General features: G+C 41.4%; 13 protein-coding genes and 1 long non-coding RNA gene across 22 annotated transcripts in view; 2 read left to right on the forward strand and 12 right to left on the reverse strand.

Moving 5' to 3' along the window:
- Positions 1-5,406: 5,406 nt before the first annotated feature.
- Positions 5,407-21,099, reverse strand: clk2b (CDC-like kinase 2b). Its single transcript, XM_079562298.1, has 12 exons — positions 21,035-21,099; positions 20,782-20,924; positions 15,587-15,677; positions 13,334-13,400; positions 13,135-13,251; positions 12,661-12,827; positions 7,881-7,975; positions 7,419-7,548; positions 7,257-7,339; positions 7,087-7,166; positions 5,832-5,922; positions 5,407-5,730 (listed from the first exon to the last, which is right to left on the reverse strand). Exons 2-12 carry the CDS (start codon positions 20,845-20,847, stop codon positions 5,548-5,550), a joined length of 1,170 nt encoding a protein of 389 aa, XP_079418424.1. The 5' UTR covers positions 20,848-20,924; positions 21,035-21,099; the 3' UTR covers positions 5,407-5,547.
- Positions 21,100-22,446: 1,347 nt separating this feature from the next.
- LOC306966835 (meiotic recombination protein REC8 homolog) lies at positions 22,447-42,563 on the reverse strand. The gene is made up of 17 exons (XM_079561651.1): positions 42,436-42,563; positions 40,731-40,799; positions 40,391-40,533; positions 40,182-40,257; positions 39,976-40,102; positions 39,093-39,150; positions 38,853-38,920; positions 30,287-30,365; positions 30,072-30,189; positions 29,005-29,195; positions 27,955-28,149; positions 27,615-27,787; positions 27,503-27,545; positions 25,782-25,866; positions 25,608-25,697; positions 24,050-24,159; positions 22,447-22,562 (listed from the first exon to the last, which is right to left on the reverse strand). Exons 1-17 carry the CDS (start codon positions 42,489-42,491, stop codon positions 22,477-22,479), a joined length of 1,767 nt encoding a protein of 588 aa, XP_079417777.1. The 5' UTR covers positions 42,492-42,563; the 3' UTR covers positions 22,447-22,476.
- Positions 42,564-42,851: 288 nt separating this feature from the next.
- On the reverse strand, positions 42,852-57,520 carry setdb1b (SET domain bifurcated histone lysine methyltransferase 1b; the record flags this gene model as incomplete). The annotated part of the gene is made up of 24 exons (XM_079562286.1): positions 42,852-43,006; positions 43,117-43,205; positions 44,020-44,264; positions 44,349-44,458; positions 44,545-44,564; positions 44,691-44,896; positions 46,009-46,167; positions 46,351-46,575; positions 46,660-46,829; positions 48,608-48,724; positions 48,807-48,897; positions 49,664-49,925; positions 51,101-51,386; positions 51,491-51,610; positions 52,502-52,703; positions 52,965-53,085; positions 53,288-53,478; positions 53,553-53,626; positions 54,116-54,314; positions 55,180-55,344; positions 55,461-55,566; positions 56,317-56,348; positions 56,433-56,596; positions 57,318-57,520. 24 exons carry the CDS (start codon positions 57,518-57,520, stop codon positions 42,889-42,891), a joined length of 3,675 nt encoding a protein of 1,224 aa, XP_079418412.1. The 3' UTR covers positions 42,852-42,888.
- Positions 57,521-63,884: 6,364 nt separating this feature from the next.
- Positions 63,885-64,681, forward strand: LOC306966654. Its single transcript, XR_013793124.1, has 2 exons — positions 63,885-64,207; positions 64,544-64,681. It is a non-coding gene; the product is annotated as an uncharacterized lncRNA (long non-coding RNA).
- Positions 64,682-65,542: 861 nt separating this feature from the next.
- Positions 65,543-68,804, reverse strand: LOC306966836 (uncharacterized protein; the record flags this gene model as incomplete). Its single annotated transcript, XM_079561652.1, has 3 exons — positions 67,024-68,804; positions 66,822-66,941; positions 65,543-65,818 (listed from the first exon to the last, which is right to left on the reverse strand). The coding sequence occupies exons 1-3, from the start codon at positions 68,743-68,745 to the stop codon at positions 65,543-65,545; spliced, it is 2,118 nt and encodes a 705-aa protein (XP_079417778.1). The 5' UTR covers positions 68,746-68,804.
- An 891-nt stretch (positions 68,805-69,695) lies between these two features.
- arnt (aryl hydrocarbon receptor nuclear translocator) lies at positions 69,696-78,969 on the reverse strand. Of its 3 annotated transcripts, none has more exons than XM_079562069.1 (20): positions 78,645-78,969; positions 78,031-78,124; positions 77,823-77,861; positions 77,211-77,261; positions 76,987-77,034; positions 76,255-76,468; positions 75,751-75,964; positions 74,823-74,925; positions 74,684-74,749; positions 74,385-74,470; positions 74,218-74,294; positions 73,961-74,095; positions 73,810-73,884; positions 73,399-73,550; positions 72,199-72,286; positions 71,933-72,117; positions 71,583-71,772; positions 71,336-71,504; positions 71,124-71,260; positions 69,696-71,050 (listed from the first exon to the last, which is right to left on the reverse strand). In XM_079562069.1, the coding sequence occupies exons 1-20, from the start codon at positions 78,679-78,681 to the stop codon at positions 70,967-70,969; spliced, it is 2,244 nt and encodes a 747-aa protein (XP_079418195.1). In that variant the 5' UTR covers positions 78,682-78,969; the 3' UTR covers positions 69,696-70,966. The 3 variants fall into 3 exon arrangements, with proteins under 3 accessions (XP_079418195.1, XP_079418194.1, XP_079418196.1); XM_079562068.1 differs by having other exon boundaries at positions 69,697-71,050; positions 71,336-71,507; XM_079562070.1 differs by lacking the exon at positions 76,987-77,034 and having other exon boundaries at positions 69,702-71,050; positions 71,336-71,507.
- A 1,741-nt stretch (positions 78,970-80,710) lies between these two features.
- Positions 80,711-101,722, reverse strand: cers2b (ceramide synthase 2b). The gene is made up of 11 exons (XM_079561087.1): positions 101,186-101,722; positions 92,407-92,580; positions 91,509-91,626; positions 90,167-90,285; positions 85,439-85,496; positions 85,084-85,134; positions 84,906-84,998; positions 84,330-84,458; positions 82,527-82,633; positions 82,303-82,456; positions 80,711-82,210 (listed from the first exon to the last, which is right to left on the reverse strand). Exons 2-11 carry the CDS (start codon positions 92,577-92,579, stop codon positions 82,049-82,051), a joined length of 1,164 nt encoding a protein of 387 aa, XP_079417213.1. The 5' UTR covers position 92,580; positions 101,186-101,722; the 3' UTR covers positions 80,711-82,048.
- A 2,212-nt stretch (positions 101,723-103,934) lies between these two features.
- LOC306967316 (CUGBP Elav-like family member 3) lies at positions 103,935-151,989 on the reverse strand. Of its 2 annotated transcripts, XR_013793177.1 has the most exons (15): positions 151,377-151,989; positions 150,406-150,627; positions 144,351-144,433; positions 117,893-117,941; positions 117,052-117,180; positions 115,882-115,961; positions 115,292-115,447; positions 113,943-114,087; positions 113,718-113,864; positions 113,567-113,626; positions 112,286-112,390; positions 111,413-111,556; positions 109,131-109,292; positions 108,546-108,623; positions 103,935-104,903 (listed from the first exon to the last, which is right to left on the reverse strand). XR_013793177.1 is itself a non-coding variant. In XM_079562295.1 (14 exons), the coding sequence occupies exons 2-13, from the start codon at positions 150,548-150,550 to the stop codon at positions 109,165-109,167; spliced, it is 1,371 nt and encodes a 456-aa protein (XP_079418421.1). In that variant the 5' UTR covers positions 150,551-150,627; positions 151,377-151,989; the 3' UTR covers positions 103,937-104,903; positions 109,131-109,164. The 2 variants fall into 2 exon arrangements, 1 of the variants encoding a protein (XP_079418421.1); XM_079562295.1 differs by lacking the exon at positions 108,546-108,623 and having other exon boundaries at positions 103,937-104,903.
- Positions 151,990-159,944: 7,955 nt separating this feature from the next.
- adamtsl4 (ADAMTS-like 4) lies at positions 159,945-212,781 on the reverse strand. Of its 2 annotated transcripts, XM_079562288.1 has the most exons (18): positions 212,475-212,781; positions 211,124-211,187; positions 209,182-209,768; positions 208,213-208,843; positions 187,576-187,687; positions 174,682-174,821; positions 172,646-172,850; positions 170,719-170,903; positions 168,917-169,073; positions 166,164-166,427; positions 165,612-165,741; positions 165,113-165,317; positions 164,691-164,864; positions 163,456-163,638; positions 162,330-162,509; positions 162,098-162,245; positions 161,976-162,012; positions 161,723-161,870 (listed from the first exon to the last, which is right to left on the reverse strand). In XM_079562288.1, the coding sequence occupies exons 1-17, from the start codon at positions 212,495-212,497 to the stop codon at positions 161,999-162,001; spliced, it is 3,402 nt and encodes a 1,133-aa protein (XP_079418414.1). In that variant the 5' UTR covers positions 212,498-212,781; the 3' UTR covers positions 161,723-161,870; positions 161,976-161,998. The 2 variants fall into 2 exon arrangements, with proteins under 2 accessions (XP_079418413.1, XP_079418414.1); XM_079562287.1 differs by lacking the exons at positions 161,723-161,870; positions 161,976-162,012 and adding an exon at positions 159,945-160,419.
- Positions 212,782-233,216: 20,435 nt separating this feature from the next.
- tars2 (threonyl-tRNA synthetase 2, mitochondrial) lies at positions 233,217-242,833 on the reverse strand. The gene is made up of 18 exons (XM_079562291.1): positions 242,249-242,833; positions 241,659-241,834; positions 241,460-241,574; positions 240,318-240,439; positions 240,139-240,247; positions 239,857-239,921; positions 239,705-239,783; positions 239,468-239,614; positions 239,291-239,389; positions 239,015-239,184; positions 238,782-238,944; positions 237,539-237,676; positions 237,028-237,105; positions 235,226-235,326; positions 233,922-234,023; positions 233,761-233,833; positions 233,550-233,664; positions 233,217-233,443 (listed from the first exon to the last, which is right to left on the reverse strand). Exons 1-18 carry the CDS (start codon positions 242,327-242,329, stop codon positions 233,301-233,303), a joined length of 2,076 nt encoding a protein of 691 aa, XP_079418417.1. The 5' UTR covers positions 242,330-242,833; the 3' UTR covers positions 233,217-233,300.
- Positions 242,834-244,798: 1,965 nt separating this feature from the next.
- On the reverse strand, positions 244,799-253,143 carry rprd2b (regulation of nuclear pre-mRNA domain containing 2b). The gene is made up of 10 exons (XM_079562285.1): positions 252,907-253,143; positions 250,426-250,555; positions 250,114-250,349; positions 249,977-250,032; positions 249,777-249,903; positions 249,521-249,696; positions 249,177-249,447; positions 248,881-249,105; positions 247,577-247,741; positions 244,799-247,492 (listed from the first exon to the last, which is right to left on the reverse strand). Exons 1-10 carry the CDS (start codon positions 253,100-253,102, stop codon positions 245,226-245,228), a joined length of 3,849 nt encoding a protein of 1,282 aa, XP_079418411.1. The 5' UTR covers positions 253,103-253,143; the 3' UTR covers positions 244,799-245,225.
- A 135-nt stretch (positions 253,144-253,278) lies between these two features.
- Positions 253,279-261,478, reverse strand: prpf3 (PRP3 pre-mRNA processing factor 3 homolog (yeast)). Its single transcript, XM_079561258.1, has 17 exons — positions 261,329-261,478; positions 260,882-261,034; positions 259,130-259,260; positions 258,866-259,033; positions 258,674-258,754; positions 258,361-258,599; positions 258,158-258,276; positions 257,893-258,077; positions 256,858-257,024; positions 256,695-256,777; positions 256,460-256,603; positions 256,284-256,383; positions 255,422-255,535; positions 255,162-255,280; positions 255,007-255,084; positions 253,951-254,003; positions 253,279-253,866 (listed from the first exon to the last, which is right to left on the reverse strand). The coding sequence occupies exons 2-17, from the start codon at positions 261,024-261,026 to the stop codon at positions 253,717-253,719; spliced, it is 2,076 nt and encodes a 691-aa protein (XP_079417384.1). The 5' UTR covers positions 261,027-261,034; positions 261,329-261,478; the 3' UTR covers positions 253,279-253,716.
- Positions 261,479-267,431: 5,953 nt separating this feature from the next.
- On the reverse strand, positions 267,432-273,064 carry LOC306966898 (uncharacterized protein). The gene is made up of 6 exons (XM_079561728.1): positions 272,919-273,064; positions 270,824-271,161; positions 270,663-270,738; positions 270,286-270,364; positions 269,984-270,167; positions 267,432-269,895 (listed from the first exon to the last, which is right to left on the reverse strand). The coding sequence occupies exons 2-6, from the start codon at positions 271,157-271,159 to the stop codon at positions 269,377-269,379; spliced, it is 1,194 nt and encodes a 397-aa protein (XP_079417854.1). The 5' UTR covers positions 271,160-271,161; positions 272,919-273,064; the 3' UTR covers positions 267,432-269,376.
- A 7,769-nt stretch (positions 273,065-280,833) lies between these two features.
- The window catches only part of ca14 (carbonic anhydrase XIV), a 10,376-nt gene continuing 3,961 nt past the window's right edge, over positions 280,834-287,248 (forward strand). For all 5 annotated transcript variants that reach the window (XR_013793178.1, XM_079562299.1, XM_079562300.1 and 2 more), the window contains exons 1-7: positions 280,834-280,964; positions 281,102-281,125; positions 284,041-284,220; positions 284,937-285,082; positions 285,404-285,499; positions 285,575-285,641; positions 286,580-286,737. Coding sequence is in view for 4 of the 5 variants with exons in the window: in XM_079562299.1 (XP_079418425.1) it covers positions 280,871-280,964; positions 281,102-281,125; positions 284,041-284,220; positions 284,937-285,082; positions 285,404-285,499; positions 285,575-285,641; positions 286,580-286,737 (765 nt within the window). In the remaining variant the exon portion in view is untranslated. The remainder of the gene's footprint in view (positions 280,965-281,101; positions 281,126-284,040; positions 284,221-284,936; positions 285,083-285,403; positions 285,500-285,574; positions 285,642-286,579; positions 286,738-287,248) is intronic.

Here is a 287,248-nt window from a genome sequence, read left to right on the forward strand (position 1 = left end):
TCCAAGAATCAACTTGACCACCCCGAGAACCAGATTGGCCACCCCAAGAATCAGCTTGACCACCCCAAGAATCAGATCGGCCACCCCGAGAACCACATCGTCCAGCCCAAGAATTAGATTGACCACCCCAAGAACCAGACTGACCACCCCAGGAACCAGATCGGCCACCCCAAGTACCAGATCGGCCACCCCAAGAATCAGATTGGCCACCCCAAGAATCAGCTTGACCACCCCAAGGACCAGATCGGCCACCCCAAGAATCAGATTGGCCACCCCAAGAACCAGATAGGCCATCCTAAGAACCAGATCAGCCACCCCAGGAACCAGATTGGCCACCCCAAGAACCAGATTGACCACCCCAAGAACCAGATTGACCACCCCAGGAACCAGATTGGCCACCCCAGGAACCAGATTCACCACCCCAAGAACCAGATTGACCACCCCAAGAATCAGATTGACCACCCCAAGAACCAGATTGACCACCCCAAGAACCAGATTGACCACCCCAAGAATCAGATTGACCACCCCAAGAACCAGATTGACCACCCCAAGAATCAGATTGACCACCCCAAGAACCAGATTGACCACCCCAGGAACCAGATTGGCCACCCCAGGAACCAGACTGGCCACCCCAAGAACCAGATTGACCACCCCAAGAATCAGATTGACCACCCCAGGAACCAGATTGGCCACCCCAAGAACCAGATTGACCACCCCAAGAACCAGATTGGCCACCCCAAGAACCAGATTGACCACCCCAAGAACCAGATTGACCACCCCAAGAATCAGATTGACCACCCCAAGAATCAGATTGACCAGCCTAAGTGCCACCCCACTAAGACGGGCAATTAATTGGGGGTCAGTAAATGAAATTCATCAAACTTCAATTGACACTTCAACTTCTGGACACAATCAGCGTTCAATAATCTGTCTAGAAAGTAATCTTACCCATACAAGTGTCCACAGTTGGCCCCGGGCTCAGTGTGTAAAACCCTTCAAAGCAGTAGCAGCAGATGGCCCACACAGTTTATCCCACAGCACTGGCTCTACTCACGCCACAGGAGGAGCGGGCAGCAGCAGAGATGTTTGCCCTGTGTCTGTGGCCTCATAGGAGAAAATGACTAGTTTGTTCACTCGGGTTTGTTAAGTGCACCTCGCCTCTTCCTCCTCCTCGCCCCTGTACACTCACCCCGACTGTGCGGTGGGGATAAGCGCCTAAAGGACTTAATGAGGGGAATCTCGTTAGCCGCGGCAGGGGACGCACCGGTGACTCACGTGCCGGTGATCACAGGATGTAGCCATGGCGACGGTACATGCGTCCAGGTGCGTGATGTCATTGTTGTTATTGTTGTCATTTATACACAGGGTTCAGGACGTATTAGTAGGCTTTTCATTCCATTTATGTTGATGGCTCTTCAGAAAATGATTGTTTTCTGATCCACAAAGGCAAGATAGAGGCTTTTCTTTCTATATCAGTATCACAGACCAAACCTTTAATGAAAGTTCAAAAACAGCACAACTTTAATCAAGAGCAAAAGAGTGGGTGTGCAGCTGTTGTATGGAGTCTCAATACTTGTATGATGATACATTTTGTTGTTTTTCATTTCATATTTTTTTAAACTTTTCTACTTTGCATAAATTGTTACAGGAGAACCAATATAGAAAGTTCCTTGATAGAAAAGTAATATCTACATGACTATAGCATCAGCGATATAATAAAATAGAAATTGCTTTTAAGTGGTCTGAAAAGTTCACTCTGAGGAAAAGGTCGAGAGGTTGAACCAGTGTTCTACAGCAGGGGTAGGCAACGTCAGGCCAAATCCAGCTCTTAAGCATTCATTCTCTGGACCCCGGATTATTTAGAGGAATATAATTACACACAATATTTGAACAGAACTCGAAATTCACTGAAATATTGTCAATTCTTTTAAAGAGTGCTGGAGAAGGTCTCTTTTAGGTCTATACGACGTACAAAACTAATATCCATAGAAAATAGTACTTTTGGCCTGTTCTCCGAATCCATCACATCAGACCAAATATGTTCCTGAAACTACTCATTTACAAATTAAGCACTGGTTTTCATGCAAGTTTACTCTTAAGTGCCAAATAAATGAGCACATTTCTCCACAGGGCCGATGAAAGTGCACCTTAGCCTTACCTCACTGAAACACTGACAGGAAATGAAATAGTTATGAAGGTGACACAAGGGCAGTCTGGGAGAGATCTGCATCGAAAACAAAAGCTGACAAGAGAAGATTCAACAGTGGAGTGGATGAAAATAAACAATGTGTCCTAACTCTTTGTTTATATTATAGTAAACGTGCAAAATTACATTAAATAAGTTGGTTTGAACAGTCCATTATGATCTCATACAGCACTTTTCTATTATGGAGCCACTCACTCATTGTATTGTAGACTTCATTCACACACACATTTACATCAGTGATTGAAGACACCGAATGCAAGGCTGTTAGTGGTAATAGCAATGTTTTCTATAAGTCAAAATTACTACATTAAAAATTTAAATTCAACACGTGACAGCTGCAAAACCAGTCCATTGCTCTCGATCGTAGTTGTGCAGTTTTTGTGCATTTATAAAGGTTTCTGTCTGTGGTTCAATTCCCACGGTACAGCATTTGTTTGAGTCTGGGAATAAAATAATAAGAATTTGCACATTTTTAGTAACAGACGAAGTAACATTGGGATAAAACGAGGGCTCTGAATCACAACCCACTGTAGTATGTTCCCGTTTATTAATCTGGTATTCTGACATCTTGTTTGTCAATGACCTGCAGTGCCTTTCAGCGGCCTACAACAGTGGAGCTGCATTTGAGTCCGCTTTAAGGAGCTCTGTGGTCTCAACAGGATAAGCTCAAGAGGCCACACCCCTTCCTCAATCTGACTCATCTCTATTATCAAAACAGGATGATAATGTGAAATCAAGTCTTCTGTTACATGAATTTATCCCCTGTTTGTATGCGTGCACCTGCAGGATCTGTGGTCATGCAAACCCCTCCAGCAAGCCACTTAAAAGATTCTCTGTTGATGGCTGTGGCACGTGACTAAAGGTCTTGTCGCCCCCTCATTAACTCACAAACACTGGACACACTTTCTGCCAAGTCAATATGCGCAATTACTAGAGTGCCACACCATTGATTCTGATCGAGAACGTGCAACTAATGACCAGCAACATGAGCCAATTAGCCAATGATGATGGATTTCTACAGTTTTGTGATGCTTAACTAACAATGATAATAATAATGGTTTCCTTTGCACTTTTCCGGATACTCAAAGATGCTTGCATTACTCAGCAATTCCACACTTTGTCAAGGTAAGCTTAAATGTGCATTATGCAACTTTGTATGCGATAAATAAAAAGTTGATATCGGCATATTTGACCTTGTAGTGACTGCATGAGTGGTGGCGCCTTTACTTTAGATCACGGTGGCCTCTACAACGCTCCAGGATAAATTGTTTTGTAGGTTTTCTGGTGAGAGGCTCCGTCAGCAGTGAAAGCCTTTCCAAACAATTGGTCCTGGAGCGTCATAGAGACCACTGTGATGGAAAGTAAAGGCGCCATGATCACTCATACAGCCACTGGGTCAATACAAGGTCACATCTACACAAATATCAACCCCCTTTTGCATAATGCACCTTAGGTAGTTGTATGTACTATCGTGAGTGAAATAACATTGTAATCACTCTTGAAAACATTTAAAATCATTGTCAGCCAAAAACAAATGGTTTATATAACTGCAGAAAACCAGTATTTATTCATACTCATAAAAAGTAATTAAAGGCTAGAATGGGAGTCTTTCTATTCACTTTGTTTAGCAGTGTGAAGGTGACGGCCACAAAATAATTTACGATAATGCATTATTCCTTGTTTAGTCAAGTTTTCATTCCATTTCCATTCTCCTTGTTATCACCGTGCTGTAAACAATAAAGTAAAGTCTGGATTTTTCACAGTGAATTCATCTTAATCAACATTTCAGTAAAAATGCCAGAGGTTGCCAGATGGACGGATGTTTTTTGTCTCCAGTCGGATTTCCAGTGGCATTTATGATGACTCATGTACGTTACCACTCTGTTATCTCCTGCAGTGTGGCGTCAGAGGAGTGCAGAGGTCATGGCCTACTGAGGCTTTCACTCAAAACGCTCCTCTGCGGCTTTGGACTGAACTGCCTCAACTCAAACATGTGATCCATGTGAGAGCGCACATGCCCAGGGAGTGACCGCGGACACAGAGTGGCTTCAAGTGTTTACTTGTTATTTACGGTGCTGTGGTGCTTTGAATGAGGCTGATTTGATATTTTGCAGACATGGAATCTTGAAAAATGTTTATTTTTATTTATTGTGGAGACTTAGTAGTATTTTTGGGTTTAGTTGCGGTGTGTGTAGGGCTGCAGGAAAGATACAAAAACAACATTTAACAGCTATATCTATGCAATATTATATTTATTATTTGATATTGATGTCTAAAAAAGTTAAGAAAACATTTTGCCGTGTTACCTCTGTCATTCAGGAGTTTCCTATTGTTGCCAAGATTGTTAATAGGTAATCATCAGAAGACTACTTTTGGAAAACCGTGATACGTTTAGATAGACATACTGTAAATTACTGTGCTGACTTATATTGCAGTAACAATAGTTATTGCAATATAACCCTAGTTGTTAATCATAATGAGCAGACTGACAGAGCAGTGCCAAGGCTGAGGGGAGCAGACCATGTCCTTGTGTGGTGCTGTTTTTTAATGAGGGCATGTTCTCATGAGAATCATTCACCAGAGACTGTAGGAAATGTGAAGGTCATCGAATGTAGCAGGGTCCTGCCCAACATTAAGGAGTCATGTTTCAACAAGCTCAATTATTAAAAAGGTTTATTTATTAAAAAAGAAAAAACATATTTGTTTTATCTACAAAATCTATACAGCAGTAAACTAAGGAGATTTTACAGTACTCAGATATGTATCAGCAAAGGCTATAGTTAAAAGTTTACTCATCTGCGCATCTACAGTGTCCTAACTTAAAACTCTCTTGGCTCCACTTCCACAGTTATTGTCCAGGGCTCTCAAGTCTCACGTGTTGGCCTTTCACACTTCACACTTCGTCTTTCTCACGCTGAGTGATAAAAGAATGTATTCATGTTTGGCAACTTATTTCAGTCATTTTAATCTGCCAGGTGTTTCTCCTCAGTCACTGAGCACTCACTGAGCACTCACTGAGCACGCCCTTTCTCCCTTGCCCCTTTCAGTCTGGGATCATCCCTGTGCAGCACTGTCGGCTAGGGCTCTGCCGCCAGGGCAGGCTCTGTGTTTGCCAGCAACTCAGCCACAAAAAAACAACATTGAACATACAACCTTTGTTTCAAAAGAAAAACTAGTGAACTATACTTACTAATGCCACTTCAAGGCATTTCCCTCACAGTGTCACGATTGTCTCATCCCAGGCATAATTGATTAAAACTTGAGAGCCATGACTGTACAGATTGGCGTGAATGCTAATGTATGAAACGGACATTACTAGAGCAGAGTAAAGTGACCCAGGGTCATCTGCTCAGGTCACAGCTGTCCCTCCACCCTCGGCTCCTCTGCGGCTGAGAGACGGCACTAAAGAACGGGTGGCTCAGGGCGGACGAGAGGGAGATGCGCTTCCAAGGCTCGTACTGCAACATCTCCTCCAGAAGATTAAAAAACTGATGGTGCTCACTGCTCTGTGCCGACAGGTAATTCTGCAAAAGTGAAAGACAAAACCTGTTCATATATATTTTTATTTCTTCTTCCACAAACGATGACCTCAGCGTCACCCGCTCTGCCCTGCCGCGCCTCTTACCTGTAACGGTTTACACTTCTTCTTCACGTAACGTCCGGCCACCGAGCACTCGTTCCACTCCAGTTGACCACGATGGAAAAACTTCTGCTTTCTGAAAAATGCAAATAAAGGCTTGAGACAGGAATAGTCAGACTAATAAATAATAACACAGTATGAGCACCATCAAAATGTGAAATGTATTCCACGCCACTGTTGCCAGGCTGTTGCTATGCAGCGACAACACTCAGATACTCTAAGGTAATTAGAAGCTGAAGTTCTAGTTTTGACACTGTAGAGCAGGGGTAGGCAACGTCAGGCCCGGGGGGCAAATCCGGCCGTCCAGCACACAACCTCTGGCCCCCAAGATGATTTTGAGAAATATTATTGTGCAAATAAGAGATCAAATACTTGTTAAAGTAGTCTAAAAATGTGAGAAATAGTGTCAGTATTTTAATGTCCTGTGAGAACATCCCGCTTGGTCATGTATAATGTTCAACAGTGATTCTCTGATGGTGGGTCGGGACCCAAAAGTGGGTCATGGAACCATTTTCAGTGGGTCACGAGTCTAAAGGGAACTTTTATTCAATATTTTTCATCTGAAACTGCATGGACGTACTAACTGTGTCTGTTAAAATGAATGTTATTGGGTTGTTTTTATCATAATTTCAGTCTTAATGGGAAATCTACTACTTGTTCAACAAAAACTTGTGTGGAAAATATAATATTTTATACAATATATGACAAATTACAGTTTTATTTGGGTCCTCGGCTTGTCATCCGAGGGTAATGGTGGGTCCCAAAGCCCTGCCACTTGGGAACCACTGATCTAAAACATTGGCATTTGCAGAAAATAGTTCTTTACTTTAGGCTACAATGTTGAGGTTTCGGCCCTTGGGTGTTTTGGCAATGAGGAAAATCGGCCTCCATGACGCAAACTTGCCTCCCCCTCCTGTAAAGGATGTTATCAACATCGTCTTTCAACAGAAAAGCTATTTTGCACTTGATTAAAAAGGGTTTCAAAGAGTTTTAATTCATTGCTCAATGCTCATGCTCTCTCTATGGTATGGTATACTTTTTCTGCCCTGGGGTCAACTGACAAAGACGTGGCGGCTAATCTGAGGCAACAGCATCTCTGAACATCAAACACTTGACAATCTCATCTCATCACACCAGGCAACAACAGAATGATCTTGTTCTTGTTCCAAGCCGCCCTCATCCCCTCCTCTTCAGACCCTCTCTAGCTTTGTAAAGCAGAATAAATGAATAATGAAAGAACCTGCACTTCCGGATCATCCTTTGAGGCAGTGGACCGTGGACCCTCTCCATCATGGCGAGATGCTCCTTATTATCATGAGTCTGAATGTCGACGTGAACACATCAGTATTTATAATCCCACGTTACTCTTTTCTCGTGAAGTAGTTGCTACAATGTGATAAAAAATATAACCTGGAACAACGTGAAGCCAGCGTAGTACTCGAACAGGATGCACCCGATACTCCACACGTCGCACGGGTGGCTCCAACCCAGCTCTACAGGATAAACAGAAACATGAGGCAAGAAAGAATAATGCATCTCCAAATGTGTCTTCGAAAAACGAGCCCGCCTGACCCAGAATGACCTCCGGAGCGCGGTAGTGACGCGTGGAGATGACGACGGAGTGGTGCTCGTGGTCAAAGGTGGCGCTCCCAAAGTCAACGAGGCGCACCGTGGTGTTGTTTACTCTCTTCTCATTGCATTTCTGAGGGAAGAGAGACAAAGTTCGAGAAAGTGTGGAGAGGGAGAGCACGTTTCAGCATGTTTCGGTCTAGAGTGGGCATTATTTTAATTAGTGAAGCATCTAATGAGCTTGTCTCTGTGAATGATGCTCTACAAACACACTTTACTACATCACATCTACAGCGTTTAATGAGAGGGAGCAGTTAAAATGGCTCTTGACAATCTGCAAATTTGTACTGTAGTTGGATAAATATACCAGGGACAATGGACTATATATGAATTGACAATGTTTTTGGACTTTCCTATCAGTTTTTGTGAGGCAAAATAAATATGTGCTGTCTCCGGTCCTCGTACCTTCTCAGGATTGTAGACAACGGAGTATTCAGAGTTCACAAACAGGATGTTCTCGGGCTTCAGGTCTGTGTGGGTCAGCTGGTTGTCATGGAGAACTGCGGCACAGACAGAGGAGTGCAGTGCTGAGTGAAGTAAAATCCCCATCTTTATTATACTATCACAGCAGCAATTTTCCACATCGACACCACTCATAAAACACAGTATATTTGCTCTCAAAGTGTCACGAGGAATAGACAAGAACAAACCTGGACTTCATCTGGTCTAAAAGGGGCTAGAAGAGACTCTGAATCTTCTGTGGTGACTGAGAAGTAGTTATTCAGAATCTACCGGAAAGCTTCTCAATCTTCAAATTTGGACCTCTCACTCAATGTGAAAAAGACAAAGATTATATGGTTTGACTGTAATAGATCAGCTCCTTTCCCTAATGTAATCTTTCCACCTATGTATCCATCCTTGAACACTTGGGAATTTGGCCAGAATTATCCATCTCATTACATGTTATGTGTCTTTAATCAGTTTTTTGCAACATTCCTCCTTCACATTCTCAGCTAAACATGTCCATCCTTCCTCTGTTTGACTATGGAGACATCATTTATCGGCTTGTAATGGTCACCTTTAAAAACAAACGCCCCCTACTGGATACATCCCTGTTCACTTTACTCTCGGGGAACTGTGATGGGTCCTGTAGGGACTGTAGTCTCATCGTAACGTACACTGGCCCCCAAAAGAGCTGGAGAGTCTGAGCATCTCTGCCTCCACAACCCGGCCCCAGATAAAGCCGAGGAATATGGACGTATTCATTCTCCGGTTTTAAACAGAAGCTAAAGAACATTTTTAACAATTCATGTTAACGTTTTACTAATGAAGGATTTTAATTCCCTGCATGTACTACTATTTCTACTGAAGCTATTTGTTTTGTATATGAAGGTCGAAAGCAATAAAAGGCCCCTTAACCTTAAAATGAAAGAATAAATAAATAACACATTACTGAAACTATAAGTCAATCTAAATAAAACTAAATGAAGTCGTATTTGTCCCTTAAAGTGACAGTCTGTAAGTTTTCAAAGTGAGGGGAGACAGAGGAGAGAGTCAAATTTAAAAGTAAACAATCAAATTCCTCCCCTCTTTAACCAGAAAGCCCTTCTTATTTTGCAAAATGAGGAGAACAGGAACAGAATTTTCAAAAGTTAACGATCAAGCTCCTCCCCCTCCCTCCTCATTGGACCTGACAGGCTGGTTCACAGGAAAAGCTCGTCTCATTGGTCAATGTGGGAGGATACTAGACTCTGATTAGTTGCTGAGATCTGGGGGGACTTAACAAAAAATAATAAATATATATTATTACATACTTTACATCAAAATGCAAGACCAGGTGGTTGATTTTGCACATTTTATAACATTCGTAAAACATGTCGACTTCCAGACTATCACTTTAACAACTGGTTTGAATCCGAGTCTCGGCAATAAACAGTGCATGAGTATACAGACGGATAATTTAAGTCTTTACTGAGTCATCTGCTCTCATATCCTCTTTCTCAAATGATTGCCCTATATTTCCTTTTGAGCAGTCAACACACACACACACACACACACACACACACACATACACACACACACAGCTCACTGAGTGTTTTGACAGCAGGTGTCACGTTAGTATTTTCCCCTCAACGTAGCAGTCTTAAATCTGTATCATCTTCAGGTTACCGTCACCCTCAAAATAAATCAGTTAAACGGGAGAGTTAGAAATAAAAGTGAACGCTACAACAAATTCACACGCAAGCAAAAGAACTTAAGGCCTTGATATTAACCCTGGGTTTTGGCAGTAACTCGCTCAAATAGCCACGTCGTCCGGTTGGGTTTTTACCACATGTTTGACTATTTGCTGCCTTTTCTAAAAATAGCTCCATAATAAATTACCAGTGGAGGAAAAGTGACTGCACAAAGAGGACAGATTAACCTCGATTAATAGGATAATTCTCCTCCAAAGGCATTTACACTTCTTTGTAATATGAAATTGATTGGATTTTAGTTGCAAATGGACCTAAAAGAGTAGAATCACGTTATGTGGTCTAGGTGTGTCGACATGGACTTTTATCAATTTAAAAATGATCATCAGATTATCATATAGGTTATCTGGTTAGGACAGTGCACATTAGTGAACACACAGGTCTCATGCATGTAAATACACCACTGTGGATTTGGCCATTGACTTGTTTCCATCTGCTGCACCTCATCCCCACTCACAGCTACACTCTGATTGGTTTATACTAGAGCACACAGAATCAATGGTGCTCTGATGAGCCACAAACCATTTCAGACCAAGAACTTGAACAGATCCATCACAAAGTTCAATCGGGTCAAGTCCAGGTCTAGAAGCTGAAAAAGGTCCTTTTAAGTCTTCCTTAAAATTGCCTTCTTTTACATATCATAGTTTTAGGTGCACCTTATGGTTATTATTTGGTATGTTTTGGGTGGGGTCTCTTTATAAACAGTTATGGGAACCTGTTTGTAGAAGTTGGTCTGGGTTTAGGCCAAACAGTTTTTTGACACCAGTTAGTCTGAAAACATAAATAACCCTGACCATGACCCTGTTCCTAATTAGTGTGGATTAAAACTTTGGATTGTGGAACTAATAGGTGGAAGCTGGACCATATCAAACACATCTTTAACTAGGGCTGGGCGCAATGCCGTATATCCATATTTTCAATTCAATATTATTTTTTCACAATAGAAGCAAATACATGTAGTTGTTTCATGAACCTAGACATATATTTCATATCGGGGTCCTGATATGAAATTTCAATAAGGTCCAAATTGAAAAAAAAAGTGATCGGAACACACAAGGTTAATTCAGGGTTATATGGGCATTTTTAAGAATGTATAAATCCAATAATAATTGATGTATATGAAATAGCAGAATGCATATAACCGATATATTATGTGTACACAATGTGCCAATGCAGCAGTTTGTTTTCTCCTCCGCTCAACACACTGAGCCCTGTTTAGTCCTGGTTTAGTCCACGTTTAGTCCAGGGTTAGTTTAGGTTCAGCCCTAGTTTATTCCTGGTTTAGTCCAGGTTTAGTCCTGGTTTCGTCTAGGCCTAGCCCTAGTTTATTCCTGGTTTAGTCCAGGTTTAGTCCTGGTTTAGTCCAGGTTTAGTCCTAGTTTAGTCTAGGTCTAGCCCTAGTTTATTCCTGGTTTAGTCCAGGTTTAGTCCTAGTTTAGTCTAGGTCTAGCCCTAGTTTATTCCTGGTTTAGTCCAGGTTTAGTCCTGGTTTAGTCCAGGTTTAGTCCTAGTTTAGTCTAGGTCTAGCCCTAGTTTATTCCTGGTTTAGTCCAGGTTTAGTCCTAGTTTAGTCTAGGTCTAGCCCTAGTTTATTCCTGGTTTAGTCCAGGTTTAGTCCTGGTTTAGTCTAGGCCTAGCCCTAGTTTATTCCTGGTTTAGTCCAGGTTTAGTCCTGGTTTAGTCTAGGTTTAGTCCTGGTTTAGTCCTGGTTTAGTCTAGGCCTAGCCCTAGTTTATTCCTGGTTTAGTCCAGGTTTAGTCCTGGTTTAGTCCAGGTTTAGTCCTGGTTTAGTCCAGGTTTAGTCCTGGTTTAGTCCAGGTTTAGTCCAGGTTTAGTCCTGGTTTAGTCTAGGTTTAGTCCTGGTTTAGTCCTGGTTTAGTCTAGGCCTAGCCCTAGTTTATTCCTGGTTTAGTCCAGGTTTAGTCCTGGTTTAGTCCTGGTTTAGTCCAGGTTTATTCCTGGTTTAGTCCAGGTTTATTCCTGGTTTAGTCCAGGTTTAGTCCTGGTTTAGTCTAGGTTTAGTCCTGGTTTAGTCCTGGTTTAGTCTAGGCCTAGCCCTAGTTTATTCCTGGTTTAGTCCAGGTTTAGTCCTGGTTTAGTCTAGGTTTAGTCCTGGTTTAGTCCTGGTTTAGTCTAGGCCTAGCCCTAGTTTATTCCTGGTTTAGTCCAGGTTTAGTCCTGGTTTAGTCCAGGTTTATTCCTGGTTTAGTCCAGGTTTAGTCCTGGTTTAGTCCAGGTTTAGTCCAGGTTTAGTCCTGGTTTAGTCCAGGTTTAGTCCTGGTTTAGTCTAGGTTTAGTCCTGGTTTAGTCCTGGTTTAGTCTAGGCCTAGCCCTAGTTTATTCCAGGTTTAGTCCAGGTTTAGTCCTGGTTTAGTCCAGGTTTAGTCCTGGTTTAGTCCAGGTTTAGTCCAGGTTTAGTCCTGCTTCAGACCCGCTTGCTGCTTTTTAAAAAAACAATATTTGTATTTTTATTTGTGTGTTACGATCACACGTGCATTACTGTATTTAATTAATCAACGTGTCCTCGGCTTCTAAACTTTACTGAGTCATATTTCTGTCATTCTGTGGCCGTTTCTAAAAATATATTTCTACAAGTGTCAAGAAGCTCAGGGTCAGCACTTTCTCTTTCTGTTCATCTGGGCTGTCGTTGCCGCTTTGCTATAGAGAGAGAGACCGAGAGAGAGACCGCGCAGCCGCTCAAGGTCCAAGGTCCGGGTATGGACGGGTCCTGATCCGGACGTCTGTTTTATATCAACCTCAGCTCAACAAACTTTCCTCCTGTTGTAAACTGTAAACCTGTTGATTCTTTAGTCCCACGACGATTATTGAGATTGACCAAAGTAGGTATTGCGACATCGATTACATTTCGATTACTTGTCCAGCCCTAACCCTAAAACCAGATACGAGACTCCTGGGCACCACCAAAAGAAGATCACATAACATCAGTGCTCCTTATGTTTGAGAATTATCTGTAGATGTTGCCGTGCACTTACAGCTGACAGCGTGGCAGATCTGGTGGGCCATGTGGCGGATCTGGTTGAGGGGATAAGGAATGAAGCTGTTGTTTTTCAGGAAGTCGAAGGTGCTCAGAGACAGGAGCTCGAAGGAAATGCACATGTGTCCGAAATAATCGAACCAGCCCAGCATCTGAACACAGTGACTACACAAAGGAAACAGATGTGAGCTGTGAATACACTGCCTGACCAAAAGTAAAATGCAATACAGAAGCTTATTGAATCAATGCCACAGCGAACGTGTGCTGCAATCAAAGATAAAAGCCGTTCAAATGAAATATTTGAGTATTTACTGATATCATGCAGTTTCCCAATAATTACAAAGATATAAGCTATTAACCATGAACCTTTGCAGCAGATTCTACATAAATACTCTCCATCTCATTGTTTTATTGTCCTTGTTAGAATATGCACGGGGATATACGGCACGCTGGAGTGAACACAAAGACTCACTGTTCTTTGTGTGGGTCTTTTTCAATGATTTTTTCCAGCACATTGATTTCGAGCTTGGCTGCTTCTCGGTATTTGTCCAGGTTCTTAATAATCTTCAGAGCCACGTGGTGCCCACCTCTGCGCATTGAGAGACAGCGTCGTTAAAAATAGAAACTGCTCTGAAGACTATAGATTAAGCTTCCAGGGAGAGCCAATTTACCTGTCATGATCTGAACAACGGACAACCTTCCCAAATGTGCCCTCGCCGAGAGTGCTCAATATTTCATCTGGAAAACAAAATGAAGGAAAATACAAGGTTATGCAAAAACAATTGATCTGAAGATTTGGACAATGACACTCTTTTTCACTTAAGTCGCGACAGTGATTGAGTGCAGTAATTTGGTAGATATTTCTACAACCTGCAATGGGGGCAATGGGGGCAATGGGGGCGATTTGTCTTGTCGTTGGCCTGTTAACCAACAACAAGTGGGCCAGATTTTCACATCTAAAAAGTGGGACACAATTCGGAAATTCATCACAGGGAGGCCAAATCATCACTCTCTTTTCCCCATGCAGAATGGTAAAACGCTAAGTTAAGACATCTACAAATCAGCATTGAGCTTGAGATTTTCTAACTTTGTGATTGTGAGGCTCCAGACTAACAGTTTTGCTTGGTTGCACCGGTACGCCTAGTATTTTCATGTAGGCGCACCAGAACATAATTTAAGCATACGACTGTGAAAGTTTCGTTCAAGCACGATTTATTACCAAAAGTTAATAAGAATAACTAACTAGCAATCTGCTTTATCAATTCCTCCTCTACAGTCAAACATGTTGAAAACTCCTCAAAAATCCTAAACTGTGGGAGTATTTAAAGTGTGGACAGTCTTGTTCTGAGACTGATGATGGAGTAGGTGAGAGGAGCAAGTTTTTCTTGATCTTAAACGGACTATACAAGGTTTAAAAATGTTAAAATTGAGTATTTACTTTATTGCTCTGAATTTGGGGGTCGGCGCTCAAAAGCTTCTTGCTTCAGCCCACTCCTTTTGAGCAGAATGTTTACTGCTCAAATAAACAAATAAACACAAGTATTTTCCTCTCCCTACATGTTTCAGCAAAGTCCTAATGTGTAGAATGAGCCCAGACCTGTTCAACACACCTGCCTCTAAAATCCTGCTCTGTCACTCAAAAAGGTGTTAATTCGGTCCGTATCAATGGCCACTGGCTTCTCTGCTTTATGCCCACGACACTGGAGGCCGCCATTGCTGTAGTACCTCCATATCGCCGCTATTGCCCCATTGAAAAGCATTAGAGTTTAGACACCTTAAAAACAACTTTAACGCCTGGTTTCAATTTTTTCAACACTAGACTAGGCTAGATATTCCTCCTGAGAAAACACTGGGTTAGTCACAATTTAAGAAACCAGGCTGGTTTTCGTAAGAAGAATTTCGGACTGTTAGCATTGGAGCAGCGCGAGCTACATGTCACGCAAGGGTGGAGTCTACAGTGAAGATCCCGCCCGTATGCCCTTTTTAGGAACATGCTTCGTCAGAGCTGGGGAGGAGCTTAATATGCTTAATATAGAACCTGCAGGTGGCAGTAGTGAGTATAAAAATGACCAACTTGCATCTAGTCCCTTTAAAACGATCATCAGAATAAATTCTCCTTCGAGTTAGAGCTGTGTACATTCTGATCAGTGTTTACAGCGAGTTATTTAAATCATGGCCCGGTAAAGCGCAGGTGCACCAGTGCAACCACGGAAAAATATTTATTGCACCCTGGACAATTTTGATTGCAACTATGACCAAATTGGATGCACTTTTGAGCCCTGGATTCACATGGTCCAAAGACAAGCAAAGGAACCAAACCAGGAAACCATGACTGGACAAAACTGAGACTGCCACGCGCAATCTGGGACATCTGGTCACCCTAACAACCCTAACAACCCTAACAACCCTAACAACCCCAACAACCCCAACAACAACATTATTCTGCAACCTCCTGGTCACATCGTTTACCGACTACACCCCTGTTGCACCTAATTTGGACAGTGACACTATTTCTGTTATTTAGTACAGTTTATGCTACAACAGCTAAAAGGTTAGTATGCTACTCGATGGTCTGCTCAGGAGGGACGGTTTTGGATAGATCTATGAGTCGGTTTGTCTGAAAATATAAATAACCCAAACCTTAACCGTATCCTACAGACAGACCCTCCTGAGCCGACAAACTCGCATTAGCCCAACTAAAACTGAAGGGTAAGTTTTTTTTAAGTTAAAGCCACACTTATATCACAAGAGCAACTAGACAGACAAGCTAAAGGCACCTGCAATGTTATTTTTGCAACAGATTTAATCACAAAGCATTTGGATGAGGACGTAATGTTTCCATGGCTTCCAGAAATCCGGGGGTTAAACCTCTTAACGTTCTCAGCCCGACGCCCCTGAAAAGCGTTTTGGAGCGCGGTACCCACATCTTTCTTGAAGGACGTCGCCTCTGCTGTAAACCAGGTGGCCATTTTCTGCATTTCTTTCATCGTCACCTCCGGCTTTGCTGCTGTCCTTCTGCAAGTTCAACAACAACAGGGGTCAAAGGTGACAGAGAAAGAGACAGGAGGTCAGAGGTCAGCATGCCTCATTTCCCAGAACCTGACATGAACCTGTGTACATTTACAGGAAGGGAAACTGGTTGCCATGGCTGATGTTGTATAAACATTTAGGACAGGGGTAGGCGAGTTTGCTTGGTGGAGGGCCGTTTTTCTTCATTGTAAAAAGACCAAGGGCCAAACATGACAATTTTAGCCAAAAGTAAAGCACCACCCCCTACAAATGCCAGTGCTGTGCATAATATATGACCTAATTTGGAGTTCTGATTGGACATTTTTAAGTAACAGTATTTCTCAATTTTTTTTACAGTACTCAACCCCCTGCCTTAACAGCACACATTTTCTCCCGTTTGACCATCCCAAAATCTACAAAGCTTCTTTAAAAAAAAGAATGTAAGAGTGACAAAAAAACATGAACAAAAAACAAAACAAAGATGCAACAAGAAAAGCAACAAACAAAATAAATAAAATAAAATTGTACATTAGTTTTAGGCTGTAGCTCCAGTCGAGACGCTTTTACATTTGGGTAAAGCTGAACTGGAGAAAATGCACTTGGTTAAGGTTAAACTCCAAAACGATTAAAGTAAATAATAATATGTCTCAAAATCATCTTGAGGGCCAAAGGTTCTGTGCTGGAGGGCCGGATCTGGCCCCCGGGCCTGACGTTGCCTACCCCTGATTTAGGATTTTCTGAATGTTTATTGATGTTTGACCTATTATACAATTTTGTAGAAAATAGTACTAAATATTACAATTTAAATATGCCTTGAGGTAGCTTTATATGTTGTTTTGTGTTAGTCGACTCAAAACAACTCTACATGTCAAGTTTATACAAGGCTAAAAACAATAGCTATAATATACAAGACATGATATAAGGCAATTTGAGCAATGAAATTATTAGTATGGCTCCAGTGAATAATTTTTATCTCAAGATATTTTACAGTAGATCAAAATACCAAATTTACAGATGTTCTGTAAAATATCTGTAGATAAAAATAAAGTCACTGGAGCTATATTGATCATTTCATTGCTCACTTTGCCTCATGCCATCTCTTGTCTATCCTCTTAGCCCCCACCTGACCGAGCACATTTTTTCCTCATTTGATTTTACCCAAATCTAAAAGCTTCTTGGAAAAAAGCAACAAACAAAGGGTACAAAAACGGAACAAAACAGGTGATAAAAAGTCGCAAAACAGAAAAAAAAACGTGACCAAAATTAAAGTAAATACGCCGCAAAAATGCATTAAAAGAGTAACAAAAAAGTGATGAAAAAGCAACAACAATACAACAAAAACGCAACTAAACAGGCGATGAAAAAGTGATGAAAAAGCCCAAAAAATTGGACATAGAAGTTCTGACAATCCAAGGAAACACATTGAAGTTAGTTGTAGCTCCAGTTGTGTAGATTTTTGATTTGGGTAAAGCAGGAGTGCTCGGTTAAGGCGGGGTTTTAGAGATTAAAGCTGTTGTTTTTAACTTTATATAAACTGTAATCATTGTAATAAATTTATTGTACATAAATTAACTGAACGGAAAAAGATTACAGACATGCAAAGCGGTGAGATAAATCAAATTAAACTCTGATTCGACTGAGGTAAGTGGACAGCTAAAAGGATTATCTTCTCTTGGCAGGTGGACAGAGGGGACGACCTGGAAGCTTAGGGTCAAGGGTCAATGGCTGCACTAAAACAAAACTACTTTGAATTTACACTCACATAAAGGAGGAGGAGAGGTATTTTGGAAACAAACATCAATCCTTCAATTTCAAGACCTCTTGTTAGTCTTGTGGTTCAGCGAAAGTTTAAACTGAACCATGAAGAATGCATTTCTGTACACTGCTGATGAAGGCGTTTTCAAACTGTATAATATATTCTGTATCTACTTTCTAAACCTGTCATACAATATTTTCTTTAATTTAAAATCGATCTGCAAGTTTACTCGCGATTGTATGGAAATGACTCAACCGGAAATGGCAAAAGCTGCAGTTATTTTAGATCAGTGTTTCCCAACCAGGGGTAGGGGGAGCCCTGGGGGTACTTAAGGTCTTAGCGGGGGCCCTTGGAACTGGGTCAGATTGTGAAAGAAGACAGTGAGTACTATCAGAGCAAAAAGGAAAAGCTACTGAAATATTCTGCAGTAAAATGTGTGGTTTTGAGAGTACTTAAGCTTGACTTTGAACACACAACAGTGACGATGATGATCTAAATCAGTGTTTTTCAACCACTAGTGTGCCGTGAGATGTTGTCTGGTGTGCCTTGGGAAATTATCCAATCTCACCCATTTTTTTTTTTTTTAAACAAATGCATTATTATCCACAAACAGTGTACTGTTTTTGCGTGTCTATGCTGTCTAGTGATCGGCAGAGTAACCATATTATACTCTTCCATATCAGGTAGTTAGTGAGACTATGCAGTGTTTCAGACACTTTGATGAGAAAATGTTCTGCTGGTGGTGTGCCTCGTGATTTTCTCAATGAAAAAAATGTGCCTTGGCTCAACAAAGATTGAAAAACACTGTACTATACAGAGTTTAAAAACGTTAAAATTAAGTATTTTCCTCCCCCTACATGTTCCAGCCATGTCCTAATATGTAGAATGAGCTCAGACCTGTTCACCACAACTGCCTCTAAAATCCTGTCACTCAAAAAGGTGTTAATTCGGTCCGAAGTGCTGTCATGCACGAGCTTACTATAGAAGGTGCAGTTACACAAAAGACCTGAGGTGGCAGTAGTGAGTATAAAATGAACAACTTGCATCTAGCCCCTTTAAGCAACCCCCCCTGCTAAATGGGGGAGGGTTCAAGGGGTCAGCAAGACAAAAGAGTTGGGAACCACAAACAACAAACATCCAAACCTTGTGAGATCCTTTAATACCTTATATTTAGCAGGTTCAAAGCTCTACAAACATTTAGATGCATGTGATTCTTGTACTGTCTTGCAGCTCATATATCAGTGTTTGAAATATTAGGCTTCTTCTTGTTACTTCAATGCAACAAGAAACAACAAGATGTTTTCCTGACTTTGAATGTTTTTAAGCTGTTGTTTTCTGAGGGGGTTAATGAGAAAAGTCAAGTGACCAGGAGCTCGTGTGGAGGTGCAGGGGCTCTATTTCTGAGCTTGTAATTAATATCAGAAGCACAGCATGTGCCGAGCCGACACTCACTGCAAAGTAGACACAAAATACTCGCTCGAATGCAGCACGTGAAGCATGCACTGATGACAAATGCACACTCGAATTGATTTGTCACTTTTATGCAACACCTAAGAGACTGTTAACACATGCGTCAAGAGGTTTCAATCAGCAGTTAAGCGTGAAGGAGGGGAAAAAAGATGTTCGGAGCATAGACTAGGGCAGGGATGGGAAAATATCTAGTTCTGTTTCTGAAATGTATTGTATTCCGACTAGATTTGCGAGAGAGAAAGTTGAAATAAGAACAGTATTAAACTAACAAGCGTTTGCATTTCTCAACATGTTTGTAGAGGTCTAAACTAGAGGTCGACCGATAGAGTTCGGGAATGTCATACCGCTAAGCATCATGGGACTAGCACCAATAATAAACTAATGGAGATTTTAAAAGGTAAAATACTGGAGTTATTGTTCCCATTAAAACACTTGGACACCACAGTGTATTCAATGTATTTACCAGTAGCTCAACAGCTAACGGAGATGTTGCTGCAAAGATGGCGGATCTCCATGGTAACTGGATATTTATTGGCTGATGCAGATATGCCCGACCGATATTTGTTTTTGCAGATTTCTCCATTTGTGTGCTCTATAATCCTGTAAAAAACATAAATACTTGGCCGCTTCACCCATGGCCGATTTTATTTGATCACTTTAGGTGATTCAGTCATAGTTTCTCTCCCAGTCTTGATTAGTTGCCTTTAGCATTAGCATTAGCAATACGCGCTGCTGGCTAATGGAGGGCGACGTCCGCACACGGCGGCCATCTTGCCACATTGAGCATGCTCACTCAAAACATTGTGTTTTATGGTGCATGTACTTTTAAACAACCATAACTTGCTAAATTTTCTACCGATTTTCAAATGGTTTGGTTTGTTATAAATCTTTATTGCAACATGTTCCAGCATTCAGTGCCAATTATAGTCACGTTAATAACCTTTGTAAGAAACCAAACCGTTTGTAAATCCGTGAAGATTTCAGCAAGATAAGAGGATTTGTGTTCGTGCTGATCACTCACTTACTTGAGCTCGCCAGAAAGCTTCCCTGTGGCAAGATGGCCGCCAGTTTATGCCGGAAGTGACTCTGCCTTAAGACATCTATCCTTTATACTGTATATATATCTATGGTTAAAACTACCTACGTGATTTAATTCTCAATCGCTTAATTCTTAGTTTCGAAATGACATGCAGCATGTCCATATACACTGATATTTAACTTGTATTTTCTCCAGTTATTATCTACGTTTCCAGGCTTTACCCAAATCAAAAATGAAAGCAATAAAATAGCGACAAAAATGAGGCAAAAATGTAAAAATGCAACAATAAAGACCACAAAAAAGTGATGAAAAAGAACAAAAATGCAACGACAACGCAGCAACAACACATGGAAACACAAGGAAATATCTAGATTGGTTTTGTCGGTCTTAGCTTTCAAATGAGATGTTACACTGGCCTGTAAGAAGTCTTTAGATTTGGGTCAAGCCAAATTGGAGAAAACACGCTCCGTTAAAGCGGGGGTAAAGAGGTTAAAAACTTGCCAATTTTCATCTGGATGTTTCTCAGTTCCTCTGAGGCCTAGGACGTTGTGAGAGGACTCATTCTAAAGCCCTGACTTCGCTCTTTACAGTGTATATGGGAAGGGTCTATCATGTTTGGTCCCGGAGATATCGGCTTTTATCGGTGTGATATATCGGCCGGCGATATATCAGCTGGTGATATATCAGTCGACCTCTACTCTAAACTCTAGGATTGGAGGACAAAACCAGATAAAGGATATTTTGCTGCTTGCAGAAGACACTCTGTTAACCACAGCCTTGTTGATCACACTTTTTACGCAACTGCGACTACATTTTGCAGGTCCACACATGGAGGAATGACTTACAGAAATACAGACGCAAAGGCAATCCACAAAGGCTTTATAAAGAGAGATCAGCTCCGTCTTCCCCATTGTGTCGGGCCACTCAGAGGAGACGGAGGGGAGCAGAGAAGGGGAGGATGCAGGATACAGCAATCGACAGCTCACGTCTAGAGAGAAGAACAGGACAAGACGATGTGATATTAAAGAACAGGAGAAAAACAATGTGGGGTGAAATAAAGGATCCTCTAGTTCAGTTCGAAATGGGAAGAAAAAATACCCGATTTGTGATTTCTTTCTTCAAAGCAGGCTTAGGTTCATGGTGTTCATTTCTATCCAGGAGCATCAACGAGTCCCATGCATTTCAATTGTAGAAGATGAAAACTACAGCTTCATTGTTGATATGGGTAAAAAATGAAAAGAAAAAAGATGAGGGAATTCAAGAAAGCCAGCAAGCAAGGCAGGCATGGCGAGAAACTGCTGCAAGTGAAAGCCAGACAGACTGTACACAACAAGACAGGGGGGAAAAGGATAAGGCCTAAGAAACATAGACCCATGCTAATTTTAAACTGTGTGACCCCCCCCCTCCCCGCAGCCCGCTGAGAAAGTCGCCCGATGAGAATCAAGATGTGGTCAGACCAAAAGGAGGCGACGGCGGCGGCGGCGGAGGAGAGCAGGGGTAGTATCCGGTTTCAGTCCACTCACTTACCTCCTTAACCCCTCCCCGGTATGTTTTGCCACACCTGTCCCGCTCGGCATTCTGCGCATAGCTCCCAATGAACGCGCGCTTTGATACCACACAGGAATAACCTTCAGGCAGCAACGCTTGTAAAAGGTTTTATTTGGAAGTTCATTTGGTTGTCTGCGCTTCGTAAACATGAGGTGACACGACATTCAAACAGTAAAATGATGGGAGCAAAAGTTGACCTCCGAACCCTCACCTTTAGCGAGCACTTTTTCTCGAGTTTGACTTTACCGTAAAAGCTTCTTGAAAAAAGCGTTAAAAATGAGATGTAGATGAGGATGAAATCGCACCCCAAAAAAGCATTAAAAAGCGACAATAATAGAACAAAACAGGCGGCGAAAAAGGATGAAAAAGCAACAAAACAGGAAACAAAAAAGTGATGAAAAAAGCAACAAAAAGGTGATGGAAAAGCAACATAACAGGCGACAAAAAAGCATCAAAAACACAACAGAAAAGTGACGACAGTGCGCCGACAATGCACAGAAAACTCTTCGATCCATTTTGTAGGTCTTAGCTTTCAAATGAGGCGTTACACTATAGCCTGTAAGCTCCAATCAAGAAGCATTAAGGTTTGGGTAGAGCTGAACTGGAGAAAATGTTCTTGGTTAAGGTGAGGGTTAATAACATGACAATTTTTAAAAAAGTAGTAAAACATGTTCAGAACAGGGTAACTAAAGAAAACATGAATTCATAAAAGTCTTAGGTCATGTTGATCCTCTAACTGTTCATTATGAAGTTTGTAAAAATGCATTAAAATATTGTGGATAAACAGCAAGATCAAAACAGAGATGCAGGCAGCAGGTTACGAAACATTTCCATTTGTAAAAACTGTAAAATGCTATAAATGCAAATATATTCAGAACAGTGCAGGCAAAAAGAACTCTAAACAGGTGATGTTTCAATTATTCATCATAGGGTGCAGATGACTGTGATGATTTTTGGGGGCAACACAGCTTCAATGCAATGGAGATGCATGACTAGAGAGACCCTGAGCGGATGGATATTAAGATGTCACTGTAAGGCTCACTCTGCTCGGCTTGCAGTTTCCTGGAAGATAAATCCTCTGCAAAACAAACAAATCACAAAGGAGGCTTCCGGTGAGGTTTGGATGGGGGGAAAACAGGAGATTACTCAGATGTTTTTACGGTAGAGATTCACAAATCATGAGAAGGCGCCACGTTATACTTAGGATTTTGGGTCAAATACGGTATCTATTCTAGCAGCATTTATTTTATCCTCTTATCCCCCACCCCGGCTCGACCCAAATCTAAAAGCTTTGACTGGAGAGCAACAGTGTAATAGCTCATTTGAAAGCTAAGACCGACAAAACTGATCCTAATTTTTTTGTTGCATTATCGGTGCATTTCTATCTCATTTTGGAAGTGCTTTTTAATGTATTATTTTTGCTTTTCTGGCACGTTTTGTCGCTGTTTTATTGCATCTTTGTTGCTTTTTTGTCACTTACTTGTTCAGTTTTTGTCACTTAATTGTGTTTTTTTCCACGCTTTTTGTCGCATTTTCATAGTTTTTTTGTTGTGTTTTTGCTGCTTTTCATCTTTTTCATGTTGTGTTTTTGTCGCGTTGTTGCCGTGTTTTTGTTACTTTTTTGTCGCCCGTTTATTGCTTTTTTGTCACTTATTTCTTTTGTTTATGTCACTTTTTTGTGCTGCCTTTTTGTTGCCTTTTCATCTTTTTTTCTCTTTGCTGTTTTGTCATGTTCCGCCAATTTTTTTTCACTTTTTTGTTGTTTTATTGTTGCTTTTCTGGCATGTTTTGTCGCACTTTTATTGCTTCATTGTTGCTTTTTTTCCCCCATTTTCATAATTTTTTTGTTGTGTTTTTGCTGCTTTTCATCTTTCCTTTTCCTTGCTTTTTTGTCGCATTGTCGCCGTGTTTTTTGTCGCTTTCTTGTCGCCCTTTTATTGCTTCTTTTTGTCACTTATTTATTTCATTTTTGTCGCTTTTTTGTGTTTTTTTCATGCTTTTTGTTGTGTTTTCGTAGTTTTGTTGCTGCTTTTTTGTTGCCTTTTCATCTTTTTTTTACGTTGCTTAATTTGTCTTGTTTTGCCACATATTTGTCACTTTTTTGTTGCCACTTTTTTGTGTGTTTTTTTGTCATGTTTTTATGGGTTTTTTTGTGTGTTTTTGTTGCTTTTTCATCGTTTTTTCTTTGCTTTTTTGTTGATTTCCACCAAAAAAAAGTTCTATTGTTGCTTTTCTGGCACGTTTTTGTCGCTCTTGTATTGCTTCTTTGTCGCTTTTTTGTATCACTTTTGTATCATATCATTTTGTATCAGTTTTCATCCTCGTTTTCCTCGTTATATTGACGCTTTTTTCTCAAGAAGCTTTAAGATTTGGGTAAAACTGGAGAAAAATGTGCTCAGTTCAGGTTGGGATTAACTATCGAGAAAAGACTGTATGATGTGAGGAGCTAAACTAATCCAAGAATCCTGTGCGCTTGTGAACATGTTTGTAGACGCGTAACTGCTGGGTTATAGGACAATATTACACGACCTAAATAGGAAACGTGAAAAGCCTGACCATCCTTACCCAAAAGCCTCACGAAATGGTGGCTGACAGTTCTGCGGCTGGCCCCCTGTGGCAGGAGGGACTGGAAGGACACAGGACCCTCTTCACACTCCACTAACTCCGGTAACAGCCTGCACAGAGAGCTGCCTCTGAGACCGGCCCAAGGCTTTATGACTGTAGGGCTGTGACATGGTTAAAGACGGTGACCTTTTCCACCGACTGTCTATTGTGGTTTGTGTTCCCGGCCATTTTACGGTTTGAGTCTGTTTATATGCATTAGAACAGTGTTTCTCAACTGGTTTGTCAGGACTCGGGACCCAGGAGGTTGCGTAACCATTTTCAGTCAGTCACAAGCCTTTGCCTTACAATATTTTCCTCTGTCAATGGTAGAAAAACACTTCCTCAGCCTGTTTATATTACTGTTATCGAGTTGTTTTGATTACACGATTTTGCATTATTGCAGCCTGTCATCCTAAAGTGATGGTCCTGAAGCCAAACCATTTGAGAACCACTTCATTAGAGTATTCCGGTTATGATAGTATTCTGGATATGATGTTTACATGCACTCAGAGAAACCCAATAATAAGAGAAAGCCGCAGGCCGGAGGTGAAGCAGATCCACGACAGTGAAGTGGATTTTCTGTGATAGTGCGTCCTCTGGTACGAGCGGATCTGCAATGGTGTTATTTGTTCACCTATTTTTTATGCTTTACCATTATAATTATAGGGTTAGGATAGGGTCGTTTGGGAACAAAAACAAGAAGCAAAACAGAAAAAAGTGAGTGCATTAGTCGGTCCAAAAAAGTGGGCGCCCTTGCTCTTCAAAGATCAGGTATCAAACTTGATAAACAGAGGAAAAAGAGGATCTGAGGCACTTACAATTTAAAAGTCCTTTATTAAATGGACATGCCAACGCGCTTCGACCTAGAGATGGTCGTCCTCAGGGCAAATCGGGGCCCTGAGGAAGACGGGCGAAACGCGTCGGCAAGTCCATTTAATAAAGGACTTTAAATTGTAAGTCAGAATGCCTCAGATCCTCTTTTTCCTGTGTTTAAAAAGAACAAGCAATTCGTATGCTGTTCGAGCTTATGTTGTTTTTATCAATCAACAGAAACATCTAGTTACACTAAATCTGTTCATAAGAAATGAAGAAAAAAAAAATAACTCAGTCACTGACTCCTCACATGCGTTAAGTAGATCAACATCAACCTTTCCTAAAAGCTAATCGGCCTAGATCCGCTTTTCCAGCAGAGGGTGCACAATCACGGTGGATTTGCAGCTTTTTCCCGACTCGAGAAACCTGCATACTTAAACCCTTATATGCATAGACAGTATCCAGAATATTTATCCTGCAGTATCCAGCAGAAAGTGTCGGCTCCTGGATCCAGTGAGAATATCCCAGTTTCTCGCTAATCCAGGATATTGAAATGAGGATACTCTCACTGGGAAACAAACACAATCAGGATGCTTCAAAATCCGACAAGTGCGTGACACTCTAGTGCACATTTTAGCAGTGGCTTGACTATGTGACAGGCCTTAGCGTGATTCTAACATAGTCTAAGGTCGGTTTAAAGCCTTACCCAGGAGAACGCTGCATTGGTTCACCCACTACCTCATCTGCCTCCTCTGGGATGTGCTGCAGGATCGACACTGATCTGGACACTACAGACCTACCAGCAAACATAAGGGCCGAATAAACCAAGATAAAACAACAAAGACGATCCAAAGACAGCGATAATCGAGAAAACACTTACCCTTCTTTGTCTGGGGTGAACATGGGGGAGATTTCCCGGGAGAACTCCATTTGGTCCGAGCCCTCCAGGTGCAGCGAGGCCACGGCTGGAATAAATCAGTTCAGAGTGGACAATTTCATTTAAAATTTGAGAAAAGACTGAAATATGAACTACTTAATTTACAGTATGTCTGAAACACCTATAGTTCTGAACATGTTATCGAAGCCTGAATTACTAGCTCAGCTGGAGACATGGAGACAAAAGGCTTTGTTGTTTGCAGATAAAATTGTACAACATAAACAACTGCAGCTGAGGCTCTTTGCTAATTGAGATTGTCCAAATTACAATATTGATTGGAGAGCAATGAACTGTGCAGCCCCTCAGAAAACAGAGGCACCGATTTATGTTGTTCCCAGTGGAATAAAGTGAAAGGTTCAGGCAGTTTATGTGCAAATTATGATGTCAAAGAAATCGATACACAGACTAAAAGTGCCTGCAAACAAGTACGGCTTTGCAAATGTATTGATACTTGCTGTCATTCTTACTTTGGTCTTTTTAAATCCAGGCTCAAAACTTGCTTTTTCAGACGAGCGTTTAACACAGAGTAATGCAGTGACACAGTTTTGCACATTGTCATTGTAATGAATAGTTTTTTCTTCTCTGATGTTGCTGATTTTAATGGAAAGTACTGTGTCTCACTCAAGCCCGGATCTACGGGGGTGCAAGAGGGTGCAACCTCATTTTGAAATGTTTGCACCCTCAGTATTAATGGCAGCACAATGTATTTTAATGATGAGAAACTATTTGCACCCTTTTGGAACTCGATTGCACCCTCAGTCACTGTGCTCTGGAGCCGGCGCTGGTCTCACTTTGTGTGTTTTTAAAGGCTCTATAAATAAAGTAAGTGCTTCATTTGTCATTGTACAATTGTAGAGCGAAATTGCGTTCAGGTGTTGGGTTTGTCCTGAGCCGCTACGACTGTGGGTGAACCTGAACAGCATGTTTTTGGAAGTTAGAGGAAGCAGAGCACCCAGAGGAAACCCGGCTGACTGTCTTGGACTCCTCTGAAAAGGTGCAGTGCCTCCTGGGTTTGTCCCTCTTTCAGAGCGTGGTGTCCTGCACTGCTCAGCTCCTCCTCTTCCTCCTTCGCAGCTCCCTCCGCTCCCCAACAGTCTTTCACCATCTTCTCCTGGTTTGTCCCTATTTTGTTTCCTGTAGCGCCTCTTGTGACGCCTCCACTGTGCTGCAGGTGTGAGGAGCCCTTGGTGCCTCTTCAGTGTTTCAGAAAAAGAAACGTGTCGGTCTCAAATGTCTTAGCTCATGAGCTAGATGTTTGTTTACTTTTAAAAAGCTGTTTTCTTCAAGGCCTTTATGGACTCTGCAGTAAAAAATGTCCACCGAACACCACAAAAACACAGCAAAGATGTAGTTCGCAGAAAAAGGCAACGAATGCCGCTGTAGCAAAGCAGAGGGAAGTTGATTGACCTTTTATGAATGGTTATGGCCATGATCTTTAGCTGAAGTTATCGAGTACTGAGGTTTTTTAATCTCTTAAGTAGTAAATTGAGTTTAAACATTTAGTATTGGGTTGGTAAATGCAACAACACACATGAAAACCAAGCTATTTCCAGGTTCAAACTGCACAAAGCTCCATGACAAAAACGGCAACTTTATCTTAGTATCGTTGTGAATTAACCAAGTTAATATTATTACTGTATGTACTGTATGTGTGTGAGCTTTACCTGAGACGTCCAGCTCCTCCGCCTCGGCCACATCTCTCGGGATCTGCACAAAGCCATTAGAACCGTGACATTTGCAGCTTCATAAACACAGTGTAAAACGTGGCGCACACACCTCAGTAGAGCTCTCCTCACGCCTCTTCTCCTGCTCTGCCCTCTCGGCCTCCCGCTCTTTCTCCGAGTCGGTGGACTCCGAACCCCTCTCATTGGTCTGGAGGTCCGGGCCGGAGAGGGGCGTGATGACTGCGGCCCGTTTCCATAGAAACCACAGATCCTCAGACAAGAGCGCTGCGGAGGAAATGGCATTTGGTTTAATTTTTTGTGTGAAAAGGTTACGGGAGTGGCCTTTACGCTGCTAAATAAGACGGGAGAAGGAAATGTGCAACAGGATATTCTTTTAATACAGGACAAACATAACCCGAACAAAACCAGAAAAAGGCTGTGTTGGTACTGACAGGCGATGGGTGTGTTGAGCAGGTCCGCGGCTGAGGGAGCGAGGGCAGAGGGGCGGGGCAAGATGTCGGGCGGCGCGGTCTGCGTGCCAGGGTCGCTGATCTGCCGCTGCTGCTCCTCCTGAGAGAGCTGCGTTTCCAGGTCAATGAAGATCAGCTGCCTCCTCCTCCTCTTCCACCGCGGCCGCTGGAGCTCATCTGGACTGGACTTTTGTAAAAACAGTAAGTGCACATCATGACATAATCTCTTTATTTAAAGGAACAGGCCACCGTTTTTCCATACTGAGATATGTTCTTACCTGAGCTTAGACGAGTTGATGCGCACCTGTCTGGTCTTTTTGTGTGTCCTTATTTACGCAAAGAGACCTCTCCCAGTATATTCCCATAGCTCCAAACGGGGTGAAGTTAGAAGCAACCACGCTCTTCAACCGGCACGCACAAAGACCAGACAGGTATGTATGAACTCGTCTAAGCTCAGCAAAAACAGTGGCCGGTTCCCTTAAGCATGAAGTCAGAGCAAAAGTACATGAACAAACGTCTACATAAGTGGGCTCCCACCAGAGGTCGACCGATATGGGTTTTTTGAAGGCAAATGCCAATTTATAGGGATTCTTATTGGACGATGCCGATATGCCCCGCCGATATCTTTAGTATGTTTTTAAGAATATCTTCTCTCTTGTGTATGATGCTCCTAAACTGTAAAATGTGTCAGTGTTGAACTGTGGGGGCGCTTTATTAGTGGCGTGGGGCTGATGAATTCAGGACATTCATAGGTTCTTCAGAGGGAGCTTGTTTAAAAGACAAAAATCAGCAGATTCCAAAACAAAAAAACGTCTCTGCCTCTTATGGTTCTGAAATTATAAACGAGTCTGCAATATGAAAATATATAAAATATGATCCGAGGTGTGCAAACTTGTGGCCGCAATGTTTCTGATCTCCCCAAAGGCTGAGGAAGTTGAGGAAGAGACGGCTCATTTTAAGGCTGTGACTGAGTGCAAAAAACAGGCAGTCGTCTTTAGTCAGTGTGATATTGGCAGATATTTAGTAAAAAACCTGTAGCTCCCACCTCTGGCACCTTCCTCCTCTTTTCCCCCCGGTCCTCGGCAGACAGAGGGGAGGGCAGGACCGGAGCAGACACCGGTGTGAGCTGGCCCACAGGGGGCGCTGCAGGAAGCAGGGGCAGGTGTGACTCGTCCTGGGGCAACAGCATCGGGTCCTCGCTCGGCAGCGTGGTCTGCGGCAACCTGAAGAGGGCAGGACACACATGGGACTTTCTCATTGTTGGAAAAGAATAAGTTAACTTAAAGGAGCTATACCTGACAAAAGTATGTTGTAATGACTATTGGTGAAAAAATCAGCCTGATGCGTGAAGTTTGCGCTGTATTATGATTTGTTGATGTTGTGAATGGTCAACTCAAATTGTCAATATGTGACTGAAAGGGTTCAAAATCAGGTATAGTCACTTAAAGGAAAGATAAATACGTTGATGATGATGAATTATGTACGATTTTCTGGTGAGTCCTGGTTGTGGCTTTTGACGGAGAGAAGCGAATGGTCTCTCTGACTCACACACACATCGGCAGGGTGAGTAAATTATTGCATAGCAGTTAGAGCTAGTATCCGATGGCCGTAATTTGTATGTGTAGATGATTGCCACTAAGCCACCGCCGCTCTCAGCTAAAGCTTTCCTCACACGTCACTGCAACTCTTTAAATCCACCTGTCACTCACTCAGAGGCTGACTCAAGCTGGAGAGAGGGTAAACATTAATGCACTGCCTGACCCCAAAAAGTCACTACCTGGATTAAACTAACAGTTCTGATCTGGGGCTGCTGCAGTTGGTCAGGTCTAGGTTCAGCAACACTATGTGCCTGAAGAACGAGACAATGCCAGGATTCATCGGGCTCACATTGTGAAAGGAGCGTGAGACATCATTTTCACACATGGATTGGCCACTACAGAGTCCAATCTTAGGGATGTGCTTGGATAAGGTTTTGCACAGTGGTCAAAAAATGAATGAACACTGGAACACTTTTGATTTTGCAGAAGCTTATTAAAGGAAACACGTGCTGTAATAAACGCTAAAGAAACAGGCAGAGTTGATCATGTGTGATCATTTACTCAGCAGTGGATTCTGTCTGCTCTCTGGTCGGCTCTCTCTCCGCCTCTCCCCCTCTCTCCTCTTCTCTCTCCATGTCGACCCCTGACTCTGCTTCTGGTACGTCTCTCAAAACCTCCCCTGTTAGTGAAGGTCAAAACAGAGGAAACACAGTCAATAAGAAAATCTAATGCTTTTGAAAATTATATAGTGTTTGAACAGAATTTGACAAACTCACCTTCGGGGAATTGATCGGTTTCAGCCAGCAGTAAGTCAATCGTTTCAGGATGATGATCCGCTAACTCCATTCCTTCATACTAAGAAACAGAAGGGCAAGGCAAGTTAAGAAAAGCAATCAATAACGCAATCGCAATGGCTGCGCCATTGCGATTGACTGTGGAAATACGGGAACGAATGCAGAAATTGCATAAACAAATTTGCATAAACTGGTAAAATGCATAAAATGTCATGTTGCATAAACTGTATAAACTGCAGTGGTAAAATGCATGAATGGGATAATTCGCATAAATTATGTAAATTGCATAATCGCTTTAAAATGCATAAACTGGTTAAATTCAATAAACTGGTTGAAACTGTTGAAATGGCCTCAGTGCTTGATTGGCAGAAGCTGCACAAATGGCTGAAAGGCCTGGAGTCTCCCGATTGGCTGGATTCCCCCATACACACCAATGCAAAAATTCAAACTCCTGTATAAAAAAACTGGAAAACTGCAGAAGGACCATTTTTTCTCAAAACCCACAAGTTGCAGAAGCTGAACATGCAAAAAGTGCAGAAATTGCAGAAAATGCAGAAAAAAGTGCAGAAAAGCATGGATTTGCGGCAGCCCCATTATAAGTCAATGGGAAAAATCTCCGACATTTCGGCCGATTGCGGAAAAAACGTAAGTTGCAGAAGTCCCAAAAGTAATAGCACCCTTCTCCTCAACATGCGGAACGTTTTGATGCATAACTTGCAAAATTGCACAAAGCATGAAAGTGCTGAAAGCTGGAGAAAATTGGGAAAAAGATGGAAGAGGAATAATAATAAAGAACATGAAAACCAATAATTGTCTGCGGAAGAATTCCGCAGACAGACTTCCAAGGGCTGAGAATTTGATTTCCATTTATCATTCTTATGTTATTTTGTTCTCAACACATTGCCCTACACTATGAATAAAGAATTTCATCCGAAAAATCAAATTGATTGACATCTAGGATGTGTTTTTTGAGTCTGCCCTAAGTTTTTGTGAGCAGTGTATATATATATATATATATATATAGGTCAAGTCGACCTCAAATATTTTGTAGTTTGTGCCCCTTTTTCTTCAGAAATCGGTATTTCTTATACATATTTGGGGTATTTTCTTTATTATCAATGACAAGTTTTGTTATTTCACAACTGAAACACAAATCTGACTTTTACGCTCAGTTACTCATATATACGCAGCAAGTTTGGATCAAAATCACTGTTTTTTTCTAGATTCGGAGATGATTAGTGTTTTATGCAACACTCTCCTTTCTGATTAACTCCTCTCTCCTCCTCTATCCTCTCTGGACGGACAGTAATGTTTTGTGAAGAGGCAAATGCCTAAATATCTCAGTTTCAAGTCAATTTTCAAGACATTGTTGACACGCTTTGCAACACCACGTGTTGCCACAGATCGATCGCTTTTATCGTGTGTGTATTTAAACAGCCTGGTTCTCGGATTGAAGACTTTATCAGGATGTTTCTCAGCCGTCCTTGGACCGATTTTGACCATTTAAAAACTCAGAGAAATGTTGAAATCACAGTAATTTCTTTTATAGATACATTTTATTTTTTAGTAAATATATTTGAAAAAAGAAGAAGAAAAAACAGTTTTGATCTGGGTTTGCTGCAGTTGGTCAGAACTAGATTCAGCAACACTATTCTGGTGCATTCAAGGCTTTCTACTTTGTTTAAACTGTTTTTAATGTTTTTAAAGCTATTGATATTCTGTACAAGATACACCCGTTTACAAACTATTTTCCTGTTTTTTGTTGCACATTTTCAGAGGAGCACTGAAGGCAGTACTCCAGTCTCCTCTTCCTCTAAAACGGTCAGGTTGGGCCTGATCAAAATAAATAATTACTTTCAGTTTTAGCCTAGTTTTCTGTCGACTGTAATCCCATGTAAATTTGGTGTAATACATAATGTACCATGACCTTTGACCTGGGAAAGTGGAATCTACCTTGTAACCTAGCAACAGTACTATGGGCATATAATTCCAAAATGTGCCCATATATGGCCTTTCCAAAATCACATGACACGATTCCATACTGGAATGTTGGTATATTGCTATAGTTACCTGGTCACATCTGCTGTCCCAAAAGTTCAGTTCACATCGCGAGCCATTCAGTGCAGTTGTGTGCAGTATATCTCGAACAGTTTTGAAGTAGTTTTGTTTCGTTTGTACGAACGTTTGTGACATTAGTGAAATGGAAAACGCCCAAAACATGTCCTACAGCGCTACAGAAGGTGCTGAAGCCTTTTCAGCAAAACACAGGCTGATCCAGGAGATGCAGGGGCTTCGAGCCAGGGAAAGAGAGTGGACAGAGGAGAGAGACGTTCTCCTTCAGAGGGAAAGATGGAGACAGGACAGTGACAGGCTTTGGCTGTCCGCCTTTCATGCCAGAGACAGACAGTGGTCTGAGGCCCAGCTGGAGAATCAAAGACGCTGGTCTCACTTCAAAACCGTACATGCCCAACAGATTCAAGACTTTGAAAACTGCGCACAAGAGTTCAAAGCACGGGAGGAGCTACTGTTAAAAGTGTTGCATGAAGAGGAAAGGCATTTAATAATCGAAATTGACTCTGAAATTGTGATCCCTCAGACGACAAACACGCAGGGGTTCGAAGAAGTCAAGGTTAAGCAAATGTATTTTGGCCCAGCGAACACTGACAACATTAGCTACAGCCACAAGTCTTACAGCGCTACAGAAAGCACGGACGCCTTTTGGGGAAACGAGAGGCTAATACAGGAGATACAGGCGCTGCGTTTCAGAGAACGACAGTGGAGAGACGAGAGAGAAATTCTCCTCCAGAGAGAAAAATGGCGACAGGAGCGGGACAGGCTCTGGCTGTCTGCGTTTGATGCCAGAGAGAAACAGTGGTCAGAGGCCCAGTTAGAGAATCAAAGACGCTTTTGTGAATGGAAAGTCCTACATGACCAGCAAATACGACACTTGGAAAGCGTCGCACAAGAGTCCAAAGCGCGGGAGGAGGTTCTGTTAAAAGTGTTGAAAGAGGAGAAGCAGCATCAAATAATCAAAATTCAGAGAACGTCTGACATTTTGATCCCCCAGACTTCAGACACGCAGAGGTTAGGAGATGTCAAAGTTCAACAAACAGTTTCTGAGCCAATGAGCAGTGCCAACATTAGCTCTGGCCTCACTAACCACAAGTTGGTCACATTTGGGGATTTCCCCCCAGAGCTCGAACGCTTTCTGAATGATCCGTCAGTGACGGTGGTCCAAATGGAGCCACTAAGATCTTCTGAGGAACATCCCAAGACAGTTATGAAGTCTGAAACGTTCTCCACCCAAAGAAGAAAGAAAAATCTCAGAAAAATGCAAGGAAATAAGCAAACTGCTGAAGTAAAAGACGTTTGTGAGACAGAAAGTGCCAACATCAGCTCTGGCCTCACTAACCACAAGTTGGTCACATTTGGGGAATTTCCCCCAGAGCTCGAACGCTTTCTGAACGATCCGTCAGTGACGGTGGTTGCTCCACTAAAACATAAGGAAAAGGGAAGAAGGGCCAGAATAAGCGTAGAGATGTGAAGACAGTGAGAGTTCCCCTCCTATAAGGCCATACTGCTGTTTTATTTTAACTTTCAACAAATTAATATGTAAAAAGGTCTAAATTACTTAAATTCAGAAATTAAAAAGGACTTTAAAATACAAATTAGATAAAAATTTCTTCAGTTAAATGATAACAGTGGCTTCTAAAATATGAAGATATACTTCGCAGGACAACACATATTTCACCTCCCATTCGTTTCCTCTGCAGGCCGGAGCACTGAGGCAACAGGCGGGCGTCCCAGGAGGAGAGCGTCCCGTACAGGAGACCAGAGCCCAGACAACGTTGAGCTGAGGAAACAACTTAATGCAGGTGCAAGGACGATGCTGCTCGAACGACAGCGGGCCACAGATGGAGGACCTGCAGCTGCGTCTGGAAGCCGCTGACCCCGGAGTCCTGCACGACGGGGGGTAGTGGAACATCTGAGGGGAGCTGAACCAACGAAAAGCTGATCTGTCATCAGAGGGGTAAATCTGCTGCCATTGGTGTGACAGGACCGGTGTTAGGAGGGGGGGAGGGGGGGTTTAGGACAGGGCGGTGGTTAGAGGATGGGGGGAGTGGGGCTGGGGTGGTGGGTTTAGGACCGGGCGGGGAAGGTTCACTCACACCAATTGCATCAAATTAGCTTTTTCTCAGCTCAGTTCGCTAGAGATTTTATAGGCAAATTAGCGAGGGGTAGGACATCGCGGGGTAAAATCGCAAGGGGTAGGACATTGCGCGGGGGAAATTAGCGAGGGGTAGGACATTGCGGGGTAAAATCGTCAGGGGTAGGACATCGCGCGGGGCAACTTAGCGAGGGGTAGGACATCGCGGGGTAAAATCGTCAGGGGTAGGACATTGCGCGGGGGAAATTAGCGAGGGGTAGGACATCGCGGGGTAAAATCGTCAGGGGTAGGATATCGCGCGGGGCAACTTAGCGAGAGGTACTGCGCTCAACGGACTGGGCAGCGACAGATTAGCTTTTCTGAGTTCAGCTCCGGTACAGATGTGTCTCCAAACCACCCCATGTGCAGGGTCCGGGGCAGGGCTCCAGGCAGCTGTAGTGGACCTCGCTCTGTGGCTGCTGTCGCGGGCAGCACCGCCGTGCACCTGCATTTAGGTTGTTTCTTCAGCTCAACGGTCTGGGCTCAAGTCTCCTGTGTCGGGACACTCTCCTTAAGGACGGCCGCTTGTGGCCTCAGAGCTCAGGCCTGCAGAGGAAATTAATGGCAGCTGCTGGTTTTGGAAACTGGTCAGGAACTGTGTTGTCTTTAGAAGTATATCTTCATATTTTTTAAGCTACAAAAATGCTTTAACTGAAGAAATGAGAAGAAGTACTTTGACTGCAAAATGTAATCTATGATGGACAAGTGACAGTGGTTTCTAAAATATGAAGATACACTTCTCAGGGCTAAACACATATTTCAGCTCCCATTCGTTTCCTCTGCAGGCCGGAGCACTGAGGCACCAGGCGGCCGTCCCAGGAGGAGAGCGTCCCGTACAGGAGACCAGAGCCCAGACAACGTTGAGCTGAGGAAACAACTTAATGCAAGCGCACGATGCTGCTCGAACGACAGCGGGTCACAGATCGAGGACCTGCAGCTGCGTCTGGAAGCCGCTGACCCCGGAGTCCTGCACGACGGGGGGTAGTGGAACATCTGAGGGGAGCTGAACCAACGAAGGGAGTGTCATCAGAGGGGTAAATCTGCTGCCATTGGTGTGACAGGACCGGTGCTAGGAGGGGGGGAGGGGGGGTTTAGGACAGGGCAGTGGTTAGAGGATGGGGGGAGTGGGGCTGGGGTGGTGGGTTTAGGACCGGGCGGGGGGAGGGAAGGTTCACTCACACCAATGGCATCAAATTAGCTTTCTCTCAGCTCAGTTCGCTAGAGATTTTATTGGCAAATTAGTGATAGGTTGGACATCGCGGGGTAAAATCGTCAGGGGTAGGACATCGCACGGGGCAACTTAGCGAGGGGTAGGCCATCGCGAGGTAAAATCGTCAGGGGTAGGACATTGCGCGGGGGAAATTAGCGAGGGGTAGGACATCGCGGGGCAAAATCGTCAGGGGTAGGATATCGCGCGGGGCAACTTAGCGAGAGGTACTGCGCTTAACGGACTGGGCAGCGACAGATTAGCTTTTCTGAGTTCAGCTCCGGTACAGATGTGTCTCCAAACCACCCCGTGTGCAGGGCCCGGGGCAGGGCTCCAGGCAGCTGTAGTGGACCTCGCTCTGTGGCTGCTGTCGCGGGCAGCACCGCCGTGCACCTGCATTTAGGTTGTTTCTTCAGCTCAGCGGTCTGGGCTCAAGTCTCCTGTGTCAGGACACTCTCCTTAAGGACGGCCGCTTGTGGCCTCAGAGCTCAGGCCTGCAGAGGAAATTAATGAGAGCAGCTGGTTTTGGAAACTGGTCAGGAACTGTGTTGTCTTCAGGAGTATATCTTCATATTTTTTAAGCTACAAAAATGCTTTAACTGAAGAAATGAAAAGAAGTACTTTGACCACCTCTACTTGGCCATCATAGATTACATTTTGCAATCTATCAAATTTAGTCTATAGTAGTTGTACTGGACTTGATAATAATTTAATTATTTTGAAGTACTTCCTGTTTGATGATGTAATATCCTGTGTGCTGAATAAGGAAGTGTTTAAATCTGATTGTCATTGCGGGAAGGGAACATGGCACCTTATGGTTATGGTTTTTAGCTCCCAGTTGGAATGGGGAAAAAAGGTAATATTTGGATTCATTTCACTATTTGTGTATGGATGTTTATATTGTAAATTGTTTTGCTTTTAGCTCTTACGGTGGTCACTTTGTACTAAATGGAAATAAAGTAGGAAAAAGACACGAGATCCACTTGAATGCTTCATCATTACGACTGGGATGCTACAGTAAGAGCTTTTCCTGGAGGTGGCTACAGCGAAATAAACCTCTTCAAGTGCTTGTCAGTGGAAGGAGCCACGCCTTTTTGGGAAACAAATGATTATCTGGAAAACAAATGCCGCAAAGATAAACATAAGGGCTGAAAATTAGCCACGGACATTGTGTGTAAACTGTTTTGGTGCTTATATGAGCCACTATTATGAACTAAACAAAGAGCTCTGCCACTGTCAAAAGTAAAGGACAAATAAGACACGGTGGACATTATATGTTCTGTACCAAGACATTTGCAAATATTTTATAAAAACGAAGACGGCAAAATATATCTTTTAAAATGGAGGAGCATGGAACACAAGTAGGTGAGCAGTCACCTGTGGCTAATAATATTTCAGAAACCGTGGAAATAATCCAACAGACAGAAAAGCGTCTGCTTGCTTCATATGAAAATTGGAAATCAGACATTAGAAAAGCAAGGAAAAGACTAATGTCATACGTGTCCGAAGAGGAAATTTGGTCATTGATTGACAGTTTAAAAGGGAGCAGTAAGGAGGTGATGAAAGTGTTTACTGAAATCAAATGTATAACTCCACCTGCTGTTAACATAAAGAGACGAGTAGACACTTGTCACGCAGTAACATCAGAAATGTTGTGTGTGTAATGTGTGGTCAGCACACATTACACGACTTTTATGCCCAATTTCGGACGCACAGGAGAAACGTGAGTGAATATAGCGTCTCCAAAGCGAACACACAGAAGCAGCGGCCAATGACAGAGTGAAAAGAAGACAGAAAAACACCGCAGCGCCTCCCTCTTTCAAAACAGCGACATAAACAACTCATTTCATGGCCACTGCCCCACACGAAACAGCGTCACTTTATCACCAAAAGTTCACGAGAGCCACCTTTTCCAGGTAAATTTCGACCGCGAGCAGAGTTTAACCTCAGCAATTCATACAAAGCCAATCTATTTTCTTCATGGGAACACAATGCAATACCTTTGCGACAGGACGGACTAAGCCATTACTGTAACATAAATTCTGTCACAGGAAAATTGACAATTGTTTATAGATTTCACTGAAAAGGTTGATGTCTGATGAGATTTGGGTGAGATTAATTAATTTCACCTATCATCCGAGTACACTACCATTTGATCATCCCATCACTTAGCTGTTCTGTGACTGTGCATAGCGTTAGCACTAGCATCGAGGTTGCTAGGTGACGGGAGGACTCCGTGGGCGATTTTGCGGTATACGCAGGCCACACTAAGGAGCAACCTCCCTCCCAATTGCAAAAGGTCAAATGTGCCTGTGTAAAATTTGCATGAGTAAAGTACGAAAACATTTGGTCTGTTCAAAAGCGAGATCAATTCGAACCACTGAAAGCTGAAAACTGACTTGATGACATTTCCGCAATTGACTGCGGAAATGCGGGAAGCGAATGCAGAAATTGCATAAACTCTTCAAATTGCATAATCAAATTTGCATAAACTGGTAAAATGCATAAAATGTCATGCTGCATAAACTGTATAAACTGCAAAAAGTGGTAAAATGCATGACTGGGATAATTCGCATAAATTATGTAAATTGCATAAGCTCTTTAAAATGCATGAACTGGTTAAATTCCATAAAGTGGTTACTTTGCATAAATTATTAATGTTGCATAAACTTTTTAAATTCCATAAACTGGTCAAACTGTTGAAATGGCCTCAGTGCTTGATTGGCAGAAGCTGCACAAACGGCTGAAAGGCCTGGAGTCTCCCCCATTGGCTGGATTCGCACATACACACTAATGCAAAAATTTCAAACTCTCGTATAAAAAAACTGGAAAACTGCAGAAGGACGATTTTTTCTCAAAACCCACAAGTTGCAGAAGCTGAACATGCACAAAGTGCAGAAATTGCAGAAAATGCAGAAAAAAGTGCAGAAAAGCATGGATTTGCGGCAGCCCCATTATAAGTCAATGGGAAAAATCTCTGACATTTTGGCCGATTGCGGAAAAAACGTAAATTGCAGAAGTTTATTTACTGAAAATAGTATCGAATCTAATCAATTCTCCCACACTTCAGATCGTATTCCTGTATCCGCTCTACAACAAAAGCATGAGTTGTGTTGTTTACTCAACAGTCGCACCTCAGCAAAGGGGATAGAGACGGGCTCCTGCTCCCTGAGTGTGATGTCCTCCGGAGACGCAGTGATGTCTGAGGAAAGAAATGAAAAAAGGTCAATTTCTGTTTCCACCATCTGGACAAAACTCTAGGAAATCAGGAAATTGAGCAGCAATTTCAGCAGAGATGGCGATTGTCTCCATCTGCTGTGAATATTTACAACAAACGTGTGGGAAAAGTGGTAAATGTGTGTTAGAAATCAGACCTCTTTGTTCATCTTGTTCTTCTGACAAATCAGGTGGTGATTTGCCCTTGAGATGACCCTGTACAATGAGAAATAGAGGACAAATATATCACTACGTCCGTATTCCTCATGAAGACATTACTTTTTCATGGCGTATTTTACGTCATAGTGTCAAACAGGAAGACCACGACGTCTGTAATGTAGTGCCCTACGGCCTGACAGTTTTTTTTCCATTATTTCTGTTGTAAGAAAGAAATAAAGAAAAAAAAGGAAAACAAACGCACCCCCTGAGTGTCTGAACAGATGTCATGTTTGCACTGAAAGTTGTGTAGAAGGAGCTCTTTCTAACCTACTCTGGACACCTGTTCTTTTTTCTTGCCTAACGATAATATCACGGAGAAATGTGCGTTTGGCTGCGAGAGGACTTTATTCAACCTTTCTAAAGACGAGGCCACTCGCCAGAAATTGGAATTTCTTTCCGGGATTCGGCGACTATAAGCCAAAACAGTGTTTGTCTGTAATAATGTAAATCCCCGATGAAGCAGCCAGGACAGAGCGGTGAGTCAATCAAAACGTGTGTTAGCCATTTATGAAGCTGTGTTGCAAATGTCAACTCCTTATAACTGTATTGTGAAGTAACTTCACTTATTGCTGTGATATTTATATTTCTTTTACTGCAAATGTTGCATGAGCGGAGAGAGGGGGCGGAGTCAACTGAATCGAAGCGTTGTGTCTTCTGGGTTTGCAAAATACTCCCAGAAAATACTTATATTTCTCACAAAAAAATAGTACTCCATAGTGGTAGATATGATATACTCCATATATCATATTATTGCATATACTTTGGGATGGCTAAAATAGTATGATGCATCCTTTAAATTTGTTACACAGCTATGATCAGCACCTGTAGAAGGGCTCTGGGGCTGGGCAGGTCATCTTGCATGTACATCTGCCCGAACAGCGGGTCTGGAGCGCCCTCTGTCTGCTCCATCAGGGACAGCACATCCCTCAGGAGGGAAGTGCTGTCCCTTCTAAACACAAACATAGAGTTTTAGTTTGTTACATTTGCTTTTTTGCTGAAGGATTTCTCCAATTGATTAACTTCTGAACCTGCTCTGGTCATCCATGTCGTTGGTCTGAGAGGTTTTCTGCTTCAGTAGCCAGTCCACCACACTCTGGGTCTCCTCTGGAACACCACAGGGTTGTGATTGTGATGAGGATTTGATGAGACAATAAATGTTATAATAAAAGCAATCAATCTTGTTTTTTCATGACTTTCTTAACATGACATTAATACAATGGTGTGAGTGAGCCCGTACGCAGCAGGATGGCGCACTGGCGGTGATAGACGAGGATGACCCCGTACTGCAGCTGGGAGGACAGGTACAGGGAGAAGCGAGGCTGGGGTAGATCCGCACGAGGGGCCTCCACGCGCTCCAAGAGGTAGTCCATTATGTCATCACTGCACAGAATGTAGGTTACCATTACTCAGAAACAGAATCAATACGTGCAAGTGAACATAGTGTTTTGTCAATACACAGATCCATGTTATTCATGTTAGTGTCAGTCCATGCAGTTCACTTTATCCCTTCTGTCGTCGGCTTAGCGAGTGAGTATACGGTGGTCCTCGTCACATGTGAATTAAAGGCTACTACTCACCATGTTTTAGTGACATTGACTTTGAGAAAATCCCGGCGGGTGACTCGGATGCCCTTTGTAGCCACCAGCCTGAAAATAAACATAGAGCCCCGAGATAAGCAACAAAATGGCATCTTGTTTTCCACCCTGCACGGATCAGCAGGTCAGCTTTTAAATTACCTCTTTTGTCAGACTACAATTATAACCATGGTTTAAACATGGCCGGCTGGAACCAGACAGTGCACTTGATAGACGCGGGTTCGAGTCCTGTTCGGGGCAATGACTGGGATTCACGCCGTTGCACTTGGAAAGAAGCCCCAGTTGCACACTTTTTTAAATGTAATATATTTGAGTAGATATGGACAGTGTTGGGAAGTAACTAAATAGACTGGCATGTATTTAGAATACGTATTTAAGACTCATTTTGAGCAACTGTATTCATGTACAGTTACTTTTTCATTTGAGGGTATTTATAATAATAATAATAATAATAATTTATACTGCATTAATCTCTGTAGGGAAATCTCTGTAGAGAAATTAGTTCTCTGCATTTGACCCATCCTCAGTGTCGCCCTGTAGGAGCAGTTACTCTCCGAAAATCAAAGGAATACTTCACAGTACTCAATCATTGAATTTCAGTTTCATATTCAAAATATTAATAAGAAAGAAATAATCAAAACAGCCAGGGAAAAGCAAAGTTCTGTCCTTCTGCGCTGTGGGAATTTACAAAGTGCTTTTTTTGCATTCCAAATTAGTGGTAAATAGATCTGTAAATAAATCTGTAAGAGGCGTGTAACAAGTGTAGCCTAAACATCTTAATCACTTAGTGTTTTTAAAATACAGTACTATGACGTTACCAAATCCATTTTACGGCGAGTATTCAGTATTCTGTAACTAAACACAATTTCAAAGTATTCTCCCCAACACTGGACATGGACGCTAAGATCAGTTTTGATGGACTTATTGATGTAGTTGTATCAATAAATCAAAGTTTCTATATATAGCCCTTTACAGCAACACCAGGAAGACCAAAGTGCTTCACAGAAACATAGAACAAGGCAGTAGGCCAATTTTTCCTGCAGTTTGAGCTGTAAATCGTTTATAAACCAGCAAGGATGCTCACTAGTACTACGCTTACTGTAGTACAGGTGGTAAAGTATATCACAGTACTCATCCATGAGCTTTGAGGCCCCCTAGTGGCATTTGGAGCCCTGAGCCTGATGTGAGGGCGGGATACAAACATGACCTTTTAGGAAAGTTGAAAATACCCTCGTGCTGCAGAGGGGCCTGTATTTCACAAAGCACAACGAGTTTTACCCATATCGCTATTTAAGGGGCTCTACAAAAAATAAAGTTGACAACATAATTTGAAGTTCGTTAAAGTAAGAACTGGGCTATACTTTTGGAAAATGTGATCGACACCAATTTCGCTACAATGTTTCCTCAGATCGTCTCCCCAAGGCGCGGGACAAATGACGCAAATTAATGAGAGCGTTCCCAACTTTCAGGGAGTTGGAGAACAGAAGAAGCCTGGACAGCTAACCAGTTTTACGATCAGGCTTTTGATTAATTTAGCCAGAGGGCTCCTAAAGAACATTTTATAATAGGCCCATTTCAAAGCAATTTTACTATTACGCATAGGGAAGTGATTTACCGAAACAAAAGCTTTTCTAACTTGAATTTGAATTTCCCTCCATAAAACTATAGAAAGACATATTTAACTTACCAAATAGTAGAAAAGCATCCTGTGTTACGCCTCAGTACGGCTGGATAATAAAACATTTTGAAAACTTCTCCAAATCAAAGCTTTTAGGGTTTGCTGTGGTAAAAAGTTTTAAAAGATGCAAGAGAAAATGGCTGAACTCTGAAGTGTGGCATTAATATCAATGTGTTGTTTATGTTTTATCAAACACTGATTAGTTGATCACAGATGAGACTGACCAATCACAGTCAGGCAGCAGTTTGGTTGCCTGGTCTAAATATAAACATAGATACAGTAAAGTGTCACAAAGGTTCTTTTTTTCTTTACTTTACCAATACAATGTGATTATTTTCTTTAGGAAATACAAGTTTATTTCTTAAACAGAACTTTTACTTCAGAAACATTTAATGTAAAAACATTTTATTCAAGTGGACAATAAAAAACAATAAAACATAAAGAGCTTCTTCCTGTGGTTGATCACAGGAGTCTCCCTCTGCACTCGGTGGAGCCACAGCAGCAGAGCAGCACCTTGCCCTCCACACTGCCCACCTCGTAGTTATAATCCCAGGTCAGCTCAGAGCCCGCCCGGATACGCCTGGAAACAAGTCATGAACATAATGTGACCAAGGTTTGACATTTAAACTAACAAACCGGCTTTACCGTCTACTGCATTACTGACAACTCAACTACACAAACGTTACTTACTTGCTGGCGAAGAATGCCACCCAGGGAAAGCGCAGATCGTGCGTGTCCACAAACACATTTTGGACAAACAGGTTGGGACTGCAGCTGTGCTGTAAGATACAACGTGAAGAGCGAAATGAGAGGCGGCAACATCACATGATGCATGTGCAGGATGCACATTTTGTTCACATTCTTTAATCAATGAATGTGTCGCCTCTGCAGCATAAGTATGAACAATGCAACAAAAATGATGGACTTGAACATGAGCCGGGGATTCACTTTTCATTGTAAAATTAGCTTTACATTTGTGTGTAAAGTACCAAAAAAATAATTGATCACAAAAAAAACTTTTGTATTTTAGGAAACATTTACTTAATTTTGTGTTTATTCCGATAGATCAGGAGTGTCCAAAGTGCGGCCTGGGGGCCAAATGCAGCCCTCAGATGAATTTTTGGTCTTCTTCTTCTGCTGAATCGGTGCACATCATCAGAGAAGGTCCTTTTTATTGAAATGTAGTAATTCTACACAATTCTAACCGAACAACTAACATTTTATTGTGAGACAGAGCTGGCATGAAGGTTTTAAGCATAAATAAAGATAAGGGGCACAATATAAACCTCTGCTAGTCAAAGGTTTTGCGGCACTAACCACTGATCTATGGCCCTAAACCCGCTTCAGCATGTGGCCCCCCCGTGAAAAAAGTTTGGACACCCCTGCGATAGATCATGAATGGTACTTTATCTTCTTTCTCCTAAACAGCTGAACTATTAATTGTTAGAATTTCTTTTAATCAACTAAGTTGATGATGATTAATCGATTAATCATGAACTCACCGATAGTATCAATCAGTGAAACATTATGCCCGGATTGTGTATTATTGAGAGTTCCTCAACTCTCTTTAAATCCAGTGTTTGCTACACTTACGTTGAGGTACCGTCCCAGATTGCCTTCAAGCTTTGCATCAATGATATAACACGACTCTTCTCCGTCAAAGAACGACCGCGTGTTCCTGGGGCCGCTGTCTTTGCCTCCTCCACTCTGGCCCTGCTGCTTCCCTCCCTGTCCGCCCGCTCCTCCTGCTCCAGCTCCTCCGCTCTTCACCATCATCCCGTGGCTTTTCAGGGCGAGTCCTCTGGTCGATTTTACCGCCACCTGCTTTTTGACCACCGCTAAATCACAGGACAGTAACAAAGTTTAGGTAATTCCAGGCAATGCATTTACCATTTCCTTTTTGTGTCATAATGAATTCCTACTTGGGGCTTTGTCTTTCTCTTTCTCTTCGGATCCGGAGCTGATGGTCTGAACATCATCGCTGTCCGACAGTGTCATCACGTCCTGCTTTTTAGGATCGGACTTCACTTCACTGCAACAGATCAAATAACACATAAGCGACTGTTGCAGGGTTTCAAAGGCATTTGGTCAAAAATATCAACAGTAAATCACACACACCTTTTTCCGTCTCCAGAATCCTGCAGGAAGAAGGAAAGAGGATTAAAATACAGATATTAACCCACAGACATTAGTAAGTTACGGTAGGTTTATTTGGAAAGCACGAGTCAGACACCAAGCAAATTACAGTAAAAGAGCAATTGTACCTTTTTCAGTCCTTGGTTGGTGAGCCATGACGCCACTTTGCTTTTCCCAGACTCCTCAGGCATCGACGGAGGCTTACTGTGCTTACTATCCCCCTTGGAGCTCATTCCGTCCTTACTGGCCACCCCGTCCTTACTGGTGATGCCGTCCTTACTGGCCATCCCGTCCTTACTGGCCATCCCGTCCTTACTGGTCCCGTCCTGACTCCCTGAAATATAGAATGGAGAAGAACAGTCAGAGTCAGGGCTCGGCAATGGGTCCTCAATGGCAATCTCAGCTTTGAATGTTCCTCTCATCTTCATGGGGCTTTTTAAACGTCAGTAGCAGCGGTTAATTAAGTGGCAGTTACAGTGCCTGGTGTGGAGTTTGGAGGAGCGCAGTAGAGAATACTTGTTTTCCACTCCAGTGTAATCAATTACACATTATTTTTTTCTTTTGCTTGATCTTGATATATTCATGAATCATGGCCGTAAAAGCTACACTTGTTATTTTGAATTAATTGGAAATTAATGAATCCAAATTTGATTGAGCACAAAGAGAAAAGAGTCCAGTAATTCCAGCACCATCAGCGCTGGAAATACTGGACTCAGACAATTTGTGGTTTTGTAATAAGCTCATGTTAATTCATGTGTTACTAATTAATGACACAGTGACCTGCATTGGACTTTTCATCTGTCCCACTTAAGGTTTCTGTAACAGTGACTCACTGCAGCTGAAAAGTGCCCTGTTCGTAACATTGTGCTCAATGTTGTGAGCAAATGAGCGCTATATGACGCTCTGGGAGAGAGATGGAGAGAAAGAGGCGTGTGTCAGATACAGCACACGAGACACACAGTTACGACCTGACCTACGCTCTTTTAAGACAGTGTTTGAACTTGCCATTTGCAATGTTTGCTTTGTAATTTCATGCAGCTTTAAAGTTTACCTACACATGATTAGCTGAACAAAGAAAGTTTCACTCCTTGCCTTCAGTCAGTCTCTCCCACCTGTTTCAGAAGCGTCCGTGCTCTCCGTCCTCTTTCCCTCTGTCCATTTCTTTGTTAAAAAAAAGCTTTAAGAGCGGGAAACCCCCGTAAAAAGCCAAATCTTCTCCTCCCTGTCACCATTAACATTGCTACAGCGCTGGGAAGAGTGACCTGCCCCGGGGCTTATGGGAAATGTAGTTCTAAAAGTCTTTAGTTTATCTGCAGTTAAAGTCATCTCGGGACCAACAAAAAAACATCCCCCTTGAGTCTGACATGTCTGCTTTAGTCCATATCACTTACGCCTCTCCATAAAAAGATGAGATGAGTAAATGAGTCATAAAGTGACCGTCCTTACCTTTTGCCTGACCGCGAGTGGTGTAGCTCCTCCACACAGAGCTGGAGCTGAAGTACTTCTCTCTCACAAAGGTGTCGTCTGAGCTGTCGCTCTCATCTTCACTTTTTGAGTCCTTACCGTTGTCCCCGCTGCTGTCCCCCGATGAGCTTGAACCCCGGGCTGAGAGAAGGCCAACAAGTTTACACCAAGCAAGATGGAGGCCAATATTATGTATTATCACTATTTTATCAGAACATGAAAGCCACATGTTCACTGTTTGTTATAGTAAGAACTTGAAACTTTATGTAGATACTAGGGCCATTTTAACAAAGGTATGACAAAGCATGTAATTCAGTTCAGTACTTTTTTTCGAGGGGCGTCCTACAGGGTTTCCCGATGCCAATGCAGAGGGCTGGACTTTCATCCTGGACACGTCCACGCTGCTCCCTTCACTGTCGGAGCAATGGGCCTCGCTTTCATAGCCCTCTTTGAAGTTTTCCACACTCTCGATATGGTCCAGATTAGCGAAGTACTCGTCGCCCATCTCCAGTCCTTCTTTGTCCGCAAAATCATCCGTCAATATTTTACCTTTGAATAGAAAGGGAGACAATAGACAGTCAGGTATACTCAGGTTAGTCCATAAGGGACGCTGTTGTGGAAATAGTTTCTTACCAGCGTAAATACAAACGAACGAGCCCTTTGCCACGTCGTCCAGACAGCGGATGCCCCAGCCTTTGTTCTGCGTTTTGAAGAGCTGTAGACGCACTTGCAAACCGTGCTGCACCAATCGGTTTGTGCACTTTTGCGGACAACATCTGCACATCTTATTACACTCATAAATCCTGGGTAGAAAATAAAAGGACACAATAAATAATGAACAATGTTTGGAAAAGGTTCATAATTGCTAAGTGCTACTGATGTGACATTCATGAACGGCTCTTTAAGGTGAACGGTTCGAACCAGATCTCAATTGTGAAAAGAGAAAATTGTTTTTTTTTCAATTTTACCCAGAACTCCCTCGAACAAAGACCCAGCCCAACAATGGAGCAGGCAACAAGTGAAAACTTTTTACACTAAAGTCAGGGCCAAATCCACTGAAAATAATTGGTCAGACAGTTGCATCCTCTTTTTATTAGTTGTGGCTCAAGATTTTATTAAGTGTAAATATCAGTCTGCCTTTAAAGAGCCTTTAATCAATCACGTATGAGATATTTTTGCGTTGTGTGGCTGGTGTAATGAAAACTTTATATTAAAGCAGTACTAATAACCTTTTCGTAGTCCCTCTGGGGGTAATACAAGTGTAAATGGGATGATTGGAGAGTATTTCATCTCCCCCTGGTGTCTCTGGCCAGAAAACCACAATTGCAACTTCGCTGCCAACGGGTCGGAGTCACCAATACACACTAATGGAATCATGAAGAAGAAGCTAACAGGCTAACGGGCAAAGCTAACTGCGGGCTGGCACCACTCACAGTATCTACAGCCAGGTTTGAGTGAAAAATATATGTGCAATATCCCTCTCTCCCTTTGTCTTTTCTGTCAGCGTAGTATTTACTCTTGCGGACAATTAATGAGTAAAAAGAAAAAATCGCAACATGCTACGAGACCCGCAGTGGCGCTTATGGCCTCTAGGGGCATGAGTTACTTAGTACTGCTTTAAAAGAGCCAGTATTTTTGAATGACTACTAAGTGCTAAGTGCTAATGTTTAAAGGGGGGGTATTATGCAAAATCGACTTTTTCAAGCTTTACATCATATTATTATGTCATTCCCTCATTAAAAACATGCCTGAAGTGTTGCCTTGGCACATTCACGTATTTTTGAGTGTCTGTAAAAACTCTGATGGCAGCCATTTTAGGGATAGGTTTGCCTGAGTCCTCCTAGGAACGCCTCCACCTCCCGGAGACGCCTCCGAGCTTCCGTCACCAGCCGAGTAACCAACCACTGCTCCTCAGCAGAACCCCCTCCTCACTGATGCCACAGACAGCGTGTGGAGGGGGCGTGTCGGAAAGGCTCAGAGGTTCTTAAAGAGACAGAGGCCTATTTCAAGACATTCACTACAGCCATTTTGAGAGAGCAATTTTATACAAGGCAGTTTTAATTTACTGCATTTACAGACCAACAGAAGGTTTCGTCATCATTGTAGTGTGCTCTAGACTGGTGCTATGTGATTGAAAAAAGCATAATACCCTCTCTTTAAGAATGAATCAATAGCTGAAATCAGAACACTTTGTGGTTTCTTTAGATGAGAAGAGGTTACACAATGAATACATTTGTTATAAAAGCTTGATTTTTAGGAACAATAACTTACATACATAACTTAAATACATAATAAAACATACATTTTGTGACATCTGTGACATCAATTAAGTATCTATCTTTATATCGTCATAGTCAGGGATATGAACATGTATAATTTTAGCAGTGAAGAATTCTACATTAAGAGATTTATTTATTTGTTTTCACCAATAACACTTAAATTATAAATATATGGAGGTGTAAATATATTGTTATATGGAATTTAGCCTAAACTACATACTGCATGCAAACAAAATAAATAAACCATGCCCCAAACATCACCAAAGTCCAATTGACTCTTGGCCTTGAATGTAATATCTCACCCAGTGGGCAGACACTCCTCAAGTCGTTTGTGTAAAAATCCAGCGTTCTGATTGATCTGTGCTCCCGGGGTGCACCCGGTCGCCTGCAGGGTCAGCTGGTGGCAAGAGCATTTGGATCTGCAATAAAACATGACGGCAAAAGTCAAACCGCAAACAGGAGAAGAGAGATTATCGTGAGCCGTTACAGCGAGGAACTAACTTGTCCTGACAGCCATCGGTACAGTTACACCCAACCAGGAAATCTGAGCTGGTGTTGATGTAGACGCCGTCCTCAGGAATTCTCTCTTTACCTGGAAAAGAAAACGCATATTTTTAACTTGTTTAAATAGTTTTTGACCAAAAGTGTTGGTTAAAGGGACTAGATGGAGTTTATGTATTTTCCTCCCCCTACATGTTCCAGCAATGTGCTAATGTGTAGAATGAGCCCAGACCTGTTCACCACAACTGGCTCTAAAATCCTGCACTGTCGCTCAAAAAGGTGTTAATTCGGGTCCTAAGTGCTGTCATGCACGAGCTTAATATAGAAACTGCAATTACACATAAGACCTGAGGTGGCAGTAGTGAGTATAAAAACATCAACTTCCATCTAGTCCAGGGGTGTCCAAACTTTTTTTCACTGAGGGCCACATACAGAAAAATATACACACAACTGGGCTGCAATCAGTAGAGGTCAGATATATAATTTCCCCTCTATTGTATTAAAGTTAGCAAGTTCAATAAAATGTTAACTATGCTTTTTAATTGAATATGCGTATATATATATATATATATATATATAAGTAAAAAAAAAACAGCCTTCATCACAGCTTTCTTTTAATGGATTTTCATTTATTTCATATGTATTCAATTAAAGCAAAAATATATATATATTATATTATATTTTTAGAAACGGCAGTGGGCCAATTAAAAGTGGGCCGCGGGCCGCAGTTGGCCCATGGGCCGTAGTTTGGACACTCCTGATCTAGTCCCTTTAATGACATGAAGACGACCTAACCAAATTTGAGGAGGAGAGGATTATTTACCGTTTAACATTACTTACACGGCAGCTGTACTTACTGTAGGCAACTTTCGGTGGCGGAGTGCCGTCGATCTCATTCACACACGACAGCGGGACGTCCTCTCTCCCTCTGGTGATGTCTGCGATGTAATAATACGGCCTCTGTGGATGGAAAGGCCGGTCCACCAGAACATAGGGGTCCAGGCAGAACATTTCCAAAAATATGAAGTCACAATCCGTCATGAACAGGTACTTCTGGATCTCAGCCATGGTGCGGAGACACAGCCCACACGGAGTTTTATAAATCACATGGAAGGACATCTGTGCAGAGAAGAGGCTGGTGGTTAGTTCATACCTGACTTTAGTCTCCTTCTTCTGTACCCTGCTTTGTTAAAGGCTATTATACTTTCTGCAGGCATTTATCGCTAAATCTTCCTTACACTTTGTTGGTTAGAAAATGCAATATTGATCTAAAACAGCTGGAACAAAATAACCAGTAGTTTCACTAAGCCTCTCCCTACTTCCCCTCCTCTTGCTCGCCTTTTCCGCGCAGCTGTTTCTAGGAGCTGTTGAAGCTTTGGCACGTGATTTTACTCTGTGATGAAAGGACTAAGCTTAGCAAGACGATATCAGCATTAACGATATGAAGCCACACAGAAAACAGATGATAAAAAGCTGTTTCAGATTTACCTTCCACACATACAGCCTCATCACAGAAATAAAAAATGGGGGGATTGGAGGCGCAGTGGCTTGTGGGATGGCACATAGCTCCTAATCGCCTATGCTAAAAGAGTTATGATAGTTAGCATTGAGGATCCTTTCCAAACCTCCTTCCTAACTGACAGCCCTATTCAGACGCTTCTTGTCATGGCGGATGCTGACACACACAGAATAGCCACTGGAGAACAGGGTTTATACAGGCAGAAGAAAGTCCAATTTAATGATTTTTGATGCCATTTAATGCCCACATACTATATTTTAATGCTACAGAGACAAAGAGGAAAAAAGCTGCACATATTTAATTTCTTAAGAGAGGAAAGAGCCAACTTTATGTTGATGTTTTATTGATTTTATCTGCTCAATGTTCAATTGTGAAGCACTTTGAATTGCCCTGTGTATGAATTGTGCTCTACAAATAAACTTGCCCTCTTGCCTTTTTAGCAAAAAACATTTGGTAAATTTCAGCCAAAACGGCAAATGAACATGTTTTAGAAGATAATTTTGGTATTTTCAATTAACTGGGTAAAAAGAAATTCATAATTTTCCAAAAAATGCAGCTTTAGTGCCAGTTTGAATCAATGACATTTAAGGCTTTGATTTTGGCACATTCATTCAATTGTTTTGAATGCCCCTATGTGAAGATCTAAAGATTACCCAAGGATTGTAAAGCGACTACAAACACAACTCCAGGTATGTTTTTGGATGACAGAACAACATTTTAACACGGCCAAAAGCATAATATGGCAAAACAATATGCACAGTTTGCTCAAACGCACCTTCCGATTGACTTTACGCCGTCCCGTCATGCGTCTGAAATCGTACAGCAGAGGCACGAGGAGGGGGTTCTTCCCTCTGTGCTGGTCCAGTTTCGTTGGCCGGATTCGATTGAGGCAGGACGCCTGACAGGTGTGCACAAAGTAGAAGACGCGATCGGAGGGGGCGCGGTACGAAGGCTGGTGCGGGATGGTGGCGACGGCGTGGCTCATGATGGGAGAGTTGGGCAGGATGGGCATGATGGGCTGGGGACGCTGGTAGGTACTTGGAGGGCTTAGCAACTTCGGCCTGTAGATAAAGGCCAGATGTTCAACTCCCATTTTATGCTTTATTCAGACTTAAATTAACATAACAGTTTTAGATACTGAACAAAAGCACTGAGGCAGACTCACGGTGACAAGATGCTGCTGCTGGGACTGCTAGCGAGAGACTGCATAACTTTGGAGGCGTGTGTGCCACCGACCCCAGGGACAAATGGAGAGGTGCTTTTCTTTGCCATCTGATGCTTGGAACTTTACAAACGACAAGTTGCACAGACATTTGGTTAGTTTTACATCGTCACCTTCATTGTCAATTCGCTTTCGTACACTTCCTGGTCAAGATCCTCTATAACATGTTTAGAAACGTTATTGGTCCAAAGAAAGAGGTGAGCTGAATAAACAGAATCCTTATCTAGGTCATCAATGGACTAATGGCATATTTGTTACCAGCTATCATATTTATTTGGACAGTGGTTTTGCATTAGGGCACGACCGATATATTGGCGGATATTTGGGCATTTTCGATATTAGACGACAAAAAGGCCGATATTATCAGAACGAAAAGTGATAGAGGTCTATCACCTATTTTATATATCTTATGTTGCTTACAATTTAGGAACCTTAAGAGACAAACTTACTGTTTCAGTCTTTCAAACAAGCTCCCTCTGAAGTAGAGACTAAGAACTAATATACAGCGCCCCCTACTGTCACAGTTCAACACTGACACATTTACAAGCATAATACACAGGATTATAGACCAGATATTTTTAAACATTCGGACAAAAATGTCAGTGTTGCATATCTGTCGCCTCTATTGGAGACCTATTCACCACAACTGCCTCTAAAATCCTGCACTGTCACCTTGTTACTTTGGTCCAAATTGTCGTCATGCACGAGCTTAATATAGAAGGTGCAGTTACACGTATGACCTGAGGTGGCAGTAGTGAGTATTCAATGGCCAACTTGCATCTAGCCTCTTTAACTATAAGCTATTTGAGAGATTGAAAAATAAATGTGTTAATGAAATTACTTATGATATCGCCCTATACATTGGCTATCGACCATGCCAACCCCCTTCATATCGGTATTGGAATCGGACCCCGAAGATCCATATCGGTCAGGCCCAGTTTTGCATAGACTTACTCGACACGTGGAGGTTGTACCGGCTGGGGTGTGAGCAGTGTGGTGGTTGGCTGTAGCTGTGGAGGCTGCAGGATTTGCGGAGGCGAGTGCATTTGTGTTGGTGCGGGCTGGATGAAGGAGGGCTGCGGCGTCTTGACAGGAGACGCCCCCAGTGCGCCCTCACTGGTGTACTGAACCACGGGGCCCTTGGTCCTCAGTGCACCTGCAGATTACAAATACATTATATTTGTGTACGAAAATAGGAATAGATGTAGTATTGCACATGGGCTTTTCCTGTATACATAAAAGAAATATCAAATGTTGAGTGCTCACTTCCAGCCTTCACACTATCAATTTAAAGCACTTTTTGAACATGGAAAACAATCCATTTAAATTCTTTATACATACTGTAGAACACAAACCCAGAAAAGTGACCATTATACAATTATACAATATAAGAATAAAAGGATGAGTGCTTCATTACCCATGTTGGGCCGTGTCCTCTGGTGGCCAGCGAGCTTCTTCTCCTGTGCGGTCATTCGGAGGTTGAACATAGGCTCTAACCGCGTTGAACCTCTGTAGATCCACTCACTTCTCTTATCATCCTGTCAACCATCATCAACATAAGTATATTAGAATATGTTCACCCAAAATTAATAGTTTGTATAGCATTTCATGGGCCCCTCTGTGCGCCGTATGTCGGAGCGTGGGCTGGCGTTTTGAGTGGTGAAAACAAAATGAAGCATGATGCCACTCCAGGTCTGTTTTTGATGAGGCTATAACATTAAAACAAGGTTAAAAGCTCACCAAAAACAAGATTTTAACCAAGCTTCCTTCCACTTCCTCGACCCTGCTTTTCCACCAAGTTCCCTCCCATTCAGTTTTGATAATCTGCCCGACTTTCAGAAGCACCATTGGCCTGCTTGGATAGGCGGTAATGTACTCCTCAATAAAGTCTCGGCATGATGCATCTTCAATGTCTTCCCATGTGCGGTTCACTGTGAAACCAGGTAAAAAAAAAAAGGTATAAGGTTTTTACTACTGACCAGAAAAATATTTAGTGTTCACTTACATGGTCGGCATATTGGATAGAGATCCCGTATTCCCACATATGATGCATAACCATCATCAAAGAAAACCAGGAACCTGTTTAAAGTGAATAAAATCCATCCATCACATGCTGTATGTCCGATTAAAACGACAGACCTAATAAAAAACATTACTAGCCGTCTTCCACACAAGTCGTTTGATGATCTCAAGAATTTGTTGACAAGAAAAACAATCCAATCAAGCTCTCCTTACCAAATGCACTCAGAATGAAATGGTTACTGTGATAATGAAGAGATGATGAACTTGGTTGGGACATACTCTAAGGAAGGAACCTGACCCTATCACCAAAACAGCTTTCTTCTGGACTCCTGAAGGCAAACGGAAGAGACAACACCCCAAGACCACCTGTAGGCGGACAGTGGAGGCTGAGATCAAGGATAATAATAACCTCACCTGTCGCTTTCTGCAGAAAAAGGCAAAGGACTGGAGGAGGTGGAGGGGCTTTGCTGCTGCTCTACATGCCTACGGTGCACCGGGCAGTTAAGTAACAGTCTATCAAATGCAGAGAACATTACGTCTACTGACCTCATACGATTCTTATTGCTCGGCATTTCAGCGACTATGCCAGCATAAAGCCACTCGGAGCTCCCATCCTTGTACTTGGCGACGACACGGGCGCCGACGTACAGGTTTTCCAGTATTGGGTTGAAGGTGAAAGCAATATGATTTCCGGAGAGGAGACTCTTGCCTTTGTCGAACTTCACTTTATACTTTTCCAGGCCATCTTAACATTAAACAAATAAAAAATGAACACATTACAGTCATACTTATTAATATTGTAAAATCAATTAGAATGTAGGTTCGGAAAGTTTTATTTTCATTATTTATTTTGCAGTAGTTGGATACACAAATCATTAGCATTTTTTTCCATCAGTAAAATTTCTAAACCAATTGTCCCGCAAAAATGCATAAAAATACAAAGGTTTCAGTTGCTCCCGACAATAGCTGTGCTGTTTTTGGTCATTCCTTAATGTTAAGGTCAGTGGTGAATTTCATTCATGACATAGACAGATACTGCCTATATGTAACTGTAAGTGAAGTTTTTTTTTTTTTTTAAAGCAGTACTAAGTAACTTATGCCCCTAGTGTCCATAAGCGCCACTGCAGGTGTCGTAGCATGTTGCGTTTTTTTACTCATTAATTGTCCGTGAGAGTAAATACTACGCTGACAGAAAAAGGGAGAGAGGGATATTGTACATCCAATTACACAATGGAGATCATATATTTCACAGGCTGTAAATACTGCTTAAGTGGCGTTAGCCCGCAGTTAGCTTTGCCTGTTAACCTGTGATTCCATTAGTGTGTATTGGTGACTCCGGGTCAGAGCAGGGAAAGTTGCAAGTGTGTTTTTCTAGCCAGAGACACTGGGAGAAATGAAAGACCCCCCCATTCATCCCCTTAACACTTGTATTACCCCCAAAACGACTACGGAAAGGATTTATTAAGGTAAACAAGTTACTTAGTACTTAGTAAGATTTAAAAAAAAAAAAACATTTTCAGTTTCAGACTTCAACATAGCAAATAAATAAATAAATTAATCTATTTCTATATCCAAACAAATGTTGTTGCAAACTAGTAGAACAATCTCACCGCCAGACGAAGGCACGGCAGTGAGCAGTGTGCCCGTGTGCCAGATCTTGGTGCGCTTCTTTCCCAGGACGACCATCCCGACTTTGAGCTCGTACTCTTTGATGTTTGTGTGGCTCGACTGCTGCACTGACTGAGAGGGGATCTGAGATACAATCACGGCCGGTGCTTCAGGGTGAACACAGAAGAACAGGATTTGAATAAGCGCTCACATAACAAACACAAAAAATTCCATTGTTCTTGTTATAGTTAATCTGTAGTAGTTATATGCCAGGTGTCCTTACCTAACGGTCTGCCAAGTGAAGGTCCTGGTGTTGTCTTGTTGACAAACTGGACTAACTGCTGGACGTGTTGAGTGCTTTTCTGCAGAGCTGCTGAGGCATCTTTCATCTGTCATGTGAAGAAACACCATATTTAGTGATACTGTACATTAGGGCTGTGCAATTAATCAAAATTCGATTACGATATCGATTTTTACACTAAATTACAAATTAGTATAATCTTTTTTTTAAATAAAATATTATTATTATTTTTTTTTTTGCAAAGCAGACTTGCATTATTTCAGGCTGCTGGGATTATTTTCCCTTCACATTTCACGTGCTATGGCTCATGCTTTTGCCTGACAGAAAAACAAACAGCGCTGTGTGATGATGTCATCAGGCCGCGCTGCTCAGTTTACTTGCGCAGGTGTGCAGGCTGGCCAGCAGGGGGCAGGTGTGAAACACCATACCACATTTTAACACTTTTTTGTGAGTAGTCTTGAATTGCCAAAGATAAAGCAACAGGAAACCTAAGTAATTAAGGATTACGCCTTACAATATAGTTCCCTCTTTTATCCGCTTAGAAAATCCACCTTGTTTAATTTTGTGTAATTATACTTTGTAGTGTAACACTTCACGTAACCATTTTTAAATAGAGGAGAGGGGGAGAGCACTGTGCGCTGTGTTTACGTGATTGAAGGCACGGGTGAAGATCAGACAGGTCCTAAAGAACTCGTAAAAGCTAAGGTAAGAACATATCTCAGTATGTAAAAACGGTGGCCTATTCCTTTAAATTGTCTGGCTGGAATAGGGGGTGGGATTATCATCAAACGTGTTTATGGAGCAGTTAAATATTCAGTTTTAATACACATTTTCTTACCGGTGAAGCAATAGGTGTCTTGGGAGGAACCACTAAAACACAATTGTCCAGAAAAACATACATGAAAAAACAAAACAAAACAACATTAAATGCCTAACTGCAGCTTTCGGACTTACAGCAGCCCACAGCGATCACGTCGTCATCATCATCATCGTCGATCTCGATGACCTCAGACGACAGTGGCCCTTCACCGCCGCCTTCCTCCTCCGAGCTGCTCACGTACACCAGGCCATTCTGTTGGTAGGTCGCTCGCACCAACATTTCACATTCATGCACTGATCTGAAGACAAAGCCAGACATCATTAATAAATTAACATCTCCGAGTTGATGACCTTCAGTTAAAACGCTTGTCCAAAAAAACGATGCTGTGACAGAAAGACCTTGTGCTTTCATTTTTTCATTCTGTAAAGGTGGGCGATACTGACAAAAAAAACAACACCTTAATATGTTATGGGATTCTTGACATTTTTGCAAAACATATCAAATGTTCATTAGCGCTGATCTAGCTGGGATCACAGTGGCAAGGTTAGGCTTTTCAATAAAACCAGATTATACTGCAAATATTTCTTCTTATGTTGCTGTTGTGTAAAACATCAAACTCGATATTATATTTATTGCATGTTAGTAACAGATATAAACCATTATTACACTTATAGACCCGTCATGCTCTCCAACTTTTCATACCACCTCATAAAATATTTGACCTTGCCACAGAAATTAGGGGAAATTTCGTTATTCAAAAGCAAATTGGACATTTTTTTGAGCAAAAAGAATGTAATGTAATACCACCAGGCCTGGATCAAGATTAAATCAGGGCTAGGTTGGGGGAAAAACGATCTAGAATGAACCTAATTTGGATAAAATTATGTTTTTTTTTAATTAAAGTGAACCAAATCTATACAAAAAACACAACTAGCAGCACAAAACTTGCCAGCAAAATGACAAATTGAGCAGTACAGAGATGAAACTTTGTCAGGGTCCTAAAAAATAAATGTACTCACTGGTTGGCATCTTTCAGCAGAGATTCAGTTATTGCGTTTTCTTCCTCCTTCTTCTCAATAGATTCTTCAAGTTCTTTGAGTTCGGCTTTCTTCTTTTGCACAATCTCACTCTTCTCCACAGCCTCTTCTATCCACTGTTTCAACTCAGCCAGAGAAATCCCCAGCTCTTCCTCCACACTGGAGTTCCAGTCATCCACTTCCATACTAAAACAGGCAGGAGAAAAGCATTGAGAAATAAATGGTTTGCTCCAGATATAATGTAAAAGTCAGTGTTATACTGATCAAAACATGTGGTAATACTTAAACGTTAAGTGACGATCAACGGTGGTTATTATAACTTTATGGCAACCTTAAACTGTATTTTTATGAGTAAACTTGACAAATAAAGATGCCTTTAAACGGCATTTGCAGCTAGAGTGCTGAAGGCAGAGAGATAATCATTTTAATCTACACCAGTATGGCCACTGAAAAGAAAATCTAAATGATTTGGGACGAGGGCTAACATGTTAGCGTTGCTTTAGCCCGGACAATGTTTATTGTGATTAACCTGCTCACAAACATGCGAAACAAAAAACATCAACGATCGAGATTATACTTTCGGATCGACAATGCAGGCTGCACATCCGACTGAACAATTAAAGCCACAAGCAGCATTTCACTCTTACCTCTCACTGCCCTCCATCCTTTCGGCATCTATGACAACAGCGCTAGCCGGCTAATGCTAACAACAGCACACGGGGGCGCTGGGTTTGCTGCACGGGGCGTCTGTAGTGAGTGGAGCCGTAACGTCATAATGTCCCGTTACCTATCGCCCATTCGGGACATCAATAACTTCTAACTAAGCTCACTACCAACCTTGCGCTCTGATTGGACGCCTATTTCCCTCGTTATAAGAACATGTTCATGTAATATAATAATTATTTTATTGTTATGAAGTTATGGCAAATTGATTTTCTGTAGACCAGGGGTAGGCAAGTTTGCTTGATGGAGGGACGATTTTCTGCATGGTAAAAAGACCAAGGGCCAAACCTGACAATTTTAGCCAAAAGTCAAGCACCACTTTCTACAAATGACAGTGCTGTGCATGATATATGACCTATTTTGGGGTTCTGATTGGACATTTTTAAAAAGGGGGTATTATGCTTTTTTCAATCACATAGCACTGATGATGACCAAACCTTCTGTAGGTCTGTAAATGCAGTAAATTAGAATAACTGCCTTGTATAAAATTGCTCTCTCAAAATGGCTGTAGTGAATGTCTTGAAATAGGCCTCTGTCTCTTTAAGAACCTCTGACCCTCTCTGACACGCCCCGTCCACACGCTGTCTGTGGCATCAGTGGGGAGGGGGTTCTGCTGAGGAGCAGTGGTTGGTTACTCGGCTGGTGACGAAAGCTCGGAGGCGTCTCCAGGAGGTGGGGGCGTTCCTAGGAGGACTCAGGCAAACCTATCCCTAAAATGGCTGCCATCAGAGTTTTTACAGATTACTCAAAAATACGTGAATGTGCCAAGGCAACACTTCAGGCATGTTTTTAATGAGGGAATGACATAATAACATGATGTAAAGCTTGAAAAAGTCGATTTTGCATAATACCCCCCTTTAAGTAATTGAAGGTATTTCTCACATTTTTACAGTACTTAACCGAAGACATTTTCTCCAGTTCGACCTTCCCAAAATCTAAAAAGCTTCTTTAAAAAAAAAGAATCAAAAGAGTGACAAAAAATGCAACAAGAAAAGCAACAAATATACAACAAACATGGAGCAAAAAAAATGTCAAAAAAGTGAATCAAAAATCGCACATCAGTTTTAGGCTGTTAGCTCCGGTCGAGAAGCTTTTACATTTGGGGAAAGCTGAACTGGAGAAAATGTACTTGGTTAAGGTTAAACTCCATAACGTTAAAGCAAGTAATAATATTTCTCAAAATCATCTTGATGGCCAAAGGTTCTATGCTGGAGGGTCAGATTTGGCCCCCGGGCCTGACGTTGCCTTCCCCTGCTGTGGACAATAGACATGATAGATTGGAGTGTAAAGACTGGTGATATTAAGGGCATAAATGACCAAAGCTTGCTGTCTGCATATTCATTAATATGATTTTATACTCATGCAGTTTAAAGGGGCGAGTTGCAAGTTGGCCATTTTATACTCACTACTGCCACCTCAGGCCATACGTGTAACTGCACCTTATATATTAAGCGGCAATTCGGAGTAACAACTTTTTGAGTGACAGTGCAGGATTTTAGAGGCAGTTGTGGTGAATAGGTCTGGGCTCATTCTACACATTAGGACAGCGCTGGAACATGTAGGGGGAAGAAACTACAAAAAAAAAAAAAAAAACATTTTTAAACGCTGTATAGTCCCTTTAAAGGAATAGGCCACCGTTTTTACATACTGAGATATGTTCTTCCCTTAGCTTTGACGAGTTCTTTAGGACCTGTCTGGTCTTCACCCGTGCCTTCAATCACATAAACACAGTGCAGACGGCGTTAGCATTTAGCCTCTCCTTCTCTCCACTATAGCTCCAAAACAGGTCAAGAGAGAAGCTACCAAGCTCTTCCACGTTTTCCCTATTTAAATATGGTTACGTGAAGTGTTCCACTACAAAGTATAATTACACAAAATTAAACAATGTGGATTTTCTAAGCGGATAAAAGGGGGGACTATATTGTAAGGCGTAATAATACCAGGAGTAATTTGGCATCCGCATAGTAAAGTGAAGATTACTGCGCAGTAAAGTGAAGATTACTGCGCAGTAAAGTGAAGATTACTGCGCGGATTTCGAACTACTCCTGGTATTATTACGAAGAGCTTGGTAGCTTCTATCTTGACCAGTTTTGCAGTTTAAAAACGGTGGCCTATTCCTTTAAGGCTGCTGCAGTTGGGGCAGTGTACTGTTCTGATCTCTGCATTGTGGGTTCGAGTCTTGGCTCTTGACCTCTTGGACATTGATAATTGGGGGATAAGCTCAAAAAGAAAATGGAGCAAGTCTTGCAGTTTGGTGGGTCAAAGCAAGACACATTTGCTTAAAAACTATATAAGATATTATGAATTTGTTTAATTTGCTTTCATGAGAGACAGACTTCTCCTATTTAAGATTTATAAAACTATGGATTTGTTGTTTATCTCTGAAAAGAAACTGAACATTTTTTGCTGATCTTACCTTATTGTTAATGTTGGTTTAATTTGACTCTTTATAAAGTATGATCCATTGAGGGAACGCTAGAAATGGTCTAAATTGATAAGAAGGATGGAGAATCAAAAGCCTAAATGGCTAAATGATCAAACATGGGACAAAAATGATCCACATCATCCCTCTTGCTCAGATTGCTCCTCTTGGTATACAGTCGTAGACACTGCGCTGTAAGGATCCAGGACCATTTGGGCACAGCGCACTATAGTCACCAGCAAGAAGAAACACAGGAGGGAGAAAAAGAAAAGCACAAAACCGAGATCCACGTCTATTTCCAAACGCCGAGTGGGAACGGTCGGTGTTTCCATGTCCAAAAAGTTGCAAAAAAATCTTATCCTGAAGTGTACCTTGGATACAATCAACAGCTCAATATCCAGGAGTGATTTAGCTACATCTTTTACGCTTGAAGTTTTATCTCGGGATTCCTTTAGGTACTTTGCTGTTGACACCTGTAGCGCCCTGTAGTCATCTTCCCGAAGAGCATAAGAACATAAGATGGGTGGGAGGACACAGCGAGCCTCATTTGGCACCTGTGTCCCGCATACAACTTTAATGAGGAATTTGGTGACGGCCCTGAAGGCACCTCCTGAGATTAGAACACCCCGGAATCTCTAAGGCAGTAATCCGCAACATTTACTCAATTACATACTTGAGTAACCTTTGTGTTCCTGTAGGTTTTTTCCCGCAGTACTTTATCCATGGTTATATTTTTTGAAGTATCAATACACTGACAAGAGAAATATTGATGATTTTGGCTCCTCTTCCCCCATTTGAGACGACATTGTGGTGTTTCTTGTATACTACTTCAGGAATTAGGCTTTTTCTTGCCATCTATTGTTAGAACTTATTTGAATTTTCATTTATTTTGAGAGAGATTTCCACCGTTATACTTTTACTTTATTGAGTAAATGTTTATTCCATATTGACTGTATAGGCTCAACCCATCTCTGCCCAGTACCATGAATATCTTATCTGTGGTTGAGTAAGTCACAAGATGCCGATACAGGTGCAACTGTTGCCTTTATACAACTTCCTGGGCACCAATGAAGTGAAATAGCGGGACTGGAGTCAAATGCCTGACCAGTGTAGAACAACCACAAGTGGGACAGGTCAGTATCCTCCTGCACACGCACAGAGTGACCCTTGTGTAGGTCAAGGCATGGACAACGAAAGAAGTTCTAAAAAAAAATGCGGAAAAAATGCAACCTTATATGGAGAGACAAACAGTGAAAAGAATGAGTTTAGTTATAAGGAACAGAAATGGTAAACAGGGTGATAAGAAGACAGGAAAGCTTGGGGAGAAGAAAGAGGATATGACGCCTTTGTGGCAATCCACTTGAGAGGGGAAACTGATCCTGGCCCAAAAATGCAGATTGCTTGTATTCTGATGCCACCAGAGAGACACTTACAAGTTAAAAGTAAAGTGACTCCAGGCAATTAGCAACAAAACTTCATAAATATAGACCAGCGTGGGAAGGGTTCTTAGATGAATGGCGTTTCTGGTGGGCTTTGCGAATGTTGTGCATTATCTGAAGGGCAAGTAATCTGATTGCTATCTGATCCTTCATTCATTTGCATGTGTCACTGAGGAAGATACAGCAAAAATAACCAGGAAAAACATCAACACAAAATTAAGCATTCATTTAAGACACTTCACAGAAGTTTGCAACCATTTCATCAATCTGATTAATTCATTGAGATTTGAATAGTTTGAATGTCCATATTTCAGTGAGTATTGTGATTAGAAACACAGCGGAGGGTCAAAGATCCCAATTTAATGATATACTAAGTTTGAACAATAGACCTTTGTGCATAAAGCGCTGTGTTGTATCTCCTACACTGTGTGCGCACTGGAGCTTTGGGGAAACCAAGCTCTGTGCTACAGGCTTCTCTGATTTAAAAGCGCAAGAATTTGGACAAAACAGATGCTTTTAAATCCACAAATGAACAGACACAAAACTGAAGAACATGTAAACACATCACAGGCAGAGAATCATACATGGAGAGGACACCTTGATGTCTAGATCTTCAGTTAAGTGAGTGTGCCCACCTCTACTTTTTACATCAAGGGACTGCTTGAACTAGAGGGCCACAGATCAGACAATCATTCAACTGGGTACATTTTAGACGTTTAACGGGTGCCAAGCACCTTTTTTTAGATTTGGAACCTTATTTCCAGCTCTGTCTCACAATAAAAAGCTATTTTTTCATCCTTTAATGTCAATTCAAAAAGAAGCCTGAGGGCCACCAAAAAACTGGGGGCCACACTTGGCCCCAAGGCCATACTTTGGGCATCCCTAGCCTAAATGAACCATCCCAACCAGTATGTTCCACAACTGGTCTTCTCCAGGAGGCTGTGACTCAGAGAAGCCAAGGCCAGAAACTGATCCCGATGCACTCCATAAAGTCCGAATGAAGGAAACGGATACAGGCCAATCAAAGTTGCACAAGTGTGTTGTTACATCACCTGACCCTACGAAACAAACTCCTGGGCAGTGAGTACAGAGCAGGAACCAGCACTGGGCATTAAGCAACCAGCCAAATGTGGGGAGATTTCACACTTAGTATCAAAAAAATGTAGGTCGAGTACTTTGGCCAACCGGATTAACTATGGGATAATTCTTTTTGGAAATGTGCAGGTTTTTATTTGTATTTTATAAAACACATTTTGAAACACGAAATGAACATAAATGCAACATAATTGATAACATAATACAATAAAGTAACTGACAGTTGAAGTTCTGTTAAAGTGACAGTGTACTGGATACAGCATAAACTGTTACATCCCTCCCTGTTGAAAAGTCATTGTCGCGATGACAGTTCTGATGATGGAGTTCTTGTAAGGCATTTTGTTGGCCCAGTTGTATCTCTACTCCGGATTACAGCCGGTGACCGTGGCAGCAGAATATTAGGGAGTCCAGCAGCACAAGTTGGAATATGATAACCAGGGGCAACAGAACCAAGAAGTCTGGCCAGAACCCCACCAACCGTTCTGCACATAAGGTGGTCCAATATTTAAAGAGGGGGTATTATGCTTTTTTCATTCACATAGCACACTACAATGATGACGCAACCTTCTGTTGGTCTGTAAATGCAGTAAATTAGAATAACTGCCTTGTATAAAATTGCTCTTTCAAAATGGCTGTAGCGAATGGCTTGAAATAGGCCTCTGTCTCTTTAAGACGCTCCCTGACCCTTTCCGACACGCCCCCTCCACAGGCTGTCTGTGGCATCACAACACTCCGCTCGTTGTCTCCACAGTATTGAAACTACGATCGGTGCATTTTAATTTTTATTGTTGGAAAGGACCTACTGTTTATCACTTTGTGAACAATGGCCACACAGGATATGATTTGGAGACGAACCTTCCACACCGGACGCCTGGAAGGAGCTCTTGCCTGAAAAATAACAGCTGTTTGGAGGCTATCTAGTCGCTCTTTGCTACTGCCATGCCCTATGGATCTTTAACTATACCCCCATGGACGACACCAGGATCTGCAGGAGCCCATACGATTCAAAGACGGACATTATCTGTGCAGGTGGACAATGGTTTTTCAAGGTTAACCCGTTAGCTTGTTATAATCGACTACAGCTCATTGTTGATGAAAAGTCTGCAATAAACCACAAATGTGTAAAGCCAGGCTCATTGTGTGATCATTGTAAAGGCTGCTTCAAGTAGTTGCCTGCTTTATTGACTTTATTTGTGCATAATATGCTGCCTGTTCATTGAATGTTGTGAAGGTGAAGGTTGTTAGCTTGTCGCGGCTAATAGTGCCTTAGCTCCGGGAGAAAAACACTCGGCTACGACTCACTGTAGATGAAATGTGAGCAATAAACTACGAAATCAACAAGCCTGGCTCCGTGTGTGATCATCATAAAGGCTGCTTCAAGCAGTTGCATGTTTTACTGACGTGATAAGTGCACAATAGGCTGCTTGTTTTCAATGAAACGTAGCGGCTAACAGCTAATACTTGTTATCTTCGACCCATTGTAGATGAAATGTGAGCAATAAACTTCCAAATCAACAAGCCCGGCTCAGTGTGTGATCATTGTTAAACGGTTCTTTATGTATGTGGTGGTTTTATTGACTTTATTCGTGCATATCTCTCGTTTTCACGTGATGACTCGAAGTTTAGCTTAGCATTAGCTTTCTCCGGAGGCTCTGTGCATCACCAAGGCCCTAAGACATTCCCAGCGCAGAACCAGTCACTGAAGTGTTCTTGTCACCGGTTTTAATGCTGGGTGTTTAGGTAAAAGAAACACTGATGTGTGTCTTTGTAAAAGTCTCAGAGCTGCTGTAGCTCCGGTTCACAACACATGAAGCTAATCCTCCATGATGACTCTGTTCACATCTTAGGGCTGGACACAGTGGGGAGGGGTTCTGCTGAGGAGCAGTGGTTGGTTACTGGGCTGGTGACAAAAGGTCGGAGGCGTCTCCAGGAGGTGGAGGCGTTCCAAGGAGGACTGAGGCAAACTTATCCCTAAAATGGCTGCCATCAAAGTTTTTACAGATTTCTCAAAAATACGTGAATGTGCCAAGGCAACACTTCAGGCATGTTTTTAATGAGGGAATGACATAATAACATGATGTAAAGCTTGAAAAAGTCGATTTTGGATAATACCCCCCCTTTAAACTAAGAATTTGTCCATGTCCATAACATCCTTAGCTCCACATTTGATCAGTTGTCCGTCATATTGATCAATTCCTCCACCAGATGGCACCACAGCAATGATTTCTATTGCCACTTGAACTTTCCTTTTGAGCCTTGAAAACATTCTTGTGGGCTGCCTATATTCTTCAGCAATTCCAGCAGAAGAACAAATACTTTTGCTGAAGGCTATTGAGATCAGGAAGCGAGACAAAAGTAAAATCTTCCTAGACTTTCACCTGGTGTGATTGACTTCTCTAAAAACCACTATGCTGCAGCAGATACAGATGCAGTAAAGTGGTCATGCATGGGATCCACTGCTGATAAGAGGCATGTCCCACATGTCAAGTGACACCTCTGACGAAGGCAGTGGTACCACTGTCAAAGCTTTACATGCATGAACTGGTCTTCTTGAATCGTGAAAACTGACTTTTTTTCTGCTCTGGTGATGGTCTTTTCTTTGGAGCCATAACATGTGCAGACTTCTGTGTGTGGCTCAAGTCCCTTGTATTGTTGACAGAGGAGAGAACGTCAGCCATCATCATTCTCATGTAGCTCTGGTCCTTCCCAACGGCCGCTGGTCTTGCTCTGAACTTCTTGGGAACTTTACTCCACGATATTTTATATTTGGGTTCACCAACTCTCTCCCCATCCTGGATCACAGCCTGTTCAAGCACATACAGAAGGTTTGTGTTACACTGTGCTTACAATTAAACCTTTAAGTTTGAAGATAGTACAGTATGAATGAAAATAAATAATTTATTATTTATTATATAAAATTATTTATTTATAAAATTATTATGATAAAAGTGGATTTTAATATCTGAGTTCAGACTAAAATGAACCACAAAACTAAAACAGATGAATTTCAGAACATGCTTGCAGAGGTTAAAATTACATATTGACAGGTTAGTGTACAACAGACAAAATAGCAGCCTTTTGCAATTTTCCAATTACTGCCATTAAAATTGTGATTTTGAATCAATTGTGATCAATAATAACAGCTTATTATTTAACCTCTTAACCCCCACCCGAACTGAGATCATTTTCTCCAGTTCAGTTTTACCCTAATCCATAAACTCACAGACTATAGGCCAGTGTAAAGCCTCATTTGAAATAAAACTAATCTAAACAAATCGTTTTCCTTGCCACCTTTTTGACATTTGACCATTGGTTTTTGTCACTTTTTTGTGGCTTTTCTGTCAAATTTTTAATCGCGTTTTTGTCACTTTTGTGTTGCATTTTTGTCATACATTTTTATCACTTTTTCTTGCATTTTTGCCACGTATTTGTTGCTCTTTGTGTCTTTTTCATTGCTTTATTTGCTACGTTTTTGACGCTCTTTTGTTGTATTATCGTCCTTGTTTTTGTCTCAGTTTTGTTACTAGTTTTACACTTTAGATTTGGGCAAAGACAAACTGAAGAAAATGTGCTTAGTTCAGGTGGGGGTGAAGAGGTTAAATCTTCTCGTCACTATATCATCTTACATTTTTTTTAAATAGACAGGACAAAATTAGACGGTAGATTATTTTATCACATAGTTCACCATACAATTTTGTCTCCAAATCTCAGTATTGTCACTAAAATCTCAATTATACGTCTCACATGTCACTGATGGTTCTCCCTAAAATGTGCCCAAATTACAACAGAGGAGAAGAGTTTACGTACCTGCTCCCTGTTCACCTTGTCATTATACTCCAGCGCAGCGAGCATGGAGGCGTGGACCATCCCATCATAACCAAAGTGAGTGTTCTTCGGGAGGTACTTGAGGTACATGGAGTGGTACGCCTACATTTGAAATAGAAAATTGAGAATGCAAGTTATTTACCAGTGTTTACCAGTACATTGATACAAAAGAAGAATTTTATACCTCTAATGTTGTTGTGTGGATGCCTTTGGTGAGATGGTCCAGGTCTTTCAGGAGCTGCTTGTCTGTCACAATCTTCACCAGTACGCTGTGGGCTTCACTCCCAGGATTCAACCACAGCTTGTTCCTCTGGCTCTCCTCGTCAAGGGGCTCATGGGCACAGCAGTGGTAGTGCCTGTTCCCTGGCCAGTGGTGTCTGTTGGTCACATGATGTATCACTGACACCCACTTCTCCTTCAGAAGCACAGCGTCCTCCGCACAGGTCTGGGCACACCACCACAGATGGTTAATGATGGATGGAATCCACACACCAATACCCTCACACCCCCTTCTCTTTGCCTCTGCTGTCAGTTTTTCAGACAAGCCGTTTGCCACATGCCACGGGTCAAATTTGTGGACCTTTTCAGGATTATTCATCCTCATCTCTTTAATAATTTGAGGATGTCGGTCAGTGGAGATGGTAGAAACTTGCACTCCGTTATCTTCGATTGTTTTGAGAGCCTCTTTAAATCCAAGCAGTTCCATGGCATTAGAGTTTGACACTTGGGTGGCGCTCACAACTTTGAAGTCCACGACCTTACTGCTCTGTGCGTCTAAAAACGTGTAGGTGCAGTATTTGGCTGAGTGCCCTGGTGAATCACACCTGCCGCCTCCACAGAGCACCACCTCTTGAGATTTCAGATCAGTCAGCACTGCCTTCCGCTGGTCGATCCAGGTTTTCTTGATAGTAGGAAACACAAACGATTTTCTCAGTGCTGTGTATGTGTCTTCACTTATCGTTTTGAGGTTCATATGACAGCAAAACCTCTCAAACTTTGCAAAATGGATGCCACTGAAAAACAAGGATGCTGTTAGAAGCAGGTTTCCGGCCCCTTTGGTCCCACGCAGAGTTGGCTGAGCCTGCCAGCGGTACCTGCAGCTGTTAGCACAGGTGAACTCGAGGGTCAACTGGGATCCTTCATTCTGTACTTCTACTATGTCTTCTTGAGCAATGAGAGAACCGCACTTTACACAACGCCCCAATAGTTGTTTTAGCTGATCTTCAAAAACCATAAACACTCTGGGGGGTGACTGGGGCTGGCTGAACACACTGGACTCATCGGGTGTAGGGCTTGACAGATCTTCTGAGTTACCGTCAATATCTCCATCCATGTCGATGTCACCTTTACAGCTGTAGTTGTGGTCCGTCAGAAACGAATGGACATTAGATTTCTCCTGTACAGCCACTTGGGACATGGACATCTCCGTTTGAGTGGACGCATCACACATCATAGGTGAACACTGCGCACTTATGGATGTCAGGCAGTTTGAAGGCGGTTTAGCGGTGTTTACTACCTCCAATGCAGCGGACCCTCCATTTTTCAGGTACACGCCCAACACCCCCCATCTTCCGAGTCTTTTTATCCGGCTATCGTTCGAGACTCGCGAGCGTTTTGGCTCCTTGTGAGGAAAGACGGTTGGCACTGCTTCCCGTTTTAGCCGTCGCTTGTACCCAGCTTGACCTGCGAGCTCTTTCATGAGCTGCGGGCGGTGAAAGGCCTCGAAGGCATCGGCGCTGAAATGACTCGAGCACAGACGCGGGTCTTTGGGCAGCTCAACTCTCCCAACCGCATCCTCCCACACTTCTCTCAACTTTTGTTCCTTGGGGAAGATATGGAGACTTATCTCGCTTCCTTTGTTCCCTTTGGACTGGAAATTACAGCCAAAAGCCACGCAGTGAGGCATTTTGATGGGTAGGAGCTCGCTTTGTGTACTCTGTGCTATGCTAGCTTTGCTCAACGTGCTCAACAGACGGTATGGAGGCGGCAACCATACAACGTCATGATCCCAGAATGCATTGCGCACGTGAAAAACATGGCGGCCCCCATGTATCAAATTATGTGGTAAACAAACACAAGAAATGCTTATTTCTAACTTTGTATTTTAATAGCAGAGGTTAGCGGTAGTATTTTTTAGACAAAATTGTTGCTATAGTCAGGGTTCATTTTAAGTTCTCTGCCAATACTGCGTGTTTTTTTTTAGAAGTTATTATAAATTTGACAGCTTGAAATATGCTAATTTCTTGTTTTTTATTTTATTATTCTTTGTTTTTATTCATTTTAGTTTAGGTTTAAATGTCTATACTCCACATGTACCATATTAAACATTCTCACATCATCTAGTAGTAGCCTTTCACGCACTCCTTATGTACTGAAGGCAGTTTGGGTTCAGTTACACGGGTTTAGTCATCCATTTGAGTGTAAGTAAAGAAAATTGAACGCTGTTCATATCGGTAAAGCAGAACAGGCATTACATGTTTGCATGGCCAAAAAAACGTTTTTGTTTTTTTTAATTCACAAAATGGTATCAGGCCAGTGGACAACCACAGCATGTTCTCTGCCATTACCCTTTGAAACTGTATTACATATGTATGCGGAAATGTGAAAATCCTAAATGACAAGATGATTTGCACCTGTGCAATGAAAGCATAGCTGTTTTTTTCCTGTTTTTTTTAACAATGTAACAATTTAATACAAAACAAACATGTTTTTGTTTTACCTTAATAAACATATACATATTCAGGATAATATATATATCTGTGTGATAAAGGTTGACATCATTGATGAGAAAAACAAGAGACAGAATAAACAGGGTTTTATAACACGTCTCCAATAAAACCAGAAAAAGTGGAGACTAAAACATTTCTGCATGATTTGTCATCGCAATTGTGAAAGTGTCACACAATTTTCAAAAAGTCCAATTAGGCGATCTAGAATACAAACTTGATTATAAAACTTTACTGGAAAATGATGGCTAAGTCTTCAAGACATTCTTATACAAAAGAACAGAGAAAATAATATTTCTAAACAATAGGACACATTTCATAGTTTTACCTGTTAATTCCATTTTAATCCTGAATACCCTGATCAACCCATTCATTAAATACCAATTGGAAAAGGGCAACATAAAATCAAATCTGTCAAACATCACTTGAGACATTTCAACTCAAACATACAACAAGCAAACCAGACTATTAAAACATTCAACACAAAAGAATGGCTTTAGAAGTACATACTTCCTGCTTGTTATTGCTTTTAAAATATTTCAGAAAAGGAGCACAATAGTCCCATACTTGGTACAGGGGGATGTAGTGCCACAAGAAACTAAACCGACCCCACTGACACTGAACATATGTGTCCACTTTACACACTTTCCAGTGTGTATATAGTTGAAAAAGTAAAAAACATATTGACACAATACAAACAACACAGGTTATATTGAGATGCAAACACTAGCGTGTGTTAGAGCACATTGTTTAAAGAAAAACAATTACATGTTTTAGGGAGGTAAATTAAAATGACTTAAGAAACAGGTCCGCTTGGATAAACAAGAGTCAGATCTATACAAGAGCAGCATGTGCAGGCAGTGGCATGCTGTGCGAAAAACCAAAGTGAAGTTAGGACAGACAGCTGAGACTTGTGCATCACGTTGAAGTTCACATTTCACTAAATTCGTCCATGCAGTTTCCTGAGAGCGTAAATTGACGACAGGATGATTGCTCTAGTCACTAAAGGACAGCATACACAGGACGCCTGAGAAAACCAGGAGCAAGAATAAAGGCCTTTGTGTGTTCACTTGGATACATCCAGTAAAAGTGTGCTTGTGCAGTCTATTCAAGTGAAGTTCTGTGATTGTGCGCGTTTATAAATTAATACTAAAAACCGGTGGTTAGGTTTTTGGCAGTGCTAGCCATATGGACAACATGGTTAAAATTGTCAGTAGCAATTCCTGGATTTTTCTCCCTTTGACGACCACAATAAGCTATCTCCTCTGTGAAAAGCTGTGGCAGTGCACTGTAAGCCATGCAGAGCAAGAGGAGTATCAGAAGGAAGCATTTAATTACAGGTGAAGGACTGAGGGCTCAAACTCTCAAAAAGTAAAACACCAGAGAACAGTGTCACTAATGTCACTCGTTAAATGAAGAGTACATGGGAATCTCAAAATCATCGCCGTTGAAGCTGGCGGGCTGGTCCAGTATTGACAGTACGTCCTGTTGTTAGACAAAGAGAAAGGTTAGATTAAGAAAATTAAGAAACATATTTGTAAATGATGTAGGTACTCACAGGAAACATGTCTTGTTGGTTGCCCTGAGCGTGTGGATGCTGCTCCGCGTTACCCTGTGGATGCTGCTGGCCCTGCCACTGAGGCCATACAGCCTCTGCTGCTCGGGAGGGGAACTGCAGCCCAGACTGAGAGCCATCTGACAGAGGAAGAAGGGGAACACTCAGACACAGAACATGAAGGAAACTAAAGAGCTCAAATTCAGAGAGCGTACCATAGCCGTTGGTGTTGATAGTGGCACGTGCGTTCATAGGTGGGTAGGGGGCGCTGCTGCTCTGGGTGGGTGCCGTGCCAGTGGGCATCTGGTTATAAGGGTTTTGAGAGAAACCTCCAACTGAAGCATACTGCTGAGACAAGGTCTTTGCTGCTTGTGGAGCCATTTTCTGCTAAACCAAGAGTAATCAAGGTCATGTGTTTGGCCAAAACTACATAGCACTGATTTAAAAGGATGAAGTGATTACTGGGTTATTGAACTGTGGTCTGGCGCCAGCTGGAGCAGGCCACCCTCCGTTGGGGCCTCCGTGCAGAGGACTCGCAGTGCTGCCAGGAGTGGCTGTCTGAGGGGCCCCGTTCTGACGAGAAATCTGAGCCAGCATCTGTCCCGCCGAGTGCGACTGCTGCGCCATCTGTGGAGCCATGTTCACCGGCCGGCTGAAAATAAGGAAAACAATCAGAACAACATTATTAGACAAAGCAGTGACCTGGTCTTTTATGGCTGACCGTTCAATGCATGTCCTGTATCTCAGAGTATAGAGATCACATTCATTGAATTTAATGATGGTCATTATGATGCCAGTTGAAAAAGACCCACTTATAAGCTTCCGAGCGAACTGCAGGGTAGTTGTTGGCCGGAGGGTAAAGCTGGTTGGAAGGCGCGGAGACAGAAGGTAGACCCTTGTTCTGGTCCGGTCCTTGGAAAAGTGAAGAGAAAAGCTCTGGCTTCTCCAGGCTCTTACTGTGATCCGGCCCCGCAGCTGTCACCGGCTGCACTGGAATCTAGAAATAAACAAATTGGTTCAAAGATGTATGCATAACAGATAACACAAAAGCTTGAACCAGATGGATTTGTAGACATACCTGTGACAGAGGGACCTGTCCTCCCTCGTATAGCCCATCTCTGGTTCCCCCTCCGTCCAGCTCAGTCTGTTGCTGCTGCTGTAGTTGCCTGAAAATGACGCAAAGTTTAAAAGAAAAATATTGGTTTTGGCAACATTCACTTTTTGGAGTTCTGCCAGCACCTGCTGATAAAAAAATCCTTCAAGCCACCACCTGTCACCACGGCAACACAAAGAAGAGGAGGAAGAATACCACTATTACCAAGAGTTTTCAGTGCCACTTCACTGTACAGCCTAGTAATGGCATGGTTTAGGATGGAAAAAGCTTAGTATCTAAGAGTGTAAAAGCATGGTTATTATTGATGGAAGAACGACACACATCTGTCGCTCAACATTATGGTCATATTAACCTTAAATGACATGGTTAGTATTTTCTTGACAATTACGCTAAAACAGATTATCCCTAATTATCTAAGTTACCACGCTAATTCCATCCTTACTGCACTGCACTATTACTGCAAGAAGTGTTGATAGATTTTTTTAAAAAGTTAATAAAACCAATAAATAAAACCAGAGTTGAAACATAGGGAAAGAAAGACCCAAACAGTCCGAGAGCACTGACGTCCAGAAGAAAAGCACCCTGTTGTCCCATGCAGGCAAGAGTAAAAGCCACGCCCGTCTCACCTGGTGGGTACCTGCCCCGGGCTGAGCACCACAGGGAGGCTGTTTGGGCTGCTCTGACCCAGGGAGGGGGGCAGCGAGCCGCCCGGGGAGGAGATGGGAGTGAGGGCTTCATGAGTTGAATTTCTACTTTGCCATAATAAGAATTGGTGCAGAGGAAAAGACTGATCAGTTTTTGATTTGTATTCAGTTGAGCTGTGTAAGACAAAATGCTTAATGCAAAAGGGAATTTTATACACAAAGAAGCCATTCACAGACGCGTCTCACTCTCGTGTCAATCTATAAATGAGTCATCCAGGTCTGTAAAACTTAAAGTACGATTTGTGATTGCAATGTCTTAAAATCAAGATTATGTCCACTTTTAAGTCCATAAACCTCAAAGTATGGGAGAAGATTTGTATGAACTGCTAATCTATGTTAAGTAGGTTTTAACATAATACACCATGAATAAGTAATATTTTGTTGTTTACAAAGGATACCACAAGTGCATAAAGGATGGTGATCTGCTTCATATTATCACGTGGAGAGAATGAGGACTTACTTGACATTAACGTTGGTGCAGATGATGTACTCTATCTCCTCTGAAAAAGGGTTTTGAAACGTGAACGAGCTTGTCCTCATCCAAATCCACTCTCTTGATTTGGAGCGAAATCTGAACATGACGGAAAGCACCTGGCCCTTCAACTTCAAAACCTGCGAGAACAAATTCAACACAGAACACTGCAGTTAATGATACAGATCAGTGGAAAAGAAAACATCATCAAAATAGTTCAGAATTGTATTTTATCGATATAATATATACATTTTAAAATATTTTTGGGGTTAATTATACATCGAGAATTGGATATAGCGATGACAACCTAATCTTGGTCTCTGTTCAGGATCCAACATCAAACAAAAATTCTGTTTCGCTGTACAAATGAACAACAGCAGACAAACATGAGAGTCACACCTGTTGGAAGCTATCTCGGAGTAAGCCCTGGTCCTCAGGATGGGCCATCTCCAGAATATTCTTTCCCAGTAAATCCTGAAAAAAACAACAATTCAAATTACTATTACTGGTAGAACTAAATGTGGAGGAGGCGGTTTGTGCAAAGGCTCACCTGGGGCTGGTAGCCGATGGCGGTCATGCAGCGGTGGTCCACAAACGTAAAAACTCCCTGACAATTGTGCCGTGAAATGAACTCCACAGGGACACTGACACTGTTGACATCTGTATCTCCTGGACAGCACGTTACCTACAATTTTAAAAAAGTGATTACATTTTCAAAGTCAAATCACAAAGACTGCTGTATTTGGTAAACCCTGATAGTTTAGACCTCCATAAACATGTTCCAAAACATTAAAAAACATAATTTACCTGCAACCGTCCGATGGCAACCAGACAGTAGCGACTCCCCTGATTGCTATCCGCCTCATCCTCTGATAATGACACTCCTTTAAAAAAAGAAGATTGTGTGAGAAGACCTTTTTATATATACTGTACGAGTGTACGTACACTGAAACAACAATAGAGGCTCAACTTACCGGCTGGAGGCCAGGATTTGATGTATCCTGTGCAATGAACAACAACATACTGAGGCTCTCCTTCTTTTGAAGAACCCAAACCGTTCCTTAAAGGAAAGCACATAGTTACATAAAAAAATCAGTCAGTTCATATGTCATCTCAATACCGATGAGGCGGGTAGCTAAGACATCTATGTTAGAATTATTCATCAACTGCAGATGTTAGTTCATGGTTAGTCTCTCTAGGCCCATCTACATGAAATTCAAGTGAATACAGGGGGGTTACAGATCCAGTCACCAACTATAAGGGACGCAATTACCTATTTCTGTTCCTTAAAAAGTTCAGTCTGTTCATAGACACTGGCTCGACAGGGCAGTTTCCACATCTGAAAAGACATGAATACATTTACTCACTGTAGGGGATCAATTACATCACTACGTAAATATTATATGTTGGACCTCATTCTGCAGATGAATGACCGCCGCGCACCCATGGTCATTCTCGCCGATGACTGCTGGCTTTCCTTTTTCACTGTTCCGGTTTTTAAATCCAGCATCCTCCCTTCAAAAACAAAATGAGGACTACTTTAACATATATTTACAGTTTGAATTATACGTGATACTGCTCTGTATATACAATTGACAAACAAAGTGAATCTCAAAGTATTTGGGAACTATTTTGAAACAAAAAATATTCTTTCTGAAAAATGTTGCAGTTGCAAATTGGTGCAGGATCATTAAAATCAGAGAAGAACATCTAAACTAATACAACAATCACATACAGAACCTGGCCTGAACAGGGTTTTTAGGTTTTACAAATTAGAGCCCAGGAGACAGTAAATTCAGTTGTTTACACTTTGCAGAGGACCTAAATAATTGAGCCTTTGTGATCTTGTTCAAAGCCATTCACTCCTCCACTGCGAGTTGATCATCAATTTATAACTTTTCTCACTGCTCATGCCTCACAGACAATACACCGACCTGCTCTTTTCAGACGTTAAACTAACTTGAGGGCTGTGAGGCTGCATGTGATGTTTTTATAGAAAAAAAAATGTTGAGGTGACTTTGATGTCAGAGTTTACAGCTCTCTCTTCACAGGGAGCAGCTACAGAGCGTTTTCAACCAAAACAGTGCAGATGCTCGTGCTGTGAACCTGCGGTCGTGAATCTACATCGGCTCCGATCTAGATTTATATTTAGATAGCAGCAGTCACGAGCTGCAATAGACACCGAGCTGAAGCGGCAGAATCAATACATTATGGACTTATTATTATTGGCTACCAATTTAATTATGGGATTATCAGTATGTTATGAAGTCAAATATCGACCATTAGTATTGCTGGCTTATTGTGCATAACGAGAGCCTATTCTCCAAGCACTTTACTCACCTGTGTTGTTGTTCTCTGCAGTGGACAGCTGCTCCCTCAGCTTCTCCGTGTCATCGGGATGCAGCTGATCGTAAAGGGATGAGCCAAGCCAGTCACTTTGTGTCTGATTCAGGACGGGACCGACCGAGTCGGAGACGTACACGATACGCCCGGTCTCACAGGACACCACGAAGAGGAAGCCATCTGCCGCCTCCAAAATCAGATGCTTTAGTTCCTAAAGAACAGGGCAGCAGAGTGACTCGCCAGGTCTAATTAGTGTTAACAATGAAACAAGCAATAGTCCAAACACTTTACTTCTGACCAGTGGTTCTCAAACCACCTTGTGGTACACGGTCATCTTCAAAAGATTCTGAATCTTCTAAAGATTCTGAAGATCTGCTCTTCATTGGTTACAACATAATTTTTCATGCATCAGTTCTACACTAAAATTGGTCTTTTAGACTCCTTTGGACTTTATAGCTTTATTTTTCATGACTTAAGTTTGATGAATTCAGTTTATCTTACCTGATCATTGAGAAATGATGGCTTATAGGACCCGTCTGCGTTGGTGCTGCCGCTCCCTCTCAGAGACTTCATGTGAGACACAGCCATCCGCAAAATAGTTAGCTTGTCTGGTTTTCTGGCCAGAGCGCTGCATGTGGGCACCATGTCGGACAACTCCGTAATATAGGCTGTCATCTTGTTTCGTCTCCGTCTTTCGATTTCGCTGTGGTTCTCCCTGGGGCAAGGAAACGGGGCAGGAGGTTGAGAGGACAGGACGGATTGAGGTGAGGGACAGGAGGGTGGACAATGTGGAAGAGAGTTTAGAGTTTATGCTACTCAGCACGTGAACGAAGAAAGTGATAAAAAATGGTTTAAAATAATATAGTGTAGTCCATGATCTCTCCTTATGAACTGAGAAAGCAAGAAAGCCTCCACTTTCAGAGTGAAACAAAAGAGAAGAGGTGTAATAAGAGATTGTCCTAAGTGAAAGGGGAAAGAAAAAAGACAAAGGACAGTTGCTCAAGAGGAAGCCATTACCAACAGAGCTCCTGACTCACACCGCAAAGCAGTTAGTGATACAGGGATGGGTATAGGAAAACCACCAGTGGTCTCATATCATATTAGGCATGATCAAACAGATGCACAGCGCAGCAGACTATATCATTAATTATGTTGTCTGACTAGATTTGATCAGTGCAGTTCATATTGACGATACAAGCATTAGCGAGGCTTCCACAGGAGTAGAGGCCATACCTGGCTAGTTTTTCCTTATCGGCAAAAGTCTGATCTTCATCCAAAAACCTGGAAATGAAATTAACCTACTCAACATGAGCCCAAAAAGTGTTCACAAAATAAAAAAAAGGGAGCTTAAAAAAGGAAGGTAGTGCAGAGCAGTCAAGATGTTACTGTGCACGGTATACTGTTACTCCTACACACTGCCTCCACACTCTGTAACAAACGCTTTTCCACCCTCTTACCTGGCAAAGCGCTCTTTGTCATTGTTGGAGCCTGAAGATTCATCGTCACACCTGTGGGATGACACAGATGTGATCCATTACAAAAATGGAATACACCATAAATAGAAAACTGGTCACTGATTTAAAACAAGTGGCAAACGATATGACAAAATCCCGAAGGTTAAGGTAAACTATATAAATCCTCACAGGGAAATGTGCCTTTTGCATTTGACCCTTCCCTTTATGCCGCTCGAGTCGCCTGTACAGTGGCTAACTGAATGGTGCACAGGGGCCCATCTCCAGATGTGGAGCCAGACGTCACCTGACTCAGTCTAGATTTCTATTGTATCATGATTCGTGCACACTTAGGACAATGATATTGCCTTAATAATTGATGCATTGCTTCTGTGAGTTCATGCTTCACTGTGATTGGGACAATTTGACTTTCCACTCACGCACTAGGGGTTAGTGGATGATGGAAAGTAAACAGCTTGTATCTGCCTTTGAGCATAAAGCTGGATTAAATGGAAATACAATGAATCATAATACAACACTCTCCTCAACATTCAGTGAAGCGTTAACTCTTATATTATCATATCGCCCACCCCTGCTTGAAATAGAACAACAATGTACCTAAACAACTTGCTTCCCTCGTCGTCATCAAAGTCTGACCTGGAATAAAGAACAAACAGTTGACAACATTTACACAATGGTCACCACAGGCAACTGCTCATATCACAAAAATCATCTATCAGCGACTCACACCCACACACACACACACACACATGCACCAACAACATCCAGCAGACCAGGACTTCATGCACCACACAAACGCACTTACGCCGCCCGTCTTTTGTTGGCTCCCTTTGGCACCACCGCTCCGCCACTTCCCTGGGTGCCACTCGCCCCCATGGCCAGATTTGGGTCTGGTAACTCTATTAATAACAATGACACGCGGAAATGTTGGAGAGGTGACAGCTGATACCCACATTATACTCCCAAAGCAAAAAGTGCAAGTGTAAACCAACTCTGAGTACCACTCCCGCCATTATGTCTTCATTTTACAAGTGTGGAGTTGATCAAGCAATAAATAAAGTTTACACTGTCCTCGCGAGTATTGCAGAGATTATTATTACTTTATTAACTAAGAATCAAACTGTGACACACTTTGTTATGGCTTTAAAATGCACCACACATACACAATATAACAAAATGTCCAGTTCTTTGTGTAAATGACACCAGTCAAAATCCTAATAATCGACTTATGTGTGATCTTGTTAGCATGTTAGCCCTGATAGCCGTTAGCCGTTAGCTTCGCCACTGAGCTAACTTGCGCCGACGACGCTGTCACGCTATCTTTCGTAAGTATCTATTTCAGCTTTGAGCCTACTGGAGACTTTTACAAAACAGCCAAAGAGCTGCTAAATAGCCCCTGTAACTTAAACATGTCCTTACCGGGGTTTGATGAAGACATATCCGTGTGGAATGACATAAACAAACAACTTCAGCTGCGAAAAATAGAAGGATCTCTGCACCCCCGCCCCTCCCCCTGGTTAGCCGTGAGCTCCTCGGAGGCTAAGCAGTTCCTCGCTGTTAATCTAACTATAAAACATGATTAAGTCGTCTTCCAGGGCACCCGCGTAGGTTGAATGAGCTGTCAGGTGAGACGGTACGGGAGTTCGTGTCTGTTTCCTTGTTGATCCCTCGGTTTAAAAGCCCCTGTTGTGTTTAAGATGGCGTTTGAAGCCAGCAGCGCACGGACTGTCCGCAGCCGAGTGTTTCCTTCGCTCTGATTTGACCAAACCACATGGATACTCATGACGTCAAAATATTGGGAAATCCGTCCAGCGCTCGTCACATGACAGGGTTTGTTATCACGCAAACACGTTCTAATTTTTCTTTCGGTTGTTCACTTTGCCGATAAGGTGAATCATCTGCCTCCATCTATGACAGACTCTGCTGCTTTATCTTCTAAACAAGCTGCAGATCATGTCCTCTGTCAATAGTCACCACATACTAAGCGACAGCTGCACTGGGGCAAACTGACAGAATATGGCTGTCAATTCACGCCTCTGGCCCGTAATACAGTTATCCTCAAAACATTTATTTTTTATTTCTGTTGAAGAAATAAAACACCTGCTTGCGTTTGAGCAAAAAACCACGGCTCCCACAAATTCATGAAAACATTAAAATAATGTGTGTTAACCTGAACCGACCACATTTTTCTTCAGTTTGGCTTAACCCAAATCTTAAAGCTTAAAAAAGTGTCACTACATCGTCATCTCTGCTGCTAAAGCTTTCTCTTCTGTCTTGTTCTCAGTGTCTTTAAAGTGATAGTCTGTAAGTTTAAATGCTGATTGTGTATAATTGACCGCCTGGGTTTGAAATTTGATGTAACGTAAGTAATATTAAAGGCTCTTTACATGATTTTTTTTATTTTTATTGCAAACAATGAAAGGGGAAGCCGTTATACATTTAAATGTTAGTTGTGGTCCAAGCTCATTCGTAACTTTACTAATGTATTTGTAGCATCCAAATTCTTTACAGGGACAAGTTTATAGGCAAATTTCACAAGTTGCAGGGTCACTTTTCAGGGTCACGTTCACAGTTATGATGCAAAAATAGCCCGATAATTTGATGCACGCTGTTTTCCTACAAGCATTTTAGTTTACAATATACTAGAGGATAAAATCATTTTCATTCCATTTCTAGAAGTAAAATCAGGTATAGCTCCTTTAAATACTTAGTTTTTTCTAAAGTCCCTCCCTTTGATGATTTCAGCAACTAATCAGAATCCCCGGGATACCACTTTGACCAATGAGACGGGCTTTTCCTTTGAAGCAGCCTGTCAGGACCAATCAGGGAAGGGGGGAGGAGCTTGATTGTTTACTAAAAAATAAATGCTGTTCCTACTCTCTTCACTTTGCAAACTAGGAGTGGCTTTCTAGTCCAAGAGGGGAGGAATTAGATTGTTTCCAGTCTCTCCTAATTTTGCAAACTTTAAAGCAGTACTAAGTAACGTGTTTACCTTAATAAATCCTTTTCGTAGTCCCTGTGGGGGTAATACAAGTGTTTATGGGATGATTGGAGGGTCTTTCATCCCCCCCTGGTGTCTCTGGCCAGAAAACCATGTTTGCAACTTGACTGCCACCGGTCCGGAAAAAGCAATACACACTAGTGGAATCACGAAGAAGAAGCTAACATGCTAACGGGCAAAGCTAACTGCGGGCAAACGTCACTTTAAACAGTATTTACAGCCAAGTTTGAGTGAAAAAAAAATATTTCCATTGTATAATTGGATGCACAGTAACCCTCTCTCCCTTCGCCTTTCCTGTCAGCGTAGTATTTACTCTCCAAGACAATTAAAAAGTTAAAAAATCGTAACTTGCTACTGCACCTGCAGTTGCGCTTATGGCCTCTAGGGGGAAGAGTTACTTAGTACTGCTTTAAACCATGTCACATGCCTGTTCCTATTCATTTTCTGTAAAAACAAACAATCACTCACGTCATTTTTTGACTGACTGTTTTAGATTTTATTATTAACAATACTTTTACATCATAACAAAAACAGAAAATAAAAATAACACTCTTTACTGTATAGGACACTTTCTTTTGCCAGGGAGAGCGAGGGGGTCATTGATTGGTCTCTGTGTTAGTGAGAAGAAGGTAGTCCAATGGAGAGCGTGTGAATCGGAAAAATAATGAAGAAAGTTAAGTAACAGTTAACGGCGCTGGCAGCAATGGATTGGAAATCAGAGAAGCGATATTAGATAAATTGAAAGGAAAAAGACAAAAAGAGACAAAAGGAAAGAGCAGTCTGCAAATTACACTTAAGGCACTTGACATACAAAACATTTTAAAGCATAAACAAAGCAGTAAGAATTCTTAAAACTATTGTAAAAACTGTGCTGCTAAAATGGCTTATTTCTAAAAGGCAGCATATTTGTACCGAATTTTTCACAGCTGAATTAATCAAGAATGTTGATATGGCAGTATGGTACAAATGAAAACTTTTTTGACATTTAAATTGCTGTCCAACGTATGGCACATGATTGAATGGACATGGCTCAAAAACAGTACAGCTGTTTCATAAAGCTACAGCTCAGCGCGTAGGCACCTAAGGTTGAACATTATTCCATTTCTGCACTCATCCCAAATACTTTGACATAACATTCAATCCCAAACACTCTCCTAATGGGTTTAGTCATGACTTTTTCCTGTTATGGGCAGCATTTTGAGGACTTTTCATCATTCAAAGCATATATCTATTGAATTCTTCATCTTTTTATGGCGATAGTCCTAATGTTTCAAAACTTTGGACTTATAGATAGCATAGATATTTGGTGCCAGTTTTAGGAACAGACAATGATTCTAATGAGTGATTGCATAGTCATAAAATTTCAGGGAATAAATGCCCTATATCATCGTCCTCCATTCATTCTCTATTGATCCATTAAAGACAAAGTAAAGTTGCAATAAAGCACAACGAAATATTATCATGTAATATTTCAGCCACATGTTGGCAGTAAGGCACGCTTCAAAATAGAACAGAAAGCTCCTCCATTTTCATACCTCTTTTCGAGCTGGAAATTGAAAACATCCAATAAATCTTTAAATATTCTCAAATAACAAAACATGGAGTTGTTCCTTAGAGTGTAGTGTTTCAGGTTATTTGTTTTCCCTAAAGCTAAACATGAAACGTGTGCGTGTTGTGGAAGAGGAACACTGTTTAATTTCCTTAGATACCCGTTGTATTGTTTCGAGGGAATGCCTGGAGCGGTTCCCGGTGCGTCTCCGCCTCTCAGCCGTCCCGCCTGAGCTCTCAGAGTCTGTCACGTGCCTCTGTCCTCAGTGCGGCTTCACTCCGTCTTGCTGTGATTGTGGTTGTTGTTGTGAACTGTGTGACCGTTCTGCACCGGGCCATTTTTCTTCATGTCCTTTTTCTCAGCCTCATCTTCTCCCTCCTCTTCTTCTGATGAATCTGTTTCATCTTTGTCGCTCCGTTCATCGTCGACCTTTTCCTGAAAGATCAAATATATCAAATCAAATATGCTATTGAAACTGGCAACAATCCAGAGTCAACAGTAACAGCCTAATTGGCACAGTTGCTTACATTATTGGTGAGGAAGCGGACTGCTATCCTTACGATAAGACAAGCCCAGAAGATATGAAGACACTGTAAGACCATGAGGAGTCCATTGAAGAAGTAGTAACCAAAGAAAGGCTCGTACACCGTCACTGGGTATATCCATGTGCAGTAAATAATCCTGCAATCGCAAAAATTAAACATAATTACATACACTTGCAATGCATGGGAGCTAATTGTTTTTATTTTACCTGAATGGGAAGATCACAAGACGAGTGATGATGAAAACTGCAGCAAAGACTATGAAGATGTAATTGCAAGCGTTTCTCCATCCAGCGTAGTTGAACATCTTTGCTGACTGTAAACACAAGATGCAAACAAAATTAACCCCTTAACCCCCACCTTAACCGAGCATTTTCAACAGTTTTACCCAAATCTAAAAGCTTCTCGACAGAAGCTTAACGCCTACAGGCCTGTGTAACACCCCATTTGAAAGCTAAGACTTACAAAACTCATCTAAACTTCTTTTGTTATCACATTTGTATCATGTTTTCATTGCTTTGTTGTCACGTTTTTGACACATTTTTAATCATATTTTTGTTGCTTTTTCTGTCACATTTTTGCCCCATTTTGGTCATGTTTTCGTTGCTTTTTTTGTTGCATTTTTGTCCTGTTTTTATCACATTTTTGCCACTGTGATCAAGCCACAAAAATGTGACCAAAACATGATGAAAACACAAACAAAAAGGACGAAACCATGACAATCATAACAAGGAAGAAGCTTACATTAGTTTTGTAGGTCTTAGCTTTCAAATGAGGCGTTACACTGTAATGCTCAACAGAAGAAAATGCACTTGGTTAATTAATGAACGTGTTATCCACAAGATGGCAGTGTAGAGTCAGCACGTCCTGAGCCGACTCTTACCCCTGAGCGATTCAAATGGGACCTTTACATTATGTGTGTGTGTATGTATGTATGTGTGTGTGTGTGTGTGTGCGTGCGTGTGTGCGTTTGTGCGTGTGCGTGCATGTGTGTTCTAGTAATTACGACATTGTGAGGACCAGTTTGAGTTTTTAACCAACAGAGTGAGGATATTTTTGGACATTTTGGGTGGTCCTCACTTCTTTGACTGTTTGAGGGTCAAGATGTGGTTTTAGGGTTGGAAATGGGTTAAGATTAGGGTTAGGTTTAGGGTTAGGGGCTTAGGGTTCAGGGTTAGGGTCTAGGTAATACATTATGTCTATGAGTGTCCTCACTAAGATAGAAGTACAAGATTGTGCAATGCTTTTCCTGTCTCAAGGGTTTGAAATGGCTGAATTTCTCTACCTACTCTTCACCCCCTTCACCCCGTGCTGTTCTGTCCACTAAAATGTGGGGCAAAATATCCTTGTCTTTTGAACGGCTCTTCGAAATGAAATGATGGCGAAAACTCGGCTCCTACAAAGAGTCATAAATCCCGTGTTTAAAAGGTAAATTGGGGAAAATGAGAATACAACAGCGCATGCATGACATTGGTGCAGATCGAGCACCTAATCTTCGAGCACGAACGCGGAATTGCCCTGATGGACCTATAGGCCCATCGCGATAACAGAATTTGAAGTTCAATATATTGCGACAGGACCACTTGATGCCACTGAAACTAACTTTAATCCCTTGTTAAAATAAAGGTTGTAGTAAGTTGCTAATATGATAATTGGTAACTAGTGTAAATTTGGTGCCACTACAGTAAAAAATGTAGATGGTGTTGATGATTATCCATACATTGTCATATTTGAAATTTATATAAAGATATTTGTTGATATACATTTCAAAATAAAGGTTCAGACCTTAATTGAAGTGCAGTGGCGGAGTAACATACTGCTCATTTAGCTAAATAAGGAGAGCGCCCGACTTGTGAGCAGGGGATTGTGAGATCGAGCCTGGCGCTGGACATTTTTTTTGGACGGTTCGTTGTTTGATTGAGCATAAAAACATAAATCTGCCCTTATGCTGCATGACATCTCACATACTTGGAAATGTTCCTATATATTATTTTTATATTACAGAAAAATACCTCCAGAAAGTAGTCGGCAGAGTCATGCACCAGCATTATGAGGGTTCCAGCGCGTATGTAGTTCACACACCAGGAGAAGCTGATGAGGAGGATGGTCGCAACATGGTGCACAATCTGCTCCTTGAAATCCTGATGGGGAATAAAATAACATTGTATTTGTACTTTTGATCTTTGCAGACACTGTATATCTGTGATCGTCCTTGTTTATTGTTATAAAATATACACAGGAACTGTCCAGGTAATTCCCCTCGTGGACCAATAAAGTTCGTCTAAGTGTAATGTGCCTAGAAAACTAGCACAATAATCCTAATGCAGGATTCTTCCGTATGTGCCTGCAAAGATATTTTTCTTTTTGCTGTATTTGTGGTTGAGCAAAAGTCCAATGTTGACGTTCATGTGTCACAAGGGTCTAACGTTCACCTGCGGTCACGGTCAGATGGGAACTTCAAAGCTAAACGTGACGCAATAGCAACAAAGGATTTGCTTGGATCCACTGAATAAACGTCTTCTGTCTTACAAGCTTGTTTCTCATCATTATATTTTCACAAAAGATTACAAAGGAGTGAAATGACCTACTTTCCGCTTGACATCAGAAGCGACGCTGAAGAGCAGAGAGCCATAGAAGCCCAGCTCGATCATGTAGTACCAATACTGAGATGGCAAGATGGTCTGGTGAAAAAACAAATAACATATAAGTTTAGTTTTTAATTTATTGCATTTAGCTGCTTGCAGTGGCTTTAAAATGGCCACATACCAGGACTGGAAAGCCTTCCCACATCTCCTTCAAGTCATACAACCAGGGTTTCTGTGGAAGATGGGAAAGGATGAGTCAACAGCATGAGTAATAAAAAAAAACACAGACAGTTGATTCCCATTTTTAGCCCAGGTTTACTAGTCCAGCTCTAGACCTGATTTAGATCTAGGTTTCACTTGGTTTATTCTTGTGTTTTCTGTATTTGACCCATTCATCAGCTGGTGCCTGGACTGAAGTGTTCTACGCATCTACAGAGGTTGTGCTTACAGGCTCTTGGTCAGGAATAGCCGACGATACTATGGTGCATGCGGTCATGTGGAAACACCGAAAATCAATTAATAATTATGAAACTTACATCAATTAGGGAGGCAAGGCCAGCAATGAAAGCAAGAAGGTAAAAGGTAAATCTCCAGCTGAAAGAGAGCACACACACACGCACACACTTCATACTTGGTCAATGAAATATTGACAAAAGTATCTTCTATCAACAACAGTACAGACAAAATCACAGAACACATGAGGACTTTTCTTGTTGTACTAAACGTCTAACGTTAAAATGATCAGAAAACCCCCACTAACACAGATGGATGGACAGATAACTGTGCAAATCTGCAGTTGATCCAGAAACCACAATACGGGAGCGTATGATGACAAATATATATAGTTCAATTATATAGTTCTAGTGTTTCAGCTGTACGTTTCATCAACAAAACTGTTATATTACTACAAGATACAAAATGATCATGTGAGGTCATAACTGAGTATCATAAAAAATGTATAATTTGTTGTAGTAACATGATAGTTTTTTGGTAAAAATGTGATACGGTATAGTTATAATCAATATATGCAGTAAATAAATACGCTTCAGTACTGCAAGATCAACTGTGTTCCATGCAGTTCAATAAGAGCTCACATGCAACAGATGCTTCATACACATGCACATTTTATAGAGCCAAAAGTGAATCAAAATCCATTTGTTTAATTGTCGCAACCGTCAAATATAATAATAAAACACTTCTATTAGTTTTATGATATTGTCATTTTTATTTCTACATGAGTAATATTATTATGAAGAATAAATATTTTACTTGAGTAAAACATGTTACTCTTGTATCTCTCATCTATGAGTGACCAAAGAAGCATCTGAAACGGATGCACGAGCTCAGCGGCGTCGCTTTACATAAGGAGCAACGTCTCTACTCTGAGCTCCTCCTGAGTGAGGGTGCTATAGATACAGACGACATCACCTCATAGAAGGGGGCGTGGCCTCACCGAAGAGGGAAAACAGAATCTTTTGGGAAACACAATTTTCACTCTTTTTAACCATTCTCAAGCAAAGTATAAACTTATTTATCACATACAAATAAAGTCAAGTCTAAATCGGGTTCATGTGGATGTTTATTCACGGCAGATTGTTCAGTAGAAGTGAAAAAACGGCAGTCGTAGCTAGTGCAAGCTAGCGCTAGCATTAGCACTATGCAAACTTGAAGCATCATGTTAGCATTCTCCGTTATTTATGTATTTATGGGCTGTTGAACCACTTTGCTCCTCTCCATGTCTTTGTATCTTTATTTAGTAGAAAACTATATTCATAATTCAGCATTTGTTAAAGTAGATTTTGAATAATTAGAGAAAGTTTAGATTTTTCTCCTATATTGTTTTCCCCCTTAACTGTTTTCAAACATGACCATATGTGGCCAATTACAGAGATGCCGTTCTTTATCTATGGCCACTTTGTAGTGGATTGCCAGGAAAAAGAAGAGCGTTGCCTTTCAGCTCAGCTCTGTCTTCACTACAGCAAGTAGAAGATCATCAATTACTTGTTTAATCTAATTTTGCCTCACTGTGTTCTTCTACTTTAGTAAAACTTTTGAAGCACCATTACTCTTACTTGAGTAAATATCTTGGCCCACCTCTGGGTCGAGCTCCTCTCATGTCACCAACAAAATATATTGGGCATGAAATGGAATATTACTTTCCATTGCTTTATTTTTCTGACTAATTGTACGACTTTGTAATTGCAATGTTCTAGTTTCTCATGCACCTGTTGATTAATTTCACAAAAGTTGGCTAAATTTGACGCACACTTCCTCCCAGTGTCCCATTTGTCATCCGCAGTGGTCGTGCTTCTTCACCTGACCGTGTGTTGGTTTAACCTGCTGTGTGCTCAGACATAAAAATAACCTCCACTGGTGACAGAGCCGAGCGTCTGAGGCCCAGTGCAAATGAAAGAGTGGCCGAGAGGATGGAGCTGTTTGGGCGTAACAAACAGCATCGTGACACAGTAATTAAAGCTTATGATAAATAGTGCCTTGTTATCTTTATGGTGGTAGCTCTACTCTCGTAAACATGTGCTGGTAAATCCTGCCTTGTTATGACTGATTCTTTAATTAATTTACAGCACACACTTTGTATTTGCTTTTCATTTTGACCATATAGAATTTCTCATTGTATATAATTTAGTGTCACTCAGCTCTTAGGGCTGAACCATTTTGTAAAAATACTACATGTAGCTGAGGTTTTCCTGTGAATGTGCTTATTTGTGGTTAATGCTTTAAAATCGAGATCAGACGGCATTTCCAGGAAAGTTAACATTTGTGAAACAAGTGAAGGATAAACTGCTACATTATTATGTGAGAATATGTCAAACTTTTTTCAGGTTGTGTTGAGGGGTAAAGAGACACACAGCTCATTATATTATTAAAACTGTCCTATCTAAGCTAATCTCCATGGTAACGCAGGACAGTATTGAAGGATGACAGACATCTTTCCATGGACTTAAAGTGGGTAGAAACTGATCTATATCTATCTCTAAAGTTTGAAATTACATCATTAAACCAAATTGCGTTTTTGGCCCGCAGCACTTCCATTCACGGTAAAAGTTTCAAACATTTACACGGCTCTCTTTCAGTCACTTTTTATATTGAATAATGTTAGACCTGTAAGCTAATCACAGGTGCTAATAATTTGTTTGCATTTTGGACAAAAGACTTTGTAATGTCGCTATTTTTATGCTTTAAATGTGCATTATGCAACCTTTTATGTGATATTTGTGCATATTTGACCTTGTAGTGACCCAACAGCTGTATGACTAGTCAGCACGGAGCCATTACTTTCCATCACAGTGGCCTCTCGGTCGCTCCAGGATCAATTGTTTGGAAGGTTTGCACTGCTGCTCACGAGAAAACCTGCAAAACAATTGATCCTGGAGCGTTGTAGAGGCCAGTAAAGCGTCATGCAGCTGTTTGAGTGTTCACTCATACAACCGCTATGTCACTACAAGGTCAAATACGCACAAATATCAGAGTTTCTTTTTTCCCTGCGTAAAATGTTGCATAATGCACCTTAAGATGTTGCTAAATTTTCTGCAGTACCATGAGGTTGTAGTAATTCTCTCTCTGTGACAGTAAAAAAGTGAGTGAGACAGTAGCTCTGTTTGGATCGGCTTGACAAAAACATTCTCCTTAGAGTTTTTGTCACATGACTCACAAAAACCGAAACCACTACTGGATGAGACACAGGAAGATTTACTTCACTGAAGAGGAAATTACTAAGTAGAGTTGAGTCAAGATCTCATGAGATTAAAGAGCTACGAGATCTCGCAATATCAAATGTCACCAGATTTTTCTAGTCCCGCCAACCAGACTCCGTTTCTTTACAGAAGAGGGTCTGGCAACACTCCATTGCGCGCTTTCAAAGGAAGTGACGCAGCGATATGGAGCCAACCGACCAATCAGAGCAGCTCCCTGAACGGGCGTCACGTTGTTGCACCTTTGTTTTGTAGTTTTTCAACACAAGCAACCACTTCACGTAATACTCCGGTATGCTTGTATTCTTTTTCTGACATAAACGACAGAAGTCATTTACTGAACTCCGTGTGGCAGGGAGCGCCATTGTTAATGTCCGAATGACTACAACTTTCTTGTCGCAGTTTCTGTCGTCACATCTGCTATGTTCTCATTGGCTGCTATGCGCTTCAGTTGTCCCACATTAGTCCCGCCTCAAGCAGTAGCTTTTCTACGACAGGGTCGCCAGACTAGTCTCCTGTTTATTAATTAATAAACACCGGAGATTAGTCTGGATGCCAGGCTAAGATTTTTCAGTCCTGAGTAGAGTAATATTGTCATAACTCATGCCCCTAGAGGCCATAAGCGCCACTGCAGGTGATGTAGCATGTTTTTTACTCATTATTTTCCGTGAGAGTAAATCCTACGCTGACAGAAAAGACAAAGGGAGAGAGGGATATTGTACATTGTGCCAATGGAGATAATTTTTTTTCACTCAAACTTGGTTGTAAACACTGCTAGAGTGGCACTAGCCCGCAGTTAGCTTTGCTTGTTAGTCTGTTAGCTTCTTCATCGTGATTTGTGTATTGCGCCTCCAACCCGGTGCAGGGAACTTGCAAGGGTGTTTTTCTGGCCAGAGGAACCGGGGGAGATGAAAGACCCCCCAATCATCCCATTAACACTTGTATTACCCCCAGAGGGACTACGAAAAGGATTTATGAAGGCAAACTTCTTTAAAGGTACTTTAATATTTAGTTAATCTTACCCACCAGTGTTCACTTAAAATGTTGATATGCAATTTAAAATAGAAAGGTTTCATTTTGTTACGTTGTTCATTAAAAGGAAACATTTTGTCTTTACTTATTGCTACAAATTTACTACAAATGTCTCATATTGTATTGTCCTCATGAAGTCAATCTCACCCTCATATCAAGTTATTGTAGCTGTTTCGATTTGATGATTGCGACCAGTAAAACTGAGATTTGGATTCAATGCTCTTGCAACCGTCCTCCACAGAGACATTTCAGTGCGTTCTCGCGAGATCAATCACATGCATTTGCAAATAAAGGCTGCATCAGATATACTGTATGTGAGCTTCTGTTTTTGAAGGACAAGCACCCGGACACTGGATTTGGACGTAATCTACAGCTGATTCTACTCACACTGAAGAAACTGACCCTGTAAGTCCCACTAACTCACTGTATAGGAATCAGACGACCTATGTGTAAATGTTTCCCTTTGTCCATGGCCATATATAGCAATATGATTCCACATGAATAGAGATAAAAGTGATTTACCTGGCCTCTTTAAACTTTTTAAGGAGACTCGGCCGGTCCTGGTTCCTCCTCCGCCTGAACCATCGCTGCACCTGTCGCTCTGAATGTCCAGTTTGTTTGCAGAGACTCAACACTGAAGTCTGTGAAAATAGAAAACGTGTTTCTTGAGGCCACGTTGCAAAAGAAGAGAAGTCATACCACAACTCGTTCAGTTCATGCCTTTAAGATGCAACAAATCTGCTGCTTTTAGGAGTAATTACGTTAAATTTGCCTGTCAGAAGAATGGATTTGAACGAGCACCAGACCTATTTAAACGCCATATTTGTCTGCCTTTAGTCAATATCTCCTCTCTATCTTTCTTACTTAAGTAAAAATGCAGATACATGACCAAAAATGTACTTAAGTAAAAGTATCTGATAACGTTTTTACTTAAAGGGACTATACAGAGTTTAAAAATGTTAAAACTAAGTATTTTTCGGGTCACTTCGGGTCTGAAGTGCCGTCATGAACGAACTTAATATACAGGCTGCAGTTACGCGTAAGACCTGAGGTGGCAGTAGTGAGCATGAAATGACCCACTTATCTAAGCAAAAGTATAAAAATATGTATTGTGAAATGTACTTTATAAGGAAAGAGGAAAAGTATTTAAGAGTTTAATGTGCAGGATTTTTTAAATCATTTGACTCAAACCAGGTCTAAATGAGTAAACCACGAACTCAGGTCAAAAACAGGAACTAAACCCGGTCTAAACCAGATTTTAACAAGGTCTAAAGGAGTAAACCACTAAACCAAGTCTAAACAGGGACTTAACCAGTTCATCATAGAGAGGTCACTTTGAAAATAAAATACTTTTACTTTTAACCCAATTTAAAAATGTAGTGGAGTAGAAAGTACAGATAAAGGCTCTAAACAAAGTATTCATCATAAAATGTACTTATGTAAAGTAAAAGTACCTATAATTTGTGCTTTAGTTACTTTCCACCACTGGCTACGACACACAGTAAAGTCAAAGTCAGGTCTTCATATTAACGGTGAGCTGCAAAGACCTATGTTTATTTGTTCATTATTTAGATACTTAAAAATATCTGTAATAAAATAATAGCTTAGTGAAATGGGTTGTGGCTTTAGGAATGTTAAAAACTTACCCTGTGGACAGATTTCTTGAAATTAGTCACTTGAATCAGGGGCATATGTACTTTTTTAATAAAGAATATACCTATTTCTAGATTACTTTTTGCAAATTGGGGAAAATGGGGCAATCTCGGGCAAGAAAAACATTGAAAAACATAACGATATCTCCAGATGGTTCAGTCGTGGGACAGATCCTGATTCAGTTGAAGTGTTTTGTGGCGAGTGCACGTACCTGTGTGGGGGTTTTGCTGATGTTGCAGTAGTAAGACTCCAGTGTGGGATTATGAGGAGCTTTGAGCCGGAGTGTCTCTTTAACCCCGAGGAGAGAAGCCAGAGGCGTCGCTACAGTCCTGCAGTCATGACAGAGATTAAATAAAGTTAAGTATAATTAAGTACAAACACATTATGACAATATGAATAAAAGCAACATCGGCTGCTTGTATGATCCCCTGATTTGGACTATTTATCAGTGAGAGGCTAAATGCTAAAGGCTAAATGCTTTTGGCGTGACTGAGCACACGCACAAAGACCAGACAGGTACGCATCAACTCGTCTAAGCTCAGGTAAGAACATATCTCAGTATGGAAAAAACGGTGGCCTGTTCCATTAAGGGTCCAGGATTCAAGGATTGATTCAGTATTGTCAAGATTTCTTAATGGAAAATACATGAATGTTGACTGTAATGAACTACATAATCAATTACATATTACTATACAGGGTTTCTACAGGCAAAGTCACAATTTAATGCTTTTTAATGCCCAAATACTATATTTCAATGCCACAATTGCAATAAATCTGTGCATATTTTATTTAAGATTTCCCATTAAACAGATGAATGAGGAGAAATGCTGTTATTCAAAACCAAATTGAGCAACAATCGTAGACAATTTCTTAAAAACAGCAGCTGAATGTGTTTGACCATAAGTTTTGGATTTTCAGCAAACCTAATCCAAGATAATAGTAAAGCAACGCCATTGTTTGATTTATTACATTTTATTTAATGCCAGTTTTAGTTGAGTTTAAGGCTTTGGCACAACGCCTCTTAATGCTTTTTAAACAGAAACACTGCTCCATCTAAACATTACTGGTGTGTAAGTTGTATTTGATGTGATCTGAAACCGTCTACAAACCGTTCAAAAATCTGCCGGATGATGAGGAAGGAGACGGCGATGGGCAGCGCCACCCACAGGTCCCGGCCCTTGGCATAAACGCGCCCGTCTCGATCCTCCAGGTCGGCCCAGCCCAGGCCTTTAGGAAACCACAGCCGCTCCTGCCAGAACCACTCACTCAGCTCGGACAGCATCCTGCAGGAAACACATGGACGCGGAGATGAAGATGGACGTGATCGACGTGAGGGCTCAGTTCGAACAGTCGCAATTTGTAAACAACATATGACTGTTCCTGTAACTGAAGATATAACAGTCATAGATCTGAATCATGACATTTCCTGTTACAGGAGCCATTTTAAGGACTTCCTATTATCTAAAAGATGAAATAATTTGTTTTGCATTCTGAATTGTCATGGCAACGGTCTGCTTTTATCATTTTGTGCCAAAATGTTATAAATTGAACAGTACCATAGAAACACACCATTTTAAGGTTGACTTACAAACACTCTACATCCAGTAAATTAAAAACAGTTTCTGGGTCATTTCTAGAAAATCCATCTAATGCAATGAAGTGTCCAAATGTTGTAATTTCTACAGTAACTCTCCATAGATTACTTATGTATGACAAAAATAAAATACCGGTAAAATGATGTGCCACATTTCAGAGAAGATTGAAAAAGACATCTACAAACATGGAGCGTAGGTGAAATTCAAACAGGACAATAATGGTATGAGAGGATTGCAGTTTGGTCGTATAAACTATAGAAAATACAATAATCGATTAATCTTGTGATATATTCTATCAATAAGAAATGATATTCTGTGATGTGTCTAATACCATTTTTCTGTTCAAATGATGTACTTTTTGTGAGTAACCAAACCACATTATTTTTGCTTCAAACCAGATGAAGAAATAACTGGACATGTTCCATGATATATAATATAAAAATCCGTCCACTTGACATTGTATAGAGCAGCTATTGTCTTCAACAAACTTCACTGAAAAACCTCATTTACAAACCTCATTATTTTTTATGAGCTTATGTTTGAGAGGACTGGATTTATCATAATTTGACAAAAAGTCAAAGGTTTGGTTAAAAGGAGCATGAAGCTTTGAGACAGGCATAAAAAGTTGATCTAATTGTTAAAATAAGTTGTCCTTCATGGCAGACGTGGACAACACTATCAAACCCTGAACAACAAACAAGAGAACAGTCCGAACTGTAAGTCGAGCTTTGAAAAGGAGCAGCTGAGAGCGGGGCTTTCCTCTGAGAGCACTTGCATGAACATTTCTTCTTCAGTTTAGGGAGTGGCTCAGAGACGGGGCTGTGGTGAAGTGGGAGCATCTGAGGGATGTGACTCATATTTGGCCCATATGCGCCTGCCCCAGAGACCCCCCTCCCCCTCCACACACTCCTTCCAAAATGACTGTCGAGTTTGGATTGTACATCATTAATCAAACATGGGATAAAGCTGCAATGTTTCAGGCGAGCGGCATCTTCCACAACTACATTAGTGAAAGCTAAGTAAAAGAAAAGAACTGAAACATCTCCATAAGCCGATCACTACTGGTAAAAACATATCACAAAACAGAGTCTGAAAAGTCCTGAGTCAATGCTATCGAGTCCGTTTTACAGGTGTGCCAACAGTGAACTCATCTCAAGTGTGATGACACGCTCCCTGTCAGTTGTCTGATCATGTTATTAATCAGTGGAGATGGATTGGTAGAGAGATTGTGAAGCAACATATTGGGTCAGAGTCAGAATGTGCCCACAAACTAACTGAGGTTGGTGAGTCGATCACAGCTCCCACCACTGCAAGTTAGCCATTTTATACTCACTACTGCCACCTCAGGTCATACGTGTAACTGCACCTTCTATATTAAGCTCGTGCATGACGGCACTTCGGACCGAATTAACACCTGTCTGAGTGACAGTGCAGGATTTAGAGGCAGTTGTGGTGAACAGATCTGAGCTCATTCTACACATTAGGACATGGTTGGAACATGTAGGGGGAGTAAAAGACTTAATTTTAACATTTTTAAACTCAGTATAGTCCCTTTAATGCCTTTGAGTCCTTCAGCCGGACACTCCAACCGCCTTACAGGTGTCTAATGCACTTTCATGTGACTGCATGACCGCCCAGTGGAAGTCAGAGAATGAAGAGGGATGGGTGAATGTCGCAATGTGGCAACTTTATTGCAAAATGACACTAAGGAAAGTAATTAATACTAACCTTGTGTTAATGCAAGCTCTGCCGTCCTGCCACTCACAAAGGATGCACTTTGATAGTCCAATTACTGGCCTCAGCATTTGTTTACAAAATTCAATCATTCTGTAAAAAAAAAAAGTTTTTCTTTTTCTTTTTGTTGTATTATTGTGGCTTTTCTGGCATGTTTTTGTTTCTGCTTTATTATTGTCACTTTTTTCCGCGGCTTTTTTGTCATCTTATCACATTTTCATCCTCGTTTTCGTCGCTATGATGACGCTTGTTTCAAGAAGCTTTTAGATTTGGGTAAAGCCAAACTGGAAAGAATGTGAGTGTTTTCCAGAGTGTTGTTGATTTCTTGAGATATATGTAAGGGATAATGTATAGAACGCTGGTCATTATCGGGAAAATAAGTACAGACAGGGCGAACCTCGCCTCGGGGTCTTGTTTCGCCCTGAAGGTGCTTATTTTACCGATAATGACCAGCGTTCTATACATTATCCCGCTTATTATACGGCCATTTGCCAACTGAACACACACAACATAAACTTAGTACACTTTTATGAAGGCCGAAAGGTTTATTTAATGACTTCCGCGACAAATAGTTCCCAAAAGTTTGCGCGTTGCTCGGCAACGTTTGGCTAGGCTAGAAGCAGCAAGGCTAGTACTAGCCTAGCTACTTAGTTGAAGGCGCAGTTGGAGGAATGGTGGTGAATCTCTGGGTAAGTTGAAAGTCAGACTCACGCTAACTTCACGAGCGATTACCCCGACTTCTCTCTCAGTGACAGGGACAGATAGTGTCGCTACTACGTACGCGCGGAGTGATATGAAAGCACGAACTCCGTTGCCATTGGCAGCGGTCATTATTTTTTTCAGAGGTCCTTTATCAGAAAATAATGACCGGTAGAACGTTGGGAAATCCCATTCAAATCAACGGAGCGTTCTACTTACGCTGTGAAGAGCCGTATAATAAATATTTCTAATTCATGCCGTCCTTAGAGTGTAGTGGTGCTAGGCTAGAGCTAGGCTAGTGCAAGGCTAGCGCATGTCTATGGTAACTAGTAGCCTGCATTAAAAAACCTCTTCAAAATCATGGGGTCGTCCTCCAAACATTGCCATATCTGATTTGTAGAAAGCTCCTTTGTGAATTTCACGTGTAGTAATGCCGGCCGCAGGTAAACAAACGACTGTAGATCCGGTAACCTAGCAGATATCTCCGCCGCTGCGTAGCTTACAACCAGGAAGCTGATGCTGCTCAAATATAAGTTCTTTTAAATGCAAAATGGTTATATTTCAAAAATGACTCAGTCAACACAGACATTTATATGGGTAGTCTGGTGTTATAAGGGATTTGCCTCAGGTGCACTGTGCTTGGGGACTGTTTTTAATGCAGGCTACTAGTTACCATAGACATGCACTAGCCTAGCACTCGCCTAGCGCCACTGAACTCTTCAAATATAAGGACTGCATGAATTGAAAAAAAAAATATATATATATATATATATACATACATCAAGAAATCAACAACACTCTGGATAACTAGGAAATGAGGCCCTATGTCAAAAATCCTGAAATATCCCTTTAAACAATCATTAAGCTGCTGTACAGCTGTGAGAAATCTCAAAAAGACAAATCCAATCTTGAATCCAATCACGACACAAAACAGTGCCGGTCATTTTTCCTGCCCGGAACAGTATTAAACGCTCCAGGGCTATAGAAAGTTATGATGTCATCTGAAACCCAGCTATCCTCCGCTGCCGCCCACTGCAGCTGCAAATGCCTGAGCCCCAAAAACCACGGCCCCTCCCTCCCAGCCCCACCCTGCTCTTCTCCCACTGCCGGAAAAAAATCCACAAGGATTCCCCTCTTTGGCCCACAGAGACAAAGTCATAACGCTGCACAGACGCCCCTTTGGACACAGATGTGCAGCTGAGGACAGTAAAAGCTCTTCTGTGTAGCATTTTCTATCTATTAATTATTCATGAGGCAATAATCAGAAGCAGGAGGAAGTGGGTGCCTTTTCTGTGGTAACTTTTTGAGGAAATTGTACTTTTTGCATTGTACAGTTTTGATTTATGGGGTTTGAGGTACACACTATTACGTAATCATTATTATTCATTTATTATCGCTTAGATTATTTCATGATCTTAATACCTGAACATTCCGAGTTTTAAGATTTTTCCAAAGTGAAAACTAAAATTAAATAAGACTTGGCGAAAAGTATTTTTGACAATGAATGGCTCCTCTTAATCATACAAATAAAGATGCTTTTCATTTATAGAGGTCAGTGCTTCCTAACCAGGGGTACACGAGCACTTAGCACAGGGTACTTAAAATGATTTCAGATTTAAAAACGAAGCTGAAACTAAGCAGTCCAATATTCATCTATTATGATGATGTTTTGCAACTGTTTCATTCTGAGACTTATTTTTGAACATAAAACACAAATAATACTAAATAATTACTAATGAATGTGAATTTTGTGAAACACTTTCTAAATAATTTGCAGCATCCATGTAATGAGTATTTAAGAGTAGAGATGAAAGACTCAAAGGTTACACAAGACAAACAAAGAAACAGTTCATAAACATACACCTCAAAAATATGGTCGATCTGATATGGCCAAGTAATTAAGCGTCCAGGATGTAAAGTTGTTTGTCCAGGACAAATGTTACAGCCTAACCCTGACACTGGTCCTGGACACTGGGTTCCTGATATCAGGAACACCTAATATTGAATTAATGCTTTTCATTCCAAAACCAAATGTTTCCAGATTATTTCTCCAAACTCTGATCTCCACTCGGTGTTGCTGCCATGACTGTGAAGACCTGTTCTACATCACTATCATAAACTGCGCGACTCATTACTGAACTGTGTAAATAATTGTTGATTGTCAGCATGTTTTATGAGGTCTAAAGTGCCGTCTTTGTGATTTGCTGATTGGGACGATGAAAACAGTGATTTGACTGTGATTTACTGCTGGCTCTGTCAGATATTGAAGGTTTGTGACTTTGCCACAGCGCACGTGTAAAGTTGCTGACACTGAGGGGTCCCTGAGTCTTTGTGACGGCTGAGTGAGTCCGTTATTTTCCACATCTCGTCATGTTAGTCAGAGCTTCTGTTTCCTGTTGCAACAGCACGATCCACTGAGCTTTGGACTCCTGTCCACCCCATATGTCTCTCTCTGGGGCTCCACATGAACATCAGCCGACACCTGCCATATGCAGACTCACCAGCCTCTTTGGCTGAAGTCCTTCATGTTATTGGCTACATGGGTCATATTATGGGGGACGTTACAACTTCTGCACTGTTGACCTGTTCTGTCCTGGGACAACAGATGAATGACTCTGTAATTATCTCTGGCAAATAGCTTTGTGCATATTTATTGCATACGTCAACTAATCAAATAAACAAATATGAGAATGATGTGAGACAACTTTCAATGAATTCACAGCACCTGTAAAATATCATATAGTGCTGTGATTTTACACTTAATGCCAAACACAGATGTGCTGCTGCTGAATGGAAAAAACTACATCATTTATCCAGAGTTTTCAGCAAAACTTTCCCACTTCACTAAAACTACGTTTATCTTCAGACCTTATGATCTGCAGATACAAAAGACTGAAGAAAAGGAAAACAACACACACGCACAAGTGGAAACTATTACAACTTTATCTAATAAAAAATCGGAGAAAACATGTCATCCATGCATCTAACATTAAGCTGTCTATTATTTTGAGCTAAACCATGAGTTTGGGGAAATATTTCAGGCCAACTGAGAACAGAATGAAATAAGGATAAAGCACTTTTTTCCAGCTCTACTTTCTATTGGCTCATGGGGTCATATGACCAAACTCTGACCATTTCAAAGGTCCAATAAAAATAATGGACGCCTCCTGGAGGGGAGGGGGGAGAAAGGAAGTTCTCTCTCTCTCCTTGCTGTGTGGAGATGCACTGTATTACAGGGCTGTCCTGATCGTAAACAGAACTCCAGCTTGAGTCTGACACAGCCCTCTCCACATGTTACTCACAACCCGGATTACCAAGAAGAAGAAGAAAAGCGAACGAGTCATGAAGAAATTCCCGGTGCAGAGGGGATCCTGGTACAGAGCCCAGGAATGTTTGGAGAATGTAAACACAAGCTGGCATTGTAGATATCACGACAGCCTCCATCTCATTCATTCATAGTACGGCTGCATTTTTTATAAACATATAATTGTATTTTGTTGTCCATATAAGTATTGTGATTAGATTTTCATTTATGTTTTAGTTATACCTGTTAAATTAATTCAGAATCTTGTCCAAAGATTAATAACAGCAAATGCAAACTCACCATATGTTACAGCCTCTATTTACTCACTTACACCTATAATAAGCCCCATTGACAGACAGATGAATCACTCCAGCACTCACACATAACATGTCTAAAACTAGGCCCTGCTGTGAGTTTTCATGCCGGCTGTTGGGACACGGCCTGAAACACACGTGGAGCAGCTCCATTGAGCTGAGGGCTGAAACTAATCGATTGAACGACTACTAATCAATTATTGAAATAGATGTCAACTATTTTAGTACTTGATTAATGGTTTCTGGTATTTAAAGGAGAATGAGCCTCTCACTTATTGTTGCAAAATCCTATAACTAAACCCAGTTCAGAAATATATCTGGAGTCACTTCCATAATCCGAGCACCTGTCCTCAGTCAAGTTTGTGCCAGTGCTGCCTACAGTCTCTAGAGGTTCTGAGCTTTCAAATAAGGAATGGCATGTTGTGGAAGTGGTGCTTGTGCATCTGCTACTAACCACAAATGTTATTTTTAAGTACACTCTATCAAAATATCAACCTATTGTACATGTTTTAGTGGTAGGGGAAACACAGACATGCAAACTCCACATAGAAAGGTCCGACCGGGGATCAGACTGTGTCTAAACAAAACTTAAACAAACACTAAATCAGGACCAAAATGACGAATCTTAATGACGAAGATTACAATAAAACTGAACTTGTGCACATTTATAAGTGCTTGTGCTGTGTTTGTATGAGGCTGAGTTTGTGGCTCTCAGTCAGATACACCTCAGTTATTTTACAACCGTTGCTTTTTGTGACACGGATATTGGATCACCTAACAATGCGATGTTTTGCAATATATTGTGCAGCCCTGGTGAGTGGCTGGTGGTGATCCATTGGTCTGCCCCAGGGAAGCTGTGGCTACAACAGTGGCTTACCACCACTGATTATGAAATGAATGAATATGACTACAGTGTAGCGCTTTGAGAAGCTTGTCATTCATTTCAGTGGTAGCGACTAACTCACACCATATCCATGCACTGAGGTGGGAGAGTTTCTTGCCCAAGGACACAATGACAAGTACCAAATCACTGTAAAACTAGCAACCTTCAGATCCAGACACTCTAACCACTGAGCCACTGCTGACACAACAAAACACAAAGTGACTAAATTAATACATTATTGGTGTCTAAAAAGTGCATTACTGTATTACAACTTCTTATTTACAAACCCTTGTAACCTGACCTGCCTCTGCACAGGGCCCTTGAGCAGGCTGGCATACTTTCTACACATGGCCCATTAGCTGTAACTCAGGTCATGCCTTGGACATTTAGAAGCGGAGCATCCCGAAGGTGACTCATTCAAATCTCACACATTTTAGGCATTCCTCCTGCGCCTCGTGGTCTGACAGTCGGCTCGTGGCTATCTTTACCATCAGAAGAAGAAGAACAGCACTCATCAGTGCGTGTTACCCAATCCTTATCCTGTATCTAAAACAGATAAGCAGACACCTAAAATAGTGAAATGCATTGTCTATGAATCACTCAACTGTGGCCTTGATGAATTATTGATGTGTTCATTCAATCGGCGCTCACTGGTTTGAAGAGACAATTTTGTTGGCTCTTCACTAATGATTAAAAGCCCCCTTAGAGCAGTGCAGTTTCCTAACCTGGGGCAATTACACTGGCCCATGGGAACACACTCCTTCCTTCTGTTAAGAGGGATGGCATAAACAGCATTCAGGCCCCTCTTCCAAAGAAAGCCTTCATGCATTGAATGAAAACAACTGTAATGGCTTCAAAATAAAGTGCATGTGTATTGAAGAATGGAGTGGGATCCTTTTATTATACTTCAGCTTATATCTTATCTTATGCAACTTTCACGATTGTGGAGATGTCCATAAAGGCTGTAAATGACGCTACTGTATCGTTATCTTCACAAACATAGTTATAAAGTTGTTAACACATGTCCTGATTGTGTTCTTTACTGCTGCCAAGTGCTGGTTGTCCCACATTAGTGATAGTTTTGTGAAGTAGGTGCCACTTTTAGGCTAAATCTGGCACAAAAAAAAGTGGTCTCATTTTAGTTTGTAGCTTCGGCTTTGTATAATCTCGGTTTCACACGAAGTCCTCAAAGTTTACAAGTGAAAAGAGCGAAATATATCCCGCTGTTATTTCATTAGGCAATTCCTGCGTGTGTGCGTAATGACGTCCGCGCGCAGACAGGATGCCGTGTGCGCCCACCGCTCACATAAACGGATACTGTCTCCTTTGCAACATGAAAGTGAAAATGTAGCTTCTTACTTGTTTTTGGGTTCCTCCCCGTAGTTGAAGCGCGAAGTTGCGTTTTTTTTGTTTTTTTTTACAGTCTCTTTTCCCGAGATGCTCCGTTTCGGCCGCAGCGAGCCAGGAAAAACTAACGGTCCGCTTGTGCGCAGAGGGGCGAAGTCTAGTCAAGTTTAGTCTCCACGCAGCTTATGACATATTTCCATTGAGTATGAACCTGTTTCTTCTTTAAACAGTTTGACGATCTAAACGACAGTCAGGAGCTTTTTGTTGTTTTTTTGTTGTTGTTAAAGATGCAGCAATGCGGACGGTAATGGCGCACCGCTGTCCCGCCTGGATGTTTTCCTTCCCCGCCCGGCTCAATGGGCGGCTTGGCCTCGTGTGTCGTGCCCCGGAGTCGGCAGGGTCCCGTCTGGGTGTGTGGCCAGCCAAAGGCAGAGGTCGGGCCGGCAGGAGAGCGGACCGAGAGCAGCGGACACTGAGGAGGGAGGCGGGGGATAACGGAGAGGGAGGGACAGCAAATGACGCGCGAGCACATGAGGGGAACATTTGGCTCACTCTCTCTCACACACACACATACGCGCCGCACACACACACATCCGCGTTTTGTTTCCGCTCAAAGAGAAATCACCCCCCTCTCTCTCCCTCCAAAAACTGAGGTGGGCTAATGGGTCACAGACTGAGCGTATGTTCGCTCTCAAACCGTGCCAAACTCGTGACCAAATTCCCTTTAACTTGCAGCAAACCAATCACTGCAAACCCATTTATGTCAAACTTCATTCTAGCTGTCTCTACATTTTATAATCAATCCGGTAATTTCTCTTTCATGGCGGGTGCCCCACGGGGAGGCCGCGCTTGTGACCTTTGAACGCGTGGAAAAGCACGTGAGCAACATGTTACAAAGTAGGCTACAGCGTGATAAATGCTATGGCCTTTTAACTTAACAGGTCAGGCGCTTCCAACATGTAAATTATTAAATAAACTGGGGCATGAATAATTTAGGGACCATATGAGGCAAAAACGATGCCGAGGCCCTCGCAGCGGCCGATAAAACGCTCAGTATGGAAGTAATAACGGCGTAAAGTAGCTTATATCTGTTATGGGGGGATACTACAGGCAAAACTCTTTGTTTTTCTTTCAGTTTTCTGGTTTTGGGCAAAATTGGTCTCTGAAAATATAAGCTTTCACCTGGAAACAAAAAATAGCCTATACCTAATCTTCACAATACCATGTTTAAACATTGGACTGATTCAATGTTTCCCCATAGATTTATATGGGACAACGCAATTTCAAGGACCTTTTTCTCAAAACACATGTTTCTATCATTGTGGCGACACTATCTCCAGGCTGTAGCTCCTAAAGACTTCAAATTTTCTAGCCTGGGACTGAACAATACTTAGAAGGGATTCAGAGGGATTTTTTTTATGTAAAAAAAAGAGGCGAAAATTATTTTTTTACTAATTTTTCCACTTATAACAGCTTATTTTAAAACTAAAGAAGATGTTCAAAATCTCCTCTGAAAAAGTCTTGGTAACTCATTTATCAATAAAATAAAACCATACATTTCAAAGTAGCTCAATCCGTTATTCAGATTTCGTCACCGAAAAAAATTGGAACATTTTTAGGCATAAAACACCTTGTTTTTACATGAAAACATAAAATGACAGAAACTTTCAATATATATTTTTCTCACATTTATATCAGCAATCTACATCAAAAGTTTCAAAGTGATATCTGTAAAAAATAATAAAAAATCCCTATTCACCTACAGTGTCTTAAAGGAATAGGCCACGGTTTTTACATACTGAGATATGTTCTTACCTTAGGGTTTTGCATGTCCTCATTGTGAACAATTGTCCTAGATACATTCTTCCTTCTGGCCACAATTTCCGTCCATTAAAAGTAATGACAACTGTACAACTTTTTAATAGGCATTAATAGCAAACACTTAAAGGAATAGGCCACCGTTTTTACATAATGAGATATGTTCTTGCACAAAATTAAACAACGTGGATTTTCTAAGCGGATAAAAGGGGGGACTATATTGTAAGGCGTAATAATACCAGGAGTAGTTCGAAATCTGCGCAGTAATCTTCACTTTACTGTGCGGATGCCAAATGACTCCTGGTATTACTACGCCTTACAATATAGTCCCCCCTTTTATCCGCTTAGAAAATCCACATTGTTTAATTTTGTGTAATTATACTTTGTAGTGTAACACTTCACGTAACCATATTTAAATAGGGAAAACGTGGAAGAGCTTGGTAGCTTTTATCTTGACCAGTTTTGGAGCTATAGAGGAGAGAGGGAGAGGCTAAATGCTAACGCCGTCTGCGCTGTGTTTACGTGACTGAAGGCACGGGTGAAGATAAGACAGGTCCTAAAGAACTCGTCAAAGCTAAGGGAAGAACATATCTCAGTATGTAAAAACGGTGGCCTATTCCTTTAAGTGTTTGCTATTAATGCCTATTAAAAAGTTGTTCAGTTGTCATTACTTTTAATGGACGGAAATTGTGGCCAGAAGGAAGAATGTATCTAGGACAATTGTTCACAATGAGGACATGCAAAACCCAATAAAAATGTCGCTTGTATATCCCATAAATGACAGACAGGACACCACGCGCGTCAGATTAATGACAATGGCGCGTCGCTGACTCCATCTTCTGGTCACCGAAGGCATAATACGACATACAAAAAAAAAAAAAAAAGAATGCAAAATCACAAAGTTTTCGTATGATACTTTTTATTTTAACTTAAAAACAAGAGTGGGTCAAAAACAGGATTCAATAAATTAGAAATAAATATAATTGCTGTAATAATTATAATAACATACATCAAAATTGAATGGTAAGAGCCTGGCAGAAACAGACTCCAAAAATGTGTTTGCACTATAAAATTCTAAAATCAAAATATTGCAGCCAGTTCAAAACCCCCTTTTCTCCCGATAAACAAAATAATTCATAAATTAGTAAATAAATAAAAAATAGTTTAAATATTAAAAGCTCCCCACCCCCTCGTTTTACCTAAACTCTACGTAGAAATTTAAAATAGGTACGTTGATTTATCACTTTACAATTCGGAATGTAAAATCCTTTTATGAGGATGATGGCGATTTGTCTTGACTTGTAGTAATAATAATAATCATAATAATCATAATAATAATAATAATAATAATAATGAAGTGTTCAGTGTTTATCTAAAGTTGTATTATTTTTGCATTTTCTAGTGTTGATTTTTAAATGCTGCTCTTTGTAAACTAAGTTATTTACAGGTCCCCGGGATCCTCTCCCAAGTCTTTCTAACCTACGCTTGTAGTTGCATTTTTTGTATTTTCTTCATTTTTAACTATGAAACTTCGGTCCCTCTATATTTGTCCTGTAATAGACATAAGTATAGACATGTTCAAGTCTTTTTTGGAGCGATACATCAGCATTTTTTACAAACCGTTTTTAGTTATAACTTGGCAAACTCCTCTCCACAGACTCCAGTTTTCTGAGTACATTTCTTGCATTTTTGTGTTAGCAAGTTTGTGTGTTTGTGCACGTTATGTACATTTCGAGATATTGGTCCTTTTTACCGATGGCTTCAGCATGGGGCAGTGCTGCTGCTAGCATCTGCGTTGGCTGCACTGGGGTATGAGGCCGCGCTTCTAAGATGCTCTAAAGGTAGTAGCAGGCAGTCGGAAAGCACAATGAACCCTGGGATTCCTCCTCCAAAATGGTCTCCAGACAGTCACCTGCAAAGTGAGCGAAGGAGAGAGAGAGAGACGGGGGTCGAAGGGAGCAGAAAGGGGAGATAAGGGAAAGGAGACGTTAGAATATGCTCTGCGCAAAGGGAAGATGTGTGACTTAAAAATAGTTGAATTCAGAATGTACCTTTTTTGAGTAGTTTTGACATTTAAGTTTGAATATATTTTTCTCAATACTTTCTGCCAGTGGAGTAAAAAAAAAAAGAAAGAACCTGAAGCCAAACATTAACTTAATTACATTTAAAAACTTGCATGTCTGAACTTTGATGGGACAAAACCAGCTCATGTCAATACGTTTGTTAAGTGGTGACGTGACAGCTCTACTTCCGGGTCCCGAGATGTGCGAGAAACTACAAAAAACTCTTTAATACCACCATCAATATTTCTCAAACTCAACAGAGAGTTACTGAGCCTAGTTATTTATCGGACTCATTAGCCAAAAATGCCCAACTGACTGCTAAAAAAGTAATATTTAATAAATTGACTACTTCCGGGGTTAGCGTGCTGGATCAAAACAGGAAGTCACTTCTTGTTATGATTTGAAGTTATGCACAATTGAATTAAATCTAAAATCTTAATCTGTTTTGCAGCCAAACCTGTGTCAACGACATCAACACCCTAATTAAATTTGTAGGACTAAATTGGGGATGATGTCTTAAGTTGTTCCTTAAAGGGGCTAGATACAAGTTGGCCATTGTATACTCGCTACTGCCACCTCAGGTCATACGTGTAACTGCACCTTCTATATTAAGCTTGTGCATGACGGCAATTCGGACCAGAAGTAACTAATTTTTGAGTGACAGTGCAGGATTTTGGAGGCAGTTGTGGTGAACAGGTCTGAGCTCGTTTTTAAACTCTGTATAGTCCCTTTAACCATTAAAGTTAAAAAATGCTAGTCTCAGTCAAGTGTTATTGCAATAAACTTGTGACATGGATATTGCAGTAGGCTAAAACAATTTGACAATATAACGATAATGTGCAGCTCTATGAGGCACAGTAGGGACCTAAACACATGTAAACTATACTTAAAGTCTCCACTGTGACTTTGAGTATAGTCAAAAAAGTCAAAAAATAGTCAAAAAAGAAAAGAAAAATCATACTCCACTGGCCCATTGTGTTGCTTGACAAAATACAAAACAACCAAGTAACTACACAAATGAAAACTTGTCAGAACTACTCATGCAGGTAAATCTGCTGAATTTAAGTCAGTGTTTCATGGGTATTATTAGTTTAATTTCTTAGTTTAGTGAGCCTATCGCATGTACAGTATCTGACCAGACATGCCTAAACACTGAAGGCCTAACTTTGACACACATCATCCATCACCAAAATACTGAAGCACCCTACAACTTCACACTTTTATTTTCAATTTGGCCTTAACCCCATTGTCCATAAAACATGTTGCTGGAACACACACAGGTGCCTGGACCATGCATTGACTTGACTATAGTGAAAGTAGTTGATGCCCTGGAGGTGCTTTGTGCGATAACCACAAAGATGATAAGAGCCGTTTAGCCTCAGCTGGACAGTACTTGTGCTCCTGGGATAACTGCAAGCAAACACTATGACATGCATGTCCTTCTGGCATTTGCAATATAGAAATTCTGGGTGAAAAATTGGAACAGTAAAGATGGAAATTCATATTAATCATGATTTCATTGTTGATTTTGGCGAGTGAAGAAGCATTGGCCGCTGCTTGTTTTGGTAAAGCCGCCCAATCACAACTCCTGTCTAAGTTCAAAGCAGCAAAAAAAAAAAAAAAAAAAGTCTATTTCTCCCAGAATTCCTATAGTTGAAGGCTGCTCTCCAATAAGCAAGAGGCACTTCCTTTCCATCGTGACACCCGCACACCCTTTACCTTTCGAATCACGAGCTAGAGTTTAGACAGAGGAGGTCAGGATGGAGAGAGGCGATTCATTAAGACTGGGATAAGTAGAGCAACATGAAGGCAGCAGGAAGAGGCTAGAACATGGAAAAAGTAGGACTGCATTTTTTTTTAAATTAGATTAGCAATTTGATCCATTTGAGAGAAGATTGAAATGAGAACAGCTATAACAAGAATGCATTTCGTTATGTTTGTAGAGGGCTAAACGGCAGGGATGGGTTTATTCGTTTCGTAAAGCATGGATTCCCAGCGTCGCTTATAGGTTAAAAAAAATGTACATCTAGATTAGTTTAAACGTCTCAAATTGAGCATAATATTTTAAATTGTTTTGACAAGTTAAGATTCAGTTGAGCATTTGACCTAAGTTATTTCACTTGTTCTGAGATGTCAGTACATTTTGTCTTTATTTCAGGTTGATTTATCTGCCAATAGGGCAAGAAAATGGCATTTGTCCCTTTGTTATTTCGAGCAAGATTTCAATCAGAATCAATCGGAATAGTTTTTATTGCCATTGTAAACAGGTTCACAAACTAGGATTTTTTCTTGGTGCAACATTAAACATAAAAACATATAACACAGAGTTTAGATAAAAATAAGCTATAAACTTTAAACTATAAGGCTTTGGGGGCATGCATAAGAATATTAAAATAAATAAGATAAGATAAAGATAAAATAAGAACCTCAGCACCAGATTGACATGTCATCAAACAAGCAAAGTAATCTTGATCAGGAAAAAAGTCGAAATGAGTGAAAACCGCTCAAAACAAGTCGTTTCATATTAAGCTTTTGAAGTGAAACACCCCACTTATAGGATTTCACTGTGTCGACTAAGTGTTATTTCAAAGTTGGACATTTTTGGTGGGTAGACACGCGTTCTACAGCCTCCGATGCCCCGCTTTGGGAACCACTGACCTAAATAATCTGCAACCTTTTACGTTTGATAATTACAGCGATTCAAATTGCGATTGTGGTTTGATTGCGATTGTTGTCTTGCAGGCTGCAGCCCCATAGGAGTGTAGTGCCACACAGCAGTGACATTAAGACACAAAGCAATACAAAGCATAAGAAAGAAGGAAAAAAATGACAGAATGTGTAAAAAAGAAAGAAAGAAATCTTTAAGTAACCCCTCTGTCTGTCAGAGTTCAGCTCATTACCCAAACAGCAACATGTTTTAGCCTGTACTCCTATGTTTGCTTGTAACTAAAACACTCTTGTATATTTCAACCAAGTGATTTCCCTGACGTTTGCCTACTTAAAGGAGACATTATTTTGGTATAAAAATGTGTTGTTGCTTGTCCTCGTCCACACAAACACCAGTACGACAGGAACAAAGCGCTTGTATTACACATTACAGTGTAACACAGACACAGACACAGATGTCCACGCGCACTACTGAACCCAAACAGTTCCAAATCATAGTCACACGAAACAACACTACAAAGACTGATCAAAAACAAAAAGCGGCAGAGTAAAGTCGGCGTTGCTCCAAATTTATCGTTTACGTAAATTAAGTAAATTAATGACCGAATCGATGGATAAAGCCCCGGCTGGTGACAGTTATTGATCAGTATGTGCACAGGTCAATACAAAAGAAAGTCACAATGCACCAAACACAAGTTGTGGTCACTACGGCAACAGGACATGCAGTTCGACATGGCTGGTTGCAGAGGTGACCAGGGGCAACCGACACAGGCAATCAATCGCCACAGCAACCCAAACACAGGCCAATCAACCAGTCAACTTACACCAACACCGTGAGAGGAGGAAGGGGTGAGGGCTTATCATAGCCATGGTCCTCATGAAATATGATTGGACAGGAGGGTCTTGGGTGAGGTAAGTTGCAGTATCGGAGAAAGATGAGAACAGCAGGAAAGAAAATAAATACGTTTTGTAGATTCAAATGAAAAAAAATGATAATATGAAAACAATATTTGTGAAGTTTAGTTATCTTAAGTTTTGAGGGCAGGACCACACCTCAGTTTTCCCCCCTCATCCCGTCTCCACCCGATCGATTTTTCTCTGCGTTCTCATTTCGGCGCCCCTCCCATCTGCCCCTCTTTCTCCTCTATTTCATTCCTTTGTTCTTTTTGGTGTGACGAGCTCTCCAAGTCGATCTCCTCCCCCTAAACAGCCTTGCACCATCAAGCTCTACATTTCACTTTATCCTGTCTTTCAAAACAACCCAGTACAGATGACGCCTTCAGCCTTTTCTATGCTCTGAGGTTGTGGTCCTTGCTAGCAGGCGATAAGGTTCCTCTTTCTCAGTTATTTTGCTTTTTCTGCTCTCCATCATAAAACTGAAGTAAAAGTCACATTTCCGATCCCCGTACCTCGATTAATATCTTTGTGTGTCTCCATGGCAACTCAGTACGGGCGGTTGGCGTCTTTGGGCCTCTTCAGCTGCACTTTCAGTCTCTTCATCCCGATCTGGAAGCCGTTCATGGCCTGGATGGCAGCCTGAGCACTGGCAGGGTTGTCAAAACTTACAAATCCTGCGAAAATAAAATGAAATAACCATTTGAGTCAAAACAAAGTGATTCAATTTGGAGTGATTGAACGATCTAATTGTGATTTAGTGTGTTGCCAACTGCAGTCAGATTTGCTATTCATTCATTAATGTTGATCATCGGGTCCCAGTGCACATCCATGTCCAGAAGCATGGGGGCGACAGTTGGTAGAGCGGGTCGTCTCATGATCGGAAGGTTGGGGTTAGAATCCCGCCTCCTGAAGGTGCACACTGTTGTGTCCTTGAGTAAACACCAGTGCTTCACCCACCTTGCCTCCAGTGTCTGCGTGTGTATTAATGACAGTGTGAATGGGTGAGTGGATCCTTGCTGTGAAGCGCTTTGAGTGCCGGATGTCGTTGGAAAAGAGCGATGTAAGTTTACCATAAACATTTAAGAAAAGACTGTATGAACTGAAGTATGAACATAGCTCATTTAAGAATCACGGGCTTTCAGAAGATGGTTGTAAATGTTCAACCCTCAGGCCCTGATGGCATTATGGGGATTTTGGTTTGTGTCGTTTGATTTTTCCCATGTTTATTTTCATTTCCCAAGCGGTTAATTGGTCATTTAAAGTGAGAGTCTTTCAATGAAAAGATAATAAATAAATAAATAAAAGATAGAGTGAAATGTAAAAGCAAACAATCAAATTCCTCCCGTCTTTAACCAGAAAGCCTTTCTTAGTTGGCAAAGTGAGGAGAGCAGAAAAAACACATTTTCAAAAGTTAACAATCAAGCTCCTCCCCTTCCCTCCTGATTGGACCTGACAGGCTGGTTCAGAAAAGAAGCTTGTCTCATTGGTCAATGCAGGAGGATGCTAGACTCTAGTTACTGAGATCCGGGAAGGAGGGACTTTACAAAAAATGGTATTTATATATTATTACTTACTTGACATCAAAATGCAACACTAGGTGGTCGATTTTGTACAATTTATAAAAATGTGTAATACATTAAAGGAGCTATACCGGATTTTACTTCTAGAAATGGAATGAAATTATTTTGTCCTCCTTTACTGCATTGTAGACTCAAACACTTGTGGGGAGAACAGCTTGCATCAAATTTTAAAACATTTTCATACATTTTATGAAATTTCAGGCTATTATTCCAGCATTATTGTGAAAGTGACCCTAAAAAGTGACCATACAAGAAGAAGAAGAAGAAGAAGAAGAAGATCTTTATTTATATAGCGCCTTTCACAGACATATAGTCACAAAGCGCTTTACATGAGACAATTGTACATTAACTCCACACTCGGTGGTGGTAAGTTGTGAAATGTGTCTATAAACTTGTCCCTGTAAAGAATTTGGGTGCAACAAATATATTAGGAAAGTTACGAATGAGTTTGGACCACATCTAACATTTTAATTTAGTGGCTTCCTCCTTCATTGTTTGCAATAAAAAAAAATCAGCTATAGGGCCTTTAAGACTTCCAGACTATCACTTTAATATGGAAAAGAAAGACGTCAAAGAAAGAAACCAATGTTTACATTTTTCAGAGTGGCATTATGCTAGACAATTCCCATATAACCTAGTGGTAAATACAGTACGGCAAATACCATGTACCGTATTGCTGTAATCCATAGCTCTGATTTTGTCTCATAACTTTAGTTTTACAGAGATTCCCATTCCACAAAATAAAAAATAAAAAGTGTTGCTATGCCTGTGTCAGAATGGTATGGCACTTTTAAAAGTTACGCTTAGAAATTTGTCAGAGTGTTTTTTTTAAGGGCGGCCTGTGGGTTAAATTATAGAGTAAACTTAACATAATTTCCAAGACACCATGGAGACAGAATATTTTGCCGCCTGTGTGTTTTACTAATTATGTCCTTTCAATTTGCCATTTCCATTTGATTGCAGCTGTCTTCTCCGAGCGCTGCCATTAAACTCGGTGCAACCTCTGCCGTAAACAAAGCCCGCCTGTGTCCGCATGCAAATAAAGGTGACCGAATATTTTGTCCTTTAACGCCCCCTCCCTCCCTCCCTCCCTCCTCTCTCCTTCTCCCGCTCTCCCCCTTCATTCGTCCTCTCCACCCGACCGTCTGACACACCTGTCCTTTTCTCCTTTCCTCCTTATTTCACCCCCCGTCTTATTGTCTCAAGTGTCTCACCGAAGCATTTGCTCTGATTTGTGGCGCGGTCCACAAACACCTTCGCCGAGATGACATTGCCAAAGGGGAGAAACATCTGCAGCATCTCTGAGTCCGTGAACTCCTGGGGCAGGTGGTAGATGAAGATGTTACAGCCCTCCGGACCTTAACAACACACACAGCGTTAGGAGCAGGCAGATAAATCACTGGAGCCGCGACAAAACAGCTGATTAAAAAAACGAGAGGCGTGAGATTATGCATTGTTCAAGGTTCAAGGTTCTGTGTACGTCATTCGTGTAAAAACAAAACGACAGGATGAAATGTGTCCTGCAAGGTCAAGGAATAATTAAAAGACATCATTTCAGATATTAGCATCCTGGCTTTTTAAAATGAAGAGCTTTTCATTACAAAACTATCAGAGGCTTTTACTTTTCATTGATAAAAAAAAAACTATTTCAGCATAGTACAATATTTGCCTCCGCTTTGGTGTCATTGTTAATACCTACATAGTGTCCTTTCAAACAATTTATCAGCATTTCATGTTTCACTGAGAATCACTCAATAATGTTTATGTGGAGAAAACAACAAGAAGTACCTCAGCCTTTTATCTGAACACACAAAATGTCTATGGACTTGTTGACACAGAGTAAATCAGGTTAAATAAAGGCTACAAACAATGCTCGGTAACTCTTAGATGTATTATAAAGGAGGCAATTTGAGTGTTGAAAGGATCCGAACTAGACTACAACAGTGTCTAGACTTTAAACACACAGGGGAGGAGGACGTCACGACACAACTCCAGATGTGTTTGCTGTAACAGGGTGAAAAGCTGGAAAAAGTGGGTTTAGCCGCGTGTGCCCTTAATACGATCATGGGACAGTGGGTGTGTCTCACCTTCTCTCTGCTGCTGTTGCTGGGGCTGCTGGTGTTGCTGGGTAACCAGTGTCGGCTGCTGGGGGAAAGGCTGCCCCACCAATCCGTATGCAGCAGGGTACGCCGCTATTGGACGAGACAACACAGTAACATCGTCTGATTGGGCAAAAACAACAGGTGGCAACATCGCACTGACCAATGGCAGAGCCGCGTTTCAACCAAAACGTCTGAAGGTGAAAACAATTAAATGTAACGGTGGGTCCAGTGGAGCAAGTCAAACAATAACATTGTAAGAGTGAGACTGGGACCAGACATCGGAGTATTAAAGAAATTAATGACAGGACAGATGTGATCCTGAATCACAGACTGTTACGAGTCTGAAGAAAAGTCACATTTCAGATAAACCCAGATTCGTCTTGAGGAATACTCTTAATGTTTATATGAGTGGACCTTTTCTTTTCTTTCTCTCTGCAGTGCACACATGACGGGCAATAAACATGAACTAAAGGGACAGCAATGGCTCAGTGGATGGGCGTCTGGCCACTAACTAAAAGCATGGAGGCATGTTTCACGATCTGAACATCCTTGGAAAACACACTTCACCTGCTCTGCCCCCAGTGTCTGGTTAAAAACTGTGTGTGCGGTTTAATGAGCCCATAAGACAAAATGGGACAACAGGACAATGTACGCAGCACACGTCCCAACAGTAGTCTGCGATGTTCTTCATCATATCTCACAGTTCTACATATTGTTGTAAAGCTTGTTTGTTTCCATGACTTCTCTAATAATTACCATCCTTTATGTTTTACTGCATAAATACAGAGGGGAACTCCCACAAATGGTCACGTTCAAGGCAGCAGTGTGCGGAAAACCAAGGTGGAAAAGAACTACTCTTTCACCCACTACTCTACTACTACTTTATATCAACTTCATACTTTATATCTACTTTACAAATGCAGAATCGTGGATAGATTTTATTATTCATTTTCAAATAAAGATACAAAGACACGGAGAAGGACAAAGTTGTTTAACGTCCCAAATGTGTACATGTAACAGGGAATGCTAACCATAACTCTAACGTTAGCTTCACGCTACCAGCTAAAGGCTAGCTTCAAGTGCCGGTTTATCACTTCTAGTGGACAATCTGCTTAATTTCTGATAAAAGAATCAGACAAAACTGTCACAAGGGCCTGATTTTGTCTCAGCTTTATTTGTGTGCTCTAAAATGTGTGTGTAGTCTGCCAGAAATCAAGCTTTCTTCCCCCTCGATTCGGCCACACCCCCTATTTTGCAAACACCAACCTGTGTAATGCTGCATCCCAGCGTAAGCCTGTTGTAGGGGGTCCAAGGCTGGGCTTTGGGCTGTGGAGAAAAAACAACACTCTTAAAAAAGATGATGATAAACACACGTCTTAGCATCATTCATATGCTGTAACCACAATGTCTTCCACACCTTGATACGGATGGACGCCGTTGGTGTAGAGCGCTTCTGTTGCTTGTTGCCCGTTGGGTGGGGCGGGGACACTGCTGTAACCGTTGACTCCGATGGGAGGGAGCGCTGACACAGGTGTAGCCGCGATTGTGGGAGGGGTGTTTGTACCTAGACACCAGACATTTAATTTAAGTCATGTTTTTACTCCAGGACACGATGCTCGCCGCGAGTGTGAGCCCGCTTTACCCGACGACGGCGTGATGGGTGTGATGGGCGTGGCGATGATCCCGTTGGCGTTGAGCGCTGCCATCTGCTGCATCTGGACCGCGGCAACTGTTGCCACCGGAGACAGGTACGCTGACTGGGCAACCAGGGCCTGCTGTTGGACAAGCTGCGCACAGGAAGAGACGGCGGGTCAGAGCCAGAGTTAGGATTTTAGAAGAATAGAGAAAAGCAAAAGTAATCAATTTGAGTAGTTTAGATTCATCTACTCCAAAAAGAAATCGGTCAAAATGCTCAGGTAATGATAAACCATTGTGCACTGCAAGCAAATAATAAACAATAATGCACCAACCATTGAATATCTCCCAGCAAATACAAAATAGCATCTCTGTTTGAAACCCTCTGCAGTACATATACTAATAATAGTGTCACTCTAGTACAGGGATCTCTCTCCAGTGTCTACAGAGAGCTCGTCGGCCCTTTCTAAGTAACTCCCCAAAGGCTTTTTATAAGTCAAATTTTAGATGTATTCCTTTTTGAACATGTTGAACACATTCTCCAAACATTTAAGTAAATATTAGTCAAGTATAAAGAACAAAACTACTTAAATCATGTGTATTTATAATTTTTTGAGATCATGAACAGTTCCTGTCTGTCATAAGTCAGTTTAAAGCCGCCTGTTTGACCCATGGAACGTAAATTTGCACAAACAAACTAGCTGAAATAACAAGCACTTTATTGAGTCAAATATCTGCCCAATAACTGAATAAAACTAAACAAATTGAATCAACTCAAATTCCGAATAACTACTTTGAATCAATGCAGAAAGGATTATTTTCTTCGAGTGTAAATGAACATGGGACACATTGGGGGAGACAAAGAGAGCCGGTGAGCCGAGGGGACGGGCAGAGGGGATGATGGAGGGACAGATGAATAGAGATCTAATTACAGGGCCATTACGTCCCGAGTCCGAGGTTAAAGCTTGTGTGTTGCGGGAAAGCGAAATGTCAGATGACGTATGTTCTGTTGTCTGGCTAATAACGTTAGCTCCAATTAGCTCCACTGATAGCCTCTTCTAACTTATTACATCCTTTCATAAGCACGGCAGCCCCCTATTACGAGGCCGTGTTGTCATTTCGTGCCGCTTTGTGTACAGCACAGAACCGATAGGTGAATTCTGAACACATTTGCCTTTTATTTGCCATGTTGCATAGGGTTTCATCTGGTTTATATGTTTTAAGTCTCAAAATGTTTGCCACTGCAGCCTCAAAAAATACTGTATTGAACTGCACTTTAAGTTTAACACAGGAGATTGGTAGAAACATACACAGAAAAAGGATAAGTTTCAGCACCTGTTGTGTGGCATAACTCGCCTGTGCGTTGACAGCCTGTGTATAGGCGTTGTAGGCGGGGAAGTTGAGGGTCATGGGGCTGAAGATGCCGAGCTGAGAGGCCACTTGCTGCATCCTTCTCAGCCCCCGCTCCTTCTCTGTGTCTGCAAACTTCACCACCAGGCTGGAGGAGGCTCCCTGCACACACACAAAGACATTTATGTTAGTTTATGTCTCTTTGTCTGACGCCGTTACTCTGCAAAAATAGATAGAAGAATGAACATGCACAACACACGTACATATATGAACGTACATTTAAAATAAAAACAAAGATGGTGTCTCTATTGGGGTTAATTCTGTGTAAATCTTCCCACAGTATCACAGTAGGAGAGGTTCAAACTGCAGTTACAGGTGATGATATGTGCCACCTCTATGCGTTAACGAGACTCGGGCTACTTGTTTATTAATTCATTACTTTTCCCTATCCATTTAATCCTTTTATGGGACACGAGGGACACGGGACGGCCTCAGCGCAGGTCCGGGACATTATTACTTACAGATCCTCTAAGAGCCTCGTGGTGCACAGCTGTAAAATCACTCAGGTTATATTGCGTCGTGCGTAGAGAACTCACAGGCATTGTGCGGCTCCCGTGGAGGCTGTTGATGGCGGCTTGAGCTTCAGCGTGAGACTGGAATTTGACAAATGCACATCCTGAAAAGACAAATGTAGTGTGTGTTATAGGACAGTTCAAAAAGGGCAAGACTCCCACCTCCAAACATCCAACCATTTTGATGAATAACACACATAACCTTCTTTGTCTCCCTCGAGTTGTTCATATACAATCCAAGTACCTCCTAACTAGAAGGTGTTTTTGCCTATTATTTTCACATTATTTAGTAGTGTGTTGTTTTCAAAATCGAACTAAAATACTCTTAAATCCAAACATTTTACTGAAAAACATTTAAAAAAATACCTTTCCTTTAAAAGTAATAATATTCAGCTCCCCTTCTATTGTTGATCTGATTTAATTCCAAGTATTTTGGAAACACTTGGAGACAAATATACATTACTATGCAGGGTTTCTACAGGCAACAGCAAGTAAAAATCCAATAATAATGGTACAGTAATGTCATTGTATCCCCACCAAAAAAGTATTTAATGCCAGTTTAAGCTCAATTTAATGCTTTTTAATGACTTTAATAATCTTGTATGTATTGTTTATGTGAGTCTTGTCTTTGGGTGTTTATATGGTTGTATATATGTGTCTTTTTTATACTATGGACTTGGAGTCTGAATAAAGAATGATGATTTAAGGCCCAATACCTGATTTCTTGATAACTAAGAATGAAAGAGGAAGCCACTACATTAAAATGTTAGTGGTGGTCAAAACTCATCCCCAATTCTCCTGACATATTTGTACTCATTAATTCCCGAGGATGAGTTTAAAGACACATTTCACAAATGCTAGAAATCTAGCCTGCAAGTTCATGATACAAATGCTTTATATTTAGATGCACAGTGTGTTTCCGACAAATGTCTGAGTCAAGAACATACGAAAGGAAGACAAAACAAATTTCTTTCCATTACTAGGAAACAAAATCAGGTTTAGTGCCTTTAATTTAATTTAATGACATTTAATGCCCTTTAAACCCCCACAGAAACCCTGCTATAGCTTTTCAGTTCACTTTTTTTCTACAATACTATATCAGCTCTTGATCCCTGTATGAGAATCATCCATTACTTCAGTGTGAATGCAGCCTATGTGTAAAGTCATGTTTGTTTACTCATTCACTGTGTTTACCTTTGCTGGTGCCGTCCGGTCCTCTCAACACGGTGCACTCGTCTATGCTGCCGAACGGTTCGAACAGCCGTCTGACATCTTCGTCGCTCTGTTGCTTCCCCAACATGCCCACAAACAATTTTCTGTCCTCTGAGAGGGAGCACACAAAAGGAGAACACGGAAAATCAAATTAGCTCCCCGATGGATGGCTGTGTACGAGACCAGCGCCTGCAATGTGCACAGCAGAAACAAATGTGAAACGGCTCGAGTTCAGGATATTTAACGAGATTTGGATAATATAGAGATGTTGTTGTTGTTGTTGTTCAAACTAATTTTATTTGACTTGACGTCTTTCTTCTCTTGGGTTTCAGATGTATAAGCAGGACTTTGTAGTTATTTATATCTCAAGCTATTTTTTGCAAATTATCTTTATGGCCAGACACTGTATTTGTTAATTTTGTGATAAACCTTTCAGTGGTGGGAGACACACTCAAATAGTTTTCTTAACTTAAAGTACAAAGACCACAAACAATTTGCATACAAGAAGAAAAAATATGGGATGAAAACTCATAGTTGTAGTAGTAGACACAGTAGCTGTTATGTTAGTAGTATTTCTCACCATGGTAACAGGAAATAAATGTTCCAGAGTGTTATACATTACATTTACTCTGAATATTTCCCTCGGGCTTCAACACTTTTTTGTCATTTCCAAGTTAAATCAATCCAAGTGCCAGGAAAAAAAAAAGCGTGCATGATGTTCCACTGGCGGGACTCCCAGTGTGGTCCAGCAGGGGGCAGTGTTGACTACAGGTTGGTGTAATTAAAGAACAGTTCTGAGTTGATTGAAAGGAGCAAGTCTCACCTCCTCTGCCCTCGCTGTCCGCTGGCTTCACCTGGATCGGCCGGTTCATCTGAGGAGCAAACACAGACACAGATGGTCAGCACAGGTTACCTTCACAGGGCAAAGTAATCTGCAGGTTAAAAGGTCATGTGGAAAGTTTTGTTTACTGTCAGCTAGTTTTAATAACCAACAAAATCTCGACACACGAAAAATAAACACAATATCAGTCAAATCTTTCATGCTTTGAGTCAGCATTTTACCGAGACATATTATAAGGTCTCTGGGAAAACAACTTTGGACTCAACAAAGAGATGACAAGGACAGAAGATCATTGTTGTCATTTTTCTATAGCTATACAGAAATATTTGTCATATAGAACCAGGAAACAGAACAATCATTTTTTCCATGATATTCCATAATAGACTATTTCTTTTAAATAAACAGCATTGAAACTTGGTCTCTAAAGATAGAATACTTTTTTCTGCACCTACTTTTAATTTTTCAATAACCATAATACCTAAATTTCTTGGTATTGTATTGTATTGTTTAACGGTATCCAGCCCTACTTACCAAAGATTGTTTCTGTCAACATTTCAAGTCCCATTATCTACCATGCCTACTATATCTATAAATATTTTAAACAACAAGCAATTCCTTTCACCCATTCATCAAAATGTGAGTAGATTTGGCGATTTTGCTACATGTGTCTGGCACAGCAAAAGAGGTAATATTATTGAGTGTTGACTTTGCTCAGTTTAGTTTCTTTTAAGAAGCAAATAAGGTTGGCACACACCTTGCTAGAAAGGTTTATTTGAATAAGGTCAACGTTTTGGTCCTGAGACCTTCCTCAGGCAAATTGCTGAAGAGCTCCAGGTGACCAATCTTAAGTAGGGTTAACAATCCAATAAGCCAATGTATCTGCCTGTGGATATAAACCTATAGGCTGAAACTTTAATTTGTATTTACATGAGAATCTAAACTAGTCAAAACAGGATAAATGTTGTGAATCAAGCCACAGTACCCGCAATCTGCCGTTGGTGCATTTAATCGGGGTTAGCAGGTGACAGGTGCTTGCAACTTCTATGAGCGTAAGTCTGTTTTAGTGTAAACACACACGCCACCTTGGGGCCTCTGATGTCCCACAGACACCACAGATTGGAGTACGGGGGATTGAGAAGTGACGGGATTAAGAATGAGGGCCAACTGATCGGGATTACACAAGAACTACGGATTAGATGAGCCACAGGAGAAGAGATAACAGAGCTAGCAAACGCAGAGGGCTGACATGAGAAGGAAACGTGTGAGTGGGTGACAGGGACAATAATGTTTGGGTTTGTTAAAATATTTATACAACATTTTTTGATCAGTGTGTGTAATTGTTATGTGCCTTATCTGGTTTCTTTCTTCCACTTGTAAAGGAGGGCATAAGTCCAAAACAAGTAAGGTCTCCCAAAGCTTGTAACTTTTTGATTGATTTTTTCCCTAATTCCTAAAGAAGTGTGTGTATATGAGCAGACATCGTCAGCTAAAAATAAAAGGATGGTGAATGGGAGATAAGCCGGAGGGACCTCGCTGACTTTGAGCGACTGAATGATGCAGGAGCAGGGCCTAAAAGAAGAGAAGACGTGGGAACAGAGCAGGGAATCACGGAGCGAGGCGAGCGGGGACGAGATGAAAGAAACACGCACTGGCCCTGACAGCGATTCAGAACATACAGAGAAGTCAGGGTTTGTTTGATCTATGAATGTCACGACAAGAGAAGTTTAAAACTGTCTGCCTGGGAAAAGTTCGATGTGGGGAAATGGGCAGCATGGACATAGAGGTTGGAAGGTCCCAGGTTCAGTAGGTTACTTCAGGTGACCTCCTATCATTCTAAAGATCCAGTAGTACAACACGGAGGTGGATTTTTAGTCTGATTCATGATTGATATCGCTGCAACTACAGGGATAATTATGAAATCAAACTGCCGCAAAGCTTCGTGGGGGTATTTTTTCCCTCCACTATGGTATTATTCAACCACAGGTGTGATAGTTGCCAGGTGAAAGAACTTAATGTGGACATATCATGTATATGGGGCTTAAATAGACTCAGCTTTTACGTTGTATAACATGAAATTATGTCTCTGTAGGATTTAAATACTAACAATGAAATTCTAGAGCTGGAGAAGACATTAACCGTGGCTCCTCCTGCTGGCAGCTGTAAGAATACCTTATTAAAAAACTAACTTTCAGTTTCGATTCACGGCGTGGTTTACAGCTTCAGCATGGCCTAATAAAACACAGTTTGAGCGCAGAACAGCTCAGAACCGATACAATGTTAGATAATGGATAATGTGGAGGACAGTTTTGGGTTTTATCAAAGACGTAATTGTATCAAGGAAGTACAGAACGAAGCGCTGACACCACATGTGTCAAACACAAGGCCCGCGGAGATGATTTAATCCAGCATGTGACTTGTAGAGCATCAATTCCTGAGTATGCAAAAAAAAGAAGAAAAAAATAAAAAAAGCAACTAGTTCCACACGTGTCCAGCAGAGGGCACTGACAAAATTAGAGATCAGGATATAAACAACACATTATAGCCACGTGGGAAATGATCAGTCTCCCCAGGGCCGGTCCGAGTGTGGAGTGAATGAATAATGACAGTGTAGCACTTTGAGAAGCTTGCAACACAGGCTTGTAAAGCGCAATGTAACTGTAAGCCGTTATTATCATTTATCATGCTACAGTCCTGTTGGGCTATTTTAAAATCACAGCTCATTATTATTATTCATTTCTTGAAAAATGTTTTCTCAATAGTATTTTATTATATGTGGCCGGCGACCCGCCAAGTGAGTTTGACACCCCTGCTATAGAAGAAGAAAGAGCTAAATTTGATGAAATGCTACTTCAGGTCTGTCTTTGAAGGGGGAACAACATTGTTACATAGTTTAAAGCTCAAAAAAGTCAATTTTGCATCATATGTCCACATTAAGACCACATGATCAACATGGAAATGTGTAGTCCTGACTCCTACCTAAATCAAAAGGTTTAACATTTTGGATTTTTCTACTTGCCCCACATAAAGGACCCTGCCCTCAGACTGAAACAGACTTGACCATTGTGAACCCAGACCAGGTAGAGCCTCTCTTTTGCACATTCTCCCTGTGCAGGTGCTCCTGTTGACTCCCTAACAACTAAAAATATGTACAATAGCTTCTCCTCTGATACAAAGTCATGTCTGTAAATGAGAATCATGAGTGACTTTCCAGGTTGAATCAAGGTTAAGTGAAACAAATAAAAAAAACATGATTAACTACAGTGCATGCTCTTTGTATGTAGCAAATGCAACAACACTGAACCACCCAGAAGCAGTCAATGACACACAGAGAGAGTGCTTAGTCATGGCTCTCAAGCAAAAAGAAACTGCAACCAAATGTGGAAAAGGTGCTGCAGAATGACAGGACAAAATCTAGCATGTTATACAACTAAAAGGGTTAAAGTAATTGTGCACTTTACACGTGGTTTAAAAACAGTCAGGGTAGGACCATCACCAGGCTAATGCTGCTGAGCGACACTTTATGAGCTGCACGGTTGAGGTAATGCACCACCTGTTATTACCGCGATAATAAAAGCACTTGTCAAGCGCCCCGACACCAGCTGCTTTCATATAGTCATCGCACATTCTAAAGCTTTCTGAGTAATCCTCAAACAATGGCGAAATGCATTAAGTAAAAAGGCGAGTTGACAGAGTGCAGAAAAACCAGGAGTAAGACGGAGCAGGGAAAACAGAGGCGAGCGGAGGGTGCGGTGATGGGGGCGAGAAGGATGGAAGAGGTCCCAGTGGGGTGTTAAGGCACTGTAATGAAGCTGGTAATTGAGGAGAGGGCAGAGCAGAGAGAGAGACGGATCCATACGTTTGATTAATCAGCTCTTAGCTGTCACCACAGAGCTATTGATCCAAGGCAAGGCCATCCACTCACTCACGGCGGTACAGTGAAAACACAAGATCACGCAGGCACGCACACAGGAAAAAAACTCAATTTCAACTTGAATTTTCAATATTTCACTTCTTTTATTATTGTATTTGTAATTTTGGCTCATGTTTAGTTGACAGGTCTAGGTTTATGTTTGGTTTCGATATTTTTCTTTGCAAAATCAATCAATCAATTGGACTTTATTTGTATAGCGCTTGACAACAGCAACCACTGACTGCACCATGAGAAACGTCCTATAAGTGCAGGAATCAAAACACAAAAAACAAAGCAAGAAAGCACAAGCAAAAGTAGAGTCTTAATTCTTAATTTCACAATCTTTGGTCTTTACTCAACTTTACAGCACTGCTCAAGGCAAGATTCTGGATTAAACCGGGAGAACAGTCTCAAAGGAGGTGAAATTGCAATTTTAATGGACGCAATTAGTTAATCACAAAGGCTGCGTTAAAGTGATAGTCTGTAAGTTTGCAAAGTAAGGAGAGATAGAGTGAAATTTGAAAGTAAAGGCCTTCCTCGTTTGCAAAATGAATAGCGCTGGAACAGAATTTTCAAAAGTAAACAATCAAGCTCCTCCCCCTTCTCTCCTGATTGGACCTGACAGGCCGGTTCACAGGAAAGGCTCATCTCATTGGTCAAAGTGGTATCCCGCAGATTCTGATCAGTTGCTGAAATCAGCAAAGGAAAAAAATATTGTTATTGTTAATTATTATTATTATTAAATTCGTTAAATACTTAAATTTAGAGACTATCACTTTAATATCGGTAAAATCGTGGCTTCTGAGAACAACAAAATGCATCATCTATATGAGGTCTATGCAAAATACATAGCTATTAACTCTGTAGTTAAGGCCGATACAAATACATTACTTGGTCATTGTTTTACTTTAACACTGCATTTTTGTTTTTGTCTCCAATATTATTAGTTCTGGCATGCAAAATGAGCACAAGGATCAGTATTTTTTTGCACTTTTTGCAAGTTTTTATTTGACTATATACTGTATTATGCTTCCTGTGCTTTTGCTTTATTCTGTGAAGCACATCGAGGTTTTCTCCACAAATAAAATAGCCTTGCCATTGGAACACTCCTCAGAAAACCTGTCAATAATATCTGAAATAGTTCTGCCCTATATTGGACTAATTTCAATCATGTGGATGTGAGTTTTTGCCCATGTATCTTAACCCTGCTCTTGTATTGACTAGTGAGTATGAGCACGAGCCACACAGCTCACCCTGAGTGACTCGGTGACCTTGCGTTTTACGACGTGTTTCCATTCCGACCAGTGGCCTGTCTCTCCATCGCACCCCTGTCCTCCCGCCACTGCTGTCCATCCTCACACGCCCATCCGTCTTGCTGTATCAACTCATCGATCAGCCCGCTCTTGTTCATTGATTCCCGGGCCGTGTTGTAGCGCCGGCTGATTGTAGCAAGATTTGTGTCCACTAACCCTTTCTCTACCCGGGCACCCATCTATCACTTTTTCCATTTCGTCCTTCATTAGGCCTATTCGGGCTCATCCGTGTGACAGTAAGACCCACTGAACACAGATCGTAATGACCGGGAACAAATGGCCATCAGTCAGGGCCCATCATCAGTCTGTGAACCAACTTCCAAAGCCACGCCATAATATTTACTGAGAAGAAGTGCAGTGATGACAAAATGATTAATCGACCATTTGTAATCCTTGTCTCATGTGAACTGTACAGAATCTAGCAGGGGTCTCCAACCTCAGCGAAACAGAGCAGAGAGCTTTAAACTTCAAAGATACTAACTGTGTGACTTTAGTGGAGGGTGAGAGGCCAAGGTCATGTTTCAAAAAAAAAGGAAAACGGCATGATTTTCCTCTTTGTACTTCACTAAATTTAATTAACGTTTGCAGATTGTTTTCAACATGCTCAGAACCAAAATAAATCTAAATCATGACTCATCAAGCGTAAGCAGAAAACAAGAAATCCTTTGGGGAGTTTCTTGGAAAGGGCTGAAGAGCTAATGATAGCTCCTAAGCTACTGGTTAGAGATCCTGCTCTAAAAGCATGCCATGTGCGAGGTCAGGAAACAAAATCGAAATGGCCTGGGGAGAAAATACTTTTTGTGATTTTGATGAAGAGCATCTTATATTCTCTGTGAAGTTTGCCTTAATAGAGCTAACGAAGAACCTTGTGGACCGATACCGACATGTTTTGAACAACAAGCAGCAATGTGAAAAGATACCGGTATGGTGTTAATAAAAGGTTTAGGTACTACGGGTCGGGGATTGAAAGTAGGTACGAAAAAAACTATATACAGTATTACAGACCAAGTTTTGATGCCTGTTGGGCCCAGGGACAGCATTAAAGGAAGGTACTTGTTTGTTTCAGCTCAAATAAATGATACATATTTAAAATAAATAGTCTTTTATGGAATAAATTATCTTTATTGTTCTGTTTTATGGTTCCATATGACAAGTATTTTAGCATAGGTATAGAAAAAAGTATTATGTTCAGGTATTGGAAAAAAATAACAGTGCCGAGCCCTGGCAAGTTGAAAATCCAAAACATCACAAACAGGAAACTGCTCGGTCACAAGTGAATTAACATTTAAGAGACTAGAGAATGAGTTCTGCCCTGACAGTGACATCACTCGCATTCGCTCGATTGAATACTTCAGTGTTAGCATGTTCAAATCTCCATTGGCTTCCTAACTGTGCTTTTCTTATATGACATCATACATTATATCCACTGTATATAACATACCTCGAGTTATTATTACTTGTTTACACGTGTCCTGTTTATTTGCACCTCCTGAGTGTTTCTTGAGAGCTGACGTGACAAGTGAATGTCTCCCTTGTTGGTTCAATCTCATCTTATCCCGTGCTAATTGAAATGCCCAAAATAATAGTCATAAAGCAGGCCTGCGGTGTTGAGACAGCGGATGAGGTACGACAAACACTGTGCAAGAGGCTGCAGCTCTGAAGATGACACACAAAATGGCATTGGAAAACTGGCATGGCAACGAGCCGGTTGTCATGGCAATCGTATGACGGCATTATGGGTAGGTAAACAAGGATGCTTGTTGCCAAGGGCGACTGCTGTGCTCCTCGGTAAACAAAGGCTGGTGCCAGAAAGTGTCGTGCGGCTCCCCTCGGTGGAGCGCTCCCTTTGTGATAAACCTGAAACACTGAGCGCAGGTGAGTCGCGTGTTCACGGGGAATGGATATGACAGAAAAACGTGTACGATTGTATCGAGATGCAATAAGCGCGTCGACAACAAGTGTAATTTAACTCAGTGTGGGACGGAGAGAGGAGCTGAATCTATAGAGGAGCGGAGTAATTAAGATTCCCAGGAGTCCAAGAGAAAAATGCAAATAACACGGAGACACTGCTTTAGGTCTTCTCTCTCTCTCTCTCTCTCTCTCTCTCTCTCTCTCTCTCTCTCTCTCTCTCTCTCTCTCTCTCTCTCTCTCTCTCTCTCTCTTTCTTCATTCGAACACATGAGCAGCCACACTCCTTTCAAGTCAAATTATCCTCTAATTACTCACGTTCCAATTAAGTCTTAATTAACAGAACCCATCTGCAGACGTGCCCGCGACCAGCACTGGGCTCTGTGGACTGCACCGTGGAGCGGCATACCAAGAGCTGCATTTGTATGTAGCAGAGCATGCAGGCGAGATACTATGTGGCGTGTAAGCCCCGTGGCAGAGAGCATGACCACGGGCGCTAGAAGCTCGCACACGCATGGGGGGCAAGCGGCAAACGGGCAAAACACGACTGCATTTGCATGTTGTGGTGCCAAGTCGGATCCTGCGCGCCGGCCTGTGATGACACACAAGTGTTCGGGGGCCACTTTTCCCATGCAAACGCCGCGGGCCCCCTCTCTACCCCCTCCGCCGGCCCCCTCGGAGAGACAAACACACGCCGCACATATACAGTTAATCTCACTCCCCGGCAGCAATGCAGAGAGGATTGTGCCAGGATTAACGGATATTAAATCCCTGGATTATCCAATCAAATCGCATTCTCCCCCTCCCCCCCCCCACATCTCCCGCGCAAAATCAGTGGAACGAACCATCGCTCACATCAGGAGGGGAGGGAGGGGGGGGGGAGAGATATGTAAATGTGTGTTTAAGCACTGCATGTACCACAGATTAAAAGCAAACGTGTCGGCCGCTCGGATTCATTTATGGCCCATTTAAACGGTGCAGTCTACAATGACACCTTCCACTAAGGGCTGCACAATTAGACCGCAAATAACAATCACAAAGGCGGCAATTATCTAACAAAATATCCCGTCTCCATGGGTGTTATTATGTTTAAACTTGCTAACCCTGTAGTCTAGACCTTGATAAATATAAAACTGCTATTATACGTTATAATTCCAGTCCTCCCTCAGCTTGACAGCAGACAGGCGAGTGTGGCTCTCACTCATATCTGACGCTCCCCTCCCCCCTCTCTCCCTCTCTCTCTCTCTGTTTCCCATCCACACTCTTCCACATGTCCATTTTCCAGAGTGCACAAGAAAAGACAACTATTTATATCCTCCGCCCCAATCTCGCGCTATTCCTTCTCCCGTTCTTCCCTCAATCCCCCTCTCTCAGCTCCGTAATCTCCTCATATCCAGCCGGAGGACGCAGCAGAATTGTTTCTTTTAAACCTCCATTTTCTTTTCTCAATCCTATCTGCACAATTCGTTGTCATTGTATGCGCGGGCGATGTATTATAAGAAGTACAATAATAATCATAAGGGCACATAAGGTAAACTCTGCGCTCTGTTATAATAGGACTGATTAAATAAGGTATAGGCTATTACATTTGGTGTGTTCTTGACAAGAGTCTTTCATAATGTTTGTGTCTAACTGCATCTGTTGTAATAATTCATCAATTTGAGAATATGTGTTTAAGGCCTGTCCTAAAGTATTGCAATTGCGATTTGTACCGATTACATAGTACATCAATATTAGTGCATTTAGAAGAAGCAGTACTGTGATTTTTATGTGTTAGGGGTAAAGTTTCAGTGAGACATGACGTTTTTTGCGATATTTTCCTCCCTAAATATATCAAACTTCAGATTTTGTTACTGTGACAGGCTGAATCAAGCAGACCCACACTGAGCTGTGTTAAATCAATGCAGGAGTCTTTCATGTCAACAGAACGAGCCCGCTTTCATGTGTTACATAACGGCTTCTAAACGTAAGAATATACATGTCTCTCTGTACGTAAGTCTAAACTGCACTTCATATTGAGACAAAGTGAAGCTGAATCATCATCTTTAAGTTTAGTCATGTTCATCATCCATGTGTCTAAACCCGTCATCATTTGTAAACTCGCCTGTGCCTGCACGCTGGGCTCCACACACAGAGCCCGAGCGGAGAAGGTGGAGCCTGCCTCTCCTCCATCACGCCACGTTAGGCTCTGCATCCCTGAGGTTACCAGGCAACCCAGCCTCTCGCCCTGCCTGCTCCGTCGCCACAGCAACGCGCGCCTGCAACCATAATACAACAGCGAGTGACCCATCCCCCTGCCGCTGCACGTCCTCCGCCCCCCCCCCCCCTCCCGGCCCGTCCCAGCGCCTCTCTCTCTCCTCACACATCACAGTCTTCACACCTGAGAAGTCTGCGCTCCTCCGTCACTCTCCCGTCCTCCTTATCCCTCTTTATAAAGTAATGACATCTAACCATGCATAAAGCTGAACTAACCACCCTGTTGATGCGTATAATATGATGCTGTTTTCATCAGGGCCCACTGAGAGCAGCACCGGAGCACTCACTGAAATTTGAGCCGCTGGATTTAGCCCAACATAATCCGACGGCACTATAGCGGATAACGGTTAGACTCGTGCTGCCGGACCCTCGGTCTATTTTAGGGACCGTGAGCTTTTTGGGAAATGAAGCTGCGTCCGAGAGCCAAGCGGAATACATCTGTGATTGCGAAAATCAAATGTTTCCTGAGATTATGTAGATGACTATCTGCATAATCACGGGCGACCCATCTCGTCAGTGAGCTGAGTGCGGAGTCTCCGGAGGGCCAGGGCCAGGGCCAGCCGACTGAAGAACAGCTGAACTCGCCCCCTTCCCTTCCTTTCCATGCCCTCTGTCCTTCTGCTTCCACCTGCATTCACAAACTGCAGTACTACAAAGACACTGTATTCACTTTTCTGTGTATATATTGACAGAAAAAACATCTTCAATCGGAAATGACACATTTTGGAAAGAAAGAGTTGCAAGTTTTGTCTCAATCTCAAACTCTTGTAAGCAAACTGAGCTGAGGCTTTTATTTTTGCCAATTCATTTTTGTTTGCCAAGTTACAAAATCGCAAAGGTTTTAATAGCAACCCAAGACCAACTGTCAGCTACAAATTCTTAACAAACTAAACCAAGTATCTCTAGCACCTTTTGTTAACGACAGGGTTATTGCGGGGCATTAAAAAGCATTAAAAGTCATTAAATCAAGGCCTTAAATGTCATATAACTGGAGTTTACACCTCTATAAACATGATCTGGAATGCATGTGCTTCTTGTGTTAGTTTAACAGTTCATATTTCAGTCGTCGAAACTGGTGCTCACAGGACATGTCGGTCCCAATATCAGGAAATATAAAATAAATTGAAGCACTTCGCATAACGTATCAGCAAAATGTCCTTATCGCAATATAGACACCGACGGCATCGCGTCATAGAAAGGGGCGTGGCTTTGCCGAGGGGGAAAATAGAATCTTTTGGGAAACACAACTTTTCACTCTTTTTAGCCATTTTCTGGTGGAATATAAACATATTCACCACACATAAATAAAGTCAAGAGTAAATCGGGCCCATACGGATATTTTCTCACAGCAGATAGTACAGCAGAAGTGAAAAAACGGCAGTCATGGCTAGCGCTAGCATTAGCACGATGCTAACATGAAACATCACGCTAGCATTCTCCGTTATTTATGCATTTATGGGCTGTTGAACCACTTTGCTCCATGTCTTTGTATCTTTATTTAGGAGAAACTATATTCATAATTCAGCATTTGTTAAAGTAGTTTTTGAATAATTAGAGAAAGTTTTGATTTTTCTCCAGATTGTTTTCAAACATGACCATATATGGGCGATTCCAGAGATGCCGTCTATCTATTAGGTCCTGCAATGTCCATTTCACAAGAGACCACAATACTTTGCAAAATCACTGAGGTCTTCCATCTTTCAGAGACTCACACATATTTTGCAAACACAGCCAAAAACAAAAACGTCTTGGCAACTTAAAAATGTGCTAAGTTAAGTTGTAGACGTGCTTTCCTAATTTAGCCCCATTTAAAGGTTATTGTTGGTCCTGATTAAGCTTTAAAAAAGGGGAAAAAAGCTGAAGAACTTTGTGTTGTAATGGTTTGGTAAAACATTGTCCACAAATGTGTAGACACTAGACATTGCGGATGCTTTTTCACATTGATATTCCCAATTAATAAATGCCAACACTAGACTCCACAAAGAGCAGGTCGTACTCCAGAAGCGCCCGAACAAAAGCCGAGCGCGGTGCACAGGGGCCAGCCCGTGGAGCTCATTGGGGCTGTCTCCTGCTGTCAGCGGCTTCCAGAGAGCAGCTCACAAAGGCAATTACGTAGACGGCGCGGTGAAGTGTGGCTGGAGAGCGGGGAGCCGGAGTCGGGGTCGCGGCCCAGGTGCCTCCGAAGTCTTGTCCCGCTCTTGTCTGGCTAATCACGCGCAGCAGTGGCCCCTCTGACAGATGTCTCAGTTTGGAGTGACAGAAGTGCCCCCACCGCTCGCTCTCTTTCATACCCCCCTCTCCTTTTACCCTGCACCCGGCAACCCCTCCTCCACGCTCATTATGTCAAACTTTTGTCCTGTTTCCTCCTTGTCTTAAATCCATTCCTCCCCTGTCTCACCCTGCCCCCCGTCCGACCAAAACAGACCTATTCATGCCTTTAAGCTCTGTGCAGCCGTGCTCCTCTGCTGCTGCCTCTGATGCTGCAAACCCCCCATTTTTATTGAGACGATTCACATTATCCAGGAGGCCCCCACTGGTCTCAGATGGGATATTTAGACATTACCAACTAAAATTAGGTTAAGGGGGACTCGAGATTTGCCATTTTTCATATGGGCTGGACAGTTTGGGCGGAAATACTGTATCTAATTGTGATTTATTGGAGAGGAGTGTTGCGATTCCTGTTTACAAATCGGAATTCTGTCGACAATGCACATTTTTCAAGTTCAGGAGCAATAACATTTGAGAAAACAAAATGTAGAGAGATGTTAGAGGTCTACACTACATCGTTAGCAGTTTAAATAAATAACAAGACAACAAGGAGGAAGGATATTTTGCTGCTTGCGAAGGACACCTAAATGAATATTGCAAACCGTTCAAATTCAAGAGATTTACTTTGCAATTTTCATTTTGACAGGCCATCTCTGCCATCGCCAGAGCCTCTGATTTCAATTTTAAATCCGAAAACAGACAGGCAGCGCATCTTGGTGCCGTGTTATTTAATAATCTGTTTTCACTTTCCTATTCGCCAAACAAAACAACTGCAATAACGGACAACAATCACTCTGCTCTTGCTGCTGATGAAATAGCGAGCTGATATTTGCGGCTAAACTCGATGACTGTGCGTCGCGGGCCTATAGCAGGTCTGGCTGGATTTGCCAAAGCAGATGGTGTGTGACATGGACTCAACTCAACTTTGGGCTCCTTTAGCTCTCGGCAGCGTCGGAGGGAAACCGCTTTGGCAGAGAACATCAGCCTGGTAATCACGCGCGCACGCAACATCCCAATGAGCCATGATACTAATGTGGGTTCAGGATGAGGTCTCTTTCTGCGCACCAGGGCTTTTACGGGAAGCTTTTTCTTTTGCTCATGTTATTGTCATTGCAAAAAAAACAAAATGGCACGTGTTTTCCGCGTATTGGGAGGATTCTGCAATTAACTCACTGAATGGCGTTTAAATCTATAGTTAGTCAGTCTAAATTATTGGCGTGGTGCTTTTGATCGACTGGTTTAGAGACAATCCGATCATGTGGCGGGTACAGCTCATTGTTTTGGAGTGGAGTTAATATACTTTGGTGGAGTAAAATGGAAACTATTTTGTGTTGTGGGGAGAACGTGCTCACGGAAAAGCCCTCATCAAACCTGGGACACTAACCACTTCGCCATTTCTATTTTGCCTCCGATCACAATGAAATGCTTTGCAAACTGAGACACTATCGGTCAAAGTATTCATACAAAACAACAACTGGCCAAAGTGGGTCAAGTACTGGGAGTAAAAGCACGAGATGGAAATTTTTACTGGAAACGCAACAGGGTAACAGGGTGATCTGGGTTTTTCCACTTGGGACACTTTTGCCGTGGTATTTGAAGTATCCCTTAGGAAAAGTCTGGTGACGCCGTATACACTCAAAAATCACAAAACTTACCAGACAAACTCCACTTACACTCGGCCCAAAGACATTATGTGAGTACAATAACGTAATACAGCATACAGGACCTTAAATATATTGTTTGTAGGAGTTGCTCTCTATTTAGAAGAAGGTTAAGGACAGGAACCAGAGCGCTGTAATGTCCCAACAACATGAGAGGCCTTAAAGAGGCAGGCACTCTCCAGGGTCAGTCTTTATGAGCCTATGATTAGATTCTACTTCAATTTTGTGGTGAAATATGAGGCCGGCTGCTTTCTCTCTCTCTCTCTCTCTCTCTCTCTCTCTCTCTCTCTCTCTCTCTCTGTGTTGCACGCACAAACACAGGCACAGACGCGGCGCACTTTAGACATCAGACCTTAAAACAAATAAAGACAAATCCCTCTTGGTCGGGCAAACTACTCCCCATCTGTGCGACTTTGTGCGGATCCTCCCTCGAAAACACACGGCGCTACACCTGTCCCTCAACTCCCATCCATCCCACGCGCGGGATAAAAATAGAGGCAGCGAACGGGGAAGAGGGGAGCGATACACATCACAAACCCCATCAGGAGGGAGAGATAGAGGCGCGGGACGAGAGGAGAGGGGAGAAGAGGAGGGGAGAGCCACGGCAAATAAAAGGGAGAGAGAGAGAATGCTCCAAATTGAAAGTGCAGCAGTAAGCAGTGAGGGGGAATAGTAAACAGTGCTGCTGACCACATAAATATGCTAAATTAGCCTACAAAGTCGCCCTAGTGGATAATTGCTCATCATAGCTCTGCCCCACAGGGAGACAGCCTGCCAGGCATCTCAGATTCCACACGGAGACAAGCACAACACGCGCACCTCCACGGGCTGCGATCGTCTGAAGATACAGGCTGATGGACGGGCCCGAGCAATGGCAGACTTTACTGTGCCATGCTTTGTTGTGCGGAATTCGCTTGTTATTTTAGCGTGTTGAAGTTTAGACTTCTACCAAGATGTTCTGACGCATGTGATTCCTCTGCCTTCTCTCCAGTGTTTATGCCACTCAAGATTTCCCAAACTAATCGCACTAAAACCTCTCAAAAAGCCTCACCTCTGTTCCATTGTTCCTGTTTACATGACTTTGATTAACAACCCCCAATTTTGGTGGACCCAGATGGTTTTCTCTCTCAACAGCTGAAGCCAAATCTGTGTGTTATAGTGGCAGAAGAAACAGAAGAACATTTGTAAAGTGCAGCTGGACACTGCAGACTCCACGACTGTTGCATATGGGGTTTCACGGTGTTGCGTATATATAGTACTCTCAGCCCAATGTGAATATCAAGTGAATTCTTTCTCTCTTCGATCCGATAAAAGACGTAGCGGCTCATGTTTTGCACGTTTGAGCGCTAACCCTGCAGCTTGATAGCCCTTGAAGTTGCTGTAACGCTGTGTCGAATTAGGCTACATGCGGTTAGATAAACTCGACGTAATCATACTATTGATTTGTACCAATTATGTTGAAGTCTGACACTAGAAAAGTTCACAATATCATAATTTATTATCTGCTTCTCTTAGCTTTATATATATCTGTATCAGAGGCAATGGACGACATTTACCACAGACCAAAATGTTCAAAAACAGCACAACTACAATAATTAGCCCTGTGACAATAAAACATTTAATGTTCCTAATGATATAAAGAGGCGAGAAAATATCATGAGAAAAGACATCAATGAGGAATAGAAACTGTATCTCTAAGCATAAAAACAACCGTACCATTATCTTAATGGTACTGTTACCATTATGCCATTGTAATGGTATAATGGTATCAGTACCATTATCAAAACCTCTTACCCCCCGCATTAACCAAGCACATTTTCTCCAGTACGGCATTACCCAAATCGAAAAGCTTCTTGACTAGAGAGTTCACAGCCTATAGGCCGCCATTTGATGATTTGAAAAACTGATCTAAGATTTTTCCTCACGTTGCATTTGTGTTGCTCTTTTGTTGCTGTTATGACTTTTTTTTTGCTTTTATCTTGCATTTTCATCCTTGTTTACATATTGTTTTCGTTGCTATTTTGAGCTTTTTTCAAGATGTGTCTGGTTAATGCAGGAGTTAAGAGGTTGAATAACAACAAAAAAGATAAAAATGTCCGCATGATAACTATTGATCCTATATGACATAATTTTTTCATGACTTCTACTACTTCGTAGTTATGGGATAGGATTTGTCAGTATGAAATTGCAGTTTTAGTTTCATTCACATTAAATGTTTAGTATCAGACTGGTTGCTCCAGGATATCGCAGAAATAACTACAATAGGTCTGAAAACTTTCTACACCAAACGCTAAAATAGATCTGGATGCGATAGATCTGATCCGCCACGTTTTCCCCTTAACTAGTTGAAGTTTGTGTGCACAGCCCGCAGTCTAAATGTGCTTTTGAGTGTATATTGTGGACTACAGTTAGGTTCAAATGGAAAGCTGTGGAGCGGAGCACTGAACACACACCAGGTAAGCTGCTTATCGCACTTTAATTTCACCTACACCAAACAGATGTGCGTACGTGTGTTCCGAGCCCGCTGAAGATGAAGGAGGCGATAAACGCACAGGAGAGAGAGTGCAGATTAAAAACGGAGAGAGAGATACCGACAGCAAAGAACAAAAGGAAAACGATAAGATACGGAGAGGAAATAAAGCAGCAGCAGTGGAGAGGGTTTGAGGAAGTAGAAGATGCTCGTGGAGATAAGGCGCGCGGCTAAGTCCAAACAGCCCTCAGCAAAAGCAAAGAGACGAGATGCAAGATGGAGAGATGAATTATGCATTTTTTCCAAATTAGCATAATCATGTACAAGGATGAGTACAGTAAAGTTGTAGGAGTTAGGCAGTAAAACTATAGAATTGTGCTGTGACAATCTGCCAATTTGAAGAGACTGGGATTCAGAGCTTCTGTTTAAAACAACTTCCTGCTTAAACACAGACACGTCGTCTACTCGTGCTCTGAGTGAGTGACAAGTGGATTTAAGTTATACATCTAAAGCAGATATACAGTCGGTTTAGTTACTTCTTCTCTGGAATCGCCCATAAATGGTTGTATTCAAAGAAGAAGAAGGAAACCAACTACACTGCAAAAAGAAATATCAAGCATTGGCTTAAATGACTTGAATTGAGGAAATGTATCCTGTTTTTGTCAGTTTTCCCTCACTTTTTCTGATCGGACCTAGTTTACTTTGCTTGTTTGAGGACATTTCAGACCAGTTCTAAGGTAAATCTCGCTTGAAATAGGAAAGTAAAATTGCCAAAGAGATAAGACCAATTTTCTTACCCCATTGGCAAAGAAAATGTCCTGAAATAAGGACGAAATGTATTGAAACGAATCAGAAACATCTCAGAACAAGTGAAATAATCTAGGACAAATGCCCAAGAACTTCTTAACTTGTCAAAGCAACTAAAATTGGGATTATTATGCTTAAATTGAGATGTTTATACTGATCTAGATTTATGTTGAGGAGAAATTGGTTCAACACCCCATGAATAACGGAGAATGCTAACTGTAATGCTAAAGTTAGTTTCATGCTACATGCTAACGCTAGCTCCAAGTGTCTACTGGACAATTCTCTGTATCAAACCAAACATATGGACCACATGGTGTGTGATGAATATGTCTGCCAGAAAACGGCTACAAATTGTGCTTCCCATAACAAGTTTCCTTCCCCCTCGGCGAGGCCACTCCCCCTTGTATGACGCGTTGTTGTTGCTACATCACAGCTCACAATAAAGCCATAGAAATAAAAAGGAGAAGCAGCTTTCAATCCTAACGTATGCAGACAGTGAGCAAGTAGGCTCTAAAAAGTCATGGGGGACATTTTTAGAGTCCGCTAGCCTGCTCAATGTATTTTCCTTATAGCTGTTAGCATTAGCCACCAAACACCGCAAATAATGAACAATCCGGATGCTTTCAGATGTTGTCAACCCATCGACCACATTTAGGTCAAAGCCTAGTTAGAAATCATTCATTCATGTACAGTTTAGCATCTAAAAGTGGCCTCTGAGCTTTGAGTTTTTGCTTTCTGTGGGGTCGGATACACATCCAGTGGCCACTAAACTTTTTATAAGATGTTAAAGCTAAAGAAACCACAGAAATTATAAAAACGCGATGAAAAGGATAAAACATACCTCCCCATGCGTTAGTATTGCGCCTGTCTTCCCTATTCATTTGTATGGGGATATAACGTTAAATTATATATTGTTATGTGAAATATGGTTAAAAGGCTCTAACTATGGATTTGAATTATTTTTCGCCCTTATCGCACGCCTTTAGTTCAATAAACGGCAAACTATTTAGCGCCACTACCCGTTCTGACCTTTGCACCTTCTACGTGTCCGCTCATATATTAGCGGCAAAACGGTGGCTTCAAAACTCGAGGGAGACGTGTCCTATTGTGCCATTAGTGCTGGGGAAGTTTTACAGCTCTGAGATCAGTGCTCCTCTGTGTATTGAATCGGGGCCCGGGACATGCTCTTTGACCCCAGACACCCGCTGTGACCACACTGTTACTGCTCCCTGTAGGACGCGCCTGTTTAGAGCCCCGGTAGCTATATATCTAACCTATAAAGCATTTCACTCTCAAAAACTGAGCAGAAATGACTGAAAATCTTTAACTGCTGAGTCATATTCTGTGATACTTAGCAGCAAATGTGTAAGACTTCAGTGACGCTTTTAAATATGCACTGTGAAACAAATCTTGATTTTTAAACATATAATATAAACTGTTCAGAGGCCCAGCAGTCACCTATAAAGCCTCTCACGTTGGGGGAGGAGGCAGGTGCTGGGATATAAATGAATGTGGCCGTATATATTCCATGTCATGAATGCAGATGAGGTTATGATTAACACTCAACCTTTATGTGCCGTGACTCCGCTGATGGGAGGAGGGAGACTGGTTAACAGCGGGCGAATTAAAAATGACGGCCCGATAAAGTCCTCTATTTATCATTTGCTCAAAAAACAGCAAGGTCTTATTAATCAGAGAAAACATCCCTCTGGGCTTAATGTGCACAATTATCCCGCAAAGATCGACGCCGAGATGAGCGAAAATTACTTGTATTTGAAATGTTAATCTTAATTTGAGAAGGCTTTTGTTTAGATTAGAGGTCGACCGCTTTGTTTCATGGCCCACCTCGCGAGTGAGTGCGTGTTCAGTGGTGTAGGGACCAAAGCAGCCTTGCTCAGTCTACCCTAGGAAAAGACAAACAGAGTATAGAGCAGGGGTCACCAACCTTATTTCAGCTGAGGGCCACTTTAAGAGCATTAAGTTGTTCGAGGGCTACCAGTTAAAAACAAATCCTAAAGACTTAAACGTGCACTGTTCACTTATAGGATATTGACCCCATATTATATTAAAATAGCTTTATTTTAAACTCGTACTGAGTCACAAGAACCGAAATAATTGTAATTTTAAGAATTAGATTCAAGAAAATGAAGTCTTTTACACTTTAGAAAAAGTCCCAAGGGCTACTGGACATGCCCCAAAGGGCCCCTGGGTGCCCGCGGGCACCACGTTGGTGACCCCTGGTATAGAGTATATGAATGTAGAGAGCACTTAATCTGATTAGAGCTTGGTACTGTTAAACAACACCAGCATGTTATCGGAGACAAAAAAGGTTTAGGTACTTCTGGTATTGTTTTTTTTTTTGGGGGGGGGGATCAAGGACCTTTGTTGTAACTTGTTCTGACTTGTCAATAAACAAAAAGTAAAAAAAAAAAAAAAATGTCTGAAATAAAATTTCTGACACTATGAACAAATAATGGCCCTCTGGTACAATAAAACATTAGATTATACACTAACGAAAATATGTATATTTTATCTGAATGATCTGGCGACCCCCCAAATTTGTCTCGCGACCCCTATGGGGGTCCCGACCCCCAGGTTGAGAACCACTGTTCTAGATGACAAATATTTTAGTCGTTCAGGCATCGGCATCATAAACCGACTATTGTTATCAAAGTACTGGTATCAGGGGAAAAACTTCAACGAAACCCAGCCCTAAATACAGAGTATAATAATATTTCTTAGCCTAAATAGCCTTAGAAACGCATAAAAAAGAGAGATTTATAGACGTGACACTTAAGCTTTTCTTCAAATGGAAGGTCTTTAACAAAGTATAGGCCTATAGACTGAAGCTTTAAGGGTGATAGGAGATAAACTGAAGCACAAATATTCTTATTTTCCAAACTTAATGATTAAATCTAAGTTACTCAACAAAATATAAATGCCTCATAATGACTTATTTTTTGTTTAACTACAGAACAAACACAAGAAGAAAAAAAAATCAATTTAGCAGAGCTTAACTCCGTTGTTTAATGTGGCTCGGTCCCAAAGGGAGTCTCCACGGCACATTTAATACAGCCAAACATCTGGGTCCATGTTGGGACTTACTCGTGGATTTGCTGTTAAATTTCCGCCTCTTTGACCAATATAGGGTTTCACTGTGCGTATCCTTATCTCTTACTCCGTCTCTGTGTCCAAATTAAACACAAGACTGATAAGGCCATCTGTTCCTCTTTCCTCTCGTGGTCCCTCTGTCCAAAGATTCTCCCTACCGCTCAAGTTAAAATGGAGTGTCTCAAAAGTTAAATCAGCGTTAATACTCGTCAGCAAATCACACGGAACAGAAACGACCCAAAGAGCTTTCACCGTTAAGCCAAAGCAGAAGTAGATAGAAATAAATGTGATAAAATGTGGGCTGTCAACCTGTTCAAATATCTATATCTGTATGAATGAAGCAAGAGGACCACACAATGAGCCAGATCGTTCAGGTTTGTACAAATGACTCTTTGTTATAGTTCTATGGGGGCGGAGAGAATTAATGAAAAGAAAATCAATAAATGAAGGCAGATTTCTGTTTTGTTTTCTGAATCAAGATTAAGTTCACAGAGCACCAGAGGCAATAAAGGCAGAAATGTAATTTAAGGAACATACTTTACTTACTTGTAACAGATATTACAAGTAAACATGTTCAAATCAAATATTACATTTACTGATTGTAGCAATTGGGAGGTTAATTTATAAAAAATTCCAAACATTGTAAAATGTAAAACTGTTTTCAATTTTTGTTGTGGTTCTTAAACACAACCACATGACAGGAAGAAGCAAGTCAACTTTAACACTTTTGAATGCCATTTTTATGTCAAAATACTATATCTTAATGCCACAAACGTAGGAAAAAATGGTTGCATATTTCATTTCTTAAACGGCACTATACCAGTTTGTTTTTTTTCATTCACAATGACAGAGGAAACCACTAAATTAAAATTTGAGTTGTGATCCAAGGTCATTCCTGATTTTTCTAATATATTTGTTTGTGAGTTTATGCGCCCATTTTATAATTTGCAGGGTCACTTTTATATAAAATGCTAGAAAACCAGCCTGTAAGTTTATAAAGTGAATGCAAATGCTTTATAAATAGATACACAGTGTTTTCCTCTCAACTATCTGAGTTCACAATAAACTAAAGGAGGATATAACACATTTTATTACATAACTAGAAAAAGGTATAGTTCCTTTAATGTTTGCAAACATTTCAAAAGATAAATGGACAAAACAGGAAACTTTTAAGCAAAAGAATGTGGTCAATTTCAACCAAAATTGCAGCTGAACATATTTTGGACCATCATTTATGGTATTTTCAGTGTTTTTATACAATAGAAGTTCAGTTTTAGTTTATTCGGGCAAAAGTATGCACAAATTGTTTACATTCAGTTAAGCATACTTCTTCAACATACCATACAACAAATTATTGAGGGATGTCATAGTTTTCCAACAAATTTAGATTTAATGCCAGTTTGAATCCAATGTAATGTTGTTTTAATGACATATAAGGCTGTGATTTTGGCAACATTTATTTAATGCTTTTTAATGCCATGCAGAAACCCTGTTTAGGTTGCCAGATCCTCCTAGACCAAAACAGACAGACATGCTAAGGCAACCCTGTCTATTTTAAGTGCATTTTATTCTAGTTTATTTAAGAAGTGCAAACTACAGGGTCAGGTGTAATACACAATAAGACCCCATGGAGACAAGATATATTGCTCTCTGTGGAGGACATTTCATCACTTAAATAAGTGCAGTCTTTGAGATCTGCTAATTGCCCAAATTCCAATTACAATTTCGATTAGATTGGGATTAATCTCTCCACCCCAGACCAAACAACAAGATCATTAGGACTTTAACAACCTGCTTGTAAACCCAGTGTCTGTGAACGAGGCTATAGTGCCGTTCCATCAAGCCCATAGCAATTAAAAGCCATAGCGAGACATGCATTGGTCAATCAAGTGTTCACATGCATCAAAGAGTACACCTCATCTGTACCGCGGCCGCGAGATCTGGCTATGAAAATTAGTTTGTGAGAAACTAATCATGCAGCTTAACAAGTGGAGCTGAGGGGGGCACTGGAGCGCGCGGAGATTGGGGGGTGTGAAGCGGTCAAAGAGGGTCAACTAATCAAGAAGAAGGGAAATGAGAACCAGGAGCTAAAGAAGGCAGGGGAAGGGGGAGAGAGAGAGAGGGGGGGAGGTGGGCGGCTTTAAGAGAGGACCGGGTGACCGTAAATGAGTGTGAAATGAGAATCTGAGAAGGAAGAGAGAGAGAGAAAGGGGGAAAATACACTGTATAGAGAGATACAGCTGAATTGAAGTAAGTGGGGGATGACAGAGGGATGGAAGGATGATATAAAGACGCTTGAACAGGTAGAGAGAATATTGTAGGGGAGCGGAGAACGCAGGTGTCGTGAGGGGAGGAGCTCGGAGCGGGACAGAGGGGATTTGAAGGAAAAGCCAAGATGAAGTGCAATGAGGGACAGTATGAGGAGGGTTGGAGGAGGATGGAGAAATATTTTTTTCATTTAAACTCAATAATGGAAGGGGTTGGAGGTGTCTGACAAAATGAATGTTCGGGATCAAACATCAAATAGCAGGTGCTGGATGTAAAGGTCGAGCGATATGGGTTTTTCTAAGGCCATTGCTGATCATTGGGGATTTTTATCGGCCGATGACGACATGCACAGCATTTCTTTTCATTAAAAAAGTCCTGTGTCAGTGTTGAACTGTGACAGCAGGGGGCGCTTTATTTATTATTTATTTATTTATTTAGTAGATACTTCAGATGGAGTTGTTTTAGATTCCAAAACAAAACACGTAAGTCTCTATCTCTTATGGTTCCGAAATTATAAGCAAAAGTCTGCAACGTAAAATATACATATTACGATCAGAGGTGTACGAACCTGTGACCGATTTTCATCACGATGTTTCTCAGTTCCCTTGAGGCCAAGGAAGTTGTGGGAGAGTTTTCTTTCCATCTTTTCAACTAATGCAAACTCTATCTCTATAACTCTATAACTCTCTATCACATGGTTCCGGAGATGCATGTTATCGGCCGATAGCTGATATTGTAAAATACCCAAATACCGGCCCAATATACAGTATACTGGCCGGCCAATCAGTCAACCCCTACAGTAGTTGGATGTATTGCTAACTTCTACAATAGGCCAATGCACAAAGAAGGAGCATCAAGGTAGTGTTTGCAGGCTAATAAAGAGAAAAGACACATATGGTTTGGTAAAATGTGTGAGAAAAGTACATCACCAGGTTTGTTTCGTTTTGTGCTCTTCCAATGTAAACGTCTATTCATTGTATTACCTGTAACTGTAGAACTGTGCATTTTATCAAAAATTAATCGAATTGAGGTTAAATCTTTGGCTGATAGCAGTTATCAGCATGGGGCGTTTTAATCGACAGGTCTGCAGCCTATAGCACGGCAGTGACCGCTCATTGAGTGGAGTTTCGACTTTGGAGGAATAAAATGGAAAGTATCTTGTGTTAAATGGTGCTGGAGTGGAAAGCATTGATTTGTTGTTTAAGATAAGGTTTTGAAACGTCCATCATCTTATAAACCATATTAGCAAAAGCCACATGTGTAGCAAAAAATAAAATCGAACTGAAAATCGACTGATCAACTGTTTCCCCAGCTTTATACTCGGTCACTTTATTGGCAATGCCCTGTGACAATTAGTGACTGTGATGATTACAGTGGCCTGTCTGTAAGTGGAAAATGCCCGAACAACAGAAAACCACGAGCGGAAGCAGTGATGCTCCTCATTAAAGCTTATTGAAAACCCAGCGCGCGGTAGCCACACCCGCGCTCAGCTCCAGTCCTCAGGGGAGCCTCGGCCTCTGATTGTAGCGAGCTGCCTCTTTAGTGAATCTGTACCGCTAATGAGTATTCTCCCTGCAAATGTTTCCTCCGTTGTGTCCAGAATATTTATCACGAGTAATCTGGAAACGAGGCACAACTATTGACTGCAGAAGCCTTTGAATCATTTCCCTGGCAACGAAACAGGTCTATTACTGAAAACATCGCCGGACAGAGGAGAGGTAAAGCCCAGCGGAGGTTATTATAGCGATGATTAGAAGGACAAAGGGCAGCGCAAGTAAAGACGAGCATTGGAAAGGTGCATTGTGTTCAAAGGTCAGACTTCTTAGTAGGGCCTAATTGGATTAATGTCATTGTGCTGGGTTTTATGACTGCATGCATCTGTCTTTGTCTCTATGTCTCTGGAAACATACCAGGCTTACATCTGAATAACAGACCAAGAGGCCAGAGGTACAAAATAAAAATCCGATCGTCAAATCATAATATCCCAATTTGGAGAGAATATTATATTGGGATTCAGAAGAGGGCAGGCTTTCATTCAGGTGCACTGGGACATAATGTAGATCAAATCCCCCACAATAATACATTTGATTTTTGATAATAAAGTAATAGAAAAACAAACCATATTGCCTTGCATTCTTATTTTAACTCTCTTAGCGAAACAAAAGGAATATAACTATAAAAACTGCACAACTGGTCGCACCCGTACAACCAGGGAAAGTCTTTAGTCGCACTTTTTAGATGCACTAAGATTGGTCTCTGTTGTGAAGTGAATTATATCACTTCGTTATTGAAAATGAGCACGGTATGTGACATAAGAAGAGGTAAACCTTCCATAACTGTTTAATATACTGTACATATGGGCCACGAGCGAGTCTCAGTTGTATCCTCCAGGTCACTTTTTTGAAAAAGCTCATCAAACCACAAGCATTATTATAGGAAAATCAAGGGAATCTGTAAGATGGACTTCCGTATAATGCAATAACAGCAGCAGTAGACTTTGTAGCTGTATCTGGTTTGTGTCCTGTATTGAATGACAGGGGGATCGAACCAATCAGAGTTAAGGGTGGATTCTCCGAAGACACCTTTTGTCACCTCTTAAAACAGGGGTCTCCAGCCTTTTTTACCCTGTGAACTACTTTTACGCAACAAAAACATCAGAGATCTACTTGCGCTTCAAACACAAGGTGGAGTTCAGCCTGGAGAATAAGAAAGTAAGATGATATTTCAAAGAAAATGACCCAACTGTTTGCAGACTGTGTCCAACATGTTCAGGACAAAGAAAATGAATGTAAAATGTGAGTCATCAAGCGTACGTGGAAATGTTTGTGGCTAAAAAGGGCTGGAGAGCTTACAGACTATACCTGGGGTGCCCAAAGTGTGGCCTGCGGGCAAAATGTGGCCCTCAGACTAATTGTTGACGGCCCTCAGGCTTCTTGTTGAATTGGCACATCACCAGAGATGGTTATTTTTACTGCAAGTTTAATAATTCCACAGAATAAAAACCTCAAAAACCACAGTGCTGATTAGGTGTAAGGAATGGTTTAAGGCTCAGAATAATGTTTACTGCTGTATACACTTCAATATGTGGCCCTTCATAAAAATTATTATTCTATGTCATATTGATGAAGAGAAATGTGACGACTTGTCTTGATAACATACAAGAACAGTTCTATACCCGGAGTCTTTTAATTCTCGCTGACACGGGGTGGTTTTCCTTCTTTTGGGACTAAAAGTTAAAAATGGTCCGAAACAATTACTGAGCGCAGCAGAAACCAGGTCAGGGAGAACAAAGCGGGAGCGGGGACAGTCCCATCTCTAAAAAAGAAAAACAGCGCGTACAAAAGAGCTCCTTCCTCAGTCGAGACTTGGATGAGACGAGAGGGACCGACCACAGTAATTACACAGGGCTCTAGGCAGGCGCTACGACTAGAGGCGGGTGCGGGACAGACAGAGACGAAGTGACAGTGAAGAGGGAGAAATGGAGATTATGATGCTGACAGACAGCCCTATGCGTCTCCGGAGCGAGGGAGTGTTTGTCCTCCGCAGCAGGACACCTCTGGGCTGCTGAGTTATGTCACTGTGCTGCTAATGGGAGCAGAAGCACCGGCAGCACGGGGCAAGGCCACTTCTGTGCGTGTCCAACGGGTAAATGACGGCGGCTCCAGGGGGTTTCAGGGGAAGGGATTATAAATACTGAATGTGGAAGACTTATATTGTGTCGGGTAAATGGAAATGACGAAAAAAAATGGTCGACTTTTGAAATAAGGAACAAACTAGAGTAAAGTCAAAACCATTTCAAGTTTGGTTTGGTCAAGACGTTAGGTTTTTACTATATTGTGCATAGGGCTGGGTATGTCTGGTGTCAGAAAAAAAAGTTTAGGTACTACTGGCATTAAAAATCAAAAAAGGTACTGAAAAATATACAGTATTATATCTTTAGAGACCAAGTTTTGATGCTTGTTGGTCCAGGGACAGCATTAAAGGAAGTTTCTCGGTTGTTTCAGCTCAAATAAATGAGCGAAATTAAATAAATAAATAAATTAACTTTATTGTTCTGTTTTCTGGTTGTAGATGACAATAAATATTCATATAAGTATTGAAAAAAGTATCGTCAAACTGCTGGTATCCAAAAAGCGTCACGGCACCCAGCCCTAATTGTGCATGTGCCAGTTTATGAGAGAAACAGGAGCACCTGAAGGAAGCCCATGCAGACATGAGAAGAGGGCAGCACATAGCCTGGGAATAGAACCTGGGACTTATGTAAAATAATCAGTTGCAACCCTTCTAACTAAATGAAAACTCAAAGGTGGTAGGGAAGTCACTGTGAGCCTGTGACTTGGGGATTTGTGTATGAAACGATGTTTGTATTGCACATGTCAAATACCACAATCAATATTTCATCCCTGTAAGAAAGTGTCAGGAGATGCATGTGCGCAGTGGGTGGTTCACTGAGGCGGACTTGACTCACCCCTGGTAATGTCTTCTGCTCGTGGAGAGCGCTCTGGGCTTTGAGGGCAGACTCTCTCGCACAGTACGTCAGAAACGCACATCCTGTCGAACAATCCAAAGACAGAAGCAGTCAGTAAAAACGCCCACATCATTTAAATTGTACTTTTTTTATTTCCTTCACACTTCTCTTAAAACACAGAGGCTAAAAACGTTCCGACTTAGATTCCTCTAAGTGGTCACATGTTCTGCTTCCTTACATAAGTCATGCACTGTCAGTTCGGCTGAAACACCAGGATAATGGGCTACAGGAGAGGAGCACACTCCACGGCACGGCACACAGTCGAGAACGGCACGGCACATGACAGCACCACAGAGAGTGCGCGGGGCTAACGAGGCTAACAGGCCTTTGGTCAGGAGCACTCTTCAACCTGTCCTACAGCCTACAACACGGTGCATGCCTCACGAATCACGATCACGCCAAAGACAGCGCCTGTGGTCCCTGTGGGCTGTACCTGAGGCTCTGAGAGAGGAGGGGAGGGGTGGGTACTGAGGCTGGCTGATCGGGGTGGCCAGAGCTGTTTACTACACCTGTCACCGGCGCTAAGACAACAAGATTAGCAGCAGGTTACATCGCAGACAAGCTCATGGTTTTGGATTGCAGGAGAGAACATTTCACAATTAGACAGGCATTTCTTTTGCAATGTGCTGAGAAACACAACATAGATATTCTTGATTTTTAAATGTTTATCTTACTTTGAGTAGTTTTGACTCTGACAAAGAGATAAGACAATGTTTCATTTATTTCAGTGGCTCTTTTCTTACTCATTACTACTGACTTGTGAAATAAGAAGCATGTCAGAAATACCTTGAAATAAAAAAGTGTTCATTTTTACCAGTAGATTTTCTAAAGGTCATTTCTTTGACTAAAATGCATTGAAAACAAATGAAATATAAAATAAAACTGAATCTCCATGACTAAATCTTGACATGCTTGTGCCGACAAATAAAAACAGAATGAAAATGAGCACAAGGATCAAATAAAAGCAATGTCTAACTGTAATGGCTTATGGATGTATTTTGAAAAGACTGCTTCCGGTACCACGGCAATTTCCTGTTAGGGAAGGAAGTGTTTAAATATCATGGCGGGTGGGAAACTTGTATGGTCATGGCACGGCCTAGCGCCTAGCTGAAAGGGGAAAAAAGGTACAGTTTCATTTATCTTTTATCCATGTATTGTTATGAAAATTGTACTAATTTACGGTATGTATTTTTAGCTCTTACGGTGGCGATGTGCTAATGGTTAATAAAAAAGGAAAATGGCACAACCCACTTGTACGCTTGTCTGTCAGCTGGGAGCTATAGTAAGAGCTTTACCGAACATTTGGTGATGGATTCCGGGACCATGGAGCTGGTTGGGACCGACGAGCATGAGTCAACGATTGCGAGGTGTCGGGTGTGGACCGGGAGTCACGTTGGACGGTCAGGCTGTGAACGGGGCGCTCGTTTGGAGCCTCGAAAACAGCAACGGCGACAGCGGTAAAAATTAACTTCACGGAAGTAAGCCAAGCCTATGGACATTGTGAGTACACGCAGCACTTTATATCATCGCAGCAGTGACTTAAACGCCAGTAAGAAGAACGGAGCGGCCACGGATAACTTTTGCAACTTTACATCACTGTTTTGTCATCAAAATTGACCAAAGCTTTTAATACAGAGCAAACTTTGATAAAATGGAGTCAGGGGGAAATTATGATATTGAACAAAGGGACATTTGTGATCAAATAGAAGATGCACAAAAATGTGAAGATCTGCTGCTTTCCCTTTATAATAAATGGAAAATGGACATAAGAGAGTCTCGGAACAAATTAAAGACACACCTGTCTGAAGAAGAGATTTGGAAACTTATTGAAGTGTTAAAGCAAAGCAATAAGGACGTGATTGATCTCTTTGATGAAATGTGTAAAATAATCACTCCATCACTTGATATAAAGAGACGAGTGGAGGCATTTAAGGCAGTCAATAATGAAATACTGTCTATTGCTTACAACAGAGCTGTGGATGATCAGTTTGATGAAGATGCTGAGAAGACCAGGATGCATGAACTGTTGTTTTGTGAATATGCACATTCCATTTATGGTTCCGAGGCCTCTATATCTAATCAATCCGATTGCAATTCTGCAGACTTACTAGCTGTAAAAAGGGTTGAAGCTGCTGCTGAGTTGGCTGTAAAAAGGGCAAACTATGATTTGATGCTTGAGGAAGAAAGGCAAAAGATTGTTATAAGACAATTAGAAGAAAACCAAAGAAAAGAACTTGATGAACAGAAATATGCCCTGGAAAGGCTAAAGGCAACAAGGGAGCTCCGTGTAGCGGAAGTAAGGTTGACATGTTTAAATGAAGAAATCAAAGGCAGCGCTAGTGGATGTCCTGGGAATGGACCATCACTCTCTTCAAATTCGGCTGCGGCCCCAGATATACCAGGTTCTCACAGTGCAACAACTACCCATCTTCCATGGGAACAGGCTACGGCAACCGCCTCCACTTTCAGACCGCCATCTTTTATAACAATTAAGGCTCCGGCTTTACCTACATCTAACTCTGGCGAGCAATCCTGTGCGTCTGCATCAACTCCTACGGGCCCTTCTACTCTTGCTGATTTTTCTTCCCTGGCTCAAAGATTGCAGGACAACATTTCATTAAGTCGACTCCCTGTACCTGAGCCCTTTGTTTTTACGGGCTGTCCTATTCAGTTTATAGAGTGGAAAGCCGCATTTACGACACTTATCAGTCAAAGAACAATAGATCCCACAGAGAAACTATATTATTTGAGAAAATACGTTGGTGGATCTGCCAAACAAGTTTTGGATGGAACATTCTTCCGCAGTGACAGTGAGGCCTTCTCAGATGCTTGGACCAAATTAAATCGCAGGTATGGCCATCCATTTACGATTCAAAGGGCCTTCAGAGAAAGAATAAAATGGTGGCCAAGGATCCATGGGAATGATGCTGAAGGACTGAGAAGTTATGCGGATTTTCTAACCACAATTCTTGAGGCAATGCCTTATGTTACAGGACTGGACATATTAAATGATTGCGAGCAAAATAAAAACTTAATATCTAAATTACCTGATTGGGTTATAGTAAGCTGGAATAGACTAGTGACTCAGAGCTTAAGGCAGAAAAACACCTTTCCAATGTTCAAAGAGTTTGTGTCTTTTATTAGTCTTGAGGCTGACATTGCCTGCAATCCAATAACATCTCTTTATGCACTTCAGCCCAGGAAAATAACAAGCAATACCCTGTCAACGCTAACCTCTCCACTGAAGAAGCCCTTAATGTCCCCAAAATTATCTAGGCCCTGTTGTCTCTTTTGTAATGAAGAATTTCACCAAATATTCGTATGTACTAAATTTAAGGAATTATCTATTAATGAACGGCGTGCATACATCAAGGAAAGGTATTTATGTTTTGGTTGTCTAGGAGAGGGACATGGGGTCAAGGATTGTAGACGACGTCTTCTGTGTGGGGACTGTGGCCTCAGGCACCCTACTGTTTTGCATAATGAACATTTTGTTAAAGACTTTGTGATCCCTGATCCGGAGGACATCACATAACTTGTTGTTTTTAAAAAAAAAAAAAAAAAAAGGGAAAAAAAATGTGTAGAAATGGAAATGAGTGTGATTTTGGTAACCTTTTTTAATATTCAGAATTGTAACTAAATGTATCAGTAATCACTCGTTTTTGTATTACTCGTGATTGCGGGGAGTGTAATGGCTTATGGATGTATTTTGAAAAGACTGCTTCCGGTACCACGGCAATTTCCTGTTAGGGAAGGAAGTGTTTAAATATCATGGCGGGTGGGAAACTTGTATGGTCATGGCACGGCCTAGCGCCTAGCTGAAAGGGGAAAAAAGGTACAGTTTCATTTATCTTTTATCCATGTATTGTTATGAAAATTGTACTAATTTACGGTATGTATTTTTAGCTCTTACGGTGGCGATGTGCTAATGGTTAATAAAAAAGGAAAATGGCACAACCCACTTGTACGCTTGTCTGTCAGCTGGGAGCTATACTAACCGTCTAATGAAAGAATTGTAAGGTAATTTAACTATTTTCACAAAAAATTTCCAAAAATAATCCAAAACAAAAGATCCCTGAAGCCGTACAGTTCGAATAATACTGTTTATAACACAATTTCTGGTTGACAAGATTGCCTACATTTGACATTCATGGCCCAAATCTGCCTGAAATCCAAATCTACATCAAGTAATCATCACTTGTGTCTAAGCTGAACCAAGATAAATATCCCGATTCAGCTCATTCAACCTCATGTGGTTATTCGTTTTTACACTGTCCACATGTATGCATCTTATGGTCCATGCCCGTCTCATCACTTCTCAGAGAGGCTTACTGGGGCAGCAGGCAGTCTCCAAACAACAGACTCTTTCCCCTGTCACCCGGGCTTACGGGGCCATTACACTGATTGGAGCATACAGCCTAATCTGGTTCATAGCACCGAGGACCCCCGTGTGCACCGGGGTGAGTGAGAAAGGGACACGAGGTCTGGGTTTGTTTCACTTCAGAGAGAAGAAACACTTATTTCTCGAAAACATGACAGTATAAGGCATTCCACAGGGCTCTTACGGTGCTAAAATGACTGGTTTTAATGAAATAACATCATATTTGGTCCAAAAAAAAATGTTGTTCCATTATCAAAAACTGACAGTATCTGGTGTAGTGTTTGGTTTAATTGATGCATGTTTGAGTAATCCTGCTAATTCACACATGAGAGTGAGCCAAACACTCTGTTCCACAAGCTGATAGATAATATAACAACGCATCGGTTTTATATAACACTTTTTGGACACTCAAATACACTCGAGCAACAACTGCCCTGGGGTAGACTGACACAATCTGTGCCCTCAGTCCCAACACAGACCATTCACTCGCACCACTTGCCTCTAAGGGAGCTGGGATTTGAACTGCCAACCTACAGCCCGCTGGATCGTACGAGCCATGGTGCTGTTCCTCCTCCTGAGTAATGCATACACGTTTAGAACCTTTGAGTGGATATCTTTGGGTCAACTTATTCTTTCATTGTGAAGCACATACAAAGGTTTCTTCTATTTTGAAAAAGGTCATATGCATTTAGTCCTTCCATCTATATGTTTATTGCTTTTAACTCACTGCAAACTCATTTCTATTAGACTATTTACTCTCTAAACCCCAATGGAAAAAGAACAACACATCAACTTATTTTGACAAGCATTGCATTTGTGAGTAGATCTGCGATAAAGTCAAGATTGGGTTAACAATGCACTCATGAAACACACCCAGAAGACTGAAATATGAACTACTACAAATAAATCTGTGCATTTCAGACCCTTTTTGGTTTGCAGAGGATAACTTTCCCCCTAAATAAAAGCAGGCTAATTTGCCAATTTGACGCTTAAACATTGCAACACAGCCACCCCACTACTCTGAACGTATTTCGTTGTTTTGTTTTGGCCACATCATAGCCATTCAGCCGTGCAGATTGTATTTGCGGAGCGGGAGATGAGCCGCTGTGACAGTTTCCATGGAGACGTGTTACAATCGTGGCACCACAGAAGGTCTCACGGGTCCATACCTCAGTATTTTTCCAAACCGGGATTGAATCAAACAACGCCAAGGTCTAAGAAAGCACTTCACAAAAAGGGCTTCATGTTAGGAGTGAAAATCAGGACTAAACCAATTCTATACCTGGACTAGACAAGATCTGAATCAAGATTAGCATCATCACAAACCTATACAAGTTAAAACCAGGACTAAATGGTCAAAACTGTTCTCAACTGGCCGACTCATACCAAGTCTAAAGAATGGGCCAAACCAGGACTAAATCAGGACTAGACTAAACAACACAAGCCAAATCATAACCAGGACAGAATGGGAACGACCAGTGCATCCAGGACTTCCTCAGGTCTAACCAAAACAAGGACTAACCCTGAACTAACCCAGGCCTAACCCAGTATGTGTCCCTGCATGTTGTACTTGAGTATTTTAAACACTCACTGCTTCCCGTGTGCTGGGCTTACCTTTGTGCATGCCTGTGTATTTGTCCTTTATCACCGTTAGCTCATAGATTTTGCCGAACTGCTCGAAAATTGGCTTGAGGTCCTTCTCCTCAAGATTTCGGGGAATCTGCCCCACAAAAAGCTTGATGGCATCGGCCTCCTTCATCGGGACACAGTGTGAGAGGACGGCTGGGCAGAGCAGGCTGAGACTCCCAGGAGAGATGCAACTGATGCCGTGCGGAGCTTCGGTAGGAGGAGAGTAAAAGAAACAAAACGAGTTAGCACGAGACAATTTGATACACGATATAGACGGTTTGTCGGTGGTATAGCCTCATCTTTTGCAATACTGTATGGCTTATTAATTCGGCCTCCGATTTGTATTTGAAAAAGCAATTCAAGATTTATTAAGCATTAAAAACACCCCATTCCTATTCATGTTTGGCCATGAAGACCAAAATGAATTATTAATTCAACAGAAAACATATATTATTAAGAATCTCGTAAATATTTTAAAGTGTCACTTGGACATGCTGTCTGGTCACAACACGTTCCCCAAAGATGTAAATAAATCAGAATTGCTGTTTTAATTCCATTATTTATCGCCTACAGTGACAAAGAGCGGCCAGATTCCAGTAAACAATTATGCAAATGTTGATGAGGCAATCAAAAAACAATAATGGCCCAATTTCACTTAAATTTATATTAATCAAAACATCCATATCGTTTAAATGCCTTTGTGCGGACAGGGGGAATTTGGGGTAAGAGTAAAGAAGACTGTGAATTGGGCAGTGGGGGTGAATCTTTGCAATAGAGCGGTTTCTTTGTTTAGCCAGCTGTAGGTTAGAGCATACACACGGATGTCATGGGGCTCCCTTGCTCTTTGTCCGATCCCCCTCAATGTACACACTATAGGCGCACACACGGCGGCGCAAAACAACATGCACGGCTCCTACAAGGCACACATTTAGCCGAGATCGTTTCAAAACACCTACTTTCGCTTTAAATGCCCGTGTAGATCTGCTCCGTGTGGCCTTTTTTTTGTTGTTGTTGGGGGGGGGGGGGGCTGATGTTCTCCGGTGGGTCGCCGCTGTGATGTCCCGTCTCTGTCCCGTCCTCCTTGCCTCTGCTTCTCGGTGGATGCGCTCGGCTCTTTGTGCGCGCTCCCTCAGCCTCCTCTGGATACGAGATGAGTAGGCTACACTCTCATCACTGATTTTTTTTTTCCTTTTTTTTTTTTTGGACCAGCCCCGGAGTGCGTTACGTGCACTTGATGGTGTCGCCCCCCGAAAAAACAAAAACGAGTCCCAATCACAACTTGCCACCGGCGAGTGCACGCTTGGATGATCGCAAAAACAAAGACTTGGATGCAGCGTTATCCCAAAATTGCCTGTCTTAACCCTTCAAAGTCTTTGGGTGCACATGCAAACTGACAGACCGCCGATTTGTTTTGGCCAACTCTCTTACTATCCAGGCGGCCAAATGTAGCCCTCGTGCCGTGGCAAAGACGCCGGTAGTCCAGTTTTGTCACCGCTTCCGACTAATTTGTGTCCGCTGCCTGTGAGTCTCCGGCGGCTGGTCGGCTCTTCTTGTTCTCCGCGGGTCTCCTCTGCTCTGTCTCTCCCTCCCCCTTCAATCACGCTCGTGACGCAACAAGGCACCGTCAACAGGGATCTTTCCACCTCAAAACGTAGAAAATATATTACTGATAAATTAATAAAAAAGTTAGACCTTGTAGCATTAATAGGTATAAAACTTGCTGAATTATATAGATATATTGGTAGCACTTTATTTTACACTACCCTTGATACATTGTACTTAACTAAATTCAGTACAATGTAATGGGCTCTCTAACAATGTGTAATCCCTTGTACCTATGGGTTAGATACACAATGGAATAACATATATATATAGTATGTAGGTACATAATGTAAAGTAATGTAATGTAATGTAAAACATAACTCTAATCCTAACCTTAAACCCAAACCCTAAGGGCCTCGTGTCCTATTACATTATGTACCTACAAAGTACTAAAGCAAGTCATTCCATTGTGTATCTAACCCATAGGTACAAGTTATTACAAAGCAGATTACATTGTACTAAATTTAGTCAGGTACAATGTATCAAGGTACTGTAAAATTAAGTGATACCCATAATTTTACTTTAACTATTTCTAAGAATTCAGAACAAGTGGCCTCTCAAAACAAATAGCCTGGTCTAGTGGCCACTTCCTGCAGGTGGTACTCAGGTTCTGTGGTTGAGTTGCCTTCTATTATACATTGGTAAATTGCTGTTGTTGTTGTTTACTTGGTAAAGGCTGATAGGCTGGTAGGCAAACAGCTGATGCATCCAGGTCTCTAAAACTGTTTTATAAAATGACCAATCTGTTACAGTGCAAGGGACGCAATGCATCATTACAGAGCTATGTATTTAATGCATTAAAATACCTAGGCCTGGACGGGACAACATTGGATTGCTCAAATAGGCCTAATATAAACAATTTAAACTAGGCCGACAAGCCAAGAATATTCATGGTTAAATTTGTCTGATGTTAATGCAAGTCCTTTCTAAATGTGGCTGTCCATGTAGTTTGGGCTGACTTTATAATTTCAAAAGGCTACTCGCTTGGAGAAAATGCGTTTTGTGGGCTATGGCAGTTTTGAGACGGTGCCTAAGGGCCACGTCGCCGAACCGCCTATTGTTCTTGCTCTCGTCGTGAGCCCTGGCCTTGGTGCTGAAAACGACACGCGCTCCTTTGACGTGAAACCGATCGCGCACGCGGTCACGACTACTCCAGCTGCTCACGCACGCGCGCAGACTCCGGATCACGCCCACACAAAGTAAATGTGTGACTGAGAAGGGAGATAGCTCGAGGTTGGAGTTGGCCTACTTTTCGGACAGGACTTTGTTGAACAGCCCTCGTTTAGGCCCGAATCAACATGGAACCATCTCCAGTAAAAAGGAATATGGAGGACACACTAGGGCCATATGGAGGACAGCAATTATCTCCTCCTTTAGACATTGCTTTCCTTTTGGTTTTGTCCTAGTTTGCCCTGCTCAACTCTCCTAGTCCTGAATAAATCCTGGACCTGGTCTGGTTTCTTCAGTCTGGATAGAATAGACCTGGTTCAGCAGTTCATTACACATGTACTGCCCTGTTTGCACATGCTTTATAGTTTTGCTTTTGTCCTGGTTATGTCCTGGTTGAGTTCTGCTTCAGCCCTCGGTTAGCTCTGGGATATTCCTCATTTGGTTCTCATTTTGTTGCGTAAACTCTCTGAATTGAGAAATGCTCTCGTATGAGATAAAGCCTTGTGCCTGGTTCGTGCCCTGGTTTAGCACTACTATACTTAGATACTAGTCTTCCTTGACTAATGTTCCAGACCAATATGGCACCATAGTCAGTTAAACGACTATGGGTAAAGGGGAGAGACTGAGAGGGAGAGTCATAGGGTTCATGGTAATTCGCTCCAAAAGGTCACCATCTGCCCGACTCGACGTGTGCCCTCCACGAAGCAGCTTCCCCCACCACATACAAGACATACATGCAAGCTTTATATCGGCTATATTCAAACACAAACCATATAACTCTGACTTTAAGCCCACATTCAGTCTAGATGTTCTCACACTTAGCATATGTAAAACAAACATACTTTTTAATTAAGTTGTAAAACCTATAGCTATGAATCACATATGAGTATATAGCCTGGCTTTTCCCCAACACTTGTATGTGTGTGTGGACCCATTTTCTCTTGGCAGGACTCCAACATCTGAGTCAGTGATGTGGGCATTCTTCTCTCAACGTGTTATTCAGCAGTTTTCACATAAAAGTAAAAAGTTGGGTTTGGCGTATTGATTTATTCCGAACAGGATGCCCTTCCCGAGCAGTCGTCATGAAGATTGCAGGAGACATAAGAGAAAAGAGAGATTTTTTTTTTGCCACTTCAAGCAGTGTAGTTGAAAATCAAAAACATAGATCCCACAGGCTAAATTTAAATCATTACTAAGCAAAATTAGGTGGTCTCTTGTTCTCTCGGTGCTTAGTCAGTTAGAACTGCCCGACCTCGTTGCAGTAAATAGGTTTCTGTCTAACTCACTCCGTGTCTCACACAAAGAGGGTGCTGTGACTAATCTCTGCAGTTTCTTCTGCGATGAGTACAATTTAGCAACCCACATTTCCCCAGAGCAGCATTAGTCTTCCACTGTAAATGAGCTAAAGTGGCATGCATCTCAGAGCTGCAATATAAATTTGAGAATTCGGTCCGATTTATAAACGTTTAGTCAAATTAGATCACTTCATCCTCCTTTTGAGTCATTTTTGTTCTAATGTCAACAAACAGTAGGACAAATGGGGGAATGAAAGAACAATGTTATGTGGAATTTTCTTTCCACACTGGCAGAATGTGTAGAGTGTGTTCTCCCTCTGCATACGGTTTCTCCTGCCACTAAAACATGTACAATAGGAATGGGTGCACCTTCATAGACACCATGGATAAAGGTATGCTGAACCTCTATGGGACTATACTGGAAAAGTATGTTTTTATTTTATTTTAACAGAGACACCATTGATAAAAAAGTGCATTTTCTCTGGTTCAGCTTTACCCAAATCTAAAATGTTACAGCCCATATAGACCAGAATAACGCCCGATTTGAAAGCTAAGACCTACATAACTGATCTCGAAGGATATTGTTCTTTCATTTTTTGTCGTCACTTTTTTGACATTTTTTCATTGCTTTTGTTGTGCTTTTGTCAACTTTTCATCACATTTTTGTTACTTTTTTATCTTTTTGTTGCATTTTCATCACACATTTTTGTCACTTTTTCTTCAGTTTTTTTGGTCACTTTTCAATTGTTCTTTTGTGTCTTTTTTGTTGCATTTTCGATGGTTATTGTCACTTTTTTGTTATGTTTTTGTGGCTATTTCACCCTCATTTTTGTCTCATTTGTGTTGCTATTTTGCCACTTTCCTCAAGCATTTCGTGTTAATTTTGTTGGACTAAATTAAAAGTTTTTCTAAAACTATGACTAAAATGTCCAGCCTCGGGAGCGGTGACTGGCTGTGGCTGTGTGGGTGCTGTCATGTGGATGCCCAGGTGGAGGTGTGGTGTCTCTGCCACGCCTCCTATGGGGACCCTTGTGTCGGTGCCCGGACAGCCGCAGCCGGTCTGCTGCTCCCGGGGAGGACGGCTCCTCTGATGGGGTTTCCTCACCTTGATCATCTGTACCAGGCCTTATGTACTTGACTTTGATTCTGTGTGTGAGTGTGAGTGTAGAGTAAAGGGTAGGTGTGTGTGGTGTGTGTGATAACTGTATATATTGGGAGGGTCTTTTTCAATGTCATTCACTTTGTGATGCACCTGTGTATGAAAAGCGCTCTATAACTAAAGAGATTGATTGATTGATTGATTGATTGATTGAGATATTTTAGTCGACTACAATAAGACTAAATCGAAATGAAAAGGAGAGACTAAAATCATCCAAACTTCTATTGACCGTCTGAAGGAGCCTCATGTAAATTCTCTGCCAAAGGAATTGAGCTTTGTTCATGTGCGAGCAGCTCCATAAAGCAGAGGAGCTTATTAAATATGATTATAAATATTATAAATGAAAAGTCGATTAAATTTGTCTTACATTTAGTCGACTAAATTTACATGTAATTTTGGTCAACGAAAACTAGACTAAAATTGAAGATATTTTTTTGACTCAAATTGAATTACATTTTCGTCAAAAGACTAAAACTAAATTAAATTATGTTGTCAAAATTAACACTGTCCTCAAGAAGCTTTTAGATAATTGGGTCAAGCCAAACTGGAGAAAATGTGCTCGGTTCAGGTGGGGGTTAAGGGGTTAAGCCAGTAGTCCCTGGACAGGTTGATGTTACTAAACTGACTGTAAATGTAGACACGTGATCATGGATTTGTATGTTTCAACAGCATCATTTAGATACATTTAATCTGTATTTAATATTTTATTTTAATTTATTTATTGAACACATGTGAAAGGACGGAAAAATATGGGCGGTTAGCAAAAACAAAAACAAACAAACATTGGTCTCTATCCAGTAAGCTTGATGCTATTGTTCATCTTCCGTTAAGTGAAGTTTGCATTTTCTGTTCTCATCTCGTCTTTTTGAAGCTGGTGACTGACAAAATTAGCGGTTATTGTCATCCATAAACATTTAAAATGAGTCTAAACAGGCTTTTAAAAGTATTTACTGTCACACAACACCTGCTGACACCCCTGACCGTGATTTTAGCTTTACAGTTCACACAAGTAAACAAACTCACACGTTCATTCATTTATTTGTGCGTAGGGGGGAAAAAACGCTCAACAGCGCCCCCACATGGACAACACCCGTACTAACACGAAAAGATGCCAAAGTCGTCTATTATTTGTTTCACTTTTATTGAAAATAAAACGAAGCTTCTTTACAGGTATCTTTCCACACTTTCACTGTTACATAAAAAAGTGTATCAATAAGAACAATGTCATATAGGCCTACTCCGGTGAAAACAATCAACATTTGCTACAGCATTTTTTTCAACAAATAATAAATTACAATTTTTTAGATAAATTACTATCATGTTTTATATAAAATGTACTTTCTCTACATAGGATTAAAGACAGTGATGTTACATTCAAAGCCAAAATATACAGCTGAATAAACAAACAACATTCAGAACACCGCCATTCACTCGCACACGCTGCACCCATACGGAGGATCACTGCTCAGACTGCCAGCACCGCAAGAAAAAGGCATGTTTACAAGGGTTCTGATGACTTGAATTGGAGAGTTTATTTTCTGACATGTGTTTTCGATTAGCTCTTCTATTGTTTTCTTAATAGTTTTTGCTCGTTTTCAATAGGCTACATTGCCAAAATTGAGATTGAATTCCAGGAGGCATGAAATGAAATCTAAAGTTCTTGGAAAAATGGCATTCCTCCACTATTTTTGCTGCACAAGTTCATCCAAAATAGAAAAGATATGATCAAAAACAGATCCAGCTGTAATTTAAACTTGCTTTCTACAAGCTTGGGTTCATGTTTTTGAAAGTGGCGAGCACGGGCTACTTACTCCACGAACAAGGCACTGTTTTTGAAAATCCACATTTTTATAATGTATTCAACCTGTTTCAAGGAACAGGCCACCATTTTTACAAACTGAGATAATGTTCTTGCCTGAGCTTAGACGAGTTGATACGTACCTGTCTGGTATTTGTGCGAGCACTCAGTCACACAAAACGACCAAAGATGTCGCTAGCATTTAGCCTCTCCCAATGTATTCCTATAGCTCCAAACGGGGGTGGAGTTGGAAGTGACCACGCTCTTCCACGGGCAAAGACCAGACAGGTACGCATCAACTCGTCTAAGCTCAGGTAAGAACATATCACAGTATGGAAGAACTGTGTGCCCTCAGTCACGCAAAAAGACCAAAGATGTTGTTAGCATTTGGCCTCTCCCAGTATATTCCAATAGCTCCAAACGGGATGAGGACAGAAGCGACCGAGCCAAGACATAAAAAGGGTGACCTGTTCCTTTAAGGCTGATGTCAATTGAAATGTCATGTCAATCTAAAAAAATATCTTTTTATATATAATAATTTGTAGTTTTTATACGTTAAACAAACATTGATTTCTGACACAGAATACTGAACTGCCCTGCACCTAAAATTCAAATGAGCTTCCACAAGGGAAAGGTAGCACTTTACCTTACAGCACTGTAATAGCATGGTTATAAGATGGAAACAACATGGTACCTAAAAGTGTAATAAGAGGGTAATTATGGTTATTATATGGGAACAACAGCACATAAACCAAATTTATATCATGGTAATGTGATCATAGTCCCAATCTAAATGAAAACAGCACAGTTATATGCAGTATTCCCTGTTATCTGTAGTTACCAAGCAATTTCTACCCTATTATTATGTCATTACTGAGTTGTAAAGAACAACCAAAAACTTTTCTTTTTTCTAATTCTATTGGTGGTCAACGTTCCTTGCAATCAGTCAGAAATGCAAATAAACAAGCTCAATAAACGATATATGTTCAACAATCCGGTTACAAGTCATGTGAACCCCTGCAGATCATCCAGTTTTTGCTGTGCGCTGTTAAATACATTGAGGATATTAGGCTATATGTGAATAAACACAGTCTATAACGACACATAACTCTACTCTGTTCATAAAGATAAGCGCCAACTATGTTCAAAGGAATTATAGACATTAAAACATATCCAACTTATATACAGACTTCTCACTCTCCACTCGGCGGCATCAGAGCGAGTGCTTTGCATTATAAAACAAAAAAAACGAGGGACTTTGAGGCATTTACAGAGAAAAGAAAAACAAGATATATAGTACAACAATGTGTTTAGGGTTTAGACATGATTTGATTTAGCTTATTGGAAGACTTAAGAAAACTAAGGCAACTTCATCAGTAAACAACAAATGAACAGCAACGTACACTTTCGAAAACTAAAATTTAAAAAGGATGATTCTCAAAATGACCAAAAATAAAGTCCTGGCATAGACTTGGTTTCTTTATGTCTTAGTCCTGGTTTGGTCTAAGTTTGAGTCCTACTTAAAGGCACACTGCGTAACATTTTGGATCATACTGTTGCCAGCAATACAAGACATAATCCTGATGACTCTACAAGCAGAAAATGCTGTGTTTGGCTGTCTTTATTCAACATCTCCATGGAGACGAGTTGGAGACGTCCCACTCCCAATAAAGGTCAATAATAATAATAATAATAAAATAAATGTTTGTATTCTCGTCTATTGGATGAAATGGTACAGGGTGAGGATTTTAAGCTCCTGGTTGAGCTTTAAGGTGTAGATGTGGCTTATTTCTTAATCAGACTCTGGTTTTAGTTCATATTTAGGCCCAGCTCATGGCAGAAAGCAGACTGGAGACAGGAAGCTACAGTCCTATCTATTTCCATTGTAGCTGTTGTCATAGTAACGATAAACACATGTCTAACTGTTGTTGGAAATATCAGATAAACCTTATTTTATTATCGTCTCTCTTGTTCTTGCACCTAAAGCCACAACAGAACCACATTTTTTAGTTGTAGTTTTACACTTGGCTAGTTTTAGTTTAATCTCATTTCTCTTAATCACTTCCTGCCTCCAGCTGATGTCACTGATGATGTCAGCCGTTAAAGGGTCTATAGGTGAATCTTGACCATACATTTTAATCTTTATCAAATATTTCTCTGATTCCTTTAAGATGTAAATTAAAAAACGATAAAAATTTGATACAGCGTCTATGATAGTGTTTATTGTTTCTTCTGTTGCCACTGCTATATTTGGTCACATACTGTCATCTAGACTCCTTTGGTTCTTGTTTATAGAAAACTAAACTTGACAAAAGATCGAAGGTTAAAGATTGGCAAAGCAAAACCACAAATGCATATGGCGTGTTGATATATGAATTGTTGTTAAAGTGCCTGTGGTTTTCATGTTTGTCTCTTATTACTCTGTTTGATGGGAAACAAAAGCCAGAGAAATGTTATGCCAATTTGAGAAGCTTTTTTTTTTGTTTGTTCTATAACACTGGTCACTTTGGAAAAGGGACATTTCCAAATTCCAAGGATGGAACTAGGTCTTATAGCTCATGTACAGTATGATTGCACAGTTATAGAGACACCTCCTTTTATGTCACATTCTGTTTCTATGTCAAATAAAGAAGTGAACAAAACTGTAAACCTGGACAAAATAGTGTGTTTTGTTTAAAATCTTAAACATCATTGAAACCTTTAGCTTAACCTGTCATATGCACTTCAATCCAACGCTGGCACGGTGGCATCTACTATCTACATACTGCACTTTTTGAGGGGTATGGCTGTGCGTCGTGGTCCTTCACTTGCTGCACACTTGTCGGGTCGCCTGCGATTGGTCCATCAGTGTCTCTTTGTGCGCTGAGCACTCTGGGTACACGAGGCGCAGCAGGCCGTTTTGTAGTAGGAGTAAACACACAGTCTGGCCTGAACAACCATCACACAATTATGACGACGGTCTTTGCAGTTTTCATCTGTCGAAATACAAGAGGACAAAGCTTAAGACACATTTCAAACACACTGGAGTTTCAGGAAGAGTTTGCACGTCTATATGTCGAAGGGCCCGATCTTCCGGCTGGCGCAACAACAGCGTTGCTCGAGACAAAGTTGGTATCTTGCAAATAAACAATGTTGCGGCGGTGAAATCAGGAGGCGTGGTGTGCGACAAGCACTCGCTCTCCTCTTCTCTACATTAAACTATTTCTCCCACTGTGAGCTCAACATTGTCCAGATCCTGAATTGCTGGGTTGCAGGTTGTAGAATGTGATGATGTCACAGGACCCAGCGGGGGCAGGAGCCAGTTTTTCCTGTTAAAGGGATATTTCAGGATTTTTGACATAGGGCCTCATTTCCTAGTTATCCAGAGTGTTGCTGGAACCTGGAGATATTTTTTTTGTAATTCATGCAGTTCTTATGCTTGAAGAGTTTCGTGGCGCCAGGCTAATGCAAGGCTAGCGCATTTCTACGATGTCAGCGAGCCTGCATTAAAAACAGTCTGACTCTACAGTGCACATGAGGCAAATCATTTATAACACCAGACTAACGATATAAATGTCTGTGTCAATATGAATAATTTTTGGAATATAACTGACCTTGCATCACATGAATGATCGCATTTTGAGGGACTATTTTCTAGCAGATCACTCCGCCGCTGCGTAGCTTATACAACCACGAAGCTGATGCTGCTCAAATATAAGGTATTTTAAATGCAAAATGGTTAAAATTATCCTATCGACACAAACATTTATATCATTAGTCTGGCGTTATAAGTGATTTGCCTCAGGTGCACTGTGGAGCGGGTCAGACTGTTTTTAATGCAGGCTAGCTGATACCGTAGAAATGCCACGAAACTCTTCAAACATAAGAGCTGCATGAATTACAAAAAAATATCTCCAGGTACCAGCAACACTCTGGATAACTAGGAAATGAGGCCCTATGTCAAAAATCGTAAAATATCCCTTTAACTGCATTACAAATTGTTTTCTAATAAGAAAATGTATGAATTACAAAAATAATCATTAATATCAGTCACTGGGTCCATGATCTCTCTGTACAAGACCAAAAATTTCCTCAAAAACAAAATAATTTTGCCTCTATATAACATTATAGGCCTTTAGAACGCTGTGATGTCACCTGAAACCCAGCAATTTATCAATGGTCCCACTTTAACAGTAACCAGTACTAAAGACCGTGGGGCGAACTCAGAAACGTGATCAAAACACTAGCACGTATGCCCCCCCATACCCCCCACACCCATGGCCCCACACAGTAGCGGATCATTCCAGTCTAGTATGGTCTGTAGGGGGTACAGCTTGCAGAGGGTCCACTGCTGTGCATAACATCGCCATGGGAGTCTGTCCAGCCCCTGTTCAGCCCTCTTACTGCACCGGGTATCAGGCTGAAGATTCCACATAGCGCCCCCCATCTGCGCAAAAGTCTATTCTACAGTCTGTTAAAATCAATCTTGAAAAGTGATGTACTGTATAATGAATGGATGGTTTTCTGTTGGATAAAAGTGTAGAATATTTACCAATAGATAATATAGGTATGGTTTTAGAATGAGACCACTACATAATAAAACAGAAATGATTATAACAGGTGTTAAAAATGTCTTCATCTGGACTGAATTAGATACAACTTTGAAATACTGACCTGCTACTTGTGGACTGCATGGGATTGTGTTGCAAAACTGCTCTTGTTCTGGTTTGGAGGCAGGATCACATTCAAGGCTGTGCTTTTTGTCCGCGGTGAGACATCGGACCTCTCGCATCTGCAGGCCTTTTCCACAAGAGCGAGAGCACTGTGCGAGGATAAATAAAACTCAGTCAAATCAGGTGCACTTGTCTCTGACCCTATTCTTGACATTTCCCCCACGCCGCCTCACCGCGCTCCACTCTGTAGTGAACCACCGCGGCAGACACTCTCCCATGTCGCACTCCTGCACCGGGGCAGGCTTCTCCAGATCAGAGCACTCAGAGGAGGCGACCACGCTGAAGTCGCTCCCCGTCTTCTGGACACAGATGATGTCCCGTCGCTGTGTGCCACTCCCGCATCTTACATTGCACTGGAAACAAAACGGAACAATGGGAATATTTGCTTTTTGAACCCCTTAAAGTGCATATGACTAAGTTCATCAGTTGCATAATTATAATTTTATTTCAGTGACTTTTATTTCAGTGACTTTTATCAATTTGGCAGAAAAGTTATTTTTATTTATATAAGCTGCTGACAGGAAGTGACATAGAAGAAGGTAAAGTTCCATAGCAGCTTGACTCATTTCCCATTGACTTAACATGGTTGGCACGGCAACAGGTTAAAATGATTTACCTTCTTCTATGTCAGTTCCTGTTGGTGTCCAATAAGGAAGTGACACTATAAACATCACAAATATGGCCAGATTAAAGAAAGCTGGGTACAATCTTTAATCTTAAAAATAATTGTGTCTTATGTGTCATATTCACTTTAACCCCCGCCTTAACCAAGCACATTCCGTTTTACCCAAATCTAAAAGGTTCTCGAATGGAAAGTTTACAGCCTATTGGCCAAAGTAATGCCTCATTTGAAAGCTAAGACCTACGAAAACTCATCTAAGTTTGTTCCTTGTTTTTCTTATGACCTTTTTTAGTAATTTTCATCATATTTTCGTAGTTTTTTTTTTGGGCCACATTTTGGTTTATTTTTTGCCACATTTTTATCACACTTTCATTGCTTTTTTGGCCATATTTTTCCCATGTTTTGTCACGTTTTGCCGCATTTCTTTTTTTTTGTGTGTAACGGTAATCAAGCCACAACAACGTGAATGTGGAAAAACGTGACAATCACAACGAGGAAGAAGCTTGGATGAGTTTTGTCGGTCTTAGCTTTCAAATGAGGGGTTACACTGGCGTATAGTTTGTAAGATGCAGTCATGAAGCTTTAGAATTGGGTAAACCTGGAGAGAAATGTGCTTGGTTAAGAGGTTAACATCAGCTTGGTAAACCTGGCCACAGATACATTTGACTCTCGCTTACCTGCGTCCAGGGGCTGGTGTACCACATGGTGACCGCTGCACAGGGCCCTCCATTGCAGGCCTTCATCTCCGCGGGTCTCTCTGCCACACAGCTCTCCTCTCCCCCGTCTCCTTCTTTCACGTCACCTCGAGTCAAGCACACCACCTCCCGCCTCTGCACGCCAGGCCCGCACTGAGCTGAACACTGGACAATGGAAAGTGACACATTCAGTTATACTGTATTGGGCGCTGTATGTGAGGGCTGTGATAGCATCTATTCTATTTCCTCATCAAATCTCCCAATAGAAATAGTGCAATTGTCGTACCCCATTGAAAGATAAATTAACCAGAAGAAGAAGGAGAAGAAGCAAAAGAAGAAGGAGAAGAAGGAGGAGGAGAAGGAGGAGAAGAAGGAGGAAGAGGTGAAGAAAGAGAAGAAGAAGGAGAAGAAGAAGGAGAAGAAGGAGGAGGAGGAGAAGAAGAAGGAGAAGAAGGAGAAGAAGGAGAAGGAGAAGAAGGAGAAGAAGAAGAAGAAGGAGAAGAAGGGGGTGAAGAAGAAGAAGAAGAGGAAGAAGAAGAAGAAGGAAGAGGAGAAGGAGAAGAAGAAGAGGAAGAAGAAGAAGAAGGAGAACAAGGAAGAGGAGAAGGAGGAGAAGCAGAAGACAGAAGAGGAGAAGAAGCAGAAGAAAGAGAAGAAGAAGAAGAAGAAGAAGAAGAAGAAGAAGAAGAAGAAGAAGAAGAAGAAGAAGAAGAAGAAGAAGAAGAAGAAGAAGAAGAAGAAGAAGAAGAAGAAGAAGAAGAAGAAGAAGAAGAAGCATCTCAAAACATTTAAGTAATCTGGGAAAAAGCCCAACTACATCTTAACAAGTCAAAACAACTCAGATTTTAAATATTATGCTCAATTTGAGATGTTTAAACTAATCTAGATATATATATATATATTTTTCATTTTGCTTTATCTTTAAACTCTCAGGGGGAGAGCGAATCGAAGCTATATCTGATTTGGGACCCTAAAACTGTAATGGTAAATTTGGTGCAAAATTACCACAATATGCTACAATCAGCTTCCACACGCTATTTAGCACCTCGCTTGATAAATGATAATTGATCTACCATCGAGCATTGAGTCTGTGTATCTACAAATATTGCCCCTTTTTGTCAGTGGATAAAAACAATACTGAGAACAGAAATTGAATCTGTCATAGTTTTGTTTGGAATGACTCTACCTGTGTGACATGTACTGTTGTAGTAACTCACAGTTTGAGCCCAGCTGCTGAAGTACCAGTTGGTGACACAGGGCCCCATGTTGCACTCCTCACTGCCCTGAGGTCTGAGGCGGGAGTTGCACTCTTTATCGTTAACCGCACTGCCCTCTTCACTCACGCACCGCACGCTCCTCGATCTACTCCCGACGCCGCAGTCCACCGAGCACTGCAGATATAAAAAGTCAATGAGCGAGAAGAGTTTTTACAGTGATAGTCAAATCCTGGTGTAGTCGAGCTGTGCTTTATCGCCCTCAAAAGGAACATTCTCGTCTGCATTTAGCCAATGTGCCAGAACATGACAAACTCCACAAAAAGCCACTTAGTCCTCACACGCCAGCACGCATAAAAGAGAAATACAGCCATCCAGACCTCTTTGACCTCAGTGGGGCGCTCTATATTGTGGCGTTGACTCACCGAGCTCCAGTCCGAGCTGACTTCCCAGTGAGAGCACATGCGGAGCTGGCAGGGCTGAGTGGACTGTGGGGGGGTGAGGCCGGAGCAGCGCTGGGGGTGCACCATCGTGGAGCGGTTCCCGAAGCTCTGTCTGCACTGGAGCTGCCTCTGCTGCAGCCCGGGCCCGCAGGAGACGCTGCACTCCGACCACGAACTCGTCTCCCAGCTGAACAAATACAGTCAATCATGTCATGTACCTGTTTTAATTACATGGTGTGGAAAAACTGGGAAATTAGGCCCTGATCTAATCTAATGATACAGAAACTGCCACAAAGCCTTGTACATGTGCAGCGACCAAGGCCATAGTGCGCCACACAAAGATGACTGTTTCCCATCAGCTTGAAAACACTTAAACATAACAATCAACTATGGCTATTCCACTAACAGAGATGCATTTCCTCTGCCTTTTCTGCAAAAACAAGTAATAAATCTCTGTTCCAGTAACCATGCAGTCGCTCACAATGGAGGGCAGGGATGCGTGTTGCACGGCTCCTCCTCCGGCGAGGGTTTGGCGGCTGAGTCACACTTCCTGTCGGGCTCTTCCTGGTCTGTGTGGCGGTTTATGCAGAGGATCTCTCTGTACTGGGAACCTACATCGGTAAAGAAACAAAAGATCATGTGGACAAGTACCTGACCCGAGCTCCTGCAGTTACATCCTTCAACCAGAGGAGGGAGACTCTTTATCATTCAGTACATGTGTGACTGTGGTTTAGGATCTAAATAACATATTACTAGGGGTCTATTACTGTCTTGGCAAAACAACACACATATGAAGTCACTTTAATGAAGCACTTTCTCTTTGTGCACCAACTAATTGAAATATCTGCAAAGGTTTTAAGAGAATAAAACCATCTTCTTTATTGGTGTTGAAATATGGTCTTGGCTACAAACTGTTCTCGCTGTACTCTCTGCGCTCTATCTCTCTGCCATTTTCATTTCTTTAAAAGTAGCTGAAGGGTAATAAAGCTGGAGCCCCTTGTATTATGCATTTGTAAGAGGATAAGTCCCTGACCTTTGCCACAGGAAGCCGTGCACTCTGTGAGGGCTCCTCTCCTCCACACGAACGGTGATTGTGTGTCCAGGGGCAGATCGGTTCGAGGAGGGATGCGGACATTCCTGTTGGGAGCAGCGCCCCGACCCGAGGCCTGGGACCTCTCGGATGCCCACCTCTCTGCGGACTGGGCCGTGAAGACAGACGAGGAGGAGGAGGAGGAGGAAGGGTTGGACAGAGGGGGAGCTGCAAGTGCGGGCTCCTCCACTGAGACTGTGAGCGGGCCTTGAAAAGGAGACAGAATAAACACTCGTAAATACCAACGTTTAGGACTGCAAGGATTTGGGGAAAAGATCTCATTTTGATTTCTCTGAAAGCACGGCCATGACACTTTAGATAAGAATGCAATATGAACCTTTAAACCAGTAGTTCCCGAAATGTAGTTTTATTTGCTATAATAAAGGAACAGGCCACAGTTTTTCCATACTGAGATATGTTCTTACCTGAGCTTAAACAAGTTGATACGTACCTGTCTGGTCTTTGTTCCCGTGGAAGAACATGGGCTTCTAACTTCACCCCCGTTTGGGTCCATAGGAATATGCTGGGAGAGCCCAAATGCTAACAACATCTTTGGTCTTTTTGCGTGACTGAGGGCACGTACAAAGACCAGACAGGTACACATCAACTTGTCTAAGCTCAAGTAAGAACATATCTCAGCATGGAAAAACGGTGGCCTGTTCCTTTAAACCAGGATTCAGCCAACAGTTATTGTTAAAGGGACTAAACGGAGATTAAAAATGTTAAAACTAAGTATTTTCCTCCCCCTACATGTTTCAATAATGGCCTAATGTGTAGAATGAGCTCAGACTTGTTCACCACAACTGCCTCTAAAATCCTGCACTGTCACTCAAAAAGTTGTCACTTTGGGTTCAAAGTGTCCTCATACACGAGCTTAATATAGGCTGCAGTTAGGCGTAAGACCTGAGGTGGCAGTAGTGAGTATAAATTGACCAACTTGCATCTAGTCTCTTTAAATTTAATTTCTGTAGTAAAATATTTCCTTTGAATAGCGTAAATATATAATTATTGGGGGCAGCTTTAAACTAATACCATGGATTTCATTGACATGTTTCTAAACTTAAAATCTCCAGGGGACGGGACATTTTGTTGTCTGTAAAGGATGTTATACTTGTAGTTTGTGCAAATTACTAATTGCCACCATTTAACTTGTAATACAAGCGTCACCATATTTTTTTGTGACTAGAACAGAAAAAAAAGTAATGAATAAAGATTAAAACATATGACTAAATAAAAAAACAGCTAAATAACAATGAACAGGAAGGACACCTAAAAACAAGATCCCATGAAGCTAAGCTATGCAGAATGAAAAACATTATTTGTAACTCTGTTGACTAAACTGAATGTAAAATAGATTGCATTGACAACATTTACAGGACATTTTGTGGACTGAAAGAAGACAAAAAGTAAAAAAAAGAATATCAATCAAAATGAACGAATACGACACATCTAGGAGGAGAACTGGGAAAAGGACGATACAGAGTGAAGGAAATAGCGAGCTCAGTGTTGAAACATTAAGGAAAAGGTAATGACTCAGACCAATGATGTAATGGTGATCTCAGCGGATCAGGAGACTAGATACAGCCTGAAAGTAACCCTCCCATGTAGGTCATTGAGAAATGCACTAGACACAGAAACCCCTCCCACCTGACCTAAAGACCCCACCCTCCCGTTATGAGCAATAACATGCCACTTATCCTCCAGTGTCACGCTCCTGCTGTTTGACTAACGGGGAAATACTGTCAGATATATTTGGTCATGGTTGACTAATGGAGCATCTACCCGTGCCAAAGTTCATGAATGTGCACATGTGAACGGACTTTACTCAGTGAATGGCTTTTTATGAACTTATTTGAATAGTTTGTTAAGAAAAGTGTGTAATAGATTTGTAAATTAATTGCATTTGGCCAAGATTATGTGAAATGTTTCATGGTTTCTAACTCTCGCTTCAGCACAAAGGTCCCAGGATCAATTCTCATGGCGTTTACATGTTGTCCTCATATCTAAATCTTTTCCTCACACGCCTAAAACATTAACAATAGGGTAATCCAATGGGTAATAATCTGTATCTGCAAATGCCTGTCATCCGTGTCAATTTATCAATCACATGCACTAACGGTACACTTTGCACTGCCAACTTTGACATTTTATTATTATTTAATTTCATATTCTTTCCTAATTTGATTATCTATATTTTATACCTTGTTGTTCTTGATTGTAATTTATTTCCTGACTATTTGCACCCAATGTTCTTCAGAGCTGTTTTAACAAGTGAATTTGTCCATTGTGACATTAATAAAGTCTTATCTTATCTTAATCCTGATCATAAACTTAGCTCAATATTTGGAAAGAGGTTTCCAGGCTGTGCATAGAAGTTTCTCACTGAAGGGGCCAAATGATACAGTGACAGTGATATACCTCACCTTTGTTTCATATATTCATTGAGTGTTTATCTTATTTAAACAGTTATTTGCACGTTGGTTGGGGAAGATAATTAATTCAAAATGAACAGAAATCTCATATGACCGAATATCTCGATGGAAATTAGTTCCAGAGTAAATCTATGTGTGTTCATTATGTGATACTCATGAAAGAAATAACAGATCCCCTTTGACTTGAGTTTATGCTACAGCCCGAGTGAAAGTAAAACATTTCTCTGTGAAAATGAAAAGTGAGACGAGTAAGGTAGCACTGACTGCGCAGAGGTGCCCTTGCTGCCGGCTCCTGCTCCCTGGGCCTCTCTCTGGGCGGCTCTCTCACTCTCTCCACCAGCCGCTCCCGCTCGGCCTCCTTCTTCTCCACCGGGACGTAAAACTCATAGTCTATGCCGGGGTTCTTCTGGTGGAAAATAATCTGCAAAAGAACAAAAATAGACAGAGCAGCTATCAATATGCTGCACAGAACACTGAGATGCATTAAACGGGTTTTCAGACACTGCCTGACCTAAAAAAAATGTTGCCTTGTATCAATAAGCTTCTGCAATGCATCCCAAATATTCTCAATGGGGTTAAGATCTGGACTCTGTGGCGCCCAAACCATGTGTGAAAATGAAGTCTCATGCTCCCTGATCCAGTGTAGCTACTGGTATTGTATTTTCTTTGCAAAATCCCATTGCTGCAATTATTGGGAACGGATTGGACCAAGACAGTTTTGAGCCTAAAAAGTTCTCACTATTTGACTTGACTTGTACAGGAATGAGGGAACTTTTAGCACAAGACTAACATTGGCCTTTGCTCTGCCTGATCCCGTCAGATCTCAGAAGCTAAGCAGGGAAGGGCCTGGTCGGTACTTGGATGGGAGACCGTTTGTAAACACCAGGAAGCCTGGGGTGAATGTAGTGAGCGAGTGGTTGGTTGGTGGTTGGAGGGACCGATGGCGCAGACTGGTTGCCTTGCTTTCGTCAGTCTACCCCAGGGTGACTGCGGCTACAAGAGTAGCCTACCATCACTGAGTGTGGCGTGAATGAATAATGACTACAGTGTAGTGCTTGACACACTTAGTAATACAGGCTTGTGAAGCACAATACAAGTGTAAGGCATTATCATTATCATTATGGACTTTAGAGACACAGAGGAGGAAAGGAAGGCACCACCTCATGACATCAGCGGGTGAAACAGAGCTTTTGGGAGGTTACAGACTGAATATGCAGAATCACTTGAACATGTATGAATGAAACAAAACATTTTCCATAGAAAGAACATAGTGTTATAAAATGTGTTTACCACAGAGAGGGTATTTTGTAGAAAGCAACTTACTCCATAGTTTCAGGCATTTTTTGACACAAGCAACTCAAACTTTAATTCTATTGTTACAATTTTTTTTAAATCACGTTTTCCTGATCAGAAAGTCTAATCCACCGGAACAGTTTGTTTAAGCACAAGCCACAAAACAACCTCTATTTCCCTTCACAAAGAGGTCAAAGGTTAACAGCTCCTGTAGTTGTGTGGCTGCTCATTTGTGTGATGACTTAAGACTTAAGCCAAGGAAGGTCGTCTAAACACGAGCAGTTATGTGGCATTACATTTTGAGAAGCTATTTTCCAGTGAATATAAATAACAATGCATTGGTTTATGTTTAGGTAACTTTCCTGTCTATCTATATTTGCTGCTGAACATAATATACCACAATAGCGCAAAACAGTGAGCTATCTTTACCCCCTGCGCTGTCTTTAAGTTGCTGGACACAAAGCTGCGGATGACTCCTGTTCTTTAATAAGATCTCTGCCTGGGGACGGAGTTATTATTATTATTATTAAGCTGATATGAGCCAGGCCAAGCTTCTCTACGTCCGCCCTTTATCCAAACTTAATGCTAACAGAAAAAAAAAACGCCGCTTCAGTGCTGTTTATCTGGGAAATCTTGACACTGAGCAGAAAACTCAGCCTGGAGCCTCAGTAAAAGTCATAAAGCTTTAAAATAACCGTGTGTGAGTGATGTTTATCAGTAATTTAATTTAAACCGTGTACATGTTTACTGAACGCCGCATGTGTTTCTCTTACATAAAGCTGCAGCTGAGTGGTGGTTGGTCCGGGAGCTGTGAGGGTCTCCCCCCGCTCCTCCTCCCCCTCTGCGAGCGTTTTGGGGCGGGCGTAGGTGAAGGTGGTGCCCCCCGCTTTGTACTCCCCTGGAGGGTCCACGGCCCAGCGGCCATTCACCACGGACACACCTGTGCCGCTGCGCATGGCTGGAAGACAGAGGCAGGACGGAGTATTTACTCAAGAGGACTGTCAGTTTTATCATAACAGTCTGGTTTATGTTTTAGTAATTATGTAACTCAACAGATAAAACATGAAAGAATGCGAAAATTCAGATAAGATGCGTTTTATCTTCATTGATAAGTAAATTCCACAGACCAAATGATTGAAGTAATTTTTTAAAAACAAGACTCTTTTGTCAAAACATTGAACACAATTAACGGTTAGCAAACAGTTCCTAAAACCTCACTCTCTTTGTCAGAGCATTGGGCAAATTTTCGCTCTTTTTAACATATTTATCACTTACAGCAAACACACAGCATTAAGTTAAAGCAGAACAAAGTAACTCTAGACCCTAGAACAGTGCTTAATTTGTTAATTAGTAGTTTTAGGAACACTTTTGGTCTGAAGTGATGGATTCAGGGAACAGGCCAAAACATTTGCTGAAACACTCTCATTAAACACCATTATATCAGATCAAATCTTTGCCGGATCCTCCTAAATATTTTCCGGATCCTTTTCCCCGAAAAATTACAAATTGGGAACACATTCTATTAGTGCGTATTGCGCCTCTGACCCGGTGCAGGGAAGTTGCAAGTGTGTTTTTCTGGCCAGAAACACCGGGGGAGATGAAAGACCCCCAATCATCCCATCAACACTTGTATTACCCCCAGAGGGACTACGAAAAAGATTTATTATGGTAAACAAGGTACTTAGTTCTTCTTTAACAACACATCTTTATTTGTAAATCCACATTTTCACATAAAGGCTTCTTGAAAAAGCCTCAAGACAAGTGACAAAGACAAGATGAATGCAAGGATGAAAACGCAACAAAAGACCGACTAAAATCTGACCAGAAAAAGTGACAAAAAGTAAGTTTGTAAGTTTATGTCTTTACGACGTTTACAAGTCCAGTGCATTGCCATTTTGGTCCACAGAAAATACAGTTTACAGAAATGTGTGCAATGGTTTAGGAACAGTGTCTTTTCAATCAATCTTATCAAAAAGACCAAAGATGTTGCTAGCATTTAGCCTCTCCTCCTCTCCTCTATGGGGCCATACAGAGGAGGAGAGGCTAAATGCTAACAACATCTTTGGTCTTTTTGCGTGACTGAGCGCATGCACAAAGACTAGACAGGTACGCATCAACTCATCTAAGCTCAGGTAAGAACATATCTCAGCCTGTTCCTTTAAATATTAAAGTGCTTTGTAACTTCCACAGTTGGTCAAAGATAAAGATAAAAACAAGAATAAAAAAAATAGTACACTTACAAAAGTACATTTCACAAGTGCCACTAAACTCTGAATAAACACGCACTTTTCCAAAACCATTTCAAACCAATTCAAAATCATAGAAAAGTACAGAGATAATGCATCTCAGCTGGAGAAAGTGCAAGAAAATCGGGGGCACAGAAAACAGGGCAGGATTAATCCTATTTGCAGTTTGTTTAGTCTAGTCAGCGGAGGATTTTCGGGAGCCCTCATAAGCACTCACTGACAGGCAAACACGCATTCAAATGTTCTCTTGCAGTAAGTTGGAAAAGCACACACACGCCTGCACACTTGACTGGTTTCTTATGGGGCTTCTAACAATACAAGCTTTATTCAGGCTAAGTCTCAGAGGCCACAGAATTTCAATAATTTCTAGGCCAACACACACAACGAGAAAGCAAATCTCTCAAATGCAAAAACATGAGGCGCTTGTTTATGAGTTGTGTTACTTCCAGCTTACCCAGGTAGTTGGGGCTCGCGCGCCTCTCCGTGATGTTAATAAAAGTGGCTCCCGATGGAATGTCCAGGATTTTGTGGTAACCGAGGGGAACGGAGGCGTTTTGATAGCTGCCGGTCACTTTTCGACAAGTCGTCTCCTTCCCGCCGCAAACTCCGCACCGGTCGATCACCGCACCGGAGCCCAGTGTTCCATCGCACCCCTCAGACTGGGAGAGCGGGACAGAGAAAAGATACGTTACGAAAAATGGTGGCATTTCAAGACATTAATTAGTTCAATGAAGGCTATTATGACAAGTTTAAAGAAGGGTTTATGACTATCTTCCATTTTGTTGACGCTATATTGATCTAAAACAGCTCAAATAAAAGGTCCAGTAGTTTCACTTCCTAATCCTCCACGCGAGCTGCCATGAGCCCCTCCTCTTGCTCCCCTTTGCTCTGCAGCTGTTTCAATTAAGAAAAAGAGGGGGGGAGATGCACTGCTGAGCACATGTGGCTGTAGTGAAGCAAAGGTGAAGGTTTTCATTTCACAATGAGAGGATTAAGCTTAGCAAGAGATCTAGATGAGAGGAAGACATTTCCTGGCTACGTAGGATCTCAGGAGGAGCTGTTTGGGAGCTGTTGCTACGCTGCTAAGAACAGCCACTGGAGAAGATACAAAGATTACTCAAAGAAGTGGCTCAAAACACCATGCCAGGTTTTTGATGAGAGAACATTGTCACATGGTAAAAAGCTCTACAAAGTTGATTTTGCATAACACCCCCCCTCTTGAATACAGCTCAGTGCTCAAATAGAAACACCGCCCCATGCACTTCTCCTATTGGTCACTCCCCTCATGCTCTAAGTCTCTAACTCAGTTGAGCCTTACCCAAATCTACAAGCTCAAAATGGCGACAAAAATCATGAAATAAAAAAGGAAATGAGGATGGAAAAGCAGTAAAAAAAAAAAAGCATCAACGGACAAAAATGCAACAAAACAGGTGACAAAAAGATGAAAAAGCAAAAAAAAAGCAACAAAAACACAACAAAATGGATGACATAAATGCAGCAAAACAGGCAAGAAAAAAATGATAAAAAAGCAACAAAAAAGTGAAAAAATAGCACCAAAAATACAATGAAAAAGTGATGACAAAGCAGCGATAATGCAAGGAAAAATCTTAGCTTAGCTTTCAAATGAGATGTTATACTCTGGCCTTTAGCCTGTAATCTCTAGTCAAGGAGCATTTAGATTTGGGTAAAGCTGAACTGGAGAAAATGTGCTCAGGTAAGGCGGGGATTAAGAGGTTATCTAATCACATTAAAGTATTACGCAGCAGAACAAAAGGGTATAGTGCACATGAATTGTGCTATAATAGAAATTGTGAATAAATGTTTTTGGTATATTGCTCAACCCTACACTGAACCTTGAGTATTCCCAAAAGCAATTCCCAGACAAGTCATTTTATTTTAATATTTATGCACAGAGTCTGTTAAAATGACTGTTATAGGGATGTTTTTTTAATCATAATTTCAACTTTTTGGCAATTTTACATAATATTTTACAAGTTTAAGTCATATTTGGGCCACGACTTGTCATCCCAGGGTGGTTGTGGGTCCCATACAAGTTGACAACAACTGAACTTGCATATACTGTAAAACTGTGGAGACAAATTTTCTATGCGGGACCAAAAGCAAAACAGAGAGAAGAAGGAGGGACCGGGGAATGCGGGGCAGTAACAATGAAAAGAAGATATTTTCCAGCATTGTTAACATTTCACATGCACTCGTCTGCCAGTGTTTATTTCACTGCTTCGTGCGTAAATCATTAAGCTGCCAAATAATCAGGAGGACAGAATGAGAGCGAAAACATGTGCAAATGAGCGAAAGTGAGAGCCTGACGACGCAAAGAGGCCCGGGACGGGTTGGAACCGCCTCTGAATCCCGATGCCAAGCGCTCTAATCAAAGTCTGGTCTTTCTCAAGCGCTGGCTAGACACCTTTTACACATCAATGAGGCATTTCACACACACGCACAACAAGGAGGCATCGCAAACGAACTCACCAGACACTGTCCCTCCACGCACACGTCGTTGGTGCTGGAGTTGAAGCAGGACGTCCCATCGCGGACTCTCTCGGCCTGGCGCACGTAGAAGCGGTACCCGGACGGCCGGCAGGTCAGCTCGCACTGCTTCTCCGGACCAACTGTGAAGAGATAAAGTAATAGTGTGTTGTTAGGTTGACAAAAGAGTCTATTTCATTTGCCTTTGTCACTGTAGGTTTGTGAACTTTGGCAGTGAGGAGATACAGTCCCGAGATGAATGTCTTTCCATGTGGGCAGGAAACCGAGGCGAGACATATCGCTCCTGTCAGACTGGGCTGGAGTGATTAGCTCTCCCCCTGCTCACTGGCGCAGGGTGCACAGCTGCTCCATCCCGAGAGATACTTTCGCCAAAACGAGGTGTAAAAGGGAAGCGCGAGGGAGGCTTAGATTTATGACAGGACCAACAGGGCGCACTACAGGAGCCGGGGAACGTGGAAAGAGAAACTAAAGACGGAAAAAAAAAAATGAGAGGCTTTACTGTAGGAAAGGAAATTGCGGAGGAGCACGAGCGGAGCACGAGCGGAGCATGAGAAATAAGAAGTGAAGGGACGGTAAAGAAGGGCAGCACAAGGTTTAATGCTTTTGAACGAGAAAGAACAAATTAGTAAAAACATCTACGGGTAAATGCAATTAAATGCCAAAGCAATGGGCCTTTGGTATTTGGTAATTCAAAAGGTCCACCACTACCTATGTGTCCTTGGACAAGACACTAATCAAGCCTTGCTTCCAGTGTCTACCCAAATTGTTGGGTAAAGCTTGACTGGAGCTTACAGCCTATAGGCCAGTGTTAAGTCTCATTTAAAAGTCAAGACCTGCAAAATTAATCTAAACTTTTTCCTTGTTGTCATGTTTTGTGTCATCGCCACTTTTAAGTCTTTGATGTCTTGTTTTTCGTCGCTATTCTGACGCTTTTTTCACGAAGCTTTTAGGGTAGGCAAATGTCAGGCTCCATCATAGAACCTCTGGCCCTGGAGATGACTTTGACAAACATATTTACACAAATCAGAGATCACATGCCTGTTAAAGCAAGAGCTGAATAAGCTGTAACCCCTAATGTCGCTCGGTCTGCTCCGTTCCTTTTCTTGTGATGAAGTGAATCTGCTGCTGCTGTGTCTGCAAGGAACTGATTTTATAAGGGACTTTAATGTATTATGTATTTTTATTATATTTGCTGTGTATGTATTTGAATGTGTGAGCAGCCAAAGGCAAATTTCTGCCATCATTGTGCATGGTAGATAATAAAGTTTTTCTATTCTATTCTAAAGTAGTTGTACATATGATGTACAACACTGGCATTTGTATAAAGTAATGCTTTACTTTGGCCACATGGCCACAATTGGAGGGTCCGGGCCTTGGTCTTTTGATGATGAAGAAAATCGCTTCTCCACCAGGCAAACTCGCCCTGTTTTAGGGTTTGGGTGATGCCAAACTGCAGAAAATGTGCTCTGTTCGGGTGGGGGTTAAAAGGTTAAGATCTCGTTCAAGTGTCTTTCCCATTGAGCTACAAAATCTTGGCTGTAAAAACCCAACTAGCACATTCATATGTTAATTTAGTGAGAGAGTTTAGTACAAAAAGTGTTAATTGGGGGGAAAAAAGTCCCAGACTCAGCACTGACCTTTTAGTTAACCTCTCCCTTTGAAATAAACCCCCGCAATTATCTATTATTATTTCTTGTTAGCAAAAAATGCAAACATCAGTAAAGCCTTCCCCTATTACGTATTTGATATAATTGGAGTTGTTTATATTGAAAGAAAGTGTGAGAAAGGTTAACGCAGCCTCCCATGCTCTCTCGATCCTCCGCCTGTGCAGCAATTAGCCTTAGACTTAAACAAAGACTGAGATAGTCAAGACAAATGAGCGAGTGGTTACGCCGCCGGTGATCCTTTTTGAAGTATCGTCCCGGTCAGTCGCAGGGTTAAAAGCCCGGGGCATTGTGGGATATGTGTGAGTGAGATCATGGCTGGCGTAAAGGGGGTCAGTAGATTTAGCTGCAGATGGAAGGGGAGGATCCTCTGTCACCGCTGGTTCAGGGGTTAAAAGGACGAATTCTGCTTCTGAAATGGCAACTCACCGCCGCGGTCTTAAATTTCATGAAGCGTGTTATGGCAGGGCTACACTCAGGGGTCACACCGCGGGTCGTCGGACTAAATCAAACCTGAAATGATTACACCTTTTCACTTGTCATAGGTAGAGTTCACATCACAATATAACAGTCAAAAGAGCCCATAGATTCATATCGAGGTGGAGGATAATTCTGTGGTAGAATCTGCCTTTTATTGTCTAACTGCAGATGTTTTGACCTGGTTAGGGTTAGTATCTCTGTAATAACCGGGTCTATCAACATAAAACAAAAACTGTCCTCCCTGCCAGCACAAATTAACTGAAATCATTCTCGTCTATATATTGTCAATCAGCAATAGCCTTGTTCAGTTAGCCCGGCTAGCAAGAATACATGTTTTTCCTCTTCTTTACAAAGACGTGTACAGTAGTCTGGGACCAGGCGTGGTTTCTCCGAGTTCCGGATGGGCGTGATTGACAAAGCATATTAACCCATCTGATGTATGTTTTGGACAAGGAAGTTTGTGGTTTTACGATGGCATCGGTCAGCAGAGCGGAGGCAAATGTGAACGATACTCGTTGTTTTGCCACAAAAGCGTAGGGATACAAGGAGTCATCCTTAAATCCTGGTTCAGATTATAAACGTAGAATTCAACACGAATGTGCAACAGCTGTTTCAATCAATGTACGTCTTTAATTTGGTCTTCCTGTTGTGACAACGTGGTCTGTGATTGAATCGCTAAAAAGTTTTTGAGACTTGATTGGCTGAAACAAAAAGCAGGTGTGAATGTCTGGCCATGAAATCGTTCAATCACAGGCAAGCTTGTAGACCCAATAAATAACAAAACATCACGATTAAAATACATAAAGCAAGAGCATGAATCACATTCAGCAGAACTTGTTTTCATGTCAACAATCAATGGAATGGATTACAATTGCATGATATTGCTTGTAGTAGCGGACTGGATTGGCTTGGTCCTCCTCTTTCTCAACTGTTAGGAAACTTAAAGCAGTACTAAGTAACTCATGCCCCTAGAGGCCATAAGCGCCACTGCAGGAGTCGTAGCATGTTGCGTTTCTTAATTGTCCGTGAGAGTAAAAACTACGCTGACAGAAAAGACAAAGGGAGAGAGCAATATTTTACATCCAATTACACAAAGGAGATACATTATTTCTCTCAAACTTGGCTGTAGATACTGTTTTAGTGGCGCTAGCCCACGGTTAACTTTGTCCGTAAGCCTGTTAGCTTCTTTGTGATTCTACTAGTGTGTATTGGGGCCTCCGACCCAGTGCAGGCAAAGTTGCAATTGTGGTTTTCTGGTCAGAGACACCAGGGGGAGATGAAAGACCCCCCAATCATCCCATCAACGCTTGTATTACCCCCAGAGGGACTACGAAAGGGATGTATTAAGGTAAACAGGTTACTTAGTACTGCTTTAAAATAAAACAACATTTTAAACCATTTCTTACAGATTTCCAAACTACTGTGAGATTATCGCAGGTCAAATAATCCACAAATTGTGTTTTTTGACAGAGAAAAATCTGTTTTCTGAGGCGTCTACAATCCAGCGTCTTGCAAAGTGAAGGGCCCATCTCAGAAAGTCTACAACAAAGGGAAAGGGTCAAATACCTGACCTCTTGCCCTCACCGTAGAGTCTCGATGTAGAAAGCACAGTGGACTCAAGCCACAACCAAACACTTTTTAAAGGAAGTTTCCAGCCAGGTGCGATCTGAGGCTGGTTTTACTATGTTTACTCCAAAAGAGTATGAGGGTGTTTACCTTTTTGAAAGACCCAACGAGGTCTACGATTGACGGGATCTTTTGTTTGTTTCATGGGTGTAGTCCGTATGTCAATCCATGGATTTACTCTGGGTACATGAGTTTCCTCCCATCGTCCAAAAACATGCATATATTAGGGGGAACTAACAAATCCCATCCTGAAGAATTCACTGGATATTGTATTTTGTTCTGGGTTTCACTTCAGGGGGAGACCAATCAGTTTCTGTTGTGCCTGAGGATACATGTGATATGAACTGAGCCATGCTGAAAAACATGGAAATTATCACAAATACTTTCCCCTGTAAAAGACCGGAGGCTCCACGATTACATCACTGTTTGCAAATGCACTCAACGCCGTCGCTCTGACCCCTCACTCCATCCAAGGATATTCGCATATTCATCATCAGAAAAGGCCTAAGTGGGATTTCCAGGCTCACACTCTTGGCACACGTTCTCATTCATTGTGTCATAGTTTATCTTTGAGAGATTAAACTACAGACAGTGACAGCAGCCAGAGGGGGAGAGGTGAGGCCTGTCATCTGCTTTCTGCACGTTATCTTTACCATTGCATCCTCATAATGTCACTCCGACTATGCTTTAGATTGTCTTATTATTTCTATCTTTCATGCTGCAGTCTGACACTAAAACCATATGAAATCAACTGGTAAAACGTGTACAGATGGATGTGATTACTTCCTGAACCCACTGGATCTAGCCAGAGCTCTCGTCTTTCTAACTTGCATTTGTGGGTGATGCTTAGTGCCTTTCTGCATCTGTCAGTGGCCACTGGTTCCCCTCACTGGCTGACAGCTCCCCCAGTCCGAGCTTAGGGTGCAGACAGTGGAACATATGTTGTCTAAATATACTTCCCCCCTACTATCTCTCGATCTAAACAAACTCCAGCAGCGGCAGAGAAAGCCAGAGGCAGCGTGGACAGGAAGGGAGCAGGATGGGGCGTGTGCGCAGGAGGGATGAGCCCTGGAAAAAAAGTGGTGGTGGTAAAAAAAAAAAGAAGAAAAAATCATGTAAACAACACCTCAAGTCGTGGTTTTCAGTGACGTCATTGTGAGGGAGTAACCCATGGGAACGAACTGTATATAGAGTTGAGATTAAAGTCGACAAAACCATTCATCAATTGGGGTACAATCCGTAAAATTTTTAAATATATTTTAAAATGTAAAATACTGGAATTATTGTTTCCTGTGTCATTACCAGTAGTGTTTTAGATTTTGTAAGGTTTGGGAGGATTGCCTTCTTGTGTGACTGTATACGTGATGGCTGTACATTGTCCTGATAAATAAATAAATAAATAAACTCTGCTGCAGCTCTTTTCATTCGTTTTTTTTATATTATAAAATGTTGGTCTATGGAATTATCTACTGCACCTACTATTTACTGTGACCTACCTCCTAAAATGGCTGGTTTCAATGGTAACTCTATACAACAATTGGTAACACTTTGTTTTACAGTACCTTGATACATTGTACCAAAATTGTAACTAAATGTGTACAATGTAATGTGCCCTGTAACAATGTGTTATAACTTGTACCTATGGGTTAGATACACAGTGGAATAACATGTATTCGTTGTTTGTAGGTACATAACGTAATAAGACATAACTCGAACCCTTAAGCCCTAACCCTAAGGGTCTCGTGTCCTGTTACATGATGTACCTACAACGTACTAATTCAAGTTATTCCATTGTGTATCTCACCCATACATAGGTAAAAGTTATTACATTATTATTATTGTTGCAGATTGTTATATGATTTGACAACTTACTAAAATATTGTTTATTTGCTTCTAATTTATGTGTATTGGCTTTTTATTGGCATAAATCAACAAATTAGAATAATTGTAGTTCCTTCTAATTAGATTTTGTAAAAGTCGCTCCAGATGATGTCACCTAAAAACTATGAACAAGTTTTGATAGTGTCTGTGGCTCAGGACGTATGTAGAAATGAAGCCTCTGTAATCGAATAATACTGTACAGGCCACAGCCTTTTGCCACTATATTAAGGAAAGGATAATCTCACCTTAGTTCATTTTGTTCTGTTTGACTTTGTTGCTGGTTTTGCTCCAAGCAGACGGGTCAAGAAGCTTTACACAAACCAGGTCAAAACACACGCCTTTTGACAGTTTAACAGCAAATATTCGGCATGAATTCTTACTTGCCCTTCACCTCAATTTTAAACGGCTGTGCCCTTATGTTATGACACGCAAACGCAACCAAATTGAAAATGACAAAGAGGGGTCGGGGTCAGGGGTGAGGAAAAGCAGAACATCCCTTTTGAGGTTTACAGTTGGCAGTTTTACTGTAGCTTCCCTGCGACAAAACTACAACTCTTCAGCCTGGAGAGGCAAAGTCTCTGACATTTTTGTTTATTTAAATCAGACGCATAGATCAAGGATGTATTTATTCTTCTTAACATATTTCAACTGTTTACTGTCGCAGACCTTGCATCTATAATACTTTCCTCATGTACAGTAAGAGGAGGCAAGCACGGAAAAAAACTGGCCTTAAACACTGAATGAATGTGTGCAAATAGCCACCGATGAATGATAAACAAATGTAGGGGTAGGCAACGTCGGGCCCGGGGGTCAAATTCGGCCCTCCAGCATAAAACCTTTGGCCCCCAAGTGAATTTAGAAGAACCATTTATTCATAAAACACATGAAAAGGACTCTAAAATGTGGAAAATGCTGTCAGTATTTTCACCTTTCCCAGCAAAACTACCCATTGGGTCATATATTATGTGCAAAACTTATATTTGTAGAAAAAAGGTACTTTACATTTTGTGTGTTTCGGCCCTTGGTATTTTGGCAATGAAGAAAATTGTCCCTCCATGACACAGACTTGCCTACCCCTGAACTAATGATTAACTAAAATGGACACGGTACGGTAGTACAGCGGTTAGCTCCTGTGCCTCACAGCTAGCAGGTTCGGGTTCGATTCCCACCTTTCTGTGTGGAGTTTGCATGTTCTCCCCGTGTCTGCGTAGGTTTCCTCCAGGTAATCCGGTTTCCCTTTCCACAAAAAACATGTACAATAGGCCATGATGAATGAGAGTGCAACTGGGGGATGACTGATGGAAATTAGCCCAAGACTACAATTTGGTGTGGCTTGTTCATTAACGTGCACTGTTCCTACAAAATAAACCAATAAACTAAACTAAACTTCCAATATGAAATGAATGTCTGACTGGAATCCCTCCATTTGATTGAACTGATTTCCACTTGTGCACTGGTTCACACATTTTTCCTCACTTTTCAAAATAAATGACACTCCGCACTAGTTCATCTCACAAAATATTTGACCTTCAAAAGTGCCACCATACCTAGATCAAGATAAATTGACAAAATTATGTCTAAACTGTCAAATCCATGTTTAAACAAGAAAAGAACCAACCTAAAAAGAATTACTAAAGCATGAATTGCAGAAGACCAGTGTGGATTTGCATGTGGTCATAATCGAACAGTAATGATGGCTACTCTGCTACTGAAAATGAAAGAAGTAATCTACCGGCTGGCATTCTCCACGACCGATACATCGCTCATTCGTAGCATCTCAAACGGGTTCTCTCTGAATCTGTGGAGTCCTGCCTCGAAGGTACATTAAGACCAAGCAGAAGAAACACTTTCTCTCTGTATTGACCAGAATGACAAAGATGTACAACTTGCCAGGCTACAACACTTAACCGTCTGTATATAACACACCTGTCCCCTTGTAAAGCAGAAACGCACGATCATAAAGTACATTATACACAGTCTTAAACACATGACTGCAGTGACTAATGTACCGCAGAGTCTGGGAATACCCCTCGTCCCCAGCGGCCGCAGGAGTACACAGACATACACAGTTTACTTAGCGAAGTGGAGGAGTATCTTCTCTGCAGCAGACTTCGACCAAACCCAATTTTAAAAAAAAAGTGCCGCATGTCAAAGCCATTAGGCATGAATCAGCCCTGTGCTATTTATAATGCACAGTTCCTCCCTGCAAAATCAAGCGAGGTTGTATAACACGTTGAACAAAATCTAAATATAAAATTAACTGAATGATTTACAAGTCGAGAGAGACAAAATCCGATGTTGAAACGTGCATAATTAACATGTTCTTGGAAACGCCTTCAGATAACATTTTGCAATAGGTTTGTTGACAACATGAAGTTTGTATGAAAGAGTAAAATGCCCTGAGTATAAACACCAGGCATGTGTTTGTTGTGTATAAAAACAAAAGGTTTGAAAAGAACCAGATTGTAAATAAACGTGTGTGTGTGTGTGTGTGTGTGTGTGTGTGTGTGTGTGTGTGTGTGTGTGCGTGTGTGTGTGTGTTTTTTTTTCTTAGATTATTACAACATTTCAAATCTTACAAAATGGAACAACATTTTTAGGAAGTGGAAAAAATATACTATTACAAAGATTCTTTTGGCTTGTGCAATTAACCCCTTAACCCCCACCTGAACCAAGCACATTTTCTCCAATTTGGCTTTACCCAAATCTAAACGCTTCTTGAAAAGAAGAGTAAAATAGCAGCAAAAATGTAAAAAAAAAAAACATTTTTGAAAAGCATTAAAAAATACAACAACAGCAAAAAAACGCGACAAAATGCAACAAAAAAGGCGAGAAAAAAGTGATGGACAAAGTCATAAAAAAAGTGACAAAAAATGCCACAAAAAGCTGACAAAAACAACAAAAAGGCGAGAAAAAAGTGATGAAACAGCAACAAAAACGCAACCAAACCCAAAACAGAAATGTGACAAAAAAGTGACGACAACGTAGCAACAACCCAAGGAAAAATCGCAACACTGGCCTATAGGCTGTAAGCTAAAAAATCAAGAAGCTTTTAGTTTTAGGAAAAGCTGAAATGAAGAAAATGCATTTTGTTAAAGTGGGGGTTAAGAGGTTAAAGCTGCTCTGCTGGGGGCCGGACATCGCCGGTCCGTCTCCATAGAGATGCTGCTGCCCAGCTTTGATTACAGGAAGCCAAGTATGAAGTTAAAAAACAATAGGTCATCTTCAAATTTGATAACACGTGGCAAAAATAGTATTGCTTGCGCCTAAATAAGCATCAGGAACACGTCTCTGGCAGATTGATCATGAATCATGCATCTGCAGTTTGGCGACAAACTCAGAGCTACGGCTTTAGCCCCCAGAGGGTATCAGCATATTTTGACTACTTTGCCCAATCCCTGTCTTTATCACAACTGTTTGTCTTCCTGTTGCCTCTCCTTTCCCCACCTCAGGGACACATTTTAAAATAAGACGTGGTGGAGCAGAGGACAAGGCCACGCGGCTGATACAGAGAATCAGCAGGACAAGTTGGGATAAACTCTGGAATTCGGAGCTCTTTTCCCGTCTGGAAAAAGGGTGGTGGGTGAAGAGGAAAGGCCCCCACGTGTTTTCGCAGACAGTTTGACTCCGGAGTTGATACCCTGCTGATGACTCGCGGGGCAGCAGTGCATCAAACAGCGCTGCCCTGGACGTCACAGGGTAGAATATATCTAAACACAAAGGTCCTGAAGGTTGACTGTTCCCATGAGAAAAACAGGAAATATTTGCCACATAAATAACCTGTGTTATCTGACAAACTCCTAAAGCACGCACCGCAATGGCTGGATGGAATCAGAGTTACTTTATAAATCTCGAGGGGATTTATTTTGTTGGAACCGACATTTTATTGCCAAAAAAGAATGAGGAAATAAAACATCTGAAAGAGACTAAACTGAGTCATTAAAAATCTATACATAACAAAAAGTATGAACGTTTTGAAGAACTAAACCACAAAAAGAATGAGAAATAGCCAGGGAGATATTACAAAATATGTAAAATAAACATCACTCTAAATATGACCAGTATAGTAAGCAGTAACTGACTGTAAAAATGTCGTCATATGATACTGTACTGATGGGATGACATGAGCTGCTCTGATAGTCAAAACACAAAGATAAGTGAGGCTGTTTCGCCAAAAGGAGTAACAGTTTCAGGTTATTAAAATGATCTCTATCTACCCTTATTCATTAATGATACTTGTTGGTCGTCTTTCCAAGCATTTCTGTAATCTAACCAGATATGATAAGGTGGTTCTCATAAGGTTTTGCACAGCGGACAGCTTTGCCAATTCATTTTCATGCAGTTCCATCATGTGTCTCTATCATCCATTTTACTAAGCTTAATTCGAAGCCGGTTCACAGAGGTCAGCCTGAAGGCTATCCACGCACATTTCCTCCAGCCCTTCTGGGAGGATCCTGTCATCCTGAGATGGCACCAGGCCAGCACAGAGACATAGTACCTCCATCATGTCCTGTAGGCCAATCCCTGGAGCCTTCTCCCAGTGGGACACGCCCCGAACGCCTCCCCATGGAGTTGACCGAGGCATCAGGAACAGATGCCCGAGCCACATCAGCTGCTTCTCTCGACGCGGAGGAGCAGAAGCTCTACTCTGAGCTCCTCCTGGGTGACTGAGCTCCTCTATCTCTGAGGGTGTGCCCAGCCACACTGCGAAGGAAACTCATTTTGGCCGCTTGTATCCATGAGCTTGCCCTTTCAGTCACCCTGACCCATAGATGAGGGTAGGAACGTAGATTGACTGGTCAATCCAGAGCTCTGCTTTTCAACTCAGCTCCTTCTTTACCACAACAGTCCGACATCACTGCCAACACTGCACAGATCCGTCCCATCCATCCATGACTACTGAATAAGACCCCGAGATACTTGATCTTCTCCACTTGAGCCAAGGACCCACCACCAACCTGGACAGGGGAGGTCACCTTTTCCGATCAAGAACCATGGCCTCGGATTTGGAGGTGCTGATTTTAATCATGTATCTTGTAGCGTATAACTTATATCTTGTAGTGTATAACTTGGTAACAAAGTATGAATACCTGGACTAGAACCAATAATTTAACTCTTTTCCTGACCTGCCAATACACAGTAGGATTCTTTTAATAGACATTTGGGACTGCTGTCACACACACACGTTTATTTTGTCTAACCAAATTGAACTACTCTACATTTGATGATTAGAAAGGTCTTACTAAGAGTCTTACAAAGCGAATCAACGAATCAAGAAAGGAGAAACAGTAATATGACTGATTTCTCTGGTATGTTTGTATAGGTGCTCTTGGGAGAAGGATCTTTTCAACAGGCCTTTAACTAGTAGCTGGCCAAGCTAAGAAGAAAGGAGTTTGAATAATGTACAGTGCGACGCCCAGTTTCTATAAAAATAAACTACAGAGATCCAAACCATTGGTCTTAGGAGTCACACATAACTGTCCTGAATTTCCAATGTGCTTTTGTTGACTTTCTTATATTGTTTTAGCTAACGTGACTCTTTAGACTTTGCTGCCTTGTTTTGCCTGGAAACATCCACACTACAGAGGGGTATCGTTCAGGCTAGGGGATTTTGCTCATGACTTTTCCTTCATGACGTGTTTGCATGTTCGAAAACCAAAGGCAATAAGCAGTAAATGACAGTTGTTTCTTTTGCTTGCTACCACACAGCAGGATCCGGCCTGCGCGTCTCTACAGTTGGAGGAGCTGCTGATCTTGCGTCTCTGGCCGAGCAGACGCGAGAGCAGCTGATAGAGCGATCCCAAGAGCGCAGACAGATGGACACACAAACAGACATGCTGCGACATTCCTCATGCTCCGGGCACCATCATCTCACTACCATTAGCGCCTACTGCCAAAAAAATACTCCCAGTCAGAAGTGTGTAGTGTACTTTCGGTGTGAAGTTTGCATGTTCTCCGCGAGTCTAGCAGGGTTTCATTTGGGTGATTACATTTTCCACATCAACCATTGGCTAGAACCTCCAACCTGACAGCCCCGAGCAAACCTAACTCTAGAAATGCCCAGTGTTCCTAACAGATTAGGAGCAATGGGTCTAATCTTGGACTCCCATTTCCCAGTCATGTTAAAAAGATCAATGGCACAGCACACGGCAAATTTGAACAATTTCCGAATCATAAGGGACTGTATATCCTTCCATGCGGCAAATGTATTTACGCACGCAATGATTTTCTCTTTGCTTAGAAACAAAACGTTACCCTTAAGATGATCATTATTAAGATGATGTTTGTGCACAATTTTTAGCTACTCAAACCACTCAGCTCCAAGTCTAAACACAGTTATTTCAGGGTCAGCTTCTGTTGATATGACCTTACAGCTGCATGAATGCGTGCCCATTTTATTCTATATTTCTTTTTTTTCTCTCTCCCTTAATCCTCTCTTCCTTCCCTCTTTTGTTTTTTTTCTTCAGTCTCCATTCCAGCCTTGGCCAATAGACAGTCTCTGCTCTTCACGCTGTGGCCATACAGCATAAACTTGTCCGACTACCAAAGCCACATTGACTTATCTCTTCCTGGTAAAGTGTCAAAAAGCGACTACTGCCTCTCAGCTCACCCTCCTGTCTGTGTCATCTATCTCACAGGGTAGGAATCCGCGCTCCAGTCAGTGCAGGGAGGGGAGGCTTGGCAAAGAGGCGCAGTTGGACAATTGAGGGGAAAAAGAGAGAGGAGGGCGAGAGTTTTGTACGAGGCATAAAGTGGGATTGAATTTGCGGTCGCTCGTTCTCTGGGTCTCGCGCCACCCTCGATGCTGCGCGCGGGCCGGTTCCAATCAGGGAGGAGGGGACGGGACAGGGAGGTGGAGAGCTGCCAAAGGGCTGTAACAGGAGTAACTTTAACTTGCTTTAAACACATTGGACTAAATGTCACTCCTCCCCTCTTCCATTCAAAGCTTACAGTCAAGTTGGAGATGCAAAATATGTTTGAATCTTTTCTTATTTTGTATATTCCCCAAAGAGCTGGACTCGATCCCCGTTTTAAAACAGCAGTGTCTTAGTTCAGAGGTTAAATGCTTAAAGTAGCACGGATGAGGTGGAGAGTTGCCAAGGAGCAGCAATAAGGTTAACTTAAACTGGCTTAAGCCCAGTGAACCGATGTTACTCCCCTCCTCCTCTCCATTCAAACCCAGCCATAAACCTAATCACACTTTGAAACCTTACGCCAGCCTTACCCTCAGTGAAGGGCTCCCAGTTGTAGAGGCGTCCCATAAATTCCTGATCATTGAAGGCCGCGCACTGCTCCGCTCTCGTGTCCTGCGTGCCCGCTCCTCCTCCTGCACACACCTGGAAGGCAAAGCGAGAAAACCAAAGCGTCAAACCAATATGAAATCATGAACGGCTGTTTCCCCCAGTCCCCAAGGAGGTGAGGGTGGAGCGGAGCGTTGTGCGAGGAACAGCAGCTAATAATGAAGGAAAGGATTAAGTTAGAGGTACGACACACTTAGGAGAACTATGCGAGGAATAGGCGCATATGGAAATGATATATTTTTTGGAAGCGCAGGGAGACATAAATCGTCCAGTGCATGACCATAGGGAGAGAAAGCAGCAGAGAGTGCATGTAGCGGTATGTGCGTGTTTAAGCTAGTTGAAGCAGGACACTTATGGCACAGTACGGTCCGGGCAGCTTTAGCATACCTAACCTGAAACCACAGATGAAATGTCAAGGAGAAATGTGCAGAGGTGGGTCGAGGAGCCACAAATTGTACTGGCATGGCTTCAAAATAATGTCACATGGGAATCAAGTTGAAGAAGTGCATTTTTCGACTGGTTTCAATGCAACCACTGGCTTATGTTTTAGTATTGGTGTGTTATGTAAGTTGGGAGAGCCGAAGCTACTGTTAATCGTTTATTCAAAAGATATGAAATTGTAAATCATCGAAATATGAGCCCGACTGTATCGCTTAGGACTGACACATTACATCAGGTAAAATATTCAGCAAAGCCACAAGGACGCGGGACAAGAATGTTGGAGCGCTGAGCCAAACTAATGAAAGACCACACAGGCGAAAGAGAAGGATATGGAGGGAAGCGGAGAACTCAGCGGAGCGCAGATCTGCACTGGCCCAGTGTCATAATAATGGAAACTGAATGTGACTTAAACTGGAGACCTCCTTGTCCGGTTTAGATGTCCTGCTGATTGAGCCACAAATACAATACTGAAGTCTACACCCAATGAAACAAAGGTTTTTTTTTCCCCTACATAAACTCCTTGTGTTTGGAGTCAAATAATCTCCGGCACAGAAAATGAAACCAGAGCGTTTCCCAGAATGTTACTGTTGCAGAAACATTTGTCAAGAGTTTGCCAGTCATTGCTTTTTCATGTATCTGGAATTTCTGAAGTAAAACATAGTGAATGAATACTCTGTACATCGGTTCTCAAACGTTTCACACCTGATCACATATTCACTTTCCAACAAACACCAGACTTAGAGCAAGGACTAAAATAGACCAAAGATAAAAATGAGTTATGTTTAAACTGGGTGTAAAATGCAGGATGCCACGATGGGCTGGGCACCGTTAAATCGATCTTCAGCCTGTTGGGTCCAGGAATAGGCCACCGTTTTTACATACTGACATATGTTCTTACCTGAGCTTAGACGAGTTGATGCGTACCTGTCAGGTGTCATGCAAATAAAAATAGACATCCGCGTAGAAAAGTTGAAGTGCTCCTAAGGTGTTATTATGCCTTACAATATAGTACCCCCTTTTATCCACTTAGAAAATCAACATGTTTAATTTTGTGTGACTATACTTTGTGTAACTTTTCAGGTAACTGTATTTAAATAGGGAAAACCTGGAAGAGCTTGGTAGCTTCAAAGTTCACCCCGGTTTAGGAATATGCTGGGAGAGGCTAAATGCTAACGTCCTTGGTCTATTTGCATGACTGAGGGCATGCACAAAGACCAGACAGTTACACATCAACTCGTCTAAGCTCAGGTAAGAACATATCTCAGTATGTAAAAACGGTGGCCTGTTCCTTTAAAGGGGCTGGATGCAAGTTGGCCATTTTATACTCGCTACTGCCACCTCAGGCCATATGTGTAACTGCACCTTCTATAAGCTCGTGCATGACGGCAATTCGGACCCCAAGTGACACCTTTTTAAGTGACAGTTTAGGATTTTAGAGGCAGTTGTGGTGAACAGGTCTGGGCTTATTCTACACATTAGGACATGGCTGGAACATGTAGGGGGAGGAAAATACATAATTTTAACATTTTTAAACTCCCTATAGTCTCTTTAAAGGAAGTGACTTTGTTGTTTTAGCTCAAATAAATGATACAAATAAAAAAGAAAAAAATATTTTATTGAACAAATGAACAATGTAGTTCTGTTTTCTGGTTATAGACGACAAACATTTTAGTATCGATATTGAAAACCAAGTATGGTTAAAGTAGCGGTATCGGAGAAAAATGTAACTGTACCCAGCCCTTAGTGGCACCCGATAGTATAACAGAGTATCCCCAGGGTCCAGTGATACTTGAAAAATGTCTGGACACGCTCAATACTAGACACTGCTGATGTGGTCATCCGATAGACAGATGGATAGTCACAGTCACACTTCTCTAGAATTATCTCATCTTTCAGCTCTTTTGATTCCCCCGGATTCATGCCTGTCCGTGCTCTCTCCGACTGCACATTTTCACTCAAAACTCAACAGTCCTATATAATAAAGCCATTTGAACACAACTTTAAGAATGTAACGCTGAGGAAACAGGACACTGCTGATGTGGTCATCCGATAGACAGCTGGACAACCACAGTCACACTTCTCCTTAATAGTCTTATCTTTCAGCTCTTTTTCTTTTTCCCCCCGCTTGGTTCCTCTCTGTCCTCTCTGACTGTACGCAGCTGTCACGAGCAGCTGGAAAGTTCCCTGTCGCTCCGCCGGGGCGTTGAGAGCGAGGGAGTTGTCGAGTTTATACAATAAGCAGGAACGCGCCAGGCATGCACACACATAACGGTTCCCATGTGAAGAGCCATCTGAGACACAGTGTAACCAAATGGATAAAGTGTCAAAAGCATTCCTCTGAGCACTAACACCCTATGGCCCTTTGCCACTGTCACAAGGATCTCATAAGGATTAGCTGGTTCTTTACACAGAAAGACAAGGCTTGATCTCTTTCATCCTCGAGAAGAGTCAAGAAGTCACAGAGATGTGCGGAGATATGCGCAGTTGTACGAGCGATTATCTTGTAACTGTAACTTTCAGCTCATCCTCTAGCTTGGTACAAGTATCCAAGATCCTACACAGGGTTTACACAGGCAAGTCAAATGTAGTGCTTTTTAATGCCCAAATACGATATTTTAATGCTACAAATGCCACATTGTTTAACTCTTACCTCCCGCCTGAACCGAGTGCAATTTCTCCAGTTCGGCTTTACACAAATCTAAAAGATTCTCGACTGGGGAGCAACAGTTTAATGCCTCATTTGAAAGCTAAGACTTACAAAAGTGATCCTAGCTTTGCAGTCACATTGTTGCTGCGTTTTGGTCTCTTTTTTGTCACATTTTTGACATTCTTCATTGCTTTTTTGTTTTGTTTTCATTGTCTTTTTGTCACTTTTTTGTTGCTTATTCATCACTTATTTTTCATCGCTTTTTTGTCATGTCATCGCCTCGTTTTTGTCACTATTTGGTTGACACTTTTAGATTGGGATAAAGTCAAACTGGAGAAAATGCACTCGGTTCAGGCAGAGGGAAACTTTTGAGAGAAAAAAAGTGGTCAATTTCAGCCAAAACTGCAACTGAATATGTTTTAGACCATAAATGCTGGTATTTTTTATTAACTAAAACAGTAAAAATACTTGTGCAATGGCAATTTCGATGCTGATAATATTTAAGGCCTTGATTTTGGCACAATTCATTTCAGGCAGAACCAAGAAACTCATGCCCCTAGAGGCCATAAGCGCCACTGCAGGTGTCGTAGCATGTTGCGTTTTTTAACTTGTTAATTGTCCGTGAGAGTAAATACTACGCTGACAGAAAAGACAAAGGGAGAGAGGGATATTGTACATAAAAATTTACACAATGGAGAAATAATATTTTTAACTCAAACTTGGCTGTAAATACTGTTTAAGTGGTGCTAGCCTGCAGTTAGCTTTGCCCGTTAGCATGTTAGCTTCTTCTTTGTGATTCCAATAGTGTGTATTGGTGGCTCTGACCCGTAGGCAGCGAAGTTGCAATTGTGGTTTTCTGGCCAGAGACACCAGGGGAGATGAAATACTCTCCAATCATCCCATTAACACTTGTATTACCCCCAGAGGGACCACGAAAAGGATTTATTAAGGTAAGCAAGTTACTTAGTACTGCTTTAATGACTTTTAATGTTGCTATTTTGTTTTGCTCCAGCTATAGCGCAAGATCTGGACAAATGTCGCTGGACAGTGCACTGTGGTCGAGTCCTTTATGGGGCTTCTAGCAGTTTGGCCCGTAAAAGGATTGGCCAAATGACAGAGGACAAACTCTACTTTCTTTTCCTTTGCTTTTTAAACACGATACAAAAGAAAGTCAACACGACTTTATTTGCACTTCTTCAATATTAAAACGCTGCCAGGAACATGCACCTTTTCACTGAGCGTTAATTGAAAAAGTTCAAAGACCGCAATCGTAAGGTCACGGTGAGGATGTGTACCTCTGCTGTGCTGTAAATCCATCTGGCTGTGTGTGAAATGTGGTTGGTAACGGCTGTAAATATTTCTGCTGCAGATAAACATGTTTGGCCTCTTTTTCAACCAAACCACTTTCGGTGTATCTTTCAAAGTGTGCGACCATAAACAAGTGGGCAACATTCCCTGAGCACATTATATCTAAGGTTATGTGAGGCAGTAAACAGGCAAAACCCCCAAAACATCTCCATATGTAAACGGCCTTAACGGCTGCATTTTATGCTTTTTCAAGGAATTTAAATTACTGTTGGACACCTTGACTTCACTATGATCTGTAATAGACCCTGAGTTTCAAAAAGAGTTTAAAAGCATGACGCCGGCTGATCATTGATGTGCTAACTCATGGACATAAAGACAAGGTTAAACTGAAGATTTGTGTAAAATGTTCCGCCGTATTTTAAAGTGTTTTTTTCTTGTAAAATACCCGAGCAATGGTCGGTAGTTAGCACATAGCTGATTAGCCGGTGACACGCCTTTAAACTCTTATTATTTGAACTGTTTGAAAAATCTATGCTAAAAATGAATGCAGTTTTTAATGTCCAGAACCCGGCACGTGGCTGGAAGTGGGTGGGACGGTTGAGCTCTAAGACTTATTATTGCAGTAGCCGATATTGATAAACGCAGCAGCCCTATGACTAGAGAAACTGTAAACCAGGGGTGTCCAAACTACGGCCCGCGGGTCAACTGCGGCCCGCAGCCCACTTTTAATTGGCCCACTATCATTTCTAAAAATGTTATTGACAATTATTTTGTTTTTGCTTTAATTGAATATATATAAAATGAATGAAAATGCATTAATATAAAGCTTTGATGAAGGCTGTTTTTTTACTTTAAACATATTTAATTAAAAAGCATAATTAACATTTTATTGAATTTGCTAACTTAAATACAATGGTGAAGTCATAAATCTGACCTCTACTGAGTGTGGACCTGTTGTTTGTATATCTTTCTGTATGTGGCCTTCAGTGAAAAAAGTTTGGTTACCTCTGCTGTAAAAAGATATTCAGTTCTAGTTTCTGTGCCCACAAAAACCTGAGCATGTGAAGTAAACAGTTTGAATAAGGCTTGAAACAATACCACCTACTGACTGCACTGAAATGATCATAATGAAGGAATGGCCTTTAAAACACACAGGACCCCAACTCATTTTTTATGAAAGAACAACATTATAACCAATAGTAAACCTCTTACCCCCACGACTGAACAGAGCAGATTTTCTGTAATAAGATAAGATAAGATAATCCTTTATTGATCTAACAAAGAAGAAATGCACTTGTTACATTCGGCATTCAATAAGATCACTCAGGTAGTGCAAAAACTGACAGGAAATGTACAAACAGTTAAATAGAAGAAAAAAGAGGTATCTTATGTACAATAAGTACACAATAAGTGCCTAATTTGAAAGCTAAGACCTACCGAAGTGATAGTGACTTTTCTGTCCCGTTGTTGCCACGTTTTTGTCATGTTCTCATCTCTTTTTTGTCACTTTTCTGCTGCATTTTCATCCATCTTCTTTCTCTTTTGTGTTTTTTTAGTGCATTGTCATCCTCGTTTTTGTCACTTTTTTCTTGTGTTTTCATCGTTGCTATTCTGATGCTCTTTTTTTAAGCTGTTACATTTGAATAAAGCCAAACTGGAGAAAATGTGCTTGCTTAAGAGGTTAAAAGCTTGTACTGAAAAACAATTTCATGCTAATAAACGACTTCATTGCAGAGCGACGCTTATGTACTCAAGTTAAAAGAAGAAAGCAGTGAAATGGTCAAGTGCAAATTAACGGTTTGATGACTATAAAACTTCTACAGGGCCTTTCGCCTCGAAATGTTTAGGGTGTGTTTAAACAGAAGGGGGCCTGTAATGGACTAAAATGGGGGGAGGGAACCGCAGAGAGAAAAAGGGCCGAAAGAGAGATGGAGGTGCTGCACTGGCGTTTCACGAGGCCGTCCAGAATATTTGTGTTATTGTTAGGGGCCGGCGTCCCCCCTCCTTCCCTTGCAGAGCAGGGTTACAAGGTCTCCCCCATAATCACCGAGGGGAGGAGAGCAGTGACAGCCACACAGAGGGGAAGACTGGCACTTTGTCAATGACTGAAAAAGAGAGAGGGGGAACGGGAGAGAGCGAGAGCGATGGCTTTTACAGGAGTTGGAGACGGCAGCGGCGGTCTGTGGTCAGGATGGGTCTGGGGTTGTGGCTTGGAATAAAAGCCGAGGAGTCAAAACCATGAGATGTCGAGGAAACATTAAACACAAAGATAAACAAGGCCAATTTCGCGCGCTGACACATGCAGGGTTTATTGGTGCGAGCGTCAGATGATCATCTTACAGCCTATTGGGTTTCGGTTATTATTCCCCAGAGGCAGATCTCCATTGGAAACTTCACCATCACAAAATTAAACAAGCACTTTGCAGGACTTTATGTGATGATGTTCGTAAACACACGAAATCATAGAAAATGTGTGGTTTTAACCTCTTTACCCCCGCCTTAACCGAGTGCATTTTCTCCAGTTCGGTTTTACCCAAATCTTAAAGCTTCTCGACTGGAGAGCAACAGTGTAATGACTCATTTGAAAGCTAAGGCCTACAAAACTGATCCTAATTTTTTTGGTCGCGCTATAGCCAGGTTTTTGTCATGCTTTCGAGTGTTTTTGCCTGTTTTTGTTGCTCTTTTTCTCATTTTTTTGTTGTTTTATTGTTGCTTTTCAGGCACACTTTTATCACTTTTTTCGTTACTTTTTTGCGGTGTTTTTTCACTTTTATGTCACTGTTTTTGGCTTTTTCATTTTGCTATTGTTGCTTTTCCAGCACATTATTATTGCTCTTTCGGAGCTTTTTTGTCACATTTTTGTTGTGTTATTGTTTTTATTCTGGGACACTTTTGTTGCTTCTTTCATTGTTTTTTTGTTGTGTTTTTGTCACTTTTTTGTAGATTTTTCATCCCTTTTCTCGTTGCCTTTCTGTTGTGTTTTCATTACGTTTTTGCTGCATTTTTGACGCTTTTTTATTTTGCTAATGTTAATTTCCCGGCACATTTCGTCACATTTTTGTTGTGTTTTCATCCTTGTTATTTTGACGCTTTTAGATTTGCCTAAAGCCAACCTGGAGAAATTTTTGTAACATAAATGAATATGTGGGTGTTTTATGGGATATTTTTGCAAACCTGGTGCAAAGTGTAAAGTCGTTGTTTAGAATAATTAAATCCAGAAGCCCACTTAAGATCAACTCTAATCCGCTCAGCTATAGGAGGCTGAGCTGGTTAGTTACATGTTTACGAGGCAAATACGCTGGACGATTGTTTATTGCACAACTTATGGACATTTTAATCCTGTTTACTGTTATGAAACACGCTTTAAAAGCTTTAGCTCCTGTTTCTTAAGATCTTTAACAAACAAACCCAAAATCACATAGGAGCTGACATGTTTGAAGCTCCGGTATGACATTTTGTTGCCAGCGGTGAAAGTATGCGTTGAAAGACTGACAAGCCGTCCGTCTGTGTTCAGGAAAGTGTGAGCGAGAGAAGCCTAATGGGGAGCAGGAGCAGGACTGCGCAGGTGAAGGTAAACGGAGTCCAGCTGCTGAAAGGGAGAGCTGGTGTTTTTGTACGGGAGCTGTGAAAGTTATGGAACGTGTTTTACTAGAGAGAGAGAGGGGACAGAGAGAAAATAACGGGACTCACTGCAAACTATAGGCTTTCTTCTACAACATCCAACATAACAGCCAGAAGAGTTTAACAGAGGTGGTGTTTTTGTTGGGCAATCAGTTTTATGGACTATGAATAATATTATTACCTTTTTTCCCAGTTGTTTTGATTGTTCACGAAACAGTATTTAATCACATCATTTTAATCTAAAAATGGATTGCGCTGACACTATTTCCCCACTCCAGGCATTAGCAAACAACATGAGTAACATGTGTAATCTCTAACACACGTTTGTTTTGTTTTGAAGGCGTAGCCTGTAGTTAAGTTATTACAACCCTATTTGATTGATTTATGGAGCACATAATAACTTTATGTGAGCTGATGTAAAGTGGGTCATTGGTCTTGCCCAGAGATTACGAGTGTGTTTACTTGAACGGGATTGGCAGCATCTTTTAATTTACAGGACCTACGCTCAGTACCACTTAAAGCAGGGGTGTCCACACTTTTTTTCCATCAAGGGATGGAACTGGTAACAGCCGGGAGGGCCACAGATCGGTGGTCAGTGCAATCAAACATTTGACTGGGTAACAAAACTAAGTAACTCATGCCCCTAGAGGTCATAAGCCTCTAGCATGGTGCCTTTTTTTAACTCATTAATTGTCTGTGAGAGTAAATACTACGCTGACAGAAAAGACAAAGGGAGTTGTGCCACAACTCAATTACACAATGGAGATATTTTTTTCACTCAAACTTGGCTGTAAATACTGCTAAAGTGGTGCTAGCCCGCAGTTAGCTTTGCCCGTTAGCTTTGTGATTCTATTAGTGTATTGCGCCTCCGACCCAGTGCAGGGAAAGTTGCAAGGGGGGTTTTCTGGCCAGAGACACTATAGGGGGAGATGAAAGACCCCCCAATCATCCCATGTCACTCTTTTGTTATGTTTTCATCCCCTTCTCTGCTCATTTTTGTGGCTATTTTGACACATTTTTTCAATAAGTTTTTAGATTTGGGTAAAGTCAAACTGGAGAAAATGTGCTCGGTTCAAGAGGTTAAGCTTGCTCCTACGATGAGTGCCGATTTAAAATGAAGCCTGAGGGCCACCAAAAATTGGTCTGAGACTTTTGCCTTGTCTTGACACTTCCGGGAGAGTGTGAAGTCCAATAATTTCAACGGAGAACGAGGGAAAATGTTTGCCTCTAAAATCTGATGTTTAGTAGATTGATTGTGTAAAATGTCCAATGTTCACTTGCACCAACAAGTCAACACTGCACCGTTTCTCTGCACTTCTTAAAGTCGGCTTTGTTTTTGTGTAGTAACAGATTTTATCTTGACTTCTCCAGTCCTATGTTAACTGATAGGAGAAAAGGGGCGGGCACAATTCATGGCGGCGCCCACGCGAACTTCCAGAATAAGGTGAATATACTGTGTAGTCTATGGACTGAGCTGAACTTACAGAAGATGACACAAGAACTTTCATTGAAGATGGACAACTCCTGTACGACTGAGAGCCTACAAAGACATCACCAGGGAAAAGCTCGCAGCCCACTGAAAACGGATCCGCAGCCCACTTTATAGTCCCGACCCACCAGTTAAGAACCACTGAACTATAGCAGCTCTCTTCACCTCGGCTAATGAGTGTCGCGCGCCATTCTTTGGAAACCCTTCACTTCCAGCCAGAGAGACTCATCATCCTCATCCTGTCTTTTCTGCGAGTCTGTTCACCGCAGGTACAGGTTACGGCTCGCCGGTCGTTCCTTAGGCATTATTGGAACTTCACGCTCGTTCAATGACTGACCAACATGCCCCACGGTGCCATAAATCATCCCGCAGCACGACTAATCTGCTGTTTGCACTCGCGCACGATGGTGACATAGATTAATACGTGTGTGCGCCGAGGCTCTTGTACGCGTTTGTCCTCAGTCATTAACATTCTTGTGGATATCTTGTGACCGCGGCGGTGTGTCGGCGCTTTGCGAGCCACAGCCTTGACCCCCACGGGAAGTCAAAAGTCCTCCAGAGGAAACGCCGCTCATCCATCAACGTGAATGAAACAGAGAAGAAAGGGGAAAAGGAGAACAGGGCGGGCGCGGACTGAAATATCAAATTCTTTCACATGATGTCCAAATTGAGATGGAGGGCAGAGGTCCGTATTACTCAATGGGTGGGGGGCTGTATTTAAAGAAAAATCCAGAAAATCCAGAGGCATATTGTGTAGATAGTAATTGTAGGGAATGTTATAGGCCTAGAGTGAAAAAGTGAGTGCTGACAGACAATTGAACCTTGAGCCAGTTTTAGGTTTATGAAGGTATGTGCTTCAGTTTCAAAGATCCAACGAAAGTTTTACCTTCAAACAACAAAGTCTGTTTTCTGTTCTGAATGGTGTTGTAGGACAAGGATCAAAACCCACCTCTTAAAAACTACATTCAAATAACTGCAGCACCCAGTCCCTTTTTCTGATTTGTATCTTTGAAAAACATTATAAAAATGGGCGTAGCAATAGCAATTTAAGGAACACAGTGTTGGATTATACTGTTTCCAGCAAAACAAAACATGTTCCTAATGACCAGCTAGACACAGAATGGATGGATGAAGACCTAGCCCAGAGGTGCCCAAATGCAGCAGCCACAGCCCTGGGTTAGGTCAGACCGCTTTTTGGTGGCCCTCAGGTCTTCAACAAGAAGCCTGAGATTGTACTATATACAGTACGTCAAGTTTCATAATTCTACGCAATTATACCTCAAAAACGAACATTTTGTTTGTGGGAAAGAGCTGGTTTTAAGGTTCCAAATCTAAATAAAGGTGTGGGACAACTCTGCTAAATGAACTCAGTTGAAATATTCACAGCATTGACCACCGATCTGCGGCCCTCCACACCGCATTGGTTCTTAATAATAATAATAATAATAATAATGCATCAGTTTTATATAGCGCTTTTCCGGACACTCAAAGACATTCTTGGTGATGGTAAGCTGCTATTGTAGCCACAGCTGCCCTTGGGTAGACTGATGGAAGCGAGGCAACCAGTCTGCGCCATCGGCCCCTCCAACCACCACCAACCACTCTCTCACTCACTCACTACATTCGCCAGGCTTCCCAGTGTTACCAAACGGTCTCCCATCCAAAGACCGACCAGGCCCTTCCCTGCATAGCTTCCAAGGTCTGATGGGATCGGGCAGAGCAAAGGCCGTATGGCCTTTCCAGGATCTAGAATGTGATGATGTCACACTACCATGTGGGGGCAGGAGCCAGTTGTTCCTATTAACTGCATTACACTTCCACAAGTAGTATCTAAAAATAACATTTAAGAATTACAAAAATGATCATTAATATCATTGACTGGGTCCACTGGACAACACCCAACAATCTCCTCAAAAGGATTTTACCTGCCCTCCACCTGTAGAAATATTATAGGTCTTTAAAACGCTGTGATGTCACCTGAAACCCAGCAATAGACTTCAATATGTGGCCCGCAATAAAAAAAAATCTTCATAGAAAAGACGCTCCCAGTAAAGTTACAAGACAAACTTTTGTTAATTTTTCTATGTACTTTTCAACAATAACAATATCTGTAATAAAAACAAATGCTTGAATCTTATTCTATTAATTAAGGGAAGTGTTATACGGTGTAGCTTTAACAATTCAAAACCAAAGGCTCTATGTTTTGAATGTTTAAAAGTGCTCCAAATGGTGCTCATAACAGGGAAAAGTCACGTGACTGAAACCCTTGAATAGCCTCTTAAAAATGCTATGAAATTGTGTGAACGCAGCTTATTCCGCTGAAGTGGAAAAAACGCAACCAAAGACGATGATAGTTATAAGAGGCATAATCCAGAAAACAACAGGAAATCTTATATGCGAGGCTTTGGAATTACAACTTTAAGTGTTTGCAGGTCTTAGCCTCAATACAAAAAGTACTTCGAATCCATGGATTAACCCATATTGAGGCACAAAGACACATTGACAGTGCACATAAATCAGGAATCAAGCAAGAGTTATTTTGAATAATGTTCAGATTTATGGGCAGTCTCCACAGTTCATTAGTGCCGACAGAGTTATACAAGTAACTCTGTGCTGTTATGTCATGCAGACAGGTTTACTCACAGAGATATTCACCACAGGCGACTAAACAGAATGCAGTTTATAGTTTATCCAAGAATGCAACTCATCATGGAGTTCACACCATATTTACAACCAGGATAAATAAAGCGAGGGCGCAACAGCAACACTCGACTGCAAACGCTCGGGTTGATTTCCAATTTTGAGCTTGTATTTCAAACCTCAGAAACGCATTTGAGCTCTGGCATCTGAAATATTGCATGACCGTAAATTCCTTCTGCAGTTTTAATAAGTGTTTTTGTCACATCTGATCTAACAGGCATGAGCTGGCGTGAACAATGGCACTTTTATTACGGCTGTACCGAGCTAGAAACCGCATAAATAAACCACAGCAATCAGGCGCTCAATCAAAGGGGCGGCAACGGTAACGTAGCAGGTCTGTAGGAGTGGAGGAATGGTCAGATGAAAGGCGCATGTGAGAGTAAGTAGGTGCGCACAGGAGCTGGCCCGCACAGCTAATAATGAGACTAGCACCTGGTCTTTGTCGAAACCAATATGCGCAGCTTGTTAAAAGCTTTCGGGACATGTGGCAGAGCAGAGGTGAAAGGTTAATTGCAAATAAATGAAACTTGCGGTTTAAATAATTGCAATTAGTAAATCACAAAAACAGCTATGGTAAATTTATTACTGCAGAATAATATCCACTGCAGAGAAGGAAATATCCTGTCTCTTTTGGATCGTGTTTAAAACCCAGGAGTTCAAACCTCTGCAATGTGATTCTTATACTGTACAGTTGTGCTCAAAAGTTTACATACCCTTAAAATTGACTATTTTTCAAAGAATATAAAAGATAACACAAAACGTTTTTTTTTTACTAATGAAAAAAGAAAGTACCAAAATGACCCTGATCAAACGTTTACACACCCCAGTTCTTAATACTGTGTACCCTTTAACATCTATGACAGCTTGGAGTCTTTTGTGGTCGTTGTGGATGAGGTTCTTTATTTTTTCTGATGGTAAAGCGGCTCATTCTTCTTGGCAAAAAGCCTCCAGTTCCTCTAAGTTCCTGGGCTGTTTTGTATGAACTGCACGTTTGAGCTCTCCCCACAGTGGTTCAATGATACTGAGGTCAGGAGACTAAGATGAACCTGACCTTCCCTTTATATACTGGAGCCAGTGGCCTCAGCGAACCACCTTCACTTTTCACAGTAGGTTTGGTGCACTTTTTTGTTGTCAACAAGGCCAATGATGAAAAGAATTGGGGTATGTAAACTTTTGATCAGGGTCATTTTGGTACTTTCTTTTATCATTATGATTTAAAAATTGCAAACTGTTTCACCATAAATTACTTCACACGACCACTAACTATGAGTGAAAAAAAACCTTTTGTGTTATCTTTCATATTCTTTGAAAAATAGTCAAAATATCTAAAATTCTGCCAAGGTATGTAAACTTTTGAGCACAACTGTAGATCGATCAAAAGGAAATGTTAGAATAGTTGGAATAGTCATTTAGCCCTCAGTTTTCCATTGATCTCGCAACTTAACTGAACTTAATTCTCTTCTTGGATATGTGCCTGGTGAACTAAATCTTAAAAAGAAGTGCAAATTTAATCAAAATCCCCACATTGTTTTCCCACAGTTGTTCAGCCCTGTATGATGATGAGGTGCTGTTGTGTGGCACATCTGGGTCTCTCTGTCACGTCCTGAACCTTCTCCGTCATTACAGGGAGGATTTATTGTGACTATTGTTGTAATAATACAGAACAGACAGTGGTTAGATCATCCGTCTCATGCTAGCGCCGCCTTAACGCTCGTGTGAGGTTACAACACTCACAGCTCGCATTTCTGCAAGAAGGAGGGACGGGGATCAATGAGTCTGTCTGCTAAACACAAACAGAAGTTTTTTTCCCCTATCTTTATGGTGACAGGTGACCTCTGTAAACGGCTATCAGCGAGATAAATTGACACTGGCAACTGGGAGAAGAAATATGCATATTTCATTGCATTCCTGTTCCACACAAACACTCACTAGCCGACCAAAAAAAAAAAGGTTGCCCCAAAAAAAAAGGTCACACGCTCTTATATTTCGTTGGACCGCCTTCAGCTTCGATTACAGCACGCACTCGCAGTGGTTCATTGAACATCTTGTATTGATGATGGGGGAGTGTGACTTCTCAAACACATCCCAAAGATACTGAATGGGGTTAAGATCTGGACTCTGTGGCCAATCCATGTGTGAAAATGTTGTCTCATGCTCCTGAAACACTCTTTCACAATGTGAGCCCGATGAATCCTGGCATTGTCATCTTGGAATATGCCTGTGCCGTCAGAAAAGAAGAAATCCATTGATCATTCAGGATGTTCAGGTCGTCAGCTGAGCTCATTCTTCGGGCTTGTAGTGTTGCTGAACGGAGACCTGACCAACTACAGCAACCCCAGATCATAACAGATAGTTAAATCCAGATGGCGACCTTTTCTTTTGGTCAGGCAGTGTGTTTAACCTTGTCTTATCTTTTCAAGCTCTGATGAGCACAGTTGACAGGCACAGGCGGATTAACCAATAAGAGAAAGTCAAAGCAATCATGAAGTCTGGGGGAACCTGTGACGAGCAATTCCAGCTGATAAACCAAAGCTGCTGTTGTATGTCTATGATATAAACTACTGATTTAAAGCAGTACTAAGTAACTTGTTTACCATAATAAATCCTTTTCATAGTCCCTCTGGGGGTAACAAGTGTTAATGGGATGATTGGGGGGTCTTTCATCTCCCCCTGTTGTCTCTGGCCAGAAATCCACAATTGCAACTTGCCTGCCTACGGGTCAGAGCCACCAATACACACTAATAGAATCACAAAGAAGAAGCTAACAGGCTAACGGGCAAAGCTAACTGTGGGCTAGCGCCACTTAAACAGTATTTACAGCCAAGTTTGAGTGAAAAAAAATATCTTCATTGCGTAATTGGATGTACAATATCCCTCTCTCCCTTTGTCCTTTCTGTCAGCATAGTATTTACTTAATTAAGTAAAAAAACGCAACATGCTACGACACCTGCAGTGGCGCTTATGGTCTCTAGGGGCGCGAGTTACTTAGTTCTGCTTTAACGTTGACGATCATGTGAAAGCTGTACATTCGACAGCTCATTCTGAAGAGCGGATATCATCCTTTTTGACAAATACAAGGAGGGCATTTGTCACGGGCTTTGTGTTAATACTGCAACAATATTTGTGCTCCTAATGCCACGCTCGAGCAGCAAACATGGGATCCAGGAAATTCAAAGTCAACAGCAGAAGAATTTCATTACGGCGTCCACAAAACACAAAGCGGAGAGAGCTCTGAGTGAAAGCGCCGGAGACTTGTGTGAAGACTCTGACTGTGAGGCCGCACAGGCTCAGATTGCACCTTTCCCTCCCTCTCTCCGGACAGTGGACGCCTCCTCCGGTTACACTCCACACAAACACATTGAAGATCCCTGTCTTCCTCTGCCCAAATCCTTCTATCCTGCCCTGGCTGTTCTTCCCCACACTCTCTCTCTCTCTCTCTGTGCGTCTCTAAACCAGTGAGAAACAGAATTCAAGAGAGAATCACTCAAGTCCAAAGAATAAAAAAATCCAAACCACCAAATAAAGCCACTTCGACTAAAGCTACAAATCCATGTCATCCTCATTTCTGTACATCCTGCATTCTTCTTTCTATTGTTATTCCCTTTCCCTCCAAAAACAGCTCTTTATTTTTAAATGTGTTTCCCCCATTCAACTCACTTCCGCCCAAACCTTTATTATTGCCCCTTTCCAGCAGCTCCCCTTCGTCCCCTCGGCTAAAAACAGTGGACTCTTTCACTGCATTTAACTGCGTCACTTCCTCTCATGTCGGCTCTATGCACTCCAAAAACAGGAATATCTACAAGAGAGAAATACCTTTAATATTTCTCTTGTTTTGAGTAGTTTTGACTTGTTTAGAATAGGCTTATAAAGAAGCCTTGACTTGTTTTGATTCCCAATAGTTTAAATATAATTATTGTTATCTCACGCAGAATCATCAGCTCATTGTTGACTTACAGGCAGTGAGTGGATGTAGACTTTTTTCATTAGACAGGATGAACTGGGGTGAAGAGTGAGGAGAAACATTCAGAAAATTGTTAAAGCCTGGACTGGATCCAATGAAGCTGAGGTCAGAACAGTGTTCCGGGTTTTCGTATGTGCAGCTTTAAAAAATATACGGCTATGTATTGTGGATGTGTTACCAACAACAAAAATAGAATCATAAACAGCACCTATCTGTAAAATCAAATCAAGCAGCTATTTGCAGATAACAATTGTTTGGTTGTTTTGTGGCTTCTATTACAGATGCCAGGAAACAGATGTGATAACTGGCTGTCCTATGGCTCCAGAGTCGTCAGCCCTATCTGCAGGTGGACCCTCATCTGCCCTGGATTTATCCATAGCCAGTTTGTCAAATGATGCTGAATCTCTTTCTCTTTTTTCCTGGGAGTTATGTTGTAAGATAAGATAATCCTTTTTCAGGGGCTTCGTGCCCCTGGTAGGGTCTCCCATAGAAAAAAGGTCCTTGGTGACGGGTCAGACAAAGAGCGGTTCAGAAGCCCCTTATGATAGACCAACAGGCCCGGTTAGAACCATGAGACCGTCCTTTTGTTGACCCACCACCTGCAGGAGGAGCCATAAGGGGCTGGTGCAATGTGACCCACGACCCGGCAACGGAAAAGTGGAAGAAAATGGATGGATGGATGGATGGATGGATGGATGGATGGATGGATGGATGGACGGATGGATGGATGGATGGATGGACGGACGTGTGTCTGTTTCACTGTTTGATGCCTGTGTCATTGCTGATTTCCATTGCTGAACTGTTTGTAAATCAATAATATTTGTGTAGCTCTGTGAGGCAACTGCAGTGATATTGGACAATTACAAAATATTAAAAGTTATTTTTTTCTTTGGTTTGCTAATTCATCCAATCTGAGAAGTCCTAGAGCCTGAAGCTTTTGGTTCCAGGTCTTATGGCTAAACCAGTTGGCAAAACTTAGGTGGGAGAGACACATATTGCCATGTAAACAGCATGGAGGGTCACAGATCCGTGGTCTGTGCATTCAAACATTCAACTAGGTGTGTTTAAGAGAGGTTTAAACTTGTCCCCACACCTTTGTTTAGGTTTAATGCTAGCTCTGTCTCACAATGAATGTTACTCTTTGAGGTTTTAGTTGTGTGGAGTGCAGTAAAAAGTACTATCTCTGGGGATGTGTGCCAATAAAACAAGAAGCCCGAGGGCCACCAAAATTGGTATGAGGGCCACATTTGACTTATTTAGTACAATTGTCATCTCTGCTAGAAGATTATTGTTACTATTAAGAAAAAAAACATATGGTGAAACAAGTCAAAAACCGAGATCTAACAATCCTGAATAAATAACAGCCTGTTGCACCCAAAACCAGATGAAGATCCAGAATTCACGCAGTTTTAACTGATTGTGCAGAGTCCTTTTTGCAGTGCACGTCACATGTACAGCTCACATGCCCCCCTCTCGTTTCCTCTGTCCTGCTGCTGCTTCTACAACAGTGAAAACACACAGGCATTCACACTTGTGATGGGCCTCAGGCGCCGTGTGTTATGACAAACACACCTAATAGATAATAGGATGTGTCACAGTCAGTCTGCCTCACTCCCTCAATTACCCCCGATACAGTAAAGAAGCAGGCCCGGGCAATTCCCACATTCATCTGAATTTGAGTCTGTTTTTACTGTTTTAAGGAATGACAATTAATACCAGCTCAGAGATGGACAAGAACAAACAGGAAAGGACATATTCATGAGAAAGGAATACCCCATAGCCTGTGCCCGGCAGAACACAATGAGGAGTGCTTAAACTGCTTAAACAAATTAAAATATACAGTTGCTTGTAATTTTAGCCAGTTTGGATTCACAGTCAGTGATTAAAGTGTAACTGAAGAATACAAGGTCTCTCATTTATATTTGTTTATTGCTATTACACGGCAGATACAGCCATGACGTGCAGCGCTGACCTTAACATACAGTACAGAGTTGGAAACTATGGGCACATTCATTCAATTCATGGCCTTTTTCCAATGGACTTGCTATGATGATGGTCCTAAATATACTTGTTTGATTTCATAATATTGTATGTTCAGGTTTTGGTCTACAAAAAACAGAAACAGAATCAAAATAACAGGCTGCCAATGTCATTTTACCGGATCTTACCCACGCATAATCTCTGTGCATTGAGCTTTTCTGCCCGAACATGTGTAATAGCCAGAAGGCGCACTCATGAGCCGTACCCAGAGGTCAGTCTGAGGTGGTGTAAACCAATGAGTCAGGCTCAGGCGTCACAGGACTTCTATTAGCTCTACTGGCACCAGGAGAGAGCGCATCCTGCCAGCTCCTAAATCAGTTTTGAATATGGGGCCTAAGGAACAGACAGGCAGCAGGAGGAAAGGATCAAAGAACAAGAGAGGGCCCACCGCTGCCAAATTATCTCCAGAGGGAACAAGCCAAGTGTCCACAAGTGTCCCTTTCCACTTAATGAGAGAGGCAAGTGTGTCCGCGGAGTGGCTGGATGTGTGCTGTATCTGTTATCATGCCCTCTACAGCTTCACTTGAGATTATCCTGATTCAAGTGGTCCACTGGCAGAATTTGGCAGCAATCAGTAGCATTTAAAAGTACATTTACTTGAAGAAACTGTACTTCTAAGAGCAGATATAACACACTTTTTACACTTGTTCTACAACTACTACTATTTCATCTTTTTACTTCTTACTTCTTTTACTTAAGCTACTCTACCCTCTACTGCCCACTGGGAACAACAGAAGCCACGTGTCATGTATTTTTATCGCCGTGATCAAATTTGAAAGCGACCGAGAGCATTGAGTTTCAGTTGATTTAATGATGGTCTTTGTGCACACATTACGTGCAAGGGATTTATTGCACTTAAGCCAAAAGAGAAACCTACACAAGACTATTTCGGTATTACTTACGGTATCTATCATTAGACAAAACCCAAGGGTAGAATGTAAAAAGGGTTAGGACTTGTAAACTAAATCAGGAAGCTGTTATTTGATTCCCGAGGCTAAGAAAAGGGCCCTAATTCAAGCTAGAAATCTGTAACGTTCCATATGTTGTTTTCCAGAGAGCCTCCGATTGATTTACGCTTGAAACAAAGCAAAGATAGGGGATGGTCACATGGAAGTCTGCAGCAGCTAATTTAAAGCAGGCGCGTAGCGAAAGGTGGAAAGAGTCCACGTTTACAAAGTGTGCTGCTCTCAGTCTGAGCCTATACAATTTCAACAACCAGACAGTTCACACATAAAAAAAAATAGACTGGGGACTATTTATTATTGTAAAAATATGGGATAGAGACAATACTTTTATTTTTATTTTTCTGAAAGCTGCATGATTGCTGCAAAAGAGATGGAGAAAAGAGCTCTCGCCTGGGTCTCTAATACCACTCATCAGACTTTGTTGTTTAGCTACATTTTAAAACTTGGCTTTGGAAATAATTCAAGGTCCTCCTGTGGTGAGCATACAAATACCCAAAGCCAATATATTGGCACATAAACATATGTGAACCATTAACTCTCTATCAGTCCCAGATCTCAAATCTTAATTAACAGAAATTCCAGCGTAACATGAGTTTCTTTGAGATAATCCTTCATTCTCACCTGTTGGAACAGCCTGTCTGCCTCATTACTCCTTCTGACAACATTTAAACTGACTTCGCAACCAATCAAGCCCTCACTGCGCAGCGCTGAGGGGAATGAGCCAAGTTGTCACCCCAGTCATCGCTTCAGGGTTTAGGGAGATGGTAATTGTGTGTGAAGTGCCACTGAAGAGGTGAATATTTAAGCAGAGGCCCAGAGGATACAAAAATGCACAGCAGCCGTAGCAGGAAGTTTCATTCAAGGCTTTAAGAGCAACCAGCTACTGCAGTGTTAGAGCTTTGGGAATCACCACATGTAGGAAACTGATGAATAGTGCCACTATAAAAATCCCTACAACCACCACTAAAAATGCAGTTTAATTATAGTGATACCAGATGTCTACAAAATCATCCTGATTCGGATCATCTTGATAAGATCCAACAGAATTGACAAAGCCTTTTCTCGAAACCTTTTTCTAAAGATATTTTGATGAGATTTTAAGGTATTAGGAACCACAATAGCATCAACAGAGACAGACATTGTCCCAGGCCTTCACAATAGTTACAGAAGACCAGGGTTGTCATGTACCAAGACAGATGCTGAACAGTGAGATTTTTTTTTTTACAGCATTAGGGCCCCAAGTCAGAAATGTCTGTCTTGTCATTCCCTCACTTTCTAAAGTCATCAAGTCTAGGTTTAGGTAATTGTGACCCTTGTATGTTTCCCTTTCTAAAAATAGATCAAGTTCAATCAGTCAGTTTTGTTTGTTTGAAATTTGCTGCAGCTTACCTGTGAAAAGCACCTCCTGTACTCCTTCTCAGATCCCGCGCACCTGTAGACAGCTCTGCCTCTCTCCTGTCCCGCCTCTGCTCCTCCGTACGGCATGTTAGAATGCTGCAGCGGATAGACGTTCCCAGTGGGGGGCTGGTGCTCCCTGTCCCAGTTGCCGTGGCTGGGGCGGTGAAGGGGAGGGGAGTAGGGTTGCCCAGGTGAGTTCGGGTGAGACAGTGGTGGTCCGGGTGGAGGGGGGGCAGTTACCGAATTCCAGTTAAACGGCCTGTGAGCGGAGAGGACCGATGGGGATGAAGAACGAGAGAATTGGTAAGGACGGACTCTTTCTCTCCGTCTGCCGTCAGAGTTTGCCTGTCGCACAACGTGGCGGTACGGTCGGCGGGTAGTTGTGGTAGGTTCCTCTGTCAAAGGTGCTGCAGTACTCTCCTGGTCTCCCTCAAAAACCTCACTGTCCTCCTCCTCATCCTCCCTTCTACTGTTGTCCACGGTGACATCTAGCTCCGGTGCTAAAGAGGATGCAGTGTCAGTGCCGTTAAGAGTGTGCCGCGCTTGTCTGTTTTGGCGATGCAGCGGCAAAGAGAAGGGCACTCTGCCATATCCAAACTGGCCAGGGCGAACTGGTGAAGGCCTAAAAAAAAGGCAAAATGGGGAAAATTTATGATGAGAAGACATGGAAAGATAAGGTTCTGTTTCCTGTCCGACAAAATGAAAACCAACATGTGGTCAGCCAAGTACAGCAAGTGTTGGCTTTGACAGAAGATATAAAACAGAACTGAAGATGTAATAAATCAATATACCAAACTCAAGCAGTAAAATCAGAGCTAAGAGTAAAAAACAACTCATGTTAGTCATACACTCACAATCACAATACATCAATAAGCTTTTGCATGACTGGAGAAGATCAAATAGTGCTATGCAACTTTCTCTTATGGCAATTATAAAATTGATAGCTGCTTAGGGACCCACCTCCTTGCAGCCGCAGCATCTCGATTGGTGGAAACAGAGCGCCTGTTACCGCCTCCTCCTGATCTCACAGTGGCGGGATTGGGGGGTCTCCTCATGACCCGGGCTGGTTGGTTGTTATAATTATGTGAAGATGAGTGATAGGGTGATTGATAAACTGGAATATGATCCTGATTTGTTGGTGAAAAAGCTGGTTGATACAAAGAAGAGGATGGACTGGCCTGGCCCTGGGCGGGCGACCCTCCCCCTCCACTTGGACTATTCCGGTAAAGAGGTAGTCCCTGGTTGTGATTGTTGGGGAAGGGAGAGGCTTGATAGGGCACGTGTTGCCCCGGGTGATTGGGGGGATAGAAAGGGCGCAAAGGTGAGCTGACAGGACTCCTATTGCCTCCAGGTACATACCCAGCCCAGTTTGGAGGATTGTGGGGAAGGGGTGGGGGTTGTACAGGGGGAGGGGCTAAACACCTCCTGTTCCTCTGAGACACACCCACTCCACAGGTCTGGGAGCACTGGGACCACTCTCCCCACACAGACCACACCCCCTCCGCGGGCTCCGCCTCATACACCTGCCTGGACCTCCGACCAGCCACCTGACACAAAAGAGTCAAAATTACACATTTATCATAAACTGAGCTGCATTCATACCAGAGGTCCCACACTGTCAGAGTTTAGTGGGACAGGCTTTACAGCAGCTGAGAGAAAACTTAACAAAGAACTATTTAACAAAAAGGTCATCTGTACATGAAGTAACCCATCCATCAACAGCACCTTTCAGCATTCAGTGCTGCATTAGCCTGTGAGAGGCCCCCGTCCCACTCCACTATGAGCTGTAAGCAAGCCTTTTCTATTTACCACATAAAAGCTGCCCGACACAAAGCAAAACTAAACTAGAACTCTTGGAAACCCCTCTTTAAGCCAGCACTCAACAAAGGTATCATTCAAAAAGAGAACTACTTCTCTGTAATCTAAATTAGTGTTTACACTCCCTTCATGCGGCGAAACACAAATACTGCTGCACCAGAGTCAAATCTGCTTAGTTTGGCAGAATATTGAAGAAGTACATAACTTTGCAAAAATATTGCTGTTGCAAAATCCCAAATCTAAAAGAGCACATTTCTTCTGAGTAAGTGTTTCACAGCTGAGCTGTCGTCTCATGAGTTTCCTTCCTCTGAGACCAAATGTAAATCCTGTCGTCTGTGCAGTTCACGCTCAGAGCGCATCACCTGCCAGCCGCCTGAGAGCAGATGTGGAGGTCAGAGTTGACTTTGGCTCTTATTGTGTTTGTGTACAAGTGTTTGAGAGCCTGACTGAGGGTGCCAGCTTGAACCATTGATTGCTTCCCTTGCTGCTGTTGATATATGCTCTCCATCTCCTTTCCTCCCCACACTGGTCTGCCCGTTTGACCCCTGACAGAAGAGCTTAACAAACATGTCTTTTCAGGGAGAACCATGAAAACAAAGTTCAACTTCACTTCAAATCTAAAATGTATGTGGACAAAAAACAACATATCTGCTGACAGAGGGAACAGGAAGTCATGTGGAGAAAAAAAAGTGGAAGGCAGAAAAAAACTTCTAATACCTACAGTATGGTGTGTGCTGCCGGTGTAGGTGTGTCATTATTAGTGACATCAAACAGCAGAGCGCCACAGAACCGGATCTGTAATGAGCCTGGTGCAGTGACCCTGCAGCAGCCGCACTGACCCCCGGAGCTACTGCTTAGACTCAGGCCACACTGTACCACCACACACAGACAAAACACACAACACAGCAGGACACTAATCCCGACTCCGCAAATTCTTCTCATTTCTCAGTGTAGCATATTGGGTTACGTTCTATTCTTAAGGGGCAGCAGTATGTGGGGGCTCTGTAATCACTGTCACCTCTCACCCCTTCATAGAGACGCCGTTGTCTCAGAGGATCGTGGTCATGATGAGCTAATGACTCACCTTCCTCTTGGCAGCTTTGGTCACGGAGGTCGCGACCACCACACAGCCCCACAGCACATAGAGCCTGTACAAGCAGAAACCACAGGGTAGGTAAGCATAGGACATATAGGAAGGTCTTTATAAAAACCCTATGACATAATGCATCAATGTCGGTTTTATGTGTTTTTAAAACTGCAATTTCCCCAAAGCAACTCTTCAAATGTCAGTGAGTGAGCACCCCATCAACTGTTCCAGTGACCTCAGCGGACTTTACAAACCAATCATGACACCTTCCCCTCCACCAAATGTGCTAAATAGGCTTGAGGGGCTATAACAATCTTCCCTTGTTCTATCAAGGCCCATGGTAAACTTCTCAATCGGACTTTCGGAAAGTCTTAGGTGCAAACAAATGAATGGCTTTAAACAGTAAGTATGTTTTTCTTGTGTGCTTCTCATGGGACTGTGCACACCCCGAGGATGTGGTCATATAAGCAGGCACACACACAGCTGAAATCTGCTCAGATCTCCCTGCACTGAGGTACTTTTATTTGAGGTTTGATGTTCAAAGTATGCGGTTTCTGGTTGGGCATGGTGTTCAATGTCGCCTCTAATTATGGACTTGTGCACTTCAATTTGACAGGAACGTAAATATGCACAGCTGCGATTAAAAGCTGCGTATCAGGAAAAAGAGATCTAGCATTTGTTTTTGTTTTTTTTACATGAGAGCTAAACACATCTGAGAGAAACGCACTTGTTGTAAAAAAGTTTCCTGAAAGCTTTTCCAGTCGCTTCCCTTGTGGTAAAGAGGCAAGTGGATTGGAAACAAGTGGCATCTCTCCACCGACCAACAGCATAACATGATACTAAACGGCTTGCCCAGATGAAGACCCCACTCCTCACCGCGGGAACCTAACCATCACCGCACTCGCCCGTCCACAAGCCACATGCAGGCGGCGTAATTGGTGCCTTCTCTCCACTGTGGTGCACCGCCGCGGTCTCTGGAAGCGCTTCCCCACAGCAGACTGCACAATAAACCCCGAAAACACACACACACACAAAGGTCCGCGCACAGTCCGGGCACACAACAGAGCCGCTGAGGCCGAAGTAACGACCCCCTACTCGGCTCCACGTTTCTCCGTTGACCGCTACAGTGGCACGTTGTCGGACAGAAGGAGGGAAATAACAAGCCATAACACAGATGGCTACGCGTAAATTCTTTCACTGGCTGTGCGTTGTGCGTAAAACCAACTTGGCACACTTTCTTTTTTTATTATTAAAAGCTAGCAACCAAACCAATCTTTTTCTTTTTGACACACTACCCAAAGTTTTAAGACAAATGAAAAAGATGCAACAGGTTCGCGTGCGTGCTTACCTGAAAAGTAAAGCGAACCGCATGCTCCGATGAGTCAACCACGTCTTCAACTTCTCGCTCCGTTAAAAAAACAACAACGTGTCCACTTATTCGCTGTTCTATCCTTATGCTTCGTCAAGAAACAAGTGGTCAACCTCGGCAAAAGACTTCCACTACTACTCCCTTCTCTCTCTTTTTGCCCGTGTCCCCTTCCTCTCTCCTGTCACAGTCACTCCCCGTGATTTTTGGGAGCGCGAGAGCAAAGTGGGAAGGCTCTTTCTCACTCTCTCACGTTCACTCGACAGTTTTGGTTGCGGTATAGGGCTTGGAGGTGGCGCAGCGGCGGTGTGGGTAGGGGTAGGGGGGGTCTTATTATGAACTCGTGTGACACCCAGCAGCCAGGGGTCCAGGGGCTGGTGGGGAGGCGCGCGCAAAACGGACACATTACACAACTTTCTCTCTCTCTCTCCCTCTTCGCACCGTGGGCTATGAGTAAGCTATAATAACTCTAGCTGCTTTCCGCGCTGCACAAACCTACGTAAGATTAGAAAACCCCCATTGTGCCGGTCCGCTCTGATCAGGGGTAACGATAGAGCGATTGTCGGAAACGGCTCCAGGCTGGCACCGTCTGTTGCCAAGGACGCATTGTCTGGGGCGCGACACAACTGCGATCACCGCGCCAGGGAAAACTCCAAATCTGAATAATTAGGCCCAGTATTAGGACGCGTTTTTTTTAAATTACAACCAATAAAAAAATGTTTACAGCGTGTTGTTTGCACGCGTAAAATGAACGCATATGTTTTCTCATAACTTTTGCATGCGTTGTCAATTACGAGTTGAGATAAGTGCGCCCCAGAGACACGACCCTTGAGATTGGCTGCGTGGATGTGTGCGCCCTGGAGCAGATGTGAAAGTGTTTCCCATGCTCGCAGTCATTTGGATTATTTCTAATTTGGCTGAGAGAGAGAGAGAGAGAGGCTTCCAGTCAAAAGTTCTTTGGTAAATCGGAGTGTGCAGGCCAAACAGAGCCACAGTGGGGGGGCGAGGAGTGACAAAGAATGGAAAACTCTCAGATGGGATAAAGAATTAATACTGTATAATGGCTTCGCGAGGGAGGAGAAAGAGACACTGCATATTTAACTGTGGTGAGAACAGTTCGTACACATGATGTTCCTACACTTTTAACAGCAGCAGAGGGAGTGATAACAAATTGAAATCATTCCCAAAATAAAGTAACTAAACACACTTAAATACGTGCATATATCAAGTTACCTTTGGTCCCTGCTGGTATTCATAAAACTGCTTTAAATTCAAGTCAAAAAATTCACTGTCAATTTCGTGTCTTTCAGACCACAAGCTAGTTTGACCACCCAGCAAGACTCAAAATCAAAATAATAGCCAAGACTTTTCTCAGTGGATCAAAGTAGGCCTTGAGGATGTCACAATGTAATGATGATCTACAGTATTAGCACAACATGAGCTGCCTCAGCCTGGGAGATTTAAAGCTAGTGCGTTTCATTCAGCGTCTGGTTTGTATTAATTGCTCTAATTTGGGTTTGGGCTGAGCGCGCCCATACGTGACACAATAATATAGCTTATATCATCAAAGCGGAGCTAAAGTGATGCGGACAGGGGGGTGGCACAGGAGACAGTGGTGAGATTAAAGGATGCGGAGGAAGAAGGAAGGCTCTGTTCCTCCACTGTGCGTCTCACTCAGTGCACTGTTTACCATTTCAATCTGCGCTCCATCCAAAGAAGAGTCAGCGCCTTGTTCAGAGTCCCTCTTGTTCAAGGCAAAAAGAGGGATACCTTAGAATGACTTGAATAGTTTGCATTTACTATGTTCCAGAATTAGATGTCCTGATATCAGATGGAGGGCTGGAGCCTATATATTTATGAAGGAATTCACAGTTTTATTGAACAGAGAACAGTCTTGTTTTTCGTACATTCATAATCAAGTGCATGGAGACAAAGGAGGCAAGGCAGGTGAAGTGTCTTGCCCAATGAGGAAATGCATGGGCCAGAGGTGGGATCAAACTGCTTCAGTTTAATGGGCGAACACAGTGCCAGAGCTACAGCCCCCACATCTGGTTACTTGATTCAGTCTTTATCGAGTCAGAGTTGGTACTAGTTTGAAAAGTTTGAGAACTGTGGTCTAGATTTTGTTTATAGGCTTTGTTCATCGTTTATTCATTGTGAAGTTTCATTGATAAAACACTTCTGGATGACTGAGAGTTTACACCGAATTAAGTTGTTCTGTTTTAGACATGAGTTAGCATTTTGGCCCTGATTTAAATCTGGCGGTGACTTGAAAAGCCAAATGTTTAGGTGGAATTTCATATTACTGAACTATCCTACCAAAAAAAAAAGAAAGAAGGAAAGAAGGAAAGAAAGAAAGAAAGAAAGAAAGAAAGAAAGAAAGAAAGAAAGAAAGAAAGAAAGAAAGAAAGAAAGAAAGAAAGAAAATCTCCAAACAGTGTGGAGTGTTTTCGCAGTTTTTGATCCAAATGGGAGAAAGTGATTCAAGACCCAAGTTCAAACGCACCCAAGAAGTCCCTGAGTTTCTGTCTCCACTTTTTTGGGCCGGCGTTGGCACATTATGGACAGAGCGATGGTGACGGAGATTAGCCACTTCAAAGCGCCCTGTGAGCCAACAACTGGGGACTTAACTGCATTAGAGTGAGGCTTAAGATCAGATCCGCCGAGATGGGAAAGCCCGAGTAAAAGGCCTATCAAGAGCGAAACGCGAGCGTCCAAACACTTTACCGCACAAAGGGACAGGGTGTGTGCGATTGCTGCCGCGGATATCTTTGAACTTCTAGGGTGCGTGTCTATCAGTACCTGCAATTAGCCGGGGGTCATTGCCATGGTCCCCAGTGGTCCGTAACCACTTATAGCCTCCCACGTACCTCCCCCAATAGTCTGTCCCGAGACTCTGTCTAAGGCCATCAGGGTTGAGTGGTAATGAGTAGTAATTGTGCAACATTTTAAAGAAATTATACTATGTGCACTTCTATTATATCAAGTTTAATCCTGCTTGAGTATTAAGGATTAAACTACTCTCCCTACTATGGGAAAAAGTTCCAGGTTGACAATGAGAGGATGTTGCATTTTGTGTATGCTACTTATTGACAGCGTTGGGGGTCACGTATTAAAAAAGTAATGAGTTCGACAAATATATAACTTTTTTCAGTAACTAAGGAATATAACACTTGGCATCCGGGCATAGAGTTCCCCTTGAGTCGAGCATTGGACCGGCCTTCATTCCTATTTGCAATGAAGTTATTAAACAAAACTCCAGAAGTGTGGGACTGTCCTACTTTGGACTGTTTTAAAACAAATTATGGGACATTGAGCAGAGGCAGGTTTATGATACTATGTTTTAATATTCAAAAACCCAGCCGTCAATATGGGCACGACGTTTCAACTTAAAAGTTGTAATAATAATAAGTTTTCATGATATTCCAGTTATACCACAAGCACCCGTATTACTAATATATATAATATGGGAATATTTTTCAAGTAACTCGAGTTACAAAAGCATTAAAATGTATGAACGAAAAAATGCCAAACTCCCACCAAATAAAATGCAGCATAACAAATAGAGTTAAACACAGGTGTAAAAGATCTGCAGTTGCGTGAAGTTAATGTCATCAAAACAAAACACAGGAGAATGGGGAAAGTGAAGGAAAAGGAAATCTCTGACTGCACTTTTGCTCCATGGGATTATTACTATTTTCAGTTAGTCAAAGTAAACTCAAAGTAGTGTAGCTCAACTACATTTTTGAAACAGCAACATGTAATACAAACATATTTAATTTTTAGAGCTGTAATCACTAATATAGAATATACTGCAATTTTTAAGTAACTTGCCCAACACTGCTTATCGACTGTTCGATCAATTCTAAACCACCCAATACAAATGACTGTTCTTACTATTATCCAAAAGTTACATAACTTTAGCACATACTTTACTGTTACTTGAGTAATTCATCGAAAGTTTGCCCCACTTGTGCACAATTTTGGCCACTCTACCAACATCTGCTCCTTGTAAACATGAGTCACGCTTCAGCAGCCTCCCGCCCTGATTAGCAAATATCAGCTAAGGGCCCAACAGCCAGACATAGCGTGTTTACATGTACGCGTCCAAGGAGGTCACTGTGTAGCGCTGGGGCTTTGTGATTTGTCTTGGGTGGCTGGAGAGAGTGATAGCGCTGCAGATCAGAGCAGAGAGTCCTGTGGGGGCGATAAATCTCCCCTAAAACTTCCCCGCACATATATATGCCCTCAGCCGGGCAGTAAAGAGAAAAGCACACACATAGTCCCACCCTGGAGCACTGAAGCAGTTGGCCCTCTAAAAACTGAAACTGGTCAACTTAACAATGCCCTCTAGGCCGGTCCGGGTCAGGGGTGAGGGGATGGGGCCACTGCGGGACACCTCATGTAAAGTCAGCAGTCACACACACACACACGGCTAAGATACTAAAATAGGTCAAGCTGATGCGACAAGTCTGACCGCCTGCTCGGTGGTTAACAACTCCTCAACCTGAAAGATGGAAGTAATCCCTTAGCTCACAGCTCATTACAATAATGGTAAGAACAGATGACATTTGACCTCATGATCCACGCTGACTGGTTAGTTGAAGTTAAAGGCACTATACCTGATTTTCTTTGAGTAACGGAACATTTGAGGGGAAAACATTGTGCTTCTAATGACGCTTTTGTATCAATTTCACAAATTTGCAGGTGGGTTTTCCAGCATTTCTGTTAAAGTGCTGAAAAAGCGACCCTGAAGATTGTGAAACATCGCTAACTTGTCCCTCTGAAGAATCAGGATGCTACAAATAGGTTAGGAAAGATAGGAATGACTTTGGACCACAACTAACATTGTATTTATTTGTTTGTTTATTTGTTCGGTACAGTGCATGTTAATAAACATACATGGGACTTAAAAATGTTAAAATGATGGGGTTTTTTTTTACTCCCCCTACACGTTCCAGCAATGTCCGAACGTGTAGAATGAGCCCAGATCTGCTCACCACAACTGCCGCTAATTATATTTATTGGTCTTTAAGGGCTAAATAATGTTGAGAAAATGTCTGATTGGAAATTTCAATAACATGTTTTATGGTTGAGTATCAAGATTCAGTTCACTGTGCGTTTAACCTCTTAACACCCACCAAAAGTGTCAAAATAGCGACCAAAACGAGGAGGAAAACGCAACAAAAAAGTGACAAAAGTTGGACAAAAACGCGCTAGAAAAGCAAAATGGAAAAGCGACAAAAAATATGACTAAAGAGTGATAAAATCAAGCAAGAAAAATTGCACAACAGAGCAACAAAAAAAGTGACAAAAACGTCACGAAAACTCAACAATTTGACAAAAAAAGTTCCGATCAGTTTTGTAGGTCTTAGCTTTCAAATGAGGCATTGCACTGGTCTATATTCTGCAAGCTCCAGTCGAGACGCTTTCAGATTTGGATAAAAGGGTGGGCTTAAGAGGTTAACATTTGAAAGAAGAGAGAAATATGAACTAATACTAGAATCACAGGCATTTGCTGAGGTCTAAAATGACAGTGTTAGAAGTTGACACGTGGAAAACATGTTGATTTTCTTGACCTGGATGTAGAGAATTCCTATACATTTTGAGGTGTTTAGATATTAAAATGTTCGCCCTAAAACTGCCTTCTATATCTGGCTGCAGAACATATGACTATTATATAACACAGTTGAAAGTTTCAAACAGTTTTTCCTCATACTGTGTCTCTGTGTCGATGCATGTACATGAGCCAGGTTCCTGCGTAAAGCTCACACATGCGTCCCTAATTTATTTATGTGGTATGAAATCCAAACTAGCTTTACCTTTCAGTCAGGCTGCTGTAGCTTTTGAAGACCGGCCAAAACTACCTGCGCCGAGAGGCCAGATCTGGACGTGCTGACAGCCTGAGAAGCCCAGACTCTAGAATGACAGACAAGAACACAAAGGCGGTCAGAAGACAGCGAGCGTTTTCAGAAAGGATGAAAGAGACGGCGAGAGAAAGAGGCAGATTAGACGGGAAAGGGGCTCGTGACACTGATTTGTCTGGCCAATATTTGCTTTACCAATCCAATAGTAGCAAGACCGGAGCTTTGCAAACTGTGGTGTTGCGCTGTGGCTGGTGGTTTTCTTTATTTTCAATACACACAATGCAGATTAAAGTGTTGATTATAAGGCTGACAAAACATCAAAAACAATCATCTTTGGTAAAGGTCCCTGAACCGCTGAACATTTGCAGTTTTTATACTTAACAATAGCAGCTTTTGTGACCATTTAAACTGTGGTTTTGACACAGTTGCAATAAATTGACAACTCTGTCCAGTTAAAGGCTTAAAACTTAACCTCTTAACCCACAGCTGAACCAAGCACATTTTCTCCAGCTCCAGGCTACCCAAATCTAAAAGCTTCTTGAAAAAAGTCTCAAAATGATCTTGATAAAAGCCACAAAAGAGCAACAGACGAGCAACAAAAGGATAACAGAAAAGTGACAAAAAAGTGATGGAAAAAGTGACAAAAATGTGACAAAAATGTGACAAAAAGAGTGATGAAAAAATGCCGAAAAAGTGACAAAAGTATAATAAAAATGTGATCAAAACAGTCACAAAAAATGATGAAAAAGTGACCCAAAAAATGCCAAAAATAGCGATGAAAAAATTACGAAAAAGTGACAAAAATGTGATGAAAATGTTATGCAAAAATTATTGAAATGTCACAAAAAGGCAATGAAGTGACTAAAAGCAATGAAAAAAATGACAAAAAAGTGATTAAAAAAAGTCAAACAAGTGAGATTTGGGTAAAGCATTAGGTTAAGGTGGGGTTTAAGAGGTTAATTTAGTTGGGCTTTTGTCGAGTCTTGCCTTGATGGAAGCAAAGCAACTTGCAAATCCAAATAGGCCGACTTTGTGTGAACAAATTGAGAACCATGAATCCAGATCAAAGCTGGTTATGTGTACTAAAAAGAAACCGCAAGAAGAAAGATTCACAGTCTCAAAACAGTGTTCCCTTTCACTGATGTCCCAGTGCGGACGATCACAACACAGGAAGTGGATACTATAAAGCCTGATTGATTGGTGATGCTTTGAGAAAGAGAGGTTAGAAGTGGTCAGGGGCGAGGATAGGAGAGGGGCGCTAACTGGCTAAAAACTTCGGAAATAACCTTGTTCTAATTACTGGCACAAAGAGGAATTGTTGGACCTTGGAGAAGCCAGCGGTCCATACAATAAAACAACAAGCGACAGGGTTTGTGTCTGTCTGAACTGGCATGCCATGCTATAGCGCGTATGTAGCTTTGTGGAGAATATAGTGGGGCTAACAAAGTGCTCCGCTATGTTTCTGCTTGGATGGGTATAGACAGAAAAAGGATTGGATCACAGACTGTGTATCAATTAACTTCTGCTGCCGCTCAGGAATGTCTGTCCCGTCCATTCACAGGGGGAACACGTGGGGACAGAGGAGCTTGTTTGGCTCACTCTTTAAAATGATAATGAAAAATGAAAAAAGACATGACGGTATCAAAGTTTGTGGCTTCAGTGTGTGACTCTTATCTCAGCATGTTGTCAATGTAGAGCAACAGTATCCAAATGTTATGTTATGCTATCTCTGCTATTACCTAGTAACTGTGACAATGTAAAGAGAATCATGGCATGAAAAAGATTTCATTTTGGATGCACTGAAACAGATTACTATGGTTTATGTATTGATCTCCAAGTCATTAAAATATATTGATTTATTTGAAAGAAGAACACAGATAAACTAGCACAGCAGTACAATGGAGGCTAATTTTCAGTTTGCTTGTCCAAAAAAATGGGCTTTTATGTTTTTTCCCATCAGGTCTTCGATTTACTTTTTTCCAGTGTACACTAGGCTGCAGTTTCTTGTCTCCTGGAGCAGTGGTTCTCAACTGGTGGGTCAACTCGGGGACCTAAAAGTGGGCCGCGGAACTGTTTTCCCAGCATACATTTATTTTAATATTTACAGTATGTAAAGAGAAAGTGTAGAATCACTGCATGAGTCTGTTGAAATAACGGTTATCGGGTTGTTTTGATCATCAATTCAGCTTTTTGGCTTATTTAAAGGCCCTATACCTGATATTTTACCCAGTAAATTGTGAAATTCAACATTTGTGAAAAGACACTGCATATTAGATAAAACGCTTCTTCCAATTGTTGATAGCATTACTGTGATCCTGAAAAAGTGACCCTAAAAGTTGTGAAACATGCTTACAAAGTCATCCCTATGAAGAATTTGGATGCTTGAAATGCATTAGGAATGTTGATAATGAGTTTAGACACAACTAAATATTCAAAATGTACAAACAAAAAAAGCAAACAAAGAGATAAAAAAAAATCAGGTACAGGGCCTTTAAAGGAACAGACCACCTTTTTCCATACTGAGGTATGTTCTTACCTGAGCTTAGACGAGTTGATGCATACCTGTCTGGTCTTTGTGCGTGCCCTCAGTTGTTAGTATTTGGCCTCTCCCAACATATTCCTATAGCTCCAAACAGGGTGAAGCTAGAAGCGACCACGCTCTTCCATGGGCACAAAGACCAGACAGGTAACAGATATCTCAGCATGGAAAAACAGTGGCCTGCTCCTTTAATGCTTATTCAACAACAATATTTCAGAAAAACACAATATTTTACATTACACTCTATAAGTCTAAGTCCCGATGCCATACCAGTTGCAAACCACTGACCAAGAGTCTGAACATCCGGGGACCCTCATCTCGAGCTAGGGTTATCGTCAGGATATACAGTAGTACCTAACTGGGCAATTAGCCCGTATTGTGTGTGTTATGACCAGGTGAGGCGAGAGGCACACGTTGCCAGTATTTGCTCCAGACGAATACAAGCCAAGTGGGAAACACTGCAAGGGAGCAATCAATGAAAAGTCTTACAAATGGCTTTCTTGGTACTGGCCACAGAGCGCATGTTAATTGACCTCTTACCCCCGACCTTAACTGAGTGCATTTTCTCTAGTTCGGCTTAGCTCAAATCTATAAGCTTCATTTGAAAAGTAAGACCTACAAAACTGATCTGATTTAATGTGGAGGCTCTGGTATAGCTGTCTTTTTAAAGTGACTGTGTAATTTTTTGTATTTTTGGTGTTGTTTGTTTGTGATGTCACTGTCTTTTTGGACCTCACGTCCGTATTAAAGTTGAATTTAATTGATCGTAACTTTTTTGTCACGTTGTCGCCGCCTTTTGGTCACATTTTTGTCATGTTTTTGTCTCTCGCCAATCACGTTTTTGTAGAGCTTTTTTTCCCCGCGTTTTCCATAATTTTTTTGTTCATTTTTTGTTGCTCTTCTGACACTTTTTTGTATTATTGCTGCTCTTTTGTTGCTTCTTTGTCATTTTTGTTGCGTTTTCATCCTTGTTTTTGTTACTATTTTGATGCTTTTTTGAAAGAAGCTTATATATTTGGGTAAAGCCAGTAAATGTGCTTGGTTCAGGTGGAGGTCAAGAGCTTAACCGTGATTTCACTGCCACTGTTCTACGATGATCCTACTCTTAATCATTATTGCCCCAAAGTAAATGACTCCACTTACAAACCTTGAGACAAAGCCCTATTTAGTCACTGTCAGTGATGGAGCAGAGATTACCATCATGACCGTATACTCAGCTGTGTTTGGAGGTTGTATTGTATTGCATGTGAGAGAGAAGGAATGCTGTGCATGAGTCCAGTGAATGTTACGGTTCTGTAATCCAAACATAATCTTTAGAGACACTCGAATGTATTACAGCTGACATTCTGACACATGTGAAGCCAGTAAACGCCAACATATCGCAAGAGTTTCGTATGTGTCAATAAACTCAACACGGCAAATGTAAACTCCTCACTAAAAAGCTCATTACACTCTGCAAAGAAAACTGCTAAGTGAGACAATATACAAAGCCGCAGTGTCAAACAATCTCCACTCTGTAATTAGGCTCTCCTCCATTAACATTGTACTGTATGAACTGGGCGGAAATATGACAACCAGAGTTCAGGGCTACAAATAATTAGGTAAAGGTAAAATTGCTTCAATTCACTAAATTCCTATTGGTTTTTGGGCTGGTCTGGATTCATTTAGTTGGTCTGTTATTATTTCTTCATGTTTTTTCACTTTCAGGTCGCCCACAGAAACAATGCAGTGACTTTTGGTGAACATTAGACATTTTACACAAATCTATCTACTGTGCATCATATTTTAGAAGCAAACATTTTCTATCCTTCTCCACTTACTTCTATCTCACTTATTGATTCATTATTATTATTGTTTAATCTACAGTAACAGATTTAGCAAAGACCATGTGTGTTGTGTTCAACATAATAATACAAAACACTTTATGGTTTAAACTGAATAGCAATCTCTTGTAAAAAAGAGATAAAATAAACAAACAATCTCTTAACTAGGTTTTAATATTGCTCCCTTGTCACAAACAAATCTGGCGTGAGGTTGTGTCTCATTCAGGCCTGTTCTGATTAATCCTTCATATTTAGTCTCTATCACAGAAGCTCACATACTGATATCATAGGTGTTGTCCTCTGAGTTTGAAATTTCAGTGCTTGTATTGTTCATGGAACCGGCACGTTCTCTATACAAATATATTACTTTCCATGCAATAATCTTTTTAAAACCTGCTCATTTTTATTTTTTATTGTTTATACTTTTTGCCCCCTAAAGTTTTTGTAGACATTGTATATAAGAGACTTCTATTTACGATTGAATTGTTTGCACATTTCCTGTCTATTTTGCACACACCCTGAATGTTTTCTTGAGAGCTGAATGCAAGTGAATTTCTCCATTGTGAGATCAATAAGGGCTTATCGGTAACACTTTATTTTACAATACCCTTGATACATTGTACCTATTAAGTACAATGTAATGTGCTATGTAACAATCTGTTGTAACTTGTACCTACAGGTTACATACACAATGGAATATTGCATTAGTACTTTGGCGGTACATAACGTAATAAGACCCTTAAGCCCTAGCCCTATATGGGTCTTATGTCTTATTACATTATGTACCTCTAAAGTACTGATACACATTATTCCATTGTGTATGTAACCTGTAGGTACAAGTTATTACAGATTGTTACAAAGCAGATTACATTGCACTAAATTTAGTTGGGTACAATGTATCAAGGTAGTGTAAAATAAAGTGTTAACGGCTTATCTTATTCTTATCTTATCTTTATTATAACATGACTTATACAATGGTCTGGATGAATACTCAATTCTGATTGGCTAACTGGCGTGCGTTAAAACTGTATAACGCACAGTTAGTTGTATATCACTCCACTGCAGCTGTTTCCATAGTAATGACAAACATTTGAGCTGGAACTAGTTTCAGATAAAACAACTTAAAACATAAACTTCTGTCCTGGACTTAAAAAAAAAGCAAACAGGCCACAATGAACAGCTTTAGTTTGTGTGACCATGGTATTAAACAACGTTGTTTAATCCTCACGTAACCTACACAGGCAAGGGTAGAATACAAGCATACTCAGGACTCAGGACATTCTTGTTGTGAGGCGAAGGCTAAGACTGCTGCAGCACTATGTTTCTGAATGGCACTTTCTAAATCAAAATCCCAACAAGCACGAGAACAGCAGCTCTCCCACATGTGCTGGCCCAAAGTTATGGAAGCAAGATTCAAAACTGATGCAGGCCTCTGAGTTTTCCGGTCATTTTTGTCCTGCTCCTTGTAAAACAATGGGAGAGTTTTCAGTGCGATGGGACAATTGTAAATATTTGCAAATCAATCGAAAGGGCAGTTCATTCTCCCTGCTTTGAGAGTCAACACGACCTTTGACATCTGCGTGACCCCATAAAACCCCTCCCTGGTCCGAGGGAATCGACAGGTTGGCTAGAACAATAAACCGAATGCTTGGCGCACACAGAGAGCCTCTTGGTAGGAGAAAGGCCGTCTCTTTGCGGGTCGCAGGCTGCTACCGGAGTAGGTATTTGGACTCTGTTGGGAGCAGTGTAGGAAATCAGGTCAGCAGTGAGTAGAGCATAGCAGACATACTTGAGACTGAGAAGAGACTGTGGGCTAGTGTGAGGAGTGGGGAGAGGCGACACAGACCTGCGGAGGTGGGCTGCCAGAATACTTGGGAATGTGGTTACTTCAAGAGATTCCAAATAAGCTGCAAGTCAACTGCAATAACTATTTGGAGAGAGTTAAATCAATGTAGTCAGACTATTAGCTTGGGCAAAATCTGCTGTTCTTAAAATCTTAGAAAATGCCAAATCAAATACTTCTGCAGCTACACAGACCCAGTCTACCCCAGCAGCCATGGCTATGTAGCTTTAACCACTGAGTGTAGAGAGTGAATGAACTTTATGACCTATGTCTGCGAAAAGCACTTCACAAACAAATTCACTTCTTTCCATCGATCTTTTATTTGGTGTCTTTTTGTGCAGAGCCAAGCTGTCCAAAACAGTGGATCAACAAGATTTGTGTACCTAAAAAATAAAAGTAAAGCAAATCTAATCTTTACAATCATTTGATGTTGTTGTACATACCGATGATGCATTATGGAACTTTTAATGTGAAAAAAATATATATATATTTGTGTGTATTTGACCTTTCAGCAGTGACACAGCAGCTGTATGGTTAGCGTGGCGCCTATACTTTCCATCACAGTGACCTCGATGGTGCTCCAGGATCAATTGTTATTAAAGTTTTTGGTAGGTTTTAAAGTCTGACGGACCCTACAAAAATGGACCCTGAAGAGCTGTAGCGTCCACCGTGAGGCCGCCATGCTAACCCCCCATAGACGAGTCATACAAGGCACCGCCGCGTCATGCAAGGCTTCACCCAGGGGGAAGCACAATTTTTCACTCTTTAAAGCCGTTTTCTGGCAGAATATTAACTTATTTATCACACACCAATAAAGTCCAGTGTAAATTGGGTCCATATGGATGCTTTTTTCACAGCAGATTGTTCAGTAGAAGCGAAAAAACGGCAGTGATAGCTAGCGTTAGCATGTAGCATGACGCTAACATGAAGCATCATTAACCTTTTTGCTCCTCTCCATGTCTTTGTATCTTTTTGGGGCAGAAAACTTTATTCATAATTCAGCATTTGTTAGAGTAGTTTTGGAGAAATTACAGAAAGATTTTTCTCCTCATATATGGGCAATTCCAGAGATGCCGTCTGTATACAGCCATTGGGCCACAACAATGTAAATCACACATATATATCTTTTTTTTTTTCTCATAAAAAGTTGCATAATGCATTTTTAAATTTTGCTACATAGGTATAAGTAAAAAAAAACATGATTTAATGAAACATGACTAAAGTGAATCAGCTCAACTCACTTTAAGAAACCTCTGTGGACCAGCTTATTTACATGGATAGAAGTAATGATAACACTTTAACACATTTACAGTAAAAGAAGAAGTTGGCAAGAGGGGCTCAGCTGTTAAAATCAGCCTGTGTGGGTGGCCCGAGGTCTTGGGTATCCAGACAGAGCAAACTTTTCCGTTGTCTGGCATTCAAAAGCAAAGAAAGTTGTTTTAGTGACTGATTGTTGCTCAGTAAGACCTCGCCCATTTGTAAAGAGCCGTGTTTTTATGATCGCTATTGCAGCCTATATTTGCATGAAAAAAACTCCGGTCACACCTGCTGGCTAATGCAAACACTAATGAGTGAGTGATACTCCCCCAGGTGCTGTTAGCTACCACGAGACCTTTTCAAAATAACACTGACATGAAGAAACCACGCCATAGACACAACGAGGACGCCAGATGCAGTGAATATGAATTTGAGCCCCTGGAAAAGCACTATATCAGACGAGCTTCAACAAACTTGCCTCGACCATTTTCAGCACTCTAATTGCCTCTTCTGAATCAGCTCTTGCTAACAGGCATTTTCTCCAGCTCAGTGTGTTATCATCTCTTTTGCCTGTTTTTTTGTCATATGTTTATAGGTTTTTTTGGCTTTCTTTATCATTTTTCCTCATTGCTTTTTGCTACATTGTCACTTTTTAGTCATGTTTTTGTCGGTTTATTATTGTGTTATTGTTGCTATTTTGCTTCTTCTTTGTTGCTCTTATTTTTGTGCATTTTTGTCACTGTTTTTTTGGGCAAACTTGAGGCTTTTTTTGTGGTTCTTTTTTTGCTTTTTCCTCACTCTTTAATCGTGTTTTTTGTCGCTTGTGTATTGTATTTTTGTCGCTCTTTTGTTGCTTATTTTGTTGCATTGTCATCCTCGTTTTTTATGCTATATTTACACTTTTTTCAAGAAGCTTTTAGATTTGGGTAAAGCCAAACTGGAGAAAATGTGCTTTGTTTCATGTGAAGAGGTTAAATAACGAAAGTGCCGAGTCCAGGTGTTTTGCAAGTTGATCCATTGGAAATGCACAGATGTATAGTGAACCCTATGAATAAAAGAGGCCTTACAAAACAAAGGGAGGTGTGCAATGCAGGTCAGACAGTGTGGGAGTAGAGCTGGGGTCACTACAGGGTCCAGACGGCTTGAATTTCTTGATATTGCTCATCTGTCTAAAAGCTGCCAAGGCACCCATCCCGCAATTCCCCAAATAACACTGCCTACGTCTCATGCACGGGCTAAAAGCCACATAAAATGGCGCGCACAGAGAGGGATATTTATAAATGGGCCGTAGGGGAAAGCGGCCCAGCCTCTCAGGGCCTATTTTGGGAGGGTGAGGCGTCCATCATTCAGGCCGACAGCTCCTGGGTGATAGCAGCAGAACAATACAGAGCAGCCCTGTTTATCTTCCTCCGGACGGCCCGTACACTCCGCCTCGCACATGGGTCACCAGCAGCACCCTGCCTCCGAGAAACTACGACTTCAGGGCTAATCGGACAATCTCAACAAGATCCAAAGAGCTTTTCCATGAGCTAACACATTGTCAATGCAGCCGTCACTTAGCAACACAGCATTTATCACCGAGAGATGTTTTCATTTTATTTTTAAACTTTTTAGCACACACGTGTCCAGACATATACGGAAAAGTGTGTTCCTGAAGTACATTCACAATGAATATAATGCTTAGATGAAAGATTGTTTTTATTCACTTCTTAACCCCCACCTGCACCGGTTTGGCTTTATCCAAATCCAAAAGCTTCAGCAACAAAAAAGCGATGAAAACCAGGATGAAAGAGCAACAAAAAAGCCACAAAAAAGCAATGAAAGAAAGCAATGAAAAAGCAACAAAAACTCGACAAAAACTCAGTAAAAAAGTCACATAAAAACAACAAAAGTGACAAAAACGTGACAAAAACTAAGAGGCATTGTGTCAAAAAAAGTTATAATCACTTTTGTAAGTCGTAGCTTTCAAATGAGGCATTGCACTGTTGCTCTACAGTCGAGAAGCTTTTAGATTTGGGTAAAACCGAACTGGAGAAAATGAGCTTGGTTAAAGGAACAGGCCACCGTTTTTCCATACTGCGATATGTTCTTACCTGAGCTTAGACGAGTTGATACGTACCTGTCTGGTCTTTGTGCGTGCCCTCAGTCAGGCAAAACAACCAAAGATGTTGTTAGCATTTGGCCTCTCCCAGTATTCCTATAGCTCCAAACGGGGTGAAGTTAGAGCTGACTAAGCTCTTCCACGGATCAGACAGGTACGTATCAACTCGTCTAAACTCAGGTAAGAACATATCTCAGTATGGAAAAACGGTGGCCTATTCCTTTAAGGCTTGGGGTAAGAGCTTAATGTTTTTATTTTAAACTATTGTAATGGATTAAAAGTTGCATAGTGTAGCTTTAAGATCATTTCTCATCTTCAACAGTGATGCAATGGGTCAAGCGTGTACCCAATAAAGGGAGGGTTGGGGTTTGAAGCTCACTGGAATCCATTCATTTTGTGTCTCTGGGGAAGATACGTTGCTCACATTGTTTACTCCACACATGAAACATATGTTGGCAAATCCATGCAAAATTATATTGTATTATACAGTGCCAAATGAATATCTGATTTTAACACAATTTAATGTATGATTTAATCCTAGAAAGTGACAGGTTGTGATGTATTTTCTGTATGTTCTAAGCTAAAACATTCGTGCTATAAGAAGAGGGAGAGCTCATATTTTAAGGATAGAACTGGGACACGCTCATCATGGCCCAATTTGAAGTACATTTGCAAAAGGAAAGTTTTGGACATTCTGCATCTTGGTATGTCACATCCTGCTTGTCCTGTCACGATAATTCATCGACATATTGTTTGATAAATGAAAGATAAACAATATTTTTTTTGGCTCAACATTATCATTTGTATAATTCTTTGCCGGTTTAGAATATGGTTAGGAACACTTAGAACTAAAGTTTATTGTCAGTGTTGCTTTAGAGCTACAGTTTTGTCGGCATAAAATAGTCCAGTATTATAGTTTATCGAGATATTTTCCTGCCTTAATATATAAAACTTCATATTTTGTTATCATGACAGGCCGACATCCTACGGAAAACAAGCGTTGTATGTATTAACAAAATCTTACACCTAATAATAAGAGCTGATAATGTCTCGGTGAACAGTCTAATCTGTTGTATGCACTTTGAATACAGTGGCACGTTTTGTTTTTACTCAGTGTTATCTAAAGCTTATGTTAACAGCTGCACATACCAGTCTTTGCCTCCCAGGAAGAGTCTCCTTATGCGTTTCTAGTAAGTCATTTTATCTTGGCCGCTTCATTCTCTGTCTTTTTTTTGCTCCTAAATAAATCCTTAAGCTAAAAATAATTTCCGATGAACTCTGGGCGACTCAGGTTTGTGTGTGTGTAAGCAAAGCCAAGATGACAGCTCGGGAGGGTGGGCTGAGGGGCTCACAGGAGGCGGACGGGGAGCCTGATAGTCCTTATCTGGGATGCTGAGAATTCTGGAGTGCGCGCTGTTGCTAATGGCCTGTGTCATCACTACGCAACTACCGTGCAATGCTGGCTTTATCTCGACTTATCTTTCTTATAAATTAAATGCAAACATGGGGTCAGAACGCTAATCAGGTTGAGGAGGGACTGGGTTTCCTGTTTTGCGGTAGACAGATGGCGGTACTAGGTGAAGGAGCGGCTTCATGTGACAAGGCACAATGGGAGCAGTGACCCTATCGTGTGATAGTGTGTAGTTCTTTGTGTAATCTGACAGTTTTATTAATGGTCATTCGTTACAGTGGGCCATTAGTAACTCCTGCCTGTTAACTAAACAGCCATACAAGGACATGTGGGTGCATTAACATGTACTGATCAACTTATTTTGTGTTATCTGAGCTCAGTGAGAGCCAAGATTCAATTCATACTGTATTACTTTCTAAACCAAAAGGAGGGTTAGAGGAGCCAAGAAATGTTCTAAAGTAAGCAAACTTTTGGTTTAAAGGACTAAAGTTGAAGTAATGAGTAGAGATCCCAGTTAAAGCCACACCGTGTAACATTTCACCCAATAAAAAGAATCAAATTCCAGCATTTCATTTTATTGCAGGTTTGTTTTATTGTTCAAATTACTTAAAAAATAACAAACAAACATGTGTTTCCAGTGAGTGGCTCGCCTCTCCTCAGACCTGACTGTGATTTCACTGTGAGCGGGACGTCTCCAGCTCGTCTCCATGGAGATGTTGACTAAAGGCAGCCAAATATAAGGTCGTCATCCAACTCCATTGCTTGATTACCCACCCTAAAAATAGCATTTTCTGGGTCAAGCTGGTCATTAGGGGCAGGTTTTGCATAGTCAACAGTAGAAATGTCACGCAGTGTGCCTTTAAGTGTTCATTTAAAAATATAATGGACAAATAAAACATAGAATTATGTAAATGCTGGCAATAAAAAAGACTAGAGCATAAAAAGTGAAATTTAAATCTTAGAAGATTTGTTAATTATATCAACATACTGTAAAGCCAGTGTTGGGGGTACTGCATTACAAAAGTAACTAATTACAGAAACAAAATACTTTTGTCAGTAATTGGCTTGTTTATAAATGCCAAACTCCCCCCAAATAAATGCAGCACCAAATCAAGTTGGAGACTGGGGTATAAGATCTGCAGTTGTGTGTAGCTTAAGTCATCAATATAAGATGTAGAAGAAGAAAAAAAGAAATCTTTGACTGCACATTAGCAGTGGCATTGTTACTATTTGCAGTTAATATTTTGCCAAAAGTAACACAAAAGTAACATATTACATTTTTAAAACTGTAACTACTAATCTAGAACATATTACAATTTTAAAGTTACTTGCCCAACACTGCATATGCTGTAGCATTCAGTCCCCAATAGACCAATTTACTCAATACTGTTACTTAAACCAATGTTTTTCAACCACTGTGCCGGGGCACACTAGTGTGCTGTGAGATATTGTCTGGTGTGCCTTGGGTCCAAAAAAAAAACTGTTTTGAAAAGAAATTAATTATCCGCAAATAATGTGCCGTTGTCGAGTCTCAGTGCTGTCTAGTGATCAGCAGAGTAACCATGTAATACTCTTCCATATCAGTAATGGCAGCAGGAAACCAATTTCTTTGAGACAAGAGAATTATTGATGCATGAATGTGACAGGTGGCTGTGACTGTGGCACTGTGGCTAGCGAGACTATACGGTGGTCCGATTCAGTACTTTGATCAGAATTACTTTATATTGAGAATATAGGCTATAGAGTTACATTTTTGTTACATTTTATGCTGGTGGCGTGCCTCGGGATTCTTTCAATGGAAAATATGTGCCTTGGCTCAAAAATGGTTGAAAAACACTGACTTAAACATTTCACATCTATAAAATCTTCCATGCCTCACGAATGCTAAGCATAAAGCTAGCCTCAGAGTCTTGAGTTCGACTCCTGCCTCTGTTTCTTCAAAAGGCAAATGTAACTCATTACTGTCTAAGCCCCAGTTCCACCTGCTTTGTAATCTAATTTTCACCCTGTCAACCGTTCTCTGCCACACTCCATTGCTGTGTTATGACTTATGTCGGACTCCGCTCCCTCAATTAGAAAGGAAAATGTTAAATTCTTTGACCCTTTTCTGGACTTGGCTGTTTCTACTAAACACAGATGAAAACACACAGCCTGGACACTCAAAGACTCAGTCCTAATTTAGGCATATCCCACTGTTCTACATCTGCCCTTTCTTCCACTCTTTCAAAGGAAAGGCTTCTTCATGACATTCGGGACATTTCAGTGAACTGGCTTGTAAAACGTTAATCCAAATGAGTTGGCAAAGGATAAACAATCTATCCTGGAGTATACGGCATGACTACTGAGTGAGGGAATGCAGAGAACAAAACCTCTCTAAAGTAGAGGTTCCCAAAGTGAGGGTCGCGGGACACTGAGGAGTAAAATATCAACCTGTAGTATCCAAGTGATTGCTTACAAAATTGTGTTCAGGTGTTAGTCCTGAGCCGCTGCAACTGAGCCAAACAATCATTAATAAACTACATTTAAAATATTGGGCACCTGGAATTATAAATGTGCAATACATTTTGGTTGTTTCTCTAGAGCTGTGTTGCTCAACTTGTGGATCAGGGAATGATTTTCCCCGGGTCACAAGCCTTACTCAGAATGCATTTCTTTCAACATCTATCTGCTGAAAAAGTACAAGAAACACGACAGTCTTTTAAAATGACTTATCTGGTTGCTTTTGTTATGGTTTTAGCTATAAAGGCTTATCTAAAGATTATTCAACTTTAATTTGTGGGGAAAATACAGGATTTTACATTATATAATACAAATAAATGATCATTTGGGTCAAGGCTTCGCTTGTCATCCTGTGGTTCTGGCGCCAGACAAGTTGATAATGATTGGTCTCGTGATTTTGGGGGTCACAGCCCAAAAACTTTGAGAACCCTTGACCTAGAGGCGAGGTGTCTGAAAGTTTTTCACAGTGGACCACCACACTAAAATGTATTGGAATAATAACATTTATCACAGATGTTTAGCACGAATTAATCACAAGCTCCATTTTACCTCTAAATCAGGGGTGTCAAACTCATTTTGTGTCGTGAGCTAAACTTCAGCTCCCATGGTGGCGGGTCGCGGGCCACATATAATATAAACAGGAAGATACTATAGAGGACATTTTTCCAATAAATGAATACTAATGAGTTGTGATTTGGTCAAAGCCCCAACTTGACTGTAGCCTAATCAATAACAACGGCTTACACTTGTATTGCACTTTACAAGCCTGTGTCACAAGTTTCTCAAAGTGCTATATAGTAGTAATTATTCATTGACTCCACACTCGGTGGTGGTAAGCTGTTATTTAAGCCACAGTTGCCCTGGGGCAGACTGACCATTTACCACGTGGCTATAATGTGTTGTTCATATCCTGATTTCTCAGTGCATGTTTGACCCCTGCTCTAAATTAACATGTTAGTAAAGTGCCATGATTTTATGACTTTTTTGGTATAATTTCTATATTGACCTAACCATGACAGTCACACTGATGTGATATGTTTTGGCTACTGACTTATTAAAGCAAAAAAATCTAAAAACAACTCCCAATTCAGCCATGTTGCCTGAGGGCCAAGTAAAAAGGTTAAAGTGATGCAACGGAAAAGGGTACAGGGACGAGAGGGAATACATAAGCAGGAATTAAATTCTACTTTTGTCTATTATTATTAGCAAGTTAAAGATTATTTGCTGTTCTCTATACAGAATTTCCTAAATAATTAGCTGTACATGCATGTTAGTGGGCAGAGAACATGAATGGAAACCACTGGCGGTGAGAGTGATCCAGAATACTGTTCAACATTAATAAAGATCCATAGCAGACAAATTCATACAAACAATTTTATTACAAATCCAGCAGCGCTTTCCTCATCTTGAACAGCTTGAACATGTAACGTAAACCTTTTCTTCTCCGAGTCATGATTTCCAGCAGACTTTAAAACTCATCCAAGTTACTTCTCGTGTCTCGTAGGTTTGTGAGAGCTGCCATCACCTCCTCTAAAGTCTTTCTCCCCAACTGCTTCCCCGTCCTGCATCGAACACTCACTGTCCCACTCTCGCTCTCCTTGTCTCCCACCACTGCACAGAAAAGACCCAAAGACAAACACCCAATGTAATTCAATGGCTTTAAATCAAAGGTGGGTTGAAGATTAACAACGATGGGTATTGCTTTGTTTGTTTTTACCAAATATGTAGTTGTACTGAGCCAGCTGAGCAGAGCGGATGTTCTTGTTTAAAGTGGCTCCTTGATCGTAACTCATGTCGGCCTGGAAACCGCCTTGACAAAACTGATGGACTACCTTAAGAGAGTAGAAATAAAGCCAAGAATAGAATGTTTTAATGCCTTTGAGAAGATAAAGGCTTAACACTGCACACTGCTCTTGTGTTGAACTGACCTGCTTGGCATATGACTCACTACTGCCCCCAACAGGAATTACCGCAATTTGTGCAGGGGACAACCACAATGGCCTGTAAAAAGAAAACATGAGGACATATTCAGCTTGAGAATTATTGGATAGACCTAAAAAAAAAAAAAAAAACAGAGATCGTTTATCACCATTTTCCCGCAAAGTTTTCCGCGAGGATAGCGATCATTCTCTCCAGTGATCCCAACACAGCTCGGTGGATCATCACAGGACGATGCAACTGGCCGTCTTTCCTGAAACAAAAAGGATCTTATTTAACCAACTAAACTTTAAAAAATAAAAAATAAATTAAAGAAAAATCGCAATCAGTTGGTATACACTGCCTGAGCCCCAAAAAAATCGCCACCTCAATTTAAAGGTGAGTTTTTACTGCCGATTGAACCGTATCCATGGTTACATATACATTCAATTCCGAAAACCTATCAGAAATCTTTGAAAAAAAAACTTAAATAAAATTGATCCACCAGGATGAAAAGCAAAGGCGTCAATCTAACCACCCATACAGCTGCTGGGTCACTGAAAGGTCAAATATGCACCAATATGATTTTTTACATAAAAAGTTGCATAGGCTTTAATGCTGAAGAAAATATGACTTATTTAGATGGATAGCATCAGTTGCAAGTTCTTCAGCTGCATTAATATCATTTTACTTTAGTGAAGCAGCAATGTTAATAAAGAAAAGTTATTTTTATTAGAATTTTTAAGCTGCTGACAGGAAGTGACATAGAAGAAGGTAAAGTTCCAGAAAACTTTGACTCATTTCCCATTGACTCAACATGGTTGCACGGCTTCCCGTCACTGTCCAATAAGGAAGTGAAACTATAAACATAACAAAAATGGCAAAACTAAAGAAAGCTGGGTACAGTCTCTAATGTGTCATATGCACTTTAACCAACTGTCGTGATCTGGTGTTGTTGCAGTTGGTCAGGTCTAGGTTCAGCAACACTATGTGCCCAAAGAATGAGATCAGCTCATCAGGTTATTCCACCAATGGATTTCTTCTTCCCTGATGGGCATATTCCAAGATGACAATGCCAGAGTCCAGATCTTAACCCCACTGAGAATCTTTAGGATGTGCCGGAGAAGGCTTTACACTGTGATCACACTCTCCCATAATCAATGCAATATCTTGGTGAAAAATAAACGCAACACTGGATCCTTTGACATCGCAGAGCCTTTTTTTTTTTGCGGCAATTTTTTGGGGTCAGGCAGTGTTTAAGCTGTAACACACTTCCTTCAGAGAACCAGACACACATGCCCAACCAAATAAACACAGAGATACACTGAACTCAAAATGAAAAAAACTAAAAAGCTGCTGAAAGATAAATGAATGACAAGAGACATAACAAACATGCGGCAAACAAAAACAGCTTGGTCTGGAACACAACCACTCTACTTACACAATCAGCAATGTCAGTGTCCCACAATTACTCACCCCACATACTGAAGATTGAACCTAGTCGGCAGCTGAAAGTCCAACTGTATCGTTGCACACTGGTGTTGTCTCCCAATGGCATCTTTGATCTGGATATCGATCTGTGAAAATGTTAGCCCTTATTAGCTTTTATGTGCATTTAATTGCTTGTTAAGATCTAAGAATATGAATGCATCTGTTCTGGGGCAACACTGGCTGCATTTTTTGTGGACAGTAATTATGACAAATGTTGTGTCAAGACTAGCTGATATGTCTAATTATAGCCCACACGCCCTAGCTATGCGGGTAAAAAGAATGTTTGTTTGGAGGGACTGTGTTTGTGCTGCTAGCCACACCCTGAACAGACCTACCTCCATTCTCTGTGCTCCCTCATGACCTGGATCACGTAAACTTTGCCTGACGCTGGCTCCCTTCTTTACGCAAACGGAAAACCTTTGCTGAAAATCTGGTTTCATAAATCACAATGCGGCTGTTAAAAATCGTACCCAAAGAAAAGAAGGAAAAGAAGGAAAAGAAGCGAGAGGTTCCTGAGAAATGGTCTTAGGGTTTCATTTTAAAAGTCCCATATATTGAAACAGTGGCTTTTTTTATATATAGCTTTTGATCCCGTTGCAGGCTATGTGTACTGCAAAACAAATGTTTACCTCTTACCCCCCACCTGAACCGAGAGCATTTTCTCCAGTTCGACTTTACCCAAATCTAAAAGCTTCTGGACTGGAGCCTGTAGGCCAGAGTAAGATATTAATGGCTCTTTTTCCTCACGTTGCCTGCAATGTTTTCATGTTCTTTTTCATCTAATTTTTTCCACTTTTCTGCTGCTCTTTCATCACATCTTTGTTGCTTTTTAATTGGTCTTTTGTGGCTTTTCTGTGTGTTTTCAGCCTCGTTTTTGTCTCTATTTTGAGGGGTAAAGTGTGCTCGGTTAGACTGTAACAAGTAACATGTGCAATAACCTCTTTGCAAAACTACATACAATAATCTCTGTATGAGCATCACTTACTAGGACTGTGAACTTGCACTGCCAATGCTGTCTGTTCAAATGTATTGAGTTTATTATTTGATTTTTATTTTCTTATTGTTCATATTAAGATTTTTGCTTTTACTCATTGTACATAAGATACCACTTTTAACTATTTAACTATTTGTCCTGTCTATTTTGCGCACCCTGAGAGATCTTAGCCGTATGTAACAAGTGAATTTCTCCATTGTGAGATAAATAAACGATTATCTTCTCTCATTTTAAGAGGTTAAAACAGCACCACTATCTGAAATGTTAGGAAACACACTTGGCTTGACATTTCTTTTGCTTTTCAAATCTTATTTTTCCGTTATGTAAACATTCACGTTGAAATGTTGACACACATACACTGGCCAACAGGAAGGTCTGTGCATAATGTTGCTCCTACAATGTATCACAAACTGACCGAAGTTGTGCTTTGTTTCATTCCTGCATGTTTGAGAAATCCTGTATATTCACCCTGTGTCCTTTTCTAGCGCTCAAAACACTGCTCACATTATTTTTCCAAGTCTAGCCATTCCGATCATTTCAGCTATCAGAATGCCGCCACTACCAAGCATGTCTTGGTAATAACTAGCTGCTGTTCAAGTGCTTTGTGTGTTGAGAAATAAGAGCTGAATTTATTTTATCTGTACATCATTTTAAGCTGTAGAACATGAAATGCCAACACTCGGCTGTTCAAGAGTACGAACAGTACATAACCCCTCATACATATCACAGTAGTTACATACATAGTTTGGGGTAAAGATCACTTTTCTCGGCTTGCACAGTTGTTATCACTGACCTTTGGTCCGTAGAAGGCCCCATCTCCTGGATTGACTTCCCAGCGCTCCCCAAACTGCTGCAGACTCCTCTCCAGCTGCTACTCAAAACACACAGAGACAGAGCAGTCAAAACAGAGCGCCCCTGGTACTTTGACACGCACTAGCATTCTGTAGGTGCTGGGGGTAAAACCAAGCATTTGATAAAACTCAATGGCATCAGCTTCAATTATTTAATGTGTCAAAAATCACATTCGGTTGTTGCTAAGGTGTTGCTAAGGACAGATTTCAACCATTGATTTCAACATTTTATTATTTCTTCACAAACTGACATTTTAAGGATGTAACACTATGATTTTTCCTTCTCCCACAAAAATATACAGAATATCATGAGCGCTTTATGCAGTAATCCGAAATTGTGAATTTGTGAAATCCGAAACCTTTTCGTTTCTTTTCAATGCCACACACAGCGCCACTAAAACGTTACATTTAACTGGCACAGAAAAGCTCTGGTAAGATAATATTATTGTGTACCTGTTCAGCGTGGTCCCACTGCTCAGGCTCCCCCAGACACGGTGTGGGGCGCGTCGACAGCAGACACTGGAAGGTGAAGCCAAACACATGATACACACAGCGCACAAAGTCCAGACAGGCCACAATCTCCTCCTCCAGCTGCAGAGAAACAAAAAACAGGCTTGAAAAATACAGACTAAAAGATGTTAATTGCTTAAAGAACTACTAAACAGTCAAAGGCAAGAGAGTAAGGCTAATTTCATACTTAATAATTGTTATCTGGATGTTGATTAATTGAAGGTAATAGTCAAAATCAATCATTAGATTCTCCCAACAACCAATGAGTGTATAATTACTGGACATAAAAGACTGCTGGGCTCAAAAACTTGTGTGTCTAAGGCTTCCAGTTAGACTGTTCTTATGTGAGAAAACCTGAGCCATGTGCATAAACAGGCTGTCAGCCCAGAGGCCGCTGGAGCCTGATGAGTGTCATGAGAACATCTCTGGGCACTGTGTAGGGGATCAGCTTTACACACTGTACAGCCCATAGATGAACATATGGACCTGTGTTTACTCAGCACAAAGACCCTGATTCATCCACAACGAGGCCTCCTGGAATGCCTCCCGACATCAGTACAACGCATTCAATATTAAAAAGTAAACAAAAGAGCCAAGTAAGTAGAGTTAAACACTTGTAACGCATTATAAAGTCAGAATGCTATTATGTGAAATGCTCATTCTAGTGTTTATCTTAAAATCTCCATAAGTTTTACCACTATAAACTACTGTAGGTACAACTGTTTCCAGGAATCATATTTTAAAGACTATCCTGATCTCTATTGCTGGGTTTCGTGTGATGTCTGAACATTTTAAAGGACCCATCGTTTTTCATCCATTTGAACTGCCAAGATGCAGATGTTTCGACCTGGTTTATGGATAAGATCACTGTAGTTACTGGGCCTGAACGCATAAATCAAAAACTGGCATAAAGTGCTGCTCCACAGCTTAGTGATTAAGGCAGCCGGCAGGAGCAATTATAGTAGTAGATTATAGAGTTTAGAAACCAAAATGGTAAGAAATATTCATGCATATGCATTTGGGTAGTTTGTTAGTAGTATCTTTATCTTTATAGTTGCCCCCTTGCCCATCTAAAATTTTGTCTCCATCTGGAATGACATGTATATATTCTACAAAGCCTAGGCCCATCTATGAACACACTTGCCACAGATTCAAGCATACACAGAAGTTAAATATGTGTTAATACCTGCTCAGGGGTGCAGAAGATATGTGCATCATCCTGACAGAACCTGCGCACTCGTGTCAGGCCGCCCAGAGCCCCCGACAGCTCGTTCCGGTGCAGCGCTCCAAAGTCAGCCCATCTCAGGGGCAGCTCCCTCCACGACCGAACACGGTGCTCAAACATGAGGCTGCAAACGACCAACAGTCACCTTACACTCCTTTTAAAATCACAATATGAACTTTTTTTTTTTTTTTTACCAATGTGCCGGGCAGTTCATGGGTTTCAGGGCAAAGGTCTGCGTGCCCTCAGACGTCACAGTGAACATGTTCTCGCTGTAGTGCTCCCAGTGGCCGGACCGTTCCCATAACGCAGTGCTGTACAAAGTAGGAGTAACTACCTCTGTGAAGCCCCGCTTTCGATACTCACTCTGTCGACACAGGAAAGAGGCTTTCATTATTAAAGAACCGAGTATTTTTCACTTAAAAAAAGGCTTATTTAAAATTGAGGAGCATATACAAGGAGGTTATGTTCACCTTAACAAAATCGGTGAGTGTATTGTAGATATGAGCTCCTTTAGGAAGAAAAAAGCAGCTTCCTGGGCTAATATCACTGAAGAAATACAACTCCTGATCCTGCAAAAATGGATAAGAATGTGTTGGAACATTACAATTGCAAATAACAATGCTTGTAAAACATATGTATGTGTTTACTTTTCCAATCCGTCTGTGATCCCTCTTTCGTGCCTCTTCCTGCTCCCTCTCCCACTCCTCCATCGAATTGACTCCCGGGAAGGCCACCCCCAAAAGACGCATCAGACCAGAGACTTCAGTCTGATTGGACAAAGTTACAGGGGAAATCTGCGAAGGAGAAGACAGGCAGATTAACAGCACTAAGTGAAAAAGTATTGTATTCATCCAAATAAAAAGATCTGAATTATGCACACACACCTGAAGCATCCTGAAGATCTTGAGGTAGCCAGTATGGGGAAGGAGTGGACCATCACAAACCCCTATACTGTCCCCACACCTGTGGAAACATCATAATTAATGACATGTAAATACAGACCACACTGATGTGAGTGGTTTTACCCATTACATGCCTGAATACTGAGATGACAGGGCCAGAGACCTGCTCCTCAACAAGTCGAAGACGTAACTCATTATACTACAAGACAAAATCAAATTTAACATTAAAAATCTAAAATGACTCAGGTATGAATCCCATTATCAGCATACATATATTTTACAAGTATATATAACATGTATGTATGTAAGTTGGCTTTAAGACACCCTAAGCCAAAAGAAGAAATAAAACTTTAAAATATGTGGTCATCTTGATTTTGCCACTTTTTACAGCAAGAAAAACATGACTACCGGTATACCTGAAAAAGCTCTTGGATGTCCTGAATATTTAGGTTCAGCCGAATGAGCGGCAGTTTCTGAGCCGCTGCCTCCATACATCTTTCCTCCACATCACTCAGAGAGAAGACACTGGAGAAACATGACAAAGGGATTGTAGACGGAATGAAGTTTATTTCCTCCATTTCAACACTGAAAGTACCTGTTCTTTTGTATGTGATCACAGTAAAGGCCCAGCTCTGATGCTCCTTCCCGGCACACCTTGGCACCTAGCACTGACTCCAGCACTCCACCCAGCACACATGCTCCTGTCCTCCAGGCCACCTATAAAAGTGATTTTATAATATCAATGCTGAACCTGTCCTGCGTGTATAATAATCATACCATGCTGGAATGTCATTTGCGTAATCTCTCTATAAAACCATCAGATTGTTGCGCTCAAAACTTTTACCCTGGCAGAACTACTTTTGCTATTTTCAATTTTTAAATCATAATAAAAAAGAAAGTACCAAAATGACCCTAATCAAAAGTTTGCACACCCTAGTTCTTAATACCGTGTATTGTGTTAGTTGTCGATGAGGTTCTTTATTTTTTCTGACGGTAAAGCGGCCCTTTCTTCTTGGCAAAAAGCCTCCAGTTCCTATAAGTTCGTGGGGTCTTTAGCATGAACTGCACGTTTGAGCTCTTCCCAGTGGTTCAATGATATTGAGGTCAGGACACTGAGATGTCACTAACGGGACCTTCACTTTATTCTGCTGGAGCCACATCAGCGAAACACCTCCATATTTCACAGTAGGTATGGTGCACTTTTTTGTTGTCAACAAGGTCAATGAGGGCTGATGATGAAAAGTGCTTTCACCAACTGTGAAATACTAACGATGCTATGATTCATATTCTTTGAAAAATAGTCAAAAAATCTGCCAAGGTATGTAAAGCTTTGAGCTCAACTGTAGTTAAGTTATATTTGAACATAATAGGGAAAGTCAGTGGTTAATTTTATTATTATTTTATTTATTCATTTTAGTCTCTTCATAAAAATAAAAGATAATTAATTTTTGGTATGAGACATCAACATAATGACATAGGAATAATAGGAATATGAATACGTCTTAAACCTACAGCTCATATAAAAAATAGAGGAGAAAACTTTGGACAACAACTGTTCTAATTCATCCCTTCTGACCGCCAGAGGCGGTGCATAAAGCACTGATGATCATCCTTACGCATGATCATTCAGTGCTTTATGCACCGCCTCTGGCAGTCAGAAGGGATGAAATATAAAACTGTAGTTACCAATGTAACTTTTGTTATTTTGAAGTCACGAAATAAACACAGTTAACAAACCTGTCTTCCTTCAGGTGTGTCGAACCCCAGAAACTGCAGTTCACAGTCGCTCTGTATTGGTTGTCCCAGGTCCCATAGTTCTCCATTCACCTTACTGACCAAAGCCCCTTTAACACTAGAAGGAAGGATAGAACACATAACATTAGTGACAAACACAGCTGAACATAAATGGACTTTTTAAACAATGTTCTGTATTCACCGGGCTCGCTGGGCAATGTTGAGAGGAGTCGTACAACCAGCTTTTCCTTCAAGAGACTGGCCACTACTCAGACGAACGGTCACAGGCCTCTCATGCGCCTCACTTCTGCAAGTGTCCTCTTGCTTCTTCTTCAGAGAGTCAAACAGCTGCAGCAGCTGAAAAGAAGCTGATGATACCTGAAAGACATAAGAGAAAAATCAACAAGTAGAAATAATACTACAGAATATCAACAAATAAACTTTTAGAAATGTCGTTTCACTACATGGTGGTTATACTTAAATTTCTTCAGATATTGTATGAAGCCGTGATGAATATGAAAAGCAGGAGGAATTGGTCTAGTTCTTTTTTATTATCATTATTATGTATACTTATTATGTATACTGTATTGCGATATCCAGAGTCAAGAGTCATTGTAACAACGTATGTAATACACAAACACACAGGCAAGGCTAATCCACAATATTATGAAAAAAAATGTACAATATCAACATTTGCTTCAACCATCACATAACCAGACACAGCCACTCCAAAGCTGCAGCACCAGTGGCTAATGCTAGCTGCTCTGATCTCAAATCTAAAAAGTCTCGCACCTTGACGTAACCCCTTCGCCCGTGAGTAGTGTTGCGAACAAGGGTCCGACACAAAACAAAAGGAATAACTTGCATCAACATGTTTGCTACAAGCACATCTGGATAAAATAATATTCACATCATTGCCCTCAACAACAAGGGCAGCCATAACACCGGAAACGTACAGGAAGAGCCGCTGCAGATTGGCTAAAATTGGAAAAGGGCGGGACAACGTAACAACGCAACTTTGCGTGCGCGCTCAGGTACCTCAAAGTGCGCGTACCGCGCGCTCACGTAGCTCAGTGCGCGCGTACCAATGAGGTGAAATGTGATTATAAAGTGTTATTGAAAAATGTGCATAACAGATTATTCTCCTTCCAACGACCACAGTCCGAACATTTAGGAAAACTCTAAGCAGCGCATCATTCTCCATAACACTGTCAACACTGGACCACGGACTTCATATCCATCCAATGCTGCATGTGCCTCTTGATTCAACGAATGAAATATCTATAAAAGCAGCTTGGGCATATTGGGGTATAAACATTGTTCACGCTGTAAAGCATCTATGGCCACTTGAGAAAACAAAAATGTCCAAATAACTGAGTCAAAATAATCCCTCCTATTAAAACCCAATTATTTGAACATTTCTGCAGGTTAAAAAAAAGTCCAAGAGTTTCATGGCAAAGCGAAAAGCAAAGGGACAGATGCAGTGCATTGGCGAAAATGACGAGTTGAAGTACCACTGAAAATCCACTTGGGGGAGCTATACACTGTTCAGGCTTCAGCGCCTCACACCGGCAATAATTTACACGTGTGATGTGGCGGTGACTCAGATCACTTGATTTGCCATCACTGCTGATGAATTCTTCCGTCATACCAAAGCTGTATGTGAATGTAAATTGAGTACTGTAGGGAACAGTTGTTACTCCCACACAGACAAGAAAATGTGGTTTACAATAAATAAATAAAATAATTACTGAATGAACCAGTCAAAATCAAATGGGAACGGTAGGTCCCTATGCTGCAGTAGGAGTTAATCCCAGACAGTGCACATTCTTGTGTTGTCTATTGCTGGGGACAAAAATTTAAAAAAAAGATGAAAATGTGTTATTTTGCTTTGGGTATGTTGTACTGCAAGATAAGCACTAGCAGAAAGGGAAAGTAAGGGCCAATATAAACCATCAATAACTTTTTCCAATTACTGTGATTCTGTGATTCAAGTTCGAACTTTCACACCAAGTATCACTTCAGAAAGAGATTTGCTTTTAGGGCACCTGCTCTCCAGTTCTGTTTGTTTTTAGACCTTGTATAACTTGTTAAAATGACGATTATACAAGGTTTAAAATGAGAAGTTCTAAAGTGGGCCTGAAGACTAGAAAAGGGGTGTTCAAACTTAAATTATTTGGTCATACATACTGGAAAAACACAGTAAATTAAGTCGAGAGCCCGAAACTGGTAGTTGTTGTGGCTAATTATAGAGTCATACATGGCAGGGCCATGTCGGTGTTGAAGTCAACATTTCAATCATTCAAATAGGTAAATCTTGGATAAACTGTGGTCCTTTCTATCACTACACATTTCTTTATATTATGATTTTTAATCATGTAGGTCATATATGCAACAGTTTGGACACCCCTTGACTAGAAAATAAATGATTTGTCTCCTTATCTATTTCAGTTGCAGCAGATCACGAGAACCACGGCAAGATGCCCAAAACACCCCCGAGACAAAACTTGCCGTAGTGGGTTGCAAATAGTAAAAATATAAAAGATTGTTGCCAGTATGTAACATTTAATAACTAACAATGCAATATTTCTGATGATGAAAGACAGATAGAAAGGAGTACCCTTCATTTCCAGCCAAAAATGGGACAGATACCCATGAGCCAGTGCTTTCAATCTACACTTGTGTTTCTGCCGAGTCCATAAAGTAGTTCTACGTCATGTACAAGTGAGTGACTAAGTGCTGCCATAAATGTAGAACGTGTACAAAATCTATTGGGACAAAAACAAAACAAAACATAAAACGAGATTTTGTGATAAATGGAAAAACACAGGTGTTCCAATACACACTGGCTGCAACAGGATTATTGCTGAACTGTGCAGAAAGTAGAAAAAAAGTAGATTAAAAAACAGACTATGTAGATTAACAGTGACCAAATAAAATACCTCCCCACCTTTAATTGATACTCTGTATTTTATTCAAGTCTGTACATGCTGAAAGCTATTAAGAGTGGTTTATGGTGGAAGCTTCCATCTACTATGGTATTTCTTGATGACTATCATGAAATGCAAACAGGCAGACGTTTATTCTGATAGTAATAAAGAAATATTGTCAACCTCCTCTTCTGTCTTGCGGACTAAAAGTACGACATAAGACGGAAACGGTGTTTAAAATCTTAACAAGGCCCCAATACAGTAAAGACAGGATACATCACTGTCTTGTTTTACACACAAGAGGTTGAAAAGAAAAAGCTGTATCAACGTAATCTTTATACAGAAGCTTAGAAATATACAGTGCAAAGAGATAGAAGGTTTGAAAGGCCTAGAGAGAGATCAATTTACAATAGGGCACACGAGAAATAAAACATCCTTAACTGCAGAACAAAACAATGAAAAATGCCTTCGTTAAGTACAGGTAGCACACATCCATCGATTAGAAGCGTTGATTGGAATTACCATAATCACTTTTTGAGTAATATGCTGTTCATATCCTAAAAGACTCATATGTACATTCCTCCTGCTCTCCAACATCATATGAAAGAAACCTATGTGAATTTTGAGAGTTTGCAACTGTATGGAAGTAGAAGTGGATTTAGGGTTGGTCGTGTGACACCCAAGCGGGGAGCAGCTGAACCATGGCATGGTTATTAGCTATTGACACAGAATATTGTATAATTGAAGTAAAGACTCGACTCACACAGCAGGGCAAACACACACATGTACATATTGTGAATCACCTACTCTTCATTCAGGTCATGTCACAAAGGAACGCTTTAGTAGCGAGGGGGCAAAAAGGGTCTTTTAGGGGGATAGAAGGGACCTCCAAAGGGAGGACCATGACGCTTCCCTCTGAAGCCTCTGAAACCTGGCGGCCGAGGAGGAGGTGGAGGGGGGCGGCCTCGCACCAATGGCCTCTGTGGGATTGGCTCCGTCATCATGAAGACGGGCCGGCCCAGGTCCAGGAGAGGGGTAGGAGCAGGTGCTCTGGGACGGGGAGGAGTTGGGCTACTGACGGGGGCTTTCAGCTCTGGAGCTTTCTGCTCTGGGGCTTTTTGCTCTGAGGCTTTTTGCTCTGGGGCTTTCTGTTCAGGAGCTTTCTGCTCAGGGCCTTTGGCCTCAGGGGTTTTGGCCTCGGGGGCTTTGGGATCAGGGTTTTTAGACTGAAGGACTTTAGGCTCACAGTTTTTGGGCTCAGGGGCCTTGGACTCAGGAGTTTTAAGTTCAGGAGTTTTGAGTTCAGGAGTTTTGAGTTCAGGAGTTTTCTTCTCTGGAGGATCAGCTGACTTGGTAGTACGAGGGGGGCAGGGTGGAGGCGTATCAACCTGGGGCAAATCACGGGGAGAAGGAGAGGCGGATCTGGGGGGAGGAGAAGGGTGTGGACGAGAAAAATTCGGAGGATCTTTGACTCTGCCAAGTAAAGGGGGAGGGACTCCACGACTGCCAGGCCGATGGAGTGGGGGTATACTCCGAGAAACAAAATGCTCCTTAACTGTCCCTGGACGGGGCAACCTTGGAGGTTCACCTAACAGTGATGTCATGAAAGGAGGGCCTACTTTACTCCCTCTAGGAGCACCCCGCTCAGGCCCCTCTTGTCTGATTGGAAGCGGGAGCGGTAAGTGACGATCAACAGGGACCAATACTCCACCCACCATGACAGCTGAGGGAGAGAGCAGGGGAGGGGTGGGGGGTCTTTGGGATAAAGGTGGAGGAGCTTGTCGAGAGATGGGCAGAAGAGTATTAAAGAAAGGGGAGTTTATAGGTGGATGCTGGTGAAGATGGGTTGGAGGACCCTCATTGGGGTAGGGCACAGTAAACTGAGGCTGAGGAGGAGGCAAATGATGAGGGTGCGAGGCCAGAGGGTGCGAGGGCGGAGGGTGCGAGGGCGGAGGGTGCGAGGGTGGCGGGTGCGAGGGCGGAGGGTGAAGATGGAGAAAGGGGTGTGGAGGAGGAGGAGGGGGCAGTGGGAGCTGAAGTGGAGGAGCCATATCTTCAGACATTCTTCTGTTCATGTTTAAAGGTGGAGGCACAGCGATTGGTGAAGGAGGCTGAGCTTCCATGTACTCCTCCTCTTCGTACCACATTCCTCCTGCAGCGCGACCGCATCCGCTTGACCCTCGCCGAGACCCACGGTCAATCACTCGGATACTCTCTACTGTCTTGATGGGTTCCCCAGTAAGAGGTCTGTTTGAGTAACCTAGAATTTCAATAGGTGCCCCTTCGGTGCAGGGAGAGACTAGTGTCTGAATACGGTGGTACTTACCCTCCTTCCCATCTCCTCCCGGTGTCCCACCCCGAGCTTTGCCCTCTCTTTTCCCACTGAAACCTCCATCATCAGAGCCTGAGCTCACCTTACGAGAACCAGCAGATACTCTCCTCTCTGCTACAGCTTTGTTTTTTAAATAACCAGGCTGTCCATTATTCTTACCCTTCAACACTTCAATACTAGAGTGCGAGGAACTGCCATGCGTTCTAACTTCCTCCTCTTTCAGTTTTGTGTGGTTCTTTTTCACAGCTCCATAACGAGATGGGGATAAAAGGTCTCCCTCACTGTTGCTCCCAGACGGAGTGATAACAGCGTCCCAGGGCTCACTGCGGTAGGCTGTGGGTGATAGAGGGTGACTTCCAGAGGAGCCAATGGACTCTGGGACACTTCCGGGAGTATCCATCATCTCGTCTTGAGTGGGAGTGCAGGCAGCCTCGTCTCTAACTGGTGTGCCATCAATTCCATCAGGACTGAGATCACCTAATGCCAGGCTGAAACCAGGATTTCCCTGCAGGAAGCTGTTAATCTTGGACTCTAAACTGGGGGTAGACACATGTGGAGCTATGGTTCGTGTGGGGGGTGGCGGCGGAGGGGACAGCTGACTCTCTCTGTCCCGGTCCTTACTTCTACCAGGCATTTCTCTTTTGATAGTGTTGCCAATAACGGGTTTTATTTTAGGAGTGGTTGGAGTGACTGGTGTTTTTCCTGATGATTTTGGAGATGTTCTAGTTGGTGTAGAAGCACTGTTTGTCACACTGTGCAGCAAAGAGGACAAACCTGCAAACATCGAAAACAGAAAAAGATTAACACAATACTTGTACTGTCACATTTAAACTGCATATTGAACCATTTGTTCTTCACCTGGTGTGTTTGACTTGGAAAGAGCATTCAGTATGCCTTCAGGTGTGATGTCAACCCGGGACAAGATGCTGGCCAGAGCGGGGCTTGGAGAAGACGTTTTTAAAGCCGAGGCTTGTCCCGTGGGTGTAGAGGGGGTCCCTGGAGTTGCCTTCAGAGCCGGACTGGCTGCAAAACAAAAATCAAAAATCATGATTCTGTTAAAATCAGAACAACAATTACTTGTACATTTGAACTAATATATTTTGACAATGTAAAATATATTAGAATTTAGATTTTTTTATTTGATGCTTCTTAAGATTAAGCATCACTTCACTTTTCGCTTTTGGACAAAATACATTGCTCTACAGCAGAACAGCTATAGAGTCTAAGTGCACCATTTGAAAGGTGGCAAGGGAGCCAGTGCATTATTTGTATTAATAATATTTTCTTCCTCGATTAAGTTATTTTTTGTAATCAGTTTGTGTAATCACCTTAAAGGAATAGGCCACCGTTTTTATATACTAAGATATGTTCTTACCTCACTTTAGTCGAGTTAATATATCCCCGTCTGGTCATTGTCCGCGCGCTCTGTCACGCAAACGGAGCACATACGCAGCCTCTCCCATATGTGACATAGCTCCGAAAAAGCTCACGATAGAAGCTACCAAGCTCTTCCACGTGTTCCCTATTTAAATAAAGTTACGTGAAGTGTTTTCATGCGAAGTATATTTACACAGAAATGTAACGTGTCGATTTTATAAGCAAATAAAAAGGGGGACTATATTGTGAGGCGTAATTATACGAGGAGCACAGCGTCCGCGTAGTAACTCCTAAAGACTTCCCCCGCTCACTTCCGTCAATAACCTTTAGGAGTTACTGCGCGGACGTTTTACTCCTCGTATCATTACGCCTCACAATATAGTCCCCCTTTTTATTTGCTTATAAAATCGACACGTTACATTTCTGTGTAAATATACTTCGCATGAAAACACTTCACGTAACTTTATTTAAATAGGGAACACGTGGAAGAGCTTGGTAGCTTCTATCGTGAGCTTTTTCGGAGCTATGTCACATATGGGAGAGGCTGCGTATGTGCTCCGTTTGCGTGACAGAGCGCGCGGACAATGACCAGACGGGGATATATTAACTCGACTAAAGTGAGGTAAGAACATATCTTAGTATATAAAAACGGTGGCCTATTCCTTTAAATGTAATTGAGAGTCAATTAGTTGCACAACAGAACAAGACACCAAGAGGCCGCAAACAACTGTTAATTTAACCTACAATACTAAACATTCCTTAAGATACACTGAGGAAAAACTTACAAGTGTTTTTCATGGCGGATGTAAGTGAATTGAGAATGGAGCTGATCTTCCCCAGGTCCACTTTGGCCAGGTTGACTCCGAGCGGGTTGGGAGGAGCATTAGCAGAGGTGGGAGTGCCTGCAGTAGAAGCTGCAGCAGTGGAAGCATTGCTCTTGGAAGCATTTGTTGGGGTTGTTGGAGCCTTTGCTGTGTGTACAGCAGGGAGCTTGTCTTTCTTGGTTTCTGCTGGTGAAGATGTTAAGTAGAATTGAAAAAATGAGCCAGTAAAATGTAATATGTGTTGTTTGACAACCAACCGCCTGCTAACGCCTCTGCCTCCTCATCAGACACATCCATGTCGTCGTCTTGAGCCTCATTAGATTCGTCCATAGCTTTGCCATCCAGTTCCGGGTCCACCTGAGCCCTGTTCAGACCCAGAGCCAGGAACGGAGAGTCTGAGCCAGTGGGCGAGGGGGCGTCCTCAGAGGGAGACGGGATGGGGGAGTCTTCTGATCCAGGCAAAGTTGCCTTGAGTAAATCCAGTTTTCTTTTTAAACTGGCCACGCGGTTGGCAAAGGCACTATATGCCTGTGAAAAAAATAAAAATAAATCAGTGTTTGTTACCAGGTGCCATCACTAACACCATCAGGCGTTTACTTACATTGGCCACAATTTTAACCTCTTTATACTGCATCTCATAGAAGATGTCTGCATTTCCCAAAGACTCCAGCAGGGGAGGGCCTTTCTTCATCTCTTTTTCAAGAAAGCTCACAAACTCTTGCAGTTTCAGACTACCTTCATCAAAATCCTTGGCAAATTTGTTTCCCCCAGCTTTGTCTAAAACAGTAAGACTATTGCGTCAATATTTATCCTCAGCCCAAATAAGTATGATTATTACAAAAAACATTGTGTGGTACCTTTGAGCCTCTTCAAAGCCTCGGTGCTGCAGACATCCACTCTCAGAGTCGAGAGCTGTTTCTCTCTAAACTGTTCTTCAGCAACAGCTTGCTTGTATTGTGACAAGTCATCAATGAGTGACTGGGGCTAAATATGTAATAAGATTAGATATTAGTTGGTAAACAGGTGGAAGGCTTTCAGTGGACAGTGCAATACGTACAGTAAATTCGGCTAAAATCTTAGATTTGAGGGCTGCTTTAGTCGTCGTTGATGGAGCTTGAGAACAACAAAGTAAACAAAGACATCATTACATTACATCTGGGATGCACAGCTGATGGAGGAGGTGGATGAACTTACTGCTTGCTGATGGAGGCTTCTTTTCTTTTTCCTCCTTCTTCTCTTTCTCTTTCTCTTTCTCCTTCTCTTTCTCCTTCTCTCTTTCTTTCTGCTTCTCTTTCTCTTTCTCTTTGTCCTTTTCCTTCTCCCTTTTGTTCAGGCCTGCTTTGAACTTGGCAATGGTTTCCTCAGGATAAACACTCCTCTCTTCCCATATAGTAAATATCCTCTCAATTGACTTACGGACTTTCCCATCTCTGTTAATGCACAAGAAGATCCCAGTGATCAAACACATCAGGAATAAGAAACACAGCTATTCATATTTAACTTTACCTGATAAATTGAGTAGCATTTGGGAGGGCATCTGCAAAAGAGGACCTGAAGACAACAGCATTTTTCCTCTTGCAGTTTTGAATGACATCATTGGCAACGAAGAAAAGGTTCAGACGGTGATTGTTGTCAGCTGGACACAAAAGCATAAAAGAATTGTATCAAAGTCAGTATATCAAAGAAATAAAGTAGCAGTAACTGTACATCAATGTAATATCTAAGTTGGCCCAATGTGAATAAGCCAATGGCCTTTTCTCACTAAAGACACTGATTTCCGTGCATGTCACTTGATACATAAACTGCAATGTAAAATAACATTCTGAAGAGGCAAAAGCCCATAGATTATTAGTGAGGGAAGGCCAGAATCCTATGGTAGAATATTTTCAACAGAAATGAGAAACTGTGACATAGAGTACAGTAATACCGCTGTAGGGCTTATCCACGTTAAATTAAAGCTGGTGTGACAGCAGTTCAATGTCGTAATTTTTATTTTTTACTTAAGTTCTAAAAAAACATTATTTAATCATAAAGATACAGCTGCTGCCAGCTGAAGGGATTTAAAGATACAATTACAAAGATACAAAGACATTATGTGGTCCCAATGACAAAAACAAAACAATAGGTTCGACATTTGCAGATTTTCAGTTTGGTTAATTATTTATTTTCAAAAACAGTGAACCGTCGGCAGAGTCCAAATTCTAAAAACATGAATACAACCTGTCGAGTAAGGATCCACCACAGGATGTTTATCTACTTTCAGTAATCAGGGGCAAGCCCTGTGTGAAGCACTTTGGGTTTTCACTTGTGTCATGTGAAAAGCGCATTACAAAATAAGCCTCCATTAAATTCCAAATAGTTTATTTCAATTTGTAGCAGTGGCTGCATTTTACATCAGTTTGATTGTGGTCTTAAATTATTTGGATGACGGTGATTGCAAAAAAAAACTATTAATTACCAATTAATGAGTATGGCACATTAGCATTACATTAAGGGAATAACAGATACATGTAAGTATAAAAGACATACATAAATAAATGTAATGAATAAATCTGTGTATAAGTGTAATTACAGTAAAGTTGAATATGCTGCTATGACAAAATAGAACCATGTTATAATGTCAGGTTCTTGGGCAGTAGGTAAATTTGTAGCCAATTTTGGTAGGATCCATGGAAGGGCATTCAAGTAAAAGTCTACTTTACTCTCCTCTCCTGCATCGAGCATCATTGATCTGTTTCTTCCAAATCTACAAACTTCTACAAACATCTGAAAACACTGCTGTTTTGTGCAGAGATGACCCCAGCATCAGACAACCAGCACGTGACCACAATGATGAACAGGCCGTCAGCAAATCTTTGACAATGAATAATGATTCAACAGGATAAAACATGGTGAACGCTCAAACATGTCGAGCAGTTTTCAGTTTAACTGTAAACTACATCCACTCACTCAGAACAAATGTAGCTCAAGAACAATATCACACACTTCTACATATTCCAAATATCACACAAACTGAAATATTAATATTCATTGTTGCCTGCATTTTGTACACTGTATGTTCAACACTGGTCAATACGTTTGAGCTGACATGACTGGCTTCAATTCAAGTATTCACCATTTACTGCAGTTATTCACCTATTAGTGCCACTTGACTGGCTAAGGGGCTCTTATTAAAACTTATTTTCTTCAGAGTACTGCATTATAATGTATTACCCATATTGAAACACTTCATCTGCCTCTGGTCCAACACCAGGTCACTCAATAAGATAACTTCATGATAAATAAAAATGGCCATAGTTTTGGAGACATGCCCCTGTTTGGTCTTAATAATGCATGTCTTCCCCTCACATTCAGATCTTGAAGGCTCGCGGTGCTGATCATAATAAACAATGGCACAATCACACAAGTCACATTTCCTCTCATCACAAAAACCCAGCGAAGCAGGTGTCAGCATTAATACGGTCTTGTTATTACATGTTACTATCAGCATCCAACAGAAACGCCAAACTTATCACGAATGTTATCAAAAAGTATCACATTTCCCTCACGCGGGATTTTGTTTTACAAATACAACAAAATAAACAAATGAGAATCTGTAACCGAGTCATACAGCTTCAGATGGCAACAATGCCACGATCTAAAAACTAAACACATTTATAAAGCTAATATGTGCGTGAAAATGTATCAACATTGATTCCTTTTGGTATTCTGTGTTAAAGTTAATCCACAGAGGGTTATGGGCCGAGTGTAAACAACTGTGCAGCAGCAAAGACCGACAGATGCGACATTAGCCCGGATGGCCAAAATACTATTAACTTTATCAATTGCTCAGAAATATCAAAGATTTGCTGGTTAAACTGTGCTAGAAACTATGCACTTATAAAAGACCGATTGTGATCCTTAATGTGCTATTCCTTTGCAAGAGTAACGCTACCATTACAGAAGTAGCCGCTGAACTAGCGTTAGCATGGAGGGTACGCTACTCACATTTCTTGAGCCACTTCATCCAGGAACGAACAATTTGGCCGTGGTGCTTCTTGTTTTCAATGCACCAGCTCGATAATCCCTGTATTGACTCCATAGTGTTGGATACTCCTTGAAATCGCCGATCTAAGGACGCTTCCAGTGCAGCGGAGGAGCTGCGGGCTGCCTGCCCGCTTGCAGCCCCTGTATCGGCCGCCATTTTTCCAATCCTCTTTAGCAGCGCCGCTCATGGAGCTGCTGGTCTGTGATGAAGACGCAGAGCGCACGTACAGCGCGGAGGGAAACACGCCCCTTCTAATGCATATGCACTAAGTCTAAAATATATTCAGTGTTCTGCATATCAACAATAAATACACACACGGAAACACACGAATGTAAATGTAGGCCATAGTTTTATTTGACTTTGAGAAATGTTACATCAAATGCGACCTGAAGGTCATTGTTCTACTCTTTCCAAAAAGAAAGCGTTTTGCCTTGTTCAGGAAAAACCTAAACCAGTAATCTATACAATGGCAGATTTTATTTTCTCTGTGAATTACTTGTCAGTGTATCACATCCATTGGATTACTAGAGAGTTCAAAACTGTAATTGCTTCAACACTGATTATATTACCCTATACGTAATGAAGAATCTAGGGGTTCATGTAGAAGTCCATTCCACCAGTCAAAGCACAGTGAGAAAAATAATATTCATCATTTTAGCTTTTATATATACGTCACAAGATGCTTCTTGATAAGATCAGTTCTGGACGTCACCAGCAGAGAGAGCGCAAGGTGTTTTAGGGGGAAAAAAGCTTTTGTTTCTTGTTTAAATTCAGTCGTCTGTGCCATCCAACACACTGTGACTCAGAGCTAGATCCCAGTAGTGTTCAGTGCGGTGCTTCTTAAAATGTTCTCTAGCCATGCTCTCTGTTGGGCACTGCTTAAACTTGATCTCTCCAAAACTGCGATCTTTGGCAGTGCCCTACGGGAACAAAAATTGTTTTAAGCAAAATTAAATGAAAGTTATTTTTATTGTAATCAATTAAAAATGCAAAAGACAACGTACCTCCCAAATCAGCCAGCACTTGTTGTTCCTCTTTGTGTCATCATCATCACGGTCTAAACGTACAAAGCAAAACGTTACACTTAAAAAGCAGCCAATTACACTCAATATACATACACTACGTGGCCAAATGAGGGCCACAGTATACAGGTGGTGTGCAGAATTATTAAGCATCTACTTGGAGGGGAAGTGGGTAATAAAAAAACATTTAACAAACTCAGAAATATTTAAACATGTAAAAAGCTTGTCAGAGGGATGCAACACACTTCAATGGTGTTCCAACAATTGCTAAGATGCGATAGGCTGAAACCCGTCCACCCATATTGATTTGACAAAATGTATTATGGGCCGATGAGACGACAGTAGCTCCGGATGAGAAGTGATCCTATCCTTTTACAGACATGCACATTCAGAAGGATATCTAGTGCCTCATTGTGAGAAGAGTTGCCATGAGATTCTTCCAGGATCTTAGAGCCGAGTGCGGCTCCGTTATCTGTGGCCCAGCTGGTGACGCATACACCGGGTCTCTATTCTTTTATTTTCTCTGTTTTGTTAAAGTGCGCATTAGAGCAAAAAAAAAACCAACAACCCACGTTTATATCACCATGACTGAAAAAAGTCGCACACTTCTCTGGTTAGGTTCGAGTTCATGGTCAGTGCGCCAATTCACCTGAGCTACTTAAATGGCCGATTTGCAGCAAAACAAAACAAAATACTTCTCCGAAAAGTGTCTGGAGGCTTTTGCTACGGCACAAAAAGCTGATAAATAAATCAAGAAACCGACAATATCCATAGATGGAAGACATGAAAGAAGAGTGGGTAAATTAGTCATGTGTTCAGAGTGGTAATTTCTTGTTTTTCATATAGAAATATTTCCACAACATTTATTGTATAATAATTGATATTTTACAAAGACTGCTTAAACCTGGCCTTTAACTTGCTTTTTCCCCATTATTCATAATTTGGATGGACCGAGACCACTGTTATTCAAAAATAATTTTAATGCTAACAAATACGACTTGCCTACAGTAACTATTCTGAACAATATTGCACTTTTACCATCTCTTTTACTGTTGGGTTCCTCCCATTTGACTCGGTGCATCATCAATCTCTTGAACTTCTTCTGGGATTTGGGACCTAAAATTTAAGTTACAAATGTTACTATTTCCTGTATGGACTGAACAACAACAATGTGACAATAATTTTCCACTTGCCTCCTTCAACCACCACTATGTTGCTATCTTTGTGCATAACGACGGTGCCCGTGAGGTACAACTGGTTGGCATTTGCCTCAACTTTAAACTTCTTGGCAGGATTTTGCAAGTTGCGGATTCTGTAAGACATTTAAGACATTAATTTGGGACACACCTCTGAGAAAGGAAAGGTGTGAAAGAGAAATTGATTGTTATTCTTACAGCACAATGCAACATAAAACTAATGTAAAACTGTGTAATTGATTTGAAAAACCACTCACCTGTACACTGCAATATGAACACCATCTGTCAGGTCTTCTTTTAATTTTTTTACTTTTTTCTCTTTTCTTTGTTCCGTTGTTAGTTTGCGAGCTGCATTGGCCTCTTCATGCGCTCTGATAAAGAGAAATGCAATTCATAATTTAAGACATCCCAGACAAATGCAATGGGCTCTATGCACTGTGACCCCACGTGATTTCCGCCTGGACAGTAAACCAGACGCTGTCCTTCCTGTGCGCCATCTCTTCCCATAAAAAATTAGCAGGTCCCACAGAAATGAAGCGATAGCTTAAGATTTGGTTAAGGACAGCGAGTAAAAGTTTGGTAATAGACAGCGAGTAGAAGCTCGGATGTGGCTGGAGCAGGTAAAAAAAAAAAAAAACATTACATGAGACGTAACGACTTCACTGGAGGAAACCTCCTTGTTCATAAAAGTGGATGTTTTCGTCTTGAGGCTAACGCGGGTAACAAAATCTAAATTTAAACTAGCGCAAAGCTTTCAACGAGCCTACACAAAAAATAATTGTCCTGTTAGTAGTTTAAATAATTTTTACTTATATTTAATAATTATCATTAACAACACTAGCCTTTCGTTCTAAGATAAAACTTTCTAACATACGAGCACTGGCGTTTCCTTTGGGGCAGGATTCACAGCGAACATGTAATACGTTGCTGTGACTCCATCAGTAACTCGTCCTTAACTAGATCCTGAGCTATCTCTTTATTTGTGCGGGACCCTGCTAGTTGTGAAAGTAAACGATCTCTGACAAGAAGTACAGTCTGACTTACTGTCCAGGAAGCCGTCACGTGGGGAAACTGTGCATATAGCCTATAACCTGCTCTAGAAACCCAAAAGAGACTCACTTCTGTCTTTTGGCCATCTGAGCTCGAACATGAGCTTCAACTTTTGTGGGGTCTTGCACTGCCTCCGTTCCAAGAACTCTCATCAAATTAGAAATACGAACTGCAAAAATGTAAGAAAAATCAAATATCAAACCTGTTCATGCAACAAAATGCTTGTTTCCACTTCGTTTGCCTACCTTTGGGTTCAGGGGGAGGCATCAGTCCCAGACGCACCTTTTCTTGGACTTCTTTCTGGCCTTCTCTGCGCGTTTGTCTTCTGAGCTTTTTTTGCTCCTTCTTTGTCAAGTAAACACCAAGCGTTACTGGTTTATCCGTGTCAACTGAAAAATACAGTATGGAAAAGGTACATTCATCACAGTTTTTGCCAAACGACTGAAAAAATACTGAAAAAATAGATCTGTAAAGACTAACCTGGTGGCTTTAGCTGGGCCGGATGCTCTACTAGATTAGTCACACCGAAAAGCTCCAACTTTTCAAATTTAGTTTCTGAGGCGCTGGTGTTGAGAGAAAGACATACTTATTATATTCAAATCCTAATCCCAACATAGAATGACTCTGATCAATATAAACTCACTATTCTTTATTTGTAGGTAAGATGTAGGAGTCCCACCACTCGATGTGAGGCACCTCTCCTTCTCCAAGCTCTTTCTTAGGAGCGATAAGAGCCAGCTTTGTGGAGGCTTGGATTCCAGTCTTTCTTGCTGCCTGAGCAATTTCATTCTGCAACTTCTCCAGCTGAGCCTGGTTGAGCACACACAAAATAAACCACATTTTATTAGTGTGAAGTTTAGCAATTACAATCACAAAAAGTAAATATCAAGCATTGGCTTAAATGACTTGAATTGAGGAAATATATCTTGTTTTGAGGGGTTTTCACTCATGTAGACTTTTTTCCTGATCAGACCAAGATTATTTTGCTAGTTTGATGACAGACTGGTTCTATGGTAAATCTCCCTTGAAATAAGAAAGTAAAACTGCCAATGGGACAACACCATTTTTCTTACCCCATTAGCAGAGAAACGTACTTGAAATAACGGCAAAATGTATTAAAATGAATCAGAAACATCCCAGAACAAGTGAAATAATCTAGGTCAAATGCCCAACTACATCTTAAAGGAACTATACCCGATTTTACTTCTAGAAATGGAATGACTCTATTTATATATACACTAAAAGAAGGTAAATCTTTTATCATATTGTGAACTCATACATTTGTGGGGAAAACACTGTGCATCAAATTATAAAACTGTATCAATTGAATAAACTTTCAGGCTATTTTTCTTGCATTTTTGTGAAAGTGACCCTGAAAAATGACCCTGCAAGTTGTGAAATGTGCCAATAAACTTGTAATCCCTGTAAAGCATTTGGATGCTACAAATATGTTAGGAAAGTTACGAATGAGTTTGGACCATAACTAACATTTTAATTTGTGGTTTCCGATTTCATTGCTTGCAATAAAAAATAAAAAAGATTTAAAAAATCAGGTAAAGGGCCTTTAACTAGCGAAAACAACAACAAGTTGGATTATTATGCTCAAATTGAGACATCTAAACTAATCTAGTAAATTACATTTTTGCAGTGTAGTTACAAAATAATTATATAATGTTACCTTTGTTCTTATTCTTTGGGCTATCTTCTCAAAACGGCCTTGTTCATGAAATTTAAAGCCCTTGCGAGCGCGCTGAGCTGGCACTATGTTCACTCGATTGTCAAAATAAGTTGACTCCAACTCTTCTCCAGGCTTTTCCTTGAGCTGCTGTCGGAATTGTTCCCTCTTTACAGCACGAATATTGGCTTAAAAGAGAAACATCGAGAATATCAGTAAGTTTAATGTGATTACAAAACATCTGCATTGATTTCACACCTATACAGACCTTTCAAAGTCGGCATACGATGTGTAAGCTCTATTTCCTTTCCACTGGCGTCTACAGTTCTCCCTTTGTCATCCAGAATAAGCGGTGTTGGCTTATTAATTTCTTTGAGCTCAACTTTTCTGTGAAGAAAAACACATAATTGCTACAGGAACAAAACCCCTTACAAAACGTGTTTGTACTCAACAGTGAACAAGAATACTTACGGTGGTGCTATGCCCATTGCGTGAAGGTTTGCCAGCGCAACAAAATTGTTAGGTGTTGGGGCGGCCAAAGCTCCAAGAATGCCAGGTTTCATAGACAACTGAGACTGGATGCGAGCTTGTAGTTCAGCAGCTTTACGAGCCTTCTCAATGGCATCATTCATAAAACTAGCAGCCTGGGATGGACCAATTGACGAAGCGCCGCCAACAAGTCGAGAAATTGAATCAGATGTAGACAGACGCTAGAGTAAAAAAACAAAACAAAAAAAGGAAGTTTAGGTTAAATAAATTGTTAACTAAATCGTGAGCGTCTTACCGATGCAGCAGGAGATGAAAAGCTTAGTTGTTTTTTACGTTCTTCTATCTGTTTTGTGGCTGCCTCCATCATTTGTTTAATCTGTTACACAATTAAAAAAACATATGAACTTGAAAAAAGCAAAAAAAAACACTGGATAAAACAACCATGTGTGTCATTTGATGTGAAAATTGATTGACATCTCTCCCTCACCTGCATTTTGGAGAGCATGCCGGGGCTCTCAGATGGAGGCCCAGGGATGACTTCAGGCTCCTCTGCCTCTTCAAAACGTGGAACCCTTTTGCGCTTCACAGTGGTTACATCTGCCATTTCCGGACCAATTCTCATTGACCCCATTTCAGACTCGTCGCCAAACACATCCTGATGAAAGAAATACAGTAATAATGGTTTTAAGAGAAGTTTAAGAAAAGCTAAAAGAAAATCGATCTTTTAAAACATATGAGATTTGTTCTTTACCTTTATTTCTCTCTTTCGACTCTTTTCCGATCCACCTTTGTTACCGCTAGAAGAACGGCTCTCCTCCAGAGCTTCAAAAAGACGATCAACGAAGCTTCCAGCAGAATCATCAAGAAAGGGACGCAATTGGTCTAATAAAATATTTAGAGATAAAGCGTCAAAAGATTTGTAATGTATTTGTGAAATTGTTATACCTACACCTATCTATTCAGTGGGTCTCAAACTTTTTAAATCGATACATTATTCATCCATGTCAGAGAAATTTGAGTGTCCAGCAGTATACAGTGTGTGGCATACACAACCAAGCACACTCAAAAAATCAGTACAATCAGTGAATTCAAGTTAAAGGAACAGGCCACCGTTTTTACATACTGAGATATGTTCTTATCTGAGCATAGACGAGTTGATGCGTACCCGTCTGGTCTTTGTGCGTGCGCTCAGTCACGCACAACGACCAAAGACGCTAACATTTGGCCTCTCCCAGCATATTCCTATAGCTCCAAACGGGGCTGAAGTTGGAAGCTACCACGCTCTTCCACGGGCACGCACAAAGACCAGACAGGTTCGTATCAACTCGTCTAAGCTCAAGTAAGAAGATATCCGAGTATGGAAAAACGGTGGCCTGTTCCTTTAAGATACCATCTATAGTAACTACTGCACAATTAGAAGATCAGTTGTACGCCATGGTTCACTTCAGTATATTTTGGTCAGGACATCCTTGTAAAACTTTTTTTTTTTTAATGCAATTAATTTTTATGATTAAGATATTGTTAAGTATGTCCAGGACTACAACATGGCAAGAGGAGACGCAGGGCTAAAACAGGACTTACACAGAGCTGTCAAGTGCCTCATTTTGTCTAGGAAATTACCGCCGTCCTCCAATATTAGTTTAATCCCAGAAATATATTACATAATTACAAAATATGGAAAAAGTAAATAAATCACTCCTCTGCAAACTGAATTCACTAGGTTAGCGAGAAATGCCACCTGCAGAAGCCTGAGTGGCAGTTGTCACAAGGTTGCAGAGCTGTCAAGTCTCCCCATTTGGGTGGGAAACTACAATATTTTTGTATCTTGGAGCTCGTTTGGGCTGGTGGTTGGGCGGTTTTTAAAGCCATTCCGCTGCGGTTTTTTGCCTTGCTGTAATCAATGTTGAATTGATCAAAATCACTATTTCGAAGGCAAATTCAAGGCTCTGTAAGCTGCTTTTTCAATAAGGGAGGGGAGTAGGGGCGGTTTCTCATCATCGTAGGAGCACATGGGCTCTGTTAACTAGTAAACAATAAACAAAATTCTAGCCGCGCCATATGTTTTCAGATATTTTTGGGCGGGTTTGGCTGCCCATACCTGGCAACCCTGGCTGGTGGGATGGTTTGCTGCGGTAACCGGAAAGTTTGCCGTACTTTCAAATCCAAATCTTGACAGGTATGGACTAACAAGTTTCTCCAAACCCTACTGCATTTTATTAACTTAACCTGAAATTGATGATCACAAAGGATCAAACCAGAAGCACTGTTTTTGTTACAGCCAATGTCAATTTAGTAAAATCTACAGTTGAAATAGGCCAACATCAGGCCCTAACCAGAGCAATCTCACCCCTCCAACAAGAGCTAAACTAATTATTGTTAGGGGGTTGACGCTGTATATGTAATAAACAGAATAAAGATTTGGACTGCAACCTCCTCTTACCATAAGAAGACATAGCAAACCAATCAGTCATGTTTTTGCAACTATTCCCACTGCAGCGGGTACCTGTGGTTTTCCTCTTGTCGAGGCCCTTTCCCACGCAGTGCAGAGCCGCAGTGACCACGGTCGGCTCCGAGAAACCCAGCACCTTCTTCACAGTGCGCTCTACCCATGGCCTCAACTCCTCAACCTCGCGCTTAGGAAGAGACATGACCGGCCCTGCAAAAGTGCAAACATATATTATTGAATACAGAAGGTCGTGCGTAGTGGTTTTACATTTCACGTTCCTTCTCACAAAAGTGATTCAAATCATTTGCTCACTGCAGTATTTCAGTCTCAAGACAGTTCACACAAGTATTCGTAAATCCCATGCTTTGTGGTTCGGTTGCATCGTTTGTGCGGGAGGAACCAACACACGTCCAGCGGCAATGCTAACAGGCGTTAGCATTTCTACAAATCCACGCTAGCTCCATGGAGTTGTAAACATTTAATAAGGTAAAGACGAGGACAAACCTTACTCGTCGACTGTTTCCTGTATATGGTGGTAGACGTGGTTGAAGTACAGGATGACAATAACACGCATAAAAACGTAAAACACAACTAACGTTACATTAGGTTTTGGAATAAAGTTTCGATTAGCTCGCGCCGTCAACACGACGTTTATTATTGTGACCCGGAAGAGGAAAGTTTTAACAGCTTCCGGTAGATTTTGAATTAAAAAAATTTGCTCGACAGTTCCGTCTAGCCAAACAATAAAGAACTGCAGTTCTCTTGAGCACATGTCAAAACGTTTCCCCAAATAAAAAATATATATCCATTTATAAAAAGCGTTAGTCATCTTCATCATCTGTCTTCATCACGAAATGGCTGAACATTACGCTTCATCATGTTGTTTGATTTAGCCAAGGTAAGTGGTGATTTTTTTTTTTTTTTTTTGGACGATTCATTGCTTTTTGAAAGAAAAAACAATGATGTCTTACCAGTTTTATTTATATATTTTTTGTGATTCAGTCCATACATTTACCTTATTTATCTTGTCGCTTAAAACCCTTTAAATAGGTTTAAAAAAAAAAATCCTTACAGAGAAGACAGAAGGCATTAAAGTGCATATGACACATTAGAAACTATTTTTGCTAAAACACAGTAAACACAATTATATTTAAGCTTTTGCTGAAGATTGTACCCAGATTTCTTTAGTTTGGCCATTTTTGTGATGTTTATGTTTCACTTCCTTATTGGACACCAACAGGAAGTGATGTAGATGAAAGCAAAACATTTTAAACTGTTGCTGTGTGTAAAGGGACTATGCGGAGTTTAAAAATGTTAAAATATGTATTTTCCTCCCCCTATATGTTCCAACAGCGTCCTAAGGCAGGGGTGTCGAAGTCGTTTGGGTCGAGGGCCGAAATTCAGCCTCCACGGCGGGTCGTGGGCCACATATATTGTAAAGGACTGTGGCCTCATACAGCAGCTTTAACTTATTGTGCTTCATCAGCCTGTGTCACATGTTTCTCAAAGTGTGACATGAAGTCATTATTCATTCATTCCACATTTGATGGCGGTAAGTTACTATTGTAGCCACAGCTGCTCTGGGGCAGACTGACCATTTACCACATGGCTATAATGTGCTGTTTATATCCTGATCTCTTATTATGTCAGTGCCCTCTTCTGGACATGTGTGGATTTAAATTTCAATTTAAGCTTCCCCCTAGTGGCTGGAGTGAGCAAACTGGTTATTTCTTTAAAAATCCATAACTCCGCACAGGAATGGGCTAGAGGCTTGCTTTTTGTTGACATGCTCAGGAATTCATGCTTCTCAAAGGGCCACATTAAATCATCTCGCGGGCCGAGATGATTTAACGTGTGGGGCCTTGACCTTGACATATGTGTCCTCAGGTGTAGAATGAGCCCAGACCTGTTCACCACAACTGCCTCTAAAATCCTGCACTGTCACTCAAAAAGTTGTTACTTCGGTCTGAATTGCCGTCATGGACGAGCTTAATATAGAAGGTGCAGTTACGCGTATGACCTGAGGTGGCAGTAGTGAGTATAAAATGGCCAACTTGCATCTAGTCTCTTTAAGTCAATGGGAAATGAGTCAAGCTGCTATGGAGCTTTACCTTTATCTATGTCACTTCCTGTCAGCCCATTAAAAATTCAACTGAATATAACCTTTCTGCCCAACATTTCTTCATTAACATTGCTGCTTCACTGAAATGAGCTGGTAATCATGCAACTGATGTTATCCTTCTAAATAATTATCTTTTCAAAGGTCATATGCACTTTAAACTTAATGCCATGCTATTACAAAGACATTTGTTCACTCAAGTATTATTATGGGCTCTATATAGCTTTATGGTGTCACATGACCACAACTTATTGACTCAAACACAGCTGCCCTGGAGCAGACTTTAATGGACTTTCTGAAAACAACTAATCACTCAAACAGCACATTCTGTGTTCTAAACTCAATAGAACTCTGAATGTTCTGGACTCATGGTCAAAACAAGTAATAATGTAAAATTCACACTACAAACCTGGGTCACCTACATAACCTATGGAGCGGGATTAAAAGTTCAACGTTACCACTGAAATCCAACATTTTAAGGGAAGCTGAAAAACATTTTACATAGACTGACATTTAAGTAAAACATATATATAAAACATAGTGAAAATAGCACCAGAAAAACTCCATTAACTGCCCGGTGACTCACTACATCTGTATGTTTTTTCCTTCACTTCTAGACAAATGAGATGAATTTACTGTTTTCTTTCTTTCTTGCTCCTTTGTAGATCAGCCCCCACATTTCTGACTGCGTAATGTGGGTCAACTGAGTGCATTCGTAGTAGGGTAAGCCTGAATGCAGCAGAGAGCCTGAGGATACTCCAGATTCTGCGTCTGCGGTGGTTTGTTTGCACACATTTTTCCAAAATCCCATCCTGCAGGGTGGAGCCAAAACGATGCAGTTGTTTTTGTGTATAATGCGAGTTAGAGGTGTTTAATTTGTGCACTGTGAAGTCACTTGATAAAATATTAGCAAGTCTAAACGGAATTGCAATAATGCTCAGATAAATTGTAGTGTTTAAAAAAATCCTTCAGCGTCAAATTGTTAATATTAATCCAATTACTCTGACGATGATACACATGGTCATATCAGTCATGTGTCATTTACAGGACTGACAAACAGCTTTTATTTACCAAGAAAACACCAAACTGTGCAAACTGATTTGGGGATTTTCCGGAATAGAATTAGTATTTTCTTAACCTCATTGTTTTTACCCCGGAGCCCACTCATCCACAAACTCATGTGAAATTGAAATGAATGTCAACATCTATAAATAAATCCTATCTGTCTCTATGAAATCATAAACAATTTGTGCTTTAATCAATTGTACAATTGTGTTATTTGCTGCATACGAAGGCTACCAGTTCCTTCCTTGCGGCACTTTAATGTAATCATCACTCCAACAATTCAAACCACTGTCTCGCTACATGCCTCTGCCTAAATCTACATTGCGTGCAGCCCCACCCCCTTTCCCTCCAGACTCTATTATGTAATACTACCCCGACGCACAGTATGGAAATTTAACATAGGCAATTTGTTCAAGTACAAGCTGCAAATATAAGTCACACATCTTTGATTTCTACATCAACGTTGAACACTGGCTTCCTTCACTTTTTCATTAGGTTGATATAATGGTCCATTGTGGCTGTATGTGCGGTTAGTGCTATGAATTGCATTACTATTTTAAAAGAATGTTAAGTATTTGGTCTGACCATTATGTCCTGTCACAATCACAGTGTGTGCTTCTCAAGTGCTCCCATTCATTCGCTTCATCCATTTTTCATTACCAGTTGTATAGGCTATAGGTTTATTAATATTGATAGGCTTCTGTGCTGTAGCTGTTACGTAAAATCTCGGGTTACTAGTTAGATGCTAACGTGCACCTCTGATTCATCAGCTGTGTGGTTATGGTATATTTTATCAAGCTGACCCAATTTGTTGCAATGTTTTCTGACAGGGGTGGTAAATCATGGTGGAGGATCCGGTCTCAGGGGACCCGGTTGTCTTTACTTTACACATGGGCTTTGCACATTGGCTGCATGGACCTCATCGTGTGCGTGAGGGGAAGACACGTGTCTCGTCCCCCTCACATATCGGCACTGTTGGGGTAGATTTCCTTATTATATAGTTTATTGGTTGTGTTGGCCACCAAATGCAGGGAGATTTAAATATTGGCAGGTTGCATACTGTATATTTATTTTTGGCCAGTTGGATTTACTCTGTACTGTATTTTTTTTATTTTCATGTTTTTTTTTAGGATTTTTCTCCTTTCAAAGTAGTTAGAAGTAGTTGTGTCCCAAATAGACAGTTTACTTTTTTCATAATTAACAATTTTATTGTCATATTGTGTCACTGCTCACTTTAATAAAGCCTATGGGTAAAATGTAAAAATATCTTGTCAGATTTATTGGAATCTTCCATTTATTGCAAACTGCTCTCCACAGTGAGTTATTAAACAAATCAGTCCAATTATTTTTTATATGACTTGTTATATGTGGTTAAAGAGGTGAATTAGAATCCCATTCAGTAGCTGAGCTGCAGCCTTGTAAGATCATCAAGCGGACGAGCCCATCCAGGCCAGTGAAACTGAGGATGTTATTTGCCTGTAGCTCGTCTGTGTCCCAAATATCACTCTCAATGTCAGGAGATACACGTGCGTCCTTGAAAATGGAGTCCCTGTATCTCTGTCTTTACCTTGTCCCCTGTTGGTGACATAACATCACCAAGTCCCACCACCATCATTACCGTAACATGTAGAAAATGAGTGTAATGCATCTCTCTCTGTGATTTCCTGTCGCAGGACTGTCCGCTGTGCAATTTTTATGAGCTCTGAGGCCGTTTTGAGACTGGTCTACCCTGAATTTCCCCTGAGGACTTGAGGGTGAGTAAGAGCCTGTATGGCTGAACTGTTAGTGTGAGCATGTGTGCAGTAGTAAAGTCACCACACGTGAATTTTACAGGAGTGAAAAAGTTGGAGGTTTATTTTGGACTTTAGTTGCTAGAAACCCCATTGTGGCTGCATCGTGTGAGGCAAAAACAGGGTATTCAATAACTGTTTAATATGGCGAAGACATTATTATGGAAACACCTTTTTCACAATAGTCTTGTGTCATCTCAAAATACAACATCTATCAAACACTATTTACAAGTCCCTCCAGCGTGTCCTGTTTCCGAGAGGCCTCCTCCCAATGGGACATGCCCAGAACACCTCCCCAGGGTGATGACCAGGAGGTATCCGGAAAAAATGCCCGAGCCACCTCAGCTGGCTCCTCTTGACACGAAGGAGCAGCGGCTCTACTCCACTCACCCTATCTCTAAGAGTATGCCCAGCCACCCTGCGAAGGAAACTAATTTGGTCATTAACCAGATCCCATGACCACAACGACCGTATCAATGTCGACGCTGCGCCGATCCGTCTGTCGATCTCACTCGTGAAGATATATTGTGCCGCTCTAATAATAAAATAATTAATTATATAATAGTTTATATTCTTCTTAAAGTGCTGCACTGTAGACATTATTCATTAACTCTCCCACCTTGTACTTGGCGTAGACTGATGGAGGTGAGACTGTCAATATGCACCATAGGACCCTCAGACCATGACCTAATAGAGCATTATACATTGAGCTACATTGAGCCTTCACTTATTCATAATCTAGTGTTATGTTTGTAGCACAAGAGACAGTATTAACATCAAGTGTAAGCTTTCCCAAAGTCTCACAATGTTTCCTCATGTGCCCTCTAAAATTCTTCCCTCGTCCTTGTGCAATTTGCCCCTTGTGCAAGTGGAGGAGAAAAGTAGGAGTAGTACTGGCAAGGGGAGATTGAGTGGAAGAGCTCCTCTGCTAAAAACTGCATGGATACAAGGGGGGGCCGGCAGCAGCGCGTGGTGGAACCGAGAGAAAGGGATGTGCGAGAGGGCGGACTCTGCTATAGCGATGCAGTCAGTGTGTCAGCGGCGAGCCCATCACAAAATCAGCCAGTCAGTGTGTCGGGGGGGCAGAGGGGGGAGTGGCGCCCGCATGTGTATCTGTTTATAAGCAGGGCTGTTTGGGAGTGGGTCTGAGTGTGTACGTGCGGCATGCTGATTTCACCCCGGCCAAACCACACCTTCTTCACTGCTCTGGATTTAGCACGATAACCAAAAAACTGAACGAACGACAAATTAACTCTACAGAATTAGATACACACTGGTAGAAACTGTTAGCAAAATGTTGTGAATTGCTGTTATGTAAAACATTTACAATGTAGTCACGATTACCCTTCGAGCGGCGGGTCGGAGGATCAGCCGCCCCCCTGCTAGTGCCAGTCAGATTACAGCGACTGCAGTCTCACATGCTGGTTCCTATCCCCCTCGATGGCCCGTCGCCCCCCACCGTTGCTTGCTTACGCACACTCCAGCATGTACAGCCTCCAAATCTGCACCCCACTGAGTCACACATCTGTGCAGTGAGAGCTGTTTTCCTAAAACCACCCATAGACATGTCATAACCTTCAGAAAAATAAGCAAAAACATACAAGACAGTTAGATTTTCCAAAAATGTGTTTAATTCAAAGATTTGTTTTTTGAAAAAGTAGCCAGAAGAGTGATACTGTATATGTAAAGATGGCATGAGAATTACATTTGAAAGATACTAACAGGATTTAGGAAGCTGAAGGTGAGGGCAAACTAGAGAGGGGGAGGGAGGTTAAACTTCAGTCTGGTTTACACAAAGAAGGCTGTAAAAAAATTGACATTTGACCAACCCATCAGTTGTCACAGCAGTAGAAAAACATACATAAAAAGACATAAACAATGAAAAAAATAAGTGCAATTGGCTTCCCTGTCATACCACAACCGTATCAAAACGAGAGTGGGGTGGAAGAGACCCCAGCGTTTCCTTAGGGTCAGCATGTGGCACACCGCTTTGCTACGTCTGAAGACAAGATGGGGTAGGACGGCGCACCTAAGAGCTGCAACCGTGAGATTGTACACTCCGAATGTAGAAACATCTACCAGGAGCTGTGCTCCATAAAGGTATGAACAACTTATAACAATTTCAAAATAGTTTACTATCAATATATACAATACTTTTGCAATTTATGTAAACCCCTGCTATGTTTGTAAAAAGTTTTCACCCAAATAAAAAGACACTCTCTAAATTGAGAAATGGAATTAGAAGAATAGCAGCAGAGCAGGAGCAATAGACATCCTCCCTTACAATTGTAAATCATGATTTTTCAAGTTTTCAAAAGCACCAACTGTAAGTGCAGTCATTCTTCTGATATTAGTACCCCACCCCAACCCACAATATACACAACCCTGATCGGAAGGCTATAGGAGTAAAGAGTCGCAAATATTAGCCACTGCGGAAAATTATGAGGCAGTTTTGATTGCCTGTCAGTAATGTAGAGCTGCATACTGCTTGTATCTACTGATGTTAGATAAATGAGCATATGTAGGCATTCGTAAGTGATTGTTTCTGGTGAAACAACAATCAAAATGCAGTATGAATTTACTGAACACATCCTATTTGGTGTCAAGGCACATTAGTCCAATCATCATTTCATGTCCTATAGTTTTAACCTCATTTTAGTATAAAAAAGGAACTTCAACACTACCTTAATTGCCTAAAAGATGACGACAAGACCATATGCGATCACACAGCCAGTGATATTTAGCTGCCTAATAAATAAATATATAGAATAAATAAATGCAGTGTCAGAACAATACTTGAATAAATTAACTGTGGAAAAGTCTGTCTTTAAGTGGTCCTTGTTCTTAATTAAACCCAAGCTGGTTCTTCAAAAGCTGTGCTGTGGGTTTTTGCGACGCCTCTTGCTGGTCAGTCACTCTTGATGCTTGGCCACTCAGTTCTTTGCCTCCCCACAGATGTGCCAGCTGAGTGCCAGATCTTAAATTACATTCGTGAGTTGATGACATCATTTTTCCACAGTCTTCGGTGTTTTTTTTTCTTTTTTTTACACATGAAAAAATACAATGCTCTGTTCCGATTACAACACGAGCTACATAGTTTCCGCAGACTTTTTCACGGCTTCTCCTCTTAGTGGCATATATCTACAGTACACGTCAGTAGATCAATCTCCAGGTCTGCCACTCTTATCCTTGGTATGGATGATTATCACTCGACATATTTGGATTATTACAATATGCCATGAAGTGCACAAGAGCTAAGAGTTTTAACACAAGCACACGTGGAATATGCTCTCTTGTCCCACTATTGACTTCTCATACATATTGTGCATTAGAACAGTACAGATGTCCAATCCACCAATTTGATTTCCTTTTATACATAATCAGTCTTTCAAACGTAATCAGTCTTTCAATTTGAAATACCTTTTTCCGTGGTTTTCTTGCCATTTGCTTGTTTATATTTCTGTTACCGCCATGTAATTCACTTCCTTTGAATCTGTGACTTTTAGGCCCTCAGTCACATCCCTTTTTTTAACCACAGCTTGTACCTGGTGAAGGCAAGGCATCGCTAAAGGCCATTTTCAGGTCTCTAAGGGTGTGGGGCGCGCTCTGGGCAAAGTCACGGCCTGAGATGGCGGCTTGGACCTTGAAGGGTCGTCATTCAGTTGTGCAGCACTTGGCTGGCTTTGGCACCGAGCTGGCTTTGTAGTATTATTCTTCTGGTTCCTTTTGGTTGTTGTGGAGGAGACTGAGCTGTCTTGTGTTGCTGGGCTGTTTCGGTGGGCGGTTAGAGACATGGGAACTGGCTGTTTGTCGCCGTTTCCTGGTGCCAAGGATGAGGTGGACTTGCGTGGGGATAGGATAGGGGCGACATGAACCCAGGTCAGACTGGGCTCCGAGCTGTGGCCTTTGCAATTGGACGATTGGCCTTGTTCCTCTGTGCCCTCCGCAGCCGAGCCTGTTGAGGTGTGGCTTGTGTCAGAAGCTGCCGATGAACTGTGCTTGATGTTTTTGTCCTCTTCAGAGCTCAAACGAGGGAACTTGTGAAGCACAGGGGACGGTGTGGATGAGTCTGTCCCTGTCCAGCTGAGTCTTCGCTTCTGTAAACAAGTATTACGCAGGTGAACAGAGCTTACATTTATGTAGCAACTGTACACTTTTTCACTTTATTGAGATCGTTATGTTTACCTTCACAGGAATGTGTGACTGATCCCTGTTCCTGTGTGGCGGTGTGAAGCCGGCAGTGTCGTGCAGCGAGAGCGCGGGGGATGTGGCTACACTGGAGGCTGCTGAAACGGGGAAGGTTTGAATTTGAGGAAACCAAACTTTAAGCATCACTTCCACCTGGAGCAGAGTGTTGAGGTACTTCTCACTATAGGCAAAAGAAAACAATGAAAAAAGGGTATGAGTATTTTTCAAGAGACATTTCAGAGAGTAAGGTTTTCCCTCACAGTTCTGGTCATAAAATAGATTGCATCACAAGTACTTACCCACAGGTTGGTCTTTGCAAAACTCCCACAATCCTTTGGATTCGATCCATGGCAACACTCTGCTGAAAACTGCTCAGTCCTTTCAATCAAAAAACAATAGTCCAGTCAGCACCAAGTAACTCTGCACAGTGGTTCGTATGTACGTATCTAAACCTGCTATCTCTCACACACTCTTTCTGACTTTCATCATCTCACAAGACTGCTGCTTCACGTGGAAACATACGACAGCACTTTAGACCACATCAATATTCTGTGCTGATACAGTCAGCCATACGGGGAGCCACTGACTTGCATTGATGCTTTTCAGATCATATAAAGTTGTGTGTTTGTGTGCAGTGCACTCATAGGCAAACCAGTGTCTACTAAAAGATGCTTACCGCGGTCAAATCGGCCCTTCTTCAGTCCATTCAGCAACTCAAGCAGAGGCCTGACGAATCCCTGCAGCTCAGCACACTGGCCGGGGAAGAAGAGAAGATAAACTATTCGTGAGCTAAAGTTGGACATCGCATCTTGAATAATTTTTTGTATGACCCCTTACTTTCTGAGAGAACAATAGATCTCCCTGCGTCTTGGGGGCACGGCTTGTTGGTTCATCTGTGGATGTTTTGCTGATGCTTTCTGACCTGTAGCCCTCCTCCTCTTCCTCTTTATCCGTGAGGTTGTCAGACGTCCACTGTGACCTCGGGCTTCCCAGTGCCGAGTCGCCATTGGGCATTGCTCCTGACGTCCCGCCGATGATGACAGAGGAAGAGGTGTTGGTGAGGAAGACCTCCGAGTCGTCCTCCGCCTGCTCTGAGTCACTTAACAAGAGGCTGTCGCTGCAGCTCAGGGAGTCAAAGGAGGGCTGCGAGGACGTGCTTCCCTGGGACTGCATTACTCTGGAATAAGAAACACAACAACTCTTTAAAAGTCCTCGAAAATTATGACGCAGCAATTATAGCAATCAAATATAATTACAGATTCACAATTATCAAATCACAAAAACAGAACTTATTTAATTATTACAATTATCTGCAAACAACAGTTCTTGTCTCAAGTGGGTGTTGCCATGTATGAACCTGCTATGAAGTTTACACGTCTGCAAACATGTTATGAAATGCAAGTGATTCTTGTGTTACTTAAGCAAAATGTCAGACTTCTCCAAAGTGTTAAAAAAAATGCGCTGATAAGTAAATCTTGATTATGAAATATAAATGAAAACTGAATAACCACGATTCATTATTTGACAAAATCGTGCAGCCCTAGCATACCTTCTGTAAACCTGTAATGTCTTTCTGCAAAAAAACTTTTCATTTTGGCAGTCCCTCTTCAAAAAAACATGAAGCTAATTACCCAAAATGGTGGGCACACTCGTGCCCTACTTTAACATGGTGCAGAGTGGGACTGGGGGTAGGCACTGGCAGTACAGGCACACAATACTAGTGCATGTCTGGCTCCCATTGAGGAGATTGGAAACTGGAAAGGAGCGGTGAACGTGAGGGGGGATGGGAGTGTGTAGTAGTGAAATCAGCATAGGCTATGTGTGTGTCTCTCTCTTCCGCTCTTTCCCTCTCTCTCTCTCTCTCTCTGTCTCTCCCTCTCTCCCCTCTCTCTCTCTCTCTTCCTCGCCCCCCTCTCTCTCTTCCTCTCCCCCCTCTCTTCCTCTCTCCCTCTCTCTCTTCCACTGCCTCTGGTGCCCACTGTGGCCCCTCCCCTCTGTCTCGGGTTAGCTCTCCATCCCCCCCATTAGCTGCACGTACACACACAGCTCGTCTCTGTTTCAGTATGCCTCTCTCATCTAGCACTAATGCTTATCTTGTTCGTTTGGATATGGTGCCAGACTTCCTCTCCTTCACACTACCCGGCCCTCCTCTCGTCCCGAGCTTCTCTTACTCATGTTCACGTGCAGGCGTCCAGCCCATGTGCTTGTAGATTATCTGTCAAATCTATTCTCCATTACCTTACAGGAGAACTCATGGAGCGTAACTGCACCTTATCTCCACGGGCAGGGGTAGAAATTACAGGGGGCGCAGGTACCACATCCACACACCCACAGAACATGTGCTATGACAGGGAGCCAGTTATAGTAATGTGTTTATGCAAGCACCAACACACACCTTTCAATCATGTTTTCAATGTTCTTACATTGTCAAACTATAGCCTATAATTGGACATTTTCCCCCCCAAGCATCTTCAGTCAGATGGTAAACTAGGTCCTGTCATGGTACAGTCTCAGTCTGTGTCTCATGAGCTTGAGTTAGGTGGGACACAGCAGTGCCTGGGCATCAGTCCGCACAGGTAGGCTTTTACTAGGTCTGCCCCGTGCCCACTGACAGGGTACAGCTCCCACCACACACTTGCAAACCGAAAATGGTTCACTGAATAGTTTTCAGTGTATTTTAACATATAGGAGCAGACACTGTCAAACTGGCACGTGTGCACATTTAAGTGACAAGTAGAAAGTCATGGTTTAGCTTGTATTTGTTTATATTTTAGATCATTGGTAAAACGAGTTTATTTGATCTAAAAGGCTGTTGGAAACGTCTGGTGCATGAGCGGATGTAGCGGTACAGGAAATTCCTTCAGGATAGCAGCAGAGTGAAAAAACACATATGATCATAATTTGGTGTAAAAAAAACAACAACAGCCCTTACCTATTTGAATGTGATGCTGCCAGAAACTGTCCTTAAAGCCGCTCTATCCTTTCTAAAAGATGCAGAGTCCGTGAACACAACGTCCGTAGCGGGAGCAGCATCGGAGCGCACAACCTGGACGGCCGCTCAGTGGTCTGTGCGTCTCCGCTTCTGCCTCTCCACAGTTTACGAGCGTCAACATGTGCGCTAATCCACGTGCCTACGCTTGGCGCGCCTCCTATTGGCTGTCGGCCCGGCGGCGGCGCACGGTATTGGCCGCTCCACTCAGCCAGTGACTGGTATACTCCGCGGTGATTGGCCCGTTTCCGGCACGCTCTTTGTCCGGCCCACTCGTGTCTCCCGTGTGTTTGGTGCCGAGCAGAGGAGCAGGGTGCTCTACTACTGCAGCCGACTGTAAACACACACGAGCACGATACGGCAACAGCCCCGCCCATACTCCCCAAAACTCACTGCGAACGCGCTGAACAAGAATCATGCAGCTCTGCGAATATGAGCCATTTTAAAATGTATTTGAAAAACACACACATAAACCATTGATTATTTCCACGCCACTGTCACCAGTTCATCTGAGAAGACCTGCCTGAAAGTTACAGAATGCCACAATTGTTCAAATGACCGCCCACATTGCACATTTCCATCTCAGATTGTACAGAAATGAAACAGTTAGCAACACCAATGTCATTGCAGGAGTCACATGTTTTCCTTGGATTCAAAGATGTTTCCTTTCTCTTTGCTTTTATGTAACATTATTCAAGGTTAACTCACTCATACTCGCATGAAGAAAAAGAAAGACTGTTGATAGTCATTTAAGTATAGACCTACACGTTTTTTCCCCCGTTTCTATGGCTGTATTGGCACTCCAAAAATGTTCAACCAATTTCAATTTCATGACCGACGCCCGAGACATTGACAACCTATCACCCTTATTGATCCAACAGTCAACAATTCACCTAAAACAGGGGAAGGCAACGTCAGGCCCGGGGGGCAAATCCGGCCCTCCGGCACAGCACCTCTGGCCCTCAAGATGATTTTGAGAAACATTATTACACAAATCAGGGAGTACTTTTAACATTATTGGAGATAAATGGGAGAAAAAAAGGTAGAAATACTGTCAATACACCCAGTTAGGTCATGATGTACAACACTGGCATTTGAAAGAAGTGCACTGGAAAAAGAATAATCATTTTAAGGAAGAAATTACATGAATCTACTTGAATGAACAGATTAAATCAAAGGTTTGAGTAGATTTGGTCTTAGATGAGATGAAACCTTTAGTAGTAGTTATTCTCTTAATTCAGATAATTTTGTGTCATTTCAAGTGAAAAACAATTATTTGTCTGATTTCAAGTGGATTTTATTCTTGTTCCATTGGCGCTAGCGTTTGTATCTTGTATTAGTTCAAACCGACTCAAATTCAACATAGAAGGACTTTAATTCAAGCAATTTTAAGTCATTTATCTCATTTAAGATGGTCATTTTTCCAGTGTTGTGCTTTACTTTGGGCTAATAATCAGCGGCTTCGGCCCTCGGTCTATTTACAATAAAGAAAATAATCGTCCCTCTGCCAAGAAAACTTTCCTTCCCCTGACCTAAAACATTTATGTAGCGGGGAGAAACCCCACAGTAACAAACAGGTGACATTCAGGTCTTACTCAGTTTTAAAATTACAAATTGCCCCAAAGTAATGTCACTTTTCTGCCTGAAACAATGGCGAGAGTTTCAGCTGAGTGCAGCTCTGTTTTCCACGACCGATTTAAAGGGTCATATGTCACACAGCCTCCCCCACTTACTAGGTTAACAGAGGGCGAACTCGATGAACCTCACGTATGACATGTAAACACGCCACGACCACATGCATATATATTTAAACTGTTCAATGCTCTCGTGATTCACTGATGCGAGCGATGATCGTTCAAGATGCCTGAATAATAAGACGCCTTGATTGTGTGTGTTTCATGGTATTGTTTATGGCTCAATCTGCGTATAAGTTCGACAATTGTTTTATTCATTTTGGATTCGGGGTATTTTGTTTGTTCTGTGGCTGCTCTCTGTTTTAAAGTTGCAATTGCATTATGGGGTATTTTATGTTCCTCCCTAAAAAAAAGGAGCGCCCTCACTTACACCCTGTGGAAGGTCATACCAGGATATAGGGTGCGCATATGTTTTTCGTCTGACGATGACGCAATGAGTAGTTTCTCTTAAAAGTACTTTGATTTGAGTGTCTATTGGGACATTTAGGACGTTTTTCTACATTCAGAGTCAAACAGAGAAGAGACTAGTTGTGTTTTTCAAGTTGGACGAATGCCGTGTTTGTTGTTGAAGGGAGGTTGTAGCTGCCCATCCCCCATCCATACATGCAACAACCTATGCATGCACTCAATGACCCCTCTCCTTCTCCTTCACAACAGTCACATATTTGTGCCAAATACCTGACTGGTAAGCAAATATGCACCAAGTGACCCTAGCTCAGGTGAGACCTGTCCACATTTGGCCCTAAAAGGTCAACGCTGGTAATTGTAAACTAGAGGAAGCTCTCTTCAAGGCAAGGTCGATATAGCTTTACTATTGCTTTCAGGCTTTCAACCCCCCATCGACATTCCTGTGCAGCTCATGAACTCAATGATCCTGCTCAGGGTTCACCGAGGATGAAGACCACCCCCATCCTCATCCTCAGCATTTGTCACATCCCCCACCGCTTCTTCTTGTGCTTTCCCAGTTCCTCTTTCTGGTGCCTTCTATTGACTGCTTTAAAATATTCAATAAGTGTGTCATCTCGTAGTGGTCCTTCATTCCTTCATGCTTCTGCTTTGGTAGTGGCCAATAGAGAATGATTCAAAAAATACATACGTATATAAATATTGTCCTTGTACGCATATAGTTTGAGATTATGATGAAGAGTATGAAGCATTCTATGGTAGAAGATGATGATGTGTTGTATGACGTCGTGTATTTTATGCTTGACAAGTGTTCAACCTGATTATCTTGCTTTTTTCCATAGATAAACAAGATTGACCAAAGCTTGTGATTTCAATTCCATTTCAATTAATTGCACGGCTAAGGTTGTCAGGGCTAATCACCGAAAGTGTATTCAGCAGACACTTTAAGACATGACATTTTAGGCCAGATTTCATCAAGAAAAATGCCAAATTGTTGATTAAAAATGATAACATTGATGTGTTTTGAAGAAATATCGAACAGTGTGTTGGTATTTATGTTCAGATGTCCAGAGGCATGAACGCTTTAGAGACGACTGAAATATGAACTGCTAAACAGGGAATCACATGCATTTCAGAGGATATAGGGGTAGCTGGTTCTATACGTTCAGTATAAGTAATCTATTGTTTGTTTTTCCTCTAAGGGTTAGAGAGCAACACAATTTCAGTGGTTGAAAGGCGCATTACATGTGGTAGAACTGACAATAAAGCCAACTGGATCTAAACATGACCCTGTGGAGATGAGACATTTTATTGATTACAGAGAACATCTGATGGCACGTCTTTGGCTCTGCTCAAGAAAATTGGATGATTTTTGAAAGTCAAAAAGACTGATTGATGATTGAGAATCCTTTTAAAAAAAAAAAAAATATTGCAATTTTGATATGATTGGGATGAATCTTGTTAAACTATCAGAAAATATGAGGGTAAAGTGGACAAATGCCTTGGTTCCTCTAAAGCCAAAAGCCTAACAGGTTTGTTGAAGCCTGACACACCACAACTGGAACCTGATCTTCCTGAGGCAAGAGACGCCTTTAGAAAACTTGTGTAAACTGTCTCTGGACTCTCTCCGCTCAGGTTTCACCTCAGTCCAGAAACAATTACTGCCATGTCCTCAGTGCACTCGCCCGGCTGCCGCCCGGAACCCACTTTGTTAGGCATGTCGCTAACAAAGTCGCTCTTTTTCTTATGAAACTTATAGATTTACTTAGAGAGTAATCACATTTATGTTGATAAGTAAGGACAAACCGTTTCTGCTTTAGTAAATAGTGTAATACACCTTAAGGACCATAGAAGGTGGTCAACGTTGGTATTTTCTAGCCTGCTTCAATGACTAAAATATAGAATAAAGTAATAAAACAGGCAATCTCAATTCAAGTCAAGATGCCCTTTTTACTAACCGGCATCAGCAACAAAGTGCTCCAGTAATTAAAGTAGGGTAATTATTTGTAATAAGAGATAATTACATTCATGAGGGTCAGTCATGAGCCTACATGACTGAATACTCCACAGCCATCCTTCAGCACAGAGCCACATGCTCTAACACAGGGGTAGGCAACGTCAGGCCAAATCCAGCCCTCCAGCATAGAACCTTTGGCCCTCAAGATGTTTAAAAATGTCAAAATGATGTGTGTGTTTTTCTCCCCCGACATGTTCCAGCAATGTCTTCATGTGTAGGATGAGCCCAGACCTGTTCACCACAACTGCCTCTAAAATCCTGCACTGTCACTCAAAAAGTTGTTACTTCGGTCCGAAGTGCTGTCATGCACGAGCTTAATATAGAAGGTGCAGTTACACGTATGACCTGAGGTGGCAGTAGTGAGCATAAAATGGCCAACTTGCATCTAGCCCCTTTAAAGCCACACCGCGTAGAATTTTACCTAAAAAATAAAACTGAAATACAAGCATTTATTTTATGACAGATATTTTCATAATTGAACAACACCACATAAATGTACAAACAAACTTTATTGTAAGCGGCTCAGCTCTACTAAGACATGACTGTAACTTTACCAGGAGTGGATACGTCTCCAGCTCGTCTCCATGGAGATGTGACTAAAGTCAGCAGAATGTAAGATTAAAATAGGTTAGGTTCTCATTCAAATCCATTCTTGCTGATTTTCTTGTTTTTTTCACTCTTTTGATTGTTTTTTTAAATAAGAATTTTAGATTTGGGGAAGGTTGAACTGGAGAATGTGTGGTAGGAGGTTAAAGGGACAAGACTGAGTTTAAAAATGTTAAAATTAAGTATTTTCCTCCCCTACATGTTCCAGCAGTGTCCTAATGTGTAATGAGCTCAGACCTATTTACCACAACTGCCTCTAAAATCCTGCACTGTCACTCAAAAAGGTGTTAATTCGGTCCGAAGTGCCGTCATGCACGAGCTTAATATAGAAGCTGCAGTTACGTTAAGACCTGAGGTGGCAGTGGTGAGTATAAAATGATAACTTGCATCCAGTCTCTTTAAGTACTGTAAAAATGTGAGAAATACTGTCAATCACATGAAAATGTCCAAACAGAACACCAAATTAGGTCATATATTATGCACAGCACTGGCACTGGTATAAAGTGCTTTAATTTTTGGCTAAAATTGCCAGGTTTGGCCCTTGGTCTTTTTACAATGGAGAAAATCAGCCCTCCACCAAGCAAACTTTCCTACCCCTGCTCTAACATGTCTATATATTTGCCAGTCTGCCTTCAAACGGCATCAAAGGTGCAAATTATTGAACATGATCTACTATTTTCCAAACTCAATCTCACTGTTATGCGTCACCGTCTCCAAAACCTCACATTCGCGGAGGGACGGCATGTGCCAGGCCCCTGCCGTTTACGCAGCTTCAGCAGCAGCCAGCAGCATCTTCACATGTTTGAGATACGCTTCGGTATGAGATTTCTGAATGAAATCAAATGCCCCACCCACTCCGAGGACGTGGCCTATAGCGCGCAACAAGAATCTGGACACGCCTACTCTGGGAACGCGGCGCAGCCAATGGGGAGGCGCACGGCGTCACGAGCGTTGCATAATTTTGGGCGACTTGCTTCACGTTTGAGGAGACCGGTACATGCTGTGAAAAAGGATGGAGAGACGAGCAATTAAACACGAACTGGTAAGCCAAAAACGTGAGTGCCCCTTACAATAAAGCCACACATAAGGGAGGCCTATGGGAGCCTATCAAAGACACACACCAAAAAAAAAAAAACATTTAGAAAAGAGGCTAAACTGTGACAAGACAGATTCAACATTTATCGTAATAGACATATAGCCTGCTGTAAAACCACGCGTCATTTCTCAGAGTCTTCCTGAATAATTCTGAGCGCGTAGCCCCCTTTTATTGAATCGCCAAACGTGATGCAGTGATGATGCAACCTTAGCAGTTTTAATATTTAAGCTGAATCTTAACGAGAGACGGGGTGTGATGTAACCCCCATATCAAAAAACACAGAGACATGACCCCTTAGGAGGGTTTAGCCATTATAGTGCACTCAAATACACACTGTAACTTTCTGGCTCATAAACTGGTAGAAAAAGACTACAAAGTTTAGGTTTAGACCGTATATGTTAAACACTAAGAGGGTGTTTTTAATAGCATTGTTGAGCTTGGCCAGACGTGAGCGTGGATGTTTTACTTGCACGTGTCTGTAAGAGGCTTAGTGACAGATTCAAAACAACAACATCATGATCCCTCATCAAAAACAGGGTCTGTTTTTGGGCTTTGAGTAACGCTGTTAGTGTGTGAATAGGGCTCCATCTAGTGGTCGCGTTGAGTACATTGTATTTCTACGTGTATTTTGAACGACCGAATATATTTTATTACATCATAAATAATAATAATAATACAACTATTTCATTTACAATAGACCCTATTGTGATGCATTCTTTGAATACATATTTTTACTGTCTTTTACTGTTTGTTTTAGTCGTGTCCACTGTAAAGCACTTTGTGACCTCTGTCTGTGAAAAGCGCTATATAAATAAAGATTACTTACTTACTTACTTACTTGCATTATTATGATGTCTTATTCTTTTTAAGACTTAATTTTCTTATATTTTTGTTTACATTATTAACCTCTTAGCCCCCACCTGAGCCGTGCACATTTTCTCCAGTTTGGCTTTACCCAAATATAAAAGCTTAAAAAAAGGCATCAAAATAGCAACAAAAGCGAGGATAAAATCGCGTTTAAAGCGATAAAAGAGTGTCAAAAAATGTTCCAGTAAAGCAACAAAAATGCGATAAAAACGCTTCTAAAATGTGACGAAAACACGGCAAAAAGTTTTGATCACTTTTGTAAATCTTAGCTTTCAAATGAGGCATTACACTGTTGCTTTCCAATGGAGAAGATTTTAGATTTGGGTGAAGCCGAACTGGAGAACATTTTCTTGGTTCAGGCGGGGGTTAAGAGGTTAACAGGGGTTCATATGGAAAAGGTTGGGCTGATTATATATGCAGTAACTTACACATATTGTGTGTATGTTAATGTAACAAATGAAGTCCTGTTAGAGATCACATTAGGTCAGATTTTAACTGCTATAGTTTTATTTAAAAACATGATTTTCTATGGCCTAGGATTTGTGTGGAGGTGTTATTAAAGCAGTGTTTTTTAACCTTTGTTGAGCCAAGGCACATTTTTTTCATTGAAATAATCACGAGGCACACCACCAGCAGAAAATGTTCTCATCAAAGTGTCTTGAATAGGAACACCGTATAGTCTCACTAGCCACAATGCCTCAATACATCATTCTCTTGTCTCAAAGAAATGAACTACCTGATATGGAAGAGTATAATATGGTTAATCTGCCGATCACTAGACAGCACAGACACTCGAAAACGGTACATTATTTGTGGATAATAATGCATTTGTTTAAAAAAAACAACAACAACTAGGTGAGATTGGATAATTTCCCAAGGCACACCATCAAATGTCAAATATTAAGCTTTTATTACTTTAATGGCAGAAGTAAATTGAAAAATGTGCAGTGTGTAATATAACTCTTAGTGTCCTTCCAAATCCAACTGTCCTACACTTACCATTTCACTTGTTTTTCTCCTCATAACTTGCAAAAAAAAGTTGTTCCCTCTCTAAGCCTATTATAATCCAGAGTCGAGGAACCATAGGTGGCCTGGCTGGCGTTGGCTGTGAAATGGGGGCAGGTGGATCAGTGGACCCCCTCTGCCCCTCTCTCCTCTCTCTCCCTTTCTCTCTTCCTCTCATTTCTGTTCATACTCAGTTTGTGTATGCATGCTTGTATGGGTGCGCGGAGCTAGCATGGACTATTGGAGTTTTTATATTTCGTTATTATTTGTGTGCTTCCTGCGGACTTCTGCTCAATATGGTAAGGTCTTTAGTTTTTTATTATACTTTCAATCCGTGCATCAACTCCATAGTGTTGTGATATCGAAATGCTTGACTTTACTACCTAATTATGCATCACTCTTTCCTAAATGGAGGAATTCTCTTTGTGTTTTGTAGAAGAAATTCGCTGGACCTACAGTGGTGAGTTAGTTTTTTTTGCATGTCAATCAGAACACATTCTTTTCTCGTTAACTCTGTCAATGCGTACACACAAGTATTCTGCCTTCTCTTCCTGTCTATGGTAATTCCATTTGAACAGATTGAATCAAGGGTCATCATATATATTCAAAATACAAGGTGCAATACATCTTTTAGTTCTGATTAGTCCAAGTTCAGAGCTACCTTATTGTTTGTTAAATCTTTGTAAGAATGTTTTAGGCCTAGTCTAGCTTCAGTTTAATTTCTAGTTTGGTTTTGCCTCTTTTCCCTGACCCTTAAGTGTAGACCTGGCTTAATCCCAGTTTTCTTACACTTCTCACACTCCTTTAAGACTCGGTTTGTGTTGGTTCAGGTCTTGATTTAATCCAGATTATTCTCAATATACTCCCCCGTCAAGCACACTCTGGTTTTCTTCGGGACTTTCAGCTTTGAGTTGTTCCGGAGGCGCTGAAGTGGGGGACGTGAAGCAGGTGCAGCGAGAGGGCGATGGGACCGAGGGAGCCTATAGCCTGGACACTGCTGCCTGCATTGTTGCTGCTGCACAATAACCCGTGTGTTAATTGTGTTGCGGTTGTACACTGCTGCCTTTGCCACGGACAATGGGATTGAATGGGCAACACTCTCCTATTCAGCCACTACTGTACACGTGAAGAACAAAGGCAGAGGGCGTTAATTAAAAGAAAAAAAAAGCACAAGGATATTCATTATTTTACATTTGCACAGTTAAATATACCACAAGGGCTGTCACGATAATTACTATATCAACGTATCGTTCAATAAATAACAGCTAAACGATACATTTTTGGGCTGAACATTTATCATCTGTACATTTATTAATTTTTTTCCCCCATTTTTAACCAAAGCAAATTGTGTTACATTATATTTCATAATTATTGCAGCTTTTAGGATATGATTATGCACCTTTAAAACATAGGTTTACTGTCATTTTTACTTCAGAGTTTAGAATATCTAGTATCTTTAGACTCAATAATATCGTTTACCATGATATTTTCCTGCCTCAATATATTGAACTTTTGTGACAGGCCTAGTCACCAACTTTATTGTAGAAGTAAAGATAGTTACTTAAAGTCGCACTGCGTAAGTGCGATAAAACACAAGGATTCATTTTATTATTGGGTGTTTTATTATTGTTGAAAAGTGCCTCTAAAGCCATGTGCCTTTAGTGTGAACGGGCTTGCCTCTCCTCAGACCTGACTTGTACTTTGCCGGTATAGATTGCTTTCATGGAGATGTTGCTGCTCTGCTTTGACGACAGCTAGCCAAGTATAAGTTGAAGTACACTTTGTCCTTTTGCAAATGCTTTGTTTTAATAGCTTAGTATAACATGGTCAGTGTGATTCCAATCATTTGGATATCACAGTCATGTTTGTTTATGTTTTTAGTTTTGCAGCAATTGAGTCGATCTGCAGTGTGGCTTTAACTTGAGAGAATTTGCATGGCCACTGCTATAAAGAACAAAACAATTAAATCTTTTGTCCTCGAGTGCTCAAAATGTGTGGCGACCAGAGGCGGGTAGTACTCAGTTACACTTACTCAAGTACATGCACTTTTTGAAGTAATTGTATTTCTTAATTTTATCATATGGCACTATTTACTTTCACTTGAGTAATATTATAATGAAGTATCTCTTACTTGAGTTAAACAGTTCTACAGTGAGTAAATCTGGCAAAAGCTTCATGTGACACATAAAATAGTTTGTGTTTCATGGACTTTATTCTTCAAAATAGTCTTTTTGCATCTTTTCCTTTGGAAATACTAGGACTTTTACATCATTTCATGTTTTGTTTCTCATCATTTATGTCAAGACTGAATCATAAATCAAACAGTTACTCACAGTACTCAAGTAGCTTTTTCTGCAAGTATGTTTTTACTCTTACTTGATGGTTTTTCATCACTACGTTTTACTTCATCTTCTTGAGTAAAACCATTTGAAAGTAACTTTACTCTGAGTAAATATTTTCGCTCCTCTACCCTCCTCTGATGGCGACCACAACAGGGAAATGGCATGTGACCGAAACCCGTAGATACAGCCAACATTTATCTGTATGTATTTTGTGCACCCCTCTGAGAGTTCAAATTTTTGCCCCTTTGTCGCCATAGAGACGGGCAGAGTGTTGCTTGTGAGGCTGAGGTGAGGGTGGTGGTGTGGGGTTGTCCCATTTGGGCCCCAGGTTGAGGGCACAAAGCTGATTAGACTCGGAGCTGGAGCTGAGGGGCCGAGGAGTGAGAATCACGTTTGCTCCAGAAATGTAAACCCTACGTGACAAACAACACCAACGAACTGCGGCTGTCAGTGTGCAGTCGCATCATAATATTAGGTTCAAAACACTGCTAACACTTTTCCCTCTCATTCTTATAAGTAATTCATATTCAGATCATTCGATTCATTTGTCACTCTCTTTCAGACTTTCTATTCATCCTCTGTAATCGTGACAATAGGCCTCTTCCTTGGTGGTGGAAGTAAGAATCCCATTCAGTATCTCCACAGACTCTTCGGAAAACAAATATTAATACTACGAGTTAAGAAGAACAATAGCAGCTAATCAGCTTCTAACTCATGGACATAAAACCGTGTAAATTACTTTTTATTTCAGCAAAACGCAAATTGGCATGAATCGTAAGTTACTGAGGAGTAATTGTAGAGAAGCTAAATCATCGACTGGACCGGGTTTCGGTAAAGTTGAGGACGTTTCGCTTCTAGTCACAGAAGCTTCTTCTATTATCAGACATGAAGATGTTACTGCATACATACCTCAAACGTTGAGGAAGGGTCTTGTGTAATTACAGAGTATGCAGCTTGTTACTGGATGACTGGGATCCACTGAGCTGTGTGATTGGTTACATCAGTGCCGCCGTGTTGTCTTTATGTCACGCAGGTTTGGTGGGTCAGGCCGAGTGGTCCGAGCATTTCCCCGACTGTGGAGGATCCTCTCAGTCCCCGGTGGACGTGGTGACCTGTCAGACCCAATATGACCCCACTCTGACCCCAGTGACCCCCCTGGGCTACAGTCAGAACAACAACCAGCCGTTCACGCTGCTCAACACTGGACACACAGGTAACGAGTCAGAAATACACTGCCTTAGTCACCACCGGCTTCTGTTGTCACTGCAGTTGGTCAGGTCTAGGTTCAGCAACACTCTGTGCCCAAAGAATGAGATCAATGAATGACCAGGTTATTCCATCAGTGGATTTCTTCTTCCCTGACAGCACGGGCATATTCCAAGATGACAATGCCAGGATTCATCAGACTCACATTGTCAAAGAGTGGTTTAGGGAGCATGAGACTTAATTTTCACACATTGGCCACAGAGTCCAGATCTTAATCCCATTGAGACTCTTTGGGGTGTGCTAGAGAAGGCTTTTTGCAGTGGTCACATCTCCCGTCATCAATGCAAGATATTAGTGAAAAATGAATGCAACACTGGATCTTTTGACATTGTAGAAGCTTATAGAAACATTGCCACAGCGAGTGTGTGCTGCAAGCAAAGCTAAAGCGCTCCAACAAACTGTTGGAGCGTGTGACCTTGTTTTTGTGGTGACTTTTTTTTTCTTCAGTCAGGCAGTATATTATTGAAACAAACCTGTCTAAATTTAAATGTTAATTGTTTGGCTTGTCGTCGGATTAACTCTCTTTTCTGGGTGAAACAAAAGCTAAATAAAGGTCGAATTTAAAATCAAATCAAATAATATTCTACTTTTAACATCTATGAAAGTCGATACTTAATTATTATTACAATGGTCAGTAAATTTCACTCCCCTCGTCCCCTTTAGTTGTGGTGCAGCTCCCAGAATGGATGGGTTTGGGCGGGCTGCCCTGGCTTTTCAGTGCCGTCCAGCTGCACCTGCACTGGGGCAGCGGTGGCCCGAGTCACGGTGGCAGTGAACACACCATCGACGGACTCAGCGCAGAGGCAGAGGTAGTTCTACACTCACAGTACACTTTACATGTGAGAGGCAAGCATTTACTATTATATTTATGTTTGCTATAATATTACGTCAATAACTCTATACCTAAGCACATTTGGTTCAAGGTTAAGTTGTTAAACAAGGAGGAAGTAGCAACAGCTCTGGACATTTTAGGCCTGAGTGCACTGACGAGGAGGACTGTGGACAGTTAAGCCGATTAGTGGGGCCTCAAGTCAAGCCAAGTTAATAAATGTAGAAACAAAGCACAATTAACCATTTCCCACGTGATCAAACATGCACTTTTCTTTGAATGTTTTTCTGTCCCTCTGTAGCTTCATATCGTCCACTACAACACAGAGCTCTTCCCCAACATTTCAGCAGCGATGCGGCAGAAGAACGGCCTGGCTGTTTTAGGGATTCTCATTGAGGTTATACACAAAGTTGCCATAGCTTTTTTACATTACTCTCTTTAACCAACATGTAACATTTCAGATTTCTTCTAGGCAGGTGATGAGACCAACCCAGCATTTAACAGTATCATCAGCTACTTGAGTCGAATCAGACACGCAGGTACAAAAAATATCTATGGTATGTCCAGATTATTTATGTTCATTTGAGTGGTTTTGCTGATTTTACGTTAAATTGACTTAGCTTGATCCCTGGTCAGAGTGGGCCTTTCTGTGTGGAGTTTGCAGGTTGTTTTCTCCAGGTTCTCCAGTTTCTCCTGCCACTAAACAAGTGCAATAGGCCAGAATGAACGAGAGTGTGTTTGCCTGTGTAAGTGGTTGGTGGCGGTCGGCTGTGCAATTAATCAAAATTTGATTACGATTTTTTTTTTCATTATTATAATTATTTTTTATTTCATTATTCAATAAGCCAACCAAAGACAAACAAACAATACGTAACAATTGCAATACATGTGACAAACACCAAGCCAGGATTACAAAACAACACAAAATAAAAGTATGATTTCAATTATGACTAAAATAATTGTGATTATTATTTTTTCAATAATGGAGAAGCCCTAGTGATCAGAGAGGCCGATTGGCTGCCTTGCTTCCGTCTCTCAAACCTAGAGGTAGCTGTGACTACAATAGTAACTTTCTATCACCGAATATGGCGTGAATGAATAATTATTACAGTGCGGCGCTTTGAGAAACTTGGTAGCACAGGCTTGTAAAGTGCAATACAAGTCTAAACCAATGTTATCATTATTACTATTATTAATATTTTGTGGATATTCCCTTTTTGCAGTGCATCATTTGTTACAAATATTGCAATTGCAAATAGATACGATGCAATTTGCTGATTTATTCATTTAAAATGTAGGATTTGGCTCAGTGGGTCTAAACCTCTAGATTATCAGGTTTTATGCATAGTAAGACTCAGTGGAGATGGGTTCTGTTGTTGTTTGAGGATGATGTAAATAAATAAATAAATAATAAGAAACAAAGTTAAACTGATACTGTGGTAATCTGAAACACTGTTTTTTATGAATTCTTTGGCAGAACAGAAAGCCCTCATCCCGGGTTTCGACGTATCATCTCTGCTGCCTAAAGACCTGGGACGTTACTACCGCTACAATGGCTCCCTCACGACGCCCCCGTGCTACCAGGAAGTCATATGGACTGTCTTTTATGAGAAGGTCAAGATCTCAAAGACCCAGGTAAGACCAATATGCCTCAAACATCCTGGAGGGAGGGATTTTACATATCTTCAGAAATGTTTGATATATGAATATTAATATTTTGAAGATAGACCAATTCAAATATTGAGTTTGTGGTATATAGTGGGTTTTACTGATTGTTCTATAGTATTCCATTAAAATATTTTTTTTTTTGGAAAAGTATGAGTAAACAAAAATGGTCACGTGCCCTATTCCATTGCTCTCAATCATAGTTTAGATCATCCTGAAAATGCTGCACTGCGGTCGACCTCTGCTCCATACATGTCGCCCCACTGGCATCAAGGGATGGGTAAAAAGCTGAGGCCATTGTGCACTGATAGAAGTTTCAAAATCTCCATCATATTTCTAATAAATTCCACATATTTCTTGTCAATATTGCATACCTTTCTCAGAAACTTCACTCATGCCACTCATGTGCAATTTATTTCTTAACTGCAAGCTGTACATTTTGTAATACTCATATTATGTGCTTCTGGTACTTTCACAAAGC

This window comes from Gobius niger (assembly GCF_951799975.1).
Source record: "Gobius niger genome assembly, chromosome: 8".
Taxonomy (NCBI): domain Eukaryota; kingdom Metazoa; phylum Chordata; class Actinopteri; order Gobiiformes; family Gobiidae; genus Gobius; species Gobius niger.

Coding starts and splice junctions, on each gene's coding strand:
- clk2b (XM_079562298.1), bottom strand. CDS start 20,847: ATGGGGAAGACGGAGCTGATCTCTCTTTATAAAGCCTTTGTGGATTGC. Junction 13,252..13,333: donor CGTTGTTCAGATCATGACAG/GTAAATTGGCTC, acceptor CTCAATGCGCAG/AGGTGGGCACCACGTGGCTC. Junction 7,340..7,418: donor CGCTCCGGAGGTCATTCTGG/GTCAGGCGGGCT, acceptor TTTATCCTGTAG/AGCTGGGTTGGAGCCACCCG.
- LOC306966835 (XM_079561651.1), bottom strand. CDS start 42,491: ATGTTTTATTATCCAGCCGTACTGAGGCGTAACACAGGATGCTTTTCT. Junction 28,150..29,004: donor GCCAGAGGTGGGAGCTACAG/GTTTTTTACTAA, acceptor AGTCCAGTCCAG/ATGAGCTCCAGCGGCCGCGG. Junction 25,698..25,781: donor TTCACCCCAGACAAAGAAGG/GTAAGTGTTTTC, acceptor GTTTGCTGGTAG/GTCTGTAGTGTCCAGATCAG.
- arnt (XM_079562068.1), bottom strand. CDS start 78,681: ATGTCATTCCACACGGATATGTCTTCATCAAACCCCG. Junction 71,773..71,932: donor GTTCGCTCGGAAGCTTATAA/GTGGGTCTTTTT, acceptor CCTTATTTTCAG/CCGGCCGGTGAACATGGCTC. Junction 71,051..71,123: donor ACCAACAAGACATGTTTCCT/GTGAGTACCTAC, acceptor GTCTAACAACAG/GACGTACTGTCAATACTGGA.
- cers2b (XM_079561087.1), bottom strand. CDS start 92,579: ATGCTGTCCGAGCTGAGTGAGTGGTTCTGGCAGGAGCGGCTGTGGTTT. Junction 85,497..90,166: donor AAAAAGTTTAAAGAGGCCAG/GTAAATCACTTT, acceptor GCTCTCTTTCAG/CTGGAGATTTACCTTTTACC. Junction 84,999..85,083: donor GGGAAGGCTTTCCAGTCCTG/GTATGTGGCCAT, acceptor TTTTTTCACCAG/ACCATCTTGCCATCTCAGTA.
- LOC306967316 (XM_079562295.1), bottom strand. CDS start 150,550: ATGAAGGAGGCCGATGCCATCAAGCTTTTTGTGGGGCAGATTCCCCGA. Junction 117,181..117,892: donor GGACAGCGAGGGCAGAGGAG/GTGAGACTTGCT, acceptor GCTCCCTCTCAG/AGGACAGAAAATTGTTTGTG. Junction 112,391..113,566: donor TGGGATGCAGCATTACACAG/GTTGGTGTTTGC, acceptor CTCGTCCAATAG/CGGCGTACCCTGCTGCATAC.
- adamtsl4 (XM_079562287.1), bottom strand. CDS start 212,497: ATGCGGTTCGCTTTACTTTTCAG. Junction 166,428..168,916: donor AGCAAGGGCACCTCTGCGCA/GTCAGTGCTACC, acceptor CTCCTTTTCAAG/GCCCGCTCACAGTCTCAGTG. Junction 163,639..164,690: donor TCAGCAGCTGGGCTCAAACT/GTGAGTTACTAC, acceptor TCCATTGTCCAG/TGTTCAGCTCAGTGCGGGCC.
- tars2 (XM_079562291.1), bottom strand. CDS start 242,329: ATGTTGATGCAAGTTATTCCTTTTGTTTTGTGTCGGACCCTTGTTCGC. Junction 238,945..239,014: donor ATGAACTGCCCGGCACATTG/GTAAAAAAAAAA, acceptor GGTCGTTTGCAG/CCTCATGTTTGAGCACCGTG. Junction 233,665..233,760: donor GTGAGTCATATGCCAAGCAG/GTCAGTTCAACA, acceptor TACTCTCTTAAG/GTAGTCCATCAGTTTTGTCA.
- rprd2b (XM_079562285.1), bottom strand. CDS start 253,102: ATGGCGGCCGATACAGGGGCTGCAAGCGGGCAGGCAGCCCGCAGCTCC. Junction 250,350..250,425: donor AATGCTACTCAATTTATCAG/GTAAAGTTAAAT, acceptor GTGCATTAACAG/AGATGGGAAAGTCCGTAAGT. Junction 249,904..249,976: donor AGATTTTAGCCGAATTTACT/GTACGTATTGCA, acceptor TTACATATTTAG/CCCCAGTCACTCATTGATGA.
- prpf3 (XM_079561258.1), bottom strand. CDS start 261,026: ATGTCTCTTCCTAAGCGCGAGGTTGAGGAGTTGAGGCCATGGGTAGAG. Junction 259,261..260,881: donor CGACAAGAGGAAAACCACAG/GTACCCGCTGCA, acceptor ATATTTTATTAG/ACCAATTGCGTCCCTTTCTT. Junction 258,078..258,157: donor TCGTATGCCGACTTTGAAAG/GTCTGTATAGGT, acceptor TTCTCTTTTAAG/CCAATATTCGTGCTGTAAAG.
- LOC306966898 (XM_079561728.1), bottom strand. CDS start 271,159: ATGCAGTCCCAGGGAAGCACGTCCTCGCAGCCCTCCTTTGACTCCCTG. Junction 270,739..270,823: donor ATCTATTGTTCTCTCAGAAA/GTAAGGGGTCAT, acceptor TTCCCCGGCCAG/TGTGCTGAGCTGCAGGGATT. Junction 270,365..270,662: donor GAAGGGCCGATTTGACCGCG/GTAAGCATCTTT, acceptor TTTGATTGAAAG/GACTGAGCAGTTTTCAGCAG.